General features: G+C 44.2%; 5 protein-coding genes and 1 non-coding gene across 9 annotated transcripts; 4 read left to right on the forward strand and 2 right to left on the reverse strand.

The window, feature by feature from the left end:
* The first annotated feature begins 11620 nt into the window (after window positions 1-11620).
* Window positions 11621-77357, forward strand: AFAP1L1 (actin filament associated protein 1 like 1). Its single transcript, XM_063086937.1, has 19 exons — window positions 11621-11688; window positions 38633-38761; window positions 39812-39895; window positions 40673-40770; window positions 41893-42001; window positions 48240-48338; window positions 49001-49212; window positions 51092-51271; window positions 53220-53312; window positions 56194-56287; window positions 56538-56690; window positions 57717-57928; window positions 59544-59689; window positions 60357-60429; window positions 61995-62106; window positions 68964-69128; window positions 71073-71251; window positions 73502-73630; window positions 77011-77357. Exons 1-19 carry the CDS (start codon window positions 11673-11675, stop codon window positions 77032-77034), a joined length of 2307 nt encoding a protein of 768 aa, XP_062943007.1. The 5' UTR covers window positions 11621-11672; the 3' UTR covers window positions 77035-77357.
* Window positions 15345-15537, forward strand: LOC134371242 (U2 spliceosomal RNA). The gene has a single exon (XR_010022709.1). It is a non-coding gene; the product is annotated as a U2 spliceosomal RNA (small nuclear RNA).
* A 3982-nt stretch (window positions 77358-81339) lies between the features above and the next one.
* GRPEL2 (GrpE like 2, mitochondrial) lies at window positions 81340-92791 on the forward strand. Its single transcript, XM_063086835.1, has 4 exons — window positions 81340-81466; window positions 84344-84497; window positions 85358-85439; window positions 89568-92791. The coding sequence occupies exons 1-4, from the start codon at window positions 81390-81392 to the stop codon at window positions 89930-89932; spliced, it is 678 nt and encodes a 225-aa protein (XP_062942905.1). The 5' UTR covers window positions 81340-81389; the 3' UTR covers window positions 89933-92791.
* A 2687-nt stretch (window positions 92792-95478) lies between these two features.
* On the forward strand, window positions 95479-105822 carry PCYOX1L (prenylcysteine oxidase 1 like). Its single transcript, XM_063086757.1, has 6 exons — window positions 95479-95566; window positions 99279-99485; window positions 100915-101089; window positions 102785-102996; window positions 104230-104370; window positions 104857-105822. The coding sequence occupies exons 1-6, from the start codon at window positions 95479-95481 to the stop codon at window positions 105516-105518; spliced, it is 1485 nt and encodes a 494-aa protein (XP_062942827.1). The 3' UTR covers window positions 105519-105822.
* Window positions 105823-111162: 5340 nt separating this feature from the next.
* IL17B (interleukin 17B) lies at window positions 111163-115677 on the reverse strand. Its single transcript, XM_063088220.1, has 3 exons — window positions 115657-115677; window positions 113151-113440; window positions 111163-111394 (listed from the first exon to the last, which is right to left on the reverse strand). Exons 1-3 carry the CDS (start codon window positions 115675-115677, stop codon window positions 111163-111165), a joined length of 543 nt encoding a protein of 180 aa, XP_062944290.1.
* An 81361-nt stretch (window positions 115678-197038) lies between these two features.
* Window positions 197039-244366, reverse strand: CSNK1A1 (casein kinase 1 alpha 1). Of its 4 annotated transcripts, none has more exons than XM_063085451.1 (11): window positions 243727-244365; window positions 242964-243070; window positions 223169-223295; window positions 219762-219860; window positions 217290-217373; window positions 212886-213025; window positions 211612-211690; window positions 210633-210707; window positions 208035-208141; window positions 206884-207032; window positions 197039-199763 (listed from the first exon to the last, which is right to left on the reverse strand). In XM_063085451.1, exons 1-11 carry the CDS (start codon window positions 243847-243849, stop codon window positions 199756-199758), a joined length of 1098 nt encoding a protein of 365 aa, XP_062941521.1. In that variant the 5' UTR covers window positions 243850-244365; the 3' UTR covers window positions 197039-199755. The 4 variants fall into 4 exon arrangements, with proteins under 4 accessions (XP_062941521.1, XP_062941523.1, XP_062941524.1 ...); XM_063085453.1 differs by having other exon boundaries at window positions 206920-207032; window positions 243727-244364; XM_063085454.1 differs by lacking the exon at window positions 217290-217373 and having other exon boundaries at window positions 243727-244362.
* Between the last annotated feature and the right edge of the window lie 23845 nt (window positions 244367-268211).

A 268211-nucleotide genomic window follows, 5' to 3' on the forward strand; every position in this document is an offset into this window, starting at 1 on the left:
CCTGCAATTTCTCTTTTTGGCCAATGTCTTTTGACTTTCCTGACCCTTTAGAAATGTCCCCAGCCAGATGTAATCATTGAAACTGCCTCATTATCACTGGTTGAGAACTTGGCGAGATTGAAGGGCTTTTGTTATTGCTGTTGGATATTTTTGTTTCCCATAAAAGCACATCATTTCAACCCAGACCTGTGTCCTCCTGTTATTTCTAGTGTGAGTGGAAATGACTGGCTTGGATAGAGGCTGAACCATGTCTATTTTTCAAAACAAAAGCACTAAGAGGCAGCCCCTCCTTTGGCCTCAGTTTCTCCTGTAAAATGAGAAAGTTTGACAAGGTAAACATTACTCAGATTATTTTCTGCAGAATGCAGGGTCCCCTGATGTAGTAGAGGATGTTTCAACAACAAATAAGGTTCTGTGATCAAAAATAGTAATAACAGTTCCTCATTATTAAGCGCCAAAAATGTGCCAAGTTCTATGAGGACTTTACACCTACCACCTTATTTAAGCCTCTATAACAACCCAAGACGTAGCCATTATTAATATCTTCATCTCATGGATGAGGAAGCAGCTTTAAAGAGGACACATAATTACCACCAGTAGAGCCAGGAGTCAATTTCAGCCTGTCTGACTGAGAGACAAGCCCCTCACTCTTACCAAGCAGGATCATTTCAGCTGCAAGGAAACAGGACCTTATTAAAAGTGGCTTAAACAATGAGAGCACGTGTCGTCTTGCACAACCAGAAGTCCAAGGTGCAGAGTTAGTACCTTCAGCAGCTCAAGAATGCAGTCAAGAGATAGGTTCTTTGCATCTCTTTGCTCCACCATCCTCGGCATACTGGCTTTTGTCCCCAGCCAATGTGTCCCCTCATGTTTACAAGAGGCTGCTGTGGCTTCAGGCCTCACATCCTCATACGACCACACCAACAGGAAAGAAATGTCCCTTTGCATGTCTATTTTAATCAGAATAACTTTCACAGAAGTCCTCAGTAGACTCTGCTTAGGTCCCACTGGCCAGAACTAGGGATTATGTCCATGTACTTGCTGCAGTGAAGGCTGAAGAAGAGAGTACCTCGCATTTTCAGCTTCAATAGTGTCATCAGGTCTCCGATGACAAGGAAGAAAGATGGGCAGAAAATGAATGGCCTCCAGGTGGGTGAATCACAGCGTCTCTGCTACAACTGCTGTTCCATTAAAGAGCACATGGTGTCCCCTCTCATGTAGACTCACATGCACATTGCTAAAAGCCCTGAGAAGCCCTGCAGAACTTCAATTAATCCAATATTTCACAAACTAATTTGACATAAACTCTGTTTAAGGAAGGCTGGTCTTACTATATTTCATCTATTCTAAGATGTACAGTTTTTTCACATTTTGCCATTTCTGATGATGAGATGTGACCTTAAAATTAAAAATAGCTTCTTTCCTGGCCTCTCATTCTATGACCCTTTAATAAGAACCAGTCTATTATCCCTGTCTTAGTCTGTTTTCTGCTGCTATAACAGAAAACCACAGACTGAGTTAATTTATAAAGAAAAGAGATTTATTTGGCTCACATTTCTGGGGGTCTAAGATAGAGGGGCCGCATCTGGCGAGGGCCTTCTCACTGCATCTTAACCTGGCAGAGGTATCATATAAAAAGGAATGACAGGAATGAGAGAGAGAGAAAGAAAGGGGCCTATTGCCCGTGATAACTCACCCACTCCCACGATAATGACGTTAATCCATTCATGAGGGAAAGACCCTCATGACCTAATCACCTTAAAGGTCCCGACTGTCAACATTGTTGCAATGGCAGTTAAATCTCAACATGAGTTTTGGAGGGGACATTCAAACCATAGCAATCCCTATCACAGCCCCTCCAGACAGGTGGCTCAAATATGCAAAAGGATATGGAAGAATGTGCCTTTGTTCCCTGCCTACACATGCACTTGACAAATATTTACTTACAAATATTTGCTTACTGAGCATCTGCTGCCAGTCTCGAGCACTGAGGGCACAACAGTGTGAAAGTGTGAACTCTCCTTGTGTACTCTAGTCTGGAAGAGAAAGAGATTGTAAAAAATAAACAGAAAAAGAGTTGGGAAGGAAGATAACTGCTACAGAGACAGCAAATAAGGTATCTGGGAAAGGAATTCACTTTATATGCTTACTGAAAGATGAAAACCAAGTATCTGGGGAAAAGTAGGGATGGGAGCAATCTAGACACAGGGAATGGTGTATGCAAAGGCACTGAGGCAGATGAGATCTTGGCTTATTTGAAGAACTAAAAATGCCAGTGAGGATGGAGTGGAGTGAGTGAAGGGGAGAGTGAGATAAGAAGAGGTGGGAAGGCAGGCAGGGGCCAGAACATGCAGAGGGTCTGGAAGGACACTCATTCATTCATTCATTAATGCTTTGCAGAGATTGTCTGGCTTGCACTGTGGTTGTTAACATGCCCGATATAGGGAGAATTACTCCAAGCCTTGCCACTCAAGTTCTCAACCAGGAACACTGGCATCACCCAGGAGCTTGTGAGAAATGCGGAATCTCAGGACCCACCCTGTGGAATATACTATAAAGCAAATGTACTTCACAGGGACTGGTTTTCCAAAGCCTTGAAGTTTCAAATATTGACCTCGCAAAGGACAAGAAATTTTCCTCAGGCTATAAAGTCTCCAGTGTAAGATAAAGATTTGTAACACTGCAAGGCTGCTGGTTCAAAGACAAACTAGTTACTGATTGATATGTAAAGATACTGAGAAATTGCTGTAAGAAGGAATGATTGCTAAGATCAAGCTTTTGTTAATGGATCACTTAAGTGCCTTAATGGAATGTCCTCTGACTTGTTTCACTGAAAGTTACCAGCCTATATTGTTAAACTATAACCCCACCTATGTCTCTTGCTGTAACTTCCTGGGCTAAAGAATAAATGCAGGAAGAAAACCCCAATTCGGGGTTAACTTCCCAAGGAAGGAATGCCTCTTGCTTGAGGATTCTAGGGACATTAAACACTTTGGGGCTTCTCACTGCTCAGAAGAGATGGGCTCCTTTGTGGCTCCGTCACCCAGGGGAAGTGGGGACAAATCCGTGCGAGGCAAAGCAACACCACCCCAATCAGCATCTGTATTTTAACAAGATCTTCAGGTGATTCACACATAGCGAAGTTTGAGAAACACTAAACTATCTTCGTTTTGTCAACAGACACAACCACCTTTTGTGTCAGACTTTCTGAGTTCTAGAAAGGGGACTTTTCCCCATGCATATTAGCCCTTTGAACACTGGAGGGCAACCTTACACTAATAAAGCAGACAACTTTGGGGGCCACAGAAATCACAGAAGGTTAGCACTTAAAGCCTATACAATGGCCACATTTTGCAGCCGCAAAACAGGCCAACTGAGTATTTGAGCAGATCAGAGCAAGAAGCCAGCTCTCCTGCACCTGGAGCCCCTCATCCTCACCAGTCACCAGCGTGGAAACATGGGGACTGGCTTTGGAAGGTGTCAGCAGCAGCAGCTGGCCACTGAACAAGCCAAACGTGGAGTAGGAAGGCTATTACTCAGCACTGCTAGCAAAATTCCAGGGGGAAAAAAGCACTGTTAAAATTAATAGCAATTAACATCGCAGAATTATGCCAACTGTTAATGCCCCATGTGGAATTAAGTTTTAAGTGAATCGTTCCACATCAGACTTTGAGTCACGAAAAATTTTGACCATGCAGTGACAAACACCTGCTTACATCACAGCTATGAGCCACCACCAAGCCACTCAGAAGCCGTGGAACAAGACTCCAAATAAATAAAATCCACAGGCTGCAAAGATAAGGGCCAGCCTCTCCTTACCACCGGTGAGCCACTTGCGCAGGGACAGAGAGGAGAAGCCAAAAGCCAGCAGTCACCACCCGTGGTTAGTCCTCAAGGCAGATTAGGGCTATGAGTGTGGATAAATCAGATTTAAAATAATGTGACATCTATGCCCATGACCAGTAGTGTTTCTTTCTCAGGAGGAACTACCCCAGTGTTCCCCAAATTTCAGTCATTCAAACATTACCTTCGCATTTCCATCAAATTATTTATTTACTTTGTGCTATTTACATAATATTTTTTTCAATTGACTCACATCTGATATTTCTATTTTAATATCAGTGAAATTATGGGTTTGTAGAACTGGTTGTATATTTTTAATACAAATTCAAATAAATTTATAACTGTTAAAGATGTTGGTCTGTGTAACATCTAAATCTATCTCACATTCTTACCAATAGTCTGAATTTTGGACTTTGCGAAACATTGTTCTATTTGATAGAAGTGGGAGGGGAGAAGGTGACATATTCCCACAATGTCCCTGTGAAGACTGGTTTTGGGGGAGCCAAAGAAAAACAATACGAAGATACTACAGACAGAAGACAACTCAAGATGCTTTGACAATCGAGCAGGGCTTGATTAACCACAGACCACCTCAGAGAGCCAAGACTCTCATAACCACTGGTTGGTTCCCAGGGCATTACGTAGACAGTGTGTCCCTAGACTTTACTGAGGTTTTCGTTGAATAGAGTCCTGTATTTCTCCTGCTGTGGGTGGGGACACACTGCTAGACTTAGCCTCCCTGGTGCAATCTCAGCCTCACCATTTACTAACTGAATTGTGCCCTCCCATTCATATTTGGAAGCCCTAACCCCCAATACCCCAGAATGTGACTTATTTGAAGACATAGCCTTTAAAGAGGTGATTAAGTTAAAAATGAGGCCGTCAGAGTGGATCCTAATCTGATCTGATTGGTGTCCTTATAAGAAGAGGAGATTTGGACACATAAGGACACCAGGGGCAGGTGTGCACAGAGGGATGACCACATGAAGAGGCAGCAAAGGGGAAGCTGTCTGCAAGCCAAGGAGAGGGGCTAAGAGAAAACCAACCCTGCAGGCACCTTGATCTTGGATTTCCAGCCTCCAGAACCATGAGAAAATAAATGTCTGTAGTTTAAGCCATCCAGTCTGTAGTATTCTATTATGACAGCCTGAGCAAACTAATTCACCAGGTTCTGCAATTAGAATTGCAAGATAGAAATAGCAGCACTTATCTCGCACAGTGGTGAGGACTGAATGACCTACTTCAGATGTAGTACCTGACTGCAGGTGAGATACGCGTTTGCCTGCTCAGCATCTCCCGCCTGCTCGGATCACAGGGTTTATCCAGACTGTGAGAGCCCCCTCTGGGCTGTTGCTGGAACTGCAGGGAGAGAGGCATGCCTTTCTCACCGGGATTCTCCAGCTGTGTCAGGGCATTCAGGACTGCAGTTGTGTGGCTTTCTTTGCCACAGGTTGGGAGAGACCACCTGAAGATGAAGACGAAACAGAGGAAGGCAGAGCTGGAAGATGAAGAGAAAGTAGCAACTGCTTTGTTTGCATTCCTGGACCCAAACTTACCTTAAAGCCAGTTTCACCCCCTCCAACTTTCCCTTTCTGGTTTAAGCTGATTTGTGATTCTTTCACTTGCCACCAAAGAAGTTGTGACAAATGCACTGACTCCCAGAATGCATTAATGTCAACAGTGGAGTCTCCCATGCACTCCTTTGCTGTCTGTATGAGAGAGAGTGAGCACAATTTAAACAGTGCAGGAATGTGAGATGGGACGTGGGAATCGCTAGGGACCACAAGCAAACACATGTGAAGGGGCACAAGCTTACCTCAGCCAGTCACTGAAAAGTGCCTGTAGAGCCTGGACCATGATGAGCCTTCTGATTTCCCAAAGCACCCCAGTGGATAAAGAATTTGTTGTCATGCAGAAGTGTGTGACGCCTCCCTAACACACAGGGTCTCACCCACCTGGATCAGGACAAATTGTCCTTCGGGCAAAATAATGGCACTACTTAACTTCTTTTAATATGCATATAAAATGCCACTCCTTAACAGGCTGTGTGGGTAGCTTTGTGGGTAGCTTTGTGTGGGTAGCTGGAAGCCCAGTAGTCCTCCCATCCCAGTGTGTTGGGTTCCCCTGCAGGACAAGAGGAACCTGGCAGAATGGGTCGCATTTCCGGTGGTTTGACTTATATCAACCTCCTGCAGGGGGCAGCCTGGGTATATGGCCACCATTTCAGTATCCCTTAACATTTCCATAAGCATCTGACCACTTCTTCAGAGGAAACCCACACTTATTACATAATAATTCACACTTCTGACCATGGCTCAGGTGAGCACTCTACATATCTCATTTAACCCTCTGGGTACTACATTTACCCTCATTTTACAGATGAGGAAATTGAGCCCTTTCTAAGTAATTCATCCAATATGTAATTCACAGCTATATGTGTCAGAGCTTGAACTTGAATTCAGGGATCTCTCACCTGAAGCCCACGCGCTTGCCACTGTACAAACACTATCTCCCTAGATAGAGTACAACTGGCATTTGGAGAACGCTTACTATGTGCCAGGCATGGCGCCAATCACTCTATACACAAAGTCGCATTTAAGCCTCACAACTGTGTGAGAGAAATGTTTACAGCCCAATTTTTAGGTGAGGAACCTGAGGTCCAGAGAAGCTGTAGATCATGCCCTTGGCTGTACAGAAGCAGCGCTGGATGTCAAACTCATGTCTACCTCCTCCCAAAGTGTTGTTCTCACCAGTGTGCTCCACAAACTGAACAGAGTGATAGTTGTGGGGGGGGGGCAAGGGAGTGTGGCTCAGGTGACATTGAGTCTGGACTCCGGGGCACCACTACTCCTGCTTCTGCCTCTGAAGCCTTGTGCGTATTACATGCAGGTATTGATATTCAATGCGGTACCTCACAGATAATGTACAATCAATTATGTTTCAATAAAAAATTTTTTAAATAAAGACTTGTATGATTTCAGGCAAGGCTTCACCCCCTCTCTTGGTCTCAGTTTCCCCATCTAACAAGTGAAGGGACCAGACTGGCTAATATCTCAATCTCCTAAAGTTTTTCTGTCTCCAAATTATGAAATTCACTCTGGACTTCTGCAACCTGGCCTCAGCTTGCAGCCTAGAGATGAAGTTGGGGATGTGCAGCCCAGCCTTTCACTGCAGTGTCGGGCGTTGGGCATCCACCATGGGCCCTCAGGGTGATGGCACCCAGCAGACAGGCTCTTCACGGGTCCACGATTTCTCTCAGGTTCCCACATGGGGGATCTGTAAGCCAGATTAAGCCCACAGATATGTTTTAGTTGGCTCTTGCAATACTTTAAAATAATTGGAATTAGTTACCAACATTTTTAAACCAAAAGAGATTTTACACTAAAATCTGGATTTCTGGCTTCTCCTGAAAAATCTGCAGATCTGGCCACTCCAGGCCCAAACTGACTGGCTCCTGTCCCTTCAGCTGGAGCAGGAGAGCTCTGCCCTGCCTCAGCCCCATCACTCCCGTGGCCTGTTTCACGCGCACCTTCCCTGCCTGACCCTGCAGATTCTTCAGTGTGTGAGCCAGCTTAAAGAGCCTAGTGCTCTCTTCCTGGGGAGGGACCTGAAAGGAGCGGGCAGGCTTCATGAAGGACTCGGGCATAAAAACAAAAGCTCCTTTGCCTCCAGATACAACCAGTGGGCTTGGCTCTGTTGACTGTGGAAGTTGAGCCCTGTGGCCTGAGTGCAGGTAGGAGCAGAAACCTGGAGGTGCTCAGGAAGGAAGGGTTTTCATCCATCCGTGAAACTCTTTCTTTCTTCCAGCAGCTGCCCCTCAGATCTCTATCTGCTTCCCCGGGCCCAGGGTGGACCAGCAAGCATGTGTCATTTCCCTGGATAGGGGCTATAAAGGCAACATTGTGCTGAGTGGAACAAGAGAGGTTTTCATCCTGCAGCCAGCATGAGCAGACACCCGAGCAAGGGGCTCTGGGACTCCCCCTGCACAAAGGAGCATGGGAGAGGGGCCTGAGCCAAGGAGAAGCTGCATGTCCACTCAGCATGCGTGGGCTGGGGAGCACAAAGGCATTTCTAGCAGAAGGCCTCACTGCAATTTCATTTCCCTCTGCAAAGAAATAAGCAAATAAAACAATCCAGGAGGGTAAATGGGGCCTCCAGGACACATGCATTAATAGAAGCCAATAATGGCAGGCTTTGCAAGTCCTTCAGCATTTATCCACTGACTCACTCCTCAAATATTTATTGCCACTTACTAGGTTCCAGGTGCTGTGCTGGGCTCTAGGGACCTAGCAATGAGTAGGACACAGCACCCACCCTCACAGCATTTACAGTCTGGCAGCCAGGGAAGGGTAAAGAGAGAAGTAAATAGGATATTGTACATTGATGACCCAATGGGAGATTCACACAGAAACAGAGTTGGTTCAAGAACCCAGATCTGAGCCCTGTCCTGTTTTTCTTACTCTTCCTGGAGTCTCCTGCGATCGCCGCAGGCTCAGTGAAGAGGGCACCCTGAATACCATAATAAAGAATTTGGGCTCTCCACTAAGGGCAAAGGGGAGCCATGAAATATTTTTAAGGGGGAAATGATATGGTCCGATTGGGATCATGGAATGGTCCCTACAGTATTCATGGTTGAAGCAGACCCTCGAGGCAAGGTGACAGGTTAGAAGGCTGGGGTTTGTTTCTCTCTCTCAGACAAAGAACCCAGAGCCCCCACACTTTTCTTTCCCAGGGTTCCCAGTTCCACCTGATAAGCTACAAATGGGACTGGGGAGTATAATTTGTTTTCACAAGACTGGGAGCAGGAGGGAGTTGAAAGCTTTCTTCCTGGTATTGTTCACAGAGGCCAAATTTGATATCTTTTTTACAGAGCTGGAGTTCTCTACATAGAATTCTTTAGACAAGCACCAAGCAAACCTGGAAAACTTGGTAGTGAGCGAGAAAGAAAGAAAAGATATTAGTACTTGTTGCAAAATTGCATTGGTAATTTGTTTAATGTGTATATGTGTGAGAACTCAGAGGAAACGTGTTGTAGTGAAAACACAATGGGATTTGAGTCCGAACACTTGTGTATGAGCTCTTGCTCTACTTGCAGGTCCTAGAAATCCTTGCCAGAGAGTTGCACTCAAACAGAAATGGAAAGGGAGAGAGAAAAGCTGACACCAACCACCACTGTTCCCATCTTCTTCCCGGTGTTTGCCAGCTGATACCCCATGATCCAGCCAACCCAAACTGCTTGCAGACATATCCTGCCATTTCCTATTGCCATGTCTTTGTTCTTACTGTTTTCTTTGCCTGTAATGTTATCTCCTCATGGCAGGTTCAAATCCTACAAGGCTCAATTGCCACATCGTCCAAATGTCTGTCATCCATTACTGTCTCCATGATCAGTAAGAAATCCTTGCTTTGTTTTAATGGACTCTGAGAGCACTTCATCTCTCCTCTGGTACTTTTCTCATAATAATCTGTATTAAAATTATTTACATATCTGTCTCCTCTACTAGAATGCAGATTCCTTGAGGACACATATCATTCCTACTTAGATTTGTTCTCCCAAAAGGAATTTCTGAAGAGCGAAATGTCCATTAGTGAGCTGGCAGACAGAGGGGATAGTTTTTATGGTGCATATAGAACTCATTAAAGAAATAGTACAGAAAAAAAAAAATGTCGATATTCCTTGTCAAAACCCACAAATAGCCTGTTCGTTCACCTACCCCGACAGCAACCAAGCTGTAGTCAACTTAGTCAGCATTGCCATCTAGTGGACATTATGGGTAATTACTTAAACCAGAACCACTATACCTTCCCAGCAACTTTTTGTTTATTCTCAGAACTGTGTGCAGACTTGAGTTCTCTCGATTTTATCTTTCCCAGACCACAGCTCAGTCAATTACACTCGAGAAATTATTCAGTGCATACATACAAATTCTCCTTGGCTCTTTTGACTTTTCTGTTCTAATTTTCTGAATAAACCTTCAAAGTCCTTGAAAGTTTCTGAAAGTTCTTTTAAAACTCTCTACAAAAGCTTCCATCTGTTTTTGCAATAGTAATTTTTCATTCTGTTGTTTAAAAATTATTTTAAACAGTATACCCATAGTCCACTATTACTAGTGGGCTAGCCTGGGAACTTAACTACAATTTACAGCCTGATTTGCAAGTATTTCAGAGTTCAAACAGTGAACTTTTGGGACTTAATCCACTTGTAAATTGTTGGTTGGCTGCTTTAGAATTTAAACTGACCTTTTCAAATTGGAAAAGTGGGCAGGAACAAAGAGGAACTTGGAAAATAATAATAGCTCACATTTTCAGAGCTATTTATGGTTTATAAAGTGGGTTTGTGTCATTCTATTGGCCCTCCCAACAGCCCTGTGAGGTCAATATGAGGTTTCCCATAGCACAGATGAGCAAGCAAGCCTCATAGACTGAAAGTTATACTCTTACTAAGTAGTAGAGCAAGAGCTCATACACAAGTTTTCAGACTCAAATGCCATTGTGTTTTCACTACAACACGTTTCCTCTGAATTCTCACACATACACACATTAAACAAATTACCAATGCAATTTTGCAACAGGTATTAATTTTAATTTTCCCATAAAAGCAATGCAGAAAATATTCTCAGTCCAGGAAAGTACAAGATGCTCTTCCCGCGCCCTTTCTTGCCCCTGTGCCCTTGCACAAGGTGTTCCCAATGCCAGAATGTTTTAAGTAAAGGAGTGGCCTAGTCAAAACTGAAAACCATGGCCTAGCCCATTTGGGGGAGGAGGGGTGTAGGGGTGGAGGACAATTGGGCTGAAGTTCACCTTATGAAGGGTCTTCAATTCAGACAGTTGATGTGGTCTATAAATGAGTCAGACCTATTTTCACAGAGAAACATTAATAGGATGAAGTTCACATTCATTATACAACTTTAAACTTAAGTCCCATTACTAGACCACACTGGCCATAGTCATATGTTTTCTACATCCTGTAATTAACCTGTAAAGACAGCACTTACTGCACTATATTTTGTATGCTAAAAGAGTTCATTTCCACAATTTTTAATCACTCCGTTTTAGTATTTTCTTCACGAAAAACCTCAAAAGTGAGAAGTGTCCCAAGCCAGTGCCCACCTTTTAACAATCTTCCCCGTTTCTTTTTTTCCTAGGTGGCTTTCTTTTTGAAGACCTTAGTTTTTCTACTATTATTTCACTCCTCATTCGCACCATTATTGACATTGCACCAGCATTGGCCCCCGGTCCGCTATCTGGCGCTAGAAGGTGATCAGGGAAGATTCGTCCAATCGAGAAGATAAACCCAAAGCCAGGAAAGGGGAAGCAGCTGCAAGAAAATGGAGCTTTTATTCCATCAAAGAAAAACACCGTCTAACAATCTCTGCAATCCGAGACAGTGGGCAGAGGGGTGAGATAGCGAGCTCCCCACCGCCAGCGGAGTGCAAGCAACGTTGAACCCCGCGGTGGTCCCGGCTGGGGTGGGGCGCGCGGGCAGGGAACACACGCGTGTGGATGGAAAGCGGGTCCTCCAGCCCCCAGCGGGAGGCCGCGGAGGGCGTGCGGCAGGCAGGGCGCGGCGCGGGCGTGTGCGGGACACCGGCCCGCGCGGCCCAGGGGGCGAGGCGTGCGCCGGGTCTATTCCGGGAGCGGCGCGGGGGGCGGGGGCGGGCGCGGGCGGGGCGGGGGCGCCCGGCGAGCATCCTGTCTGGGGGAGGGGACGCGCGAAGTGAGCTGGCTGCGGGGACCGCCCGAGAGCGCAGCGCGCCCGCTGCCGCCGCCAGCCTCGCCGGAGCCACTGCGCCCTGCGGCTCCGCGCTGCGGGGATCCCGGCCGGCGCCATGGACCGAGGTCGGGGTAAGAGGAGCCGGGGCGTCCGCACTTGTTGCTGCGCGCGGCCGGGAAGGGAAACCGGGCGATCTAAGGCCGGGGAGGAGCCGGACGAGGGAGATAGGTGGGCGGTGGGGCGGGGGCACTGCAAGACGCGGTGCTGTGTGTGCAGGTGCCGCCTGCTGCCGGTGCAACCCGGTGTGTGTGTCGGCCCCTCCTGTCCCGAGGCTGAGTTGCCTCCTGTGTGTGAAACTGGAGTTTCCATACACTTCGATTCTTCACTTCCTAAAAGATCCCCCCACAGGATTCCAGAGGACAGCGAGCTCCTCCCACCCTACTTCACTCAAGAAGGGTAAAGTGACGTTTGCAGGTTACACTCCCAAATACCCGGCGCCGTGTGAACACCTACTGTGTGCTTGGGTGTGTGCCTGGGTGTGTGTGTGTGTGTGTGTGTCCTGGCTCTGTTCGCGACAAGCTGTGCGATCTTTGCTGCTCCGATTCTTTTTCAGGATAAGTGTATTTGGCAGAATTTCACATAAATGGTGGGGATTTACAGAAATTGGGATTGACGGGAGCAGAGAGAGCAGCATTCACCTGGGGGACAGCGCACATCTTAAGTAAAGGTCTAGACATAGGCAAGGCATGTGGGTGTCTGCAAAGTGACCTGCTCGGGCACGGACACACTGGCAGTGTCAAAGGCTGGGAATCGAAACACCAGGGTCCTAACCTTGGTAAACTGGCCAGTGTTGTGCCAACATGAGAAGCGTAGTTGTTGTTAATAATGGAAAATTCCTCCCCTCCCCCAAATAATCTCATACCCCTCCTACATCTGCCTGTGTGCTGTGCTGAGGCCCCCAAATGAGAAAAAAAGAATGAACACGTGCGTGGAAGCAATCAGGAGATGCTGGGGGCAGGGATGAGCAGGTGTCAGTAACCTCTCCTGCATGCCCATTACAGGTAAAGCCAGACTGAAGAAGCTCAGAGGGCTGGAGGGAACCCCTGGCTTCCAGTTCAATCCCCCCACCTGCCCTTCCCCAACACAAAATACTGCATTTACCTTCCCCTTTAGGGCCTCGGAAGGGCAGGCAAGAAATGGAGGGGGCTTCTGTTTGGTTCTTTGGAGACTGAGGCTGTGTCTCACCTGTTAACTGACTTCTGGACAAGCATGCAAACAGTGTAAACACCCGTCAGGGAAGAAAAACAGAAAGAGAGGCATCTACCACCTGCCTCAGTCCTGCTGTCCCCACCTCCCACATTAGCTAAAGCAAAGAGCACTGCTCCCCACCCCCTCACTCCCCATCAGTTGTCAAATACCACCCTGCCTGGTCTCTAATACAAAAATCCATACCTAGGCCTACCCGGATTTGTGGAAAACAGACTGTGTCCACCCTGTGTCCTCAAAGAGTGACAATAATTCGCTTAGTTGTCAATGCTTGATACCCAACACCTCCACTTAAGGAGGCTGCCTCCAGAGCACTCTTTCCTAGGAAGCGACTTCCCAGGACTCTCTGGGTGCTCAGAAATTCATTGAGGACTCTGACCCTGCTTTCCTAGCCTACTTTCCTTCTCCTTCACAGCTCTTGTCACAAGCCTGTAAGAGGTCATTAGCCGTCCACCTGTTTAGTGCCTACCTCCCCCAGCCAGGAGTAAGTTTCAGGGAGGCAGGGAGTGGGTCTTTTTTGATCAATCTGCTGACACGGAGCCTGGCACGTAGTAGGAGCTCGCAACAGTAATTTAATTAGTCATATGAAACACACTTTAGAGTGCACCTCAAGTTGATTAATTATAATGCTGATTTTTAAAAGAGTATTACTAAATCCTCACATCAGAATTGTTCTTTATGGGCCGGTCCGTGGCTCACGTGGGGCAGCGTGGTGCTGACAACACCAAGTCAAGTGTTAAGATCCCCTTACCGGTCATCTTTATTAAAAAAAAAAAAGAACTGTTCTTTATGACTTGCAAGTAAAAAAGTCAAAATGCAATTTAGTGGTTGTGTGGCTGGGGCACCCAAGGCCAGGTTATCTGTCTAGTGCCTCAGTTTTCCAACCTGGTAAATAATTGCAAGCACCTTATGAGTTAAAGCAAAGCACAGAATGAAAATCTGTACATGTTTCTAAGATAAAACATGAGATTTCAAAAATTATTCCAGCAGACCTTTCTTGTTGTGCCCCATCCCCAGCTAGGTGTGCACTGTCTTCTGTTGTCAGGGAAGGTTTAAGAAGCTATAATCGCAATTTATGGTAGTGGGCATGCTGCCAGTATGGATCTGGCCATCACATCTTGGGCAGGAGTGGTGATAATCAGCTTTGTGTCTCATGAATATTCACAACCAATCTAAAAAAAATTTTTTTTAAGGATTTGTGTTTCAAAATTAAAAAAAGAAGCTCAGGACTCATTTCAACCTTATACAAGCATGTGGGGGGTGGAACTGCCATGCTCAGCGTACTGGGGAGGAAACCACGCTTTGGTATTGACAACAGTAACAACCGAAATCATCGAGTTCTCACCGTTTGCCAAGCATCAGGCTCAGCCTTTTACGTGGCTTCTCTCAGAACACCCATGAGATGGGGGCTAGAGCGAGTACTATCTTTAATTACACCTCCCAGGAAAGCAGGCTCTGCAGGTGTAAGTCAGCTCAGGCTGCCTTGACATAGTTCCACATACTAGGTGGCTTTCACAATAGAAATTTATTTACTCACAGTTCTGGATGCTGGAAGTCCAATATCAAGGTGCTGTCAAGGTAAATTTCTGGTGAGGCCTCTCTTCCTGGCCACCTTCTTCCTGTGTCCTCACATGGCCCCTTCTCCATTGTTTCTTCCTCTTTTTATAAGGATACCAGTCCTATCGGATTACAGTCCCACCCTTATGACCTTGTTTAACCTTAATTAATTCATAAAGGCCCTGTCTCCAAATACAGTCACACTCAGGGTTAGGGCTTCAATATATGAGTCTGGGGGGGGACACAAGTCAGTCCGTAACAGCAGGGTTAGGTCACTGACATTAATTTGCAGTCATTCCCCATGTGAGACACACAGCTGGGATTTGAACCTAGCTCTGTCTGCATCAAAGTCCTGATCTTAAGCTTGCTGCTGACTGCCTTTGTGGTAGCAGGTGACCTGCCAAGCCCTCGAGCAGGGCCTAGATGCCAAATGTTCCTGCTCCAGGCGCTGGGCACCCCCATCATTCCTAAGCTGCACTGTTCAGATGTCCTGTAGCAATTGAAGTATAAAAGCTCAGCATCAAAGCAAGTGACTCTAGAACAGAAACAAACCTGGAGGTAGATTTCTCTTCTAACAGGATATGTGTCTTTCCATGAGGAAAGCAGGGTTCATATGATGCAGTAACAGACATAGGGATCACTTATATTGTAACAAAATGCCTTCCAGCAGGATTTCCTGACTCATGAGTATCATTCAAAGAGAATCAACCATTAGTGAAGGGAGCACTTGAGTAAACCCGATGACTGTAGATACCACCTTCTACAGGACAAGTTAACTTCCTATCCTCACATGAGGATAAATTATGAGTACTGATAACACCTATTTCTTGGGATTGTTGAAAATATTAAAGTGCATGGAAAATACTTCAAATAATATCTGGCACATGGGATCATTCAGTATATGCTGGCTACTGTAATAATTACTATCTTTTTTATCAGACTCAACATAATAAATCCACTTTATATCGCTTCTCGGCCTTTTGGCTAAGATCAAGTGTAGTATCTGTTCTTATCAGTTTAAATCCACTTTATAGAACTTTGCTTGCTCCCTCCACAAGCTGGTCCCACTTTGATGACACTTTTTGAGTCCCTGCTCCATTTTTAAATACTGATCTAGACAGCTTTATGTACAACTCAAAGGTCATGTCATAATCTTCTTTGTTTCCCAGAGTTCCTTCAAGGTGCTTGTCTCTTGGAAATCCATCTCTAACCTTCAGTCGCTGGACGACTGACCAAATGATATTTCTGAGTGACTGATAGGATACTAGTACATAGGCCAGCATGTCCGTGTTCTCTTTTTTATTCTATCTGTCTATGCCTACTAATTATGGTTATGTCATCACAATTTTGCTTTTGTGAACTTTCCAGTATTCTTGAACCATCTTCTCTTTATAGTCTTTGGTCTGAATTTTCTCTGATTTATTTTTTTTAATTTGCCTTCTTAATGTCTAAGGTTATGTCTGATCTCTCCGACTCAAGTGAAGTGATTGATTTCCCCAGGTTTCCTTTCTTTTCCACATCACAACTAGTTCTTTTTTGACCAGTTGAATTCAACCCAAGATGGGGATTTCTTTGGCTGCATTCTATACTCTTTGGGAGATCATATTGTCTCCCAGGCAACTCAAGAAATGATCTGATGCTCTGCTTTTCATTGAATGAGATTTTTATTGTTGAAGAGATGATACCCATACTGACTGTGTCTTGCCTCTGTGGGACCAGCTGTAAGATCCAGATTAGGAAGCCCATGTCTTTCCGACAGCTCCCATTGGCCAAGCAGTCTATAGCTAACCCAACTTCTGCACCCAAGGCTGTGAACGCTCATACAGATGTACCTCTTCCCTGACATCCAGGTTCATTCTCTACTCCCTCTATACGTAACAGTCCTTTTGAAAGGAACACACACCTATATTGTAATCATCTTTTCCATCCATACGTGTTCCATGAGGTCATCTTTGTTAGCCTAGGGACTCAGTAGAGCTGAGTGGTTCAGAGAATGGACAAACTTGGGTTTGAGTTTTGACTGCAACTTTCTAGCTGTATGTTCTTGAGCAAATTACTTAATTTCTCTGAACTTCAGTGTATTCATTTGTAATGTCATGGGAAAAGGTAATACAGGTCTTCTAGAACTTGAGTTTCAGCCACACTCTGCAATGGGTGTCACTAGTCATATGGGGCCGTAGGACTTAGACTTACCGTGTTCCCTGTAGAAGCTTCTGCTGGTCACTGGGCACTGCTTCCATTTCTTTGCTCCCATCAGCTGCCGTGGTGTTTGGCTTCTCCATTTTCATCGGGGTTTTTTTCTGCCTCTCCCTCAACTATCAGTTTCAAGTCCCCCTTTTCACATGGGTGAGCATCCTGCCAAGTAAGTTCCTCTCTTCCCACCCTCTGCCAAGAATCTATCATTACTCCATTCTCATCTTTAGTCCAGAAAAACAATCCTGTTTTTGGATATCATTGGTTTCTCATACCCTTCTTAATCTTTAGGAAAAAAATTTGCAACTGAACATAAAAGTGTAGCCATCTGTGCATCCCTTTCCCCTAAGCATTTTCCTCTTTTCTTTCCTGGCCAAACTTCTCGAAGAAAAGGTCGGCACTCGCAGCCTCCTGTTCCTGCCAGTACACTCCTCTCACCTCCTGCAGCCTCACTTCCAGTCACACCCTCTGCTGAAAGCCCCATGCAGGGTCCCGAATGGCTTCCACTTCTACTGGACAAAGTCTAATCTTCCACCTCTATCGTCTCCTGGACTTTCTCTGTAGCTGTTGACCCTCTACTTTTTTCTGAATGTGTTCCCCTATTTTGAGAAGATAGGAAAAGCGTAGATTTTTTAAGTCAAATAAGTCTAGGTTAAATAACCACCACTCCATCCTCCAGGAAGCATTTTCTGCCTCTCTCCCTGCCCCCCATCCTACTGTTACAGGTGCTCACACCTTCTGGGACTCTCCTTCTCTAAGGCAAGTTACCCATTGAAGTCATTCCTATTCCCTTGGTCTGTAAAGTAGAAAGAATGACACCCAGAATTGGGAGACTGAATTGTGATTATATTTGCCTAGCCCCCAGCACCTGGCCCACAGCAGGAGCTTACTAATTGTTATTTCCCATCTTCCCTCACTTGCTCTGTCTCTGTCTCCTTTGATGGCTTTTTCCCTCTCTCTCCTTATCTCCCCACCACCTCTGCCCTCTCTCTCGGCTCACTCCTGTAGAGAACCAAGCCCCTTCCCTCCATGAGGCGACTCTCAGACGTCCATCAGCAGCTGTCAGTGGGGCTCCATTCCTGTAAAACCTCCTGCCTGTGGTACATTTTTACTCAAAGGTTATCTCAGTCTCCCAGTGACCCAGTGCTGAACTCGTCTTATGCACCACCAAATCAGATGACCCTTCCGGTTTCTCTTTTTCTGTTAACAATGCAACCATGTAAGGAGCTATTGAAGGAAATGGGGGTGTTTGTGAACAAGACTAAATTTGAAGGTGGGAACATGGGATCAGATCTCAAACTAGCTGTCCTGTAGAAGAGGTAACAGAAAGTCTTTCCAGAAGGCTGTACAAGAGGTTAAACAGAGGCTGACTTGGGCTCGATCTGGGAGAAGCATACAAGTGAATTGTTCAGCAATAGAATGGGAGTTGGCCAGGGGTGCAGTTAAGCAGAGATTGTGTGGCCACAGATCAGGGAAGCCACAGAATGGCTCCTATGGGGACCACATTAATATACAGATTAAAGACTACTGTCACCTGATATTCAAGACGTTTCCATAGGCATGACCCTTTTGCACACTATAGAGAATAGGACACTTCTGGGAGTGTATACTTCAACCTAAAGCATTCCTTTTTTATTTAGATGTATACTCTTTTATAGCTTTCAATGGAAATTATGAGTTTTCTATGCTTGGACATGGGATTTGGGGAGAAGAGGGCCTGATGCAATTAAGGACAGTTATTTGAAACTATTGATCGCATCATGCTCAAACCCTTCAGTGGTTTCTCATTGTTCATTAGATATAAACTACAGTTCTTGTGGTGGCCCTCAAGGCCTGCCCTGTCTGCTCTCTGCCCAGGTCAGCAGCTCACTTTGGGTCCCTGTCTACCACCTGCTCTGAGCTGTCCTCACGCTGGCCTTGCTCCTTCTAGCCTTGGATCCTTTGTGCCTTCACCTTCACTCCTGCTCATTCTCGGCTATCTGCCCAAACATTACTTCCTCAAGGCGATCTTTCCCAAGCTCCCAAGCTACACTCCATGCTGTAGGTGCTCAGAGCACCGTCTACGTCTCACTGGTTGCCATGTTCACAATTACAGCTAATTGTGGGATTGAATTAGCTGTTTGTGTGAGGGCAGGGCCCATCTTGTTTGCTGCCCTTTCTCCAGCACCTAGTGTCATCCTTGACACACAGTAGGTGGTCAATAAATGTCTGTTGAGATAAATAAATGAAAGAAAGAGTACACAACTCACAGAGTGGAAGTTGGCCACTTTCAGCCCCAAGATTCTCCACTTCAATGATTCTCATTTTAGGGACACAAACATAGACTTCATCATTATCCATCATTTCCTTTGCCTTCATCCTTGACTATTATTGGAAAACACGTCTTGGATGGCTGCTTCTTCTATGTCCTGTCTCCTCCTATAGGTGCTTCCTATTTCTACTGTCCAGCCTGCCTTAAGGACCACCCCCTATTTGTCTAAAGCAGTGGTTCTCAAATCCAGCTGGGCTCGTAATCGTCCCCTGAGGAGCCTACTGAAAATATACCCCAAAGATCTGATCACTGATTGTATTAGTCTGTTTCTGTTGCTTGTAACAGAATACCTGAAACTGTGTAATTTATAAAGAAATAGAATTTATTTCTTACAGTTTTGAAGGCTGGGAAATCCAAAGTTCAAGGAACACATTCATTGAGGTCCTTCTTGGTGGTGATTCTCTACAGCGACACAGGGTGTCACATGGTTAATGGACTGAGCCAGACAGCTAACCTTCTCACTGGCTCTCCTTTTAAAGCCATCAGAACCACGCCCATTACCACACATTAAACCTTCAACTTATTACTGCATGAGTGGATAAATCCATTCACTAGAGTATTGTATTAGTCCATTTCTGTTGCTCATAACAGAAATTCCTGAAACTGGGTAGTTTATAAAGAAACAATACTTTTTGCTTACAGTTTCAGAGGCTGGGAAGTCCAAAGTCTAGAGAACACATCTGGTGAAAGCCTTGTTGGTGGGTAGTGACTCTTCATAGCAAAGCAGGGTGTCACACAGCAGAGGGCAGAAGCAGAGAGAGAGAACCTCCTCATTCACTCTCCTTTTAAAAAGTCACCAGAACTACTCTCATTATTCCAAGAATGGATCAATCCATTTACAAAGGGACAGTCTTCACAATCCAATCACCTCTTCAAGGCCCCCCTCTCAATTACCATAATAGGATTTCCCACCCTTAATAGTTACAGTAGGGGTTATGCCTCAGTGATTTTGTGGGGACATTCAATCCACAGCAGGCGTGGTCTTCACAATCTAATCACCTTTTAAAGGCCCCCTTTCAATTAACACAATCGGATTGTCCACCCTCTTACCACTGTCACAGTGGGGATTAAGTTTCCGGTGGATTTGGGGGGGAACTCAACCCACAGCAGTGGGTCTGGAATGAGTTTGGGGAATATGCAGTTTTTGCAAAGCCCCCAGTGATTCTGATGTGCTCACAGCGGTGACAACCACTGTTCTCATGCACTACTTTTATCGTGACCCTGGACCCTGCTCAAACACCTTCTGGATTCCCTGTCGCTTACTCTAGTTCTGCATTTCACACCTTTCAACTAAGTGGGACTCTAGGGTCTGGGTCTGTTACCCAAAGTAGCCTTGTGAAATCCCAAAATGTCTCATTTCATCTTTAAAAAGCCATCCAAACCTTTTATTATATCCATATTATATCTAACTCCCTCTACGCCTCCCCAAAATATCTTTGTGCAAAATGCACCTTCAATGCATTTATGTATCTCAGACTTCTCCTTCCCTACACACGCCCTGCCCTCTGCCATGGGCTCTCAGTTATGTGAACACCAGCCTCAATTAAATATCCAGCACTCAGTGCCACAGTGGAAATGGATCTGGACATGGAAGCAGAACTCCTGTGTCCTACCTCCAGCTCAGCCACTCACTTCTGTGATGTGACAGCATACATTTTATAAAGCTTTTAACTTTTAGAAGCTTTTTGACATTCACCAACTTTGTTCATTTCAGCTTAGTGTCAGGGACTTTGAGCATCCGTGAGGACCTTCGAGCAGAGACTGGGCAACCTCTGCCCCTAGTAATCACACCTGTTCTCACTTAGCAGTCATTCACTGCAGGGTCCCTGTGGGCAAGAAGGAACCCATGAAATAGGGAGAATCAACAGACAGAGAATTGACCACCAACATCCTTTCTCTGAGGACCCTTCCAGCCCTGAATTTCTCTTCTATGTCTTCTCTCAACCCTGGTGACTGCCCTCTGATGAGGACAGCAGAGACATTCTCCCCATTAGACAGATGCAAAAGCTGAGGTTCAAAAAGATGACTCTGCTCTTTCCCCTTCCTGAGAAAGACCAGCTCAGCATCATCTCCCTGTGGAAACTTCTTTGCTATATCCCCGCTTCTTGCTTCCCTCTGACTTTGGGTTATCGGCACCCTCCTTGGTCAGGGCATTTAGAAGATTGTACTGCACTTATTGAAATGTCACCTCTCTGTGTATATGAATCCATCTTCTGCATCACATTCCCAGTGTCAAACACAGAGCAAATGCTTAACACTTACAGTCAAACGCTGCTTATACTGAGGGCTCATCATGACTCAAATCATGAAATAGGTACTGTCATTACTCTCAGTTTACAGGTGAAGAAACTGAGGCTTAGAAAGGTCAATTTACCCAGCCCTCCCTGCCTCCAATCTAAGTTCGTTACTGTTGCTCTCTGCAGCTTCTCTGTGATTGTTGAAGGATTATCCCCAGGTTAGTTATATGAAGGACTTGCTAGGTAAGCCACTAGTTAGATGAAGGACCTACTAGGTAAAGATTTTAAGGTGGAGACAGGGAGGGTGCTGAGAAGAAGAGGAGGGAAAGAGGAACTGAACAATTCCACAGGACTCCCTCCATCAGAGAAGGTCAGGCAGCCCTTGTGAGGTTTTACTTCTTACTCTTCACGCTGTTCCCACCGCAGTCCTCAGAGTCCTGGCATTTAGAATTCCGGGAGCTCTCTCCCTCCTGGAATTAACAAAGGGGCTGACCCAGGAGGGCCCCTGGCAGGGTTCGTCCTCCATCTGAAATTCCATTTGGGGAATCCCAGCCACACCCCACGTGGGGTGGAGGTGCAGAGCCGGCCTGGCATGATTCTTCTCCTGGGCACAGCTGTCAGGCTGCAGTGGGGGCAGAATGTGGCACCACATTGCAGGCATTCCAGCTCCGGGGAATTTACTGACAGCACGGCTCGCAGGAGACAAGTTTGGGGGCTTTTTATAGCCTTCTGAGAACCTAGAGGAAAACTGATCTCCTGAGAGACAGAAGTGGGGCACGTGTCCTTTCCAGGCACCATTCCCTCAACCTGTAGTCTTCAGATGCTCTGCAATTCAATTTAGGGCAAGAGTCATGGCTAAGTGGTGTGGTGGAAGCACACTCACTGTGGGAAAATGGGGATCCCAACCCAATTCCTTGAATCCCCTCCTTGGGCTTCAGTTTCTTCACCTGTCAGGTTGAAGTATTACAGTGTAGGAATTGGCAGACCTCAGCCAATGGGCCAAATCCAGCCCAATTCCTGTTTTTGTAAATAAAGTTTTATTGGAACACAGCCATGCCCATTTATTACGTATTTTTTATAGCTACTTTCTCACTATAAGGGCAGAGTTAAGTAGTGAAACAAATATGTGGCCAGGAAAGCCTAAAGTAAATACTATCTGGTCGTCTACAGAAAAAGTTTGCCAACCCCTGGATTAAGCTGTAGAGAGATTGGGAGTGTCTGCCAAGAGCACCGTGGTGAGAAGGTTCTGAGGGTGTGTCCAGGCTGAGGAATGAAGCACTGTCCTTAAATCATACAAGGGTGTATATTCAGAAGGAGGGCTGGAAGGATCCCAGAATGCCACTTACCCATGTTTTTCAAACTATTTTGGCCTCAGAGTCCTTTTGCAAACAAAATCTTAAGCAATAGAGCAGCTCTGGGTGAAGTAGGAAAGGGAGCAGTGAGTGCAGCCCCTTCATCTCTGCTACTCCCAAGGCAGCCTCTAAGGAAGCCACACAGATCCTATAGGCCCCATCAGAAAAGTACTTAACTGCTCATCTAATCCTACACCCCTCATTTTATAACTGAGGAAACTGAGGCTTGAGGGACAGCATATTGCCTAAAGTCACATGAGGAGCTCCCAGTTGGATTTCCATGGAACCACTAATGTGGTCACAAGCTATCAGCAGAGCATAGACATCTCCCTACTGGGGAGAAAACCTGTCCTTTGGCTTTGCAGGGCCTTGGGGCTGCCATTAGTGCACGGTGGCTATGAAGTGGCAATGCTGACCCAGCAGCCACAGAGTTTGGGGCTGGGACTTGGCCAGGACACATTGCTGATACCTGCCCACACTTCACCGTAGCTCAGTTAAGCCTTGGGAGCCTTTTTTCTGACAGTGCTAGAGCCAAAAGAAGAAAATAAAAATTGTATTGGACCATATTTCTTTTAAAAATTGCATTGATACAAAAGCACATTTTTTAAAAAACTCAGAACATATCTTACAGTTGACATATTAATTTATTCATTTCTTTTGCCCTTTTTTCCCCCAAAAAGCTGTTATTCAATAGATAAAAGCATCTTCAAGTCAGAGCCATCTAAGAATGGAGAAATTATGATAATTTATACTAAAGCTTTCTTTTGAAGATGGAGTCAGATTTATTCATTTGTAAAATAAATATTTACTCTTCCTGCCAGTTCTTGTTCAAGGGTTAGCTGAGAGCAGATCCTGCTGATATGAAACCAAGGGGGATTTTTTTAGCTCCACTTGAACCAAGAAGAAAACTGATCTCCTGGGGGTGCTCCAGGAAGCCAGAGAGAATGATGGTTTTTCCTCACCTCCAGCAACCAGGTGCAGCTCTGAGGGTTACAGAGGGGAGGCCCAGGGCCCCAGGGCCCCTGAATCTCCCCATGTGGCAGAGAAAGTGAGACTTGGTCACCATGCCTGTGGTGTGAGGTCATATCTGGTCGGTACCCATCAAAAAATATGTAAAGGACCAGAGGGTTCAAGGAACACTTTCTAGCCAGGAACCTCAGGGACACTGCAGGGATGGTGTTCCAGATGAAGAAAATGATGGAGAGGAAAGAAGAAAGGCCTAGAAGTGTGTTCAGGAAGCAACGCAGGGCAGCATGCCTAGAGCCCAGAGGAGCAGGTGGAGGTTAAACGGAGCCCTGGTGTCCTTCCAAAGAGAAAGGCCTTATTCTCCAGGTCCCTTACTGGGTGTATTCCAGTCCCTTCAAGGCTGTGTTGCTTGTGATCTGTAACTAATAATAGAAACAGGATAATGCAGGAGCTGAGTGCATGGACTGCAGAGGTGTCAGATTGCCCAGTTGTGAATCCCAGCCCAACTCCTTGCACTTAACCCCTGCATCTCAGTTTCTTCCGCTAAACATGGAGATAACAATCTCTTATCTACCTATGCAGGATAACTGGATTAATGATTCAACACGTAAGAAGCATTCAATTTTTTAAAAAGAGTGAATGCTTGGAATACAGGTTTGTAAATGATTGCCTTTCTCAATAAATTAAGAAGGAATCTAAGTTCTCTCTCTAACACTTTCACGCTCACTCTTCACATTCCCACCCTGGGAAAGGATGGAATTACAGAGGAATCACGGACAAGCCACAGGGAGCGCATGAAGCATGTGAGGATCATGGATCATCTGGGTCACAAAGGAAAACTGATGTTCTGGGCCCTGGGGGGCTATGGACGAGGTGTGAGCAGGAAGAGGTTATGATGTGTTGCAATTTGGGGAAATCAGGAAAGCCATCAGTGAGCTTACTCAGAGTGGAAGGGGAGAGACTGGAAGGAGGTGGCCAGGCAGGAGCTGTAGCAGGTATTTCAGGTGAGCAGCAGATTGTGTAAGATTAACTCACCTTGATGTTTAAGAGCAGAGAAACATAAAACGTTAAACTCTCCATTTTCAAATAGAGTTAATTGTACGGAATTGTTAGCCTAATGGGGAAGCAGAGGAGGCATTTGTCTGGGATCTCAAAACTCAAGACACTCATTCCTAGGACCTTCAGTCAACATTTTCCTGGATCCCAACTGTGGAGCAGGAATCACCCCAGAGGTCTCTCAAAGCCTGCCCAGGGACGGCTGGGCTCCCTGTGGGGAGGATTTCTGGGGGCCTGGCCCAGAACTAAATCTAGGCTTAGCACTGGGAGGCTTTTGTAGACAGCGAGGGAAGGAAGGAAGGGAGAGAAGACTTCCCATCTGGTGGACAGTGGCCATTCTGGCTTCAACCTTTAGCCTCCCACTTAGAACATCTAGTCTAACCCCTGGTGGTGCTTGGCTCCCTTGTGATCACTAGCAACAGCAACAACATCAGTAATAGTAACAAAGCTTTTACAACATGACTTATGTGTGTCTGGCACAGTGCGTAACACTCCTCGTGCATTAACTCCCTTTCTCCTTAGCACAGCCCTCTGGGCTAAGTGCTTCTATGATCTTTGTCATACAGATGAGAAAACTGAGGCTTGGTGAGGTGAGGTCACTGCCAGGGGGTGCTGGGCACTGGAGGGCAAATTCCAGCCTTGATTCTGGGTCTTCCTTGCCCCAATTCAGTGTCTCAACTATGCACTGTGCTGCCTCATTCCCAGCCTTCCTGCTGAGGAGCTGCCCACCTGGTCTCAGCCCCTCTTGGAAGAGACATCTGCCTGTCTTCTTGGTTCAGATTTCCAGCAAGTTCTTCTCTATAGTGAGGCTAATACAGTGGTCTTGAAGCTTCCACCCTCTGGCCTAGGTCTGCTCCCAGTTCTCCCGTTGCTGTAGGGAGCAAATCTGACCCACCCTTTCTCTCCCCACTGCCCCACAAGCCCTTCTGTTCCTGAAGACAGTTGTCACAGGCAGGATTCACAGGCCCCTCCCTAGTCTGTGGTCCTTTCTCTGAATTCCAGGTTGTTGGTTAGTCTCTCCCCAGTGCACCTGCTGTGTACCTATTACTGTGCTGGTGTATTAGTCCGTTTTCTGTTGCTTGTAACAGGATACCTGAAACTGGGTAGTTTATAAGGAGAATGAAATTTATTTCTTGCAGTTTTGGAGGCTGGAAATTCCAGGGTCCAGGGAACACATCTGGTGAGGGCTTTCTTCTTGGTGTTGACTCTCTCCAGCAATGCAGGGTGTCTGATGGCAAAAGAATAGCCTGAGCAAGAAAGAGATGACCTTCTCGCTCGATCTCCTTTTATAGCCATCAGAACCACACGCATGACCACCCATGAAACCAGCATCTCATTACTGCATGAAAGGATTAATCCATTCACGAGGGCATGGCCCGCCCCATCCAATCACCTCTTAAAGGCCCCATCTTTCAAATACCGTAATTGGATTTCCCACCCTCTTAACACTGTTACAATGAGGGTCAAGTTTCCGATACATGAACTTTTCGGGGATACATTTGACCCAAAGTGCTGGGCACTGGGCAGCTGTGGCAAATACCAAGTCAGGCATCATACATACCCTTACAGGTCTACAGTTTAATGGAGAAGGGCATGGAACAAGTCATCTACTCTGCAGCATAGAAAGGGGTGACCTCACCTGTCCAGGAAGGCAGGACTGGCCTCCTGGAGGAAGTGACACTCAAACCAACCCAAAAGATGAGTGGACGCTATCTGGGGAGTGGGGGAGATTTTAGATAAAAAATAATAGCTTGGTTTATGTCCGAAACTGTTCTAAGCACTTTATGTAATACCTCACTGGATCCTCACAACAGCCTGTAAGGCATGGTATTATTATTATCCCCATTTTGCAGATAAGGAAACAGACCCAGAGAAGTTAAGTAACTTGCCCAAGGTCACACAGCTTCTACGAGGTGACAGTTGGAGAAGACCAGATCATGCAGAGGAAACACCACAAACAAACAGCACTGGGGTGGGGTCTCATATAGTGAAAATAGGCCAGAAATAGTAAAACATAATAATTTTTTTAAAAGATTCTATTGAACAGAATAAAACTAAGTACATACCAGATTTCTGTTAGTGCAGACTAAGGCATCTGCTGATGCTTTTCTGGTTCCTTTATCACACCGAGGTTTTCTGTGAGCTGATTGTCCACCTAATCCTTCACCTTTCTGAATGGGGTGCTGTTCAATCCTAAAATCTACGTGGGTTCTGTTTTTTGATTGGGGGTGGGGGGTGGGAGGATGGCACATCTACTAGTAATCAAAATTCACCAGTTTGCAAAGCGTCAGTTTGCAGAGCGCTCTCACTTGTCACCAGCATCATCAGACTTCAGCTTCACAGCAGGCCTGTGAGGTAGGCAGGGCGGTTATGGTCACCTTACTTAGATGATGAGGAAATTGAGGCTCAGAGACATGGAGGGACTTCCCAAGGCCACATAGCCAGTAGGTGTGAGGCCAGGGCTTGAGCCCTGGGATTCTGGCTCCAGTGCCTGTGTTTTCTCCACACACTGAAACACAGTGTGCTATAGGAGACTAGAAAGTTTCCAACCCTGGCACCTGTGGCCTTGGCAAGTTCCTTACTCTCTCTAGCCTTCAGTTTCCTACCACTAAAAGTGAGATAAGAAGAATTCCTACCATATAGGGTTGCTGCTAAGATTAAATGAGGTAATAGGCACAGAGTGTTAGGCATGGAGAATATTCCACAGTGAAACAGCACACAACAGTCAAAATGAATGAACACAGTAACAGGCAATCGTGGATAAATTTAAGCAGCATAGTATTATGGAAAAAAGTCACAGAACATTACCTATAGCATTATACCCTTTTAATAAATTTAAAAATAACTAAAAATTTTTTAAAATATTTTTTCAGGAGTACATCTAGTTGCAATAAAACTATATACAAGGGAAAGAAAGAGCATGATGAACACACAGTCCAGGATGATGGGTTGGCAGGGGAGGCAGAGGGGCAGGATCATATAGTTAGAGGTAAGATGTTGTCACCATCCTAGCTTTTGCTTTGAATAGTAGGTTTGTGGGTGCTTACTACATTATCAAAAATAACTGATTACATGGTAAAATAACTAAATAAAAGTGGAGCATGCATGGGCCAATGATGAGAGTATCTCATGAAGCAAGGATTAGGATTAATCCAATTTTTGTCCACCTGAGGCCTATTTAAAGAAAGAAATAAAAGTGTTAGGCACAGTACCCAGCATATAGGAAGTGTTCAATAAATGTTGGCTGTCATTCTTGGGTATTTTTATTATTGTCTGCATAATCCAGATACCTCTACTCAGAGGCTTTGATGTGTGCTGAGGGAGGTTGGTGAGATGGGTCTTCAAACTCAGACTTCTCAGAAGCAGAAGGTCCCAGCCCCATCTAGGCCTCGGGTGGGACACACGTGCAGGTGAATAAACACCAGTGGGGAATGATCATGAGGTGCTCACTGTTGGTTCTAGCAAGCTTTGGTGGTCAGAGACCCCTGTTAGATGAAGGCCAGAAGGTATTATAATGTGTTGATTGAAAGCTTAGGCTCTAGAGTCAGATCCAGGTTTGAATCCTAGTCCGCTAGCTATGTGTCTTTAGACAAATGACTGTGCCTCTCTGAGCCTAACTTGGTTCATGTGTAAAACAGCAGATAAGAACAGAACCTACCTGGCAGGATCATTATAAGGATTAAATGAGGTAATACATGCAAAATGCTTAGCACAACATCTGGAATATCACTTAAGAGCTTGAAAATACTGCCTGCTTTCATCATTGGGCATCCCAGATCACTCCCTGGGCCTGCTGCTGTTTCCCCAAGACTTTGGAGAAGGAGATGGTGCAGACTCCCGGAAACGGAAACAGCTGCCATCGTGTGTGGGGGTTGAGCAAGTGTCACAGTTTTCCACTTCCTCCTGGAACCATTTCCTTAGTGAGTTAAATGGGGAGGAATCCACAGACAAAGGGACAATTCTGGGAGAGCCCAGTCTCACAGCCAAAAATTATTTCCTGGGAAGTCAGCGGCTTGCCCCCACCCGCTCCTGTGAAAGGAAGCTATGGCTTCCCTCGCGGCCTAGAGCTGAGAAGGTGCTTGAAGAGAGGACCCTCCTGCTGGATGGAGGAGCCTGGCAGAGCTGCTGCTAGGAAGGCCACCGAAGATGCAGGATTCCCTGGGACTGTCACCCTGGCCTGACTCCTGGGACAGAGTCACCCAGAAACGACCCATGACCTGCTTTCCCATTGACCTATGACCTCTGTGACCTCTTGACTCCCTGTCTTCCTGAAATAACAGTAGATCAGAGAACTGTGCTAGTCTACCATCCCTGCTAATAATCCCTACAGTTTACAAACCCTTTCCCAGCCATTCCCCATTTCCACTTCACACAAACCTATACATGGGTTTTCTAAACTCCTTACAGGACAGGAAAATGAAGTTCAGAGGAGTTAAATGACTTACCCAAAATTACACCCTAGTAAGTGGGAGGAGTTGGAATCCAAACCAAGTCCTCTGAGACCAAGTCCCAAATTCTCCCCACTGTTCTTTACCAACTCCCTTCTTCATGAATGTTTCTGTGTTTCTATCTTATGGAGTCAAACTTGTGCTATTCTCTTCAGCATAAAAGGATATTCAGTTTCCTGCAATAGCTGTAATTAACACCCACAAAAGCCTTCCAAGGTGCCCTCACTACCCCTGGCCCTCCCTTACACTGGGGCTAAATTTAACTCCTGGAAATCACTCAGCACGGAGGCATGGACTTTGCAGCTGGGTTTGTTTTGTTGCCCCTTTGTCATTCTTTTCCAGCCCACAAACACTATGACCCTCCTTATACACGCTGGGACAACAGGAAGTCTTTGTTTTGGTGATAGACAATGCGAATCCAACCAGTGCTGTCCTCTCCGAAGTTCTGCCCACTGTTTGGCCTGCACTTGGACTCAGAGAGAAGTGCTTGTAAATTCAGAGGAAGGAAACGAGACGTCCCCATGGCCCCAGCTGGGCAGATTTGCAGCAACTTGGAAGAGACCGTGGGCAGGGGAAAAAGAGATTTCTGAACCGATGACATGAAGGGACAATTCTACCAGCCTCACCTGTGGAACTAGGGGCCTCTCTGTGGAGTTAACTCCAAGTTAGATGCTGATGGAAGCAGTGTCCTGAAAGAGACTGGGGGAGGCGTTACAATTAGCTCCTCCGGTATTCTTCCCATTCTGCAATCCTCAGTTGCCACGCATGCAAAATGAGGCTAGCCCACCGTGTCGTAAGAATAAGCATAACTTATGCAAATAATACATGTAAATCTCTTAAAGCAGGGTATGGCTTACAGTAGTAATGGAGGAGTAAATCAATAGCTAGCATTTATTGAGTACTTACTATGTGCCAGACACTGTTCTAAGCACATCCACACAAATTAAGGCCCATGGATATGCTCACATGTCACCAGTGATGTGCAGGAGGCATGGGCGCATGTCAGTGTCCCAGGGTTACACAGCTAGGAAATGGGGAACAGAACTTGAATTCAGGCAGTTTGGGTTACTCACTGTTGGTTGTCATTATTTCCCAGTTAGAATTAACCTCTACCAACTACAAAATGTACATCACTAAATCAGTTGGCAGCTGTACTCACATGTGGGATATAAGTTCAACAAAATAGAGTATTTGGGAGCTTAGCCATGTGAGAAATTGGACTTCTACTTCCTTTTGTACCCAGGGCTATTTGTTTCCTTTTTTTTTTTGGTGTTTCTTTTTTTCAAGCATCTTTTTACTATGCTGAGCCTCCATAACGACAGACATGGTTTTAAAATCACATTAGCTGTTAGAGTTTATCAGCTCTTAAGAAAAAAAAAAGTTTGCTCCAAGAGTTCATTAATTTTACAAATACTTGAGCACTTCCTCTGTGTTGGACACTAGCAAAAGTTGGCACTGTTCCTGCCCCCATGGAGCTCAGGCTCAAGTCAGGAAAACTGACACTAATCAAAAAATTCATAAGTAAATGTAAAATCTTACTATGTGAAATGTCACAAGGAGAGATACTTGGTGATAACATAAAATAGGGGGAGTGGCTGTGGTCAAGAGGCATGTCCTCTGGTATCCTTTTTTCTTTTTTTCTTCCAAATTTTATTTCATTTTGTCAATATACAATGTGGTTGATTGTTGTGGCCCATTACCAAAACCTCCCTCCCTCGTCCCTCTCCCCCCTCCCTCCCAACTGTTCACTTGTGGTATCAACTTCAAGGAACTGTAATTGTTGTGTCTTCTCCCCCCCCCCCAGTTTTTTGTGTATTTATTTATTTATTTTTAACTCCCACAAATAAGTGAGAACATGTGATATTTCTCTTTCTGTGCCTGACTTGTTTCACTTAATATAATTCTCTCTAGGTCCATCCATGTCATTGCAAATGGCAGTATTTCATTCTTTTTTATAGCAGAGTAGTATTCCATTGTGTAGATGTACCACATTTTCCATATCCACTCATCTGATGATGGACATTTGGGCTGGTTCCAACTCTTAGCTATTGTAAAGAGTGCTGCGATGAACATTGGGGAACAGGTATCCTTGAAGAAGACACAATTGAGTTGAGAGCTGAAGAAGGCATTACTGGAGGGCAGGGAAGGAGAGTTGTGACAGGTAGAGGGAATAGTTTATGCAAAGTCCCTGGGCCCAGAGGCTGAGGAACAGAGCATGAGGGCCACCTGGAGGGAGGTCTCTCTGGAAGAGCCTACAGGGTTTGAAGGTCACAGGAAAGGCTCCTCTTTCTTTTCTTCCCCCCATCCAAATATTGAGCTCACATCTGATAAGCACATTGCTTTCTTTTGCAGGGCAACTTAACTCCCTAATGTTATAATGGGACATACCCCATTAATGTGTGGGCTTATTAAAACACAGTGTACAGAAAGCCTTCTCTAAAACCATGATGAAAAATTTTTAAAGTAATGCACTGACTCTTTCTCCAGAACAGGAGCCTGTTGTATGAGATGAAAATTGGGTTATTTCACTCTTTGGAAAGAAGAGAAGAAATTTGAGTAAACCAAAAGAAAAATTGTAGGCCCTTCATAAAACCACATTTTGACAATTCTTCTTATTTTCCATTTCTAAGCCATGCTCATTGCATTTTCTCTGACTTTGAAAACAAAGAAGGATGAGTTATCTTGTGATGTCTACATTTGAAAAAGCTTGTCAAATGATGAGGTGGGGAAAAAGAAATTGCATTTCCTCCTACTGCTTTGCGTTTAATGAAATGGTAACTTAAAAGCTGTTTTCAAGCATTTTTATAAACTCCATATTGCACAGGCATGAGATCAGGCATCAAAGTGCCCAGCACTGGACCCAACCTGGTAGGAGCCAATACGGGGTTTATTATTCCTGTGGTTTGCTGAAGTTTAATTATTCTCTTCTCCTTTGCCATGGAAATTAGATCCATTACCTTTGAGATCTCTAAATAAATCCAGGCTTCTGTGCACTCATATCCTCACTGGCTGTGATAAATGCCTTGAAGGTTTCAAGCAGGCTGCATCAAGTGTATGGACCAGGGATAACGTCCTGGGGGCAAGTGACAGTGCTTTTTGCCCATGGCTTAATTTCTGCTATATAATATCTTATTTTGATTTCAGTTAGGTAGGGAGGGTGGAGAAGCAGAAAGAAAATTGATCTTAGTCTTAGCTGGGTACTCATCAGCAACAATAAGCACTTAGTCTAATCTTAGACACATTTTTAAATAAGTTTCTAATTTTATTTGAGAAACTTTTTTGCAACCCAGAGAATAATTACTCCCCATCTTGGGTTTCTGTGCCTGTCTGCTCCACTTAAAAGATTGAAGACTTATAAACAATAATGAGTCCATTTCTTCCTCTTGTTTTGTTTTGTTTTACCGTAACTCCCTAAGACTCAGCTAAACCAAATAAGATCAATGAAATATATTCGTGGTTCTAAAAAACCTTTAGACATAAAGATAGTCCTGTGCTGATGCCCCACTCTGCCCTCAGAAAATAAGATGACCTGGACCAAGAGCAAAGATTGGGGGGGCAGGTTAGGAATTGGTGAACGAGATCTTTCCTGACTGGGGACAGTAGGGACAGGATTCTTTGGTTGCATTACTGCCCCCGAACCAGAAGATGTTGTCTCCTCTCTTGGCATAGAGGTGGTCCTTGGGATGTGAGCACCCTGAGGGAAGGGCTCTGCTGCCTCCTTCTGCCACAACCATGCTGAGCTCAGTGTCAGGGCCGGAGCCATGAATAGTCCACGTGGTGAGGCCTGCCTAGTCCCATGATTCCTTTTGTGCCCAAACCCCTGTCCTTGTGCCTACCACTGCACCTGAAACTCCGGAAGATCACATATGAATGGAGAGCAGCTATCAAGTGCACTGAATACAGTACACATCACCTCATCTCATCGTCACCATGACCTTGTGAAGCAGCCACTGTTATTACCCCCACTGTTTGCAGATGAGTTGGAAGCTTAGGAAAGTTAAGAAATTTCCCCAGGGGCCCACAGCTGGAAAATGACAGAGCTGGGAGGGGGCCTCAATTGTCCACCGCCTGTCTTAAACATCAAGCTTTGTGTAAACTTTGCATGAATTTAACATGAGATACTTTTTTTTCAAGTGGTTGTATGAACATAGCTAACTCAAATAACCTCTTTGACCCTCACTTTCCACATCTTTAAAATGATAGGTGTTTTAGTCCGTTTTGTGTTGCTATAACAGAATACCTGAAACTGGGTAATTTATAAAGGAAAGAGGTTTATTTGGCTTACGATTCTGGGGCAGCTGCATCTGGCACGGGCCTCAGGCTGCTTCAAATCATGGCAGAAAGTGACAGGCAGCCGGCGGGTACAAGCAGATCACATGGCGACAGAAAGCAAGAGAGAGGAAGCAAGAGAGAGAAGCAAGAGTGAGAGAGAAGGTGCCAGGGTCTTTTTAAGCAACAAGCTCTCGTGGGAACTAATAGAGAGAGAACTCACTCATTAATCCCCCTCCCCCAGGGAGAGCATTAATTCGTTCATGAGGGATCCGCCCCCATGACTCAATCAGTTTCCAACACTGCCACGTTGGGGATCAAATTTCCACATGAGTTTTGGAGGGGACAACACATCCAAACTCCATCAATAGGATTAGACTAAGTCATCAAAATATTGTGTTCATTGAATAAATGTTCATCGGGCATCTACCATGTACTGATTGAGATACAGCCCCTGTCCTCATGGAGCTTGTTACAATGACTATAGTAAATCTGTCTCTAAATCCTATCTGATCAATACTTAGGAGTCCCCATAGATCTGGGAAGTACTAGGAAATAGCAGCAATGACAACAGCACTATAACTATCACTTAGTGAGTGTTTGCTCCAGACACAGGACATGCTAAGTGCTTCCCAGGCATGACCTTACCAAGTCCACCCAGCCTGTGAGGTTGGGATCCTATTATTCTCATTTTACATATGACAAATCCAGGGCTCAGAGTTCTCTAATGTGCCCAGCATTGCCCAGTTCAGAAGTGGCAGTAGAAGAACCCCAGTACACATGGATCTGACCCCAGATCCCCAACCACTGTGCTATTGTAAGCAAGACTCCATGCTCTAGCTATTTATAATCTTCTCTGGAGGCTCTTATTCCTGCCTCACTTCTCAGTTTTTTCAGATGAGGATGTCTAGTGACCATATTTAAGGAATATGAGAGGTCTTCCCATATTCTTTATGTCCATAGATGTCCCCTGTAGTATGTTTTTTCCTGGTGGATTATTTTGCAGAGTTTGAAACTTGGACTGCCTGCATCAGAATCACCTGGAGTACTGGTTAAAATGCAGATTCCTGGATCACACCACAGGCCTTCCAAAACCAGACTCTCTGGTTAGGGAATCCCAGAATGCATTTCCAACAAACCCCCTGGGACAGTCTTTTCTTACTAAAATTTGAGGCTGCTTTTCTGGTGGTATATATGAGCCCTGGCAGAATCATTTGTCATATGCGTTATACCCATATGACTTCTCTCTAAATTAAATTCTCTGATGGTGTAAATCCCTGCAGTTTGAATTCTCTAGCATTAAAGACAAAGCTGTCATTGAAGGCACTTCCATGTTCACTATGCTTGCAAGCTAGCTTCTCATGGTGAGCTCTGTATTGTTCTGGAAGAGCCAAGCACAGGCTAAGAGGTTTCCTGTATCCATGATATATATAAGGTTCTCTCTGGGATGAGATCCCGCTGTTAAGTCAGGTATTTACTTTGAGTGGCTTGTTTTTCTTCTATGAGATAGTCAGTGCTCTGAAGTTCAAACGGCCCGGTGGGAGAGGGCCATCAAGCAGGAATTTCGGCTCCAGAGGTAAGAGCTTCCCTCCCACAGGTGAAGAGATCCCCAGGTCAGGAGCGGGAAGGCTTTGAGAGGAAGCCCAGCATCCACACCTGCCCACCTCCTCCCCACCAGCCTGGCCTCCCACCTCCACTGCACTGAGCTGAGCTGAAATCTTCTGATGGAGAATTCAGGCACAGGCGTTCAAGCTTTGAAGCCAGACAGACCGGTGTTCAAGGCCTGGCTTTATTGCTTACTGGCTGAGTAACTTCACTTCTCTGAGCCTCTGTTTCCTTTTCTATGGGGCATTGGAGGACTAAATGAGACCATGTGTGATAACTGCTCAGCTCTAGGGAAACTACAAGCTAAGCTTTGTCCCATGGCTCCCAGCCCCTCTGTCCCCGCTGCGTGCCGGTTCCTTCCAGGCTGCATGGCCACCACCAGGACTGTCAGCCCCTCACTCTCCACTGCTTCTCCCAGACTCCCTCAGTCCCTTCCTTTGGTCCATTTGAACTTTGGTGGTTACATCTCAGTTAAAAGAAACACACTTAGAAGTCAAGGTCCCATGTGAAGAATCCCATCAAAGACCAGGAAGGAAACAACCAAAAAAAGTATTACAAAGATTGGGTAGTAAAACTCATGTTCTTAAATGCAGAGAACTCACTCAGAACCTATTTGTTCTTACTTTAGAAAAAACTGTAACAAACATTACATTAGAGGCAGTCAGTGTAGCATTTAGAAGGTAGAATGCTGCCACACATAGGCACTTGCTGATAGTAACAAGAAGAAATCATTAGAGCCTCAAGCAAAAAGAGAGACAAAAGGAAAGAAAGAAAACAAAGGGGGAGAGGGATAACAAACCAAAAAAAGGCACTAAAAATAAATAGAAAAATTTTTCAAAAAGGAGGGGAAGGAGGGAGGGGGATGGAAGTAAAAAAGAGAAAGAAAAGAAACAAAACAGACTTAAGAATCCCAAACAGCTTAGCAATCTGGGGTCATTTACTACAGGGCAATAGTTTTCAAGGTGTGGTTGGGGATGGGGGATTCCTGTGGGTTCCCCAGGACGCTCTCAGGGGGTCTGTAAGCTCAAAACTACCTCTATGTAGTACTAAGTCATCAGATGCCTTTTTCGCTCTCATCCTCCAGGAGTGGACAGTGGAGTTTTTAGGGGCTATTTGATGATGTGATAGCTCTGAAGGCTAGAGAGATAAGTGTCTGTGTGTTCTTGTGTTTTAAGAATTTCTCAGTTTTAATTGTTAATACAGCAAATGTTGACAAATATGACCTACATAGGACATTTATCTTTGGGGTCCTCGATAATTTTTAAAAGTATAAGGGGATCCTGAGACCAAGAAGTGTCAGAACCACTGGTGGAGGGAGGCCTGTGCACCCTGGCATTCCTGTGGGAGAGCAGGGCAGTGTCCTGAGACGTCAGGGATGACTCCTGGCTGCAGGCTGCAGGTGGGCTCCGGCGCTGCCCCGCCATGCCTCCTTGCATTTCCCGCCGCCACCCTTGTAAGGAATTACCTGTGGGCACACACACGTGTGAGAGAGAGAGGATGTCCACAGGGACAGCGTCTTATCCATTTGTTCCTGATCCCCCAGAGTGGCCAGCCGGGCACATGACTGGTGCTTCAGTAAATGTTTTGGAATTGAGTTCATTGACGTTTGTTGACGTTTGGGGCCAGAGAAGTTTGTGATTTCATTTCCTTCAAAACCGCTGAAGTTCGGCTAAAATGGTTTTAAATGATTTCCTGCTGTGAAGAGAGAAACCTGGCCGCCCCTCAGTGCCCTCGCTTCTGTGACGTTGCAGGGTCTCCAGGCACCTTTCACATGGCTCTGAGGTGAGCAGCGCCCCCCGGAGTTGTGTGACTGGGAATCACACAGACTTGGCACCAACCTGGCTCCACCTCTTTCAGGGTGTGCGATCATCCCACGGCTTCCCTCAGCCTCAGAGTCATCTTCTGGAAAATAGGTCTCCCCGTGGGGCCCCACTCACAGATGGCTGTGGAGATTAGATGAGAAGGTGCAGGGAAAGGCTACCTCAGCACCCGAGGGTAGAGAGCGTGCCTGAGGTAGTGGCTGTCTGTGTCAGCTCCAGGTCATCTTCAGTGAGTTTAGGGTGACGATGGAATGCCCCATAGAGACTGCCTCGTCCCATCTATACATAAGGTCCTAGTGTGATCATCGTGTAGAGCACCCACTCTGAGCAGGCCCCAGACTAGACGCTAAGGAAACGCAGATTCAGGTCCAGTCCACACCTTCTCTTAGGTCAACGTGCTAAATTCTACAGTAAGAATAGATGACTGTGCCAAGCATTTCCTTTGTGCTGGGCAAGGCACTTTTCCTGCGTGGCATAATTAATCCTCATGGCAACCCAATGAGGCAGTTGCTGTTATTATCCCCTTTACAGAGGAGGAAACTGAGTCATCGACAGGTTAAGTAACTTGCCAAAGGTCCTACAGCTAATGAATGACAGAGCCTGAATTTGAACCCAGGCGACCTGGCTCCAGGGTCTGTTCTCTTATGCATGATGTTATAGCCCCTCTTACCATCCAGAACCAGTAGCTACAGGGCAGGGTCTCCCTGTTTCCGCAGGAGGGCCCAGCGTGAGGAGAAGCACGTGGAGTTAGGGGTCACAGCCAGAGGTGAAGTCTTGGCTCTTCTACTCACCTCTGCATAACTTAAAGCAAGTTGCTTATCTTCTCTGAGCCTTAATTTCTTCATCTAAAAAGTAGGGGTGATCGTGGGAACTACCTCAAAACTCGTTGGTGGGATCAAATAAAATACTGTGAAGCAACGTTGCTCCACTGTTAAGAGAATAGACTGAGGAAGGCAGATTTGGCCAAGGATCTGTTAGCAGTGTGACCCTGGCGAGGTTATTTAACCTCCGTGAGCATTAGTTTCATTCATCATATAATGGAGATAATAGAATACTTGATATGAGATTTAAATGAGACAATAAAATTTAAGAGGCTTTGCACAGCTCCTTCAACATGAGTTAGCATTTATTATCATGCACAAGTGCTTGGTGAGTTGCAGTGTAGGACAGTGATGAAGCTGGTCTTCAGCCCTAAGGCAAACCAAGTCCCAAGTTACTTTCAGGACAGGGAGACACCCATGACATCGTGGTCTTGGCATGCTGGAGTCTTTAGAGGACTCTGTGTTCTAGGATCTTGCAACTCATGAGCTGGAAGATTGTCTGGTCCCACCGCAGACCTCCTGAATCAGAATTTGCATTTTGACAAGATTCCCCGGGTTATTCCTATACACACTTAAGTCTGAGAAGCACTGGTGTGGCATGGAAAGAAAGTATGGAATGATAATTTGGGGCATGGTATGGGAAGGGTTAATGTTTAGTTTGGCTCTGGCCAAGGCACCGGAAACAGAAGCTTCCAGAGATTGAAGCATATGAACTGATGGGACAGGAAGGCTCCCTTCCTGCCTGTGTCCTGGATGGCTGGGGGCTCCAGCCAGAGACCTGCACCGAACCTCTAGCTGCATCAAGGAAAAACCCCTAGGCCTGCAAAGCAGAAGGCAGGCTGGGACAACGGGGGGGCCGAATTCCCTCCGCTTGGGGCTGCCTGGGCTCAGAGTTGCCAGGGTGAGCCCAGGGAGGTCCAGTCCTCAGGCCAAGGTCATCTGAGGTCTGAGGCAGACTGGGGAGGCCCATGGGAACACCACAGGGTTAACTGAACAGGGCCCTCCCAAGGGAGGCTGGTGGCCAGCACTGGGACAGCTGTGTGAGAACCCCCATGTCTGCCTGTTGCCCCCCGCCCTGACCTCTGGCCCCTGCTGCCCTGGCCATTCATGTGGCGGGCAGGCCAGGATCCTGGATGCAGAGCTGTGACTGTGCAACATCGGCCTGCCTCCCCAGTGCTGGAGCAGCTGCTCCCAGAGCTTGCCGGGCTGCTCAGCCTCCTGGACCACGAGTACCTCAGCGACACCACCCTGGAGAAGAAGATGGCCGTGGCCTCCATCCTGCAGAGCCTGCAGCCCCTCCCAGGTCAGCCACCAGCAGTCTGCCCCAAGCAACTCCATTTACATGAAACAGCAAAGCCTCCCTTCTCCCTACCCAAGGACCTTCAGTAACTCCTCAGGGCCTGCTGCAGGAGGACGTCGAAGCCTCACAGCATGGCGTTCAATGCATGTCATGCTCTGGCCCAGTGTCCTCATCCAGTTAGGCCCTACTTCTCCACCACAGATCGGCTGGCCTCCTTCTACCCCTCCATCCCCAACCCTCTACAAACACGAACACCCCCAGCGCACACTCACACACCCACCACACGTGGCACACACTACATTCTCACACACACACAACATATTCCCATGCACCTCACACACACGCGCACGCATATCCACATCACACGCTCCTACACAGACGCATGCTCACACGCAGTCCCTCTGATACACACACACATGCTCTCTGATACACACACACACTCATCTTTACATGTGGTGTGTCTCCCCCACATCTTTGTTCGTACCCCTCCCTCTAAACCTCACACCCCTGCCCTTCATGGTCTGCTCAGCAGCAAGCCCTCCTCGCCTGCTCCAGCCTTTTCTGTACGCCCCAGTCAGGGACGGGTTGATACATCTCAGTAAACTCTAATGAGCTGTACCCATGTCCTGCAGTGTTCAAGGAGTCTGAGGGATGCGGTGAGAAGTCCCCCCAGATGACTCTTTGAGTCTCACTTCCCAGTGACAAAACAGAGTTGATGTTACCTTCTGCCCTCACAGGATTGTTGGGAGCATGAAAGGGACAGCAGTTTTCCAGCTGTGCTTGCTGGAGCCCCCATCCCCTGGCCGTCCCCAGAGCAGCCCCTATGACCTGTTTTCTGTACTGGGCTTCTGGGCATCCCTTTACTTGGAAAAAGATCCTCAGTAACAGTGTAAAAACGAAAACAAAGTTTGAAAACCAGTGAAATAATTTAGGATGTGAGCATGCTTCACAAACTGGGTGCTGTGTCCCGTGTGGGACAGAAGTCCGAGTGGGGTGGAGGAGGCCTGGTCCCTCCCCTCCTCACTGCCGGTGTGTCCTCCTCCTTCCTCACAGCAAAAGAAGTCTCCTACCTGTATGTGAACACAGCGGACCTCCACACTGGGCCCAGTTTTGTGGAGTCCCTATTTGAAGAATTTGGTAAGCGACCCTCTCCGGACCTCAGCTCTGAAGCCATCCCTCTGCCCCATGAACGTGGAAGGGTCCCTGGATTGGGCTGGGCCTGACACTAACATTGAGTCGTTGAGTCACTTTGGGCAAGTCCCTTGGCCTCTCTGGGCCCTGCCAGCTCTGAAAGTCTAATCAAAATCTTCATAGCTGTAGGAAATCATCCCAGAGATTTGAGGTGGTAGGAATGAGTGTGCAGGACAGAGAGGGTGTGCGCAGAAGAGTGTAGCTTGCCCAGCACTCTGTCCCTTAATAATTGCTACCTGGGACACTGGATTAGCAATCCAGCGGCTCAGCAGGAAATGAGAGCTGCAACTGAGGCACATCAGTGCCACTGTGTGGGAGCCACCAGGCAGATGCACGCAGGGTATTTGCCACTCCTGCTGCATGCTGAGTGACAACAGCCTATTCGACACAGGGAGAAAGCCATGGTCTAGAGAGAGTTTCAGAGACTGCTAGACTTAGGGAAAATGCCGTGCCTTTATAACAGAACCCTCAAACATTTCCAGAGCACCATGACAAATCCTATCTTATCTGATCCTCTCAATAACTGGAAGACTGACAAGGCAGGGATTATTGTGACAAGTTTACAGGTGAGGAGACCCAGATTGATTAAGTCACTTGCTCAGGGTTATGGAGGAGGTGGTGGAGCCAACCTCATGTGCAGCCTCCTGACCCCAGATCCAGCCCTCCTCTGCCTCTGCCATGTTCATCCTTGGCTTTCTCTGCCCAATGCCTGACCCTCTGTAGACTGTGACCTGAGTGACCTTCGGGACATGCCGGAGGACGATGGGGAGCCCAGCAAAGGAGCCAATCCTGAGCCAGCCAAGAGCCCATCTCTGAGGAATGTGAGTCATGGCAGAGGTCCCCACATCCTCAGGCCCTCTGTCCCTCTGGGCTGGGGACAACTCTCCCCTCAATACTGGGGACTCTTCTTGCTGTGCAGGACCCTGTCCTCTCTCCAGGGTGGTGGGTAAGGGCAGACACAGAGCCATGTGAACATTTCAGTGGCACACAATGTGCTCACTTGTGTTAATGCTGAGCAGAGAGAATGTGGTGAACTGGTCTGTCCTCGTAGGCCCAAAGGACATCACCACCCCATTCTCTAATGGCCTAATACAGGCAGGTGATGGGAAATGCTCTGGACCAGGAGTTGCGTGGCCTCTGCCCTCCCCACTACTCTGCTGTGTGGCCTTGGGCAAATCTCTTCCCTTCTCTGAGCCTGAGTTTTTCACCTGCAAAGTAAAGAAGTGGGCCATGTGTAGGGTTCCCAACTCCGGAGCCATGGAATTAGAGCAGGGGATCCCGTAATCACAACAGTCAGTGTCTGTCAGCTGCACAATTCAGGATCGTCATCACCAATTGTTGACAATTTACTAGGTCATTTACATGCTGACAGCAACCAAATGGGGTTGGCACAATTGTTATCTCCATTTTACAGATAAGGAAACTGAGGCTCAGAGAGGGTGAATGATATGCTCGATGTCCCATAACTAGTTAGTGACAGAACTTAGCTGTAAAGCCAGGTTCTCTTGGCTCCAGAGCTAAGGTCTTAGCTGCTGGACAGTCCTGCCTCACTCCATAGTGTGTCTCATGCTTCCTAGTCCTGCTGCTCCTCACACGTGTACAGATGTGGTGGCTCAGTATTGCAGAACTCACAGGAGTTTTTGATAATCCTGCATGTGCTCAATCAAAAGTATAACTACTACTATTTGGCAGTCCATAAAATTGCAGAGGAGTCCAGACATTGCAGAGGAGCCCTGATGCTTTAAAAATGTGGGTAAGAAGCCCAGGACAAATATGCTCTCAATTTTGCCAGCACTGTGACTCTATTAAAAGTTATGGCTTCACATTGAGACTGCCTCTTGCCTTCCAGGAGCTCCCGACTCCCTCTCCTCCAGCCACCCCCCTCCAGCTCTGCCTGCTCCCCTAGCCTTCTTGGTCTCACATACCTCCTTCATCCCCTGCAGGCAGCCGACCTGCCTCCGCCACTCCCCAACAAGCCTCCACCTGAGGACTACTATGAGGAGGCCCTTCCCCTGGGACCGGGCAAGACCCCTGAATACATCAGCTCCCACAGTAAGTTCTGGTTCCCTTGGGGGTTTAGGGACTTCTCCTTCCTGAGAAGCCAATTCTAGGTTCCCCTGTGTCCTGCTGGAGCTGGAGCTCCAAACCTGGCATCTGTCCAGCCGTGTCACCATTTGCAGAAGAGGAGCCACCCTGGGGACCTGGGCTTTTCAGTGACAGCCTGGATCCCTGGCTGTGGCCTCAGGGATCAGGGGCTTGGGTTCTAGTCCCAGTTCTGTGTGGCCTTAGGTAATCCCCTTCCCTTCTCTGGTTTTCTATTCCTCTTCCCTTCAAACAAGAATGAGGAGCTAGATACACTCACGTAAATGTGCTAGAATGCAGATACACAGATGAGCACCGCTATACTCTTCCTAGTACTAAAACTGCTACTCCCTCAAGTGCTCCTTGCTAGTGGATTTGAGATAGTTTGTGTTTCAGCAGAATCACATCTTACAAGTGGATTAGGTTATGAAGTCACTGCATAAGATAAAAAAACACATGGTCTAAACCAGGGATCTTAGGAGTAGTCTGGGCACCCCAGGGGTTCATAAGATGATGTAGGCAGAAATATTAGAAGCTTTATTTGTATTTAGTTCAACACATCTTTTTAAAATTCTATGTGAATGTTTTATAGTGTTTATAATTTGATAATATTTACAAAAAAGTTTAAACATACATATATAATTTATGCACAAATAAATATAAATATATGTATATGGGGATACTTCAAAAAGTTCATGAAAAAATAGATGATATGAATCTTTCCATGAACTTTTTGAAGACCCTTCATATATTTTTACTGATAGGTGGGCATAATAAAATAACTTAGAGGGAACTGGTGCAAATTACCATTGAAAATTTCTTAAATTGCTATAAAGGAGAGTCCTTGATCTTTAGTCGGTTTCTTCCAGTGTTGCAACACATGGCTGTTCCTTTGAGGCAAGATCAGATGAAGTCACTTGCTTGCATATAACAATAACGTTACATACAAGAAACTGTATTATGGCTTCTGAATGACCAGCATGGTAGCTGAATTTGTATAAGATAATGTTTGTGTGATGCTACCCTGCCATTCAGCAGCATGCTGAAATGTTCTCCAACCACCAAAAAATAACATAGATCTGTCTGCGCTGATCAGAAATGAATTCCAAGATATAGTCAGTGAAAAAAAACCAAATACCTAATAGTGTATATGACATGATTCCATTTGTTTTTTTTTTTAAATAGGACACACACACACACACACACACACACACACACACACACTTTCGTTTTAATAATTTTTCTAGGATATGCAAGAAACTTAACAGGATTTTCCTGTGAGAGATTAACAGAAATATGGGTGAAGGGAACATATTTTTATTTTGTTTTGGTTTGGTTTTTTCCAGGGCTTTTTTTTTTTTTTTTTTTTTTTTTTGAGGGAAGAAAACCTTTTATTTTGAGGAAATTGCAGATTTGCATGCATTTGAGAGAAATAGAGAAGTCCTGCATACCCTTCACCCCGTCTTCCCCAGTGGTTAAATCTTGCACACCTATAGTACCATATCACAACCAAGATTACTTTTTATAACTCCACTATGATATTCTTATTAAAGAATTCCCATATTGTGTACTATGTGGCTAATTTATTCTCTAGTCATAGGCAATGGAGTGAACATAGGCTTTGGAGTCAGAACTAAGTTTGAATCTGGGGTCAACATGCAAGTTGGAAAAGTTACTTCACTTTACTTTCGTGTTTTGTACAATTAGTATCATAAAAGGCCCAAATAAAGTATTGCATGAAAATGCCCTTTGTAAATTATAACGACCTAATGCAAATTTTTGCTTTTATTGGTATAGTTTTTTTTTAACTAGAAATAAAAGAAAATTTATTTAAGTTGATAAAGAGTATGTGGCAGAGATTGTTCTAGTTGTCCTTATCACCCTCCCTTTTTTTGAAAAAAATTATTTATTTATTATTACTTTTTTTTTTACATTCTAAGATGTTGCAGAGCAGTTTGGAGGAGGGAGAAAGAGGAAGAGAAAGGAGGATAAAGGGGGGCATGGTCGAAACCTGTGGCACCCCCTCATTCCAGCATGGGAGCCCAGGAGGCTTCTGGCAGTGGCTCTGTTATTGCTGGGCTAGATGCAGATGTCAGGGGGGTGTGGCTCAGGCTCTTGGCCCCCCACGACCCCAGCTTGGTAGCCTGGGGCTCTCCAGCAATGACCAGGTGGTCTCTGGGCTGGATGCAGTCATCAGGGGGGCATGGCTGATGCCCTCAGCCCTACCCCTACCCCAGCTTGGGAGCCCCAGAGGCTTCTGGCACTTCTAGGTTTTATATGTGTTCTTTGGTGGTGTTAGACCTTTACTGCTTAATATCAGAACTTTGTCTCTCATCTGTGGGGTTTTCGTTTTTTCTTTCAGTTCTGTGTTGGATTATTTGGTGTTTCCACCACTTAAACTCTGCACTGGAACTAACTTGTTTTCTTTTGGTTACTTCTAAAATGGGGGAACTTCCTGTGGGGACCAGCACTTGAGCCCTGTGGTTGAGCTAAATTGCTGCTTTGCTGCTGATTCCCTGGGGAAGGCTTTTTGTGCAGCGAAGATTTTAATTGTTGACTTTGTAAGCACTTCTGAGTCTTGTGAGGTCTGAAATACCTGGGTTGTGTGGAAACTCTGGTCTGGCCCTGAGTCTTTTCAGCACACCGCACCCCCTGCTGTTCTATATTCTTGACCAATCTCCACTGAATGGTTCTGTGCTGATTGGTGGGCAGATCAGCTGTCCATGCGGTTTCCCAATGTTCCCCCCCAGTGGCTCTTCTCCTCCAACCCCCTCACTCCAAACACTTCCCATGGGACAGGCCACATGCTAGTCCTTGCAATGACTCACCGGCTTCTGAGTGGCTCCTTTTTTCAGTTGTCTGTGGCCCCTCACTCTTATGTGGGTCCTCAGGAACCCTGTTAGTGGTCTTGCTGGTCTGCGGGCCACCAAGGCCCTCTTCTCCCCTGCTGCCTCCAAGCAACTTCATACGAAGGGCACAGCTACAGCTTTTGCCAGCTCTGGCTCTGTGTGCTTACCAGGGCCAGCCTTGAAATGGCTGGGGCTCGAGACGGTCAGAGTAGTCCTATCTTTCTCTCATCATGCCTTCTCCCACCTTCATGAACTCTGTAGGTCTCTCTTCCTCTTCCCCTGAGCTCTAGTGTCCCCAGCTTGGCTGTCATTGCTTTCTAATAGTTGTAAGTAAATCAGTTGATTGTGGGAGAGGATGACTCTGGGTACTATCTATTGAGCCATCTTGATCAGAAGTCCTGGGAACATATTTTTTGATTCATACTCTTTTGTGCTGCCTGTGTTTTTTACCATGGGCGAATTTTTCGTGCATGTGTGGTACAAAGACTGGCCATTTCTGCCATTTTAAAGTGACCAGCCAGTGGCTTTTAGTACATCCACAGTGTTGTGCACCCATCACTATTGTCTGGTTCCCAAACATCTTCACCCCAGAAGGAGACCCTGTACCATTAAGTAATCACTGCTCACCACCCCCCAGCCCCTGCTTGCCCATTCTGGGTATTTCATATAAATGAAATCATACAATGTGTGACCTTTTGTGATTGGCTTTTTTCACTTAGAATAGTGTTTTTAAGGTTCGCTTATGTTGTAGCATGTATCAGAACTTCATTCCTTTTTATGGCCAAATAATATTTCATTGTATAAATATACCACATTTTGTTTATCCATTCATCAACATGTCAACCTAAATAACAAACAGAGAGAGGCTCTCTAAAAGAAAATGGTATTTATTCTAGAATAGGACATTGCAATGGGAATATGTGTGCCATAGTAACCGTGTGCATACTTAGGGAGATAAAGGAAGACAAAGGATTTTAAAGGAAAAATGGTGGTGGATTACATAATTGTTTGGGGATAATTATCCTTGGCTACAAGGATCAATAACAAAGGTGATGCCAGTCCAAGGTTGGACAGGCAGTTGATGGGCAGATGTCCTCACAGAAGTATTTTTTGTATAAGGTTGTGATGGCCTTTGTGTACAATTGTGGTTTTGCAGAGTCCTTTGTGATAGTTCTCGTTATCAAGCATTTGTGCATAAGACCCCCTGCCTTCATGGCCTTCCCTTGCTCTATTTGACAGGGTTTTTTTAAACACATGAGACTCCATTTTGATTCTGGAAACTTTCACTAGATGATGGACACCTTTTGGCTATGGTGGGGTTGGACCTCTTCAGCCTTGATAGTCTCTGGTTCTATGTCATTGCAAACAGCTGTTTAGATGTGAAGCAGGAAACTTTATTCTATATTATCTATTCAAGGACAGAGGATGAAGTGCTGCTGGGCTCTGAATCCCAGATCAAGTCCCTGGGCTGGATGAGGCTCCTCTGCCTCCCAGAGAGCTCCCCTCCCCCTCAGACAGGGCAGAGAAGCGCCTCCCAGAAGCAGCTGGAATCTTGGGGCAGGAGGGAAGGGAGGGCCTCAGGAAAGACTGGGGGACTTGTCCCTGGAGAGCACTACAGGCCCATCAGGGAGTGTCCTTCCTCTCACACACAGCGTCCAGTCCTGCCAGGTGTCCCAGTGCTTTGCCCCTGTGCCCTCCCCTCTTCCCCTTCACGCCTCCTCCTCCCCCACCTCCGAACCTCTGGCCCCGACAGCCTGATCCACCTCCCAGGGGCTGTTGCCAGCATCTGAGGCCTCAGAGCGCCTGCTGGGAAAGGCAGACTCTGAGCCTCACTTGGGTGTCCCAGTCTCTGGGAATTTCAGTGCTGCCGTCCTCAGGAAACAGATGGACAGGAGGAGGAGGGGCAGGAGCCCAGAGCAGCACTCTGGAGAACAGTGCGACGTGAGAACGAGTTGGACTGGGTGAAGGAAGGCTTCCTGGAAGAGGGGATATGCTCCTGTCCCCTGAGCTGGCCACCTCAGTTCTGATCCAGGCTCTGTCACCAGCAAACTGTATGCAGCTTGTGTCCCATCTGTGAAAGGGGGCGGATACCTACCGCCCTGCATTATGGGAATCTAAGGAGGTAATAAGAACAATAATAGCTGGCATTTTCTGGCACACTGGTGTGCCAGTATATATGCATTATATCACTTATCCAAGGTGGGAACTGTTCATGTCACTTTAAAGGTCAAGAATCTGAAATGCAGAGAAACCGTTTTCTTTCCAAGGTCACTCAGTAAATGGTAGAGACAATTTTACCTCAACTCTGATCAACCCCAAAGCACATGCTCTTAACCAACTGAACTTCAAAGTTTGCTCCAGGGATTGTCTGTATCAAAATAACCATTTATTTTTTAAGATAAATTTGTTGAATAAATTGGTTCCAATTCATGGGAGTTCAGTATATTTCCTATTTTTATGTATGTTTAGAATTTTCCTATTAGTTTTTTATTTTAATGCAGATTTCTCAGTCCAGCTCACACCAGTGAATCAGAATCTCTGGGGATACAGCCCAGGGATGTGCATTTTAAAACAACCCCCGGGTGATTCTGCTGCAGAACACAGTTTGAGATGCCCCCCAACCCCCGTACTGTGCTGTACTGCCTCCCAGCCCCAAATGGGAACGTGTTGTGAAAATTCAGCATAGATAGCTCTTGTAGTCACTATTATGTGCATTATTTTTATCTCCTCTACTCCAGTTCTTCCTTTGCAGTCCCAGAGGTTTAGAAGAAGAGTCGCTTTGACAAGGAGAGGGAGTGTATGTGTTAGGAAGTGAGCAGAGGACTGAAGTGGAAGAAGATGAGATGGAGGCAGATCAGAGGGCGGTCTGAGCCCAGGCAGCTGGTTCATCACTTCCTGCAGTGCAGGGATCAGAGCTATGACCAAGATACCCCACACACACGCATGCGCACATATGCACATGCATGCACGTACACATACACAATGCTTTGGGGTCACTGAGGAGGGACTGACCACTCGCTGCCCAGGAAAGTCAGAGGAAAGATCTCTGAACTGGGTCTTGACAGATGAGTAGGAGTTCTCTGGTAGAGGATAAGAGGGCACAAGGAATAGCATGACACAGGCCTGGAGGTATTACAGGACCCAGCAGGGCTGTTCCTGATGACAGGAGCACAGAGGGTATCTGGGGAGATAGAGCAGATGACATGCAGGGACGAAGCCCCCATTCTGGCCAAGAGCTTCTTGGAGTTCCTACTGTCTCTTCCCTGAGGAGGGGCGTGGTGTCCAGCGTCTTCCCCTGCTCTGGTGCCTGAAGTCCGCCTGCAATTTTCAAAGTGTAGCTCTTTCTGACAACTCCACAGATGGCTGCAGCCCGCCCCACTCAATTGTGGATGTCTACTATGAAGATGCAGACAGCAGCTACCCTGCGACCAGGATGAACGGCGAGCTCAAGAGCTCCTGTAAGCACTGAGCAGGCTCCAGACAAACACTGTCCTCACGAAGAGCAGGCCTTGGCCTGGCTCTTGCATGCATGTGCCCACCTGCCCCTCACTCAGGCCGTAGTCACCATGGAGGCCCCAAAGCCCTTGTTTTTGGTAATCCCAGGGTCCAGTGGAGAGACTTGTGGAGTAGTAGTCAGGAGCCCTGCATCTAGCCTTTGCCCTGACTCTTAGTGCCTGATCTTGAATGAGTCATTTCTTCTCTTTGGGCCTCAGGTTCCCTTATGTATCAAATGGGGATTTGCTGAGTTTCTGTGAGAATCACATGAGACATCAGATATGATGATGATGGGGTATTGACAATAGCAGAAGTTTATTAAGCATTTATTGGCTAAAAACTCTCCATGCATTGGTCTTCAAATAGTTGGATAAAGGAGATACGATTATTTATTATGTCCACTGAGGAGGACACTGAAGGTCTGAGACATGAAGTCACCAAGATCACAAAGCAAGTGGTAAATCTGTAGAGCATAGTGCACACATAGGGCTTTAATCCTTACCAATATCATGCCTTATGCCCCGCTTTGTGGTCCTGGGCCCCAGAACAGGGATGCCTGCAGAGGGGTAAGAAAGTGCCTCCCTGGGATGGCATAGTGACAGGTCCTCTCTTGTGGCACCTGCAGACAATGACTCTGATGCAATGAGCAGCTCGTACGAGTCCTATGACGAGGAGGAGGAGGAAGGGAAGAGCCCACGGCCCAGGCACCAATGGCCCTCAGAGGAGGCCTCCATGCACTTGGTGAGGGACTGCAGGATATGTGCCTTCCTGCTGCGGAAGAAGCGCTTCGGGCAGTGGGCCAAGCAGCTGACCGTCATCAGGGAGGACCAGCTCCTGGTAAGTGACAGGCAGATGTCATGTGCCTCTCGGCCTCACAGGGACTTGCATGTGGGTGTGTGTCCACTCATAGCACATCTGGCCTTGCTTTGTGCACAGGAGCTGAAAAGCCCAGGACTCCCAAGATCAGGGCTCTCTCCCTCTTGAGCAGAACATTCAAAAACACACACACAAAAAACTTAAAGACCTGATATAGCCTTTACCAAATTTGTGTTTTGCCAGAGAAGAATTTTTATCACTTTAAAACTATGATTCTTGTTTTTAATTATGCAAGTAAATGTGCTTATTTATAAAACTAGATAAAAACAAAATGAAAAGTGATAAAAAAATTCATAATTCCATTGACCAAGAGATAACTACTGTTAAGAGTTAATATACATATTTCTACCCTCATTTCCATACATCTGTCTTTTATAAAGCTGATCAGGGGATCAGCTTTATACACAAGCACTCATTATATAATTGGCTATTTTAAAGAAGGTTTTTTGGTTTTTCTTAATTCGCCATCTCTCATCACTATCATTTCAAGAATGAAAATGTACCTTTAATTTCAAAGTAGGAGGATGAATATAATTTCAGAAAAAAATAATAGCTCTTCCCCCTAAATATCTGCTGACAAGCTTTGCTCAACACAGATGCATTTGAAACATGACCTTTTCTCACCCTAGGGCAGTGAAAAGCCCATCCTAGCCAGCACCAGTCCAAGGGTCGTGACTGGCCTCTTTTCACTCCTGTGCCTTCTATTTTTTCTTGACTTACTGCAATGACTAGGATCTCCAGCACAATGTAACAGAAGTGGTGAGAGCAGGCATCATTGTCTCAGTACAGATCTAAAGAAGAAAGTTTTAATAATTCACCATCAAGACTGATATTTGCTATAGAGTGTATGTAGATGTTCCCTATTTTTACATTAAGGAAGTTCCCCTCTACTTTTAGTTTGCTAGAAGTTTATATCACTGAATTTATTTATTTTTTTTTTTTTTTTTTTTTTTTTTTTTTTTTTTTTTTTTTTTTTTTGTCTTTTTGTGATCGGCATACGGCGCTCAGCCAGTGAGCACACCGGCCATCCTTATATAGGATCCGAACCCGCGGCAGGAGCACTGCTGCGCTCCCAGCGCTGCACTCTCCCAAGTGCACCACTGGGTCGGCCCTATCACTGAATTTAAATCACTGGATTTTATTAAATACTTTTTCTGCATCTATTGAGATATAAGATTTTTCTCCTTTTTTTTGTTCATATGAAGAATTATATGGTTGATTTTTGAATGTTAAACTGCCCTATGTTCGTAGGATAGCTTGATCTTGATGTACGCTTTTTATATGTGTCTGGATTCCATTTGCTTGTTTTTGTCTAGGGCTTTTGCAACTACGTTATGAGAGAAATTAGCCTATAATTTTCCTTTTTTGTAATGTCATTGTCAGGTTTTGGTATCAAGGTTATGCTGGCCTCATAATAAGAATGGGGAAGTGGGAATCATTATGGATACACTATTGACTTCCCAAGCCCAACCCTCCACCTCTGCTAGAATTCTCTCTCCCACATTCATGCCAGGTCACCCTTTAACCTGGCTTCCTCTCAAGCCAGCTGCTGCTGCTTCTCTGGTTCTTTAAGGCTAGAATGGTCTTCTTACTATTGTGCTAAAACCTGCCTCTTCCTAAATAGGTAGTTGTGCCTAAAGATTGCCCAAAGATGCACCCCTCAGGCTTCTCTTGGGATGAACTGCCCGGCCCTTCAGCTGTCCTCACCCCTGCCAGTGGTTGGGCTGGGTTGGGGGGGCCTCTATGGGGCAGCTCGAGCATCTCCTGAGCCTTGTGTGAAGGTTTCTCCCTCCTTGACCCTCTCCTCCAGAAGGCCCTGACCCCATCTCTCCCTATCCAGTGCTACAAAAGCTCCAAGGACCGGCAGCCACATCTGAGGTTGGCGCTGGATGTTTGCAGCGTCATCTACGTGCCCAAGGACAGCCGGCACAAGAGGCACGAGCTGCGCTTCTCCCAGGGGGCTACCGAGGTCCTGGTACTGGCCCTGCAGAGCCGGGAGCAGGCCGAGGAGTGGCTGAAGGTACCGGGCCTGCACCCTCCTCCTGACTTATCACCCACTCCTCCTTCCTCTCTTCCCCAGACTTGCCCTCAGTGAGGCTGGCTCCTGTCCCTGGAAGAACCAGGCCCTGCTCAGTGCCTGAGCACAACTGCCCTGAGCATGGTTAGGGCTTGTCTGGAAATGGACCTCGGCTATCTCCAGGAAACACAGCTCAGTCTGGAGGCCTGTGTTCCTTCTAGTTATCTGAATCCCTTTTGTAATATCCCTAATGTAGGCTTGTCCAGCCTGCACTTGTGTACCTATTGTAATGGAGAGCGTATATCTATGAAGACAGCTGATTTAATCATTAGACAAGTTAATCCTTTAAAAAAAATAAAAAAGGAAAAATCTTTCCTTCTCTTAGGAGAAACACACATGCTTGTAATGGCCACCTGTGGTCCCGCTTCTGCATCTGTGTGGCTGCGCAGAACAAGGAGAGTTACTGTGTGTTGAGTACTTAGTGACATGCATTGTGCTAAGATCTTTGCATACCTGACCTCATTTATTCTTCAAAATGGGACTATTACTGTTCCCAGTTTACAGATGGGGAAACTGAGGCATGGCAAACTAATGTGACTTGGTGAGGGTCACACAACCAAGTGGTTGGGGCCAGGATTTGAACCTAAGAAGTAAATCTACTCCAAAGACCATAGCATAGGCAGGGTGACATAGCAATGACAAGGGAGGACTTTGTGGCACACACACTAGGCTGTGTGATCTGCAAATGACTTCACCTCTCTCTGCCTCACTTTTCTCATCTGTAGAATGGTTCTTGTAAGGATTCTAGAGAGCACTTGGCACAGAGCCTGCCAGGCAGTGGCTGTCCAGTAGCTGTCAGTGATTACCATTGTGATGACGGTGACACCCCCATCCCAATTCCTTACAGCAGACCCTCTGCCCCTGCACCCACCTCTCCTCACTGTGACACCCTTCTCTCTCTCCTCTGATCTTCCTGCTGGAACAATGAAACCAATGCCTCCCTCCCCGCCTCCTCCCTTCCTTCCTGTGATAATCAGCTCTCCCACTGGAATGTTTGGTGTTTCTCATTACTGCCTTTGTCTCAGGAGGGGAAGGAAGGGAGAGAACCTGCCTGCTGGGGTGGGGAAACTGTACCTCCCAGGGGCTGGATGGTCAGAAGAAGAAGCCCTAGACCTGGAATTGAAAGAGACCTGCCGTGACGTCCAGGTCCTGGGAGGCTGTTACCCAGAGGTTAAGAGCAGGAGCCTCACTGCCTGCATTTGGCTTATGGCTCTGCTGCCTAACAGGTGGCTTCACATCTCTGAGCCTCACCATCCTAATCTGTAACTTGGGGATCACAAGGCTGCTATGGGGTTAAAGTGGGATCATCCACATAAAGCCACCCAATAGGTGAGCGACAAAGGGTGGCTGTTGTCCTTTCATGACCTGCATACTCACTACTGTGGGGCCTTGGGTGAATGAGCAAGTGCTTTCCAGTCTCCGTTTCCACATTACTGAAGTGGAGGTAGTAACCCAGCTGCCTGCAGGCTGTTGTGAAGGTCCACACAGTCACAGAAGCAGGTGCCCCTCCCTTGTGAGGCTTTATGGTTCACATCCACGAGCTCACTGTCCTCAGACAACCCAAGCAGAGGACCAGTTTTATTCCCGTGTTGCAGATATAGAAACTGAGGCCCAGAGCAGGAAAGTGGCTTTCCCCAGGCCACACCACTAATTAGCAAATGGAGCCAGGTCTAGAAGCCAGGCTTCTTGGTTCCCAGCCCTGTATCTTTTCAATCCAAGGGATGGAACAGGAGAAAGCCCTTTCAGACCCTAGTGTGCCCCACACATGTGCAGGTGACTGTGTTGGCTCAGCTCTTCCCCCAGCAACCCTACCCCTCTGCTCGCTGTTCCTGACCACACAGACACCCTTCTCCTTTTGCCTCCTGTTCACAACTGTGAGCCTTCTCCACAGGTCATCCGAGAGGTGAGCAAGCCTGTCGCAGGAGCCGAGGGCATGGAGGTCCCCAGATCCCCAGTCTTCCTGTGCAAGCTGGACATGGACAAGGTACGTCTTTCTCCACTCATCTCCTCTGGGTCAGGCAGTGGGCACACAGCCCAGGTTCAGCCCCAGGGGATCGTGCAGGCTAGTGGTGAAGCGAGGCACCCACCGATGGTGCCATACAAGCTGTGGGTGCCCAGCACAGAACTGGCATAACAGTAGGTGCTCAGTAACTGTCTGCTGAATTCATCAATACATGAATTAATGAATGCCCATGTCCAGGGTGCAGTATGAGCCAGGGAAGGGAGTGACTCACCCTGCCAGAACAGGAGGATGACACATTTGAACTGTCAATTAGACAAGAAATGTGCCTGCTTGGAGCATGAGTGAAGCGGTCATTAGTCATTTGTCAGGCCGTCAGTAAATATGCACTAGTGCCTGTGCTTTCGTAGGTGCAGTGGGTAACAAAGAGACTCAGACCCAAACCCTGCCTTTCAGGACATTACAGTTGGGTGGTGGAGGGTTAAGACTCATATACATAGGACTTGCATGATAAAATAAAGGCTAGCATTTGTAGACTATGACTGTGTGCACTGCATTGTTCTAAATGCTTTTTATGTATTAACTCATTTAATTTCTTTAACAACTCTTTGAGTAGGTACATTTTCAGATGAGAGAGCTGAGGCACAGAGACATTTACCCAAAGTCACATAGTGGATAAGAAACAGAGCTGGGACTTAAACCCAGACAGGCATTCTCTTACTGGCTCTGCCATCCCCCTCTCAAGGCAAGCGTCCTGGGCACATGCTCCACAAGTGCTTAGTGAGTACCTGCTGCACACCAGGCACAATGCTGGGCTGGGCACAGAATGCAATTCTAGCAGAGACAGACACACCTGACCCTCACAGCACTTACAGCCCAGAGGGGAAGCAGGCATCAATCAAATCCTCACACAGAATGCCAAACTGAATCAGCACCAGGAGGGAAAAGTACCAGGCGCCCTGGAAGTGTGTGTCAGGGGGCCCACCCCTGGCTCCGAGGTCCAGGAAGGCTTTGCTGAGGAAGTGACATCTCAGATGAGGATGAGAAGTTAGCAAGGAAAGAGAGGGAAAAGGCATTCCAAGCAGAGAGAACAGGTGCTGGAGCAGAAGGAAGCATGGGATTGAAGTAGCCAGTGTGGCTCGGCTCAGAGAAAAAGGGGAGCTTGCCAGGCCTATTAGAGTGATTCACATCCACGAACTCACTGTCCTCAGACAACCCAAGCAGAGGACCAGTTTTATTCCCATATTGTAGACATAGAAACTGAGGCCCAGAGAGGATGAGGAGCTCACAGTGACCAGCTGGGTGAGAGGGGTTAGGGAAGATGGGCACCTGTGTTGGACCTTGAAGCACAGGTGAGATTTTACTGAGGCAGAGGTGGGTCAAGGGAAGGGGCTCTGAGGGAAGGGGACAGCAGAAGCAGAGGTGTGGCATCAGGCAGAGTCACTAGGAGAGGAAGGGAAAGGGGGCATGGGGCTCTCGTGCCCAGGTGGATGCTGGAGGAGAAGCTCAACCCTCTCCGTACTTAGCCTTTGCTGTTAGCGGGGCTGGAAGGGAAGCAGCATGGATGGAGTGTGTGTGTGTGAGTGTGTGAGTGTGTGTGTGCACACACTTGTAGGTACATGCTGTGGTGCAGTTGGAGGATGTGTAGAGAGGAAGAAGAGGCAAGCTTGTGGAGCTGAGCTTTGCTGTGGCTGAGTGCACGGGGAAGTGGGGTGGCAGTAACAAACGTTTAGAGTGGTGTTTGGGTGGGGGTGGGGGTGGAGGGTGGTGTCGGTGGGTCTCTCTCCGTGGAATCATAGGAGTGAAGTGTCTTCATCATGGAATTAATCCCGCAGTGTTCACGGTATTTCTTTGTATGTGCTTTCTATCCTAATGAAAAACTTGCCATCTGTACGCCATTGCAGAACAAACAGAATCATAGCTTAGGTTTCACAACTCACAGAGGAGATTCTTTCCATGTTTGACAGTTGATAGTTGCCGTTTTTCCAGCCCTTTGGAAATTGAGGGGAGCACATGACCTCTCCTAGCCTTCCTGCCCCCACTCCCAGTGCTATGCGTACAGCGAGACAACCCTGAGCCTGGTTGGGGTGACCTTGGCGGGGAAGGGTGAGGGGCTTCAGAGCTCTGGAATTCCACCTTCTTAAGTGGTGGGTGCCATTTTAATCCTGTCCCAAGTCTGGCCAGCACAGTTTGGCTCCTTGAAGTGAGATGGCGGCACACCACACAGGTGTTAGAAATGATATAGTCTGTTGACCTCATGATTTCACTTGGGTGAATGAATGAGTGAATGGTCCATGGTTGGTTTAGTAAGTAAGAATAATGCTGGCTGGCAATGGAGTTGTTAACATGGTGTACGTGTGTCCTTCCCATCCTCTCCTCTGCTAGGATCATAATGGGTTCCTTTGATCACCAGGTCCTGTCATGACTATTTTGAAAATATCTGCTACCTCATCCCTTTTTCCTCTATCCTCACTGTCATCTTGGTTCGCGCCCTTATTGAGTCTCATCTTAGCCTGGGTGGCACTCTGTTCAGTGGCTGTTTTGCTCCAGTCTTGCCCCCTCTTGCCCATCCCCACAGTGCCACTGGAGAGAACTTCCTAAACCAAGTTGGATTACATTAGTGTCCCTGTCACCTGCCAAATACAGTCCAAACTCCTAGGACATTGATCTCAGTGTGTTAAAATTAATTTCCTTGCTCCCCAAATAGACTGTAACTCAAAGACACAGCCATGTCTAAGTCATTGCCATCTACCCGATCCCTGGTATGGTATGGGTACATGCTAGTGGCTGACAAGTTTTTGTTAGCTGATTATTAGGTGCTGGGTAAGCTGGGGGAAGATTGAACCAATAAAGGAGTACTTCTGACTGTGCCCTCTGATGTGGGGCTGTCTGCGTCCCTCCCTAGACGCTGTCGCAAGAGAAGCAGACCTCAGACTCCGATAGCCTGGGCATGGGTGACAGTTCTTCTACCCTTGGCCGCCGAGAGGCTTGTGAACATGGTAGGAGCCTCTGGGGGCTCCGGCAGAGAATGCCGGAGCTGGGAGGGGCCTTGCCCATGGGACACAGAGGCAGACCCACAGTGGTCTCCCGTCCACTCTGGAGACCTGAGTGAGGTGGCCCAGCCTGCTATACCTGGAACATAGGCCAGTCCCTGCATGCAAAATGAAAGGGCTGCTGGGAAGGCTAAGGATGGGTGCAATTGGGTATTAGGGCTCCCTCCCCTTTCTTGACCCATCTCTGCTGCTACAGGCAAAGGGAAGAAGAGCAGCCTGGCAGAGCTGAAGGGCTCGATGAGCAGGGCTGCAGGCCGCAAGATCACCCGCATCATCAGCTTCTCCAAGAAGAAGCCACAGGCCGAGGACCTGCAGACGTCCTCCACCGAGGAGGAGGTTCCATGCTGTGGTGGGTACGGGGCACGGGGAGGAGGGGAGTTCAGGTCCTGTGGATGTGGGCTCTTGGGGCTGAAGTCAGGAGATCATGCCTCATCCACCTCACCCCCAGGGCAGGGAAGAGATCTCCGCCTACAGCATGGCTCAACCCCACTCCATCAACAATCCAAGCCCTCCCATCACTGCTCTCCCTGAGGCCCTGACACTCAGCAATAGGAAAAGCCATCCGACCCCCATATTTCTATGCTCCTACATATAACTTACCAGGTGTATGAGTTAAAACCCAGTCTTATAAGGGAATTTCTTGGATAAAAAATATTTAAGTACTTTTCATTATAAATGTACGCAATGGGAGTTAAAAGTGGCTTATATAGAGAAACATTATTTTGTTCATGGAAATGTCATGTTCCACATACTGGAATCTGATAGAAAATCATATATTTTGGATGTACAGTAATATTCTATTAACCCTGATAAAATATAAAAAGTAACATTACTCTAAGGAAATATTTTGTAGTTAGTGGAACAGGGCATGTTACGGTAAAAAAATAAATTTAAATATAAAAAGTAAAGAGAGAATTCTAAAGCCACCCATCATCAGCTATGAGGCTGCCTGTGCCTTGCTCTTTTAGAACTACCTTGGCTAGATGGTTTTGTTCCCACATGCTGCCACTAGGTGTCAGTATCAGCCATTATTTTCCCTCTTTGAGTAACAGTTTTGATTTGGGGAGGTAGGAGGGCAAGAGGGAGACTTGTGTCTTTTATACATTATATATGTAGTGGTTCCTGTTTTCATCAACCTTGGTGTGGTCCAAAGGCTGTGCAGCCACATTTGAATGTGATTATCAGTCCCTGATGCCTGAAGTTACAAGTGGGAGGAGTGAGCAGATCTAGGACCCAGGAGGCCTTCTTTCCAGCTAGAGTGCAAGGGTTGTCCAGGCGCTCTGTGTAGATCCATGCACCCACCTCGACTCACATACCCCACCTTGGGTGTCCCCAAGGCGGCTGTGGGGGGTCACGCACTGGTCTCCCCTCCCAGGCTATCTGAACGTGCTGGTGAACCAGGGCTGGAAGGAACGCTGGTGCCGCCTAAAGTGCAACACTCTGTATTTCCACAAGGACCACACGGACCTGCGGACCCATGTGAATGCTATCACCCTCCGTGGCTGCGAGGTGGCTCCGGGCTTTGGGCCCAGACACCCTTTTGCCTTCAGGATCCTGCACAATCGGCAAGAGGTGGCCATCCTGGAGGTGAGAGGAAAGAATCCAGGGGTCTTTGGTGGTAGGAACCAAGAGGAGCTCTGGCCTGGGTGCCTTGTTTTTGCTTGAGGGTTGGGGGGTGGGGGGTTGTTGTGACGCTACAGGGACTGAGGAAGAAGGAAGAAAACCAGCCCAGCTGCTGCCAAGGGACCCAAGTAGGGTAGCCAGATAACATACAGGGCACCCACTTAAATTTGAATTTCAGGTAAACAACAAATAATGTTTTTAATACAAGTATATCCCATGCAATATTTGGGACATACCTATACTAAAAGATTATTTGTTGTGTAACTTAAAATCAAATTTAACAGAACATTCTGTATTTTTATTTACTAAATCGGGCAGCCCTAGAACCAAGGTTTGTTTATTCCCTCTTACCTTAAAATCCCAATCCTGAAAGTCGTCTAGCCTAGTCTAACCCTGACCTGATTCTGGAATCCTCTCTAAAACCTTCTCCACAGTGGTCATCCAACTCAGATAAACCACTGTCCTCCAACCTATCACTGCCCCTCCCCTGGAGCAATTCAAATCTTTAGGAAGATTTTCCCTATATTGAGTCAAAATCTGTAAGCTCTGTGAAGACCAATACCCATGCCTGCTTTGCATACTTTGGTTTTTCCAGAACACTGCATGATGTCCAGCACATACTGTGGGCTCAATAAATATTTGTTGAACAAATGGGTGAATGAAACGTGACTTCATTTCACGCATTCATTCTCCTTTCTACCCACTGGCACCAGCTCTGTTCTCTGAGGTCATGCAGAATACCTTGCATCTCTCTTCCACTTGTCAATCCTTTGGCTACCTAGAATTTAAAATGTTAACACTGGAGGAAAACTTAAATACCTGAATTCTTACATTACAGATAAGGAAACTGAGGCCAGGGCAGCTAAGTGCTTTGTCCAGGGCTCCATGGAGGGTCTTGTCCTAGAACTAAAACCTAACTTCTTGGTCTTCTATTTGCCCAGTACACACTGCCTCTCTCAGTTCTTAAATTTCAAGAAATAATTGCCTCTGCAACTTATTTTTATTTTTGGTAGTTTGAGATGGGTCTCCTATTTCCTTTAAATTCTAGTAAAAGGTATGCTTCTGTATTCAGGTTTAGCATTTGCATGCTAAGTTGATTTTATAATAATGCTTTTTAAATGAGAATTAATATGAAGTATGTGTTTAGTTGACCAGCACCTTTTTGGAGATCTTCCTGTATATGGTACTGTAATTATTTGGCAATTATAATTATAATACAAGAAAATAATTTGATTCAGTTATATGTAAAATAGCCTCTTCTAATAAGAAGTAAATATTTTTTTTAAATTTAGGGAACACCTAAATGGTCAGGAAGACCGTGAGGACAGAGAGTGAGGATGTTATCTTAGAGAGGTAGTCAGGGAGGGCCTCTCTGACGAGGTGGCAGAAACCCAAATAGAGTGAGGGAGGGAGCCTCTTGGATTTCTGGATGTGTGTTCTAGTCTTATTCCTCTCTGATCCCTACGCATTGGGTACATAGTAGGTACTCATAAATATTTGTGGGTTTCGCTGAAGTGAGCAAGTAGCCAGAGTCCTGACAGTACCAAAATGAACTCCACTTGTGCCTCGTCTCCCTCAGGCAAGCTGTTCAGAGGACATGGGTCGCTGGCTTGGGCTGCTGTTGGTGGAGATGGGCTCCAGAGTCACCCCTGAGGCGCTGCACTATGACTATGTGGACGTGGAGACCCTAACCAGCATCGTCAGTGCTGGGCGCAACTCGTTCCTGTAAGGGTCAGCCCCCGCAGGCCACCCCTGCCCAGGACCTTTGCTGTCTGAGCTCCCTCTCAGAGCCTGAGTCCAGCGCTGGGCACTGGGAGGAAAGGGAGGAAAAGCTAAAGAAGACTCTGTGTCCTTGGGAAGCTATACTGGGCACCTTCCTCTTCAGCGAGGAGGAGGGAGCTGGCTGAAGGAGGGGCCCAGGGTCAGGGGCAAGCTGTGGATGGAATGAGCAAAAGCGCAAAAGCCCTGACGTGGTGGTCAGGGCTCTGCCCTCATGACACAGCACCTTAAGCTCTCACACCTTTGAGCATCCAGGTGGGCATATGGCTGGTACATGGAGTTTGGCACTAGGAGAGCTGGATTCAAGTCCCAGCTCTGTCACCACCAGCTGTGGGAGCTTGGGCTGGTTGCTTGCCATCTTGGATCTCTATTTTGTGACTTATAGAATGGTGGGATGAATTACCTGCCTTCCAGGTTGCTGTGAGAATCACGTGGGTCCCTGCCTGTGAAGCTCTAACCCATCACATGGCACAATGCTGTCTTCCATATTGCTGTCACTAACTTTCCGACCTGCATTGAGAGCTGCTGCCAGAATCAAACAAGAGAGAGGACAGGAAAGCACTGGGAGCTGCAAAGTGTCGTCATCGTTATCACTGTCCCTTTTATTTTCTAGATATGCAAGATCCTGCCAGAGTCAGTGGCCTGAGCCCCGTGTCTATGACGATGTTCCTTATGAAAAGATGCAGGTGCAGTTCCTTGGGGCTTCCCAGAAATGTGGCAAAGACCACTAACTAGCTTTTTTTCTCCCTCACTGCTCCTTTCATCCTTTACTTCAGAGAGACCATTTTTGTTTAATCAGCACCTAGAAGGGGAGTCCCTTCTTATCGCAGATAATGGCTCAGGACGAGGAACCCCTGGCATGGGAGGCTGGGTGGTGCTGTGGAAAGAGCCGCAGCTGAGGAGGAAGAAAGGGCTCTGAACTGCAGAGCACCACAGAAATGGGAGGCATCGTCTCCAGTGTGAGCAAGGTGCTTGGTTTCACCTCTGTTTACCGCTCTGTGCACTGATGCTGCTGATTCTGTGGCCACCCCACAGCCCTTCACCTGCTGGCAGCCACACTCTGGGCTTCAGCTCCCAGGACAGTCTCCCTGTTTTGCTTACTAAGCCAAGGAGATTAATTTACAGTGACTCCTCTGTAGCTGTCCCAGGACTTGGAGTGCTCCTGGCAGTGTGCCCTGTGCCCTCTCCTTCCTCAGGAGGCTGGAAGAGAACCACATTCTGATCAGAGGCTTGGGAGGGGGGCAGATTGCGAGGCCTCACAGCTAGCAGGGAGAGAGAGGGACACCAGATGTGTCTGCAGGCCAGGACCCCTGCCATGGACGGTGCTAGATGACATTCTGTGTTCTCACCTCCAGGACTCCCTTTTCTAGAAACTTCTCCAGCCATCCTTCTTCTGTTCACATGGTCTTCAGACTCACAAGAACCAGTAGGTGCAGCTGGAGGTTCTTCTCAGCTGCAGAGTTCAGTAGCAAGACAGCTTAGTGCTTAAGGACGTGAATGTTGGAGTCAGACTCGGGGCTGAGGCTGTTTTCTCGGGCTTCACTTCTCTGGTCCTCACTTCCTGACTCCAAATGGATATGCTAAAACCTACCTACTAGAACTACTGCAAGAACTAAATGAAATATACTAAATATAAAGAACTTAGCACAGTGCTTGGACATTGGAAGGTCTTATACAGAGCAGTAAGCAGTACTGTTGTCATCAACATCATTATCACATTACAGTATTTCATATTCCACTGTGGTTTCCTGAGCTTTGACTGGATTTTGAGTGTTCTTAATACTCTTCGTGTACAAATGTATAGTCAGTCTATTAAGTTAGGTCTGTTCAGTTAGTTCTACCATTGGCTGATCTCATCTATGGAAAAAACAAATTTCTTTGACGGAAGACTCTGTATTAGTAGCTTAGAAAATTAGAAGGATACTTCCAAATGATGTGAGCACAGAAATATCTATGATAAATCAAAAATGGTCATCCATAGTGTTTAGGTACTTCCTAGCTTCTTCTCGGTGGGTACTCCAGGTTAGGTTTGCCTTCCTCAGCCCCCCACAGGAAGGTATGAAGTTCAAAGTACATACTGCTAGTGAAAGTGCTTTATAAACTGTTGAGTGATGCCGAAGTCTAAAAATGTAAGGTCAGGATCACAGAGATCCCACCAGTGCTCACACCTGAGCAAGGAGCGAAATGCACCCCCACATTGATGAGCCTGAGCCCACCTGCATTTAACCTTCCTCCTCTATCTTGTGGCCAGGACGAGGAGCCCGAGCGCCCATCTGGGACCCAGGTGAAGCGCCACGCCTCCTCCTGCAGCGAGAAGTCCCACCGCGTGGACCCACAGGTCAAAGTCAAGCGCCACGCCTCCAGTAAGTTCCATGTGGGCCTTCCCAGCTGAGCAGGGAGGAAGGGAGGGAAGCAGTCTACAGGAGACATCTGAAAATCAGATCTTTCCATGGATCAGGCAGGTAAATAAATGAGCAAAATGAGGTGGTGAGGTGTAAGAAAATACTCTACCATGAGAAAAATAACAGCACCAGCACAGTTATAAAGAGCAGCTGGCATGTGGCCTCAAAGGAGAAATGACGGGGGGGTGGGGGGGGTGCCTATAGGAAACTGGAGTGCTCAAGCCCTGACTGTAGGGGCGGCTGCTGCTCAGCTCCGGCTGCTGGTCCCCACACAGCAGTGCCGGCCCCTGGTGCTAGATTTGCCAGTTATTCAAAAGAGACCAGAAATCTAGACTTTATGTGAATTTTACTCATTTTTTAATATTGGCAACTAATTTTTTAAAAATTTAACACCAAACCAGGCCAAATATATATATATAATATAATATTTATATATATAATATATATTTATATATAATATAATATTTATTATATATATATATAAAAAGAGACAGTGCGCGTCTACAAGCTGTATCCATTCCAAGGCTAACTAACAATTTGTGATTTCTGATCTGGGGTAATAAGCAGAGAACTGAACCCCTCCAAATATCCTCGAGCCAGCTGCCATGAAAGCCACAGCTCACCTCTGTGTACCAGCCTGAGCTCTGCCTAGCACCCCATAGGGGCTTGGTGAATTGCCTGATTGCCACACTGCACAATAATGATTAAGCATGCCAGACAACTCTGTTGTAAGTTCTGTTTGATTTCCAGCACTGATCTCTGCTCCTGTGTGATTCATCTTCATGAACAAGCCAGCTTCCTGTAGGACAGCATGTTCTAAGAGTTTTTTCTTCATTGCTTTACATTTCTTCGCCCTGCACCTGGACAAAGTCAAGTTCTGTTCTTTGCTTTTTAAAGGCTTATTTTTGAAAAATACTTTTCTATATTATAGCTCCATTCCATTCACATAGATAAGTCCTTCTTGGGGTCAGGAGATCTGTATTCCATTCCTCACTTGACCACTAAATTACTATGTTACTTTGGAAAAAGTCCTTTCACCTCTCTGGGTCTGAGTCCCCTCTATGAACAATGAGAGGGGCTGTTGTGTAACTTGCTTTACACTCTACTCTCATAGGCCCTGGAAATACAGGACCTTGTGAAATGCCCATTTTAAAATGGAAAACTAAACTGAAATAAGCATGTAAGATTAGAGAAATCACAAAATGTCAAAACACACATACACAAAGACAAAAAAAAGAAAAAGACCCTTTCTTCAAATCAAATTTTATATGAAAGCCCAGGGTTCCTTGCAGGGCAGTTGAAAATCACAGTGAGAAACCACTGATGTAGTCCCATAACATTTTTCAGGTGAAGAAACTGAAAAACACAAAAGGAAAGGTGTCTGTTTGGGCTGCTATAACAAAATACCATAAACTGGGTGACTGATAAGCAACAGAAACTTACTTCTCATAGTTCTGGAGGCTGGGAAGTCCAAAATCAAGGTGCCAGCAAATTTTGTGTACAGTGAGGGCCCATTTCCTGGTTCATAAATGGCTATTTTTTCACTTCCTTGGGTCTCTGTTTTTAAGGGCACTCATCCCATTCATGAGGGCTTCACCCTCATGACCTAATCATCTGCTAACGGCCCTGAGTGCAGAGCTAGGTAAAATAGCTTCCGGACTGTGAAGGTTGGTATCTTGAGACCAAAAATGAAGCAGGCAACTCCATAAATTATCATCAAAGTTCATTGATGGGTGACTTACATAAAAAGATCAGGCTGAATGGCAATCCAAGGCTGTGCAGCTGTACTCTGCAATGCCTGGAGGGGAACTGGGAGTTTATAAGGGTCTTGGAGACAAAGGTGGAACTATGCCAAAGGGAAAAGATCTGTTGGCACAAAAGTCTAAGAGTCTCTTGCTTCATATGGCCTTATCTTACATTATTAACACAGCATTCAATTCCTTGCTCTGCCTTGGTTGCTAAGTAATCTGTACAGGGAAAGTTTGTAAATATGTAAGCCTAAATTTTGAAGGTTGCAAAGATGGAGGAAGTTCTGACCAGCATCCCCAAAGACCCCACCTCCAAATACCATCACACTGGAGATTAGGTTTCAACATATGAATTGGGGGGGGGGGGGGCATAATGTAAACATTCAGTCTATAGCAAAGGGTCTTGCCCAAGATCACGTGTTAATTACCTATTGCTACATAACAAGTTACTCCCTGCACCAGCCAGCTGCCAAAATGAAAAAACAAACAACAAATCACCCAAAATTTAGCAGCTCAAAACAATGAGCTCTGTATGTCACACAGCTTCTGTGGGTCAGGAATCCCGAGTGGCTTAGGTAGTTCTGGCTTGGGGTCTTTTATGAGGTGTAGTCAAGATGTCAGCTGGTGATGTGAAGTCATCTGAAGGCTTGACAGGCTGGAGGATCTGCTTCTAAGATGGCTCACTCACGTGCCTGGCAAGTTTGTGCTGGAAGTTGGGAGGAGGCTCAGTTCCTTGCCATGGGGACTTCTGCATAGGGTTGCTTGTCCTCATGATGTGACAGCTGGCTTCCCCCAGAGCAGGTGACCCAAGAAGGGGCAGCAAGATAGCTGCTGCAATGTCTTTATGACCTACCTTTAGAAGTCACACTCTGTCATTTCTGCAGTATCCTAATAGTTACACAGGTCAGCACTACTTAGTGTAGGAGGGGATTACAAAAGGGCATGAGTATCAGGAAGCAAGAATCATGAAGGCCAAGTAGATTGCTGAGAAAAATGGTGGCATGAGAAGCTCCATGGACACACTCCCCAGCAAACAACCATAACTGGTGAAAATAATTAAAACAATAATTTAGAGTCTCTGGAGAAAGAATTATGCTGGAAAATGTACTAAACCTCAGTAAGAATGGTGTAAGTTTGTGGCATTTGAGCCACAACCCACTTCTTTACTCCGTCCCCCAATTCAACATGAAAGAATCTCCACTCCAGAAAGGGGTGGGAAGAAAATAGGGCTCCCTCTTCCTTCAGCTCCCAGCAAAAGGCTATAGTATCTCCCCAGGAAGGGCAGTCTGCCAACATTTCTCATCATGCCCAGTTCCATGTTGCAGAGGCTAAATTCCAGGTGAGTGTAGCCAAGAGGTAGGGAGCTTCCTTCCTCTACCCAGCTCATAGGGCAGAGGCTTTACCCCAGGTGAGGTAGGCCAAAATACTGGGGTCCCAATTGCTCTCACTCCAGCTCACTCATAGAGCAGAGGTTTCATGCCGAGGAAGGCAAGCAGAGAAGACCAGAGGTTATCACCCCCTCCAAGTACCCTGCTTATATAGCAGGAGTATCACTCCAAGAGAAGCAGGCTGTTTTAGTCCATTTTGTGCTGCTATAACATAATACCTGAGACTGAGTAATTTATTTATTGGCTCACAATTCTGGAGGATGGGAAGTCCAAGTCAAGGCACTAGAATCTTGCAAGGGCCCTCTTGCTGCATTATGCCATGGTGGAAGGCAGAAGGGCAAAGAAGCAAAAGGGGGTCAAACCTGCCCTTTTATAACAGCATTAATTCCACCCAAGAGGGTGCAGCCCTCATGGCCTAATCACCTCTTAAAGGTCCTACCTTTTAATACTGTTACACTGGCAGTTAAATTTCAAGATTTTTTTTTTTTTTTGGAAGGGACAAATATTCAAACCATAGCCCAGGCCATTGTTCCAACCCCCAAATCCAGAGCAGTGACTCAGAGATTTATGTCCAGGGAGAAAGATAGGCCATAAGAACACAGAACTCAAAAGCTCTCCCTCAAAAAAACTGACTGTGATTGGAACAGAGTGTAGGGAAGTGCAAGCCAAAGGGTGCTCTTAAAGAACAGTGGAGATCTGGTGGCAAACATGTAAGAAAAGGCTAGTACCTCCATGAGAGCAATAAACTAAACCATAGACCAGCTAGTTTATAAGAGAGAACCACAGAAACTGACAGAGGAAGAGTTCTGAGGTCAGAATAAATCTCCAAGACTGGCCTCCAAAACTACCCTGTAAAGGGGCTGAATTTAATTGGATCAAACTGTGGAGCAATTTATGTCCCAAGGCATTGTCAAAAATAATAGGGCAATTGGCTGACAATTAGTAGACCCTAACAGCTGGGTGTGATACCAACACAGACAAGCAACAGAGAGAACAGGGAGAAAGTTAGAGAGAGCTATGCTAAAACCATTGTCATCCCAGGATGACTATACACAGGCCCAGGGCTGTGTCCTCTAAGGAGCAACATCAGAGGCTTCACACTGCAGGAGGAAATAGACTTCATTAATATGGTCCAGCTTAGCAAAGAACAATAACCCTTGGTGGGTGGGGTGGGGTGGGAGCAGTATTCAAAGATGCTACAATATATTATCTGAAACATCCAATTCTCAACAAGAAGTGGTGAGACATACAAAGAAGCAGGACCTATACAGAGGGGGAAGAAAGCAAGCAACAGAAACTGCCTGTGAGGGCCCAGATGTAGAATTTAACAAAGACTTCAAAGAAGCCATTATAAATATTTCAAAGAGCTCAAGGAAACCATGCTTAAAGATGTGAAGGAATATGAAATAACAATGTATTATCAAATAGACTAGCAATAAAGTGAGAGAAATTATAAAAAGAGAGAGCTGAAAAGTAGAACAACTGAAATGAAAAACTCACTAGAGGGACTCAACAGTAAATATAACTGGCAGAAGAGTCAACAAACATGAAAACAGATCAATAGAGTTATGCAAGCTGAGGAACAGAGGGAAAAATGATGAAGGAAACTGAACAGAGCCTCAGAGAAATATGGGACACCATTGAGTGTACTAACATGTGTAAAGGAAGCACCAGAAGGAGAGAAGGAAAGAAAGAAGGATGAAAAACATTTGAATAAATAATGGCTGAAAACTTGCCAAATTTATGACATCATTAATTTATACATCCTTGAAACTCAGTGAAGTCCAAGTAAGATAAAGGCAAGGAGATCCACAAAAGACATATCATGGTAAAAATGCTGACACCACAGACAAGGAGAAAATCTTGAAGACAGAAGAGAAAATCAGCTCATCACTTACAAGAGAAGCCCGATAAGATGAACAAGTGGCTTCTCATCAGTAACAACAGAGGCCAGAAGGCAGTGGGATAACACACTCGAAACACTGAAAGAAAACAATTGTGTCAACCAAGACCCTAAATCCAGCAAAGCTGTCTTTCAAACAATGCAGATAAAATAATGACATTCCCATATAAACAAAAACTGAGAAAAATTGTTGATAGCAGATCTACCTTACAAGAAATGCAAAAGGAAGTTCTTCAGGCTGAAAGCAAGTGACCCCAGACTAATTTTAATTCACACATACACAAAACACAGCACTGGTAAAGGTGATTAAATAACTATAAAAGAAAATTGCATATTTCTTCTTTATTCTCTTACTGAATTGAAAAAACTATTTGGATTTTAATATACAATATATAGAAATGTAAAAATTTGACAATAATAGCACAAAGGAGGTATGTGGTAATAAGAAAATGACACCAGATGGAAAATAAGAAGGTTAATATAAAAAACTATAAATACATACCTACTCTCCTTTCTTCTCTCACTTCTTTAATAGCCATAAAATTATACAAACTAATCGTTATAACTGCATTGTTGGATTTGTAACATATATTGACAAAATATATATAATAATAATAGCACAAAAAGGTCCTCATCTGATGCAATAAAATGTTGATAACCTTTTGTTGGTCTATCCATTTTTCAAAAATTTTACCAGACTGTGGGTGACCACTGCAATCCCTATAAGAGCTGGAGAGAAGAGACCCACAGTAAACCATGGAAATCATTTCAAACCCTACTGACTTATAAAGGGCTGTGTGTGGCTGTGTATAGGAAAAAAAGTAGAACTTTCCCTGAGAGTTTGGACTATGGCCATGGCCCAGCTTGAGCAGCGTTGCCTGACAGGGACCCTAGAGTCAGATTTACATGGGTTCAACATCGGCTCTGCCACCATTTGCAGAGGGACCTAAACTCTCTGTGCCTCAGTTTCCTCAACAATAAAATAGAGCTAGAAATAAGTTTTGTGAGGAGTAAACGGCAATGCAAGTAAATGGTTTAGTATGTAATGCCTAGCATACAATAAGTGCTCAATAAATTTTTGCCATAATCATTTGTTGTCATTATCCACCATGGTGCTGAGCCTACAGTAGACTACTGGGTCTCTCCCTTGCCCCACCCTTCCCCACTAAAAATATGGACAATGCCTGACTTTAGCCCAAGGTCTGGAATCTCCATAGATCTGACGTAGCTGTCTCCTTGTCATATATATTAGAGATGACTATAAAACATACCCTTTCAAAACCAAAGTGTGTTATACATCATAAAATTTGTTTTATATTATCATAATTATTATCTAACATTTACTAAGCACCCACTATTTGCCATGTACTATGCTAAATATTTTTAGTTAATTATCTCACTTAAACATTAACACAACCCTTTGAGATAAATTTTATCAGTATCCTTACTTATAAATGAGGAAACTAAGGCCCGGGGGAAGAGGCACAAAAACACCACCATTCACTTTTGCCTGATGTCACACAACCAAAAAAGGCAAAAATAACACAAACTTTGGTTTGTCTGATTCCAAAGCCCTTGCTCCTAGTCCCTGTGCTCTATTGCCTCCCTTTTGCTTCTTATTTCCTTGGGGGCTTCATGCTAAATATATCTAAGGGAATAGATCTAAATATTTCCATTTGATTGATGGAGAAGTTGAGGAGGAGAGAGAAGCTAACACCACCCAAGTACCCTTACCAGAGGTCAGAACTGAGGGCCTTTTCCTTCCCCACATCTCTGCAGGTGCCAATCAATATAAGTATGGCAAGAACCGAGCTGAGGAGGATGCCCGGAGGTACCTGGTGGAAAAAGAGAAGTTGGAGAAAGAGAAAGAGACGATTCGGACAGAACTGATGGCACTGCGGCAGGAGAAGAGGGAACTAAAGGAAGCCATTCGGAGCAGCCCAGGTACCTCTGTGGGTGTGGTCCTGAGCACCCATGGGTCGCTTATCCTTGGCACTTCCCCTGGTACAGTAAGGGGAGGTCTCTTGCATAGGTCACCTGGTTTCCTACCCAGGAGAGGTGCGCTTCCCCTCCCCTTCCTACTCTTCTTCCTTCTCCTCTTCATCATTACCATAATTCCTCCTAATTAAAGGGAGGGCCATCAATTTAATAACTGCTTTTGGGTGAGGGGCTGAAAACGCGTCACGGTAATGTGTACACTTAATGTAATAAGATGCAACGTAATTTTAGAGATGTGAAAAACAGAAGCATGCCTTAGAATCGAGGAAATAAGAGATCATTTTGAACCTCACATTCATTCATTTACAGATATGATAAACAGTGACATTTTCCCAGGATCCTCTTCTGATATCCAGGGACCTCAGCAGGCCCGGCCTGCTCTGGGCTCCTCCACACCCCATTTTCTGCTGTGTTTCCTTTGAGTCCTCTCTCTAACTGTAGTTTGCCACTCTCGGCCTAAGGTTTCTCCAAGTGCTGAATGGAACAGAAGTCCAGTCCTTATGTAATATGTGCAAGATCACATAGCCCTCTGAGAATCTGATGGAACCTGTGGACACTTTGCTAAGAAGAAACACAATTCACAATGTTGCAATTTCAGGAGCTCATGTGCCTGTCCCTGGAGCCCATCTATAGGTTGCCTAAGGGTCCATGATCCACAGATTGAGAACTTCTGTTTTAAAGGATAAGACTTGTTCTGTGTGACCAAGAACCAGAATCAGTAGGAAGGAAGCACAGGAAGGCAGTTTGGGTTCAATATAAAGAAGAATTTTGTAAGAGTCAGAACCAGGATTTGGAGCAGGCTGACTATCCTTGCCCTGCTCAATTTTATTTTCTATAGCACCATCACTTTGTAACTTACCAAATTATTTATTATATTTATTATTTTTATTTATTATTTGTCACATACTCGTGCATATAAGCTCCATAAGGGCGAGGATCTTTGCCTACTTTGTTCACTGATATATACCAAAGGCCTAGTATAGTGTCTGGTACATAGTAAGCACTCAATAAATATTTACTGAATGAATGAATGTAAACATTACTGGAAAATCCTCCAATGCAGCCTCTTTCAGGGCAAAGAATGAAACTAATTTTTAAACCTGGTAAGATCTGTCACAGCCCTTGGCACAAAGAAGATACTAATATAGGTTTGTTGGATTAAACGAATAAGCAGCAAAATCCTGCTGGAAATCCTAGTTTGTGAAAAGCCCTGTGTTATACCTCTTCTTTATAAGTAACAGAAACCAAAGTCAAACTGGCATAGAAATGAAAAGAAGAAAGAGTAATGGGGAAATTGAGAAATCAGGTGTAGTGAGATCCTGGGATTTACATGATGTCACCAGGAAGCTCATCTCTCTAACTCACGCTTCTGCCTTCCTCTCCTCTGTTTTCACTCTCTCCCCCTTGTGGTGGCACAATGGCAGTGCAGCTCCAGCCCTCACCCAGTCCAGCTGTCTCAGCAGAGAGAGCTTCTCTTCCCAAAGACCTCCATATAAGCCTCGGGATTCACTCTGATTGAACCTGCATTGATCCCTAAACCAATCACTGTGACCAGAAGATGAGATGTGATTATGGGCCAAGCTTAAGTTATACGACAAATCGTTGAACGAGCAGTGGGGTCAGTCCCACCCAAACTATAGAGAATGAGAGGGGAAAGGTGGTTTCCCAATGGGTGCTGTTTCTAGAAGATGGGGAAATGGGTACTGAGCGGGTAAAGACCACACCACCCAGCAAAAAGCTGGAACCCCAGGCCCAAAGTCCATCTCTTATCCAGGACTGTGGGGGCTGGAAAGGCCCTCAGGAGGGGCAGGCAAGGGCCTGAGGCCCTGCCAGACTCCCTGCCGCTTCAGGCCAGCCTCAGCTGTTTCTCATCAGTGTCTCCTTACTCAGGAACAAAGTCAAAGGCTCTGGAGGAAGCCATGGCCACCCTGGAAGCTCAGTGTCTGGTGAAGGAGGAGCGCCGGATCGACCTAGAGCTGAAGCTGGTGTCTGTGAAGGAGCGTTTGCAGCAGTCCCTGGCAGGGGGCCCGGCCCTGGGACTGTCCGTGAGCAGCAAGAATAAGAGTGGGGTGAGTCCACTGCCTTCTACAGCGGGCACAGCTGCTGCTTAATCCCCTCACACACTACAGATCTCTCCATCATGGTCGTTCTCTGGGGGTAGGAGTTAAGCTCATTTACATATGAGAAAACTGAGGTCCAAAGAGGTGAGGGGACATGCCACAGGTGGCACAGCTAGGAAGGGAACTCTGGGGGCAAGTTCTCTTGGCCTCTGGCCTGTTGTCCTTTCCACAGCAGCACCGCCGTTTGACTTCTTTATCCTGAAGGTGATCTTACAATGGCCTGGGGGTTATTGATGATAATAATAGTTACCATATGTTGAATAACAAACCTGTTGATCAATTACCATAAGCAAGTACAGCATCTGAACCTGTACCATCTCACACAATCTTCACAGCAGTCCTGTGAGGTGGTATTACATGCATTAACCCCATTTGACGGACAAGGAAACTGAGGTTCAGAGATGTTGTTCAAGGCCACTCAGCACAGTGGGAGACAGGATTCTAAACTCAGGAAGTCTGACTCCAGAGCCCTGCTTTAGCCACGTGGCACACACCCTCTCCTGGGATATCCAGTGTACCAGGTCCTGTCCTCAGGGCTTTGCAGCCATTATCTCTAATGCTCCCAGGAACCCTGCAAGGAAGATATTCTCACCCCAATGGGACTTCCTTAGAGAATACTTCCTGTCCTCATTTGTATCAGTGTTCCCTAACTTCAGCACTGTTGACATCTTGGGCTTCATTCTTTCTTATAGGGGATTGTTCTGTGTATTGTAGGATGTTTAGCGCTAGCCTCTACCCATTGGTTGCAAGTAGCACCTCACTCCCAGTATAACTAAAAATGTCTCCAGAAACTGCCAGATGTTTCCTCAGAGGGCAAAATCATCCCTACTTAGGAACCACTGGTCTAAATTACCAATAGTCCCATCTATTATACTTCCTCATAGCATCTAATGATAATTTGTGCGTGTGTGTGTGTATATTTGTGTCCTTACTTGCCTAACTGTGTCTCCCCCACTAGATTGTATTTTTATTAAAATTGAACTATGTCTATTTTGTTTATCATCATAATCCTAACCGTTACAAAGTCTGAATAATTGTAGGTACAATAAATGTTTGTTGGAAGAATAAATGTTTTTGCCTGTTTTCAGACAAGGAAATTGAGGGTACTGGCCAGATAGCTCAGTAGGTTAGAGTGCAGCTTTATGAGACCAAGACCATGGGTTTGGATCCCTGTACTGGCCAGTCACCAAAAATAAAATAGACACAGAAATTGAAACTCAAAGAGATGAAATAGCTCAACTGATAAGTATGAGTTGTCATTGGGAGCTGTATTATTGTTGTCCCTAGTCAGACTGCCTGGTCAGAGCACACCCCATGACTCTGAAGCCAGTTCTGTGTCTTACACCCCTACACTTCCTCTCCATGGGACATTTCGAACCTCATTTACAGATGAAGAACAGAGGGCCAGGGGCAAAACAACTCCCAGAGTCACAGAGGGCTGGTGGAGGAGTTAGAACTGGTTCATTCGTCCCAGCTGCTTCCTCCCACCACATGCCCTGATGTTCCTATTCCAGAGTGCTTTTCCCTCCACTTTTGATGCTTATGATGCCCTTTGGAAATGAAGAAGTCTTCTCTAAATTCCTAGCAGGCTTAGCTGTTAAGATGTCATGCTCAAGGTAAGGTACTACTATCTGGAAAAATTAAAGGGTGAAGGTAATGTAGAAAATGAGAAGGAATACAGGAGAGAGGTTAAGAGTAGAGCTGTGAAGTTTGAATCCTGGCTGTCTCACTTACCAGACTTGTGACCTTGCACAACAACTTGACCTTCCCAGTTTCCTCATCTGTAAAATGGGATGGATTATAACAGTACCTACTTCATAGGTTCTTGAAAAGCTAAATGAGCTAATCCATGCAATGTCTGGTGCATAGTGAGGATCCAGTAATTTAAATCATCACTATCTTTATCCCAAGGCCCTCAGTACCTTCTTCCCCTCCCCCTGTTCAATGCTGGCATGTCTGCCTAGTGCCTGATATTTTAACCATCTTTTTTTTTCTTTTTTTTTTTTTTTTTGGTGGCTAGCCTGTATAGGGTTCTGAACCTGTGACCTTGGTATTATAAGGCTGCACTCTAACCAACTGAGCTAATCAGCCAGTGGGCATACCTGCTATTTTAAAGTGCATTAGTCCTTTTGAGGGCAAGCTGGGTGCAGGTAGCCAGCACTAGACCTCATTCATTTAACTACTTTTTGTCACCAACAGGAAACTACAAATAAACCCCAGAACAACGTCTCAGAGCAATCTCTCCCTGTCAACTGTGTTTCTGAGCTGAGGAAGAGGAGCCCATCCATTGTAACCTCCAACCAAGGAAGGGTGCTACAGAAAGCCAAGGTACAGCAAGAGTTCAGATCAAAAGTCAGCAATCTGGTAGCCCCCTTTTTATGAAATCTCACCAAAAATCAAAAAAATCAGCTAGTGAGAAAGGCAGAGAATTGCCAATACATCCATGCAGTAAAATTCATAAACTTTCCTCAGATGGGATAATCCTCAGATCTCATTCAGAACCTCTTTGTTAATACATAGCTCTAACAAGCTCAGTCATCTAGTTTCTGAGCTCACAATGTGTTTTGAGCAGGAAAGGTCCCATTTCTTAGGTAAGGAAACTGAAGATGGACTTGCCCAGGGTTATGCAAGACATAATTTCAGGAGGAGGGATGCAAACCCACTTCTTCCAATTCTAAGTCCAGGGCTTACTCCATGATGCTGGTCCACAGTCCCATCTGTGTAACTCTTGCAGTCAGCTGTGTTTCAGGACTTTTTGGATTTTAGAAAGGTAATATGGTGCATTTACTATATACAATTAAAAACCCCAGGTTCTCAGGTGGTTCCTCATAAGCAAACATGTTAATTCTACAGCAAGACATGAATATTCATACCATGTGGAGTAAATAAAGACTATAAACAACCTCACATTAGGTCAGTTCAGGTGTTGCCACCAAATGAGTTTGTGCCAAAATACTTGAGAAATATTTTGGTTTCAGAGCTTTCTAGACTTCAGAATTGCACATAAGAAAGTGTGGACCTGAAAAACAAATGCCTAGTACATCAGAGATGCTCAGTAAGCCTTTGCTGAAGTAGACACTGACACCTGTCTGGCAGCAGCACAGAATGTCTTAAAAGCCTGGCCAGTTAGATCACTTGGGAAAGCTTGGTGCTGATAACACCAAGGTCAAGGGTTCAGATCCCTAGTAATGGCCAGACATTTAAAGAAGGCACAAAAACTCAACTTTAAAAAAAAAATGTATGAAGAATTGGTGGGATATGAAACTGGAAGGATAACTTGATATAGAAGGACACGAATTCCAAGCCAAGAAATGTGGAGACCAATGAGTTTTCAAAGAGCAATCTCTTTTTTAAGAGGAAAACATAAAATTAATCTTTATTAATATAAAATAAAAGGGGAGAGTAGTGGTTATGAGGGGCTGAGGGGTGGGGAAAATAGGGAGATGATGGTCAAAGGGTACAAACATTTGGTTATGAATAAGTTGTGGGGCTCTAATGTACACTATAGTGACTACAATTAACAATACTGTATTGTATACTTGAAATATGCTAAGAGAGTAGATCTTAAATGTTCTCACCACAAAAACTAAAATGGTGACTAGGTAAGGTGACAGATGTATTAACTAACTTGACTGTGATAATCATTTCACAATATATACTTATACAAAATCAAAAATAAATAAAAGTTAAAAGTTAGAAAAATAAAAGGGACAACATCCTGTTTAGAGTAGTGGAAAAATTACAATCATTCAAGAAACACATATTGAGCACCTGCTCAATGTCGGGCACTTTGCTAGACACTTTCAACATGTTCTTTCATTTCATCTTTGCAATATCCAAGCAAAGCCAGCATTCTTAGCCCCATTGCACAGCTGAGGAGACTGAGGTTTAACTGGTAGATAAAGCAGTGAACAAGACAGACAAGGTCCCAACTCTCAAGGAGCTTACAAGCTAGTGAAAGGAGGTAATACATAAGTGGCCAGTTAATGTAAAAAGATAATTCCAAAAAGTGATACATCTACAAAAAATATATAACAAGAAGAACTAGAGACAGGGTTGGAGCTATAGATAAAAGTGATGAGAGAAAGCCTCTCCAAGCAGTGACTCAAATGACAGGAAGGAACAGCACAAGATCTACAGCAGAAGCATTCCAGGAAGAGGGTACAGCAAGTACAAAAGCTCTCAAGAGTATCTGGCAGCCATGAAGAGCCAGAGAGGCTGGAGCATAGAGAGAATGGAGCACAGAGAGTAAGAGGAACAGGTGAATGAGTTGAAGGGGAGAAGTAGGCAGCACCTCATCATCTCATAGCCTGAAGTTGTGTATCATATCAGTATACATTTAAGGACAGCTATTTATTACCTTCATGTCAACAGTGCTTTGGGATTGCTTGCCAATTTTGTATATGATCATACTAGCATGAACTTTTAAAATGCACGACTCTATATCTAGCCTGGATCTGCATCCTCAGGTTGGAATTGACTCTCAGAGCCTGAGAGGGAAGAGGCATTATTCTTTCCTACAGTTACTCAGTCATTTAATAAATATTTGTTGAGGACCTATTATATACCAGTCTTGTTCTAGGTTCTGGTTACATAGCAAGGAACCAAAAAAAGTTCCTGTCCTCATGGAGCTAGAAAGACAAGACTTTAAATACACACATAAATATAGAGTATGATGCTAGATGGTAATAAGTACTTCAAAGAAAAATAAAGCAGGAAAGGGCAGAGAGGGTAATGGGGCAGGATGTGGCTCTTTTAATCACAGTGACAGCAAAGACCCTTTTGAGGAGGTGACACATAAGAAGAGACCAGAAGGGAGTGTGAGGGAGTGAGCCATGTGGGGGTCTGAAGGAAGGATGATCCAGGCAGAGAAAAGCAGGTGCCAAGTCCCTGAAGTGGGAAAAAGGTTGACATATCTGAAGAATATCAAGAAGAACCAAGTGATTCCAGAGAAGGGAACAAAGGATGAGCATTGGGAGATGAGATCAGAGAAGCAACCAGCTAGAAGCCAGATCATCTAGAACAGCAGTCAGCAAATTATTTCTGTAAGGGTTAGATAGTAAATATTTTCAGCTTTGCGGACCTTATCATCTGTTTCACAACCACTCAACTCTGCCTTTTTAGCACAAAAGTAACAATAGACAATATGTAAATGAATGATGCACTTGGCTGTGTCCCAATAAAACTTTATTTATGGGAACGGTAATTTGAATTTCACAGAATTTTCATATCATAAAATAATCTTCTGATTTTTTATAAAACATTTTTTTCAAACATTTAAAAATGTGAAAACCATTCTTAGCTAACAGGTTATGCAAAAACAGGCAATAGGCCAGATTTGGCCCATGGGCTGTAGTTTGCCAGTCCTTTATCTAAAGCCTTGCAGGCCATTGGAGGAACTATGCATTTTGTTCTAACATAATGAAAAATGATTGGAAAGTTTGAGGAAGGAATTTTGGGGTATGAATTAGGTTTTTAAAAGACCATTCTGGCTGCTATGTTCAGAGTGGATGAGGGGACAAGAGAGAACAGCATGGAGAAGTGACTTAATCAGGGTTGCAGGAAGAAAGAGAGTGGGACCAAGACCTGAGGCCCTCTAGGCTGGCTAGCAGAGATTTTTATATAATGAGGTGTAGTGAATGTTTTTATCCTACGAGTCACACAAGAACATTCAACAGACTGATTTGTCTTGTCTCTCTGTACTTCAGGAATGGGAAATGAAGAAGACCTAGGAAGAGGATGAGGATTTCATTCCAAAGGAAATATCAGCTTCTCCATCTAAAGCGGAAATGCTTTTTCCACAAGGAGATGCCAGGAGAAGACTGGAAGTAGCCCCCACTCTCCGGGGCACCCAAAAGACCAGCCTTTATTGTCTGCATGATTTTAAGGGATAAGGGGAGGGAAAAAGTAGAAGGGAAGAGGAAAATGAAAGGCATCCATATGACTTTCCAAAGGGTGGAAATGGGAGTGGAGGGAGACAGAACTCTGCACAATTGTAAAGATTTTGTTAGATATCTTTGCCTTCTCTTCAAGAAGAAATGAAAGCACATGTGAATAAGCCATTCCATCACATCTCAGCATCTCAATCCCAGTCCTTGAGGCAAAGGCAGTGCTGAGGCATCAGTGGTGCAGTGTAAAGAGATGACACTTGATCATCTGATCACACTTGTGCCAACTGGATTCATTTTGAGCATTATTGATAACCTCTGGGCAAGGCACATAGGCTGAAAAATCAGTAACATTATCCCTGCCTGTTAAAGGTGAACAAAAACTATAGACAACATCCAAATTCTACAGTCATTCTCATCTGCTTTAGAGCTAGGCAGAGTGCACCTACTGGAATCTTTCAGATTTGAGTTTTAAAATCAAGATCTGCATATGCAGAAAGCAAACAGCAGTTGAGCAACTGACATATTTTAAGCTTGCAGTTATAATCAGTGACAGCAGCATGAAGTTTTAATGTACACAGAATGTTGCAGGCATTGTAGGGTGCGGTCATTTGCTTCAGTCAAGTCCTTTACCTATTTCATATGACACTAAGGCTCCTGAGGCTATGGTTAGAAATCCAGGAGACACTAAGTCTATACTAATGAAGTCCTCATCTTGCACTCAGAGGCCCCCTAGTCTGCCCTTCCATATCTGCTATAAATAGAACTATCAGGGAAAACCAAGAGGATGGTGGCTCTTTTCTGCCACACAGGTGCTAAGCCTTTTACAAACACTTGATACTTTTATATGGGAGCAAGGACCTCAAGTCCTGCGCAGTGTCCTTACTGTGCCACTCATTAATGTCTCAACACTGTAGGCGCTTTATGGGTCTTTCTAGGTTAGCTCAAGGGGAAAGTAGGGAAATCCCAGAATAACTTCTGGACACTTTGCTAGAAGCAATACATATTTTACCCCAACGTTTTGCATACTGTAGCCTCATACAAACATTACTACCCTGAGGTAGCTGAAAACCAGAGTAGGAAAAATAACCTGACCAAAATCACCCAGCTAATCAGCAACAGAGCACAGGACTTAAGAGTTATGAGCCTGGATTCAGATAAGGCTGGGTTTGAGCCCTTCCTTTGCCACTGACCAGTGGGATGACCTGGGAAAGTCGCCTGACCTCTCTGATTTTTGCTTTCCTCATCTTTGAAAACAGGATTAACTGTACTTTCCTTTCAAGACTATTAGGGAAATTTAATGAGATAATACATGGTAAACATCTTACATAGTGTCCAACAAATAGGAAATACTCAGTCGCTAGTGGTTATCTTATTGTTAGCTGGATAAGAAACGTCAGACTCAAAAGCCTATGTTCTTTCTACTAAGGAAGAAATGATTTCAACATGGTTAATCACAACCACCAAAAGCTAAAAGGAAGCCAATTAATAACTGACAATTTTCACCCAAATTCTACCTCAGTGTCTTCAGTAACAAAGGAACTCACATACTCTGGATTGTCAATGTTCTTTTTTTAAAATGTGGATCTTGGAATGACACCCAGCACACCATTATGTCCTCAGTGTCTGTCACATTCTTCCTTATGTAGTTATTTTGTGGTTAAGTGTCTTTTCTCACAGATAGATCTTAGACTCTTTGAGAGGAGCAACCCTAGGTAATTAATAATTCAGTTATTGAACACTCACTACATGTCAGGCACCGTGTTAGCTATGGCCAGTCTCACAGCACGCAACCTGTGCAGTCACACAGAACCCCACAGTTAGGAGGGCCCTGTGCTTGGCGTAATACTCTACTGTTGCCTTCTTAATAATTTTTGAACAATGGGTTCTGCATTTTCCTTTTGCTCTTTAAATTATATAGCCAGTCCTGATGCTAATTAATCACTTTTCCAGGCACTATCCTTTTAGTCTTCACTAAAAACCTGTGAGATAGATTATGTTATCCCAGTGAACTTTATAAGTGAACTTTTATTTCAAAGTTCAGGAAGTGGAACCCCAGAGAGGTTAGGTAATTTGCCCAAGCTCACACAGGGATTGGTGGAGCCATAACTTGGAATATAAGTCTTCCTCAATTCCAAAGCTGTATTTCATCTATGCGTACCCCTCCCCGTGCACCACAGCATTCAGAAGCGCATTAGCACTTAATAAATAGATGAATGGATGGATGGATATAGCACACTTGGTTTAAGTTGAGCAGCTAAGAGAAATGTAACCAAAAAAGGCCAAAGCACGGATGCCCATTCTTGTTCTTGCTGTTAAAATGCCTTGTTTGGTTGTTTTTTCAAAGTGCAGTGCAGGCCACAAGTCTGAAGGAACTTGAAACTCCATCTTTGCACTGCTAAGTGTTTGGTCTGTCAGAATTCTAGTGCCACTGGATCCTCAGTGGGAACCTTGCACAGGTTCACTAACCTCTCTGAGCTTCAATTTTCTCATGTAAAAAGGGGGTTTGTAATCCCTCCCTAAAAAATATGCTCTTTTCATAAGGCCAAAAGAAAACATTAAGTGTTGGTTATAATATATTTAAGCTGAACCTTGGATGGAGTATAAAGATGCAAGACTCCAGCTGTGTCTTCATGGAACTCACAGACAAGCAGCAGGAGAGAAAATCTGACTCACATAGCTACAGTATAAGTAAGCCATATTATGGTGAAGATTCATAGTGCTGAAGGAACACTTCCCATTCCTTTAAAAAGAAAAAAAATTTTCTTTTTACCTTAGGGGCTTACCATAACTAAGTCAGCACCTCCAAGTGCTCTGGACCCCAATCACCACCCCATCCTCATGACCTGTCAGCTTTCCATCCTAAATCTCTGAAATTCATCCACATCTTCCTATTTTCACTGACACCACCCAACATCATTAATTCATCACACAAAAATTTATTGATCACCTACTATACGAGATGTCAAATCAGCTGTGAACAAGACAGAAACTTCATGAAGTTCACACTCTAGTTGGGGGAACAAACAAAAAGGAAGTAAAACAAATACAAAAAGGATGCTGGACACAACTACTTTAGATAAGGTGATTACAAAGGTCCCTTCGTTTAGGTGATTCCAGGACAGAGCACAGCCCTCTCTTGCCTGGGATACTGAAACAATTTGTCTTGTCTTCCCTACCTCTTTTCTTAAACCCTGCAAGTTCCACCATACAGCAGTCAAAGTGATTCTTCAAACCTGCCAGCCGCAAAAAAAAAAAGAAAAGAAAGAAAGAAAGAATGGCTTTGTCCCATGTTCCCACTGCAATCAGAATAAGACTAAAGTTCACTCAGCAAGAAAAATCTGAACGCCTACATTAGGGCACTGCTCATTGAAGATGAACAGACAGAAATATCTCTGCCCTAATGCAGCTTATATTTTAGTGAGGTAAAAGGAACAATACACATCACTGAAAAACAGTTGTCGGAAAATATGGGCATTGGGGGAAAAAAGCAAGTAGAGTGATGGGGGAAGGTGGGTTCAGGCTGCAATTTTTTAAATCGCATACAAGATCTGGCACTGCCTAACCACAAGTATTATATTACCACCCCTCACCCCCACCTTTCCTTTATTTCAGTCTCTTACTCGCAATACTCTTCCCTCTTCGCTGGGCCTTTGCATATGATGTTTCACCCTACCTGAACCACTTTCCTCCTCTTTTTATACTCATTCTTCTGCTCTCAATTTACATATCACTTCCCATTGGGATAACTTCCCACACCCAGCCACATTTGTATTCTAGGCTTCCGCAGTACCATGCCCCTCACCTTTAAACACTGGTGATATTCTGATTTTATATCGCGCTTTTATCGCGCTTGTATTTGTTAATCGTTTATAACTTCACATAAACTCCATGAAGACAGAGCGGTGATCCGCTTCGTTTGCCGCGTACCCCGCGCCTAGCACCCATATTCTAGCTAAGACAAGGACCCCGCCCTATGCGCCCAACGTACTGAGAACCGGAAGTTCTGCCTTTGGCCCGGAAGACCGGATAGGGAACAGCGAAGTGCACAGGACAACCGGAAGTGCTTCTTTCACATCCGGAAGCCCTGAGAAGAAAACGCCCGCAAAGGCTGACGGGAGGCGTGGTTTTTAAGTGAGCGCGTCTCTTGACCTGCAGCAGGCGCGCGTGCGCTGCTTCCGTCAGCCCTGCTCAGGAATATGGCAGCGCGGTCGCTGTGGGCGGTCCCGCGGCGGTTGCAGCGCCTCCTAACCTCGAGTGCCGCGTCGGATAGCTGGTAAGCGTTTCGGGCAGGGGGTCGGGGACGTCAGGACAATGCGGAACGAGCAAGCTGGCGGGCGGTTGTGAGCTGGAGAGCGAGCGTTATCCAGACTCATGCGAGAGGACCCCACCAAGCCTCTCGGCCTCTACGACTGGGCGCTCGCGGCCCCGTTTTACAGAGGGGGAAACTGAGGCCCACAGCCGCGCCTTTTTCCCAGGCCGAGGAAGGTGGAAAGTCTTTTGAGCCCCAAGCATCGACTGAATTGGGGTTGTACCTCTCTCCTGGCCCGTTCTCCCAGCTGTGGTGTCTGCGGGTAAATTTGGGTTCTCTTCTCTGACTCTGTGTGATCATAGGCCTGTCGGTAAAAGGAGGGCGTTGGACTTGGTCTCCCCAAACTGCCCTTCCATCTGCCTTTATCCTTGGGCAACTTTTATTGATCGTTCCGACTGCAGAACCATGTATAGTTTTTTGTTTTGTTTTTCCTGCTTAACAAGTGAAGAAACAGGTTTAGAAAAGTTGAGTCGCTTCTCCAAACTTAAGTACTCGGAAAGTGTAGAACTCGGGCAGCAAACCAGTCAGGGCTCTAGAGTCGGCGCTTTTATTTAGTGAGAGATGTTAATTATTCTCTGGGACTGTTCCTATAGACTAGTTTCATCCTGGTAAAGAGAATAAAAATGGCTGTGTAGGAGGTAGGATTGGACCTCTGAACTGTAACTATTTGTCACCTTTATTATCTTAACACACCTGACCCAACATCCCGCTTTAGCACTTAGGTGAGAGATTGAATTTAGGGTTTTTGTTTTACTTTTTTGTATTCAAGTCTTTTGGGCAGTTTGGTGGTGGTTTAAGGAAATGACTAGAAGAAAAATGGTTACTTCTGATGAGTTACCGCCATTCCAGTTCTGAAACAGTAGGAACTGGAATCGCCACAACTCTCCTCTTTCATCTGAGCTCTGGCCATTTTCCATCTAAACTGACCCTGAGAATATTTTGATTTGCTTTCAATTGGATACATATGTTTTTGTAAAGGGCGGGGGGGAGGGGCGTATTTCACCTTGTGTAATTTGCCCCAGATCTGTGGTGACCATGTTTTCTGAACCAAAAATTTGGAACCATATATATGTAGTCACATGACAGATCATCATAATTGAATTCAAGACCAACCTGGAAAGTGATAAACCAGAAATTTGCTCTGATTGAGGTCAGCTGAATTCTTAATAGCCTTGGGGAATCTAGAATGGGGTGGCAGCCATGCCCACACATTCTGGAACTGTTACAAGACTATTTTTAACCTAACAGCAGATTCACTGTCAGCTGAAGAAGTTCTATTAACTTAGGAATGCTGAAAATGTATCTTGTGACCCTTACTCATACATCTGTAGCTAGGATGCAACCAAGAACCAATCGTTAACCCATATGATGCTGTATAACCAATTGAAAAACTGATGTGCTGATTAAAGGGCTGTTGTCTTTTCTCCCCTTTGTTCTTCACTTTTCTGTGATTATCAAAATACTAAAGTTCTGCTGGCCCTTCGGAAAGCGCTTCACAGGGCAACTTTTTTCCTGGTCTTTGGTCACACATACTGGCTCAAATAAACTCTTTGATATTTTATCAGTGCCTCAGATTCTTTTCACAGGTCTACTAGAAGTCTGGGAGATGAAAGTTCTCTTACCCGCATCTTTAAACTCCCCTCTGCCAGAATGCTCTTCCCTTCTTACAGCAAACTCATTTGCTCAGTTGTCACCTCAGTGACCACGCTCCAATATATGCCAGTTCATATAAATTAACTATATGTTTTAAAGAGCTCTTGTACTTGTAGATTGATTTTCTTGGTAATTTTACTTAAAATCAAATTACAAGGACCCAGGAGGTGTAATGGAAACTTCCTTGAACTAGGGGTCAGAACTGCCACCGTCCAAGATCTACTGTAAACTAGCCCCAGTCTAAATTTTTTTCTATGTAAACTGAGCTAAATGTTAAACATTTTAGCTATACAAAATTCTAGATTACATAACTAGTTGAATACAGATCTGTTTTATCCACCTGTTCATAGTCCCCAGGCCATAGCATATGAGGGTACTTCAAAAAGTTTCTGGAAAGATTCATATTATCTTTTAATTCTATTTTTCCACAAACTTTTTGAAGTACCCATGTATAGTGTTTTATAAATATTTAATTGACTTGATTTTACATATGGATGCATTCCCAACAGTATTTCTCTTTCTCAGCACAGATCTGTTTCCTAAAATCTTTAACAGCTTGTGGTCAGGAAGGCTTACAATTCTAAGCCTAACTCCAGTCTGATAGGGTCCCTTTACTGAACTTAATTTTCCCTATCTGTAAGATGAAGGGCTGAACCAGAACTGTATGACTTTGTGTTTTTGAATTCCCACTTCAGATATTGCCCCTCTGTCTGAGTATTAGCACTTGGTTTCCTCTTTGCTGCCTTTTGTGTATCTACTTCTGACTATTTCTGTCTGGTGGTGCTCAGTATCTTGGCTCAACAGAAAACTAGCTGTGTGATCTTGAGCAAGTCATTAAGCCTTAACCTTCAGCATCATAACAATAGCACTTAACTCACATATTGTGAGATGAGAAGATGATTCAGGTAAAACAGTGTCTTGTACTTAGTAAGGACTTCATAAATGTTCTTTTGTTACTGTGACTGAAAGCGCTTTGTCTAGAGATTCAATCTGGTGGTCTGGCCAATTAGCTGAGTTGGTTAGAGTGTGGTGCTGATAACACCAAGGTCCAGGGTTCGATCCCTGTACTGGCCAGATGCCCAAAAACAAAAAAAAGAAATTCAGTCTGGAAAACTTTCTGGTCTCTGTAAACTGTTGCAGTTTTGGCTTTTTATTTCTACATTATGCGCCGTCTCTCTCCTACTTTAGGGGATGGCTGCATCCATTTAGCACTGCCACCCAGAGAACTGCCGGTGAGGACTGCAGTTCTGAGGACCCTCCTGATGAGCTTGGGCCCTCTCTTGCCGAACGAGCCTTAAAGCTAAAAGCTGTTAAGCTGGAGAAGGAAGTCCAGGATTTAACAGTGAGTAGATTTTATATTATTATCTGTTCCTCACATTCTCTCTCTGGTTTACATATCCAAATAGTTTTTTTTGTTAATTTTTAAAATGAAGTTCCCTCTAATTGGCTCTTTACTCCTCACCTCTCCTCCACTTTCTTTTTAGGTATACTAGGTAAAAAAATCTGCAATAGTTCAAAAACACTGCTGGCTAAGGTTAGTCACTTCTTTTCATTTCCCTGTTGTGTCACAGCACTTAGATATCCGATGTTTTGGCAGTTTAAAGGAGGTACCGTGCCTGGCATGAAACAGACATTGACTATTGTACTCTTTTGATCAGACCACATCTGGCATACTGGACCCAGTCCTGTGTTGACAGACACACTTTGAGGGCGATAGATAAACCCGAGTAATTCCAAAGCAAAACCTCCCAGAATGGTAAGGAGGCTGGAAAGCATGTCTTATGAGAACAGTTGAAGGAACCAGGAATTGTAAGAAGAAAGAGAAAAGGACTAAAGGAGCTGAAATAACTGCCTTTTAAAACTTACTCTCAGTTGTCCTAGTGTTTAATTCAATGAAGGAAAGTTGGAGGTTGGCAGTGTTGGCTGAATGTGAAAAAGAAAGTTTTTTCACAAAATGATGAGCATGCAAACGGTTAAATGTTCAAACTAGCCGGCTAAATAAATGACTGCCTCTCAGGGCTGCTAAAGAATTGGTTCCTGCTTTGGCTGGAGAACTGGACTAGCTGATCTAAGAATTCTACAACACCTAGTTTGTTTTATAAAAACCTATCATAAGGGTGGAATTTATAAAGTAAGCAAAAACTTTTTTCTACCAGTAAGCATTTGTTTCCTCATCCTTTTGACTTTGCTTTTGATATTCAGGTGAGATACCAGAGAGCTGTAGCTGATTGTGAAAACATAAGGAGGCGAACCCAGAGATGTGTGGAAGACGCCAAGATATTTGGTGAGAGATTTGTTCACAATAAAAATGTCTTTTCAGTTTAAGAATATTTACTAGCAGTTCTGCAAACTAAGCATAATAAAAGCACATCTGGATTCTTAACAATCCTTCCCCTGCCCTTCTAGTATCTCTGTAGGCTTTCTGGGCAACTTTTCAGGAATGGTGTCAAGTTAACCATTTGCTAAAATAATGCTGGCCTTTATTTTGATCAAATCTTTGTTTATTGTATTTTCCAAGCATATACAATTACTATTGCTACAGTCAACATTCCAGTGCTTATACTAACAATTCTGTTTAGCTTATAATTGAAAAGTGAATCTTTAAGATATTCAGAGGAGAACCAAAAAAAGCAGACACATAAGCAATCAGGAATGCTGAAATTTGCTAAATGGAAGTAAAATTGGTTTATATCCATAGAGAAATAATCAAGTATCTCCACTCAACAATTTTCACTACTGTGGACAAGATTCTTCTGCATTACTATCAGTATTCTACAGCTTGCTGAGTTATAAAATGGCATAGCTTGAAGACAAACCTCAGACCACAGAATCAGATAATAATCAGATGTGATAGACCTCATCTGTTTTTCATAGAAGACATTGAATAATCTTTTTGGTTCATTTCAAAGTCTTTCAGAAATTTTTCTCTAAACACACCATATCTTGTTCCAAAGGTGTTTGTGAAAGTGTTAGTTGACTAACAGGGATGCAAGGCTAAAGGGCTATGATTACTTGCTGTACCTACAGTTCGTATGGGGCATTGTATTACCTATCACTACACATAGAATGAAAGAGCTTGAGGGGCCCTTGGATGTTACTGTATGGCCTTTTACAGAAAAAAAATTTCTGACCTTTGAGCTTACTGGGAATATCTGTAGCAAATAGACCAGTTATGATAACATGGGAAGACTTCCTGCTGTACCTCCTGCTTGAGTGGGGTGGGATGGGAAGGCTTTACCAGAAGCCAAGCTTTGAGTTAAGGACTAACTTATATCAGTTTACTCAAGAAGTAATAAAATACCTGGGAGCAAACATATATGAGGAGTCTTCAAAAATTTCATGGAAAATGCATATTATGAAAAAACTATGCATGGATTTCAATTTTTTTTTCCGCCAAAATAAACTCTAACTACGTTATAAATTGTCTGAACAGGATCTAGTTTGAGGCACTAAAAGGGATAACACATCTGTTTGAAAAGAGCCACTGTTAGAGCAACCCGAATTCTGCTAAAATTGAAGTAAGAACAAACATCAAATTTATGGTGAAGTTTGGTGGGAAAATGGTGAAATCATTGATGCTTCATAAAAAGCTTATGAGGATAATGCCCCAAAGAAATCAGCAGTTTACAAACAGATAACTCGTTTTAAGAAGGGATGAGACGATGTTGAAGATGAAGCCTGCAGTGGCAGACCATCCACATCAATTTGCAAGGAAAAAAATTAATCTTGTTTGTGCCATAATTCAAGACTGACAATTGACAGCAGAAACAGTATCTAACACCATAGACAGCTCAATTGGTTCAGCTTACACAAGATTAACTGAAAAAAATTACAGTCGAGCAAACTTTTTCTAGGTTCAGTGGGTGCCAAAATTGTTGCACCCGGATCAGTTGCAGTCAAGAGCAGAGCTTTCAATGGAAATTTAACAAGTGAGATCAAGATCTTTGAAGCATTTCTTTGAAGAATTGTAACAGAAGATGAAATGTGGCTTTACTATTATGATCCTGAAAACAAAGCACAATCAAAGCAATGGCTATCAAGAGGTGGAAGTGGTCAGGTCAAAGCAAAAGCAGACTGGTCAAGAGCAAAGGTCATGGCAACAGATTTTTGGGATGCTCCAAGCATTTTGCCTGTTGACTTTCTAGAGGGCCAAAGAATGAGAGCATCTGCTTATTATGAAAGTGTTTTGAGAAAGTTAGCCAAAGCTTTAGCAGAAAAACACCTGGGAAGACTTCACCAGAGAGTCCTCCAGCTCATTTCTCTCATAAAACAAGGGGAATTTTTCAAGAATTTCAAAGAGAAATCCCCCTTACAGTCCTGATTTGGCTTCTTCTGACCTTTTTGTTTCCTAATCTTAAAAAAAATCTTAAAAGGACACCCATTTTTCTTTAGTTAATAATGTAAAAAAGACTGTATTAACATGGTTAAATTCCCAGGACCCTCAGTTCTTTAAGGATGGACTAAATGGCTGGTATCATCACTTACAAAAGTGTCTTGAACTTGATGGAGCTTATGTTAATAATTAAAGTTTATATTTTTTATTTTTGTCTTTTAATTCCATTTTTCCACAAACTTTTTGAAGTCCCCTCATATTAACTAAACTCAAAGGAATTTGATAGTCTGATTTATTAATTTATGGAACAAAATTTGTGTAGCCAAAGATGCCACATAGTAATCTACTTAGGTCATTTCCTCCTAGCAGCCAGAAATACTTAGAAAATTGGAGATTGTTGGGTGAGCATGGAAGTAGAAGAAAAGTAGAATGCTTGTAAGGGGATACGGCCTGGTGACTATCTGACCTTCTAGGGATAGTTTTGTCCCAGTAATCCACCTTCTCTTAAACAGGTCACAAAGACCCGTTTTTCTTTTCTAAGAGATTATGTAGTCACCAACCATATATTAAAGTTACCAGATAATTAGCTTAGAGACTGAACCTCTCACTATACAGACAGGAGAACCTTGGCTTCTGTTTACCCAAATTTACACAACTTTACTGACTAGAAGTTAGTTCTTTTTGTACCCTGCTAGTGTACAAATTGGCCCAGAAGCTTACTGCTTTCAAAACTTTATTAGAGTACTGTATTGTCTTCCTTTGAATAGCCTTTGATGCCTTTGATGTTCCTGACTGATGATTATCAGACATTCTTTACTCTTGTGTGGAATTCTTATCAGAGTACTTTTCAAGTGTTTGACTAATCTCTTCTACTTTCACAACTAATCTGTTAACAGCCATTAACATTTTATGGCTCTCATCCCTAATGGGTGGGAGGAGATATCTTGTGGAACTTTGATCACACCAAGGCTGGTCCCTGGAAATGTCTCTTGGTTTCACTCTTTCCATTGCCTTCTCTTCTAAACCAGACCATGTCATAACTAGATTACTTCAGTTGGATCTCCCATTTTTTCTTTCCTTCCCACTCCATCTGTCATGCCATAGTACCCCAAATCCATTATGTATGCTGTCATTCAGCTAATTTGAATCATGTTTCTACTTGTTTTACTTAAGAAGCTCTAGTAGATCTCTATCACCCAGAAGTTAAAGGTAGAATTTCTCTTTTTTTTTAAAGATGACCGGTAAGGGGATCTCAACCCTTGGCTTGGTGTTATCAGCACCACACTCTCCCGAGTGAGCCACGGGCCAGCCCTAAAGGTAGAATTTCTACCTCTCAGTCTTTTCATGCCATCCAGACAAGTCTAGGAAATCTCTCCTTTGTCATCTCTCTTATTAAGTTGCAGAATTGGGAGTAATGTAGGATTTCTCAACAGTTGAGTTTACTTTTATAACACTTCATATAACTCTAAAAAGATTAGACAAAGTTTTGTGGCCCATTTGCAGCAACTACATAGCAGGCAATTGGAAACTCACCTCATCTATGGATATGTCTTACTTTTCTGTTCCTATTTAGCCACGCTTTAGGAATAAACCATTCTTGACACCCTTTAGCATTGTGTTGTCGACTTTTTTTAAATCTCTCCCCCCCATGAAATATTAATACTTCTCCCTGTTGAGAATGTGTGTCTCAGCACAACTGAGACAAGTAGGAACTTTCAAAATGTACATAACTCAATACTAAAGGTATGAATAGCAACAAAAATATAAGAAACATAAAAACCGTTGTTTTAAAAGCATAAGTTTTTGAACCTATTGTATATGGTCTTACCTAGTTCTTGGGTTCTAACCATCTCCATTTCCAAGTAGGGTTCCTAGTCATATATGCCTTCTGAGAGAGACACTGACTTGTCAGTTGGGTTGGGATGGTAATTAATGATGAACCCTGAGTCCTTTGTTGCAACGTTTCCACTTTCTGGGATACCCAGTATACTAACCACCTATCTGGGCCTTCCTCAGACTCAACCCCAAAGGGCAAAGTGATTTCTTCACAAACAATAAAAGTGTCTGGTTTCTCTGTAGGTATCCAGAGTTTCTGTAAGGACTTGGTGGAGGTGGCAGACATTTTGGAGAAGACTACAGAGTACATTTCTGAAGAAACAGAGCCTGGGGACCAGAAGCTTACTCTGGAGAAGGTCTTCCAAGGGCTATCACTTTTAGAAGCAAAGCTGAAAAGTGTGTTTGCCAAGCATGGCCTTGAGAAGACAACACCAATCGGTGACAAATATGACCCTCATGAGCATGAACTCATGTGTCATGTGCCAGCTGGTGTTGAGGTACAGCCTGGTACCGTGGCATTAGTAAGGCAAGATGGCTACAAACTTCATGGCCGCACCATTAGACTTGCCCAGGTGGAAGTGGCAGTGGAGTCTCAGAAAAGACTATGAACAGGCCATCAGGAACTGGATGTTCTCTCAGAGTGCAGTCACCGTGTTGTTTCCTTTATTTATTAAACTAGGTTTGTATTGTACATGAGGTACTTCATGTGATCTGTTTTGGATTTAGTCATATTGGCTTTATTTCTAAGGTATTTTATTAATTTAATGTGACCTGTTTGGTCTTATCAGAAGTCTTGCCATTGGACATTTGAACAATGTGACAAGTGTTCCTATGGCCTTTATCAGAATATGTTTACAACAATTATTTTTAAATTTGTAGTCTGATGACTTGGAATCCAAAATTCCTTTAACTATGTATTTTCAACTAAATGTTCCTTTCTCATGGTCCCTATAATAGGAATAACCTTCACAGAATTGTATATTATCTTGTATTTTGTGGAAAAAAGGAAGCAGTAAGAATTGGTTCAGCATTTGGGTACTTAGATGATAAAGCTTTATAGTTGTATAAATTTAGATCATTGGGATTGATTTTGATAGACATGGATCCTTAGGACTTCCCCTTTTTGTTTTATTTTCTGTTTTAGCCATCTTTTGTCCTTGCAGGCCCTGCTGGGTAGGCCTATGCTCACATCATTCTACCTAACCTATCCCTTTCTGATTCCCATTTGCAAGGGCTAAAAGGCCCAGGCAGGACTTGAAAGGCAAGAGCATCAAGATACCCAGGTCCTTTTAAAGTAAGGATGGCCAAGATACCTTGCACTTTCTTTGCTCTGAGATATCTTCAAATTATTTTCGGCCTCCTTAGGTATATAATCATTTCACACAAACTGAGGCAGCAGCTAAATGATCCAAACAGGTCTCTATAGGTAATTTACTTACAACTTCTCATTCTACCAGCACTGACTTCTCTGCCCCTTTGTCAAATTTGTCCTGCGACACTTTATTAGGTTTTGGGGGGAGGTGATGAGGACAAAACTTTCATAATTTCTCATTTCATTTAGTTATTTTGAATTTTTTTTTTTTTTCTTTTATCGGGTCTCACAAATCACTACCTCTTATATTGACAAGCTTTATTTTCTAGTTTTTGTGTCTGCCTTAGGTCACTTTTGTATAAACATCTAGCTCTTCTTTTATGTATTAACGTCCTAGAGTTAATGGACCTATGTGTTGTTTTTTTGTTTTTTTTCCCAGTCTTGCTTATAGCTGGTGTTCTGTAAAAGATTTGTCCAGTAAATGACTTAATAAATGAATGACACACCAGTCAGACTTTAGAAAGGATGTGAATTCTGGATATCTTAATGTTAGAAGAAGCCTTAATGATCTAGTTTTACCCTTTCTGCTTCTCCTGAAGTGTGAAAATCTAGTCTTTTTAGAACTGGACCCAAAAGAAAAAAATTTCTATAAAGTAGTGATTAAATTTCAGTGAGAACTTGAATAAGGAACACTACATATTAACTTCAGTCATTTAAGATTAATGAATATGCAGATATGTCCCTAGCTGGCAGTTAGGTGTTGGATGTACAGATTATATAGGTTTAGTTTTAAGTTATTTACCCACAAGATAAATTCACTTCCACTGGCACTCTATGACCCTGTTCAGTGGGGTAGTGAAAGTTAGACTGAGACATTATAGATTATCTAAGATGCTAAACAGAGATGTATCAATAAAGCCAACCCCTGTGGGCCCTACCATCTCCATCAGATTTAGAAACTTAAAAAAGCAAATAAATATACATTTTTAAAATGCAATCAAGAGACTGGTGGTAAGACTGAAACCAGACCTCTTTTGGCATTCCATTAAGTACACACTGTAAATTTAATAAGCACTCAAATTTCACAATAGGAATTTGTCCTTTCTTGCCTTCATTACTATGAGATTGGCAGATGGTGAAAATAAGAAAATGAGCAAATTAGAATTACGCATGTATTTTTGGATTACTAGATATCATTACCAGTGAATTAGAATTAACCATGATTGTAGGTATGGAATGTTCTGATTATCTGAAGTTTTCTAATACTTCATTCCACCTCCTGTTTTTGCAAGTAGATTGAAAATAATTTTAGGTTCTCTTATTACTGAGTAGTTTTGCAAACTTTAAAAGTGAATTTAGAATTAGAAGATGAAGCTATAATGTAAAAATCTCAAGTTGAAGGGCTTTAGGGAGCCAGATCAGCATAATGGAGCATAGGCTTGGTAGGCATAGACTAGAGCATAAATCCCAGGTCAGTCACCTATATGACTTTGGGCATCAGTCATTTCACCCTTCTGAGCCTGTTTTCTTAGTTGTAAAATGGTTATAATAATTATCTCACAATATAGTGAGTATGAAATGTGTAAATTGCCTGCTACAGTAGGCCCCCAGATATTTTTTATCGTTTTCTTTTTTTTTTATTATGCACATTGTTTTTCTTGTTTTTATAGCTGCCTATAAAGGGGAAGTCTGGTTAAGTAATGATTATAAAAAGTTTGTAAGCTAATCTTTCATGGTGACTTATTTTCCATCCAGTTGCTTGTATTTTATTAACCATACCACAAGAAACCCACATTTTTAGACTGAAAGAGCAAGAAAATTGTGCCGGTGCTCTTACTTCCCATCTTGATGGTAAAGTGAAAAGACATTGGCTTGCAGATGATAGATGTAAGGAAGCTTTGGTTTACTTGAAGGGTGATCTTGGTGTTGTAGTACTTGTATCATATAAATCTTTTACTGACTTTTCTTACTGCCATAAAGGGATTAGTGAGTTTGATATTGATAAAAGTTATTTGGTGCTCACCTTCAAGGCAAAGGATTTGATAACTGAAGAAAGGCTCTTAAAACACTAAAGCAAAATCAAATAAGGAAAACTTAAGGATGAAATGTAATATTCAGAAACAATTTTAATAAAGCCTGAATCAAAATAACTGCAGTTCAATTGTTTAGAGTCTTTATCTGCCTAATGCATGTTCTATATTGATGTGTTTGGTCTCTTCATTTACTGCTGACTCACCTTGTTGATGCTTAGGGGAGGTACCTTGAGATCTCACAGCAGCACAGACATACAGTATAAGCTTTCCAAACCCCTCCTCAGTGTTAAAGTCTTGTCTGTTTTTCTACTTCTTTGACTTGCCTATATCTGATTCCTGTTTCTGCCTTCCTCTCTGGCATTGCCTTATTTTCTTGTGTTTATTTTTTGATTCTAGTTATGTGCTTTGACTGCTGCCCTGGTAATGCTGGACTCCTGACCATCCTCCTAACCAGATCACTGACATGTGGCCTTGTGACTTTCAGCTTCTACTTGTCCTTCCCACCTTCTGATTATCTGGCCTTATCTTTACCTCTGCTTCTCAGAAGGCTTCCATATATCCAGTCTCCTGGCTGAATGGCCCTCTTTGGAACCAGCCTTTTCTGGGATTTGGCCTTGCGTGTTCATCATTCTAGTCCCATCTGTACGCCCAACTCTGTAATCCATTGTTTGCCAGATTCCCAGTGTTAGTTGATAAGTATATTTTTATTCCTATTCACTCAGACTTTGTACATGCTCTCAAGTTCACTGGTGGTTTTAAAACATGGCTTCAGAATTCCTTGTCACTTATATTGAGGGATAGGGCCTATGTCCATTCTCCTTGAATCTCCCTGGAGCTTTGTGATTATTTGACCAATAGAATTCAGTGGAAATGACACTGCCAGTTTCTGGACCCACGCGCTAAAAAGCCTGTCAGCCCCACTTCCTGTCTTCGGATGCTTACCTTTAGAACTTAACCATCATGCTAAGAGCAAGCTGAAGTAGCCTGTGGAGTGGAACTGAAGGCCCAGGCTGAATTTTCAGCTGAGCCAGCACCATTTTGCCAGCCAGCGAGCCATCTTGAAGGTGGATCCTCCCACCAACAGTGGGGCAGCCTCGAATGACACCATGTGGAACAGATGAGCTGATCTCACTGGCCCTGCCCAAAGTGCAGACTTGTGGACAAAATAGATGATTATTACTTTAAGCCACTAAGTTTTGGAGAGGTTTGTTACACAGCAATAGATAACTGATACATATAGTCACCCAGCCTCAGTCTTGCTAGTTGTTTTGCACCTCTGTGCCACCAGAATTGTTCCTCCTTGCCTTTCCTCTTATCGGCTCTTTTGAGCTTCTCTTACAACTTTGATGAGTTCATACATTGTCAATGGGCTACTAAGGTTGGAAGAACTTCCTAAAAGAAGACACAGGTCTAGATTCAAGATTTAAAGACCCTAAAATTATTAGCAAAGTGAGTCAAGAAGATCGATTTTAAACTTAATATGATTTACCCTACAAAAACTGCAAGAATCAGAATAAGTCAGCTCATAGGAAAACATGGCATAGTGATCAATGAATGCTTGTTTTAAAAAAAAAACTTAAGGGAACGTCTTGAGTTTTTGGAAATGAACTTAAAAGGTTTTGCATTCTGACACAAACATTGCCAAAAAGATTTTTTTTTAAGATTATAAGAAACGCAGGGCCGGCCTGTGGCTCACTCGGGAGAGTGTGGTGCTGATAACACCAAGGCCACAGGTTCGGATCCCATATAGGGAGCTCACTGGGTGACAACACCAAGTCAAGGGTTAAGATCCCCTTACCGGTCATCTTTAAGAAAAATAAAAAAATAAAAAAATAAGAAAAGATTATAAGAAATGTGTGTTTGTTTATCACATTACTTATAATCCAGTTTGGTTCTATTAAGACTAACAAGGCTGATTTAGATCCATATCTATGAGCTCTTTTACCAATCTCTGAATCCTTTCCGTTTCGTTTCTTTGCCATAGTTTCACTCAATAAATATGGATTTTCCTTATTTACACCGAATCTCATCCTTAACTTTATTTTCTTCTAGAGGAAATTTGTCCTTCACAGCGTGGTCAGCTAGCCACACTGAGCTGCTCTTGTTTTCTTAGAGGATGAAAATGGGAGCTCATCCCCTTCCTTCTTACCTTTTCTCCTTTCTGAAAAGTGAGTGGATAAAACCCTTCCCTTTTGTTTTTTAGAAGTAGAAGGCAAATATATTAACTGAATATAAAACTGCAAGCTCACGTAAGTAACAGCAGTATTGGAAGTATATGGACTTGTTTCAACATAAGCATAGCCACCCTGGCCGCACGCTTGGTCAGCAAGTTCCAGCACTTGCAGGCACTGCCCAACGGTTTCACCTCCCTTATCTGACGTGATGGTCACAACGACCTAAAAAGGTGGAGCAGGACTGTTCGGTCTGTTTCATAGAAGAGGAAACTGACTGAGACACAGAGAAGGTACATTACAGAGCCGGTAACTCTCACAGGTTGGACTTGACCCGGGGTTTTTCAAAGATTCCCTTCTGTCTCTTCCACCGATCGCCGAGACGCGCTCACTTTCAGGGTAGGGACGAGCCAGTCAGTGAGGAACCTGCAGCCAGGAGGCGGGACGGAGAGGCTGCCAATGATAGGGCCTGCCCCGAGAGAGATGGCGCTAATGAGCGCCCCGTGCTGGAAAGGGACGGCTGCTGGGCCAATGAGAGCCTGCGACCAGCGAGGCTGAAGGCGGAACGGCCAGTGGCGCGCCGGGGCGGGGCGGGAAGAGGCAGGAGTCTCTGCGTGCTGCCCCGGTCGCCGCCCGCCATGGCCCGCGCGGCCCCGCTCCTCGCCGCGCTGACCGCGCTCCTCGCCGCCGCCGCTGCAGGCGGAGACGCCCCGCCCGGCAAAATCGGTGCGGGAAGGACGCGGTGGGGTGCTGAGCTGGGGGGCTGGGCGGGAAGAGGGTTCTCCGCATTTAGCGGCTGGGTGGGGGTAGGGGAGGGCAGCTGGGCGAGGGAGGGGACCTCGGGAGAGGAGCTGGGGGAAGAAAGGCGAGGGAATGGGACTGGACTAGAAAGGGGACCGCAGTAGGGAAAGTGCTGATGGAAGGGGTGGCATGGGCACGTGAAGAGGGCCACCGAGACGGGAAAGAGGCCTGGGCAGGACTGGCCGTTCATCTCACCAGACGGCCCAGGGTTACTGAGCATCTGCCGTGGAACTGGCTGCTTGCTTAGCGCTCGGATGACGGACGACAGGGGCTCGGTGATGGCATTCACAAAGGTTTATTGAGGGCCGTCTGTGTAGCAGGCATAGCGAGCTAGTTCCTGCTTGGGGGAGAGACCTCACAATACAAGGAAGCCCGTGCATACAGAAGACGGGCACTTCACCCCAGTCTTTGCCGGCTCTGGGAGAGCTCCTGGAAGTAATACCTAAGCCAAAACCTCAGGACGATAGAACAGTCTTCGGGAGACAGATTTATTGAATGACAGAGTGGGGAACTTTTACAAGCAGTCATTTTATTTTTTTATTTGTGTGATTTTCCCAATATTTTATTTTGAAAACTTTCAGACGACAAAGTTGAGGTTTACAGTGACCATCTGTATACCCACAACCTAGATTCTGCCATGAACTGCTGCTATACTTGCTTTACCATATACCTATCAAACATTCTTCTAGCCATCAATGGATTCATCTTACTTTGGAGGCATTTCAAAATAAATTGCATACATCAGGACACTTCACTAAATACTTCATGCATATCATTGACTAGAGTTCTGTATTTGTTTAGTTACTTTTTTTATTTTTCCTCTTGTCATTTTAACTCTACCTGACTCAAGATCTTCAAGTCCCTCACATGTAAAATTCCCACAGACAAAGATGGGCTTCGGGTGTGAAAGGGAAGAGTCCCTGCTCCACCCCAGTTGGCAGGAGCACCTTGGGGCATGCCATAGGAGCACCACAGATTCGTTGGGGTCAGTACATTGCTAAGGCTTCTTGGGTTACAAAACCATAGGCCAGGCCACAAATGGTTAAGACAGACTGAGGCATGCCAGATATCAGTTTGGGACTGAGAGTGTAGGGTTTTCAGAGGAAAACCCTGAGGGCTAGAGTGGCCAGAGAAGGCCTCATGGAGAAGGTGGGTTTTGAACCAGGCTTTGAAGGATAGGGAAGTTAGCAGGCAGTGTCCAGGGGTGTAGGGCACTCCCTTTTTCTTGGGCAGGACATTTTCCACTGGCCATTGGGGAAAGGTGGGGCCTCCTCCCAGCAGAACTGCTCTGCAATGCAGAGCTTGCTGCCTCGTTCCAGCTGGCCCTGCCCATCTCACCCCAGAGTCATCCAGGGCAGGACACTTGGCAGCTCCAAGTTGCCCTTTAGCTTTCCTGATTTTCCTCAGCACTCTAACAGGAGCCTCTGTCTGCCCTTGGGGGTTTGGACTCTACTCACCACAAAAATGAGGAGCTTCCTGTTAGGACAGCTTAATCCTTGGACTCCTGCAGGATCAAATCTGAACACCTCGGCGTGGCCTCAGGATCCTTTAAATCCACCTATGTAGTTCTGCATGCTGCCCTGCTCAAACCATTCTCTCTGCGGAGCATGAGTTTCCTCTCACCAGCAAAACTTATTGTCCTCCAGGGTCCCGATCAAATGGTATCTTCTGTGTGAAGCCTGTGTCCCCACACCCTCAGACAGAATTCATTGCTTCCTCCTCAGGACTCCCTGGAACCTTGTTGCTGCACTTCATCATATGTTGTCATAGTTAATTCTGCCCCCTCCCTGCCTGGGCTCCTGGGTGACAGAGCGCTGTATGATTCATCTTGCATCCCAACACATCTTACCATAGAGCAGAGTGTGGGTGTCAGGTGTATTAAATGAGCAGATTCCCAGCGAGGTGATGTCTTCTGCTTCCCCATAGCCCGTGGGGCAGCTTCTAGGCCTTGCAATCAGTTTCTCTGGAAGAATGAGTAACTTGGGACTGTTTTCCAATGAAAGGGAAGGGAGCACAGTGGTTTTAAAAAAAAAGTTAAGGGTATCCTTGGAAGTGGCTTTGTAAATGCTGAGCAAGAGGAAGCGGTTTATTCTTTCGACACGCAACAAACACTTCATGAACTCTCCTACCTGCCAGGATCTGGGGACATAGTGACCTTGCTCACTGTAAGTCCTTAAACACATCATTTGAATACAGGCTGGCAAGGAATTAGCCAGGGTAAGCAGACTGTGCTGCAGAAATATGCAGGAGGGACACATGACTCATGCCAGGTGAGTCAGGCAAGCCAAGATACAAGTGACGAGGACTGTAGAAGTCAGTGAGGCACAGGGTGACAGAGCACTCCTGACAAAGGGAGCAGCTCAGGCTCAGGCCCAGGCCTGAAAGAGAACAAAGGCATGTGCTCACAATAAAAGAAGTCTAGACAGGAAACGGGACTGTTGCAAGGGTAGGGCCAGGAGTGGGATAAGTAAATGCAGGTCCGATCATAAGGAACTTTGTATTGTCTGAGGATTGCCTGTCACTTCTTGAGAGGAGCTGATGGTCTTTGGGTTCAACATGAGTCTAGTAAGAACACATTACACCTGATTTCTCTCATTTTCTTTTTGGCTAGGGTTACTGGACTGTCAGTTGAGAGGAAAGCAGTGTTTCAGATACACTGGGCAAAAATTGTGGGTAGGGTGGTAGTCCAGTTCATTGGCTTATAGCTGGTTTACTGCTCTCTCACAGCACAATTTAGTGACTAGTATCTGTCTAGACAGTGGTTCCTAGTGGCACCTCCCAGCCCTGTCCAGTGAAAGATTCTTATCAGTGACTTGGATGAGTATACTGATGGCCAAGACAGCAGGGTGTGTAGTAAAGATAGATGATAAAACCCAGAAAAGACCTCAACAAGCTGAAACTTTGTAACAAGAGTCCAAACTGGAATAGAGTACCCTATAAAATAATGAGCAACCTGTTATGGGGTGCATTCCAGTCTTTGGAAACACAGAAATGATTTCAGTGTCAGGTGGTAGGTTGGACTGGACAAGGGGTTGGCAAATTTTTTTTTGTAAGGGGTAGTATTTTAGGCTTTGTGGGCCATATAGTCTCTTGCAGCTACTCAACTCTGCCCAGCATAAAAGCAGTCACAAACAATAAGTAAAAGAAAGGATGTGGCTCTGTTCCAGTAAAACTTGGTTTGCAAAAACAGGCATCTGCCTGGATTTGGCCTGCAGGCCGTAGTTTGCCAACCCCTGGATTAAGGAGTGGTTTCCATACAGTGATCCACCAAGCAGAACTGCCCAGTAACCACTTTTTAACAATTCATAGTAAAATTAGAAAAATAAGGACAATGTAGTAAGTTTTGTATAAAACTAAATTTATTCTCTTTAAATGATCATCCTGAATTTTGAGATTCTTTCCGGCTCTTTTGCTTCTAAAGTGTTTTTTTCTTTATAGGAGGTGGCAGTTTTCAGGTTGACCTTTGCTCGTTATTAATAGCTCTACTGAAAACTAAGTCTGCAGATTTCCTCTTTGAAATGTTAAAAGCCTATGAAATGCCAGTGCTTGTAGCACAGGAGAATGCAAAGGTGTGATCTGCGATCTCTCACTCCCGTTCTCTGTCTCTCTCCTCCCTGCTTCCTGGGCCTGCTGACAGCGGTGGTTGGGGCTGGGATCGGGGGCTCTGCGGTAGCCCATTTCCTCCAGCAGCACTTTGGACCACGGGTGCAGATCGACGTGTATGAGAAAGGGACTGTGGGCGGCCGCCTGGCCACCATCTCAGTGAACAAGCAGCACTACGAGAGCGGGGCCGCCTCCTTCCACTCCCTGAGCCTGCACATGCAGGACTTCGTCAAGTTGCTGGGTGAGTGTGCAGTCGGGGGGCACCAGTGCCCAGTGCTCTGGGCTGGCGGCAACCATCAAGCGCTTCCCAGACCACCGAAGTCAGAAGGTCATATAGCCCAATCTCCTCATTTTACAGATGGAGCAACTGAGACCAGAGAGGGGAAGAAACTTGCCTGAGGTCACACAGTGAATTAGTTGCAGAGCCAGGATTAGAACTCAGGTTTGACTCCCAGGCCAGTTTCTTTCCCTTTCAATATGCTGCCTCTTCGTAATCATGATCATATCAGCTTCCACATGCTAGTGCTTGCCAGGTACCTGGCATCATTTTAGGTGGCATGTAGGCATTACCTCAGATCCTCCCTACCAGCCTGCAAGATGGAAGTTAGATCTCCTCCTAAGGAAACTGAGGCTCAGAAAATGTGTATACCTCAGCTAAAGCCATGAAGCTAATAAGTGAGAGAGCTGGGATTCAAACCCAGCAGCATCTGTCAAAGCCACAAATACACATACTGTTTTGTTTTTGGGTTTTTTTTCCTTTTTCTGACCAGTAAGGGGATCGCAACCTTCAGCACGGTGTGGTCTGCACCACTCCCAGCCAGTGAGCGACCCGGCCATCCCTATATAGGATCTGAACCCGTGGCCTTGGCGCTACCAGTGCCGCACTCTCCCAAGTGAGCCACGGGGCCAGCCCTACACATACTGTTTTAATGCAGAAATTCTGCTTCTCAGAGGTGATCATGCAGGTGGTCTGGCAGGTATGCAAAGTGGCGTACATATGAGGCTATTCATTACAGCGTTGTTTGTAATAGCACAAGCTTGAAAGTATCCTATCTGCCCACCAGTTGGGAGCTGGGGGTAAATAAATTATTGTATAAAGACACAGTAGGCAGTTCAGCAGCCAGAATGAGGACATCCTTTATGCCCAGATATAGAACAATCTCCCAGATACTATATGTTGTTAAGGTGAAGAACAGTGTATATAGTACGTGGGGGTGGGGGAAGGAGTGAATCATAGCTCTCCATGTGTTTATGAGTCCACTGCTCTGTAAGTTTTAGAGTGCTGGGTGGCTGTATGGAGCTATGATTATTTCCATGGGATCTTGTGCCTGTCCGCCCTGTGGCTGTCCGCCCCTGGACATTCTGGGATGACATCTGAATTTCCCTCATACGTGGCTGAGTGGATCCACTTGGGGGAAAAAAAATGTAAAATGATAGCTTATTTTTATTTTCATTTTTTTATTGACTAGGAAGGCCAAACATTTTCCTAGTACATTCGTTTACTGTTTATAAACAAGCAGCACAAATGAACAAACCATAGTGTTCACATTTCCTTTAATGGAGCCAGCCCATTTGCATCAGGAAGGCCGTGAGTTTAAGCTTAAGGCACTGCCAGGTCTCCTGGGGGGCCCTTGGAAAGGGACCTGAGGGGCTTCTCCTCCTCTCCGCAGGGCTGAGGCACCGGCGTGAGGTGGTAGGCAGGAGTGCCATCTTCGGCGGGGAGCATTTCATGCTGGAGGAGACCGACTGGTACCTGCTGAACCTCTTCCGCCTCTGGTGGCACTACGGCATCAGCTTCCTGAGACTGCAGATGTGGGTGGAGGAGGTCATGGAAAAGTTCATGAGGTAGGCTGAGTGAGCAGTGGGCAGGGCATTCCAGCGGGGAGGGAGGAGAACGTGGAAGGAGTGAACCTGACTAAATTGTGGAAAAGAAGAAGTGACTTGCTAGATGCATCAGCCCAACACAATTCAGTGCAGTTCAGAACAAGCCCTGGCTGAGGAATGGCCTTGTTTTGTGCAGGGATGGTCTCTCCAGTGTTGTCACGCTAGCATTCATTATCTTTCCCTCTGCTAAACTTACAAAAGCCTGGGTTGCAAACTCAGTCACCTACAAGGGCCAAACTGGGATGGGAATCAGTGAAGCAGCTTGGTGGAAGAGAACAGGGGCAGTGGGGAGTGGGTGAGCTGCAGAGCAAGGCCCTCGCTGAAGGAGGCAGCCAGCACCCCACGACCACCAACTGCAGCCGGCCGTGTGGGAATGCCAACCTCATGTGGCCAGATCTGCCAGTTGTTCAGAAGAAACTGAAAATCCAGTTACCTGTGAACTTTCCCAGCTTTTTAGTGTTTGCAGTCTATTCATCTCGTAAGCCAAATGAAAAAGTCTGCAGGCCGGACACAGCCTGTGGGCTGCCCGTTTGCAAACTTCACTGTCCTCCAGTTTTTCCAGCTAGAACGAATACCTTTCTTCACCACTTGTCCCCTCCTTGAGCCCCAGCACCCTCCCATCACCTGCAGATGTGGAGGACAAGTAGTCTATCCTCACTCTGCCCCTCACTCACCAAGCAGCCACTCCACCTTTCCCTAAAGTCCCCCCTGAAGGCTCTCCCTGCTTCCAGCCCCGGGTGCAGGGGCTGCTCCTTCAGCCCCATCATTGTCTCCTCTTCAGTGTCACACACTTGAGCATGGCCCTGGGTCCTCCTTCCCTGGTTCCTGGCACTTCTTGCCTTTCCCACTTCTGTAACTATGCTTTTTATGGCACTTTTATATATTCTCCAGATGTCCCCCAAAGTTAGGTCCTTACCCCTCTTTCTTCTTTCTTAAATTTTCCTCCCTTATCAGTTTTATTCAAACTGACAATGTTGACTTCTCCATTTTGTGGGAGATGACTTCTCCCTGTCAGTTCTAGTTGCCCCAGAATGGGCAACATTGCAAAGGCCAACCAATTCAGAAATCCACTCAGTTCCAGTCTATGCCAGTCCCCGAGATTGGGTTAGTGGTCAAGGGACAAGATGTGGGCTCGTGAGTGAGTGGGAGCCCTGTAAGATTGGTCCAAAGGAGAGGACAGGCTGCACTAGCAGAGAAGGTGACAGTATTGGCTGAAGCTGCTGCCATCAGGGCCAACATGGTCCTAGAAGCCAGAACAGAGCTGAAACTGTTGGAGAAGGGGATGTGGCAGTGGGGGTGAGCTGAGGCCCACTACCTGACAGTCCCAGCGGGATGAAAAAGGGCTGTGAACTATGGCTTCAGGCAGGGAGTGGCCCAGAGAGGTGACCTAATTGTTGTTGAGCAGAGCCATGATGTGAAACCAGGTCTAGTGGCATTCTGGAGTGTTTTCCCTTACCTCCACGCTGTCCTCTAGGTGGGATAGGCCCACTGCAGCCAGAGAACAGGCCAAGGGGAACATAACCAGCCTCCTCTCCCACCCCTCCATATGTAGAGGAGGGAGTAGGTCCATGGTGGGCCTCAGGTACAGGACCCTGTAGCAGGTGGTCAGCCAAAAAGCCTTTCTGCACAAGGACTCCAGCCTTGTGTGTCTCCTAGGATCTATAAGTACCAGGCCCACGGCTATGCCTTCTCAGGCGTGGAGGAGCTGCTCTACTCGCTAGGAGAGTCTACCTTCATCAACATGACCCAACGGTCTGTGGCTGAGTCCTTGCTCCAGGTGGGCGTCACACAGCGTTTTATCGACGATGTCGTCTCTGCTGTCCTGCGGGCTAGCTACGGCCAGTCAGCTGCAATGCCCGCATTTGCTGGTGAGCATCCAGCCCTCGGCACCCTCCTGCCCCGCCCCTGCCCACAGTGCCCAGAATGGGCTGGGGTGCCCGTAGTAACCTCACGTTTATCTGGCCCATTACACTTGCATAAGCGCTTTGTTGCTGCCATCCTTGTTTGATTCTGGGTGTGGTCCTCTGAGTTGACAGGAGATCATACTCACCTCCCTTCATAGACAGTGAAAGCAAGGTTAGCTCACAGGTCCAGTACGATTCTACTACGCCTGATTGCCTAATAATCCCTTTTATGTGCGTAAATGTTAGAGTTGAGATGGTACTTTGCTGTCCACTCTTTGGTTTCAAGAACTGCCCCATTGAGGCCTCTGAGCCCCTGGGTGTTAGTCTCTTAGAGCATCTGATCTTCCCCACTCATTACTAGGTGGGTGGCCATGTGGATAGCCCACCAGCCTCCAGCACAGGCCACAAGAGCGGAGAATGTAAGCTTCACAAAGGTAGGAATCTTCGTCTCTTTTGTTAGTGATGAAGCCAAGATATTTAGAACGGTACCTGGGCCATACCAGGCACTCAATATGTTTTTGTTGAATAAATGAATGAAAAGGTTTGTATTAACAGGCATCTCCCATGTGCTCAGGATACTGTTCCTCTGGCTCTTGATACTGATGGCTCCTTCCCAGCCTTCAAATCCTGCCTCAATTTCCCTTCAGTGTGGCTTTTCTGCTCACTCTTCCAGTGTTTTGTGTGTTTCCTTCATAGCACTTTTGTATTGAGGTATAATTCACATATCATACAGTTCACCCATTTAAAGTGTACAATTTGGTGTTTTTTAGTGTATTCACAGAGTTGTGTACCCATCACCACAATCAATTTTAGAACATTTTGATCACCACAAAAAGAAGCCCCATACCCTTTAGCCATCACCTCCCCAACACCCCCCATCTTCCAGCCCTAGACAACCACAAATCTACTTTCTATTCTGTGGATTTACCCATTCTGGGCATTCTATAGAAACAGAGTCATGCAATTTGTGGTCTTTTGGAGCCTGGCTCTTTCTCACAACACTGCTGCACAATGTTGTCACTTTGTTGCACTATGACCTTTGTTGTATTTCTTTGTATGGTTGTTGTGTCCATGTGCCCATGGCGGGGAGGAGTCTTGCCCTGGTTGGGGGGGCTCAGGTAGAATAGTGCTGGAGTGTCCAGCACCACTTCCCAGTGGATCTGAGAACCCACCAGCCACCCTTCCTGCTTTGCTCAGGAGCCATGTCGCTAGCTGGGGCCCAAGGCAGCCTGTGGTCTGTGGAAGGGGGCAACAAGCTGGTTTGTTCCGGTCTGCTGAAGCTCACCAAGGCCAACATGATCCATGCCACAGTGACCTCTGTGACCTTGCACAGTACAGGTGAGTGAGCAGAGAAGGAGGCAGCACTGTCCCAGCCAGCCCACACTTCTGCCTCCTCTGTGCCTCAGCTCTGGTCTCATCTGCTGGGGAGTAATGGGAAGAGCAATGGGAAGCCCCAGCCCTGCCGCGTGACACTAGAGGGTGCTGTTGTCCCAATTCAAAAGTCTGAGCCTGAAAGCTGAGTCTTCCATCAGTCTAGCTTCATTCAGCTGACCTATGAGGACTTTGAGAGACAGCCTTGCCCAAGCTCCTGCAGCTAGTCAGTGGCAGAACCAGAGCAGGACTTGGGTCTCCTGACTCCCAGTCCAGTGCTCAACCTATGGCTGCACCACCATGGAGAGCCCAGGACCTGCCATCTAGACAGCCCAGCTGCACCCTTGGTGCCAGGGTCCCGTTGTACCCTCAGTGCTGGGCCCCAGATGGGAGATCAGTGGGTAGAAGCCTATGAGTAAGTTCACTTTTGTGCTGTCTTCTCTCTCCTTCCAGAAGGCAAAGCTCTGTACCAGGTGGGGTATGAGAATGAGGTGGGTAACGGCGCTGACTCCTATGACATTGTGGTCATCGCCACCCCCTTGCACCTGGACAACAGCAGCAGCAACTTCACTTTTGAAGGCTTCAGCCCACCCATTAATGACATCCAGGGGTCTTTCCAGCCCACTGTCGTCTCCTTGGTCCACGGCTACCTCAACTCTTCCTACTTCGGTTTCCCTGACCCTAAACTTTTCCCCTTCGCCAACATCCTTACCACAGACTTCCCCGGCTTCTTCTACACGCTGGACAACATCTGTCCTGTCAACATCTCAGCTAACTTCCGGCGGAAGCAGCCCCAGGAGGCAGCTGTTTGGCGAGTCCAGTCCCCCAAGCCCCTCTTTCGGACCCAGCTGAAGACCCTCTTCCGTTCCTATTACTCAGTCCAGACGGCTGAGTGGCAGGCCCACCCCCTCTACGGCTCACGCACCACTCTCCCAAGGTTCGCGCTCCATGACCAACTCTTCTACCTCAATGCCCTGGAGTGGGCAGCCAGCTCTGTGGAGGTGATGGCCGTGGCTGCCAAGAACGTGGCCTTGCTGGCCTACAACCGCTGGTACCAGGACCTGGACAAGATTGACCAAAAGGACTTGATGCACAAGGTCAAGACTGAACTGTGAGGGCTCCAGGGAGAGCCCGGGAACTTCTATCCCCATTGAAGATGAGTCACACCCCACAGCAGCCCAGGACTGAAGAAGCCCTGCTCGCCCCTGAGCCTTTGTGACCCCTCATATGTCAAGCATCTTTTCCCTCTTGTGTGGGTCCATGTGGCCCACTGTCTGTCTGCCTGAATACCTTGAGGATCCTCTCAGTTGTTGCTTCTTCTTTTAAGGGGAAAATAAGAAAAAGAAAGGAAATTCAAGCCAGTGTATTTGTTTTATTTATTTATTTTTTTAAGAAATTAAAATCCATCTTCTCAACCTGCTTCTGACTTTGTTTTCTAACTAGGAACTGAGAAGACTGTGGGAGGGAATATAAGGCAGAGAACTCTGAGTCTAATTTCTTTACTGTTTTTCACCACCTGCTCCCAAAATGGACAACCTTTTGATGCAAACTACAATAAAACATTTACAACTAGATAGTGACAAGTAAAATAGAAGGGAATATCAGAAAACCCAAGCAATGATAATAGCTCCTATTTACCGTGGGCTTGCTTTATTTGAGGTACCTAGTTCAGAACTTACTAGACACCAATTTCAAGCTTCTCAACGACTCTGCCTATTGGGGAGATGGCTGTGGTAGGACCCAAGGAAGAGATGTTTACCCCAACAGAGCTGGCAGTATAGCTCTGAGCTTCCTGGCAACCAATGGGAAAAGGGAAACATGCCAGGCTATCAGAAGCAGGAAGCTTTTCCTTGGCACCTGGAGGAACTGACTATTCTGTTTCTTACGCAAGGGCTGAGGAGTAATACAATGGATCTGTCTTACAAAGAAGACAAGTTCCCAGAGGGTGGAGAACAGTTATATCTCGCACCCAAACATTCACCCCGACAGGAAAGGAAGTAAAGGTGTTGAGATGAGTTCTTCAGAGGTTAAGCCAGTACTTTCTCCTCTCACTAGCTTCAAAGGAGAGAATTATGCTTTGCTTTGCTTTTTCTCCAAACCTTTAAAGATCAGTCATTTTAGAAAAGTAAATAAAAGTCCTTTTCACTCCTTTTGGATCTGTTCTTTCTGTAAAAGAAGAGAACAAAGGAACTGAACCCTAGACACCCAGTATGGTCGATGGACCAACCACCACATCCAAATCTCCTGGAAAAGTGGAGGGGAGCTTGATAAAGATGCAGGTACCCAAGTCCCACCCAGACTTGCTAAATCAGGTTTCAGGGAAGGGGCCTGGGTGCCCAGAGAAAATAACACTGCCAAGTGATGCTAATATCGTGGCTTTTCTAAGAGGAACAGTCCGCAGAGTTTATCCAGCTAACTTCCTTCTCTTTTTCGAGATGGAGATAAAAGCCTAAAGTGAGGAAATAACTTGTCCAGGTCTCCTGGTGAGTTCATACAATAGCTCAAATCCAGAACTTCTCAAAATTAATTGAGTTCAGCTTAGGGCAAAATACCCTTCCCGTTAGTGGAAGTCCCAACTGGCTCTGAGGCTGTTTTTACTACGCCGGGGTGATGGTAATGGCAGTGAAAGAGACGGAGTCTTTACAAGTAGCATGCACTCATTGGTTTTTATAGAAATTATGAAACTGACACATCAGTAAGAAGGCTTTTAGATGAAGCAGTAGAAAACTGAACTCAAATTGGCTTAAGCAATAAAAAGTTTTTATTTGTTCTCATGACTTAAAAGTCCATGCATAGAGCACTGTGCAATTTCCAGTTTCATCATTCCTCTCATGGTCAAAGATGGCTGCCAACAGCCCCCAGGGTGAGAAGGTCTTCTCCCACAACCACTAAACCAAATTCTGGGCTCTGGGCCAGTTGGACCACCCCTGAACCAATTCCTGTGGCCAAGGGAATGCCACATGCTGATTGGCTTGAGAATCAGACACCAAACCAATAACCGTGACACAGGGAATGAGATTAAGCTGATTGGCTTAGAACAGTCAGGTCTCATCCCTAGAGCAGATGTGGTCTCATCCAAACTTCAAGATTGGAGGGGTGAGGGCCGGCCCGTGGCTCACTTGGGAGAGTGTGGTGCTGATAACACCAAGGCCATGGGTTTGGATCCCATATAGGGATGGCCGGTTAGCTCACTTGGGAGAACATGGTGCTGACAACACTGAGTCAAGGGTTAAGATCCCCTTACCGGTCATCTTTAAAAAAAAAAAAAAAAAGATTGGAGGGGTTGAAAGAATATCGGAGAGAGAGCCACAATGTCAGCCACATGCAGGTGGAGCTATGCTCTCCCTGCTCCTCTCAAGTCCAGTGAAATCAAAGTGTGTAATGGCATTTTTGATGATCTGTGTTTGAAATGAAGATGGCATGGGCTGTCATGGTGTAATTGATGATAACTGGTATTGGGCCAAAGGACCAAGGACAGTAAAAAACTTATCCCTGATAACTACCCCTCCCTTTCACCCTAAGAAAGATATTTGCACAGAAGATGCAAACCAGGGCAGTTATACTTGATCTTCAGTCCTCGCTGGGGCGCCAACTTCATGTCCAAGCATGACTACAGCGGAGCTAGCTTTGTTCTTTACCTGGATAGGCAGACCCAAACAGCTCAGAACCAACACCAGCCAAAATGCCCACGCTGCCTGTTTCCCCAAGCCCAGACCTGAGAGCTGGGTCTCACCATCTCCATTCCTTGCAGGCAGAGAGGAAATGACAGAGATTCCAGGAAAGAGTAAGAGAACCAGCAGGAAGCCTTTACCCAGGACTCACCCTAGCCTTCTCAGGCCAGGCCAGAAGCCCTCAAGGGTCCACAGCCCCCTGGAGAAGAGAGAGCATTTGCAAAGACAAAGAGAGCCCTGTAATCCACCATACAAAACAGGAAAGGAGCCACAGTCATCCTCAGCAGACCTTGGGTGTAGGGTTATAGACTTTTAAAACCCTTTACAGGAACTCCACTTCCTAGGGCAGGTGACCCAAGCAAAATTCCAGCACTCTGAACTTGGAGTGGGGGTGAGGGGGAGCAGCTGTGGAAGGAAGAGTGGGGATGGGGTAAGGAATGCCTTGCTCACTTATGAGGGGGCAATTGAGGGAGCTGGGGGCAATTGAGGGAGCTGGGGGCAGATCTGGAGCTCCCCCTAGAGGCTCCATGCATTCATTCACCAAGCGCTGCCGCCCTGTTCTGCCCAGGGCACTGGGTTCACTGCTGGAGATGCAGCCCTGACTGAGGTAGACGAGGCCCCTATCTCACGGAGTGGGAGTTTCTCACTGGAGAGCAGAAAACATGAAACACATTTAGACTCAGACCTAAGTAGGTTCTGCGGTGCCCTGGAGACCCAGCTCTCCAAAGGTCCTGAGCTCCCTGCTGCTGCCTTTAAACAGGGGACTGGGAAGGGCCAGCTGCCAGCCCAGGCTCACAAGGCCAAGCTTTTAAGTTGCAGAAAGGTAAAACTGGAAAAGACTCTGGAGATCTCTAAATCCCATCTGTTCATTTCACAGATGAGGAACCTGAAGCCCAGAAAGAGGAAAAGGCAGCATCCATATAAAACTAACTGACATTTATTGAGCATCTCTGTGTTTCTGACACTCTGATAGAAGGAGTACAGCCCCTCGTCACCATGATGAGGGGTTTCCCCACCCAATCCCTGTGCCCCAGTTCTAGGAAAAATTCTCTTGACACTTACTTCTTCCCAAACCTTCACCCCCACAAAAAGATTTGAGAGGTTGTAGGCCCTTCCTGTGGGGCTGAAGTCTTAAGACCTGTGGAGAATTCTGTGGGAGCCTCAGACACAACAACTCTGGAGAGAGGAGAAGCTGCTGCTGAAGGGATCAGTATGGGCTGGCACATGAACTCTATTTTCCATGTGTCTGGAACCAGGCCGAAGCTTCCTGGGGTAATTTTAACCAGTACCCACTCTAGAACAATACCAAAAAAGGTAAGTTACCACCCCAGAGAGGCACATATTTAACTATTGGCCTTTCATGAATTAGACTCTTAAAACATTTAGTGCTAAAGCTGCTTTAAGCACTGAAATTAGAGCAGACAAGTAAAGTACTCCTATACTGGACTGTGGGTCCTTTTACTGAAACTAACTCTAAAGTGCTAACTATTCTTACTCTCAACATATAGCCTGAGCCCCTCAGCTGTCTTGGGGGAGGGAAGGTATTTTTGGACCCTAGAACAGCTGATTTGGGATTTGCTGCAGGGGTTAGAGAGCTCAAGGGGAGGATTGAATTGCTAGGAGCTAATGGAGGAGGCAGGCATTAGCATCCAGGGGCAAGAGCCAACATGGGCTTTAGCACAAGTCAATCCACACAGCCTTTGTTGATCAGCAGTGTCTTTTTTGGGGGGTGGACAGCTGGCCAGTACAGGGATCCGAACCCATGATTGGTATTATGAGGTGCTCTAACCAGCTGAGCTAACCAGCCAGCCAAAGTGTCTTGATAAAAGCCAGTGGTTCTCAAAAGTGTGATCCCCAGACCATCAGCATCAACATGACCTGGAAACCACTATATTAAAAATGCAAAGCAACCATTATAGAAAAATGCAAAGTATCACCCCAAACTTAAAACTTACTGAATCTTTAGCTCACTTAGGAGAGCATTGTGCTGGTAACACCAAGGTCACGGGTCCAGATCCCTGAACTGGCCAGCCACCCCCCCCCCCAAAAAAAACAATAACCTTAAAACTTACTGAATCAGAACTTCTCGGTGTGGGGCCCAGCAATCTGGGTTTTAATAAGCACTCCAGGTGATTCCGATGCTGGCTAAAGTCTCAGAATCAGTGATATCAGCAAACCATCTAACCAGATCCCCTGTGGACAGGGCTGGAAGAAAGAATGATCTACATTGACGCTTCTCAACTCTTGAGTTCGAAACCAAGGATCCTCATGAGGCTCAGAAAAAATGCATACTCGGACCGAGCCCGTGGCGCACTTGGTAGCGTGCGGCGCTGGGAGCACGGCGACGCTCCCGCTGCGGGTTCGGATCCTATATGGGAATGACCGGTGCACTCAGTGAGTGCCGGTCACAAAAACGACAAAAAAAAAAAAAAAAAATGCATACTCACATGAATATTTCAGGGGCTCATTGGCCCAGGTTAAAAACACCCACTCTCTGGCAACCTGGAGGTCCTTCTTTGGGTCTAAGTCTGATCTGCGAAGACTCTCAGAGCTGAAAGAGACCTTACAGATCATCTACTCAAGCCAGAGCAGAGATCTGCTTCACAACATTCTTGAGAAGCTCAGTTTTAGTTTGACACTTTGAGACCAGGAGCTCACTGCTTCAAAAGAGCTTGTTTCCAATGATCCTTGACTTAATTGGGTAGAGTTAACAAGTTAGCTTTCGTTAAGTCCTGTATTGGCTTATACCGATCAAGCTACAATAGTTTGGCTGAAATAATAGGTTTATAAATCCAAATTAAAGAAAGCATGTAACTGTCCTAAATGGTAAAATGAATGCAATATTTTTTTAATAGCCTATCTCAGTGTTGGAGAACTCAAAGTGATGGAAAAGCCTCCTTTATATTGATCTGAAGTCGACCTCCCAGGAACCTCTTACCACCACCCTGGTTTTGGCTTCGGAGCCGCAAGGAGCAAACCCAAAGACTTGCTTTAGGAAAGACAGCATTTACTTTTCATAGGCCTTGCTTGGCACGGGTTGCAGGGAAGGCGATCTGCATTTGCCAGCCTGGCGCCTGGGCCCGGATGTTCAGAAGATGCAGGTGCAGCCCACAGCGATGGTCTCCATGACCGCGCGCTGGCGGCAGGGCCCCGTGCGTGGCGGCGGCGGGCAGAGGCGGCGGCGCACGGGCACCTGGCTGAACACGGGCACGCTCACCATGCTGCGGTCCTCCTGCATGGTAAAGGGGTTCACGCAGCCCAGACACAGACACCGTGCTTCCGGGAGGTCCGCAGGGATGCGGCTGGGATCGTGGTTGATGCTGTGGGGAGCAGGAGAGCGCGCAGGGCGGAAGGTGGTCAGGTGAGTGAGAGCACATCTGCAACCACTCCCCGCGCCCCTACCTTCCATAACCGGAGTTTTGGTTCCCACAAGAAGACTTCTGGAGAAAGGGCAATAATCAACTCAGCGTTCTGGGTGAAGAAACTGAAGACCATGAATGGCTAGTCACTTGTCCCAAGGTTACCCAGGTTCAAGGTCACCAGTTAGCCACCCAGCTTCTTTCTTTTATCCAGCAAGATGCTCACCCCATTACTAGATTGTGCTGTGGCAATCACAGAGAAGCCTAAGACCTCCCTCTGCCTCCCCTGTGCTCTCCCCCTTGTTTGTATTTTTGGGAAACTTAATCCATGGAAATCAAATGTGAGCACCGTGATTGATGCCTAATTTCCACTGGAAGAAGAGTCAGGAGGCCTGGGCTCCATTCTGATTTAGTCTCCATTCCTTCAACAAATATTTCTTGCACATCACGTGAGTGGCTCTGTCCTGGACTAGGTGTTCCTTAAAGAACAGAACAGACAAGTTCCTGCCTGGTGCTCTCACGGAGTCTAGAATCCAGGGAATTGCTCTGTGGCCTTTCCTTCTCTGTGCCTCAATTTCCTCATCTGTTAAATGGGAGGGAAAGTTATGGGTGAAGTAGACCTGTGCACATGCAGCATCAGCATCGCCTTATTATTCTTGGGAGCTTGTTAGAAATGCAGAACCTCCTGAATTAGAACCTGCATTATTACAAGATCCCCAAGGATTCACGGGCACAGTAAAGTATGAGAAGCGCAGTTCCTGGAAGGTCTTTACTGACCCTTCCAGTTGTCAAATTCCAGAGCTGTGCTGACCAATACAGAAACCACTAGCCACATGGGTCAACTTAAATTTAATCAGAAGGGTTCCTCAGTCACATTAGCTACATTTCAAGTGTTAAATAGCCACATGAGGCTAATGGCCACTATACTGGGCTTTACATCATTACAGAAAGTTCTAGTGAGCAGTGCTATTCTAGAGTCTCAGGATGTAAGTTGCATGGCTGAAAAAATTTTGGCCTGGGTTTGTGAGTGAGGACCCTTCAGGGCCAGCCCATCTTTTCACTATTCATTTAGCACATACACATTTGTCCCATCTATGTGCCAGACTATACCCAAGGTAAGACTCTGCTTCTGCCTATCAGGGCCAGCAGGTGTTGATTCCCAAATCAAAACCTGACTGCATCTAATCACATGGAGATAGATAAAATACCACTTTCTAGGCCTCACCCCTGGAGAATTTGATTGGGCGGGGCATGGGAATCATTAGATGATTCTGATGCAGGCATTGGGAAGGTCCCCTTCTAGTGCCACAGACAGATGTGAACACAGCCAGCTTAATACCACACAGAAGTGATGCAGGCAAGAAGTGTGTGCGAGGCTCTACAGAGCTGGAGGAAGTGACGTTCGGGGGAGCTTTGCAGGCACTTCAGCTGGGACTTGGAGAATGAAAAGGGCAGTGCTCTGCATGGATGTCTCATTTAATAGCAAGCCTATGATGTAGGTATCACTATCACCTCCTTTCACAGTTGAGGAAACTGAGGCTCAGAAAGGCTAATCAACTTATTCAAAGCCACACAGCTAGTAAGAGGCAGAGCTGGGATTCAAGTCCAGGCACTTAGACCTCTGAATTCGAGGTCATAACTGTTACAGTGAATGAGATGGGGGGCCAGGTCCCAGCCCCCAACAAACCGCAGCCTCCAGCTGCCCAGCCCTGCCTACCTGTAGCCCCAGGGGGACAGGCTCCTCCTGTTGGACAGCCACAGCTGCAGGTTGACCTCACACTTCCTCCTGGCTGGCTCAGAGCTGTTTCTCAGCTGGGCCACCATCTCCCCAAGGTTCCTCTCATACTCCTCCATGCGAGCGTACGGTTTCGCCTGTGACACCAGGTCCAGTGGCACCTGGTGAGGCCCAGGGGCCAGGGTCCCAGGCCGCCCTTGCCCCTTCCTCTTGCCTTTGGGGTTCCTGGTCTGGCTCAACCCCAGGAAGATGGAGATGGTAAGAAGGAACAGCTGGGGAGGAAGGCCACAAGTCAAGGATGGGAGAGCCAAGTCTCTCTCTGGGCCAAGACTCATGGTCCAGGGAGGAGAGAGGGAAGAGGAAAGGCTTTTGTGTGGGCCACCCTCACCCACCCTGGCCTGGTCCCCCAGGGCCACAACACATGGGTACCAACACTTGCTATACACTACGCTCTGTGATGGGCACCAACAATGACACCACCCTCTCTCTCCCTCACATCCAACTCACCGCTAGGTCCTAAAAATCTGGCACCTCCTAAAAATCTTCCTGCCCATCCACTTGTTTCTATCTGCACCACCACTCTCACTTCCCTGGACAGCTCAGCAGCCTCGCAGCTGGTCTTTCTAAATCCCCCGTGGCTCCTTCCAATCAATTCTCCACACCAGAACCAAGGACAGCTGTTTGAAATGCAGATTTGATAAGGTCACCTTCCTGCTTAACACCTTTCCCGTTGACCTTAGGGGTCTCCCAGGCCACTGGTCTGACCCTGCTGAGCTCTATGGCCTGCTCCAGCCTCTGGCCTTCTCTCAGTCTCTTACTCCCACCATACTCCCTCCTGCCACAGGGACTTTGCACAGGCCTCTGCCTACACACTCTGCCTCTTCTCTTCCATCTTCTAAACGCCTACCCACCCTCCTGTGTCAGCTCTAGTGTCACATCCTTAGGGATGACTGTGGACTTGGGCTCTCTAACTCACCCGCCTCTTGCATGACTGCAGTCTTACAGTCTGCACATGTGATTCTATGTCCCCCACTATGCACAGACTCCATGAGGGCATCATGTCAGTTTTCACACGCTGTCTTACCCCCCGTGTCTGCATGGTGACAAGCACTTAGGTATTCATGAACACTGCAGAGTGGATGGGTGGCAGTTGCCATGCCTGCCCTTTTGTAGCTTACAGTCTGGGAGGGAAAACAGACGGTGAACAAAGAAACAAGCACCTAAGTCTTGCTAGCGACAGGTGCAGGGTGTGGTTGGGGAGAGCAGGGGTTCCTGCTCAGCCTGTGCCAGAGCAGTGGCCTGGTAAAGCTTTTCTGGGCAGGGAACATGTCAAGCAAGGCTTGAAGGATAAGATAGAGGCAGATGTAGGCAGAGGGAGTCTAGATGTCTTACAGGCAGGGGACACAGTGAGAGGAGGTTTGAGCTAAAGAGCCTTGCTGAAAGGAAACATGAGACTGAAATAGAGTGGGCAGGAGGAAGGAGGCCTGAGTTGATGCTGAGGAGATGGGCAGGTCAGGGGCCGAGGATGCCCTGTTGGACTCCACCTCCATGACACCTGCACTGCCCTGCCCTCCTCCACATCCCGACCCCCTGCCTGCCCCCCTCCCTCCTCACCCACTGCCATCCACTTCTCCCTCCCCAGAACCAGAGCATCAGGAAAGCCTCTGGCTCATACAGAAGATAACGTGGGGGCCCGGCAGAACCCAGGCTCCTCAGGAAGCTGGGGAGAGAAGGGCCAGTATCTGGGTCGGGGCCAGAGCTGGCCAGCATGGAGAAACTTCTAAGTGAGTTTTATCTCTTCGCTGGATCTAGCCAGGCACCTACCTCCCTGTACCCCTCACCCCTCGGCCCACATGGCCCATGGCTGATTTATCAGGCTAAACAGCAAGTCTTGACCCTTGAAAACAAGTTTCAGCATAGCCCCTCTTGGCAGAGCCATTTCCTGGCACAGAATCTGCAACCAAGATTCAAGTCACTGAATTCTTCTTTTTTGGTCCTAGATTCTGGTGCAGGAAAATGTCTCCCTAACAATAGGCTCTCTCATATGAACTTCTCACACGGCATTCTTAAACTCTGGCTCTCCACTCAGAGAAAAGCAGAATAGAATTATTCCCCCTCCCTCGCTTTCCAGATGGGAGACAGAGAAACAGAAGGACTTGTCCAAGGTCGCATAGCCCGGATCTCAGGAATCAGGATTCTGGAAAAACCCAATGACTGAATTTGCAAGGATCTCCCCAGATGCCTCTGTCCTGAAAAGGTTTCAGTGTGGACTGGCTGAGCCCAGTTCAGGAGGCTGAGCTACTGGCCGTGGCTGCAGGCTCTGAGACCACTCTCTGTTTCTTTCTAGTCCTGGGGGAGAGGACAGAGGGAGAACTCGCCTCCACAGATTCCAAGCCAAACAGAGGCAGACATTAATCAATAGGAAAGGAATACTGAAGCACTCAAGCCTAAAAAGGGGTGAGGGTGGGGGTGGGGAAGCGCCACGTACCAGGTTGTGCGGCCAATCCATCCTGCCAAGATGGGCCCGCAGCTGCCACCCGCCTGGAACCCCAGATGCCGCCTCCGGCAGAATGGCAGCAACAGGATGGAGCGATGCAATTATAGCTCAACAGGGGACTGCCGGGGGAGTGGGTGGGTGGGCTCGTCATCAGCTGGGAGCCTTGGGCCCCCAGCTGGCTGGGCCTAGCACAGTGGCAGGCGGTGAGGGGTGTGGGGACAGGCCAGGAGCCGGGCCGAGGTGCCCAGGGGCTGTTGACCAAGGGACAATGCCCTGTGTGTCTGGCGGGGCTCTGGCTGGTGGCACCTCCGCCTGTGGCCTGCGGCTGGCCGCCCAGCCAGCACCCACAGGGCCAGCTAAGACAATCAGCTTCGTTTGCTTTGGGTATGGCAAGGGGTTGAGGGTGGAGGAGGTTGAGGGATGGGCTGTCGGCTGGTCAGGAGAGCAAATGTTCTCGGAGTGTGCTGGCCAGGAGCGGGACACAGACCCCATCTCCCAGGGAAACAGCCTCAGGTGAGCCCAACAGCCCTAGAACACCAGAGTCCCACCCTCTAGTTCACAGGCAGGGAAACTGAGGCCCAAGTAAAGAAGGGACTTGTCCAGTATTACATAGTGAGTTAGAGGCGACGGAGCTGAGGTTTGTACCCAGTCCCTGTCCAGGGCTCTATCCACCACCCCTTACTGTTTTTCTTGGGATGTTTTCTGCACAATTCCAGCCTGCTGTGAACATGTTTCTGAATTTGTGTGCTCTCGTGCAAGCCAAGTTGTGGATCTATGAGGACTTTGTGGCCGATTGTTCTGGCCTTCCTGACACTGTACTCCCTCTCACGTGTGAAAGGTCTCCACTCCAGGACCTGGTCCTGTGTGGCTGCTGTGACCTTCATTCTCTCTCAGCCTCAGCTCCCTTCCCTGTAAAATGGGAGTCATGCCCAGGAATAGACAGTGGCCTGGCCCATTCCTGAAATCTTTCTGAGCCTCAGTGCCCATGTCTCTAGAATGGGAATAGTCATGGCACCCACCTCTTGAGGCTGCTCTGAGGAGTAAAAGAAATAACCCATGTTACATAGCTGGCCCCGTGCCTGGCACAGAGCAAGTGCCCAGCAAACACTTAGTTCTTTATTATAAAAATTATCATAATAATTTCATATAACAGCTAGTTAGCTGTTCTAATAGTGTTAGAGCTAATACGGTTCTCATTACTCAGCCGACTCTCCTTTCTACCCGCTCGGGCCCACCCTCCTGGCAGAGAGAGTACTAGGCTTCCCATACTCAGGCCACAACTTCGTAGGCTGCGGTGACCCTCGGGTCCATGGGTCCTGGAATCACATGCTGAACTGACCGGGCCCTCCGGCCAATGTCTCTCACCTCAAGTGAACGGGCCAGCCAAATGTGGGTGAACAAACCCACCCAGCGAAGGGGGACTGGGGGGAGGTAGTGTGGAGGGGACAGGGGAGGGGCACTGGGAGCAGACGTCCAGGACTGCTGTGTTCTGCTGAGGGCCGGGGTTGGCCATTTACAGGAATCGGCTGAGGGGAAGAACGCAGGGTGAGAGGCGCTCCTGAATGTCACAAGATTAATCTGTCCAGGGAAGGTTTCCACAGCATAACTGCGAGGCTGGCTGGGGCGCGAGCTCATCGGGAGATACCACCATATTTGGTCAAATACTAGACAGGGCTGTATTCTATGTTGGAAACTCCAGAGGGAGGGGGACTCCGAAAATACCTCCTCAAGCAACAAGGGCCACCACCCCCACCCCAGGCTGTCCCAGCCCCACCGCCACTGTCCTTTGAACAAATAAACTGGCCAGTCTGAGGGGCGCGGGATGAGGGAGGCCCCTTGTACACTGTGTGGCAATTTGCTACCCTCTGCTGCTGCTGGCAGCAGGTCCGACACACATGCGGCTGCGGTGACCCCTCCTCATGCCACAGAAAGGTGGGGGAAGGGAGAGATGGCTGCTGGGGTATGGAGGGGTTCCTCTGCTTCTCAGGAACCCCAAGACATCACAGTCTCCTTACCTGCTGGAAATATTCACCCCTTGCATCTACCTCCCAAAGCCAGGACTTGTCCATCTCCCCAGCTCCCAGCTGCAGTGCTTGTTAATATAATACAGATTCCAGCATCCCAGCCTGAGATCCTGACACAGCAGGCTCAGGATAATCTGCATTTTAGCATGAACCCAGTCTGGGAAATAAAGGGGTCCTTAACCATTGTCTAGCCCACTCCCTTCCTCTCCATTTTACAATGAGGAGACTAAGGCCCAGGGAAGGAAGGGCTTCACCCAAGCTCACATTGCATGTTTGTGCCAGAGCTGGGGGCAGAGCTCAGTTTCCTAATTCTTGCTCACTGCTCTTCCCTGTTTATACTAACAGCTCTGGGCCAGGCTGGGCCTCCTTGTTGGTCTGGAGGGGGCCAAGGAGCCAGGCCAGTCTTTTGGGGGTCCCCAGATCCCTCACTATGGGGAGGGGAGTTGTGGGGTTCCCATGCAGGTGCTGTGGGGAGTCAGGCATGGACCTAGCAAACATCACTGGGTGTCCCATTCCTGGGCCATCTCAGGCCAGAAAGGAGGCTCCTTCCTCCAGCCTTGGCTTCTAGAAACCACTGAATCTGCCCTGAGGAATGTTCTGAGCATGCACCCAGGCAGGCCATGGTACCCATCCCAGGCATCAGTGCCAAGCCCAAAAGGGAGGTGTTGGAACCTGGGCTTCAGGGGCTCCCGCCCCACAAGCTAGGCGGGGTCCCTGGGTCTTTAGGCACTGGAGATGGTTGGTATGAATGAATGAATGGGCTAGAGAGCAAGGGGGCTGTAGTGGTCACTCACAGCAGCCAGAGCCCTAGGCTGCAGGCCCCGCCGAGAGTGTTGTCACACCCACCTCCAGGTGGCGCCACGAGAAAGCCGGATAGTCCTGGAGAGAGTGGCAAACGCTGATGGAACTTCCATGCCACCCACCGCTTTCTCTTGGAGTGGACCACAGGGCTGAAAATGAGGGGGCAGGGTGAGTGGGGAGGAGCCCTGTGCCTGCCCCTATTGTTAATGAGGACCCACGCCCAGGACACCTTCCACATCAGAGCAGGAATGGCATAGAAGCTAGGGGTGGGAGAGGGGGCTTCTGTCTGCTGAGCAAGTGATTCCCTTTACTTTGAGCACCTACTATGTGCTAGGCCCAAGGCATTTGGCACCTGGACACACTAATTCTCAGAAAATAACGATTAGTAATAATAATAGCTGCTGCTTAATATCTACTTATTGACTGCCAGGCACTGTGTAAGTCCTTCATGTGCATTGTTTCATTAAATCCTCCCAGCAACCCTATGGTGAGGTCCTAGTTTTATCCCAAGTTTACTAGTGGGGAAACTGAGGCTCAGAGAGCTTAGTCACTTACCCAAAGTCACAGAGGATTCAAAACAAGTTTGTCTGACCCCCTGCAGTGGTCTAAAGAGAGGAGCACTACATCAAGAAGAGGAGGGGAATGTCCAGCTAGTCAGCTGGTTACGAGGAGGGTATGTGATGGCCTCAGCTTTGCCTGACACCCTCAAACAACCTGGACCCTGCAGGTTCAGTGGCTCATCGAGCCCAAGTCTAAACTAGAGTTCTAGGAGTATCTGAGAGCTCTCAGGCTGTGGGCACAGAACACAGCAGTGTTCCTAGCACATAGTAGTCACCCACTAAATATTTGACACATTGAATCAAACCTACTGTAATACAGGGTGGTAATGCTGGGATGGAGAGTAGGAGGCCAGAGCAGCAAAGACCCAAGGGAGGTGCAGCCCAGGGGCTAAGAGTTCAGACTTCACAGATTGACAGACCCGAGTTTCAATCCTATCTCTGCCCCTTCATAGCTGTGTGACCTTGGGAAAGCTACTTGACTTCTCTGAACCTTAGTTTCTTCTGCTCAATGGAGATGATAATAACTTGACTTTCAATGGATCCCTGTGAGAATCAAATGTAAAAGTGCTTAGCACACAGTTCTTGGCAAAATAAGTGCTCAATTAATGGTAGCTGCAATTGTCATTGCTATTGTTAAAATAAATTTTGAGTTGGGACTTCAAGGATGTTTCCAGAGTGTTCCTAGGTAGGAAGGGCATGGTGAGGTGGGGACAAGGCTGAACCATCCGAATACAGAGGACCCTGTTCCCAGTGGGGCCACCCCAGAGCCATAACTAGACCAGGAGGACCTGAGGGATTTGGTCTAAAAGCTTGCACAAGGAGACCCAGCAAGGTCAGGGGAGGCAAGACGAGGCTAGCCAGCGCCTTTGCTGGCTGTGGCCGGGAGGGCGCATCCCCCGCAGGAGGTCTTGGCTCCCCTACAATGCTGCCCACCCCTCCCTCCTGGGTAGGAGTTCTTCTCCCAGGCCCATATTTGCACAAATGCCTGCCTCACTGCGCACTCCAGAGCCCCAGCCAAGAGGGTCTATTTTAAGCTCCCTGGACGGGAACATTGTTGGTGGGAACAGCCGCAGCCAGCAAGCTCCCAGTTCTCAAAAAAGGGAAAGGCCTGGGTGAATGGGCGGCTCCTGCAATGTGCAGATGGGCCGCCACATTGACATGACCCTCTGTCCAGGCCAGGTGCCAATGGGTCCTCCCCGACAGGGAAAGTCAAGGAAATGCTAGTCGAGGTAGAGCTCCAAGAGGTGGTCTTGTTCTCTGGTGTCTGGTTAGCTGAGGCCTCCCTTCTACCCAACATCCAGCCTTGAAAACACCAAGTTTGTGCTTCTGGGTTGCAGATTGACTCCACACTGTACCTGTAGTCCCTTGTTAGTGCTCAACACACACAGACCATCAGAGGTAGGGAATACTTTGTTCAGCCCCACCAATGCTGGACCTCCTTCTAAAGTGTCTCTGCTGCATACCTCCAGCCTATGGAGATCATTTCTCTCGGAGGATATACATTCCATGTCTTAAAGCTCTAGTTGTTGAAAATAATAAGTATAAAAGTTTTTGTTTTTTTTTTAAATTATGCTGAAGTCCCCTTCCTGTGGGGGAGGAGACTGCAGACTTCGGGCAATGGTGATTGGACACTTGCTCCACCCCTTATTATGTGGCCATGTCCACCTTCCCTAATTTTGATGAGCCTCAGTTTCCTCATAGTGTTGTTAAAATGGATTAATCATAAAAATTATCCTTTGCCTGGCACTTAATATTTGGCACGTTTGAGCTGTTCTTTTTATAATTTGGCTTAGTTTTGTGTGTGCTGTGTTTGTTGTATGGTGTTTTTGTGGGTGTATGTGCTATTTTTGGTTTTTGATTGTGGAGAGCCAGTATAAACTAATATTTAAAGCACAGACTTCGAACTAGAGTGACCTGAATCCCAGCCCTGCCATGCAGCCACTGGGTAACCTTGGGCAAGTGACAACCTCCCTGAGCCTACGTCCTCAAAAAGGGGTGGGGGGCCTTAACAAGATACCGCATATAAAGTGACTGGCATAGAGCAGCACTCAATGGATAGCCCTGCCGTTATTTTGTTGCACACATTGTTCTTAGCTCTGCCCAGGCACAGGCAATTCTAGTCAGCTCAATTCTAGAACTTTCTAACTGCCAGAGTCCCAGGAATAGAATGGACTACCCTGGGAAAGAGTAAGCTCCGCATCAAACCGAGTTGTGTTAGCAGAGGCCAGAGACTAGTTGGGAGTGCCATGAGGTGGATTCAAGAAGAGGAAAGTGTTGGGCTTGTTGAGCTTTTAAAGTTCCCTTCCACCTTGAGAGGTCTGAATCTCACGTCAAAGGCCTCAGGCCCCCGTGTGGGGCTGTCCTGCCTACCTTGACATGCCCAGACCTGGGTCAGGAAGGAGCCCAAGGGAGCCTGTGGGGACATGGAATAAACAGCCTGTCCCCAGGGCAGACGGAGGCACTGGCCCCCACCCACCGGCATATCCTTCCCTCAGTCCCACGGGATGTTTATACTCTGGTCAGAGTTTACAGGACATCTGGATTTACAAGATCCAGAATTCTGACTTTCTCCCCCACAAAGTTGTCAGCCCCTTCTCTTGCTGGGTGGGTCTGTGTCTGTTTGGGGTGGGAGGCCCCACCCTCCAGCAGACACAAGAAAAGGGTACGACATGAGATGTTCTCTTCGGACCCCCTGAACCCGGCCCCTGGTGGAGGAAGAAGCCTGGGCTGGGGGCATGTGAGAGGAAAAGGGTTGGCCTCTCCTGCTGTTTATAGGAGAAGGGAGCTGGGAGGGTGGGGGTAGAGCAAAGGGACTTCTTTCGCAACTCGGGTTCAAAGGCTGCTCCCCTGAACGTTAAGCTGAAAACTGATGGTACTTATCAAAGTCTGCCTTTCAATTGGCTTCTGTCATTGGCTCAGATAGTGTTGTTTCTGTTGCAGTTGTTTTGGTGTATATCTGTGTGAGTGCGCATTTGTGGATGGTGTCTTGGATGTGTGTGTTTTGTTTTGTTATTGTTTTGAAGAGCCATCAGGTGAGAGCTGCTTCCAGGCAGGGCACTTGTCTTACTTACAGCTGTGCCTGTCTGCACCTGGCTGGGGAATCTGGGGCCAGCTGTGACAGGATAGGACTTGCCCGAGAGCTATTCACAACCCCCCACTTGGGGGACAGGCAGCAACTCTGAGACACATCACATCACCTCAGCGAGGAGCCTGGATGGCCATAGTCAAGGCCTCTATGCTTGTCCTCCTGACCCCCAGAAAGCTCATAGGTTCTTAGGGTCACAGTGAATCCCAGTCCAGACCTCCCTGCAGAAGCTTGTTTTTGTGGCCTGGACCTGTTTGGAGATGACGTTGAGAAGCTGCCCCAGGTGGCAGTCTAAATGTCTTGCCTAGGATGCTCTGTACATTTCTTTGAGCTGTGACCTTCGAGGGATTAGCCTATGGGTGATGAAGAGCCTTTGAGAGTTCTTGAGGAAGGTTCACTGACTACATTTAACAAATATATATGGAGCACCCATTATGTGGCAGGTGCTATTCTGGGCACTGGGCATACACAGTGGACAACTACACCAGTTCCTGAGCTTCTGTTCTAATGGAGGATGGAGGATAAAAAAACATCAATGTCTTAGGACCAGCCTACAGCTCAGGGACTGTTGCTGAGCCCCTCTCCTCTCAGTCTCCTGCACCTCCTGCATTGTGGGAACTGCTGGATCTTCTGGGAAGCCCATGACCTCAGCCCTAGGGGCATGTGGAGGAAGGTATAATGTCTCCAGAATGTGAAATCCTGCCAAATTTCCACTGGAAGGTCAGTTCTCATAAATATTGCGAGGAAAGAGGAAGAAATGGCTAATGTGGAATCTAACCATTTCCAAAGTCTAGTTCCCAGGAAAGAAGCTTCGATAATTGCTCTGAAGTTAGAAGACTTCAAGGGTTCTGGCTCTGAGAGACAAACATGGTCCAGCCTGAGGACCCAGGCAGATGCTGATGGTAATTGCCTGGTGGTCATAAGAGTGATTACCCTTGCATGTGTAGAGCGCTCTACAGTTTGTAAAACACTTAGACATCTGCAACTTTATTTACTACCTGTATCAACCAATGTGAACATAAAGATGTTACAGAAGAGGAGATTAAGGCCCAGGGAAAGGAAATAACTTGTCTATGGCCATACAGTGAGGAAAAAAGGGACAGAGCTTGCGAGGAAAGGCTGGGCCTCTGAGGTCCTTTTGACCAACAGCTATCCTAACCCTTGCCCCAGCTTAGGGAAAGTTAGTGAGCACTGTACCAGCGGTGGTCAGAGGTGAGTATCCACCAGAGCATCAAAGGCCATGCAAATTATTTCTGCTGTGGCCGGCTGTGCTCTGCGGACATGTCTACATTGGTGGGAAGTGTGTCTGGTGAGAAGGCTCCGTGCCAGAGGGATGAGTTTTCTGAGTCAGCTCTGGAGAGAATTCAGGGGTCAGGATGACCCTGATCTCCCTCTCCCCAGTAGCAAGCTCTTGAAAAAAACTAGGATTGCTTGGCTCTGCAGTCTGTCTATCACATAGCTATGTTCATAAATTTTTGCCTTCCATATTGGGATTCCCTTATATTCTGTCCCATTATCTCAGCCTCAGAGCTAGCTCTGACCCCTGCATTCCAGAATCACTTACAAATCTTATTTTTTTAGACAATTTCTTAGACTCTCAAGCTCAACAGGACCATCAGGGTCATTTTGCTGGCTTCTTAATGACACTCCTATTAAATGCTCCTCAGTCTCTTCTCAGTTGGGTTTTTTTTTTTCAGATTTTTATTATTATGAAAATTTCAAGCATTTAGAAAGATATAAAGAATAATATAATAAATATTTATGTACCTACTATCAAGATTTCATAGTTGTTTTAAATGTCTGCTCTCTTGCTCCTTCCATCTGCTGAGTGCAAATTTGCTCTTTGAGAATATACAGAGCAAAGCTACTCCCCCACCCCATAGCAAGCAGTATCAGTCAGGATAAGCCAAGTTGTGCTGCAGTAACAAGCAACACCAAATCCAGGAGGCCTGGCCCTGCAAAAGTGTCCTTATCTCCTATGCTACATGCCCTGTGTAGGCTGGCAGGGCATGCTGTGCTCTTCAGAATCACTCAGGGGCACAGCGATGGAACTTCATCATAACACTTGCTTCCACCAGCACCACCACAGGGTCCCAGGCTGGTAGACAGCAGATCTTTACAGAAGTCAAGAATGGGATCTGGAGTCTCTGCTCCAACCACACATTTCCTTCGGGCAAATTCTTTCATCTCTTTAAGTGTCAGTTTCTCATCTGTAAAATGAGGATAATGAGAAAGTACCTACTTCATAGGTTTGCTGTGAGGTTAACTGAGAGAATGGATGTAAACCCTTAACACAGAGTCTGATTCATAGGAAGAACTCAGTAAATGTCAGCTATTATGATGTTAGCATAACATTGTTAACTTAATAGTGGCTACCATCTCCAGACAAAGCAACCTGCTGCTTTCCGTTGTTTCTCATGTTTACCCATTTAAATTCCTTCAAGGAGTTAAAGAGCTGTCTCTTTTATAATAATTTTACTAATAATTTTCATGTTTTTTAATGCATTTTATCTCATCAGAGAAGCCCTTAAGGGTTCAAAGCTGAGGCAGATAAAAGTATACCTGTGTGTGTTGCCAATCCCATATGAGATTTATCCAGTTCAAGTTTCATCACCAAGTCCTTCTGAGAAGTTCAAGGAAGGCAGATCAAATCTGGAAAAGAGTCCTTGCTTGAGATAAAACTCAATGGTAGAGAGACACAAAAATCAAACTGAAGAGTGCCAGAGTTGGGACTTTTAGAACAAGACCGATCACTCACTCTCTTCTACAGATGGGCAAACAGAAGTCCAGAGAGGGAAAGAGATGGGCATAATGTCACACAGCAATTCAGTGTCACAGTTGAGACACCAGCCCACTTCCTTTAATCCCAGGCTTGGGGCTTTCCATGCACCACATAGAGGGACAACATTCTTTACCGTCGGGACAGGGGGAGAGGGGATGTCCTTGGCATTATGGCTTGTCCTCATTTCACAGAGTTGTACTCCAGCAGAGTTGTAAAGTTAAGAGCCTTATAAACATTACCTTATTAAGGCTTCTTGGAAACCCAAGGCCGCAGCTCCTCTGTGTCACAGGACATGAGTTGTGCATCCAATGAACAAACAGAGGGTAACGTTACATTTTTCGTTTAGGAACCTGGCTTCTAATTATAGGATTTGTTTAACAATCCTGGGTGGTTCACAAAGGCTTGGAGTCAGCTGCCGTCCTGAGGCCAGTGGAGAGTGTCAGCCAGGGAGATGTGGGCAGGGGTGGGGGCCTCCGCCACAAAGGGGCAGATAGATAAGCAGAGTCAACTGAAGCCAAGGCCTGGAGGGGGATAGATATTGAAGTAATTTTCCCTAATCGCACTAACCAGGTTGCTCTCAGTTGGTAATCGTCTCTAATAACTCCCCTCTGTTACCATAACCCCTTTATACATGGGTAGTGAATATGAATCTGTTCTATGGCAAGCAGATGAAATAATTATATTACTCTGTTGTCCACGTCAAATTGAATCCCTCTTCAACAACGTTCATTATTAGTGATCCCCTCCCCCTCGCTGGGGAAAATGGGCCTGGCTCCATGGTTATGTCCATCACTGTAGTTAAGCTCATTATCTAAGGAGGAGTGGGTGGAGACTGGTGGGAGGAGAATGGGATCATTATGAAGGTGAAGGGCTCCCTACCCTCATGCAGCCAAACTGGGGTACAGAGATCTTGCCAAGCCTCTCCCACACCAAGATGCTTAAGGTACAGCACATCTACTGTATAGACACCTCCCACCCCCTCATTCAGGTCTTTTTTGCAAGCTCAGCCCAGGCTCCCACCACTCAAGGAAAGCCCCCAAACCCTGGCCATGTCCCAAGTATCCCACATCTCATGGCATTTCCATTCCTGAGTAAGTTCGTGCACTTGTGAACACATGCACACATGTACACACACATGTGCACACACCCCCCTCCCTTGAACAACCTGGCTCTGTACATTCTTTCTTTCTTTTTTTTTTTTTTTTTTTTTTGGTGGCTGGCCGGTACAGTGATCGAACCCTGGATCTTGGTGTTATTAGCACCACACTCTAACCAACTGAGCTAACTAGCCAGTCCCATTTTTAAAGCTAGGTCAGTTGTTTCTAAAGTGGGGTGTTATTTGAACCTTAGGAAAAATATTAGGGACTTCGATTTTTACTTCCATCTTTTCTAACTTTTATTTTTTGTGTTAATGGAGTATATTAGTACTTTATGGAATTTATAGATAAATATTTACTTTTTTAAATAACAAAATAAAAATCTATTTAAATAAACTGTTGTTTACTGTTAGGAGTTTACGGTCAAAAAGGTGTGAGACCCCTGGACCAGATTTTGAACTCAAAGCCCCATCACTCAGGTTGGGATAGTCCTGGCCTATCAAGACTGGGAAGGGCAGGGAGAGAACTGCCTGGCCTCAGAGGAGCTGAGAACCTCAGCCCCAGTATGTCACCCAAGAGACTGCCTGCTCCATGGCCAAAGTCTCTTTCTTTTAATATCCAGATAGGATGGCTTCAACTCCCAACCCACTCATTCAGAGAGTGCAGGGAATTCTTCTCTATTTCTTGAGTTTTAGGGGGACTTAAGTTTCTCCTGAATTAGTCCCCAGCACAGCCTGCTTTTCCATGGTGCTGGCTCCTAACTGGGGCTCCTGTGTCTGCAGCTCCCACCCACTCACCCACCTACTGGCCTCACTCCTTATCTCCCAAGTGCGACTCCTGCGAATGCAAGGCTGGAGGGGTGGCAGGCCTTTCCCTGAACTGTCAGTGCAGGAAGGCAACTGACCAGCGTGTGCACGACTTCCCCATTGGCCATCGTCTCTGCAAGCCAGAAGGTCACTGTCATTACCCTAGGGTTTCTCACTGGCCTTATCTCTCCTCAGGTCACCCGGCCTCCCCTTCCAAAGGATGTCCTCCGTTCTTTCCATGTCCTGTTCTCTTCACCAGGTTCTCCTCCCCTTTCCCTCTCCCCAGGGTCCCTAAAGAAACTCAAAGTTTCTGTTGCACAGGCCTCATACATTGCAGGTGGGAGTACATATTGGTTACAACCTCTTTGGAGGGGAACGGGAGACTGGAGCAGAATCACAAATGCATAAGGACTTTGAACCAACAACTGCTCTTTGAGAACTTCATCCGACAGAGGCACCCCCTTGTGGAAATGACATGTACCAGGCTAGGCTTTGTGGCATTGTTTGTAATAGCAAAGGATTGGAAAACACCAAAGTACTCATCCATACAGGACTGGTTGCATGAATTACAGCACATGCACACAGTGGCACCCTACCCAGCCATGCAGAGAAGGAGGCAGCCCTCTATGTAATGATACGCTCCGCGATTTGAGATCTGTTATTAAGTAAATGAAGTAAAGGGCAGAAGAGCGTGAATAGCATGCTCCCACATGCACAAAAAATGCAGGGGCCCTGTATGTGCATACGCGCAGGTGACGTATGAAGGTACATCAAAAAGTGTGTGGAAAAATAGAATTAAACAATAATATGAATCTTTCCATGAACTTTTTGAAGTACCTTCAAAAATACAAAAAAAACTGGTAACAGTGATTTTCTTGGGGGAGGGGAGTTGGGTGGGGAAGGGGTGGAGTTGGGAGGGAACTTATTCTTCACAGTACACCATTTGTCCCTTTTGATGGTGACAATATACAGATCTTATCTATTCAAACAATATTATTTTAAAATAAAAACATAATACCTGTTACTGTATGATGCGGATCATTTTGCTTTCTCGCTTTCTCTCTCCTCTGGAGGCTGATCCAAGAGGCCTCACCTTCATGAGTCAGCAGGGTAACCCAGAAGTGAATCATGTCTTACCCCTCCAAGGCTGAAACCACCACAGTCTCTGTGTGTGCACGTGCATGCGTGCGTGTGTGTGTGAGAGAAAGAGAGAAAGATTGTTTCTTCCTTCCCTTCCTCAGCAGCAAGTTATCCAACCTCTTTATTGTACAGATGGAAAAACTGAACCCAATCATTCACCCAATGCCCCCCAGTAAGTCAGCCTCCGAGCCATTCTGAATCCAGTCTCCAAGCTTTTATTCCAATGTCCTTCCCTGCCATTTATACTCTTTCAGTCTTAGTGCAGTGCTTCCGAGACGCTTCCTAGATCTCCCAGTAGGAAATGAGCTCTCAGCATGCCGTCTGCACGCCTGCAGCGCTGCACAAATTAGTAATCAGCTCTCTACCTACCTGCCTTCTCCAATAGACAAAGGGGCTCCCTGAGAGCAAGAACTTGGTCATCTTCATCTCTGGAGCCCCAGGCCTAATTCAATGTGAAGCCCAGAATAGAAATTTAATGTTTAAGCCCTGAATAAATGCGTGAATGCATTAATTCCTCCCTCTTCTGAAATCCTCCTGTGCTTCACAGAGACCTCTCATATCACTTAACACTGTGTTCTCCTTACAATGTAATTATTCCTGCGCATCTTCCTTCCCTCCCTCTTTCTTTTCTTTCCCCTGAATACATTCTCAGAGACAGACACATTCCAAGAACATTGTTTGAATCCCTGGATCCAGCCATGCCTAAAGCTGAACTGCCCGTGGACTTTTCAGTCACACAAGCCAATGAATTCCCTTTTGTTTTGGAGCCACTAAGAGTTGAGTTTCCACTCCTCTCCAAAAAAGAATGTTGGTGAATACAGTGAACTAACTCTCCCCCTTTACTGTATCAGAAATTGTCTTATTTCCCCTTCTAGCCACCATCACGCTGAGCACAGCACTTTGTACACAATAGACACTCATGCATATTCATTTGAGAAAAGACAGCAGCAGATGCAGCCACAGCCCTAAGGAGCTAGCAATGAAGGAAAGCAGACACATGCAATACAATCCCTCCCCTAAAGTCTTCCAGGGCTCTGCACAGGTTCTGCCAGGTGAGCAGAGAGTAGCAAGCCTGTCCACAGGTGGGGCATCAGGGGGCCCAGCCTGCAAGTCAGTGGCACAGCTGGGTGGAGAGCTTGGCCTCCTGGTTCAGTTCCCTTCTAAATCATTTACCTACCATTGAAGGAGAATGCCAGATTTGGATTGCACATGTGCACAATACTCAGGACACAAACAAGGAAAATGGTGGTGGCAAGAAATCGGACATGGTCAGGAGAAGACAATTATCTCTTTTAAAAATCTCAGCAAGAAATAATAAAGAAAGGAATTGGGATGGGACAGCCTTGTGGAACAAATTTGCAAAGTTAGTTACCAGCATGTGGCACAAAGTTCTAGAGTGTGTTAAAGACCATGAGGATCACAGTGTTTGTTGAGTGAACTGTGCGGATGGTAGGACTTTGTGTCTGGTGGGTTTGATTAGCTGTGGCTGTCACCCTGTGAGTTAATGGTAGGGCCTGGGCTCCCCATCCCCTGTTTCTGAGGACAGCGCCGTTTCTAGCACCCTAGGCTCGTGTGTGCAGCAGCATGAATTTTTGCCAGCTGCAAAATGACCAGGGCTGGTGTGAAGGTGTTGGATTTAGGTTGGAGATTTGGTGGATTGACACCACATCTATTCCTACCCACTTCTAGATTGCTTTCATTACTGCAGAGTCTCGTAAGCTAAAAACTACCTTTCCCAGACTTCCTAGGTTCTGGAAAAAGGTCATTTTCCTGCTTTGCTGTAGCTTCTGGCAAGCACCACCATATGGGTCTGTCCACAGCAGTGTCCATTAGCCAAGTTAAGGACTGAATTGTGCCCTCACCCCCAATTCACATGTTAAAATCCTAATCCCCAACACCTCAGGATTTGACCTTATTTGGAAATAGGGATGTTGCAGATGTAATTAGTTAAGACAAAGTTACACTGGAGTAAAGTGGGCTCCTAATCCAATATGACTGGTGTCCTTCCAAAAAGTGGAAACTTGTAGGCAGAAACTCACAGGGAGAACACCATGTGAACACAAAGGCAGAGATCAGGGTGATGCATCTACAAGCCAAGGAATGCCAGACTGTCAACAACCACCACAAGCTAGAAGAGAGTCATAGAACAGATCCTCTCTCACAGCCTTAGAAGGAACCAACCCTGCAGACACCTTGAGCTCAGATTTCCAGCCTCCAGAAATGGAAGGCAATAAATTTCTGTTGTTTAAGCCGCCCCATCTGCAGTACTTTGTTATGGCATCCCTAGCTGACTAATTCAACCCACTGTTGGCTCTGTGGGTGTCGAGAGGCAGCAGCGGCTTCCTGACCCTTGACTCAGCTACAGCAGTGTGTTCTTAAAGCCAACGGTGGAGCTCCCCTTTCTGATCCCACCACGTATTAGTCAGTGTTCTCCAGAGAAACAGAGCCATTGGGATACATATAGATATATAAGAGGTGATTTATTATGGGAATCAGCTCATGTGATTATGGAGGCTGAGAAGTCCCAAAATATGCCATCTGCAAGCTGGAGAACCGGGAAAGCTGGTGATGTAGTTCAGTCCAAGTTCAAAGGCCTGAGAGCCAGGGGAGCAGCTGTTGTAAGTCCCAGAGTCCAAGGGACCAAGAACCAGGAGCTTCGGTGTCTGAGGGCAGAAGGGAGACGTCCCAACTCAAGTAAAGAGAGAGTGAACTTGCCCTTCCTCTGTGTTTTTGTTCTGTTCAGGCCTCAACAGATTAGATGATGTCCACCCACATTGGTGAAGATGATTCTTCTTTACTAAAACTATGGATTCAAATGCTAATCTCTTCCTTTCAGAAGAGATACCCTTATAGACACACCCATGAATAATGTTTACCAGCTATCTGGGCATCCCTTAACCCAGTGAAGTTGACAGGTGAAATTAACCATCACACACCATTTCTGATGGCAACAGAGGCAGCAACTGTCCCGGCAGGACAGTTCCATGGTGTTGTCCGAGTCATTCCCTGGGATCCTGCCTGGAGCGCACTTCTCCAGCCTTCCCAATTGTGTAAGTACCCAATTCCCTGGAGTAATTCCCTTTTCTGCTAAAAACAGCCGGAATAGTTTCTTTCCTGAACTGGACCCGACTGGGACCACTTCATTAGACATTGAACCCTACATTAAATTTTCACTGTTGCACACTTGGCATGCATTAGTTCTAACACAAAGTAAGCTGTTAAGGACTTGTTGCAATCCTTTTCTCTGTAGTGACAGAGAACTCACCACTTTACCAAGCAGCCCATTAGCCTACTTCATCCTTGGGTAGCTCCACTGACTTAAAAAGTCTTTCCCATGTGGATCTAGACTCCATCTTCCTGAAGATTCCATTGCACCAATTCAAAGTCTTCCCTGGTCCCCCTGTGGAGCCGTGGAGGCAGCTCTCCAGGCACCATGAATCCTCTATTCTCCTGTTCCCCCGACCCTTCAGGTTGGGGTTCCTTCCCCCTGAACAAACATACCCTCTGAGGACACAGCACTCACCAACTCCAACACACTTTCATGCCCAGCTTCTAATAAGAACTTCCCTTCATCTCCCAAAGTCTCACTCACACATACTAAGCCGGAGTCTGTTGATGTGTTTCCTCGGGGGAGGAAGAGATTTCAGTGCTGCTTCTCCACCATCTGGAAAGAAAAGTCACTTCACACAGTGGTTCATAAAAGTGAAGTAGTCCTAACTCCCAAGAGATAGTGTGGGCGGAAACAGCTTCCAAAATGTTTGAGACAGATTTATGGAGACTGAGTCAGAAATGGCTGCCATTTAATTAGCCTTTTGAGACATTTTGGTGTTGAACACCTCTCTTCTGACGTCCTAAGACCTGTCTCCAGTTCTCTTCAATTACTGTTTTGACCTCTCGTAATGGACTCTCCCATAACCAAGCTCGTCGGCCCACAGGTGCAGCCAACTCAGGTGCTTGACAAGGGCAGAGTTTGGGGGTACTGAAATAGTGAATCTCTCCACAATATTTACTGGTAGTTTTTCTCTGTTTTTCTTTTCTGTCTTGATGGAGAAGTCTCTGATGCTTATACAGTAGCAGAACTAACAGAGCGTAACCTAAGTTTCACAATCTCCAGAGTGTATGTTACATAAATTGAGTGGTTCTATTGAGGTGGCTTTATCTTTACTCTGGAACCCGTTGGTGGTGCTTTGGAGTGTTAAACTGGGCCACTGTGCAAGGCTGGTGAGGGGGTCACAAGCCTTCCCCGCCCCACCACCTATTACTTGCACCCCAGGACTGTGCGTATGAATGGAATCCACCTGCTTGGTCTAGGAAGGAAAAGGATGACATTAGTGGGGAGTGTGCTGCATGTCAGACTCTTGCATCATAATACTTAGTAATATCTAGCATTGATTGAGTACTTGCTCTGAAGTGGGTAGGCATGGGCTAAACCCTCCATAAGCATCATCTCACTTCATGGGTACCATTATTCATTCCCTTCTACAGAGGAGGACAGTGAGCTTCACAGACATTAATTCATAGAACACCTTCCCAGGGCACCCCTATGGGAAGCAGCAGGGTAGAGAGGATCCTAGGAGACCCAAAGCCCAGCTGCAACCATCCCCTGGGACTGCACCTGCCACCTGCCTAACCCTCACGGCAACACTGCAGGCAATCACTGTTATCCCCATTTTACAGAAGAGGAAAATGAGGCAAAGAGCAGCAATTAAACAAATTGCCCAGACTGCACAGCTGGGAAGTGGCAGGACGTGCATTCAGGCCTCCTGAAAACAAAAGCATTCTTTCCTCAGAAAGAACGAAGTGGGGAGGGGTGGGAATTTTTTATCCTCCTATTAGACTGGAAGCTTCTTAAGGTCAGGGACAGTGTGAACCAGCACCCATGCCCCTTGGGGCCTCCAAATGGCCCCACGCAGGATGTCACAAGACCACATGTGCTGCATCCTGGTGCTGCAGCAGGTAGACCATGGCTCTGGCCCCAAGGGAGAAGCAAGAGGGGTACAGTCCCATCCAGGCTGGGGGTCTGCGGGACTGTGAATGAGACTGTGAACAGAGACAGCCAGGGCCCACTGGCCTGGCTGCAGAAGGGAAGCTCTGAGCAATGAAGGGCAGGAGCAGGGCGGCTGCCCTCAGTGCAGGGCATGGTTGGCCACTGGGAGGAGCCCTCTGTGGGCCTCAAAGTGACTGACCTCCCTGGTGGCTGCTGCCTTGTTCCTGCAGCCCCTCGACCCGCCTTTTCTGACCATTTCTCATGGGCATTGTGGGAAGCCTGGGGACACAGACCCTGCTCAAGGAATCACGCTCTCGTGGAAGAGCTAGATGGCTAGAAACATGATCAGTAAACCCGTAAGATAAGCACAGGGAAAGGAGAGTCCTGAGAGGGAACCAAGCAGAGGGTGGGCAGGGAATACAGAGGTGGCCAGGGCAAGAGCAGGAGCAGGGGAAGGAGCCTGCCAGGAGAAGCTCTGGGGAGAGGGAGCTTTTAGCAGCGAGAACTATGAGTGCAAAGGCCCTGAGGCCTGAAAACGCCAAGGAATCTGTGGGAGGCCAAGGCAGCCAAAGCATAATAAGAAAGAGAGACTATGACAAAAGATGGGCATTTCTCAAAAAAGGCAGCCCCAGCAGGGGGCAGTCCCTAGATTCAAGCCCCGTCCTGTGGTACCTCGCTATGTGACTGTGCCCAGGTCTTCTTTGCACAATGATAGGGGTGGCTTCCCAGGGTCCCTGCTTTCTAGAGAGGGGATTTACTTCCCCATGATCTCCCATCCCCACCATTCCTATCACCCCTTGGACTGCAAGAGCCAGGACTGGTGTCTTCCCCAATAGGGGTTCCCAGAAAACCTCAGAACTCCCACTGCAGTCCTGGGACAGAGGGGCTGGGAGAGAGGCAGGAAATTCTCACACAGCTTTCTCCCAGGGAGCTTGCTCATGTTCCCAGGCTGACAACTGGCAACCCTCAGAACTCCTGCCCCCACCCCCTTCCTCCTCCTCCTCCTCCTCTCTCTGCCTCCCTCTCTCCCCCTGCCCCCCTCCTCAGGCTTAATGACTTCCACATGGGCCTCTGGCGGCTGGAGCCAAGCCTCCCAGCATTGTCTGAAATCTCCAAATTTAGAAGAAATATGAAAATTGTCAACCACTCCTTCCTTAGGGGGTAAAAGCAACATTCGGCACCGGGGGCAGGTCAAGGCGAGGTGGTCACGTGGTGGGCGCCCGGGCCAATGGAGGGCTCAGGAAGGACTCAGCACCCGCCTCGCCTCAACACCGGGCTCGCCTCTTCAGCTCATATAAGGTAAAAGGCAGAGAGGCCTCTGTGGCCAGGGAGCCGTGGGCAAGGGGCTAAGGGGAGGGGGGCCCAGTGCCAGCCACTTAAAAATACCCCTGTGGCAGTGAGGGGTGCCAGAGGCTGGGTCAGGTTAATTGAGAAACAATGACACCCCCCAACCATTCCCCAAACAGTCTGGCCCCATCTCCAGACCCCAGGGAGCCACACCTGGACCAGACTCCAAGAAAGGTAAGAACCAGCGGCTGACATGGGGTCCATGAATGGGGGCCTCTGTGGCATCTCCCCCAGGGGGATGCTGTGTCTGGGGTCTTGTCCTTGCTCTCTTGATAACTGACTCTGTGCTTTCGCCTCTCCGGGCCTCAGTTTCCCCATCTCTATAAGGGGTTGGACTAGATGAATTCTAAGCATCCATCCAGCCCTGACCAGCTCTAATTCCGGGGTCCAGCTGACTTCCAGAAGTCCTTGTTGCTGTGCTTAAATGGGGAGAAGAAGCGGCAGAGGAAGTGGACAGAGTTAATGTCCTGCCAGCCCAAGCATCACTGCTGTGTCTGAGCCCAGGCCAGTCTCCCTGGCTACTGTGTAGACAGTGCCTCTTCCTTGCTGTAGGAGGTTTTGATTCTATATTCCCAAGAGTCGAGCTCCTGGCAAGAAAAACTGTTTTCAAATAATGGTTTCAAGAAATGAAGCTTGGGGAAAAGCGATATATGCTCAGGCTCCGGCAGATAGGCAGGCAGAGAGCCCGAGAAGGCTGGGTGCCGGCTGCACGTGTAGCAGTGAGAAGGGACACGGGCTGAGGGAGACAGGGGTGCATGGGCTGCAGCCCCAGCTCAGCTCTCAGTGCCGGGCTGTGTGGCCTTGGGCAGGCACCCTCCCCTCTCTGGGCCACAGTTTCCCATCTGTATAATGAGGCCATTGGACTAAAAGGTCTCTATGCAGGATGTGGCTTCTGAACTGTTTAAGCCTAAGGGGCAGCCAGTGTTGGGAAGTTCCCCCAGAAGGTCCTTGGGCTGAGTTCTGCCCTTTGACCACAGGTTTAGAGCCCAAATAGATGCCCAAAGCCCATGGGAGCTTTAGGAGGCTGAGCTGAAAGTGATGGAGAGTAGCTGAGGGTCTCTGACTGCAGGCCTGGCCGGTGGGGGGCGGGGCAGCCGGCAGCCCCGAGGCCTCAGAGTGAGCTTGGCCCCAACAACACAGCCTCTGGGGGGAAAGGGGCTGATTTCTGTTTGGGTTTTGGCAGCTGGCCGGTAAGGGGATCCAAACCCTTGACCTTAGTGTTACAAGGCAGCTCTCTAACCAACTGAGCTAACCAGCCAGCCCAGGAGCTGATTTCTGGATTTGACAGTACAGGAGTGCAGGAGCTTGGAGTGGTTTAGGGACAGAAAAACAGCAGAGGATTACATGGGCGTGAAATGGTGGGGCCAGGGGACTCAAAGGAAGGCAGGAGATTTGTGATGCGCACTGTGGGAGGTAGGGCTGGGTAGAGGCAGAGCTTTAGGACTGGGACTCGAAGGCGTACAGGCAGTCTCCTTTGAACACACTCTGGCCATATCTGGGGACCCAAATCGAACACGATCCTCCAGCACTGCCTGCCTCACCCCCTCACCTTCCACTTCCGGTCACTCAAGGCCATAAGAGTCCAGAAGGAGGCTCTGGAATCCCACTGCCTGGGTCCAATTCTGGCTTTTTTTTTACTTGCCAGACAAGTGACCATGGACAAGTCACTTGCCATCTATGAGCCTCAGCTTCCTCCTCTGCAAAATGGGTACAATCTTGGTTCTGACCTATGATTGTCATGAGGAATGAGAAAATATGCACGGAAGAGCGGGATAAATGGGGCTAGTGTCAGACCCCACACCTCTTGTGGGGCAAGATTACCTTAGCTATGTTTAGAGAGAAGTGGGAATGAGACCCAGCCAGGGAACACCCAGCGCTGCTGAAGAGAGAACAGGCTCTGAGAAGAGGCAGGATGCATCCAAAAGTCAGAGATTAAGGGCACAGAAGAGCAAACAGCTTGAGACATCTAAAGGCTAGGTGGGGTCTCCTTTCCACAATTATAGGTATTATGAGGGCAAGACATCCCATAGGATGGTGTCTGAACCACTACACACTCATCTACTGACAGGGAATCCTGTATGGGGCCTAGGAATCTGCCTGACAAACTCCCGGGGAATCCCCTTGCACATGGAAGTGTCGGGGATGCTGAGCTGCAGAGCAGCCTGGGACCCCCACAAAAACAGCCGAGGCAAGAGAGCCACAGAGAGAAAGCACTGCTCAGTCTACACAGAGAGCTGATGGCAGCGCTGGGATGGACCTGCCTCTCTGCCCAACAGGGGCTCCATAAAGTGGCACAGATAAGGAGAACTATATTGTTACCATACACGTTTTGTGGAGTGCTTACAATGTCCAGCCACTACTTAAGGCCCTTGAATTAATTCATTTAATCCTCACAACACCCAGTGAGGAAGATGTAATTATTATCCCCATTGTGTAAATAAGATACTCAAGGCACAGAGAGGCTAAGTAGCTTGCTAAGGTCACACAGCTTGTGAATTATTAAGCCTGAACTGTGTGTGTGCCAGCTTCCCAGGCTGCTATCTCCCCCAGGAGTTTCCCACCTCCTGCCCTGCCCCTGGGCCATTCCAGAACTTCCTGGGGAGCTTCCAATGTACCCCATAGGAGGGGACAGGATATGTCTGGGGGACTTCCCAGGAGCCAGGCACTGGGCTGAATAGTTTGCATTATCATTTAATCCTGCCAGGATTACTGTGAGGCAGGAATCAGCTTCATTCCATCACTCTCAGTTTGCAGAGAAGGAAACCACTGCAGTTTACCCGAGATCACACAACTAGAAAGTGTATGGGGGAATTGAACTCAGTCTATGAAACTCCAAAATGCACGCTCTTAGCCTTAGTGGGAGGAATCCCCACTTTACAGAGGAGTCTGCAGTCAAGTGGAAACCACATCAGAGCCTGAGCCCAAGTCTTCTCCTACTTCTGAGGCCACTACTCTCCCTTTGGCCCTGCCGCTGCCCCAGGAAAGAAAGGAGTTTTTTTGTCATTGGTGCCTTGGAGCCACACCACAGCTCTTTGGGCAAAATCAGCCCTTTCCCAGCCTGGCCAGTTCTGAGGACACGCTGACACATCGAATCCTGAGGAATAGATAGTTGCAGGCCCCTGCCAGCCGCCACTGACCTTGGTGACTGTCTGATTCCCCATGTGAGCCTGAGGGTTTCAGGGAACTGATCTCTGAGGTCCTCACTGCTGGGCTGTGCCTGAGCCCTGCCTCCTCCTGCAATTTTTCAACTAAGCAGTCCCCAGAGCTCAGGGTTACGGGTGGTTCAAAGAACCACAATAGAGGCTGTTTCCGATTGTTGTTCTTACCGTCTTTGTCCACATCCCTTGGTGCACATAAGCCAGAGGTTTTCCGGCATTTATACCTAGAGGGGATTGCTGGGTCCTAGGGTGCATGCCTGTCAACTTTCCAGGAAAGCACCAGATTGTTTTCCAAAGTGACTGAACCAAGTTAATGCTCCCACCAGTAGGGTATGAGCACTGCCCCCTCCTTGACCACTCTTGAAATGATCAGATTTCTTGAAGCATAGGTGTTATACACTTTATTTTGTATGTATCACATCTCTATGATACGCTATGTAAGGAAGAAAGGAAAATTAAAAAGCTTGCAACGTGTGTGTGTTCTGCAGAATGCTACACTCCCATGTATATGGATATGTAGAAATTTGCCCCACAAGCACCAAGTTACAGAGCACACTTAATCACAGACACTCACGTAGGCCCTGGGGTGGGAGCGAGCACTGCCCATGTGGCCCTCCCTCAGCCTAGCAGTATCCAGTGGCCCTGGTCCAATCCGAGGCTACCTGGGGGGTGAGCTGCAGGAATTTGGGGGAAAGAGCCCACGGTGGCTGCTGCCTGCCAATAGCCTGTCTAGACAGGTCCCATGGGGCTCAGGGCTTCGCCACACATTGCAAGAGCTAAAGCCAGCCCCCTTCCCGCTTGCAAAAGAGGCTTGTTGGTGTCAATGCTTCACCACCAGAAACCTTTTCTCCAGTTCAAAATATGCCTTCATGCTCAGTGTGAATCACCCGCTCTCATGGCCCACAGAGGCCAACTCATTCAGGCCCCTTTATGTTTGGATGAAGAAACCCAGGCCAAGTGTAGAAGCCAGGGGGGCTTTCAGATGTGGGGTGGATCCTTATGCCCAGGTGATGAGGAAACCAGGTGGGCAGAGATCTGTTGGAGTGAGGCTGAGATGCTGGTGGTTAAAAGTGCCAGGTGAGAGCAAGGCTGCCTGGGTTCCTATCCCAGATCTGCCTGGTAGCAACTGTGGGACCTTGGGCAACTTACTTAGGTGCTCTGTGCCTCACTTATCTCATCTGTAACAAAGAGGCAGTAAGAGCACCTGTCTCATCAGGTTATTGAGTTGTCTGGATTAACTCATTAAATGAGTTAAAACTCATGAAGCCCTTAGAACAGTGACTAGCACAGAGTAAGTACATAATAAAAAAATAACTGCTAAAATATGACTACTAAAGACACTTCTTCAAGGGGGAGGGAAATGCCCTAGTGGGCTCCAACTCTTCCTTGGACCTTCAAGAGTAAACTGCCTTTATTTCTTCAAAAATAATGATTACCATGAATCAAGTCTTCCCAAGTGCTTGGTCCTTTGCCCAGCACTTTGAGGTAAGTACCATTATCCCTCTGGGCATGCAAAGGCTCAAAGAGGTTTACTCATTTGCCCAAAGTCACACAGCTTGTAAGAGGCCAAGCTGGGACTCAAACCCAAGTCTGGCTGACTACAGAATCATGTGCTAAGCTTCTGCCCTCTAGAATCACCCCAATGGACCTTTGAACCAGAACTCGTTCTGGTTCCGACCTGCCTTGTAGGACCCTTGGCATTTGGAAGAGGGAGCCATTTGAAGTTGAAGACCCCTTCTAGATGAGTCATTGTTATGGTAAGGGAAGAGACCCTGTGCGCCCAACCTCTGCTCGGGGACAAAAATGCAGACCCTGGCAAAACAATCCTTCTCTCCAATGAACAAGCCCTAAAATGGGCTGAGTCCCCTTGAGAGCCTCATCAGTCTTGGGATGCCTTTGCCCAGCACAGCTCATCCAAGATTTGAGGAAGGGACAACCAGCTAGGCCGAGACTGGAGGAAGCAACCCCACCCAGACTCTTGCCCAAGAACCCACGCCAGCCACGAGCCTAGGCCCCCTCCTTAAAGACCCCTCCTCTGTCCCAAGCCATGCTTCGCGGCAGATAGAAAAGCTCCAAACTGGAAAACACACAGAACCCTGTGACCTTAATAGGGACAGTGCTCAGTTGCCCCTAGCTGCCACCCCAAACTCTCATCCTCCTCCTCCTTTTCCTCCTTCAGGGAAACAGGGATGAGGGTGCAGTGTCCAGAGGAAGCTGCTGGTCTCGGGTGGTATCCACAGTGGCCATGACAACACCCTAGCTGAGCTGCCATTCTCAGAGACCTCTGGTCAGCCTGCCCAGAGCCTGCCAGCCCTCTGGCATGTGACCCAACAATCCCATTGAGTCTGAGGGTGTCTACTGAGATAAGCTGAGCACAATGAAGAGGAAAGAGAAAGAGACAGGCTAAGACCTGGCACTGGCTCTGCAGCCAGACACTTGCATAAGTGCTCCCACCCATCTGGGCCCTTCTGGCCATGATGTTGCATGTTTGGGATGGAAGTAGGGCAGTTCAGGTCATCCCATGTGTGACAGTGGATGCCCGGACCATCAGCGAGGGAGAACCTGTGTGGGGGTGGCGGGGGTGGCGAGGGTAGCCAGGGCTCTGGAGAGACAGACAAGCAGGAGGCATCGTGGGTGGAGAGCTCAGTGTGCAGAGGTATGGAGGCAGGACTGCGAAGACATTTTTCAGGAGAACAACAGAGCAGCCCTTTTGGCTGGAACCAAGGGTTGGTCTAGAAGCTTAGCAAGGTTGGAGGCTGGCAAAGTGAAGACCTGGATTGCGGAATGGCTTTGGCAATCAGAAACCAAAGACTGAGATGTTGGGAAAGTCTTTTTTAGTATCTGCCTACCCTGGGAGGGAGTCCCTTTATTTAGCCTTAGTCACCTTTACCAAAACACAATCAGTCCAAGAGCCCCAGTGCAGAGGAGATACCTAGGAATCTGGACACTAGCCAACTCTCAGATGTCAGGCGATGGGGAAAGGAGACCTCGAGATGGGATTAGGAAGGGGAGGAAGGCCAAGGGCTGCAGTCACTATCTTCAAACCTCTCAAGAGAATTCTGGGGAACAGGGACTTGTTTTTTGCAGCCCCAGAGGACAGAGCATGAAGCGCAGAGAGGCAGATGGCAGAACATTAAGAAGGAGTCTCTAATTGTCTGTCCAAAAAGGGATTAGGCGATTGTAAAGTGGTGAGCTCTCCATCACTAGAGGCATGCAAGATTTGCAGAGACACTGTGGAGAGGAGTCAAATGTCAGAAGAGGCTGGGTCTCATGGCCTTTCCCACCACCAGCCTGGGACTTCACATACCAACTACAGCTGCCTTGGGACGATCTTATGGGATGGAGCCCTCTGCTGCCTGGATGTTGGATTCCCAGACAGGCGTGACATCAGTTCTGCCCTGACTTCACACAAGGGCCTCCTGGGACACCCTCCCTCCCACTTCCTTTCACTCCACTGTTGCGTTCTGCCCTTCTCAGGGGACCTGGAGCCTGGTTGTGAGACAGATCCCTGGGGTACATTCAGCAGATGGCCTTCCACCCGGAGGGAATGAGACAGAGGGAACCAAGATCCCTGGGAGCCCTGTTCACACGCTCTAGAGAGACTGCTTGGAAATTCCAGGAGGGTCACAGGGAAGTTTCTAATTTAGAACCAAGATGCTTTATTTTTTTCTCTTTTTCTCTTCTGTTTCATCCTTTCCTCCAGTTGTGGGCGGGGGTATCACAGGAGGCTGGAAGAGGAAAGCAAGCATCCTGTTGGCTGCGTCACAGAAAGACAGAGTGTGGAGAAACTGGGGGTGCAGGGCAGATTGGGAGGGGGCACCAGACTGGGCCTGGGGGTGGGGCAGGATGGTAGATAGTCGTGTGGCAGAGAAGGGAGAAGTCAAGGAGGTAGGCAGGCCTAGTGAGGGTCGTGGAGAAGTGTACATGAACATCGACCAGGCCAGCAGGCATCCCTGCACACTCAAGACCACAGCCGCCCAAGCCCACATTCAAGAGAGTCAGTCCGGGGGTTCCTAGAGTAAAGACAGAAGGGTCTTGGGATTGGGGCTCCCAGGAACCTTGGGCAATGTGTCCTCACCTCACACTGACTGCCAAGCTTCAGAGTGTTACAATATCCATCTCATTCACCCTGGTGACCCTGGTAAATGCTTAATATATATTCCTGGTGTTGAATCCCAAGGTCATAGCATATAGTCCTTTTAGAGCTGAAAAGGACCTTAAAGGGCCTCAGAGACTACCTCTTCATGTTATAGATGTGGAAACTGAGACCCAATGACAAGAGTGAAACATGCCAAAGACCACACTGCCAGAGTGACTGCCATGTCTTTGGCTTCTTCCAAAGATGGAGACTATGGCAGGGGGACAGAGGAGAGGTGGGTGCCCAGCCAAGACATAACTATGTCTCCAAGAGGTAGCCAGAAGATGACAACCTATTTTGAGCTCTGGCTGCTCTGCCCAGGACGTCCCTTTACATGGCCAGAGATGGTTCCTAAAGCTGTTGGCAGCTGCAGATGGGAGGCCTCCTGCAGAGGAAAAAGCCAAAGCCTGGGAGGGGTTCTATTCCTGGCTCTGCTCCAACTCTCCATATGACCTTGAGTGGACCTTGAGCATGAGGTCCCCTCTAGTCTCAGTGTGTCCAGTGAAGGGCTAGACCCAACCAGCTGGCCAGTTGGGGATTTCATCCATGATCTGCCTCTAATCTCCTGTGGGGCCTCCTCTCAATCAGCCTCAGTCCATCTTAGATTTTACCCACCCAGCTCAGCACAGGAAGTGGACCAGGCTCAGGAAGAAAACAGCAGCCTGTGGATTCCCCTCCACCTGGGAGCAGCATCTTCTATGCCCAAGCTTTGCTTTCCAGCTTTGAAATTCCCAGAGAAACAAAAAGCTGGGAAGGCTCTTAAGATTGCTCCAGTGAGAAAAGCTGAGACCAGAGAGGGTCCGCAGATTGTTCAAGGTCACACAACAAGTCATGTGCAAACTGGGAGTGAGCTTTGGATCTGCTGACTCCCAGACCAGTGTACTTTCCACTGACCACACTACCCTCCCGAATAGCAGGCACATAAACCAGCCTCTTGTGAACTTGGCCATTGATTTTCCTTGATGGCTCAAAAATCCGCACAGGGAGCTTACACTCTCTTCCCTTGTATGGGACTCAGTTTTCTCTTCTCTAAAACAGGGAGTTGGGGTGCACCAGATGTCTCTAGGAGCCCTTCCACCCCAACACTAGGTATCTCCAAGGACCCCAGGGCTTTCCTGCATGGCCCCTGCTGACACCCACCTCAGCCCTTTCCTTACAGAGGGTAGGGCTACCCAGGCCAGGAATCCCAAGTCTCACCCCCTATCCATCCCTGTCCCACCGTAGACCCTGGGGCTGGGCTTTATCCAGAATTACAGGCTCCAGCCCAGCCCCACCTCTGAGGATCTAGATTTGTTCTTACCATAAAAGGGCAAGTGTGTCTCTCTTGGTCCCTGCTGCCAGCCCCACTAGGGGAAAGGCTGGGCTATTTTTGGAAAACTCAAGGGTTTGCTCCTGAACTCAAGATGGAGCTTGTCTGCGCCTGCACCCTGGGAGCCCCTCCTCATCGTCCTCGCGCACCTTCTCTCTCTCCCTTCACTTTTCTTCCTCTCTCCGTCTGGCTCTCAGCCTCCCTCCATCAATCTCTCTTCCCTTCCTCCCTTCCTCTCCTCCCACCTCTCCTTTCCTTTCTCTCTTCCTTCCCCCTCACTTCTCCCTTCTCCCAAATCTTTTTACAGTCAGCTTCTCTCCCCAACTTCCCTCCCTCAGATCTTGTTTCTGGTGGGTGGAGAAAGTAACACATCTGCACCCCCACCCCCTTCTTAAACACTATTTACAACATAAATTCCAAACATCCGCCATCTGGTTCAAGGGGGGCCAAGAGACATTTGGAGAAGGAAGTCATGATTATTCCGTCTTCAAAGCAAACAGGACGTAAAGGCCCCCTCTTCTCTCTCACCTTCCTCCGGGGGCACCTTTGTGGATATCTTAGCAGTTATGATCCCTTAGTGAGCAGAGGAGGTCAGGACATCTGCTGGAGTCCCAGCTGGGCCTCTGACTGGCTGTGCCACTTTGAGTTGGTTGCTTCTCCTCTCCATGCCTCAGTTTCCTCATCTGAATAATGGGTGCGAGACTGTGGTGCTTCCAACACTAATGCTCTAAGTCTTCAAGTCCTGGTGCAGAAAATCCACCTGGTCTGGCTCACTGGGGCCTGCTTTTGGCTAAGCAATGAGGGGTGAGGTGGGGCAGGGGGCACTGGCGGCAGCTGGAGAGCTCCATCCCCACCCCTGGACATTGCTTTCTCACTCCATGGATATATGTGCAGACCATTCACCCTCCTTCACATGCACATGCACACCTGGGGGGCTAGGTGGGGTCACACAATCCCCCTCGTCTGACCTGGGAGGACCCTGGACACCACAGAGTCCAGTCCTCTCCCCACAACATCACCCAAATGCGGGCTGTGAAGCTCAGAGAAGGGACCCCTGTCCACAATCACACAACGTATCTACAGCAGACCTGGTGTCTAGTCCGCTGCTCCTCTCCCCCAGCACATTCCAGAAGAAAACAGTATGTGTATGATCCAGAAAGTATCACCCAGTCCCAGCAACTCCCCCAGAACTCTGGAGGGCCCTGTTCTTTGAAAAGTAGACAGGACAGAAAGGAGACCCAACTCCTTTATCATCATGGGGGGGGGGGTGGTTAAAGATGACCGGTAAGGGAATCTTAGCCCTTGACTTGGTGTTGTCAGCACCATGCTCTCCTGAGTGAGCCACAGGCCAGCCCTATGTGTGTGTGTTTTTAACAGATAGCATGCGAAGGAGAAATACTGTGGCAAAGAGGCAACCGCAAAGTGAGAAGCCCCCTTGCTTCCCATGGCATGCAGCCTTGCCAGGGCAGGGCCCAGATAGCCTCCACTTCTACAGCAAATGCTTTCTGTTCACTACTCACTCTCCACAAAGACTAACACACACCTGAAAAATGCCATGGGGTACTGGCTTGAGTTGTTGCTCTGTAAGAGGATGCCATGGAGAGTCCGGTCTTACAGGGGAGCCATGAAAATGCATGTTGGGCTGCCTGGACCCAATCCTGACCCTGACATTTACTTGCTGTGTGACCTTGAGGGTGCCTCAGTTTCCTCATCTGCAAAATGGGGATCAGAATGGTATCTAACTCACAAGCGGTTGTGAGGATCAGATGAGGAAACCTAGGCAAAATAAAGCACTTAGCAAGTATGGGTGCGTCACAAGCACCCCCCCAGTGCACCTCGGGTACAGCAAGCAGGTCAGGTGATAGCTCTCATCATTGTCCTCTTTTCTCAGCTTTTGCTCTCACTGGAAGGCCAGGGTAGTGGGACAAGGAATCCTGGCCTCCATGGCCCCTACCCCCAGGGCCCAAGCCACTCGAGGCCAGGCTTGGGACTCAAGGCCAGGCAGGTCTGAGCCCCTTTTCTTTTCCTCTCTTCGCTTTTCCCTGCATCACTCTTATTTCCACTCAAACTGCGTTCCCAGGGCTTGCTCAAAAGTCCCCCGAGCGACCTTCCCAGGGGAGGAAGTAGGGAGCGTGTGAGGCTGGTGAACTCAGCTGGGCTGCAAAGGGGTGGGAGGGCACCCTGGGAGCAGAGGCCCAGGGAAGCTGTGCCACAGAGGGGGCACGGAAAGGGGCCCACATGGTGGGTCCCACAGCCAGCTTCCACCTCCCGTTGGGAGGCCCCTCGGACCTTTGCCCTCATCCTCCTTGCGCCTTCTCGTCCTCCGTGCTAACAATGGAAACTGCAGCTGTTGGTTGTGGGCTTACTGTGTGCCTGGAGCTGAGCTTACAGTCAATATCTACCTCCTCTGGCCTTCACAAACAAGCCTGTGAGGTAGGAAGCTGGGGCTCAGAGAGCTGAAGATGCCAGCTCTAGATCACACAGCCACTAAGTGCTGGAGGTGAGATTCAAATGCAGGTCTGCCTGATTCCAGGGCCTGTATCTTCTCTACTCTTTCCAAACATATGGTGGAAACCTTGGGGCCCTAGAGCCTGAGGAGAGCAAAGGCTATCATATGTGCTCACGCGTGACGGGACTGAGGAAGGGGAGCTGTGGGCAAGGACGCCCCTCCAGGACGACTGTGAGAGTGGGTTCATGAGTTGCCTGGAGCCCCGGCCTCAGCCCTCTCCCCACTGTGGTACCATCTGGCTCACAGATGTGGCCCATTCCCAGCCCCTTGTGTTTCCTGGAAATGAGCAAGGCCAGGAAAGGGCACGGGGACTCTTGCAATGACCAAGACAATATGAGCTTTGCCCAACCTCAGGAGACAGCCAGGCTGAGTGTGAAGAGCCTGGATTCAAGCCTGTCTCTGACACTGGTCAGCAGATATCTCTGGGCAAATCGCACAGCCTCTTTGAACCTCAAGGGGAAGAGTTGCTCTTACCTCTGACAGCGTTTGTGAGTGTTTCTGGAGTTATGGAGGGAGCGTTTGCAGGCTGAGAGCCTTCTGCAGCTAGATGGGGTCACAGGCAGCCATGAGGCTGTCCCTTTGGTCTTGGTCACTGTGTTAGCCCCAGGTTTCAATCCACTCCTAAATGTCTCCTTTCCTCTGTGTGGGGGCCACTGGTGAGAGGTGCCTCTGGGAAATTTCCTTCCCCACCAGGTTTTCTACTGAAGGTGGCCCCTCTCACTCTTGGAGCTTGGAGTTTCTCAGGAGACCCCCTTTAAAAGCCAGGCAGGCACAGCACAGATAATGGCGGCCTGGGGCCCAAGTGCAGGCTCTTTGAGGCCTGGAAAATCTCAGCAGGTTCAGCCTGAGGTTTCTAAGTATCCAGCAGTGGCCCAGGCCCATCCTCAGCCCCGGCAGCTGGGTCAGGACCCTCAGAGGCCAGGGCTCTCGCCGTAGGGCACCCAGTATCCTTCTAACAGGTGGGATCTTTGTTTTATCCAGGCAAGGGCACTGGCCGGTAGAAGCCATCCCTACACCCCGATGTCAGAGAAGCAAGAACCCCAGAGAGGGAGCTCCTTGGGCACCAGAGGAGAACTGTGAGTGACTCCCACCTCCATGCATACGGCACCACATTCGTCCCCCACCCCCACTCCACCCTGCAGGCAGCTCCTGTAGGAACTCGGGTCCCTCGGAATAAACTCCCCATCCCAGCCCTCAGAATAAGCAAGAAAACAGTCCTCAGAGAGGTGAAAAGCAAAATAGGACTTGGTAGAAAGGCCAGCCCTTGGGATTGGTGGAAGTGTGGGAAAGGCAGGACTGTTGGGGTCTGAGCTATGGATGAAAAGAAAGGGAGCCAAAGAAGGAAAAACCACCCTCCTGGAATTCACCCCATCCTCCCTACGAAATAGCAACACAAATCTTGCGTGATTTTGTGAGCAATGGACCGGAGGAGCATGGGGGTAATAATAGCGATCTTCCCTAGAAAGGGGTAAATAGGGTCGGACTCTAGGAGCAGGAAGACCCAGGGTGGTGTCACCTTGGACAGGTCACTTAACCTCTCTGACCCTAGTGATAACGAGCCAGCTGTTGGGTTTTCAGAGGGTTTGCGAGGTCAGGCTTGCATACTGGGTGCACAGAGCCTGGCACACAGTGAAGCTCAAGATAGTGGTTCTTTTTATCATTCATCACATTCTGCCTGCACTTGCCACTTTTTAAAGGCACTTTCACACTCATGGTGGAACAGGCAGGGTAAGTACTGGCTCCATGAGACAGGTGGAGAAACTGAGGCCTGGGGAAGTGAAGGAGCTCCCTCAGAGTTGCATGGACAGTCAGCTGCAGAGGGGAATTCTGGCACCAGATCTCATGTGGATGGAAAAAGTGGAGGAAGATTGGGAGGTGAGCGGAGGGGAAGGGAGAAGGAGGCAGGGCTCCAGCAAGAAGCTGACACCCCGGGGACAGGGGACAAGGCCCAGGCCTGTCTTATATAACACAGTCCACCTGTTCACCCCTGCATGCCCCACACACTTGTGCAAACGTGCACCCCGGCACAGCACACACCCGGTCCTCACTCACTAGCAAATGAGCCATGGAGACTGGGTCTAAACAAATTGGATTAGGAGGTCTGCAGGCGCCTCCTCCCCCCGACTGTCCGGCTCCGACACTAAGCAGGCCTGCAGAGCTGCCAGCTGCAGTCTCTCGGCCCCACTGACAGTCAGTCCTTGGCCCCTTCACCCCGCCTCCAGGCCCCAGGAAGGAGGCCGGGGTCTGAGAGGATGCCATGATGATGGATGGGGTGAGGGAGGATCCAGGGCTAGCTTAAGAGCACACAGGATGTTAGTGCTTGTGCGAGGCACATTTCTGAGCCGTTCCCAGCAACCCGCCCCCACCGCCCCTTGCACCCTCCCCTCCTGCAGCCTCTCCATGGCCACTGCTGCTGGGCCAGAGCCCAGGCCCTGAGCAGACCCCTCATCTCTCAGTCCCACAGCTGGGCTGAGCAGGGAGTAGTCAGCTCAGAAGGCAGTGGCCTGGGGATGAGACACAGAGGGGCTCTTCAAAGGGAAGAAGGAACTTGTGAACAGAATGACGGTGCCATCTTAAAGGTGGCTTCTTAGTGCTTTCTCACCCAGTGTTTTGTTTCATCCTAAGAATGTGCCTGGGACTTAGGGGATTGTGCCCATGGTACAGAAGTGACCACTGAGGATTATTCATTCAGTGATTCCACAACACCCACTTCCTGAGCCCTGAGTCTGTGCCAGGCCCTGTGTGATTTGCTGGGGACACCAAGATGAATAACTTTCAGCCCCTGCTTCTATTGCTTAAGGAACTGTCTCCTTTGGGCTGGGCCACTGGGCACTAGGGCCTCCCTGGTCCTCCAGGGAGGCAGCTCCAGCAAAATCCCTTTTCTGTAAGACATTGGATATTGCCTTACCAATCACCCCATTCAGAACACATACCCTGACACCAGACAGCCCCAAGTTCAAACCCTGTCTTGCTCCTTTTCAGCCGGATAGCTGTGGTCAAATTGCCGACAGTCCCTGACTTATGACAGTTTGACTTATGATTTTTCAGCTTTATGATGATGCAAAAGCAATATGCATTCAGCAGAAACCATACTTCAAATTTTGAATTTTGACCTTTTCCTGGGCTAGCAATATGCTATATATATACTCTTACATGAGATATTAAACACTATCATAAAATAGGCTTTTCTTGGGACGATTTTGCCCAACTGTAGGCTAATGTAAGTGTTGTGAGCACAGTTTTTAAGGTAGGCTAGGCTAAGCTATGATGTTCAGTAGCTTAGGTGCATTAAATGCCTTTTCGACTTAAGATATTTTTAACTAACACAGGATTTATTGGAACTTAACCCTATCGTAAGTCAAGGAGCATCTGTACTTAGGCTCTCTGAGCCTATTTCCCTTCTGCAAAATGAGGATACAAAAACTCCCGCCTCGAAGGGCTGACTGTGAGAATTAAATATTATTTTCTATACCCTCATTTTACAGAGGGAGAAACAGAGGCCCAGGAAGGGAAAGGGCTTGGCCAGTGTCACATCATGACTTGGAGATTAAATGAGTACCAGGTGGGTCCCCTCTTCTCTGGGTGTTCCTCTTCCCCCACCCCTTATTCAGTATAAGTCCTCCCCACTTGCTCTACCCCAAGCAGCCCCAAGGTCAAGACAGTCTGATTACCAGAACGTGTCCTAGGTCCTTCCCTGGCCTCTGTAGCAGCAGAGTCCCAGGTGAGCAGCAGTGGCCCCCAGCCCTCCGAGTGGCGGTGGAGGGTGGGGAGTGCAGTGGCGGCGGGCTCCCAGCCCAGAGCAGCCAGGCCATATAAGGGAAGGAGCCTAGGGAGGCCTCCTTGCTCAGGCCTGGCGAGAAAACCCAGACAGCCACTGTTTATTTTCTCCTCCCCAGGCTCCCTTTCACCCACGCCTGCCCCGGAGCTTCCCGACAGAAGACAGGTTCCCCCAGACCAGCAACATTTCCTGAAGACATGGGAAGCAGAAAGGGGAAACAGTCCATCTGCCTGGGAGCAGTCCCCCAAGCTGCCAACAGCTAGCTCCGAGAGCTGAGCCACCAGGTAGGATTCTGGGGCCACCTGGTTCAACTGCCTCCTTTACAGAAGAGGAAACAGAGCCACAGAGAAAAGGGCCTGGTGAGAAGTAACCATGCCAACTGGCGATAGAAAATGGGACTCCCGAGTGTCCTCTCTCATCTCCTGACTAGAGATCCAGAGTGTCAAGAAGACTTTCATGGGGTAAGTGAAATAGGGGGGCCATAGACCCCTCCCTTCTCAGTGAGACCCTCATTTGAAGGAGACAAGGGACAAGCACTGTCTGCCAGCCCAGCAAGTGTGCAAGACTCAAAGGAAGAGTTCCTGGGCAGAGAGCCAGGGAAGGCACCTCCCCCTATGCAGCTCTGCCCCTGCTCCAGCCCAGCCTCACCACCTCCTCCTCCAGGAAGCCTTCCCAGCTCCCCCCAGGGCCAGGAACCTCTTTGTCCTCTAAGCCCTAGGCAGAACTCCCTTGGGCTCTCTCTTGTCCCACTTGCTCTGCCCCTACTCACTTAGCAGGGACATTTTCATTCTACCTCAGCCTGACTGTGCTCCTCTAGAGCAAGGTCTCCATCAGGTTCAGCCCCAAATCCCTTTGGCACATGGAAGAGACACTAGGTTTGCTGAATGAACAGGTAAAATGATTAGACTCAGGCCCAGAACCAGAGGACTGGTAAATTGTTCAGGGGTTGAGACATCCAGCATAGAGATTAAAAAATGAGGGTTCTGGAGTTGGCTGTACTGAAGAAGGAACCCCAGGCTCAGTTCCTAGCTCTGTCCCCTTGGAAAATTCCCTTCCCTTGGAGCCTTGGGGATGAACATTCAATACATGACCATTCTTATTGCAGTCATCATCATTATGATTATTCTAGATACAAAGGAACAGAGCTAGGCAGCCTGCAGCTGGGGATGGGACAAACCCAAGGACCACAGAGGAGATGGAGGCAAATGCCTTTCTTGGTCAAAGGCTGTGTCTCTGCATCAGTTTCTCCTAGAGGCACATGGGACAGCCTGCCTTCTATTTCCTGTTTCTAAACCCAGGAGAGATGCTATCTTTGCTGCAGCATTCTTAACCCATGGAGTGTAGTGGAAATAGCCCTCAACTACCCTGGTTGAAGCCCAGGCTCCATGGCCCTGGCACAGTCTCCTCCACTTCTGGTGCTCCATGTGGAGGTGACAGCGTCCCTTGCCAGCCTCACCAGCTGTCTTGAAGATCAAATGGGATCAGACACTGCTTCCCAAATTCAGTCATCCAGATGCCCCCTTTTTTATTTTTGCCATGTCCGCTTACAATCATGTTTTTAAAGGTGAGTCCTTTTTAATATTCACATAGCAACAGCTACTGTAAATGGAAAACCATAACACTGCCCATAAGGAGGAGAAAAAAGCAACAATAAATGCAGTAAAAATGAAACAACATTGTTACACAGTAACCTGTACCTGTGGCTTGCAAGGCCCTGGGCCATAAGCAGGAATTAGAAAGGGTCAGACACAGGGTGTCACCAAACTGAGGCTTTTTCCCACCTGGTGAATAGAAGGACTGAAGGCAAATTGGTGGGGAACTACCTGAGTCACTCTGTGTTCCCAAGTGAGTTAGGGCTGAGCCACGATCTCCCCAAAATCACTCACCCCACCTGCTTCACTTGGGAAGACAAGGGTGGCTTAGGTGAAAGAGCTTTGGGAACAGTCATGCACAACATGAAGGCAGGGGGCACTCCTCATCAGCTTGGTTCCTGGCAGAAAGTCACTGTTTTTCAGGACAACCTTTTTTGGCTTCTTACTGAACCCTCCTTTTTGGTCCAGCTAAGTATTTCTCTTCCAGGGCCAGCGGGAACCCTAGAGAGTGGAGGAGGCAGGCTGTCCACGACCCCCAAGTGATTCCTGATGTTCAAATCACTCCCCAGCCAAGTGCAGTTTGAAAAGAGGTTCTGCAAGAGAATTCAGTATAAGAGGAAGGCAGTTCTTTGGCTGGGAATGCCTCAGGAAGGGGTGGTCCCCTCAGCAGGCTGTCAGAACTGACCTGCTCCAAGTGACAAGCCAGAGCAGTATTCCCACACTTCCCAGAGTTTGGCCTGAATTCAGATTTCTGCTAGTAGCATAGGAGATACTCCTTTTTTTTTTTTTTTTGGAATGAAGGTTTTTTTTTCTTTTTTCTCTCTCTCTCCCATCCCTGAGGAAAGGCTGCCCTTCCCCTAGTATGTGTCACCCGGCATCAAGGCCACCACACTGACCATTAAGCAAAATAGGAGGGTCCTCTGGGGTGCCCGGAGGCCTTTTGGGGGGCAGGAGAAGGAGAGAAGGGGCTATGCCTGCTTATCTGGAAATTTCTACCCAAGCCAGGCCAGAGAAAAAAATGAATCACCTGCATGATCATTCAGTCAGCCATCACATGGCATTTTGGGGGATCCATCACCATGCACAAAGCCATCAGCAAGGCCTGGGGACCTCCAATTGAACAAGATGTGAGCACTGTCCACAGGGAACTGGAGATGTAAGTCAGTCAGACCCACATGCAAATAACTCTGGAACTAGAGATCCTGAGATTGAAGAATATGGTTCAACCATTCAACCAGTGCTTATTTGGCATCTGCACTGCCTGGCCCTGATGTCGGTGGTGAGTACAACCAACAGGGTCCCTTCCTTCATAGCTCGTCCATGCAGTCTACACGTGGAGGTAGCCATTAACGAAAACTACAGCTCAAGTGTGGCAAAGGATTAGAAAGAGGGCACAGGATGCACAAGAACATGGACCAGGGTGTCCTGGTGTCTAAGGAAGTCAAGAAGGGCTTCCCAGAAGTGGTCAGTGGGGTACAGACCAGGTGCACAGAGAGGAGACAGGCAGGGGAACAGCACAGCACCTGGGTAGGGCAAGGTGGGTGGGTGCAGGGCTCCCTGGAGGGACAGAGGGACAGAAGGATGTCTATGGGGCTGGAGCACAGCAAGAGCGGGGGCAGTGGCCCAAAGAAAGAGGCCACCGGAGCCAGATGGGCAGATCCTCACAGGCTTTGGTGAGGCCTTCAGAATTGAGTCTGAGGGCAATGGGGAGCCCTTTAAAGATTTTTATCTGGGGAAAGATATGACCATATTTGCATTTTGAAAAATCTCTTTGGGAGGATGGGTGAGAAGAGGGAGAAGAAGGGAGACAGGTTGGAGGCAATTGTTCGATGACATAGAATATCAAGTTCCATGAACAGTACTGTTCGGCTGGGAGGCATCGAGCATAAAGGTGGGGCCCAGGGTCAGAAAGGAAGAGCAGCATATCGGATGATTCCATTTATTGAAGAGTTCAGAGTAGGCAGATCTGTAGAGACAGAAAGCGGTCTGCCCAGGGGGGGGGTGGGCTAAGGATAAAGGGTTCTTATTTGGGTGATAAAATATTCTAAAATTGATCGTGGCAGTGGTTGCACACCTTTGTGAAAGTATTAAAAACCATTTAATTATACACTTTAAATGGGTGGTACTTATCTCAATAAAACTGTTTTAAAAAGAAAAGAAAGAGAAGGTTGGGATCTGGTCTCAGAGGGCTCACATGGCAGGCCAAGGACAGGACATGCAGGGGGTGGCTACAGCAGTCTCAGGCCAGAGCTGGAGGTCCCCTCTAATGCCCTTTCTCCTGCCCAGGGTGGAGTCCCCGCCGCCGGCCAGCAGAGCGGAGCAGTGCAGCGCCCTGTCTCCCAGCCTGAGGTGCAGTGCTGCATCTCTGGTCAGTTGGGAGTCTGAGATGAAGCACTGTAGCTCGGGAAGGGAGAAGTTATTCTGCAGCCCCCCGCCAGGAAGTGGTAAGTCAGGGTGGGAGAGGGGGGATTACCAGGAAGGACAGAGTGTTTCCAGATTCAACACTGTCAACTGTTTGCAGGGCTGGGGAAGTTCCTGGACTCGATCTCTACCTCATGCCACTATCTGCTTTGCGATTCTGGGCAAGTCCTGGCTCCACTGTGCACCCCAGTTTGTCTGTCTGGAACATAAGGTGTTGGACCATTCGGTAGTGTTCATTACCCAACACCCGCCTCCACTTTCTCTGTCTGAGCCCATGGAGGTCCCTGCTAATCAGTCAAGTCATCCATTCTTGAAGTGTTCAGATGCAGTTTCAGAATTCTTCTCAACACTAAGTCCCGGAAAGCCACTGTTAATGATTCAGAGATGAAACCCATTTATCATTTGTGGACCAAACAATTCTTAAAACTGCTTTCAGCTCTGAAGACAAAAGTCCTGGGTTTTGAGTCAGAGTCTTTATTCTCTGATCTGCTAAACTTTGGCTCTGGGCTATTGCCTAAACCAGTCCAGGCATCTCACAAATTCCAGAAGCTTCAGACAAGCAGTGAACAGCAGAAGAGAAACACTCGGCTAAACACAGTATTTAACCTCCCAACAAGCTTGGGAGATGGGCGGTGTTATTGGCCCATTTTACAGATGAAAAAGCTGAGGCTCAGTTAAGATACTCACCCGAGATCACACATTGATTGTGCTGAGCTGGGGTTGTACCCAAACCTGTCTGCCTCCAGTTCTTACCCATTGCATGTGATTATGGAACTTGGGACAGAAGAGCAGGAGGAGAACATAGTATATCCTGCTGTAGTCTTGTCTTTCCATCTTGGGTCACTCTTAGCAAAAACAGACCCAGGCACTTTCTATTAATCCTACAGACTCCCTTCTTCCTAACCCCCCAAAATCTTATTTATCTTGCCTACCCAGTAGTCCTATGCAATCCCACTGTGCAATTAAGGAAAGTCAAGGCCCAGAGGTTAAGTGACTTGCTGGATGTCATTAGTGAAGAAGTTGCCAAATAGAGACTGGGAACTGGATCTGCCCAGTTGGTTTAAATCCACTCCTCTGCTCCGGAATACACATGACCCATGGCAGTTGTAGGGGGCAGGGGCAGGAGTGGGGGTGCCCCACGGTTTGTGGCTGACCACATCATCAAAGTCTGGCCTTTGACTGGAGGGAAGGTACTTCCCAGGGCACTTGAAGTTCCAGTCACTGCTCCCCTGGGAGCAATGGGCCACATCCTGCAATATGTGGCACCCCGCTCTGGCTGCTTCAGATGGGGCAGGATGCAGAAGAAAACTCCAGTGGCCGTTAGGGACATGGCGGGCCTTGGTGCTGAAGGCCACTCTCTCTCACCTTGTCCTCACGGTCCAGTTTTCCCAGGAATCCCTTAGATGCTAAGATGGGGATTCCTGGAAATACTGTTCTTGAGGTCATGGCTTAACAGCTGGATTCTCCTCGTTCCCATCCCAGAGTTGCCCCCGTGGGGCCTCGGCTCAGGCACGGGACGCACATCCCATAGAAGGCTGTGCACTGGAGGTAAGAGGGCTTGTGAACCACATTCTTGACCTTTAAGTTGCTTTTCTTTCCGCTGTATGCATTTTGTAACATCCCTGTGAGGCTGGATGTGGGAACTTGAGCACTGTCGTACTCTTGGGAAATGTGTCCAGAGTCACTCCGCTGAGCAGCGGTTAAGCCAGGACACAGTGAGGCCTGTGTCTCTCCTGTCTCCTCCGTCCCTCGCCCACTTCCCAGCATGCCTGGGGCAGGGGCGTAGGATCATATCCACATTACTGATAAATTAATAATCGCACACGAGTTCATTTCAAAAGTTGATTAATCAGTTAGATAAACTAAAAACCATACGTTGTAGTTTGATTTGGAAAGCAGCCTCAGAAAAAATGGAACACTTTTCAACAAGATAGGGAAGACAGAGACTCAGAACGCCCTCTGGCGGCACCTCTGTCCACTCCAGGAACACCGTGGCTCTCCACACCACACAGGATAATCTCTAATCTTGCTGCAAGAAGCAGGACTCAGGTGCTGGCCTAAACACACACACACACACACACACGCACACGCACACACACACACAGTTCTTTTGCCCCCATCACTTCTGAGCCAGTGACCGCTTAAGCTCTATTTATCATCTCATTACCAGTGATGCCTCCATCACTTTAAGTGATGGATATTTCATCTTCAAAACTCCCCCCAGGTCAGTAGGATTGGTGAGGCTCAGAGAGGGAAAGTGACCAACCCAAGTTCACCCAGATAGCAAAAGACAGAGCCAGGTTTGATTTCAAGTTCAGTGGCCTATGCAGATTTCTCAGCCTAAAACAAAAACTACAAAAATAAAAAATAAGAGAAGACTACCTCTCTGACTATATACAGGGAAAGCTAACTGACCGATGCCAAAAGACCTGAAGTGGTCCTGGTGAAAAACTAGAACTTTCCCCAAACTCTTCCTAGTGCTCTTCATGGGGTTGAGAGAGACGGCCACGTCCCCAGATTCCTCATTTGGGGCTCTGACCCCATATTCCCAGGGAGCAGGTAGCTGCCACACGTGTCCCAGGCTGTCCTCCTAACAGGCCACATTGAAGACATTTATGAAATGTGAGACCCTCTTCCCCTGATACACAGAGACTGGACCTGGCCTGACGGTGGAGAAATCTGACTTGATGATGACGGTAACGGCTTCTACTTGTTGACTGTTCATAGTTTGCCAGGCACCGTGCTAACCACTCTCACAAACATTGTCTCTCAATCCTCACAACCACCTCATGAAGCAGGTGCTACTGTTTACTCCATTTCATAGGGAAGCCAAGGCTGAGAGAGGTTAAGAGACCCGCCTAAGATCACACAGCCAAGAAACCATGAAGTGGTCTCCTCTGTGTCTGTGACTGTAATAAAGTGCTGGACCCTTGGCTTCTGTCCATTTCTTCCTGGGAACGTGGAGGAGGGGGAAGAGGAGGAGACAGGTAAAGAACCTGGCAGCCCCAGCTGAGGGAACCCCAAGGACTTCCACGTTGCCAGACACCTCCAGAGGCCAGTATAGAGAGCAATCGGGACCCACACCCGGGCAGTCGGAAGCCCCAGGAACCTGCCGTATCTGGGAATGCTCCCTTGATGTGGAGGAAGGAGGGAGATTGGCCCTTGGGGCTCAGTAAGGGCCAAGGAGCACTCCAGATCTAGCCAGGCTGTCACCCCTCTCCTTCAGTCTCAAAGGTGTGATTTGCCAGGTCAAATAGGAAAGAGTATGAAATCTGAGGCCATCTCACTCCTCACCCAGGCAATTGGACTCATGGTAAACTCTGGACATTAGCCGGACTCTGCTGTAACACTGGATTCTAGCTGTGCTGTAGGCATCATGACCGACACACGAGGACATTGCTAGCATAGTTATCTCACCGTGGCGTGATCCTCCAAACTCCACTACATTTTGAGGGGGAGAACAAAACACCACCTGAAAAATCTCCTGCAACACGCAGTTTCCCAGATGGAAAGGGCTTCCCCACATCTCTCCTTTTCACCCCAGAAGGAGCTGAGAGGAGGGCGTGAGTGGCTGCACGTCCCAGCTGCAGAACCTGAGGTTCTGGGTGAACACAGGCCGCTTGGGAGCCCCAGAGAGGGAGCAAAAGCAACAGTGCCGAGGGCCCCTCCTGCTGTCCACTGCAGACCACCTCCCATGTGCCTGTCCTTTTTCAGTTTTGAGATGGGACCCAGCCAGACACCTGAGCCTTCTTGAAGCTCACCCTTGTCCTTGTCACCATCCTTCTAGAACTCCCACTCTACACCCCTGGGGAACTTATTGCCAACTAAGATGGGACTCCTTGACTCCCACAGATGGGTTATGCACTGTGGTGTTTTCAGGCATCTCATGGTTGGGAGCTGACAGGAATAACAGCAAATACCCAACTAATGGAGCAACGTCTTTATTTGCCTCATTGAAATTCCACATGAACTACTGGGTGCCTGTGTGTGCCTGGTGCCGGGGATACAGCAGTGAGCAGAACAACCAGAGAACTCTCGCACTGTGAGGACAAACTCTGTCACATGCATATAAACATGAGACCCTGCACTCCACCTGCAGAAATTCTGTATTGACACCTTTCTGAACACAGTCCTGTAAGTAGTAACAGTTTCAGACACACCCCTAAGTGGTACGACATGGTCCTCCGTCCGGTGGAGAGAAGGAATTGGCACTTCAGGTGACAAGCGTGATCACAGATCCTCAGGACAGAGCCCCAGGCCCAGGCTGTTACCAGCTGGAGGGTCCCTCCTGGAGGAGTGGGCAGGGGGCATGACACAGGCAAGAGGAGGGGTGCCCTCTTGTGGCCTACACTGGAAGGACAGGCTTCCTTGCCTATAAGGACTTTCCATGACTTTTTTTTTTTTTTTTTTTGCTCTCAGTGACCATTATCTAACACATTCGCATAGGATTTTATATTTCAAAATGCACTTTTCCTCCCTTGACCTCATTTGATTCTTGCTATGAGATGCATATTGTCATCACGCTTTTATGGAGGCCCAGAGAGGTTAAATAATACATATAATAATAATAATAATAATAATAGAACCTACACTCTGTTGGGCCCTTACTTTGTGCCCAGCGCTGTGTATTTATTTTATAACTATTCTCTCATTCACGATACCTACCTGTAAGGTGTATACTGTGGTCTTCATGGCACAGATGGAGGGCAAGATGGAGAAACGTGCCCAGGGTCCCATAACTGATAAGTAGCTGCCTCAGGAAACAAACCCAGGATAGGGTTAACACCGGGCCTGTACCCAGGCCAACCACTTCCCACACCAGCTTGGTGGGAAGAGTGTCTGATCTGGTCCTCCAGCTCACAGAATACCCCCCAGCTGCTTCAGGCTGGGAAGAAGGCCTCGGGGACTTCACCCACCAGGACTGACCCAAGGATCCCAGGAGGGCCTCAAGATGCTGTTGGCCTCAGACTCAGCAGCCCTTTGGAGGCACTGTCTTCTTCCTCCTCCTGTGCCCTGAAGGAAAGGCACCCCTGTCTCAGTAGAGAGGGTTTTTTCCTTGCTTGAAGGAGAAAGGTTCCCTGGGCTCCCTGAGGGCTGCCTCTCTCAGAGCAGACAGCAGGAAGGGCACCCCAAAAGTGCTGCAGGGTATGGTCCAATGGTCTGGACAAAGGAGGGGAAGTGGGATGCTCTGGAAGTGGGAAGTCTGAAAGAAAGGGCTTAAAAGAAAAGCTGCCAACCCCATGGATGCCATAGGAGGCCAGGAGGACAGTCTGGCCCCTGAGGTGTTACACATCTCTAGCAGTCCTGGGCATCTGGGGGCAGTCTGCCAAGCCAAGGTCAGCACAGCAAATGGGCAGTGCCAGAAGAGGGGACCCAGGCCCGCCCCTGCATTTCTGACCTAGATAGCCTCTCTCTGGGTCATGGGAGCAGGCCAGGTGGCCTGCACATTTAGAAACCAACCCAGTAGGGAGGGGGAAAGTCAGGACTTGCTCCTCTAATGGGGAGTATGGTGGTGGCACTCAAGTAGCCTCACTCTGGGGCACGTCAATTGCACTCCAAACTGTGGGAGGCTGGGGGAGCCACAGCTACATTCCTTTAGACTATCCTCTCTGACCCAAGCCATCCAGCAATCCTCCACTCTAGAACTGTGTGTTTCCTTGACCTGCTCATCCCAGACACGTTCTGACAGAGGGTTGTGTATAGGAGCTTGTACACCTCCATGACGAGGACCTCATTGCCCCACCAGTCAGTCCTTATGTCCTGGTCAGCTTTGACTGCAAGGAGGTCCTTCCCCTGTAGGGGTGAAATCCCTGTCATTTCCCCTGGTTCCTTTGCTGCCTACAGAGTGGCTGCTCCCTCGGTCTGGGGGCAGCCTGCAGAGACTCACAGGCAGCAGCCTCCTTCCCTGAGCTGTGCTCCTCCAGGCTAAACATGCCCTGGCCCCCAGAGGGCCTCCGAGACTGAGTTTAAGTTTATTTCTCCCCCTGCACAATCAAACCCCAATTTTAAGACCCCTTCACATAGAGGGGGGTCAGGACCTCTTTGAGAATCTAATAAAAGCTGTCAACCATCTCCATGGAAAATAACGCATGGACACACAAAATGCTGCTTCTACTGTAGAGTGTCTGTGGACTCAACCCTTTAACGTGTGTCATAGCTTCTAGAAAGTGCTTGGCTTTTAGTATTCATTTATGGATTTGACAAATGTTTTCGGAGGGCCTACTATGTGCCAGGCATCGTTTTGGATGCCTGTGACGCAGGGGTGAACAAAACAGGTCCCAGCTCCAACAATTTACAGTCTAGAGCAGGAAGTGGGAGGGAGGCAGGCACAGAGAAACCGATACATCATCAAAACAATTTCATGCTGTGATACGTCAGTGAATTGTGGGACCTTCACACACTATGAACAGTGTAGTATGACCAGAAGGATTAGGGGAGCTATTTTTAACTGGGAAGTCAGGGAGGGCTTCTCGGGGGAGGTGAAATTTGAGTAGAAATCTGAGGACAGGAAGACAGTGGGCACTGGAGGGTCTAGAGGTTCAGACAGGAGCAAGGAAGGTGCCCCAACCAGCGGCGGAAGGAACATGGGATCTTCTTGCCCGGAGGCCAGTGGGGCTGGAGCCTAGGGTGGTGGAGGGGCTGTGGGGTGGGGCTTGAGGAGCCAGGGGACAGGTGGAGTGGGGCCCTGTGGACCACTTGAGGAGTCTGGCTCTCATCTAAGTACAGCGAGTGACACAGTCAGATATGCATTCAAAAAGATCACTCCTAACAGTAGCAGGAAAAGCAAAATGTATTCTTCTTTCTTATTTTCTTGTGTCTATATAAAGAAACCCCGGAAAAATATAAAAAGACCTAATAAAAGTGGTTACATATAAAAACAAGACTTCTCAATATATTCATTTTACATCATTTTGATATTTTAACCACATGCATGTATTACCTGTGTTCATTTCCTGTGGTTGTCATAACAGATTACCACAAACTGGGTAGCTTAAAACAACAGAAATTTGCAACAGGTATGGAAAAACACCATTATAACAGCTTAAAAACAAAAAAAAAATTTATTCTCTCACAGTTGTGGAGGCCAGAAGTTCGCAACCGGGGCGTCAACAGAGCCACACTCCCCCTGAAGGCTCTAGGACAACTGCTGTCCCCAGCCTATTCTGTCTCCTGGAGGCTCGGGGCTTTCCTTGGCTCGTGGCTGCATCACTTCAGTCTCTGCCTGCATGGTCATGTTGCCGCCTCTTCTTCCTATCAAATCTCCCCTGTGTGTCTCATAAGGACACTTATCGGATTTAGGGCCCACCTGAGTCATCCTGGATGACCTCTTCATCTCAAGGTCCTTAACTTAATTACATCTGCAAAGACCCTTTTTTGAAATAAGATCACAGTCACAGATTCCAAGAATTAGGATGTGGGCATATCTTTGGGGATGCCACCATTCAACTCATCCTATTACCCATTCAAAAAGATCAAAGCAAACTTTAAACATGTGTTCCAGCCGTGGGTGGCGAGGAGACTGCAGGGTGGCGGGATGGAGAGAGCAGGAGACAAGGGAGGTGGGTGTGGGGGCAGGGAAAGCCCACAGGACTCAAAGATGGAGCTGACACAGGCAGGACAAAACAGTCAGAAAGCAGCCTTCCCCTACCCGTCCCTGGGGCTGGCTTAAGCAAATGGCAGGTCTGGGTGCCCTCACAGTGGCTGGGGAGATTGAAGGAGAACAGAGATTTGAGGGAGGTGGGAGTAAAACATCAGAGGGAGAAGTTTGAGACATTTCAAGGTAGAAGGTAACCTGTAGGTGGTTGGATGTCCCCTCAGTGAGGGAAGGGGAAAGGAGGCTCAGGTGGACTGGCTGGCCCAGGCTACAGAAACCCCCTCACCTCCCTTGTTTTGAAAGCTCACCCTTCGTTGAAGCAAGCCAGGGCTGTAGCTGCATTTCAGAGCTATGATTCAGCTTGTGAAATCTAGGTTTCTCCCAGCCTGCACTTATGCAACCAGTCCTTTGAATCTAAATGCAAGACTTCTCATCTCCAGTGTAAATTTCAGGATCCCTGTGACTAATCTTTCCACATAATTCTGCCTCCAAACCAAACAGGAGAGTATGCATAGTACAATCCCCTTTCTTCGGGGGAAAAAATACTCTGTGTGTCTATAATAATAGCTGATGCTCGCTAAGCCAGACATTATGCTAAGCTCAGCATACTTCATCTCATGTAATTCTCTCAACCACACTTTGAACAGGTGCTATCATGATTCCTGTCTTCCAGAGGAAGAAAATGAGGCTCAGAGAGGTTAAGTAACTTGCCCACAGTCACCCAGCTAGTAATCGTTGGGACTGAGTTTGGTGTCCTGGCGGTCTTGACTTTTGTGTCTATAATGATTACCACCCTCCCCCCATTTATGCCCACTTGTGAATATAAATGCACATAAAAAGTTCAAGCATATACCTACAAAGCCATCCATAGTGGTTAGTTCTGAGAGGAGTGGTGGGAGGAAGAACATACACATGACACAGTTCTGCCTTGCTTTAAATCGTCTCCAAGGAACTTGCTTCTCTAGTTAATAAATAGACATCTGTTCATCAAAAGAAAGATCTGGAGGAACATACACCCAAATGTCAGCAGCACTTAACATCTGGGGAGAATGAACTGTCTACCTTCTACACTGTATATTGGGATGTTGTTTGAACTTCGTACAATGAGCATGTACTGCTTTTGTAAGCAGAAAAAAGTAATTAAGACTTCTTTTAAAAGCAAAAACAAGGAAGAACAAAGAGCAGGGTGACTCAGCATCTCCTCTTGGATCATGGAGCAGCTCCCAACAGAAGCCCCACCTCCCGTCACCAGCTCCTTTCCTACTTCCCCGTCCACCTCCCCTGCACACACCCTAACCAGAAAAACCTGCGCCTGGGCCTAGGCTGCGTCTGTCCTGCCCTCCCTCCTCCCAGCCTCTGGAGTAGGCCACTGACGATCCCACAGGGCAATAACAGCCCCTCTGCCTCCATTAGCAGCTTTGTAGTTTACGGGATGCCTTCCCATGACAGCTAACGTTTAATCCTCCCAATGACACTGTGAGGTGGATATTCTCATGCCCACTGTACAGATGTGGAAGCTGAGGCTCAGCAAAGCTAAGCTCCTTGCCCAAGGTCACATGGTGAGTCTGTGATTACGCCCAAATTCCCAGGCCAGGCCTCTCGAAGGCTGCATCAGGTCAAGCTTATTTCAAAACTTGCAGGTGGAGCCTAAAATGGGCCTGTAGAATCTTGTTTAGCTGCATGAAAGTGCAGGTGTGTTCCTGGTCCCTAAGGAACCCACCCTGCAGCCTCTCAGCATGCCCAGTCACAGCCAGGCACCTGAGACTTGCTGGGCCTCCTACCCTGCCTTGGCCCTGGGGCTGAGCCTGGAGAGAGGGAAGAAGGAAAGGTCTTTGGGCCCAGACAGAGGAGCATGGGTGAACCAGAGAGACAGGACAGTGCGCACACACCAGCATGCACATAGGCAAGGGCAGGTAGGCAAGTCTGCAGTCTAGGGCAGTGGACAGGGCACAGGCCAGGTCAGAGTCCTGCATATGACTCTGATAAATCACTTAGTGTCTCTGGGCCTCAGTTCCCTCATCTGGAAACTGGGCGTTATAGTAGCACCACTTATAGAGTAGTTCTAAGGATTCAGTGAGGAACTCTTATCATTCACATAGCACACGCCTGGACATTATGCATGCCGAGTAAATGCTCCTTGTAGTTATTAACAGGAGTGAATTGGGTTGCTCAAACCAGTTCAGTTCCCTTCAGTGAACATGTGCTGAGAGCCGACTGCATGCCAGGCCCGGGCTAAACACAGGGGATGTGGAGATAAAGTGGATTCAGCTCCATCTCCCACATAGCTCATGAGCTCTCAGGGGAGGCCAGCCCAGAAGGTTGCCAACCATTCCTGTAGGCCTCCAGTGGGGAGAATATTGGCTGGGGTGGTGTTGGGGCTAGCCTAAGCCATCTGGACCTTCTCCTATTGACCTGGGAACCATGGAAGGCCTGAGAACAAGGAGCGGCTGACCAAGTCATCTCACTTAGAAATGGGATCTAGGTGCCTGCGGCCCACAGGGCTCCTGAGCTTGCACTGAGGCAGGCACAATGTGGAATGGGGCAGCATAGGAGGGTGGGTCATGGGCTTGTGGGGCTGGCGGGGGCCGGATCTTAGCGCAAGCGAGGGCTAAAGGTGGACTGCGTGAAGCCACACAGAGAGGTCAGGGAGGAGATTCAGTCCTGTGGGAAGCAGCAGGGGTTAACAGGTCTATTTGGGGAGTGGGGCTGATGGTTGGGGAAAGCAGATATCTCAGGCAATTCTGTTTGTCTGTGTTTTCCCTTTTTCTACAATGAGTAACTGGGAAGGGGGGGGGTGCAGCTCTCACTGTTTGAGAGCCATGGGATGGGAAGAGGTGGCCCTGTCTCCCAAAGGCATGGGAGCAGCTCCCACAAAGCTAGAGAGAGCAAGCAGGACTCACACAGGAGCTCCAGGGTTGAGTGAAAGAAGCTTGGACACGTCCGAGCTGTGGCCTTGGGCAACTACAGCCTCTCTGAACCTCAGTGTCCTCATCGGTCTGGAGGGGATAATGATGCCATGCAAAGGTGGAAGGCGGATAAGAGGCACCTGGAGCACCCCACACACCTCCGGCTCCAGGGCGTGTCTGTGTCTGTCATCTTCTGCCCAGGCGTGGGCCAGCTCAGCACAATCTGGCAGACGAGCCCAGGCACCCAGCAGAGGGAGGCTAGGTTCAGGCCCTTCACTGCCCATCTCCCCAGCCTGACCCAGTTGCCTCGATATGGGGACAGCCAATTCCTCCTGGGGCAGCCCAGTCAACTGGGAGGTATGCTCATGGTGAGCAGGGAAGGCCAGGACTCCCACCTTGATGAAGCCGTGGCAGAACAAGTCCTGGGGACTTGGTGGGTCCAGTCCTGTCTATGCAACAAATTCACTGCGATGGGCTCAGTTTCCCCTCTATGACCTGAACCAATCCATGCATTAATTTTCCCTTCCTGGGGTATCTCCCAAGTGTCAGACCTGAAATAAGCATCAAGGAGGCAGTGAGCCTTGGGGAGCTCCCTGCCTGGCCCACCCGTGCAGGCACAAAGCTGGTGGGAGCTGTTCTACAGGGGCAGGTGGCCTTGGCTTCGCTGTGTTGCAAGGTGGCAGATGTCCAGAAGAGGGCAGCAGAGAGCACACTCCAGCCTTCTGGGCTGCATCCCGGCAAGAGGGGAGTCCGTGACCTTGGCAGTCCCGGAAGGCTGAAGACTGGGGATTTTCAGCCTCACTGTTGTCAGGAAAAAGTTTCGCAAGAGCCTGTGGCACATCAGCATTCTCTGATGGCCCCCTGGGCTCGACACCCCCACACTCTCCAGTTCTGAGAGGATCCAGCGCCGGTGCCCTGGCTGCTGCGGCTGGCGGTGCAAAAGTGAAGCTGGAACAACCAGCTGTGACCAGGCGTGGAAAGGAAGGAGGGAAGTGAGGACAGAGGACGGCCAAGGCAGGCTGCCTAAGAAGGGACCCCATCAGTCAGGGTGGGGTCACCGCCACTTGGGGCATGGGCTTATCCTAGGAGCAGAGAGAAGCCCTGGAGGGTCTTTAACTAGGTCATGACACATCCCTGTGTTTTCTTTCTTCCTTTCTTTCTTTTTTTTTTAAGATGACTGGTAAGGGGATCTTAACCCTTGTTTGGTGTTGTCAGCACACACTCTCCCAAGTGAGCCAACCGGCCATCCCTATATAGGGATCCGAACCTGTGGCCTTGGTGTTACCAGCACCGCACTCTCCCGAGTGAGCCACGGGCCAGCCTCCTATGTGTTTTCTTTTCTTTTTTTTTTTTTTTTTTAAAGATGACCGGTAAGGGGATCTTAACCCTTGACTTGGTGTTGTGAGCACCACGCTCACCCAGTGAGCGAACCGGCCATCCGTATATGGGATCCGAACCCGGGGCCTTGGTGTTATTAGCACCGCACTCTCCCGAGTGAGCCACGGGCCGGCCCATCCTATGTGTTTTCTAAAGATCATTCTGATACTGTGGGGAGGACAGACACACTCACACACTCTCAGACACAGTCATATTCTCATTCTCACACAAATCACACCCAACACACACTGGGATACACACTCTCACATACACATGCCCACACACTAACACAGTCATATACACATGAGCACATACATGCTCACACTCAGCCATGTTAATGCACACCCATTTCCGCACAACTTCCGCACACCAGCAAACACACACACTTGTGTACATACACGACTCACACACATTGATCCTCACAAGTGCTCGCATACACACTCTTACATATATTCACACAGTCACACACACTCACACTTCTATATACTCATGCACTCATGTGTACACACACACACACACACACACACACACACACACACACACACGAGGGCCTCCCAGAGATGAGCAGGTGGAGCCAGACGGGGCTCCATCAGCTCTGCTCCTTCCCGCTGGGGTTCCAAAGATAATCCCAGCTCTCAGGCATCTGTGATGAGCCTCCCACCCACTTCCAAAAAGGATTTGAGATGGTTTAGCAGGTTGGATCCCAAATGAATCAGGATAATAAAAAAGAGAAACAGAAGAGGGTAGAAACATTAAAAGCGTAACCCCAGTTTCTCCAGGCCCCAAGGCTCTGATCATAAGGACTCAGTGGTCTGTGGGCCTCTCTCCTCCCTCCCTTCATCCCAGGGGGGGCTGTGAGAGGGCTCTCTCCCTACCAGCACGTCCACCACTGCCTGGGGGGTTAGGGCCATTGGGCATCTGCTCTCCCCTCAGCTCCCCGAAGGTGGCTGGGCTTCAGGACGTTTGAATGACTCCTTACAGATGGTGTTTCCCATCCCTCACCAGTCAGCCTGCTGAGCTGAAACCTTGGCTTGAGCCTCTCTTCCCCCAAGGTGGGTTCCCAGCCACCCAGAACCCCCCTCCCCCCCATGCCAGTGCTGAAGCGGAGTTCCTTCCCTCTTTGTTCAAGAGTCTCAGTCCCAGAGCTCTGCTCGTCTGACCCTCAGTCCCAGCACTTCCCACCACCATTTCTCAACAAGGACCTCATTCAAATAAGTACCCAGTGACACATCCTGATATTACAAAATTGCTCGAGTAGATGTGTCAGTCAGTTATTGCTGCCTAACAAACCAACCCAAAACTTAGTGGCTTAAAACAGCACTCTGTCATGTCTCATGATTTCATGCACTGGCTGGGCTCATCTGGGCAGTTCTTCTGCTCCACGTGGTGTTGGCTGGGAACACTCAGGCAGATACATGCAGCTGGGAGCTTAGCTGGGGCTAGAATGCCCAAGTTGGCTCACCTCACATGTCTAGTGTCTCCACTGCAGTGGCTGGAACATCTGGGGGCCACCCAGCTCTCTTCTCTCACCTGGTCTCTCCAGCAGAGTAGCCAGATTTCTTTACATGGCAGCTCAAGGCTCTAGGAGAGCAAAAACAGAAGCTGCCAGGTCTCTGGAGGCCTCAGCCTAGAACTGGCAAAGCCTCACCTAAGCCACATTCTATCGGTCAAAACAAGTCATAAAACAAGCCATGATTCATGAATTCATGATTTAACGGGAGGGAAAATGGACTCTACCTTCCACTGGGAAGCAACACAGGCGCACAGGGATGGGAAGAGTTACTGGCAACCATTTTGCAGACACTCTCCCAGTGTTCATGCTCACTGGGCTCCCAACGTGTTTCCTATGGAAGAAGCTGAGCAGCAGATGTATCAGGCACCTGGAAACTTAGTACACTTAATGACAACAGTCCTATCTCTACTTCCAGGCAGAACTGTATTTTGATTAGTGTATTACTGGGGACTCTTATTTGCAAATGATGAAAACCCAGGTCAAACCAGCTTAAGCAAAAATGAATTGTTGACTCATATACTGTGAAATTCAGGGGTATAGCAGCTTCAGGCGCAGATGAATCCCCAAGTAACATAATTGGGAATGTGTCACGTTCTTCATTCTCTGCTCTATTCTCTTCTGTGTCGGCTAGTTCCCTCATTTTCAAGCAAGCTCTTTTTACAAGGTGCAAAGACGGCCACAGCAGCTCCAGATTTGCCTCTTATCAGCTTAGCATCCCCAATGGGAAAGATGTGTTTCCCCCTGTCCCCCAATAGTTTCAGCAAAAGTCCCAGGGTTGTCTCTCAGTGGCCCAGAGTGGATCATGATCCAATCCCAGATTCAATCACCATGACTCTGATTAGCCTGGCCTGGGTATCGTGTCCACGCCCTGGAGGAGAAGGAAGGGGTGGAGTCAGCCCTACCAGAAACAGGGACTGAATGCTGAGGTGGGAAGGGAGAGGGTTCCTCCGAAAAAAACAGGCGATGCGACGTTACCAAAAGGAGGAGGAGAACATAATGCTGAGAGAGCGAACACAAAAGAGGCCACTGTGCTAGCTGATGTGTTGGCAGACAGAAAAATCATACTCAGATGAGCTCAGCTGGAGATAAGCATTTTCCTGATTCTGAATTTCAGAATGAATCCCTTCACACAGCAATTACATCCAGGCCATTTCCTGACATAGTGAACAATCATGTCACCTCCATTTTCGCATAGAAATGGAAACACCCTTCCAGTATATTTCACAACCTGCCCACCTGCAAAAGCCAAGGGCAGAACATTTCATTGTCCCAAGGGAAGGCAATTTTGCAGGCTGCTTAGTTCGCATGTTCTCATTGAGAGGCTTCCAAATATCAGGATGGCACTAGTCAGCGTGGAGAATGGAGACACGGGGCCATCTCTAACATCAGCATCTGTCTGATCCTCCCCGGCCTTCCTCAGTGGTCTCGCTGTCCCGTTACACTCAAATACTGGCTTTGGGCCAAGGACAAACATTCAGATCTTGGCTACGGTGATAGAATACTGAAAATTATAAACTCGAGGACTTGTAGAGCTGAAAGAGATCAGAAATATCTATGGAAAAGAGGGCTGATTGCCCCCCAGCATCCATTCTCCCCTTCCACAAAGATGGACTCACTAGCTGAAACCACGGTCACCCAGAGTAAAGGCTACATTGCCCATCCTTCTTTGCCACTAGACATGGCCATGTGCCTGGTTTGGGCCAACGAAATGAAAGCATAAACATCCTGTGGCATCTTCTGGAAATCTTCCTTTACCCTTTCCATCTCTGTCCCTCTATCCTTCCACCTCTGTTCCTTCCTTCTTCCTGCTTTCTGGAACGCAGATATGATGGCTACCGTTTTGGACCATGAGGCTGAGGGCCACACCATAGTGAAGGTGGGTCAAAAGATAAGGAGCTTGGGCCCCGAGGATGAGGCACAGCAGAGCTACCATGCCAGCCCGGGCTGCCCACCTTTAGACTTTTATGGGAGAAAGAAGTAAGTGTCCACGTTGTGTAAGCCATGATTGTTTCAGGCATCTGTTTGCTGCAGTCATCTAATCCTAACTGATGACACATAATCTCTTCCAACTTTCCTATATCCTTCTCTACCCCCACCCCCTCCCCTGCAAATCTTCTGTCCAAGGCTTAAATCCTTTCCAAATCATTCTCTAAAGGGTAACTGTACAGTTCACACAACTAGAGTGACACAGGGTGCTCAGTACCTCTTAAGGTCACTTCATCTTCGGAATAGATTTTGTTAGAAAATTCTTCCTCATATTTATTCATTCAAACTGCACACAAACCCAATTCTCTCTCTCAGGAGGGTCAGCGTCCTGTAGGCAGTGCTCTGGGCTCCTGGGGCTCCTCTTCCCTGGGTCCCTGGGCCTCCTTTGTGGGACCTACCTGCCTTTGGCACATCCCTCATGCCATTTTCTAAAGCCCCACCAGAAAAAAACGCCCAATGTCCACAGCTCCCTGGCACGTGGGTAAGGCTAGGAGTTTGCAAGGAATTTTGGGGTTTTTATGTTTTTTTTCTTTTTCGCTATTATCGTTTTAAAAATTTTTTTAATTTATCAATATACAATGTAGCTGATTTTCATGTCCCTCTACTTGTTCCTCCTTGCGAGGAGTTTTTGATTCTGTGATACAATATATTATATATCTATGCAGCTCAAAGACATTTTACATATGTGATAAGAATTCCTCACATTTACATAGCAGCTTACACACTGGAAATCATTCTCCCACTCTTTCATTTTCCACTTGTGAAGTAGATTCACAAAAAGTAAGAATAGTAATGATAATAATAATGTCCCCTTTATAGAAATGTAGAGGAACACAAGATGTAACACAAAAGAACAAATTACAAATAGCAAAAGAATAAAGAAAAACAAAGAGTAGCAGGTTGTAAAAAACAGTCAGACTAATAGATACAAATCACACATGGCAGAGGATAACCAGACACTTTGCTGCCATTTATTGAAAGCTTATTCTCCATAAGACCCAGAAATAAGTGGTCAGTGCTACATACGGTAATTGAATCCTCATAAGCATCTTGCACATGAGACATTGTCGTGAATTTACAGATGATGAAAGTGAGATTCGGGGATGTTAAGGGCCCTTTTTAAGGTCCCACAGGCTCTAACTGGAGAGAAAGCTCCTGTGATCCCCACACCCCCACGCCCCCGCCCCTCACTGCACACACAGACCAGCCCTCGGCCTGCAGCGCTCTCCCCTGCCCGTTTCCCGACACTGGCACAGTCTCCTTCTCCACATCTCAACTGATGCCACCTCCTGGGCAGGCCATCCCCCATCTAGAGCAGCTTCTCCCTCTCTCACGTAGAGTCTTCTCTTTAGCACCTACCATGGTTTAGGACCAGGTATTTGTTCAACGTCCGTCTCCCACACTGAGTACAGGGACAGAGCCCTGTCTCGTTGCTGCTGTGTTGGCAGGGCCTGGAACAGAGCCCGGCCGGTTCAGGTGCAGAAGCCTCTGACAGTGACTGGCAGCCCCTGTTCAGGACCACCCAACAACCTGCCTTCCCAGGAGGTCTCTCCGAGGCTCTGGCTCCCGGGACTGAAGGGGCCCTCAGAGCTCACCTCATCCTATCCCTCCATAATAGAAAGGGGAAAGTGAGGCCAGAGCAGGCAAGAGACTTGTCAGGGCCTCATGGTGATTAGACACCACTGGGGGGAGGGCCCAGGGTCCTGGCTCCAGACTAAGAGCCTGACACCACTGGGTTGCCCAATTGTGTCAGGGTTCATGAAGTGGAGGGATAAAACAAGGCAGGGGGCCTAGAATGCAGCTGGTGGGAGGGCTGCCTAGAACAATGTGGGCAGCTTGGGGAGGAGGCGGAGAGGCCTGCTGGCCTGGCTGGGAAGGGATCCAGCGGCGCCTTGCTTGGTTTCCTCCCAGCACAGGGGGAAGTAAACACATTCCTCGGCTATGGAGGCATCCCCGCCTCCAGCTGCCCCACCAGCTGTCAGGCCTCGGGTCCCCAGCTGGTGGCCAGCTGCACTACAGAGCAGAGGGCCCAAGGGGGCTGCGTGACTCACTCAGGTCACAGAGCAGTGTGTGGCTTATGCCCTTTGGCAGTGCACAGAGAGGAGAAGGACATTAGTGTCACTCTCACCCCCGGTCCCAGATTGGGGCCCAGGGAGAGCTGGGCTAGCTCTCAGCCAGGCTGAGCCTCTCTGAGAATCAACATCTGGGTCCCTTCCACAGGGCAGGAGAGTGAGGGGGAGGCTACTGGGACCCCTGACAAAGCGGGATGGCCTGTATTGAGCTCCCAGCCCTGATTCCCTACTGTACCAATGAGGAAACCAAGGCCCAGAAGGTCAAGGACTTGTTCCAGGTGCCTAAACCAAAACTAGAACCCAAATCTCATGGCAATGGCTTCATGTTGCCTTCCAGTCCCTCCGTCCCCCACGGCCCTCTCTGTTCAGTTCTGTCTGACCCTCTGCTCATGCTGATTCTTCTGCCTGGAATTCCCTCCTTGAACTTTCTCACCCAGGCAAACTCCTACTTGCACCTCAAAACCACTTTGAGCTTCCCCATCAGGCAGACCAGCACAGCCAGGGGTGGGGTGGGTCCCGCAGTAGCAGCCGCTGTTCTCAGATGCCAGCCAGGGCTGTGCCACAGCAGCTGTGAACCCTGCTCATTGGCAGCACCAGGGGTGATTCATGGGGAGTGGGACGACAGGAATGTCTGGGTGTCATCTGGTTTAAAAAGTTTCAGTGTCAGGAAAAAGTGCCTGGGGGCTAGAGTGGGAGACCTGGTCCCAATCTACTGCTCCCCTCGGCTTGGGGACCCTCTGGGCCTCTGCACACTGAGAGATGTCATTAAGGCTCAGACATCTGGGTCTGGAGTTAGAACCACAGGGCGATTTTTAACTCTTGTGCCAGCTCCGATGGATTGATAGTAGCTGTCTGTTGAGGAGGAGTCTGAGGAAGGGAGTCTGATATTACAACAGCCTTTTATTTGAAACCCTCAGCTGTGATGGCTCTAAGGCCTTCCCTGCCCTGATGAATGTACCCCTGTGATCGGAATCAGCGGCTCTCTGAGCTTGGGCAGGGCTCCTGGCCAGGCAGCAGGGCTGGCCCCCTCCACTCCGAGCCTCTGTGTCACCACACAAGACAGAGCCAGCCTCTCAGAGGAGATAAAGGCCCTTCCCAAGCAAGTGGGCCTCTGGCTGCAGGCTCCAGCCCTCTGCCCTCTGCCCTCTGCTTGGCCCCAGATAAGCATTCTTTCCAGCTTGTTCCAGCCACTGGTTTTCCGCTCGAGCTGCTGCTGGCTCATTCTGGCCAGGTCAGCACAGCGTGGACCTGTGCAGAGCATCAGGCTAAAGCACTTCCTGCCTGCTGCTGGGAGGGGCGGAGGGAGGTCAGGGCTGGAGAGAGAGGAGAGGAGGGCCGGGAGGCTGAGGTCCAGTCCCTGAGCCGATCAGCATCCTGGGACATTGCCCTGAGAAGGAATTTCCTATTGCTACTTCCTTCTTCCTCCTGACTGCAGCTCATGTCCTCCTCCAGCACCACGCATCTGTCCTGGTTAGGGACTCACAGCCCTTTGTAGGTCAGAGAACTGGGTCTGAAGCCCAGCTTGCTGTGTGGCTTTGGGCTGGTTTATGCCTCAGCTTTCTCACCTGTAAAGTGGGAGAAATTGACAGCACTGAATTCATTCTGATGAAGAGGTGACTAAGGGATTTGGGGGAATAGTGTCCCCCCAAAATTCATGTCCACCAGAACCTGTGAATATAACCCTGTTTTGGAAATAGGGTCTTTGCAGGTGCAGTCAAGTTAAGATGAAGTCATACTGAATTAAGGTGGGCTTTAAATCCAATATGATGTTGTCCTTATAAGAAGAGGGAAATTTGGACACAGAGACAAAACACAGATAGGTACAGAAAGAATTCCATGTGAAGATGGAGGCAGGAATTGGAAATATGCTGCCACAAGCCAAGAAACACCAGAAGCTGGAAGAGGCAAGGAAGGATTCTCACCTAGAGCCTCAGGAGGGAGCGTGGCCAGCTGACAACTTGGTTTTGAACTGCAGGCCTCTGGAGCTGGGAAAGATAGAAATTTCTGTTTTCATCCACCCATCTTGTGGTGGTTTGTTACCACAGAGCCCTGGGAAACTAATGCAGGGATATGCATAAAGCACAGACTCCAGGCCCTGCCCCACAGTGGCACTCAGCAGAGGACTCCTGCCACTTTCTGTCTTGCCAGGCCTCCCTCCTCCATCCTGCCCTCCTCCCCGACAGCTGTGACAGGGGCCTTACTGATTCATAGCCTGTGATGGCTCCCTCATCTTGGGCATGAGCCAGCCATGGAATCAGACAGCAGGACCAGACGTGGGGGTGGGACGGCCTCAAAAGGTTGGCTGAAACCAGACCCAGAAAAGACCAGTCTCCCCACAGCGTGAAAGAAAAAGGTGCAGCAGGGGCCCTTAGTGACCACTGGATTCTAGACTGTAAGTTCTGCGAGGGCAGGGGCCGAGTCCACTCGGTACCCTCAGCACCGGGCGCAGGGCCTGGCTTCAGTAGGATGGACTATGTGTACGTGCCAGGCACCATCTATGTGCTTTCATTTATCCCTCCCTATAATCCTGTGAGGTGCCATCATTACATCCACTTGACAGTGAGGAAACTGAGGCACAGAGAGCTCACACGACTGACCCAAATTCATACCTCTGGTAGTGGCAGAGCCAGCATTCAAATCCAGGTGGTCTGGCTGGCTCCTGAGCCCAGGCTCTTATCTAGTCACTATTCATATTTACCGAAGTAACGAAAGGGTGAAACCAGACTGCAGCTGCGAAGAAATTGCATGAGTTTCCTAAAAGTCAAGTCGCCACCCCGAGACCAAGACCTGTTGCTACACCCGCAGACACAGACAGGTGTCACAGGGAGAATGTCATGCTCTACCCAAGTGGCTGGCCATAGGTAGAGCATGACATGGCCTGGGAAATGTGCACAGACGCATGCTAACTGGAGTCAACCCCCTCGCGGGATCTGAGGGGAGCCCGTGTGGACCTGACATCCGCAGCTGGAGCCTGAGACTCAAGCAGGTCTAGAGGGCGGCCCAGCCCTCAGAATAGATTCGGGGGTAATGGGGACCCAATCAGTGATAAACCAGCATGCATTTCTTCTTGCCCTCCCATGCACATGCCCAAGGCAACTCGGGGAGCTGGTTACATCAGGAACTGGGGGACGGCCCCCACACAGCTTCTCTCCTCTCTCACATTCTTGTCACTTCTATCTCTTTGTCACTCTTACACCTTCTGTTCTTGCTACCAACTGTTTTTCTCTGCCTTGAATTCACTTTCCCCAAAAGATGATCTAGGTAATTTTCCCACCAGGCTGCCTCAAAGGCTCCTGCATCAGCCTATAGGTTGGGTCCCTGCCCACCCATGTCCAGTGAGTTGTAGCCAGGGGTAAGGTCACATGGCACAGCTTGGCTGCTTCTGAGCAGGAGGCCGTGGGAGTGGCAGGCAGGTCGAGGCTGGCATGACAGGGTACCACCTGAAGGCTGTGCCTTCAACTGTCTCTTTCATGCCTCAACCTCCTTTATAAACTGTAGAGCCCAGTTCTCTCTTGTGGGCTCCCCTCAACCCCACCCATGAGTGGTCCCTGGCCCACAGACGAGACCCAGGATGTCAGTTCGGGGACACAGGCCTCCACTCCTTATTTCCCAGCAAGCATTACCAGTCGACCACAGCACTCTCTCCTGTTCTTTAAGCACAGATGAAGAATCCTTCTCAATAGTACACTCCAGAAAGCCATTCCCAAGCGATTCCAGTTGACACGAGAGAACTAGACAGGATGGGATGATCTCTAAGTTGCTTTGGGCACTGGTGTGGTCTGGGTGTGACCACCTGATCTGAACTCACAGCCAGGGAGAGGCTTGTAACCAGTGAACAGTGTCCCAGGGGAGAGGTTCTAATTACTGTACTTATAACCCTCGGGATATTGACCTCAGCCAGGCTTGTAAGGGGACGCCAAGGCCAAGGGCAAGGCTGGTGAGAGATGCTGACTCACTGGCTCTGGGTTTGAAGTTCATCACCTGATCTCCCTTTGTCTCTGTCTCTTCTGTGAGTCAAACAGGCAGCTTCCCCCCATCAGAGAGGTGCTCTTTAGCCACCTGAGACCTGCCCAGTCCTTCAAGAAGTTACCAAAGCATCGACCCTGGGGGGCCTCCCCAAAGGCACATGGGCCAAGATGTCTAGGGAAGCACCTATTGTACCAAAAGGGGACCACTATGCTTTGAGAAACAGCAGGGCTTCTTAGAGCCTGGATATGCTCATGTGGTCTGTGAATCCACAAGAGGACATAGTGCGCAGGGTTTCTGCAAATAATCTGACTCATGGACTAAACAGGAGTAAAAAAATGTGCACACCCATGGAAGGAGGCAGATAACAGAAATGAGGGAAGGAGGCTGGGTGTAAGGAAATGGGACTGTGATTTAGAGGATCCTGAACAAGGAGCATGGGGCTAAGTCAGGGCTAGGACCCTCAGCTCCTGCTGAATTTTTCCATGAGCGAATACAGGCCTGATGTTGCTAGATTTTCCAATTTTTCCACAGAAGACTAAAGTCCAGATTTTTACGTGAGATATTTTCACTTTTCTAATTCAGAACATTCATTCTTACTTGCGACATTTGATTTGTATGTACATCTTACATACTCGGAGGAAGAATCCCAGGCTCTGGTGCTTCCCAAGAGCTTCCTCCATGATGAGGGCTGAGGGTACTGGCACTACTAGATGGTGGCAGATTCCATCACCCTTTGGCCAGACCTCTGAGCTGTACAGGGTGTCTGGGCTGCCAGAGAGGCATTCCCTAAGTCACACTCCATGGACGCTCACACTCACCAGTGCCACCTGCTTGTCATTGCAGGAGCCAGGCGGTTCCTGGCCAGCACAAGGTGTTGTTTCTCTTCTTGGCCTTGTCAGAGTCCTGAGTGACCAGCCAGGATGCCCTCTCATCCCCTTGTGGCAGTGGTTCCAACAGGTGGCATGGAAAGAGGGCACACAGGGCCAGCACAGGGAGTTCTGGTCAATTCAAATATTTCCTAGCATTTTCAATAAATCAGCATGTGTGCCAAGCAGCCAGGAACAGGCTGACTGGTGTGACTGTGGACTGGGGAACTAGCTCCAGACTGTGGGAAACCTGCTTTAGAGAGACTGACCAGTGCAGGGCTAGGTGGTCCAGGGCCCAGAGACTAGACATAAACCATCCCCTTTCCCCCTCATGCCAGGCAGACCATTCGGGAAAGCCCAAGCCTGAGGGCATCAAAGGGTCTCAGGAGGGCCTGGAGGCAGCTGTGGACACTGGTCAGGGAAACACGGGGCGTCAGGCAGCAGAGGTGGGGCCAACAGTCAGGAGCCTGCAACCCTGCTAGGCCGCCTTCCTTGGGAGGCCTGAGGGCAGGCCCCCACCTTGGCTTGAGCCCTAATTGTGGGGGACCAAGTTCCAGCCAGGCTGACTTCTCCATGTGCAGCCCACCCAGAGACACTTCCCTTCCCAGAGGGTCAGGGGTGTGGCTGGGGCTGGTGGGGGAAGATGCCCCTTAGGTGAGGCAGATACATGTTAAATGGCACCACCCCTCGACTGCCTCCTTTCCAGGACTCTCTGGCTTTGGCCTACCATCTTGCTCTTAACACCATCTTCAAAGATTAGTTGAATAGGAGGCACTCTGGAGAATGTGCTCAGGAGGTGAAACCCCAGCCCAGACCAGCGACCGTGGTGTCTGAGCATGAGAGAGCAGGGAGGGCTGGGGTGAGGAATGCAGTCTTAAACAACATGAGACGAGCCTAGGTTCCAGCTCTGCTGGTTCCCAGCTGTGTCACATGCCAGCAGTTCCTGACTCCGGCAGGTGAGAGGATCAAACTGATAAAGGGTATGGAGGCCTTTGCCTCGACACCCAGTAACCACTCGGTAAACACCTCGTCCTTTGAGGTAGCAAAAAGAATCCAGAATTTTATCACTGACCAGGAAAAATCTCTTAGTTTACATGTGGGGAGACTGAGGCCTAGGGAGGCAAAGGGTCCCAGTGCGAGTCTGGGATGAGCCAGGAGCAGGGACCAGGTCTCCTGCCAAGTCCAGCACTTCCCACCACACCCCATCTGGGGAACAAGCCCAAACACAGAAGTGACAACTCTTGTAAACCCCCAATCTCTCTGACACCCTGTATTAGTCTGTTTCGTGTTGCTGTAACAGAATACCTGAAACTGGGTGATTTATAAAGAAAAACATTTATCGCTTACAGTTTCTGAGGCTGGGAAGTCCAAAGTCCATCTGGTGGTGGCAACAGTGACCCAGGGGTCTCATATTGCAAGATGGTGGAAGCAGAGAGAACAGAGAGAGCAAGAGAGACAGACTCTCCTCTTCTTTTAAAGCCCTCAGAACCACACCCCTGACCATCATTTTTAATCCATTCACTACTACACTGTCCTACAATCCAATCACCTCTTCAAGGCCCCACCTTTCAATTACCATAATAGGATTTCCCACCCTCTTAACAGTCGCAGTGGGGGCTAAGTTTCTAATACATAAAACTTGGTGGAGGGCTGGCCTGTGGCTCACTTGGGAGAGTGTGGTGCTGGTAGCACCAAGGCCGCGGGTTCGGATCCTATATAGGGATGGCCGGTTAGCTCACTTGGGAGAGCGTGGTGCTGACAACACCAAGTCAAGGGTTAAGATCCCCTTACCGGTCATCTTTACAAAAAAAAAAAAAAAAAACTTGGGGGACACAATTCAAGCTTCAGGGAGTTTTGGGGGGAAACAATTCAATCCACTACACACCCAGAAGAAGACCTTTGCTCCACATCCAGCGGGCAGCCAGGCAATTGTGCAGAGCCCCAGGTGTCTGCTCAGCCACGGCACTTTTGAGAAACAGGGCCCTGCCCTTCGGCAAATGAGGTGCCCTCTCCCGATGTGGTCATTAGGAGCTGGACCAGAGTCAGAAGAGGGCGAGGCTCCCAAGCCATCACTGCCCTCTGAGCCCTGCTCTCCCACCTCCCAGGAGCCTGCTTGGGTCTGAAGGAAGCCCTGGTCAGAGGGCCTCACCAGCATCTGCCTCCAGCCTCAGAGCTGCAAATTGAGGCTGGGCCTTGGAAAGTCCTGACACAAGCCCGAAGCCACCAGGCTGGGCAAGGACGCTCTGCCTATTTGAAACTTGAGTACTTAGGAGCTGGCGCCAGGACAACTCATTTGCTACCTGAGGGTCCTGAGGGTCCCAACATAAGCCACACAAAGGTGAACTCCAGAGGGGTTAAAGCTCTCAGTGGGAAAGGCAAAGCTACAAAGTTAGAAGAGTAAAATGTAGGAGAGTATCTTGTGACCCTGAGGCAGGAAGCAGCTATTTAAGCAAAACTCAACAATATATACCATAAAGAAAAACATTTCCATACATTTGATTATATTAAAATTAGGGATCTGAGGTCAATGAAGAACACCTTGAAGAAAGTTAATAGACAAATGAGAGACTCAAAGAGAAATACACTGTCAAAATCTGGGAAGATACTAACATGAAGAATACATATGAAAATCACAGAGAAAAGGGGGGAAAACCCTATATGTAGTCTCAAAGAGCCTCAGCTCTGAACCCTGGCAGCCCCTCTCCCCCCACCCCCATCTCAGGGACCCTCTGCAGGACAGTCCTCTGAAGAATCCCATTTCAGGCAGCAAAGGTGAAGCCCGGTTGGCTCTTGGCCCTGAAAATCATGGGAATAAAGGAAAAATGAAGCCCTTTGAGGGGCCACTTTCTCCTGGTGCCCTGCAATTCCTATGAGCTTGTGAGAAGAAGAACCAAAGCATAACCTTGCCCACCGAGCCAAGACAGGACAGTGCCCCTGGCGTTCAGCAGCCCCAGAATGGAAGATGCTGCTCCCCATGGTGCCAGATGGGTGCAGACCAGGCACCACGATCCCTCCCTGCTCTGGACACATCCTTGCTGGAAGCAGCCTCAGAGAGCATTAAAGCCAACATCCTCCATGAACTATTAGAAGTCAGCAGGCAAAGCATAGTCCAGTTAAAAAACCAGCCAAAGGAATGCCCCTATCTTTAACACGTTAATGTCTCCACAGCATTTCAGCCCAGTTCATTAGCAGAGGGAGACACCCCTCTTCCTTCACGCCCGCTCCAGGGGGGACCCAACTCTCCTGGGCTTACCAAGTGGGTGGAACTCTGGACGCTTGTGCCATCTGTCACTGGCATGCTAGCTGTGTCTGTTGGTTTTCTTCCCAAATTCCTTTTATACAAAGAGTTCTGCTGCTCTTAAAACAAAAAGAAAAAGAAAAGAAAGGTAAAATAAAGAAAGAAATAAAGTCACTGATCTGGTCCCTCCCATTGGTTAAAACCAAATCTCTAGTCCAATCCCCTCCTTCTTCCAGCCTCCTCCTAGAGAGGCTGCAAAAGTCAAACACTTGCTTCTGTAGGCTCATTTGAACTTGCCCGAGTTCACTCACCCAAGGTAGTCATGGCAGAGCCAGGCCAGAACCCAGACCTGGCAAGAGGCTGTTTTGTGCTATGCCCTTTGGTATAGAACACACAAGACCTTGCTCACTCCACACCATTTTTATTCTCAGAATTGGTTCAGGGTCATTCATAAAATAGTAATTATTATAACAGCCACTAACATTTACTGAGCCCTTCCTATGTACTGGGGGCTGTGCTGAGTTTTTTTGTGTGTTTTTTTTAATTGCTACTACTTTATAAGGTAAGGCCATATACTATTATTTCCATTTTACAGATGAGAAGACTGAGGCCAAGGGAGATCAAACCAAATCCACCCAGCCAGTGAGAGAAGAAAACAGGGCTTGAACTTGATTCCAGTGCCCCCAGTGTCTCTTCATCACATCTCCACACCCTCCACTGATGGTCACACTCTCCTTTCCTGGCTGGGCCCGTGCTGTTCCACTCTGTGGCCCTGGCAGGGTCCCCATCTCCATCTGAGGTCTGTTCAGGGCTTTAAAGATGAAAGAGCCCAAGAGGAAAGCTGGGCACTACTTCCAGGTGCTTCCAACACAGGCTGATCTGGTGTCTACTCCATCCTCAAGCCAAACCCTCACCCTTCTACCCCAGCAACCTTCCCTGCAACCTCTGGCCTATGTATGTTTAGAGCTCCTTTCCTCAAGTGCTGACTCAGTCCTGCCTTCTTTGGGCCTTCAAGGACTGGAGAGAGCAGGGAGAAGCCGCCAGGCTGAGCTTGGGGCTGCGAAACTCCCTGCTGCCATAAGAGTGGGTAGAAGCCAATGGCTGAGCAGGAGCTGGTGGAACAAACAGCCCCACGTGAACTTCCTGGTCCCACTTCAGATCCTCTATCATCCAACACCCTCTAAAGCCAGGGCAGAGTCAAGCTTCAGTTTTCTCGTCTGTAAGATGAGGATAATAATGGCACTCACTTGTATTAGTCTGCTAGGACTATTGTAACAAACTACCACAAGCCAGGTGGCTTAAACAACAGAAATGTATAGCCTCCCATTTCTGGAGGCTAGAAGTCCAAGATCAAGATGTTGGCAGGTTCGGTTCCTTATGAGGGCTGTGAGGGGAGAATCTATTCCATGCCTCTCCCTGAGCTTCTGGTGGTTTGCTGGCAATCTTTCGCATTCCTTGGCTTAGAGATGTATCATCCCCATCTCTACCTTCATCTTCACCTGGTGTTCTCCCTGTGTGTGTGCCTCTGTATCCGAATTTCTCTTTTTATAAGGACAAAAGTCATATTGGATTAGGGTCCACCCTAATGACCTCAACTTAACTTGATCATCTGCAAAGACCCTATTTCCAAATGAAGTCCCATTCACAGGTACCAGGGGTTAGGACTTCAACATCTTTTTGGGGGAGGGACACAATTCAACCCATGACACCACCTCACAGAATTTTTGAATGGATTAAATGAGCTAATGCCTGAGGTGCCCAGCACAGCATAATCACTGAACGGATGTTCTCTATTATCGTATTGTTATTATTTCACTGCACAGAGGCTGCCAGCATGCTGCGGTATGTCCTGTGCGGTGGCTGCCCCAGGGCAGTGCAAGTGCATCCCTGGAATGTGACCAGTGGTGGCTCCAGGATTGCACAGGAGGAGGTACTTGGGGGATGGGAGATGAGGTTGGAGGGGGCTCAACATGCCCGCTGATGGTTCTGAGAGATCATGTCACACATCAACAAAGACAGCAATGGTTCCCACAAATGCTGAGTCCCTCTTAATGTGTGACTGAGAAAACTGTCCATTGGTCACCTATAGCAAATACTATGGCTGCTGTTGTTAATCCTTAGTGATGGTTTTAGGGGAGGTGATGGCTGTCACTGCTGGTGGGTGGCGTGACTAAAGTGCTCTCACGGACCCTTTACACAGGTCACATGTGTCATGTCGCCGCAGTGAGGCTGATAGTCCCGAGAGGCTGAGTCATGGGGTGACATTGGGACCTGTATAATGTGCCCCAGCCCCCTCAGTGGGGCTGTGTCTCATCTCATGTGTGGCTGCGTTGGTGGGGATGGCAGCTTTCTAGCTGAGAGGCAACAGAGCGTCATGTGTGGGTGTGAGGTGGCTCAGGCGTCTCATCTGGGAGACCAGATCGAGTCTCAAATTGCTGCCTGCCTTCTGCACAGAAGCTGCTTCCTCACTCAGCATTCTGTGAAGCTCAAGTTCAAAGTCCTGAATGAAAGACCTGATAAGGAATCTGACCCAACAAGGATACAAAGCTTTAATTATGGTGCTTGTAAAATAATCTGATATATGTTTGCTTCCTTGTATTTCTTCTGGATTCCAGTTGCTCCCCTGTGCTCATTTATAAAAGTTTTGAAAGTCGCAAAATGGAGGCCTGAGCAGGCAGCCTGCTAGAGGTGGGGGAGATGGATCAGCCTATTGGGCAAAGATCCCAGTAAAAACAGTTATGGAGGAGTGTCTGGTGGTCTAAGCCATTATGAAAATAAATAGCATTTGTCAAGCATGCCTAAGCACCAGACTTGTGGATCATTTTATTGAATATTGACAGCAATGCCTTGTGGTCAGTAGTGTAAGTAGGTCTACATTTTACAGATGAAGAAAAGAAACGAAAACTAGTGACTTGCCCAAGGTCACCTTGCTGAGAAGTGGCAGATGAGAAATTTGAACACAGGCCTGATTCTGGTGCCCGTGATGCTGGTCAGCCTTCTGTGAGCTGTCATGAGGACTCCAAAGCTTGTGCAGAGCAACCAAGTGTCTTTCTAGACTGTGTGCCCATGTAAAGCCAGAGACCTGAGGGCTGAGTGAGTGTGGGGGCCAACGTGTCCTCTGCTAGGCCTGATGGAGGAACTGGTGCAGATCATGTAGCTCCACACTGAAGATGTGAAGAGGAATACTATACAGCCATGAAAAAGAGCAAACTACTATGATATAGGACAACACAGGTAAACCTCACAGACACAATATTGAGAATGAGAAGCCAGACACCAAAGAGCACACCCAGCACAATTCCATTTAGGTTAAAGTTCTAAAACAGGCAAAGCCAATCCTACAGTGATAAAGTCAGGATGGTGGCTACCTTTGGGGGAGCCTCCTGGGGTAATAGAAATGATTCACACCTTGGTGGACAGATACGTAAAAATTCATCAAGCTGTGTGCTTCAGATTCATGCCCTTTCTCATATTTAATTTGAACCTCAATTACATAAAAAAGACGTGAAGAAACCAGAGAAGATTCAGTAAAGAGTGGTGATTAGGACAAAAGAGGTGGAGTAAGCTCTGTTTAAAAAATAAAAGCATGTTTAGGGGAGAGTAGAGAAAAGGGTGATCGTCCCTAGGGATTTTAACATCCAAAATTCTGACCCATGGTTTGGCCCATTCTGTCTTACAAGTGTCAATATGTTGCACTTTTTAGGATTTCCACAGCGGCGAGGAAACTTCCCTTGCTCAGGAGGGCAAAATAGCTTCTTGTCACTCTCCTAATGCACTTGTGTATTTGTTCATTTATCCTTTCAATATTCAAAGACGTTTATGCAGAGCCTGCTGTGTGCCAGGCACTGTGTTGAACAGACTGACAAAAGCATGGCTGTGGTGATGCTGCCATCCTAGCAGGGGCTGAGATTATCGTTACTTTAAAATAATAAGCAGGGCTGGCCAGATTGCTCAGCTGGTTAGGGCGCAGTGCTGTAACGCCAAGGTCAAGAGTTCAGATCCCCATACTGGCCAGATGCCAAAAAGATTTTAAAAATAAAAATAATAATAAGTATACACTATGTGAGCTGGAGAAAAATAAAACAGGGAAAGGGGTGAGGCATGAAGGACAGGTTGCATCTGCACATGGGGTGGTCTGGAAAGGCCTCACGAGAAGGTGGCATTTCAGCAAAGACAGGAAGGAGGATCCAGCCTGACTGCAAGTACAAATGCCCTGGGGCCTGGGTCTGCATGAGTGGGATGAGGGGGGCTGGAGAGAGGGATGAGGGAGGGTGAGCCAAGGGATGAGGTCTGGGGAGGGGAAGGGCTAGAGTGCAGGGACTTAGACTGAAATGAGGTTTTGAGGGGAGGGCTACTATTAGGCTAGGGAGAGACTGCAGAGGCCCTTGGAGGGCCACAATGGAAGCCAGAGGAGAGCTCCCAGGCTGGCTGTGCCCTACCTCTCCCACCTTTGCTTCTCTCATCCAGTGAGCAGTGCGGGCCTTGACCCACCAGAGCGGTGAAGAGAAAGAGGCTGGAAGGGGGTGAGGAGCACCTAAGCCTCTCTAGACATGTAGTAAGGCTTGCTGAGCACAGCATGTGGATGGACTCTGTTTCCTTGTATTGCTTCTGGAGGCTTTCCAGGGAGGCAAAGATTGCTCAGCAAGGTTTGCAAGAAGCTCCTGACTGTAGCCAGAGTGGGAAAATGAGGTGGAGTCCAGGAAATCATCTCAAGCAGGGTACACCCTCCTCTCCACAGCTCCTGGAACTGCTGACCTCACTTCCTTCCCTGAGGCGGGAGCTGATGATTGTGGGGGGGAGGGATCTTGGGCCTGGGACAGGTTCAGAGAGCCCTGTTCTGACAGGATGAAGCTGCCCCTACCTGCAGCATGGCCCTTTCTCAAGGGGGTAGGTGGGGTAACACCCATTTACAGGGGGAAGGCTGGAGTGAAGGGAGCCCTGCACTAGGCCTGGCACTCCCACCACCCACTGTGTGGCTTTTGCACATCAAGCTCCCACTCTGGGCTGTTCTCCCTCCTGTGAAACAAGGGGCTAGGCTAGAAGCTCCTGCCTTTTCTTTCATTCTACAACCACATCCAGAGAGCCCACTAAACACCTGGTCTCTACTCTGGGTGGCTTCAGGGAGCTCAGTCCAGGGGTCTCCTAAAGCCAAGCTTATTGGTCACTTGTTGGCTTCTTACCTCCCAAAAGGGTACATCCCAGCTTGGCCAATGTTTGGCCTTGTACTCATTGTCCATGTCACCTCCCTAAGGAAACATGCCAAGCCTTACGTTTGAAAACACAGAGCCCCGAAGTCATCCCCTACCCTCCGCCAGGCACATTCACAGCCTCCCAATCTCTGTATCTGGTATTTATGATTCCCGCAGTCTAGGTCCTCCCTGTCTGCTTCCCTCTCACACCCTGCACTCCAGCCCTTCATACTACTCTGTAACCTCTTCAGTCCTCATAAGGACATCACTTTCCAGCCTTGGGCCTTTGATGTGGTTGTGCCAGAATTCCCTCTTCCCTCAACTCCACCAGGTAGGCATCTGTATAGTCCTTAACATTTACCTGTGTTTTGGGCCGGCCCGTGGCTCACTCGGGAGAGTGTGGTGCTGAGAACACCAAGGCCCCGGGTTCGGATCCCATATACGGATGGCCGGTTCGCTCACTGGCTGAGCGTGGTGCTCACAACACCAAGTCAAGGGTTAAGATCCCCTTACCGGTCATCTTTAAAAAAAAAAAAAAAAAAAAAACATTTACCTGTGTTTTACAAAACATCATTGAATTCTCATAAATACCCTGTGAGACAGGTATCCTCCCCTCCTTCCAAGCTGAGGAGTTGAGTGATTTGTCTAAGGCCATGCAGCTCATAAGCGTAGCCACCAGAATTCACTCCTTAGACTTCAGCACTGAGCTCTTGACCACTCACGCTGCCTCTCCCAGCTCCTGTAATTAGATGTGAGGTCTCTTCCTCTGGATGCACCACAGTCATCTGAGGGCAGGGCCTGAGCCTCCTCAGCCTCCCCATTGTGTGCCATCATTGCCAGCGCATGCTCTTTTCCCTGTTTCACCAGACTTCAGCCCATCCATCATCTACCTCAGGGCTGGGGAGAACAGTCTCTTCCTGGCAGCCACCCTGGGGTAGTCCTGGCTCTCCAGGTGGCCCTCGCATTTCCTCCACCAGACAGGCAAGGCTAGCTGCTGAGCAGACATGCAGCTACCATGACTCATCCACAGCCTGGCTACCGCCCCACCCACCCTGAGAAGAGCTATGGAAACCAGCTGGGTGGGTCTCAGCTGGCAAAGCAGCCTGTCCACCCACTTCTTCTGCCAGTCCAGGCCTCAGTGATGTGGCCCTTGTTCTTCTCACTTGGACAATGGACTTAAGGAGACAACACATTAACTCTCTAGGTCCGCCCACCAGTCAGAGCTATGACTTCCTCTGCCAAAACCCACCTAATCCACCACGTTCTCTGACATAAGAAAGACTTCCTTGTAAACCAGGCCTCAAATTCTAGAGAATACCTTCCATTTGAATAATAACAATGGCCATCTGCATTTATCAACAGCTAACTATGTGCTTGGTACTGTCCTAAACACAACAAAGGTTTTGCCTTGATCTTTGATCCTCTTTAGCAGGATAGAACAGCGTGAAAACGTGTATCCAATTATTTTATCTATTTATTTTTGGTGTCTGATCGGTATAGGGATCTGAATCCTTGACCCTGGTGTTACAAGGCTATGCTCTAGCCGAGCTCACCAGTGTATCCAATTTTTTAGAATACAAGGGTGGAGAAGAGAGTTAAGCTAGGTCATTACTAGTGTCAGAGTAAAGTCAAGTAACTGAGTCTTCTGTCTCCACAAGCTTCAGTGCTATTTCCAAGGCATGGAGTGCCTTCAAGGAGCAAAGAGGATGGATGCTGCATCTGTTTTAGAGCAAGGGTTAATGCAAGAGAGTTTTCAATGTACATAGCTTTGATGTTGTGACTTCACCTACTCTAGAAATGGGAACAAGCAAGGAGAGGGTTCTGGTGAAACCTGAAATAATTAATGTGGTCAGAAAGAGGCAAGAATCCAAGTAGACCCAGATACAAAAGCAAAGTTAATGGCCTGAACTAAAATGCTAACGGAGGCAAGTTAAGGGCCAGTGTCACACAATTTTCCCGAGTGGTTTAGTGAATTGGGTAGAACCTGTTAGTTCCTGCTCTGTGTAAGAACTGATTGCAAATGGCTCGAACGACTGCCACTGAAAGCTTTCAACAAACTTGTCCTTTAAAAGCACATCATTTTGAATCCAGGAGGTGAATGTGGTAGGCTAGCTTTCCCAGGCTCTGTTGTTGTTTTTGTTTTTAAAAGCAGCATTTTAGATCACTGGCTTTATTTGCAAATTATAAAAGGTGGAATCTTTGTCCAGCTGAGATAGTCAACTCAGGAGGGGAGGTTGTTAGGATGGGAGGCAGTAAACAGCCCTCATTTTCAGCTCTAAGGAGTTTCAGGCACCAGATCCAGAGATTACAAACCTGGAGAGGGAAAAAGGAATAAGGCAAGAACTGAAAGAAAACTACTGCGGCCCACTGCTTAAGACCCTGAGGCCTGAGGGCAGCCTGGCCCAACAAGCCCCTACTACTATGGGCCCCAACCACCAACCGGGCATACTGTATAACTGCTCTATTTTGTTCTAGAAGCTTGTTTCAGTCCATTTTGTGCTGCTGTATCAGAATGCCTGAGACTGGGTCATTTATAATGAACAGAAATTTATTGGCTCGCAGTTCTGGAGGCCAAGAAGTCCAAGACTGAGGGGCTGCATCCAGTGAGGGTCTTCTTGCTGCATCATAACATACTGAAAGGCATCACATGGTAAGAGAGTGCATACGACAGAGAGCAAGAGGGGGCTGACCTCACTTTTAGAACAAACCCACTCTCACAACAAAAGCATTGATCCATTCATGAGGGCAGAGCCCTCAAGAACTAATCGCCTCTTAAAGGTCCCACATCTTAACGTAACGCTGTTGCATTAGGGATTAAGTTTCCAATAAATGAGCTTTGGAGGACACATTCAAACCATAGAAGAGCTCCTTCAGGGAATAGCCTTAGAGATGAGACTGTCATGGTACAACACTAAAGGAGAATCTGATAGAGTTGTTCACTGATTTTCAATAAAAGATCTCCAGGTGACTTTTGGCACTTATCTCGAAAAGAATCCAAAGAATTGAGTGACATTGAAATAACAAAACTCCTGGGCCGAGCCCGTGGCGCACTTGGTAGAGTGTGGCGCTGGGAGCGCTGCAACGCTCCCGCCGCGGGTTCGGATCCTATATAGGACTGGCCGGTGCACTCACTGGCTGAGTGCCGGTCATGAAAAAAAAAAAAAAAAAAAAAAAAAAAAAAAGAAATAACAAAACTCCTTCCAGTTCCATATAATTATGTGAACAAGGCTTCTAAACTCATACTCGGATTACAATAGTATAGGGATAGTAGTGATGGTGACTCCTGTCCCAATCTAGGAATAAATAACATTTATCAATGTGTACGTGAACATATATTTTAAAAATTCATCTCAATAAATAAAATATAACTCTCCATATTCAAATTTTTATCAAGTTTGTAATGTTCTTTTGTGGCTTTGTTCAATTAGGTCTAATCATTATAATGGCAACTCAAGCCAGAAAAAATAGCACCTCAAGGTTTATGGTCACAAGAAATTCAAAATTAACATTGGAATTTAAGTGCATATTTTTGTTACAATGAAATACAATATGGCAATCATTAAATAACAGTAAGGCACAAGAATGAATTGCATGTATGATTTAATAGTGTGGGGAAAGTGGAATGGAAATGGGAGTTCAAGGAGAAAAAAGAAAGATGTAAAATTTCTGACTGAAATACTGTCCATGTTTTCAAAGGATGATGGTAAGCAGAGCTGTCTCCAGTTCCTTAATAAGTGCCACCGGCCCAAGATAATCACACTTGAAAGGAAGGCACACTGTGGATGTCTTTTACTGTCCCCCCCATGGGATGAAAATCAAAGATAGAAATTTCAAAACTGAATTGTAATGGTGCTCAGAAAGGTGCAACACCCTGTAGAAACCCTCCAACCACATCCTTTGCAACCTCTTAAAGTAATGATAAAAAAACAAAATCGGATGTCAACTTAAAAGTGTGCAAAGGAATATGTCATTTTCTTTTATTCTTTTCTTTTTGCTTTTTTGGCTGATGGCTGGTACGGGTAATAGATCATTTTCACATTTTCAGAGACGTGTGAACGAAAAAGTTTGAAGACAAGTCTAAACTAGCAATGGCAGCCAATAAGATGACCACCCACACTTCACTTTTTTCAAGAGACTCTTACCTAATTTCCAGCCCCTTATCTTGGGAGACTGAGAAGCATTTTCTCTCTCTCTTTTCTGATCTAAACCCCAATTAACATGACAACTGTGGTATGGTGTGAAAAGAAAGCAGGTTTACTAGTGAAGAAACCAGTGCCACAAAATTGCTTTTGGCTTTAATGCCATCAGCTCCCCCTTTATGGACTGGTATCCTCAACTGCAATGTGTTGGATTATACAATATTTTAAAATATACATTTAAAAGGCACAATCTTGTCCTAAAAGTTTATAATCTTGAATGTCTCTTCCAGAAGTAACATTTTAAGACTCTGCAATTTTTCAATACCAAAATCTTGTGATCTCTACTCCTCCCTTCCCCATGCCTCTCCTAGAGAGGAATGAACACATCTTTGAGTAAAACATATGCTGTTTGAGACCCTATGTCATATAGATTTGTGAGTTCCTTTCTGGTTGGAAGTCACCTCAACACCCCGCCACTACCACCCCAAGGCTGTCTTATCTATAGTTGAGTTGGTGCTGTCTATGAGTCCAACACTAAAGAAATACTCACTAAGCATCTACTACTCGTGTACTATTCTTCAAGCATTAGGGTACAGACAGAAATGAGTTCCAGCCCTTGAGGAGCTCTCGGTCTGGTGAGGGAGAAATGCGTGTCTGAGCAATCACAGAAATACAATTGCAAATCCAGTTAGGAAAGTGCTACAGTGAGGGCACAGAGGAGTGATCAGCTTTTCTGGTGTTGTGAGGATGCTTCCTAGATCTGTTTAAATTGGGTTTTGAACAAGTAGGCAGATAGGGGGAGAAAGCAGAAGGCATTTCTGGCAAAGAAATATATGAATATATGAAAGCATGATGGCACAATGGGTCCTGAGAATTGCAAATGTGTTTGGGATAGAAATTTAGGTTGGGAAGAGAAGCCAAGAAATGAAGTTGAATAGGTTGGTAAGCAGGGGACAGATCATTGAGTTTGGTCATTATGCTGAAAGCAATGGCGGTGGGGGGGGCATACATTCAAGAAGAATGATATGGAGAATGGAGCCTAGATAAGAGCTTACTTCAAGTGTTCAGGCAAGAGATGGGAAAGGCCAAACTACGGTAAACAGTGAGAAGATGGAACTTGATAGAGGAGTCAAGTGTGGCTCCCAGGTGTTCGACTTATCCATGCATGCAGTTATTGGAAAAATAACAGGTTTAGGGAGGCGAGACATTAGATTCATCTGTAGACATGGTGAGTCAACCCTGATGTTTGGCCAGCCATTGCAATGCACAGATATTGGTGTTCAGGTTGCACAAAAAAGCTTTAGGTTAAAGTCTATGTGGCAAATCACTAGGCACACAAGGTACCCAAACAAGCCACCTTAACTATGGGCTCTAGAGTCCACTACTAAAGAAACCCAAGTAAGTTTTCAAGTCATCTTCCATGGTCTTTTGGGAAGCAGAAAGGATGGCAAGTTCTGGAGCAAAAGGCAAGCATAAGAAAGCACTTCAGTTTAAAAGTCTGCCTGAAGGGTCAGCATGGATTACAAAAAGAAAAAAATTAAAGTTGTCAGATTTAGACCTGCAACATTGACCTTTTGAAAACACGCTTTAAAAACAAAACAAAACAAGCCCTGAATCAAGAATTGATAAAATTCCTTTTACAGTTAGGGAGAGAACTGCAGTTCTATTTTCAAGGAGCTGAGTCTGGGACCTTTTGCTGATCCCTTTTAGGTTAGTACTGATTAATGGCAGTCACTTTAAAGCTTTGAATCTAAAATTGGCATGTAGATAAAATTTTTTTTTTTTTTTTTTTTTTTTTTTTTTTTTTTTTTTTTGCTAAGTCCAAGATAAATGTGGCCTGGCAACAGATCTTGAATAAGTGATGAAGTAGAATTTTCACTGACCCTAAATACAATGAGTCAACAGCATCATACCACTGAAAGAAAGCTAATACTATCCTGGTCTACATTAATATTCAACAGCATTGTTACTGGTCACCTTCTTATGCTAGACTCCATGAATACAAGGAAAAAAGGAGATAAGTCTTCCTCTGCCTTAAAAAAAAAAAAAAAAAAAAAAAAAATACCCTCCTGTTTAGCAGATGAAATACTCTCTTCTCTTCCCTATTCCTATGCCTCCAACACAAAGATATAACCCCTCCCATCCACACCCCCCCACCACCTCCTGAATGTCAAACAGCTGTTGGTCATTTATGGGAAAGTTGCAATGCTAAACCCTCAGCAGACGGGCAGATACTTCTTGCTGTATTTATACATTTCCTAGCAACGGGGGACTGCATGTTTTCCTATGTGACAAGCCCTGAAAGAGAGGCGAGGAGCCAAGGGAGAGCCATTTGAGTTTACTAGCCCTAGGCTCTGCCTTCCTGGAGGATCCAGCCTGGATACCTGAGAGTACAAACAGCCAGAGACTGCTTTTCTGACACATCCAACTTTCCTTACAATAGTACACACAATCAATAACAGAAAACATTAGAACTACCTACCTATCCTCTTCCCTATATCTTTAAGTCTCCGTTGCAAATAGATTGGGTTTAACAGTTCTGGCCGATGGTGTAGGAAAAAGTGGTGTGTGTCACTCCCAGCTGGGCAGTTCATTGCTGGTGTGCCTCCATCATTTCTTTTGCTTGCTCCATCAGCCTGGAAGGCCTTAAGTTCCAGATGGTGCAGTTAGATGAAACTGCAGGCTACTTGGCTCACATTAGGGAGAAATACATTTTATGTAAAGCCACTATTCAAATTTGTCTCGCAGCAATTAGCATTAGGTACCTTGACTAATAAACAATACAGCTTCCTCCTTGACTTCCCCATAAGGCACTGCTGACTTTTCCTCATGTCTTTTGTGACTGCTCCCCATCCTTTTTGAATAATTCATCATTCTTTATCCTGGTACCTCCCCCGCTCCAAGTTCTCTGTTCAACCCTCCTCACTTCCAAATGAAACTCTCAGCCTGGAAGAATTCACCTAGCTCTGGAGCTTCAACTATCTCCCTTCAAATGACAACCCCCAAATCTACATCTCTGGCTTTGAGCACTTCTCTTTTTGATCCAACGCCTAGGGAATGTAGGGCTTCATAGGATTCATGCATACCTGATTTTGATAGAAAATGAAGTTCTGTTAAGATGTATAAATCAGGCTGACTGGCTGCCCACTTGGGAGAGAATGGTGCTGATAATATCAAGGTCAGGGGTTCGGATCCCTGTACTGGCCAGTCACCAAAAAATGAAAAAAAAAAAAAGGAAATGCCCGTACATTCTGCCACTCATTTGGTCTCATTCTCTTTCGTTGGTGGTTCTCAAACATTATTGTGCATCAAAATCACCTGGAAATGGGGGCATCTTCTTAGAACATATTGCCGGACTCCATCCCCAGAATTCTATTCTGTAGGTCTGGGGTGGGGTATGAGAATTTGCATTTCGAACAGACTTCCAGATGATGCTGATGCTGCTTAAAATCACTGCTCTGTGCCTAGAGTAGCAGTTGAGTGGCAAAAAGAAACCAGCTGAATTTTTTCCTAGCCACTATCAGTTCTGTGACCCTGAACTGGATATTATTCCAAAGGAAAATCATAGCTTCAAGATTCAATGATCTGTTTACTTTCCATGCATGGCTACTTCCTTTTCGTTTATCCCTCTTACGCCTGTCATCACTCCATACATAATTATCTGGAGAAAAAAGAACAGATATGGTTATCTCCAGATACTGCAAACAGCAAAAGTCCCCCATGAGGCTTAATATTCTCCTGGATTACAAGGCACTTTTGAATATGGCTTTAAAAGGATTCAGAAAATCACTTGGAGTAAAAATTGGTATACGGTATTCCTGATGTCATTACAAACATAGCATTTTCCTCTTACAAATTGTAAACAGGTGTCATTTAAAGACATTAAAATGTATCTACCCCATAGGGGCAGATTATCATTTTAAAATCCATATCTTTCTTCCATATGTAATGGAACGCAATAAGTCACCACCACCAATTTATGACAAGTAACTGTAGGTACTGCACAGAGAACTTTTGAGAGGGTTAGACTTGGTGGGAGAGGATAAGGAAGATGTTTTCTGATTCCCTACCGGCAATCAAAAAGTTACCCAATCAATATTCTACCCTTGGGACTGCTACCTGCTCTGAAAATCATCCTATTTTTTTCTCCAACACATTTTCCTAAAGTTGGGCTTGTGATTGCTTCTTGGACTTTCTCACATTTTATCATCCTCCTCTGCCCCTACCACTTAAGGTCACTTATGATCTCATTATTTTTGTTCCCTGAGCTCCTCGACGACAATGCAAGGATTTGTGGCCCAATAAACTGTCACTGGACAGGGCCATGGCTGGATGGAACTGCCCCCTTTTACTCTATATACTTCCACATCACTTGAGCTTTTGGTAAAAATTTATATATTACCTCTGTGACTGAAGGCACTCATTATCTTACACATATGAACCTCCAGCACTTACCTCCTGTGCCACTCATTCGTCTCTATGCTAACAGAATGAGTATTCTGCTGGCTGAAATTTTTCATGTGGGTGTGTTTTGCTATCATTCCTTCAAGATTAGTTTCCTCAAGGTGAGGACAAAGTCTTCATTGCCTGGTGAAACCTTACTCATCCTTCCAGATGCAATTCAAATTATCTTCTCTGGTCTCCATCTGCCCAACTAGTACTGCATCCATTTTGGTAACACCCCATATTGCATATAGTCCCATATGAATTAAAACCGCTGAATTCCCAGGCAGTAGTGCAGTGACTCAGTAAATGCTCCTTAATTGCTAATCTGTGAGTAAAATAAATCCCTATCACTTTTGTGTAGAATTTGTAATTTTGTACACAGACTTAAAAAAAAAAAAAAATGCATTCCATCATGTAAAACTCAAGATAGTGTACACATTCTTCACCATTTTGCAGGTGGGAGGATGGTCAATGATATTAAAAATTGTATAAAGTATTTGCTTTCATTTCTTTCTGGTGGCACGCACAAAAAACTAGAGGCTAATTTATCAGTTTTACTGTCTAAATCTAGACTAAAACATTACACCCTTAACGGAGTCACATTAGCACAATGCAAAAGTTTTGCAATTAATAAAAATATTTACTTAGCAACTGTTAAGAGCAATTTCTAACTATACCCACCTCCCCATTTTCTTCCAATCCTAACTATCTAACACAATACTTTATCACCAAGATTTGTGCCACTGTGCACTGGCATAAAGAACCAATGGCTGGCTGCCTGAAATCACAGAAATTGTTTCCAACAGTTATTCAAACTATTTTACTTCTCTGAATCAGTAACATTGTAGACTTAATATAGTAACGTTGAGAAAAGGCTACATTTTTGTGCCCAAGACATTCTTCCCCAATGAATGACATGATTTAAAAATACTATAGAACTAAGGGAAAGAAAACCCTTTCAGAGAATATAGTGGTATATTAGAACAATCTATATAAATCTGGGTGTATGGAAATGCTCCAAAAATGAAAATAAAATATTCGCAACCACAAGCAAAAGAGCTTAATCAAATTTGGCTTTACATAGCAGAAAGCAAATCTTTTGAATGTGTTCTATTCCTGATCATTCAGTATAGATATTGTATCTTAACTCCACCCAATTAATAACACTTAATTTTAGTTAATGGTTTTAAGCTGCTTTTAAAAAACTTTCAACTTGGGCCGGCCCGTGGCTCACTCGGTAGAGTGCGGTGCTGATAACACCAAGGCCCCGGGTTCGGTTCCCATATATGGATGGCCGGTTCGCTCACTGGCTGAGTGTGGTGCTGACAACACCAAGTCAAGGGTTAAGATCCCCTTACCGGTCATCTTTAAAAAAAAAAAAAAAACTTTCAACTTGTAGTAAGACTTTTAAGCAGCCAAACTGGCTAACACTTTTCTTTTTGCTATTATCAACATACAGATGAGGTACTGGTGATAATTAGATAAAGAATGACTGATAAATACCAACTTCTAAAGAAATTGCTCTGGCTTAAAGGTGCCAGTAAGAAATTTTTATTTTTCTTGGTGGTTGGCCAGTACAGGGATAGAACCCTGGACAAAACTGAGCTAACTGGCCAGCCAGAAATGTTTTTTGAAATGTGAAAAGTACTCTTTGTCCAAGGTTCTAATCTTGGTTGGGGTACTTGAGCACATCTGCACATCTTTTTCGGTTTCATTTTCATCAACTCATCTCCAAGAGACTGAAGAAAAAGAGGTGTAGCATTTGGTTCTAAACGTGGTTTCTACTAATGAGCCATGAAATGACCAAACAGGTCAGTGGGTAAATCAGTAAAAACCTGATGACTTGTCCCTTTCTTTCCTGGATTCTAGGTTTTTGGGGGATGCAAGTATTCTTTTTAGTGGGTGGATGAGGGGCAAAGTGAGTTAAAGACTCTTCAGGAATGGCAAACCTTTGCTGTTGAAAGGCCAAAGGACTAAGAGATCAACACAACCTTGTAGAATTAACATACACAATTACATTCACTATACACAAGACACTGCCACGCCTCCTTGACCCCCTAAAGCCATTCCCTCATACTTTCACTAAAAGCCCTCATTCCATTCTGCCTCAGATTATTTTAACTGTTCACATCCCTCTCCCTTCACCTCCATCCCCAATCCTGCCACACAGCAGCTTTTTGCATATGGCAGACTCAGTTCTTAACTGGTGAATATGGTAAATACTTCATCGCTACTAAAAATTCCATATTTTCATGTTAATGAAAAATACTAAAAAAATACTCTGCAATCTACTGAGATTAAAATACCTCTAAATAATTCAAAGATATGCTTATTATTTTTAAACCAGCTGACACATTGTTTTACTAAATTGAACTGTTATCCTCATGCCACTTACTTTCTCAAGGACCCTAAACAAATAAACCTATATATTCTAATCAGATATACATCAAATAGTAAGTTAGAAATGCTATAGCGAAACAACCAAGTTACCTCAAACCCAGCCTCTTTTTAAGACTACTTTACTTTCTGGGTGTGGGTACAGGGAGGCCACTCATTGTCCTTGCCTTTTAAAGTGCCTGGATCTTAAGAGGTTCAAAAGCTCCAATAATGGGGCCGGCCCGTGGCTCACTCGGGAGAGTGCAGTGCTGATAACACCAAGGCCCCGGGTTCGGATCCCATATAGGGATGGCCGGTTCGCTCACTGGCTGAGCTTGGTGCTGACAACACCAAGTCAAGGGTTAAGATCCCCTTACCGGTCATCTTTCGGGGGGGGGGGGGGGGGGGGAAGCTCCAATAATGAAGGGCCGGCCCGTGGCTCACTCGGGAGAGTGTGGTGCTGGTAACACCAAAGCCACGGGTTCGGATCCTATATAGGGATGGCCAGTTTGCTCACTGGCTGAGCATGGTGCTGACAACACCCAGTCAAGGGTTAAGATCCCCTTACTGGTCATCTTTATTTAAAAAAAAAAAAAAGCTCCAATAATGAGAATATCTACTTGTGTAAAGTTTAGGCCAGATGTAGCAATTATTCATTTGCTTATTAAAGATGGCTTCTGCCCTGCCAAGTTTAATCAGGGGGTGGGGGAAGGAGACAACAAAGCCACACAACTTTGCATCCCTAAAATTTTTAGACCTGAATTAAGCAGGCACCAATTACAGCCAATTTAATTTTGATATTGCAAAGACCAGATAACACATCTAAAATGAATTTTCAGATTTCCATCAATTTGAAAAATCTTACTTGTACACTTTCCCAGTCTTAAAAAAAAAAAAAGTTTGTAAAACTTAATATGTAAAGTATTTAAGGGTGCCTGGAACATAACACTCAATAAATGACAGCTAATATCAATTCCAGGGTTTAAAGAGTCATAAAATAAAAGAGAAGCACCATGGTTTAACAGTATGAAAGCTAACGGGAATCAGGTTTAGGTCCTGGCTCTACAAAGATCACCAAGATCCTTCACCTTGGGTAGATCCCCACGCTTTTCTGAAACAGTTCAAGAATACGAGCAATGATGCACATAATTTTGAAAACTGAAATTTGCAAAACGGTGTATTTCTAACGCATCATTCCTTTTACCTTTACTAGTTGACATTCTACCTCAAAGAAGAGTTCTCCCTTCTCTCCATTTTTATATCAATATGGAATCATATTCTTATTTGATGAGTTACAATATCATTATCATTTATTCTGATAATGTTATTAACACAGATTTTGGCTATTATGAACCCTTCAATTGGCCCCTGTACTTTTGACATGTATCCACAATTTTTTGAGGTTTCCTTTCTGGCACAATATGCAGTTCATCTTGTATTTTCTCTGCCCCAGCCCTGAAATCATACATTCCTCCAGGAGCCATGGTTCCTTTCAGTACTCAGCTGTCTTGAACAGCTACTCTAATAGCTCTGCTATTGCTCAACAATTTCATGACTCCACTTTTGATTATGTTCTCAAAACTAGTCTAACACATCATTTCAGAAAAAAAAAATCTTTGTCCTTCAATATACTGTTTGTTGACTAAACAGAAAGCATGGCCTGATTAGATCAATTTACACTTGGTTAACTGCTGTCTTTGGCTGTTTCAAAAGTATACTAAAAAATAATTGCCACTGAAAATATTCTAATAGAAATTTTTGGGGGGAAAATCCCCAAATTGCAAGCAACAGTATTATGTTGAAAGTATATCCTTACAAAGTCTTATTTTAAGGGGTCAGCACCTGGGATATATAATCTGTAACATTTCTTTGCTATACTTACATCTCTTCACATCTTCATCACGTGGTTATCATTGTCTAAAAACTAGCAAACAGAAAAACTAAAATATTGCTACATACCACTTTGGCTCAGAAATACTAGGTGGGAAAAAAACCCACTAGGAGTCTACCTGCATTGAGTGCTGCTTAATTTTCAGCTAAGCTAAAAATATCTTGGCCAACCACTCTTAGAATTCCCACAGCTCATTCTAAACAAGCGTTACAAGAACTTATCCTTGATATTTCAGCAAACTTTAGGGAAAACTAGCTCGTTGGCTTGGATTCTAAAATCCTTTTGTTTGATATTTTTATTATAATGCAATTAAACTTATAATTACAGTATGCTCTGCTTGAAACATTTAACAGTGTGGCAAGAATGAGTAGAAATAGGAAAGTCTCTTAATAAAAATTATCTGTTGATGGAAAATCATAATAAAAACAAACCTCAAATATCCTTGTAGGCCATAAGAGCATTAAGCACAACCATATGGGAGGAGATAAAGAGTCTCTCCCTTCATATATATTCTTTTTTATTTTCTTGTTACACCTTCCCAAAACAGAGACATTCAACAGTAGTTAGAATGGCCATCTCCCAACATTTAAAAAAACTGTACCCCCCAATGGGTGAACAAAGTAAAGAGTAGTAACCTAGAGTTCAGCTGAGTAAGCCACTGTGAAGCCTTAAGTGGTGAGGTCTTCCAATTTCAGAGTGATGTGTCTTCAACTTGTATCATCATTTTAGTGGAAAAACATAATTTAATTTTGGTGAAATGAGATTCATCTCCCGACAGGATTAGTAACAGCATTCACTGAATTTCACATTCTTCTTTTGTGAACTGTGAAGAAAATCAATGGTAGCTAGAAGATCAATGGGATTCCAACTCCAGCTGCAGATGGAATGACGATACACCAGGACAAAAACACCTATATTTTGATTTACAAAGCTAACAGCAGTTTTAAATCTGCAACTTACAGACCAACTACACCACAGCCTTTTCAAATGGCAAAAATACAAAAAAGTGTTACAAAAATATTTCAGAAAAAGTGCATAGTCTAAGTGCATAGTAAATAAAAGCACTGAAAAATATCTTGCTAGAGGGAGTTCAGCTTGGGAAACTTATTACCAAAGCTAAACATTTTTATTTTACACAAACTATACTCAAAAATAGCTTTATGAGACTGATTTCTGGCTAAAAGTATCAAAGGGTTTATTAGTCAAGAAACAAATATCTTAACTGACAAGGGTGGTTAGAAACGAAACGAAGAAGCTGCCTACCCCAGAAGTTCAGACTTATTAAGATTTCTTCAGTACTGTTACTAATATATCCCTTAATGGCAGAATGTGGTAATCATGGAATTAATTATTGCTAAAGTAGTTTTCAAAATAAAAAAAAACAGTAAAAAGAAAAAACAAAACAAAACAAAAACAAATTAAACCTGACACAATCTGACCAAACATGTCAATTTACAATTTCAAGGTCATTTTACAAAATACCTACATTTACACAACAGGCTTCCGGCAGCATTTTCAGAAAAATGTTCTTTTAATTCATCCTGACATGTTATAAATGAGCAATGTGCACTATCTGAAGAATATCAATAAATTTTCCTTTCGAGTCAGAGAAAAAGAAAAGAGCGCACAAAAAAGATTGGAGAGGAAGCGCACGCACACAGATAACTTACAGAAGCAAGTGAGGGCTAGAGATGATCAACAATCATGTGAACCTTACACATGTGATACTCGCCAGGGATAAGAGCCAATTGCTCATAGCCACAAGTATTTTAAAGAAAAATATTTTGTATTCAAACCCTTTAACACTTTCATTCTTACTCAAAATCAGTCCAGCAGCAGGAGTTACAATACCAAGTTCTGACAGCTGTAGTACTAGGTATTGCACCTGCAAGTCATTAAAAAAAAAAAAAAAAAGAAAAAACGCCTTTCCCCTTCAGACAAAAAAACAAAACAAAAAAAACCAACCACTTTTAAAAAAGTTGAGGAAAAGTTGTAACACTAAATCTTGCAAAGGACTATCATGTAACAAATGGCTTGAAGTAGTCTATCAAAAAAATTGGGGAGATTTTTATTTTGTAGTGAGTCAGCAAGGCATTTTTTTTGTTATTTAAAAACAAAATCTCATTTCCTTACAGAAAGTTTTTAGTTTTTAATGAACTTGTAAACAAAAAAGCTCCCATTTTAAAATAAAAACAAAATCCCAGATCATATAGATGTTTACAGTGATTACATTTATCTAAGCAACATACATACATGTTCAGTTTTAAGATGTTAACTAAATTTCTGTGACAAATATTTTTTTTTTTTAATACCAAGAACATTATAGAGTTAATGCAGAGTCCTAAGGATAATCTAGTAGTCACTAAGTTTTTCTTAAGTCTTCACTTTAGATGCTGTTATTTCTAGCACAGGTAAGCAGGCAGAGTCTTTCATATGCTCAAACACTGGAATCTTTGGTTGCTACCATATCAGCTGGCTTGCAAACAAGAAGCCAACCATTTTAAGAATGTTTTAAGTGAACAACTTGCAAACCCCAGGGATGGAAAAACCCTAAGAATGCACAATTGTGAGCATTTTACAACCATCACAACTGTGGCTGAAGACTGTTCATGCCGTTCTTCTGAAATGAGATCTCAAAGCAGTATAGTTCAAAATAAAAGGTTTTAAACAAAAAATTGGCATATGCACAATTTCTCCACAATTTGTGTGTCAACCATTTAGTCAACTTTTCCACTTGAAAAAATGCAATAGAAAACCGGACACCATGTTTCACTATCTCAGTTAATATTCACAATTACAGCGGCTACAACTCAGGAAACAGCATCACCAATGCTGCTCAGAGCCAGTTTATACTGAAATTAAGTTCTTTACACCAAGTAAATGGTTGTCCACAACCACTGGCTAGTGTACATGTGAACTAAAATTTCTAGATTTGGGGAGAAACAAATGCTGCTCCGATCATCTGCTCTGCTTCTTCTGTTCCTCAATTCATGCTTAGAAACCTGTTAAAAAAATCAAAACAAAAAAAGAAAAGTTAAATTCGAAGTTAAAAAATATTTTTTAAAACAACACCCAAACCAGGAGAATTGGGTGGAACTGGGCCCATAGTTACTTTTTCATCTATTTGAAAACCAGTAATTCAACTTCCTAAAACAGAAAACATTAATCTAAAATTAAAACTTTTCTGTTTTGGATGACTCTAGGAAGGAGTGGTGTACAGTGAATTAAAGCCTCTCAGTTAGCAGACAACTAGTAGTTCAAATGAGAGCATGTTCCCTGTTCACTTCTGTGTTTTTAGTACTTACAACATATTATGTGTTCAAAATATTTGTCAAATGAATGAAAAATAGATTGTTTTAACTAGAGTAGTTTTAATAATAATATGAGCATGAACTTTTCTGTACATTATTTCCAATACAAACTAGGAAGAGTAAGCTTCAACAATAAATGTATTTGAGGCATAATTATCTGAGTTGTTCTACCAAACACAGACCTGAAAAATATGATTTCTATACAGAAACCTTAGACAGACCTTCAAAACTTTGTTACTTCACTAGTTGCATTAAAAAAAGATTGTTTCATCACTGATTTGAAAATGTAAACAACTGATGTTTTTTTTTTTTTTTTTTTTTTTTTTTGGATTTACCTCTCACGTCTTCCCACCCTACGCACACTTCCCTCCTCTCCCACAGGTAGACTCTAGGGCTTCTACATAAAGGCAGGATTAAATAAAAGAAGCTTTCAGGTCCTAACAGCTATATTTTTTATCTATGGCAAAGAGAGGAAATGTGCCTATCTCTTAGCAATAACTGAAAAACCCCATAAGCACTTTCTCTTCTCACCTACACTTTTTTTTTTCAGGCATCAATGCTCCTTTGTCCACCCTCTTCCACACCCTTAATAGACGCCCTAATTACGGCTCATTCTAGTCCACCCTGACCTCTTCTCACTTCTTTAGCATAAGCTATGTTTTTGTCAATCATAAACTGCTCCTTTTCTTTTTTTCAGCCATAGGAGCATAACATATATTTATTTATCAATAATCTAAATATTAGAAAGCAAAAGTGAACTCCAGTAATGCTCCTTTTCTTTTACTTCTCAAACATTTATTCAACATTTATCCTATGGTCTTCGTGAGATAAATAAAATACTTCTATTATTTATTTTTTATGCACATATATATATATATATTTTTTAATTAATACCAAATCATTTATACATCATTTCTTCATAAATGTTCTCTCACTTGTTAACTAGGAGCCTTTTCATTTGAGGGCAGTCATCTTCATTCGTTTAATAAATATATTGTTCTAAGCCCTGAAGACAAAGATATCAGTGCTCTACTTCTTTGTCTCTCCATAGTGCCTAACAACAGAGTAGATATATAATAGATTTTTGCTGCCTCATAAGAAACAAATGCCAAAAACGGAAGATAACGAAACTCTGAGAATGTACTTCACCACAGGGAACATTATCTATTTGACACATATTATTAAATAGAATTAGCAAGATAAACATTAAAAAAAGTCTGTCAAATCAAACTTCAATTAAACTGAAAAATGTGCTTTACTCTGTGACCTAATTCCACTTTTAAAATAAAAGATAAGAGGGCTGGCCGGTTAGCTCAGTTGGTTAGAGTGTGGTGCTAATAACACCAAGGTTCAGGGTTTGATCCCTGTACTGGCTGGCTGCCAAAAACCAATCAATCAGTACAGAATAAGAAGCTATGCATGGTAATACACTATAGCTTAGCTAAATAGAAATTACCCTTACCCTCTACCAGGATTTGGTTTCAAGTCCTACAATTACTCTTAAACATGATTAAAAGAAACGTTTTCACAACTAAATTGTTGGGTTTTCTTTTATCATAACTTGCTTACATAATCACATATAAGTGAATAATCTGATTGTTATGTTGAATATACCAAATGGCTTTCAAATAGAAAACCACAGGCAGTAACAATCTAAAAAGGAAACATAAGTCACATTGCAGTTAAAATATTAGAAAATTCTAGTGTCTTTAATAATAGGGAAGCCCTAGATGAGAATTATATCTATTCATCTTTTAATCTGATATTTGAGGAATTGCTTGGTCAACTAATGATTACAATTGTTTAGGAACTGGCTAAAGGCTAGCCTAACAATATTCCTGGTAGAATATAACAGTCAAACCCAGATGTAACTCTTCAGATGGGCCACTGGTAGGATACTCCACCCAGTAATCAATGTTTCTCCAGTGAATTGTCCTAAGATGTTATACTGAAGTTTGTTTAGAAAAAACCTCAATAGGAACACGCAGCAGGTATTCAATGTTCAATCTTCAAGTACTAAAGCATTCTTTTCCCCAGTGTACATTAGTCCTTGGTTTTTATCTTGCAGATTGGGTGGTGTCTCCTGGCTTCCAAAAGTTCAAGAACCCATCATCACTGTAACATCGGTTAAGATAAGGGATGAATCTCTTTGTTCCTTAAAAAAAAAAAAAAAAGAGGGGAAAAAACAAAGTTAAGACTGGGTTGGATGATTAATGTAATCATTCAGGAGTTAATAACTACATTTAAGTTTCTTTTCAAATCTGCAAAAGGAAAAAAATGTTTATTTTTATATAACTAACAAGTAGATTCTTTCCCTCAATCTGAAATCTAAAAAGCATATATCTGTTTTTACTTGTGAATTAACTTCAGATGTCCCCAAAACCAGAAACCCGTTCAAATGGACATTTATGTAGAAGTAATGCTTATAAGTTTGTGATGGGCTTTTGAAATTTAGGGTCCTTTCACAATGTAAGACATAACTTTTTAAAAGTTATTTTGAATGTATTATTCACTATGCAACGTCATTTATATTTACTAACTCTTCCTATAACATGCTTGTGTGGGTTCTCTTGGTGGCACAGAATTACGCTTGGAGAATTTTGAATCAAATTGGCAGTATGTAAAGTTAAAGAAAAAAAACCAAAAAAACCTATAATAACTCTTCCTTACCCATAGAAACTAAAAAAGAATTAAATTGAGATGGATAAAGAAAATATTTTATTTTTATTACTACAAATGAGATAAAAGATGATTTAAGTATACAGTAGGTATGCATCATCCCTAAACTACATTAAAAAAAATAAACTGATGATCTGAATTCTTTTGTCTTCCCTATTCATTCTGCTACAGATTTCTGAGGTTGTTTAGTTTTAAAATACCTGTTAAAATTGAGTCCTTCCCCAACTGGTAGATGGTCTGCAGTTATACACCACTGAATCACAGCAACATTGTACTCTTCTAGGTCTTCTGACAGTTGTGGTATCATCCAGACAATCTGACAAGTTGAAAAGTTTGATAGGTCCAGCAAGACGTGGGCTCCAGATCAAAAAACCAATTCTTGCATTCTCATCTTTGCTTCCTGTTGGGTTATTTAGTTTTCTTGCTAGCTTTACTGTCCACAATAAGAAAGCTGACAAAAATTCAGGATTTCAGCGAGCAGATGCAGTTCCCTGGTACTTCTTTGGATTTAGTATATTCAGAGCAGATCAGTCTAGTCTCTCCAGATATTTCAAGGTCTTCCCCTGTGACTTGGGTTACATTGCTGAGTGACCAGCCACGTTCCTAGCAGCAATTAGTGAAGTCAGAAAAAGTTAAGCTAGACATAAATGACAGTGAAGCCCAGTAATACTGGAAGGTAACTCACGGAAGACCATGGACTCAGTAGGTTAATGTGATGGAACGATATTTCTAATCTCCTTTGAATGCTGACAATTTGACATTTATCTATACTATTATGATAAAACTATGCTTATTATCTATGGCTGCGGTAGTGAACAAATGGGTTAAGATGACGAGAGCAGAGAACAGAAGAAGAATTATGTGAGGATCCACCTTTGGCTTCACAATCTTCTGAAATTCTCCCCACCTCTGCCGTCAACTAAAGAAATGGTGAACTTAACCGGATTTTGATGGTCCTAAAAATATTTCCTTTACTACTTTTCAAATGTCTTGAGAAGTACTTTCCTGATAATCACATGTTGAAGAAAACGGAATAAAATGAATTTGGAAGTGTGCTGGCTGTGAATCTTACATCTTTCTCTTGAACACGAATAAAAATATAATTAGCTTGTGGTACTTAAGCACTGAAAAACTAGTACAGATCATAATGGATATTAGGAAAAAAGCTTTATTTCTTGGTCTTTTACAGGCTTTGGAATGCAGTGTTTGAAAATATCTAAAGAAAAGTAATAAGAACATAACTATGTAATAAATCTATTACATAATACATCCATATTAACTAAATAAGTCTGACTTTAAAGAATCTTTCACTGGTTAGCACAGTCAGTTAGAGTGCAGCCTTGTAACACCCAGGTCAAGGGTTTGGATCCACCTAACAGCCAAAGGAGAGTCTTTGGACATTCTTAGTGAAATGCTACAACTTAATAGTAATTTTCCATGGAAGAAACATTAAATACAGATTTTTCAAAAATAACCCCATAAAATACATTAGTGAATGCCACCATTTGGGGGATTTTTCCAGGACTGAATATTCCTGCAATAGAGATTTACTTGCTGAAGATTCATTTACGAAACTGAATTCACTGATATGCAAGCCTCTGAAAGTATAACTCCATGAAGAACAAATGATATAAGGTTTTTAAAAGCCCCTTCTAAATTTTTTAAGTAAAAAATGTAATAGTAACATATGGTGTTTTCATCATCACTGAATGGATTTCTTGGGATCAATGAATCCTTTCTTAAATAAAAATGTGCCATAGTGGACCAAAAAAGATTACGTTTTTAAACACCCTTAGGAATAACCTAGAGCAGTTTTTTCAAATTCCAGACTTCCTAGGTTTCTTAAGGGAAGACCCAGATAATGGGCTAGGGGTAGAGGTTAGGAGAACAGGCTCCCCATGCTTATTCCATGCCACCCTCAGATCAGCTATATTTTCATGGCTTTACATAGAGGAGGTTTTGAGTAAGATTTGTTTTGGGTACTAAGTTTTGCATCCAAAATCATACATATGTTTTCAAAAAGTCAAAGAACAAAAAAAATCCGTTGTCTGTATTCTGTGGAGTGTCACATATTAGTAGCAAGCTGTATTTTGCTTGGAGTCAAAATGTATTGCTTAGAAGTGCATCTCTGAAGGTACTCAGTTAATGATATATGATATGTTTTATGAAAAGTCTGATTTTTTCAGAATTTTATGTCCATGTTTATGTGATATGTATGACCACTGTGTCTAATGATGCTATAAAATTTTTATAAGATTTTAAATTACTTTTATGAAAAATAGCTACAATACACAGTAAGGATTAAACAAGTTTAATTACAATTTTTTTTTTCAAGGAAACATACTAACTCAGTGGATCCAACTTCTCATCTTTAAGACCTGGTAAAAGGCAGGACAAAGATTCTGCTTATTTATCGAGTAATAGACACACAGTAAACTAACAATGGAACTAGCTCAAAATAAGATAATTATTTCTGAAGGCTGCTGAATGCCTCAAGTGAAATGATCTAGGTCAGATGAGATTTCAATCTAATTTTAGTTCTAGAAAATGCAACTCATGATGATCCTATTATCCCAGCTGGCTTTAAGAAAAAATTGGTTTCATTTTGTGAGAAAAAGCAAACACAATATAAGTGTCAAGTGTAACAAGTCTTCAGTTTAGAGACTCTATTTGGTCTTATCTAAATGGTAGGACCATTTCTCAGTGACAATAGCTACCAACCTCATTATAAACTTCTTGGCACTATGATTAGGTACACAATAATTGCCCATTTTGAGTGTTTTAATCAAGTACCAACTGAGATGCAGAGGCAGAGCACTGGGCAAGCATTAGTGTTTGCTATCCTGAGTTTGAATTTCATCATGTAAGAACCCCTACTACTTTAAACATTCAACTTTGAATCCTTCCCAAATATAGAAGCATTGAAGGGAAGCATCTCAATTTCATTCCTAATAAATGAGCTGCTGGGATGAGGATGACATCAGTTATACCTCTTGAAAAGTATCCTCAGATTAGAATCTATTTTTATAATTGTTTAAATATAAGACTGAAAATATGGACAGAAGATCTATGAAGGCCAAGTTCAGACTAGAGCAGTCATTCAGAAATTAAGTAATTAGAAACCAAAAACCAAATTTTACCTGCCTACCACTTCCAGAAAGTAGGCAGGTATCAGCAGTTAAGTCCCAGAAAGGGGAAAACAAATACAAACACAACAATGGGAGTTGAACTGTATGGCAACAGTGATTAGAAATGGAGCAGTGCCCTAACAGTTCTACTCCTTTGAAGCACTAAGAGTGCTAGAGAAAGATAGAAAGAAAATACACTAGCAGTTCAATGGCATTTACCCCAGTTATCTTCAATCTGCAAGGCCTAATTGCAGACTTCAATTCCACACTGAACCCCTAGAGCCTGATGTTTGCAACATTTAAAAAATGAAGTCAAAAACAAAGGAATCACTTTGAAACTAAGAACACAGGTAGTTAAATAGCAAGTAAGAAAGAAACTTATTTTTGTGACTAGGAAATACGTGTTGAGCTTTGCAGTTATTTGAGCATTAAAGAGAGAAAATGAGATCCTCTGCAACTGAGAAGACAGACACTTTGGGGGCAATGCCAGACTCACCTCTTGAAATTAGATCATGTTCACAATTTTCCATTTTAAATGCTGAAGCATTAACATGCAAAAATAATTCTTAACACTGTTAGTCGGAAAGTCAAGATACCGCTGCTAACCAGATTCATTATTAAAAATCAACAAGTGTTAGGTCTAGGATTTTGGATTGATTGATTATATCATATTCCCAACACCAAATGTTTATTTTGGAAAAGGGTTAATGAATGAGTAAAAAAGATGCAGTTGTTAAAAATGACCCAAAATCCCAAGAGAAATGATATAATATACACACATATATGTATATACAAATACATATACATATATATGAACAAGGACATTTGGGTTTAAAGTTAGTAGTCAAATTTTCCAAGGACGTCTTTTTTTTTTAAACATAGAGCCAAATTTTTATGTATTTTAAAAACCACCTCCTTGATCTAACACTGTTAGAAATGAATAAATTACCCAATTTTGTATTCAATTTTTTCCCTGTAACGTCACTTGGTTCTTGGCTACTAACCTTTCATGTTACTCTTGGTTTTGTCAGTTTGCTTGCCTGTGGGGGTTTGGGCCTGCTGACCCTGCCCACTGGAAGAGGCTGCTTGCTGTGCTGCTTTCTGCTTTAACATTGTCCAATCAAATGTGTAGTCATATTGATGGTTCAGAGTTCTGAAAAATATAAAATTATCTATATTAATCCTTTAATAATAGAGTCTAGTTAAATACCCTACTGACTTTTCAAGACAGTGAGGACATTTCTTTAGAACACAAATGTTTCCTCTTAAGTGTGGTAACTTCCAAAAGATTTCTCTCCCTTAAATGGTTTTTTTTAAACTGTTCAGAGAAATAATTCCATTTTTTACATGTCACGATTCAGGGGAAAAAAAGATATAACTACTCTGGTCTGCTGCAGTAGATAAAAATACATCCTCTCCCTTTTCACACTGAAGCTGCCTGTAAACCTCCTTGAAAGGGGTAAGTTGAGTGGGAATGAAAAGGCAGCATGAAAAACTAAAACACTGAGTCAAACTGTCAATTATCTAGGGGGCGTTTAGGAGGTACTTTCTTGAATAGCGGGTACTTCCTACAAACAAACACGAGTAGGGATGGAACTAGAAGTTTGTGAGAAAGATGTCTGTGCTGGTGCCTTGGGAAGACCTCAATTCTTATTTTCTTCCAACTAAGAGTTTGAGCCACATGTACTCTATTCCTCCCTGCCTCACCCCCTGTTCAAGATCAGTTCTGGGTGGTGCCTAAGGAACCCTAGTTTGGGACTGCCTCCACACCATCAAACTCCATGACTATGTGATATTTTAATTACTTTTTTGATATTGAATAGGATTCTGTAACAAAGCTGGAGAGTTCCAGGGGACACTGACAGCCACTTATCTCCAATATAAATTGCAATTAGTTTGGAAAAATTAGATTCTACTTTGAGTTTGATTCAACTGTCTCTCGACCCTAAACTAAAATCACCTCAAGTTTATTTGTATTGCAAATGAAAAAATGCCAAATTATTCCCAAAGAACTCACATTTTCTCAAAACTTTTATTCATACTGGTTAGGCCTGCTTTACTTTAGTTTACTACTTATCAGAATAGATATGCTAGATAAATTTAACTAATACTCCTCACTGGAATTTATTGTCTTAAAAATACCTTAAAAACTGACCTGAAAAGAATGCGGAATAGCTGCCTCAGATACATGTAATCAGGGGCTTCTTCAAAGCGCAGCCCACGGCAATAGTTTAAGTACATGGCAAATTCTGCAGGAAACCCCTATAAATTAAAACATAGTAAAAAAACAAAAATCTTATTTTAAGATAGGAAAATAATGCAACCAAGAAAATGTATTTGAGTAGGGTGTTTTGCTACTTTGTAGGAGGATACAAAAATTAAAATAATTATGACTTGAGGTTTCCTCATAAATTTGAACAAAATTTCACCATCCTACTCACCCCATTATATATAACATCTTTTTACACTGCTAGAGGAAGCATGTATCCTTTTCCTACAATCAATACTGTGTTTTTAAATAAATAATTCAGATATCCCACTTGTTAATTTATTATATCATTTTATCAATGTCTAATAAATTTGATAGCAATGACCAACAAATGCCAAAATGGAAGCCAGTAATGGTTCTTTGTCAGAACAAGACAATGAATGGGCACTTTCTCCCCACCCTCTGAAGTTGATAATTTCTTTTTGGGAGGGCAGCTGGCCAGTCTAGTCCCTGAACTTGGTGTTATAACGCTATGCTCTAACCAAATGAACTAACCACCCAACCCCTGTTTGTTTGTTTGTTTTACAATAGTAGTATATAACTATTTAAACAAAGTGTAACCTACAAAGCAACCACTATTAACATTTGTGACACATGACAATCCAATGCTCTTGCTATGAATATACTGGGTTTTTCTTTTCTTTTTTTGTGTAACTGTTATCATATTGTATACATAATATATTCTGGTTTTTTCCATTAACATTACATTCCAAGCACCCTTCCATGTTATTTCCCAGCTCTTCATACACTTCTAAATGGCTACATAATATTCTACCTAGTAAATACATCATAGTTAACTCGTTCCCTATAATAGAACATTTAGGTGGATTCTGATTTTTCTTTATTATTAATAATAATCCTGCTAATCACATCTGTGGGCATAAACTTTTTGTAGTTTCTTAGGAAAGATTCTCAAAGACATATGTAAACATATTAAAGGCTCTAGACATTAGCCACTGAAAAGATTTTGACATCAGCAATGTAGAAAATGAAAAATATTAAAACATAGCACAAACTCCTCCCCCAGAGTAAATGCAAATGTGAAGGGAAGTAAGTTAAAGGAGGCAGTCTCTTCCCACAACCTTACTATTTTGAAAAATTGCTCACATCCCGGAGTCAAGACAGTATATAACAGATATCCTTGTAACATTTGTTACTGATTATACTGATGTAAACAGATCTAACATTTACAAAGTGGTCTTATGCTATTTCATCTGTATATGATCACCTGAAACTAAAGTAATGAATGTTATACATTTTTGTTTTTTCAGCTCTTAACAGGATTTTTATATTTACTACATACATTCATGGTCTGTGTTAATGGTAAACAGCATGACCACGAGACTGAAAACAATCTCACTACTTTATAGTAATACCTCATACTTCTTTCTTCCTGTGTTGACTCCACACTGAATCGACTACTTGTGGCTAATCCAGAAAGACAAATATAGCTCAATTTCTAGATCAAAGTTTTAAGAAGTCCACAAACAGAGAATGTACTAAATCCCCCTTTCTCTTCCTGTAAAAATGGCTGGCTATTCCAGGAGGTCAAATGAATCTTTCTCTTGCATGGAAATAATACTATACAGAAATTATGATGTTTTGTTTCCTGAAGTGTACAGATTTTAAAAAGTTATTTGTGCAGGGCATACATGCAAACATTTTACTCACTAACCTAAAATGTATTCATAATTTAAAACAAATCAGAATGAGTTCTAGAAAAGATCTCTCACACATCCCCTCGTTATTATAGATATGTAGAAAACAGAAAAGCAAATTTGTGGATGGGGAAATACATAAGGACATCTTCATTTTCCCCCTTCCACAAAGTACAATCTTAACTCTTGATGATTTCTACCTCTTATCACTCAATTATTTAATTGCATACTGTTTTCTAATTAATTTCAGGTATGCAATTCTTGTCTCAAAGATGACCATATGGTCTTCTTTCTATGAAAGAGACCATGGTTATTCATCATGACACACATATCTCTGTATAAACTCACTTGCCTTTCTAACAAGTTTGAGATTTCAGAGAAATGAGCCTGATTCAAACTGTCCTCTATATATCCCTATTGCTGGACAGTTGTTATGTTGGACTGCTCCTATGCATATGCCAGTTTCCCTATTCCTAGATGTACCAATTGCAAATATCCTTTCTTTTTTGGCCTCAATTTAGGAATAAGAAGAATATTTCTTAATTTTTCTCCACAGATTGATGAAATTCTACTGGGAATGTCTATCTGCCCTGTTAATTTTCCTCCACTTTTTAACAGATTAAAGAGTCTAAACAAACTAGAAACATAAAACAAAGCATTTAAAGTGACTCATGTTCGAGCCATTTTTAAAATAAAGACATTTAGAATATTAAAATGGTAACAAATTACCTAATATGATGTTTAAGTTCTAGGGCCAGCAAGTACAGTTTTTGTTCTTGGATCATTTACATTTTTAAACCATACTAAACTTATCATGCATACTTACCTTACATAAAACTTCAACAGGAGTGGACATCTTCTTTTCACTAATCTTTTCATATTTTTGTTTCTTTGTTGCGGCCTGTGGAAAAGAATCAAATTACAAAAATATACTAAATACTACTGAGAAGAAACTTGGTAGTTTAAAACATATACAAAAAAAGTGTCCATCATTTAGTGACATTTATAAACTTGAGTTAGTTAATTGTATAAGTCACAATCTTTTTCCAATGTAAAAATATTCATATTAGGTAAAGCTACCAATATAAAAAGTGAGTACTTTGGCTCACAGCCTCTCAATAAATACAGGTAACTTTTTCCTATAAAGGACCAATAAAGTATCAAAAAAGCCATTAAATTCTAGGACAGTGATTTACCACTAACACACACTCACAAAAGTAATTGTGAAACACCTAGTTAATAGAAACAAAATAAAATGTTAGGATAATTACATAAATAACTAGTATTGTTGGACAGATTTACTGTACATAAAAAATATACACTTTCAACATAATAGCCACACACATGAAAATGAGTAAGTCTCCACCTGTCTTAACCCATGTCAACTTTCATCTATATAAAGCGAGTGGTTACCAGTGGGTATCAGCTCATTGTCTCAAAAGAAAAGAGTTCTTCAGCTGTGACAGTGGCTTTCTATTAACTAAGTTCTTACTAAAACGATCAGGTTTAATTTTTCCAAGTAAAAGATAAAAAGTAAATTAAAGTTAGTTAAATCTCAGAAAACTCTCAAATTTTTGTTCCTCAAATTAAAGGTCCCTTCCCCTCTAATACATATTTTTATTCTTGGGAGGGAGGAAGAGAGAGAGAAAGAGAGATAGAGAAAGAAAGGAAAAAGAAAAGGGAGGGAGGGAGGGAAGGGAGGGAAGGAAGGAAGGAAGGAGGGGGAAGGAAGAGGAAAGAAGGAAAGAAGGAAAGAAGGAAAGAAATAAGAAAAGAAAGAAACTGGTAGTGTGAGTCTGGTTTACCTTTAGTCCTTGCCATGGCAGGCTGGTTCTATTAAAATACATCAAAACATATCCTAATGATTCCATGTCATCTCGGCGACTAGAAAAGAGAATGTAACTTCATAAACTGGAACTACTGAAGAAAACACACGAAAAAAAGCCAAGTACACAAAAGAAATTTTCCCAAATGAGAAAAAAAGAGCTATTTGGTGTCCTATGCAAAAAAGTACTTAGTGAAGGTAATAAAAAAGTCCATAATAGGTTACCTCTAAACAAATTTTTCTCATAAAATCCAAAATTATAAAAACCAACACAGTCTTACACTTTAATTATTAAAGAACAAAAAGGATTTAGCTAAACAACTTTCTAAATGAGGTTAAAAACGGAACCAAGTACCAGGCCACTTTGTGCAGCTCTTAAAAAAAAAAAAATTTTTTTTTTAGGGATGATGAAATGAATCAACATTTTAAAGCTAATTAAACTCCTATATGAACGTGTGTGTGTGTGTGTGTGTGTGTGTGTGTGTGTATGCATACACATGTATTTATATACACACACAAACATATATTTGGGTAGATACACGTATTTAAGGATAGGTAATACGCCGGCATACAGAAAAAGTAAAATTATAGTTTAACCCAGAGTATTAAGATAATTCACGGATAGTTCCTATGCTTGAAATTCTTATAAAGTCCTCTAATCTAGAAGCACATCATTTGTTATTTCTATGCTTTTTTTTAACAGCCAAAAAATGATTGGTAAAAGATGAAGAGAACTTGAAAAACTAGAACTCAAGTGAAGAAACAGGAAGAGCAGAGATTATGACATTTTTTATTTTAAACTAGATCATATTAATTTATGTATTTCACTGGAAGAGTAGAACCCCTTTTTGGTTTATTACGACTCTCATGACATTTTCCTTGTAAAAATAAACAATACATTCTTCCCAAAACTTAACTTGCATCACTAAAATACAAAACCTCAAGATCAGCATTAAAAAAATAGGTACTATCTTCAGCAGCAAAAAGAAACATTAAAATTGCGTATACGTTTCTAATTTTCCATCATGCAGTACTTTCTCCCCAAGAGACAGACTTCAACAAAGAAAACAAAAGATCTCATTTAACTGGCTTCTCTGCACTGTAAAGCAGCAGGTAAAATGATTAATAAGCATCCTTCAAATCCTCAGCCAAGAGACATCCTTAAACACTGTAAAAAACTAATTAAAATATTTTTAAAACCCATCAATGGCTTCTTCTACGGACTTCTTAAGCACATTCAATTTTCAAACTTACCTCTGCTCAATACCAAGATGTGCATTGATGCTAGCATATCGGGCAGTGCCAGTGAGGTTTTTATCTTCTCTATATGGTATGTGTTGCCTTGTCCTGTTGTCTCTGTACTTTTTGGCCAAACCAAAATCAATAAGGAATAACTTTAAAAGAGAAATAAAGAGACATTAGGTTTCCAACCTTGTTCAATTATACTTCTTCTTACTCATTAAATGGCACCTATTCTATATATTCAAATATATCAAAATAAAGTATCTTAAATAGAACAGATAATGAACAGACTTAACACCCCAATAAGCTTTCACTAGTCTTCGCCAATAAATCAAGTTAAAAAAAATAGTTAAATTTAGTAGTTTATCCTTGTCATTTGCACAGGCCCAGTTCATTATTATACACCAAGGAGCCTGTTTTTATAAAAATAAGTGGGGAAATGTATATATGCCTAACATCAGAGTTGACAAGTGTGCTGTTTGCCATAATGAAACCTGATATCCTGTTACTATTGGTAAACAAGCATGAGGTTTCAAAATCTAGACATAAGCTATCTGGAACTTCTCCTTCCTACAAAGGCCACTCTTCGGTATGCCAACAGAATGTTTATTATCTAAAATAAGACAACCCTGAAAGCCTGATATTGCCAACAAAACCAAGATTTTTTATTAACAAAACAAAAAAAGGTCTTACCTAAAAAAGCATGCACTACATTCTACTATCCTGCATGGACATTATGCCTGTGATCAGATTGAACTTCTTGAAAATATAACAAGTTGATTTAAAAAATCTAAAAAAGGCACTTAGCATTTAAATCATGGTGGTTTACAATAAGCAGTTTAAATGAGCTAACTTAAAACAAAACTAGTATTTTAGAACAAAAAATGTTTAGTGCTATCTCATCTAGATGGTACCCAGGGAATATGGTACTCATTTATAATGTAGCTGATTTCCCTAAGTAATTCAAGTTTATTCTCCACGACTAAAACTTTTAAAAGAAAAAACCCACTATTTTTGAAAAGAAATCCAAAATATGCTTACCTACCTTCTAAAGCAAAAATAAATAACCTTAACTTAAGATTTTGACCTTTATCATAAAATCATTTATTATACTACGCTATAATAAAGTTATGTCTACAAAGATTATCTAGCCAGGCAGGTTTATGTGCCCTTACACTACACAGCTCTAGACTACTGTTCTTTTCTAGTTATGCCTAAATTTTGTAGTTCTTCTTTCCATTAGGCTATTGAGAGTCCCTTCTGCAACAGTTTATAATCTATGATGTTCTGGGAAATCTGATAACCTAGCCTGTTAGGGTCTATGTCAAAAAAAGAATAAAATAAGTTGTTGATTTAGGTTAAAAAGATCTGACCAAGTGCCTCTTTTAGGAGGATGAGTAACACCTGTTCGAGCCAGGTGCTGTAACCTATTCTCAGTTATACTTTGGACGGTAAAGAAATTGACATTTGAGCTTCTATTACCATGTAAACAATAAGATACTTATTTTCACTTGGTCTACTATAAAAGAATGAAGATTAAATTATTAGTAAAATGTTATTAGATAATGAAAGCTCTTTAAGTAGTAAGACTAAGCTCCCTTCCTAAGCAATCAAGTTATTACAGGAATATGGGAAAGTCAGTGTTATAAAACACTAAGAGAAATAAAGCTCACATTGTATATTTCTCTTGACATGAAAACCGGTTCAGTATAAAAATGTTAAAATGAGTGAAATATATGTTGTGTCTGTTAAGCAAAACAAAAATTATGATTAAGTTCTGCAGATTCTTATTTAACAGAAAACATGGAAAAAAAATAAACACAAAACGGCATTTGGCTTCAAGTTATTTTTAAAATATCCTTAAGAAACATAGATTTTGAACGAACAGTAATTAGTACATAGAATTTCCTTTAGGGGATATTTTCTGGGATTGCTTCCTTAGTACTTCAAAATGGAGGGAAAGGGGGAATAGCTCTGACGTGATTATGTCTGATAGTTTCATTCATGTCTAAATCTACATTCATAGCTCCTTGTGTGACTCAGTAACCAGACACTTTCTTGCAACCAAAAGAATGCTTTACAGAAATTCAGTGTTCACTAGAGTTCTTTCCTTCCACAATGCTAAAGGAGGAAACATTATTTATTAAGAAGACTAAAAATATATGAACACTATCTTCTTAAACACCTCACTCTTTAATATCAAAACTAAAAAGCAAATCAATTTTAAATTTCCTCTTATAAAAACTGAAAATAAGTCAGGAAAAGAAATGTCACAACTGAACAAACCTATCTTATTTTCAGCACACAACTGAAAAGAAACTACTTGAAATAAAAGTAAAAAATCTCTTTGTAGTTTTTTACCTTTGGGTACCTATCAAGCTTCGTTAGTAGCTCTCTGTATGCTCTGAACTTAAAAATTAATATAGACATATAATGGAACGGTTTACATGAAACCACATGATACTAAGGATACAACCAAACAGCTATAAATATGTAAAGGCAGAACAAAATGAGAAAAAGTCAATATCAAATAAGCATAAGATAATGTATATTTTATAGGCTTGTATATGCAAAGACACAGGCAAATTTCTTTGGTGAGTCAAGCTGCTTTATCTGTGGATTTTTACTAATTACATGTAAGTAAAATTTGTGCCTATTTTAAAGAATGCAGCCTATTCTTCAAAGGAATTCTTTGACATGGAAATACGTTAATGTTTGATGAATTGGGGTTAATTACATTGAATAAAGGTACATTTTCTTCAGAAACACTTGTTAATTTTAGTTTTTAGTATTTGCAGCAATTTTTCTCCTAAACAGGGCTCACATTCCCCTGCCCTTTCAAAAAATTCACAAGGTCACTTTACCTCACAACTTAGCTAACCTGTACATACAGAATATAAACAATTTCATACAACTTCATATGTAAATCATTAAATGATTATGCTACAAAACACAAGTAAAATGTGTAAATGAATGGGTAAGTAAAACTGAGGCACCAGAGTTTTAAAAAACTATATTCTTATAATGTGCCTAATTACCCACCATCCACTCACTCTCCCCAACCAAGATCTAGTCACAATAGTCGGTACTCTGCCTGAATAAAAATAACTTTGAATTTCTGAAACATTTGTAACAGCAAGAGATAGTCCCTAGAATAAGAGTGGGCAGTATGGAAAAGGATTAAACAATTACCCAAATGATACATGTGGATAATTAAGGTATTGGCTGAACATCCCTAACCTAAAAATTTGAAATCCAAAATGCTCCAAAATTATGAAACTTTTTGAGTACTGACATGATTCTTAGGGGAAATGCTCATTGTAGAATTTTGGATTTCTGGATAAGGGATACTCAACCATTAAGTATCTCCAAGTATTCCAAAATCTGAAATCCAAAACACTTCTGGTCCCAAACATTTCGGATAAGGGATACTCAACTTGTACTACAAAGTATTTTGGGTTTTCTCTTTTTCTTTTTTTGATTACTCATGCTAATACCTCCTTTTCAGTGTATATACTAAATTGAATGATTAAGATTCATTTGTTCAGGAGCATGAAAATTTACATACCTAAAAAATTTTAAATTTTGTGGTTAAAAATGTCTATTTTCCTTTGTGTTAAAATTCATACAGTAAAAAAAACCTAACTTCTACAAAGTAAAAGAAAATGAGAAAGGCTCTGCATACATTTTCTTTAAATATTTAGAAAATTACTGGGGTGTTTATCTAGCCTGCCAAAAACTAAATCATGAGGTTATGCATTCATTTAATTTATCTTATGTACTATTTATAGTGCACTACCATACAGTTTGATAAGTGCTTAAATTATATTATTGTTATATTAAGAATGCAATGTTTTCTAGTTCCAGAGCATATAATGCTCTTTAAGAATCTATTTGGTGGAAGTTGAGAATTCACAGACTGAGGTAAATCCATTCTAGAAAACTAGATCTAAAATCTGATCTACATGTACCTCAAGTTCATTAAGTAAGGGGAAGAGAGGTGAGGCAGCACATATTCACTATACAGCAGCGATGCAACTGAATTTAAATATATTTCTGCAACTCCAAATACATTTCTAAAAACTAAACAGTCTATCTCAAGTTTACCACTAGGTAAAGAATTTAAATACTAGACCAACATATCATTGCCTCATATGGATGTCAGAGATGTAAACGTAATATCCTATTTTCATTTTGGTTTTATCTAAACTTTACAAGTTTTAAGCAAAGCCACAAAGAAACATCTTAGTAATGTATGTTTGCCAAGTATGTCTGAATAATGCCAACGTAAGAGGTGCTTGAGCAAGATCTACATTCTCCAGAATTAAAACAAAACAAAAATAATCAAAATAAAACAATAAAAAAGAAAAGCACATGAATTTGGGATTGAGGTTGGAATAGGAGACAGTTTCAGACCTGGTTTAATCCTGAGAAAGATGGGTCCTGAGAAGTACTAACAGTCATGCTTCTTTTCCTCTTCCCCACTGGAGATTCTAAACACTAAACAGACAATAGAGGGTGGCAGTGCATCAAACAGTATTGCTTACATTGCAACAATGGCCGGCGCAGACAGGCAACACCGAGGCATTAGAGAAAGAACAGGGTAGCCAAATGCCATCCTTCTTCCACCAAGCACTGTAGCTTCTCAGTTTTCCAAATAAGAATCACATGCTTAAGAACATTTGAATTCTGGAATACTCAGGTTTTTAATGCCACTATATTGTGTCACTGCCTGAAACAGGGATAGCAATGGTGACATTTGGCTCTTTAATTTTTTTAATAAAAAATGGGGAATTTAGATCTGCAATCTTTGGTACCACAATCTGCCCTTCCCCCAAAAAAAGATTGTATATGGGAAAAAAATCTTCAGTAAGGAAGAGGTAGAAGGCATTTAGTCACCTTAAATTTTATTTTCATAAGCATGCAGGGCTGATTACAGGAAGAGATGAGCAAATTCACTAAGATTGGAGTAGCCACTCCTAAAATATCAAATTCAGACAATTTTCCAAATAAGAAATTTAACTTTAAAATTCGACCTCAAAAGCCCCCCAAAACCTTTCTCCCCCATGAATAGAAAACTACTGAAACAAGCTGACCAAAGAACCCAGTCTTACATAACTGGCATTTTTCAAACTACAATACAGAAAACACTAAAAACCAATTACATAAACAAAACACTAATCTAAAATTTTCAACAGCAACACTTAGAATCTGAATCTTAGTTGAGTAAAACACTTCCCTCTACCCCAGGATTTCTCTCAAACTGTGTAACAGCAAGCAGTTCCACAAAATTCTTTTTAATATCTGTTAGGGAGGACACAGATCCTAAAAAGATTTTCACCACCAGGCAACTTGGACATCCTAACACAACTGTGTGATTAACAAGCTATTCTTAAGGACGGGGAAAAAAGTGCAAAATTATATTATCTAGGCCATTATTTAAATTTAAGGCAAAACCATGTACTGCAATGTCACCATGCAGAACAGGGATCACATGGGGATAATGGATCTTTAGGGGGTAAGAAAATGGGAAGGAGAGGGCTAGGAAATGGCCACAAAAAGATCAGAGCGAGTCAAACTGACAAAATTGTCCAAAAAAATTAAGATCAGTAATTGTTTTCCAAACAAATTACCAGGCTTTGTAATAACAAAAACCTGGATGCTTCAAAGGGAGAAGCTACATAATATATTTTTTAAAAATACAATTTGGGAATGACAAGATAAGTTATATGTAGATTTAAACGCCTTTCATTATTTAAAGCTCAATGAAAAAAATTTTCATTTCCTAAAATTGGGTCAGACCAACATTAATATCTCACACATTAACAGATAACACCAGTTCTAATGGTAATGGCTCCCAGTTGGCATTCATACAGGCAAACAAAGGTAAACATTTATAGCTAGACCTAAAAATACCAAACATTCCCTAATAGCTTAATAAAACAAATGGGAATCTTCCTTCCAAAAACAAAACAAAACAAAAAAACAAAAAAGCCCCCAAGTTGCCCTGAAGTTGAGAATTTCTATCAGATCATCAGATCATAACATGCTTAGTGCATTGCCAATGCTGCCTGTCTGCCCGAGCTCAACATTGAATTGATAAAGAAAGCAATTCACTCAATAAAACTAATCATTGCAGAAAAAATTTCAACACAATTAGTTTCTAACTGCAATCATGCGTCACTAACTAAAAACCCAATCACCCCATAAGTTGAACCATCTCAGAGACCCCAATAAACACTAGTTTTGTTGTACAAATGTTCGTTTCACTTGTCTATATTTTCCTTTTAAAGGGGAGAGAGGAGGGGGGAGAACTCACCCAACTTGGCACCTAAGTAAGAAACTGTCAACCACTTTTGAAGTAGGCCCCAAAGTTATCCTTTTAAATACACAAATCCAAGGACTGAAGAAGAATTCTCATTATCAACCATGCTCAGTCAGCAAATGTTAACACCATGGTGACAGATGGGTCAGTGGTTCCCACGCTGGCACAAGCACAAAAACCCACACTTCGGAGCCAAAGGTTAAAATCTGATTTTTAGCATTCAGGAGGAAAAGTATACGGGGTTTTTTTCACTACTTGAGTGAACTGAAAAATAAATTCAACTGTTCAACAGTTAAATAACAGACAATTACAGATTATTATAAAGCCCTTGGAATTTTATATTTCCATATAGATAACTAACCTTGGTTGGGTAAGTTGGAGGGAATTTATTTCAAGTCACCACGTTAATAGAGTTAGCTGATTATCCTTCTAGCACAATCTTTTAAAGCAATTATCAACAGCAAATTCAATTTACTATGGCTTTTTAAGATTGGAAGTTTACCAAAGCAATTCTTGTGGATATTTTACTCTTTGTTCTTTCATGCAAAGAGCATTTGACTAACCTTATTACAGTGACGCCCAATACCCATTAGGAAGTTATCTGGTTTAATGTCTCTGTGTATAAAATTCTTTGTATGCACATATTCAATTCTACTGATCATCTGGAAAAAAGAAAAGGAAGGAGAAAGAATTAAGTGACAAAAGAAAGCAACACATTATTTCTCAAGTATGTCAAAATCTCAATTATTTATTTAGAGTTTACAAAGACAGCATAAGAAAAAATTAAGTGGAAAGTACAACTAAGCTCTCCGTTTATTTCTAGATTGATTGATATATAAGCATAAATGTGCAGTGTCCTCTGACTTGTCCTTCCAATATTAATGGTTGAAAATATGACAGGGTCTAACCTGATAGGAAAACTTGGTGTTTGTGATTTACAAAAGTAATACATTTAGAATTCTTTCAGTTATTACAATAAATGAAATAAAGTAAAAGCTTTCTACCCTCAGTCCAGTGCCCCCTGGGGTAACCTGTGTTAAAACAGCTTGGTACTACCCAGATCTACTTACACACTTTTACACACTTTTACACACACACACACACACACACACACACACACACACACACACACGGGAGTGGGGGATGACAACCATTGGGTAGATACAGTTATAAGTAGTTGTTATTGTTTCAAACTGAGATAGAAGCATTCTATTCACTTTATTCTTATTTGTTTGTTCTAACTAAACATTCCTGGGAATTAGTATCTATAACACAAGCATGTATCTTTTATGTAAATGGGGACATAGATATGCTGAGGGTTACGTTCTTGCATGTTTTTTGGACTCTCCCATGTTTTTCTCCATACATAAGATTTTATATAACCCTATTCAAAAGCTGAATATTAAACATTTCATTCTAACAAGCTTTTCTTAATTTCTTGGAACTTATGCCAAGTGAAACGGTATAGCTCTAAATTTCTTTCTAATGACTACAAATATTCCGTGGTATAGATAGGTTTCCCCTAATGATTCTCCAATTCACAGTACTCTCATTGTTTCCAATTTCTTCCCACTATAAACAATAACACTATTAATTTACATATATCCTTATCTACTGGTGCTTTTAGTTCTACAGGCTATATAATCCCATACAATTATGAGGAGTTGGGGGGTTAAAGAGTATGTATATTTTTCATTTTGACAAACAACATCAGACTGCCTTTCAAACTAGGCTATAACAATTAATATTCCACCAGTAGTATGAGAGTATTCTTTCTCTGACTAGCAAAGTTATTTCAGTTCTTTCTAAAGTTTGCCAATCTGACAGGTAAAAGAGTATCCCCTTACTTTTACTTCCCTACCACTTAGTTTGGGCATCTGATCATTTTAACTGGTGATTTGGACTTACATTCTAAGAAACATCAAATTCCTTGCCTATTATTCTTTTGGCTTGCCCTTTTCTTATTAATTTTTGGGAATTGTCTGCATATAGACAACTCATATCTGTTGTTATGCACATAGATTTAATTTTTTTTTAATTTGTCTTCTGTTGGCAGCATATCCTGTATACAAAGAAAAGTTTTTAATTTTTACATTATTAATTATGTCTGTCTTTTCTGCAAGATATTTACTAAGAAGTTGTATTTTTTAATGTATTCCATATCCAAAAACTGCCAACATTATCTTTCTACCCATATGTTCTTGCTCTTCTCAGTAGTATGTATCATGATTCTATTTTCATTCGTCCCCATTTTCCCTAGAGCTTTTATTACCATGGATTTACAGATTCTAAATCTCTACCTTAACAAATGTCTTTTGAAAACAAACTGGTAATCTCTGACTTAAACTACTTATCCCCTTATACAATGTACAAATATCACCTCCTTTACCTGCAGCAGCAATTTACCCTTTAAAGGAAGTAAAAATATTTAGGTCACTTAATGTACATACTTGTGCTAGCTAAGTAATACCCACTATTAAACTGTGACTATTAAATTACTGGGGAAAAGTCAAATGAAGGACAATTAACAGCACATATTACTTGAAGTGTTATCTATCATCTACAGAGCAAGATTTAGCTTTAAATGAAACCTTTCTTGCAACACCCTTCCCCGGAATTACATTCTTTCTCATATGTTACCAGTGTACCCAACACAGACTTCTATCAAAGAACTTTGAACATATTATTTTTCCATCTTTCTCTCCTAGTCTCTAAGTTCCTAGAGGGAATGGACAAGTTCTTAATCTTCTTTGCACCCCGCAGTAGTTAAGTACAGTGGTAGACCTTCAACATATATTCACTGTATGAATGCTTATCAGCCTGCAAAATATAAGCTATAACTCTTTCATTAGGATTCATTTACATGTTAGTTAAAATGTATTAAAAGGTTTTCAATGCGTAAGTGTGTAATGTGCCCCAAATCGAACATCATAATTTGCTAATATTTGCTTGAGCCACCCAGTAGTTTCTATGTTAAGAAGCTTGGGGAATATCAGGTGCTGATTACAGAAAATGAGCACTATTTTCCTTTGAATTTATAGACTTTCTAAAATTCTACCTCAAATGCCAGTTCTATTTACCACTTCATTTTCCTTTATGACATCCAATCTATATTTAAGAAATGTCATTCTTTTTCACAGCATTTTTATGAGCACACTGATTTTAAATTAAGGTATTTCCAATATTTTCCTGCCCTTGAAGGTAACCAATCTTGAACAAAACTAAAAATTGTAAATCCCTTGATATACCTTACTGTATTATTTTTTCCTTCAAGGTTGTTCCTGACCCTATCTCCCCCCACCTTAAATTTTTTAAAAAATTCTTACTCATTTTCTTAAGATCAAAATATCTAAAATTTGGCTTCAAAGCCATTTAATCTAACCTCCAGCCAATGCATAAATCTAATTCATGATATCTCCAAAATCTCCCAGGTCTTACTTAAAATACTACCAATGGCTGAGAATCCACTACTTCAAGAAGCATCTAGTTGGTCAAAAATGCTTCCTTAAATTACTTCAGTGTCTTATTTTCCTCAAAAATGCAGTTTTTATAAGTCCTACACATAATATACAATATTCAATTTGCTTAATTTATCCAAAATTTCTACATTTATCTACACACATGTAGATTTACACACTCTGCAATCTTTCTTCAAAAAAAAATCTTACAAGAAAATCTATATTCAACACTAAAACTCAGTCTGAAGGAGTAGCTTGAAAACTACTAGTCTACAGGTGAGTAATAAACCAATATAATTCCAGTTTTTGTCCTACATCCATAGGAAAACATCTACAAGTCACATTAGAGTAGTACACTTAAATTAGTACATCCTACTATTAAATCTTTTTTTGCTTATCCTAAGGTTAAATAGTGACACACAGGACTATAATACGCTGGTTTATGAACAATTAAATTACAGTCAATAGTAGTATACCCAGTTTTTATTTACTCTCATCAAAATTTTACATACCTGGTCAGCTAACATAAGTACAGTTTTCATTGTGAACCTTCTTGAACAGAAATTGAAAAGGTCTTCAAGGCTGGGTCCCAGAAGATCCATGACTAGCACATTATAGTCTTTTTCTTGACCATACCACCTAATAAAACAAAAGGAGAAAAGGAAGGGCATTATGAAAAGCTGGTTATCACTTAAAATCACCGAATTTTTCAAATTCTTACACCCTAGGAATAAAATAGTTTTCCTTCATTCAGTATAAATCAGAGTAATAAGATCTTTTTTCTGTCAAGTGACCCTATTCTCCTATAAAGACAGGACATGCATGGCAGCCTTAACACTCCTCTTACCAGGGCAGGTGAATTCTGTATCATCTACCACTAATTCCTGTGACATTGGGCAAGTTCCTTATTCTCACTGGACTTCCTAACTGGAAATAAAGGATACTATATCAGTCATTCCAAAACATTTCAGAAACAAAGATTCCTTTTACCATAACTCCTGTTCTACTTTCCACCAAACTGCATTTAATCAGTTACTTGTCCTTCTTTAAAAAGGAGTCACATTTTTGCTTAGTTTCAGATTATAGATCGTAACTGGTATTAACAGGAGGAGATGATGACATTTATTTGCTTTTGGCCAGAATCATGTTTTAATCATCCCATTCTGTGCTATAGTGTTATTATACAATTTGTCCCCAATAACTCAAGGAGTACCAACTGCTCATTTCATTTTTCCCAAGGACTGGGAATCACTGCAATAAATGATTTCAAATTTTAATGCTTATGATTCCAGTAAGGGTATTTTCTTAAAGATAAGGGCTACCATTTTTATTTCAAACTTAGATAGATTACAAATTCTGCTTGGAAAGTAAATTGGACTGGGACTGGCTGGTTAGCTCAGTCAGTTAGAGCATGGTGCTGATAACACCAAGGTCCAGGGTTCGATCCCTGTACCAGCCAGCCGCCAAAAAAAAAGAAAGAAAAGAAGACCAATATTTAAAATGTGTAAAAAAAGGGCCGGCCAGTGGCTCACTCGGGAGAGTGCGGTGCTGATAACACCAAGGCCACGGGTTCGGATCCTATATAGGGATGGCTGGTTTGCTCACTGGCTGAGTGTGGTGCTGACAACACCAAGTCAAGGGTTAAGATCCCCTTACCAGTCATCTTTAATTAATTGATTAATTAATTAATTAATTAATTAATAAAATGCGTTAAAAAGTGCAAGTAATTTTAAAGCTGAAATTGGAGTAATTTCTTTGTTAAGCTCAATAAAAACTGATATCAAGATTTACCATATTTGGAAAGATTTTAATATGTTTTTAAAATATTCAAAAGGGGAGAAGAGACTTTTCAAAAAAACCAAAATCTACGTCAAAAGCATAACAATTATATCAGTCTAATGGGAAAATGTTTAGTGCTATTTCTTTCTTTAAATTTTGCTAATATGCTGTTTTGCTGATACATGCCAAAGATTCAAAGAAAAATAAGATTAAAAATAGAGGGTGAAGATTTAATATTTTGACAATTATATTTTTCTAGAAATTCAAAGTTAACTACATAGGTGTGCTATTCTGGTGTTTCTTTGTTAAGAAAGTAGTCTATTCTAACGAGTGGTCCTGGACATTCGCTAACATTATCCCTCAGTGGCATCTACCAAAACTGCAGGAATTTCAGGCATGGTAACTGAGAAGGGAAACAAAATAAATAAGCCTCAAATCAGCTTTAATTTCAGACCTGTTCAGCTAGGTCCCATATTCAGATCAATAAATACGCTCCCTAGAATCTTATGTTGAAAGTAAAAGATCCAAAGGGGGCTAAGCTTAGTTCAACTTCCTTCCTATGACTTGTTTCAACCATTCTTGAGAACTACTTCCCAAACATGAGACATGGATAACTGCCAGGAAGCACACAAAACAGATTCCACTTTCACATCCTCTTTGCAGAAAAACGTAACCTGAAGTGGGAAGAGTGTCTGCTTAACCTTCTAAAGGTCTTGCCCACTAGCCTAAGAAAATATAATGTGCCAATATGATAGTAACAGAGTCAATCTGTCCTTATTATACCTTAAGCCATGTAACAAAGCTGCTGCTATCTTCCCGTCTGTCTACTCTTTATTCTCCACATGGGAATTCAACACCTTTTACATTCATTCAAATATTTACTTGAAAGAAGCTCACAATGTTGTTTTTTTTTTTTTGGAGGGGGAGGCTGACAGTGGGGAGGGAGTAGGGGAATAGGGATGCATAATACATAACAAAAAACAATATTAAAAGGTAAATACATAAATAAAAAAATAAAGTGAATAAGTTGTATTCTCCTTTCCCTTTTCTGCTTCATTTTATTTTGTTGTTTCCTTTTTTTCCTCTTAACTGCAGAAGCAAATGTGTGTTAGATAGTTGTCAGGAAGTTGCCATTATAAATGTTCAATACTATTAAGAATTATAGCAGATTTTTAATACAAATCTAATTTATCTAGGTTTTTAAGAAAATGAGAACATTAAATTCAGAAAGAGCTAAGGAAGTGAGGGAAAGGCACAAAAAGCCAAATAGGCAAAAGGGACAGCAAAAACCAACTCTCATAAGACCATGTCTCATCTCTACATAGGCAGATTTCCACAGATGGCTAACAGACATAAAACTACAATAAACAACAAACAAATTTTGCAACTACCTATCTAAGCCCAAGTATAAACCTGAAATGTAAAAGGCAATTATTCATACTTCATATATTCATGCAATTAACATGATTTCATAAAACACTTAAAAAAAAATCATCTGCAAAGTAAGCCTAACAGAATACTCCCATAATAATTAGAAACTGGGGAGAATTAGATAAATTCACGTAAAAATTCACACTTAAAAAAAATCAAATTATTGGGCATTTTTCTCCTTGCTTAAGGGTGTGAACATAAGACATACTATTCTCGATGTCAAGAGGATAAATATTCCATAAAAAACAGCTGAAATGTAAATGTTTCAAAGATATTTTTCTCTGCGGAGCAACCACACAGCTCTAAAATAACTAGGTTTTTCTGCTCTATAGAGATTAGTACTATAACTCCTTAAATCTCTGAGACAGGTGTTTCTATCTTTCATACTTCTCTGCTTTCCACCTCAACTAACTTATCCAGACATTATTACATAAGGATTAGGAACTAGGAATGGTCTTTTGCTTATTCAAATCCTACTTATTCTTAGTTTCTACCTTCACCTTTCTTTTTCAGAATAGAAATGGGAAACATTTCTATTCTGAGAACTTCTCTACTTTCAATCCCAACCTACTAAAACCCAGATGCCAAAGAAATCTTCCTTATGTAGCCTATCCCACACTGGTGTCCCATTTCACAGAATTCCCACAGCCATTGACTATTGCTTGTATCCATAATCTGACCCCTTGATAATACAATATTCACATACTGTTACTTTGTTGTTGTTTCTGTCTCAATGGTAGGATAAGAGCTTACTGTTTTGTTTTGAATAGTCTTTCCAGAACCTGGGTAATGAATTAACTTGATTCTCTAAGGTCGCTTAAATTTGTAGACAATCTGAAACAAACCAACACAAAAACATCATTCCTATTCTCCACTTTCTAGGTACCTTCAAGCTAGAAACTCAGAGCTTGCCCTTTAAATATTTTTTAGTATGTTAAATACAAGATATGTTGCTACTAAGTGCATTGTGGTGATGTGATCTGGAGATTGTAGGTACTCATTTATCTATGAGATTAAAAAAAAGAACTCCAGATTGATTTGGACCTTATTCTTCCTAATAGTTTCAAAACATCCAAAGAATCAAGTAATTTTTTTTTTTTTTCTGTGACCCGTAAGGGGATCGTAACCCTTGGCCTGGTGTCACCCACACCGCGCTCAGCCAGTGAGCGCACCGGCCATCCCTATACAGGATCCGAACCCGCGGCCTTGGCGCTCCCAGTGCCACACCCTCCCAAGTGAGCCACTGGGTTGGCCCAAGAATCAAGTAATTTAATAAATAAAAGTTTTTTTAAATGTTCAGGGGTCTCATTTTCCACTTGTTTGTTTCAAATCAATACCTTTAGAATTCAGTGTTACCTGAACAATCTTTAGACACTGGACTTCAGTATTACCTGAAAGTAGGCTGAAGAATGAGTTCACAATTTATACAACCATCATTACTTACTTAGAACATAAAAAAGGTACCTTAAGGTCTGAAGATACTATGAGAAGGCAATGCCCATCTCTCTGCTCTCATCTCCACTAAATCCACATCCAAACTAAAACTAGTTGAAAATTTAAGATATACAAAAAAAGCACAAATGTAAGATGATACATGCATAAGTCAATGATGTAGACAAAAAATGCTAATGGAATTCAGACAAAGATCAATAATAACTAAAACTATATAAAGAGGTATTGTGAAAATGGTCTGTTGCCAGTCAGACTCTAAAGGAAGAAAGAAAGAAAAAAAAAAAAAATATATATATATATATATATAAACACACACACACATACACTCACACACACAGCTGGGGGGCTGACTGGTACAGGAATCTGAATCCTTGACTTTGTGTTACCAGCATCATGCTCAAACTAAGTGAACTAAATGGGCAGCCTGGATGAATAATATTTTGATAGGGAAGGTAGAAAAGGGCATTTCTTGCAGGGGCAACAACAAACCATTATGGATCATGAGATCCCACAGAGGGAACAGTCAAGGTGGCAGATAGTTTCAGGCTATATTATATTATAGACTCTTGAATTCAAGGCTAAAGAGCTTTATACTCCTCCTGTTCTGTAAATAACTCAGGGAACTATTAGCAGAGTTTCTGGATGGGACATAATATAATTAAAATCAGTAATTTAGCATTAGCCTTGACATTGGTATGCAACATGGAAATGGGGGAACAGGGAGGGAGTGACAATGACATGGGGACCAATCAGAAAGAGTTATATGATAGCTGGAAATTTCAAACTAAGGGTTTTCTTTTCTCTGAGAAACCTCTATAAAAATGGAAATATCGGCGAGCGCCCAGGCTTTGGAGCCTGCGCAGTCGTGGGATGCCGGGCCGCAGCCGCGTGACTCCTGTGGACTGCTTTCCCCAGGAACATCTCTCTGCTTAAGAATCTTGATCATCAGCATAATAAAAGTAACTACTGAGAAACCAATACATTTTTTAAAATGATAGAAGCATGGTTTGAAACAATGAAGACTCTATTCTGGACATGAAAAATTGGCTGAAGCAGAAGACTGAGAAGGCAGGTCATGGAAAAGTGGACACTGAAGAAGAGTAGTGAGAATGAGCTAGCCATGAGAAGAGTCTGAACCCTGTCTAAATGTGTGTTTTTGATTGAAAGAGCAAAAAATTGGTCACTGTAGTGGTTTTCTTAAGTATGAGGTGATTAGAGCTGATCAAAGCAGCAAACACATGGACATTTGCAGGATTAAGGTGGTCTCAATATTATCATTTGATTAGAATCTCAGAAGGATAAATCTAGAAAGAAGCCCAAAATAAGAAGAAATAATAATCTCTTGGGAATAAAGGGAAGGTTGGAAAAAAAGAGGATAAAAAATTTTTTTTTTGTATAAGACCAGATATAGCCATCTGTGTTGTGGAATTGTAGTCTGTGTGTGAAAATATCATGACCAGGCTGATTATTTGGCTGCATTAATGATTAATAGTTCATCACATGATCATTTCAACTATATGACCGGTACTTATAATATTACTAGAATGCCTGGGTTAAGCATCCCACAGTCTAGTTAAGTGATCTTAGGTAGATATTGCCCATCCATGACGACTGTCACTATTTTTGTTTGCGAAAGACGAAGAGGATATAGGAAGGATATAGGAGAAAGTACACGTTGTATGTGAAATTTCAACAGTTTGTTTTTTGTTTGTTTTTGTTTTTTTGGTGGCTGGCCAGTGCAGGGATGTCCATTTGTTCTGAGAATGAGTTCCCATATTTATCGTGGCATGTATAACTTTCACAAGTATTACATTCTCATGTATATTGGGGTCGGGAAATAAATAGTGAAACATGGAAATAAACTTTTTATCACTACAGCTAAAAAAAAAAAAAAAAAAAAAGGAAATATCTTAGAAGAGAAATGAAATGACTGAAATGAAACATGAAGTATTACTATGATACCTAGGGACTTCCAAAAATGATAAATCAGTATAATTATTAAAATATGCAGTTCAGATTAAAGTACTCAAATATATGTTCGTTCCATCACTATGATAAGGACAAAAATAAGAGCAAAAACTATATAATTATTTGTTTAATGTGGGTTCTCCCCTTCATACTATGAGCTTAGTAGGCACAGTCATTGTGTTTGTCTTGTTCACACCCTATATTCTCAGCATCCAATGCTTTGTACAAAAGAAATGCTCATTAACATTGGCTGAATGAAAGAATGAAAGCCATATTAGAAGACTGTAACAGGCTAAGGAGTGCATGATTTGGTAGATGAGGAAAACAAAACAAGGAACGCAAAAACACTTCCTGCACTCAAAGTATAACGTCATCATGAAGCATCTACTCATCTTTGATTCAAATAAGCCAGATAATTATAAAAGTTTAAAAGTGACAGTTTTAACAAAGGTAAATGTTTTTTCCTATACTATTTATCTTCCTATTTTTAGGTTATTAATGTCAGAGTCTTCAAAAAACAACTAAAAAGTATAAATACCCAATCAATGCTATATAATACATCCAATGTTCATAGCATCTACAAGATTCTCAAGACACTGTCTATCAAACTTATTACAGACTCTTACCTACTTACACTATCATCCAACCTTTATGTTCGTTTTTCTGGGGGTAAAAAATGAAGACTTTGGTCTAGCTGAACGCTAAGAACTAGCTCAAACTCCTCCTTTAGGGTGCTATTGCTAACTGTTCCAGCTACCCTGTTCTCTTTTCTCTGAACTCCTTTAAATGTTTTCTGCATGTGCCATTCTTAACGGTATTAATTCTGCAATTCATTACACAGAGATAAAGTCTCAAAATTATAGATACCTCTTCTTCCCATAGTTAAACAGTGCCCAAACTATCTGGGTCTGAGAAATTACTTACAGGCAATTCTTGTTTATATTTTCCTATATTCCCTTCCTTCCTACTTCTTATTGTGATCATGCCATGTTGGCTCCTTTTCCTTTTTTTTTTTATTTGTTTTTGTTTTTGATGTGTGCTTGTTTTGGTGCTAACAATTCATTTACAGAATTAAGAAAGGCACTTCCTCCCGCCCCCCCAACCTCCTAAATCACCAGGTTTCAAAAACAAGGCACTTTACCACAGCATAATCTATTCTCAATTGAAACCCTAGAGTCTCAAAAGTCACCAATCTTCCTGCTACTTCATTCATTTGTTGATCACTTCTGGAAGCTGCAGGCATCTATGAACTTGGGTACTAGACACTGTGACCTTTAGCCTAACAACTATCAGTACTTATTAAACTCCATCTTATTAATTAATGGCATTCATCATAAAAAAAGAACCAATAATGCAAGACAGGTTCAAGTACATTTTGATTCATTACAACTCTTCAGCCCCTTTGAAGAACTACACACCAGACTAAGTGTGCATTACTTCCTTCTGGTTTTCTACTAATTCTTCATAATCAAGGTTACTGTGTAACCCTCATTCCCCTTAAACTTACTTGCTCCATTGATTTATGGCCTTATTTTACTTTGAATGATACCTAGAATTTAATGATCTAAACTTGAATCCTCCTATCATCAAAAAAATTTAAGACCATCAATCTATTTTCTTCTCTCTTGCAATTTCACATTTAAAATATAATTCAGATTTTAAAACGTCAGTAACATAATTTTTACCCCATATTACTATGGATTAGGTTTTAAGACAATTTCTGAAAAAAACAAAACAAAGCATCATTTTACAACTTAGAGAAGAAGTAACTTTGAAATGATCTGGGATACAGAGCATTTTCACTACAGAAAGATATTCAATACTGCTGTTTGGCTACTGCAGAGAACTGGAGAGTCAGGTTTAATAGAGAAAGAAAACAGATACTGTAAAGATACGCAACTAGAACTAAAAACACAAAGATTATTAGGTTGATTTCTCCATACTGAGAACTGATTTAGAGACGAGCTAACTGAAAAAAGAACTGTAATTTTAGATGTGGGTATGGCTATCAGAGTAATAAGAACAATTCTAGTAACATGATTATTTTAAAAAATTTTAGATATTAATTCAATCTTTTATGTTACTGAACCTCTCCCAAAACTATTCAACCTTTTTTAACTAGCTGATTTTTTCCCTTCATATTTATAATCTCATACCTCTGGGAAGGGCACTAGCAAGCATGGAAGTAATTTAAAATTGAACAACACTAGGAAGAGAAAAGCAAATAAATATTAGATCAACCAATCCTGCAACAAATACATTTAGCCACAATGAACAAGTACCTGTCAAAACAAGTTGGGGGGAGGGGGTTGCAGTAACTTGTTCTACACCAAGAATTGATAATTTTGGTGCCATAGTGAAATTTAGCTACCATAAAATTATTTTTAAAAAGTCAATTTTGGAATACAGTAATTAACATACATGCTTTCATTAAATAATTAAATATGCACTAAACAATATGATATACAGGAAGGTCTAATAAGTGTTATAATTTTCTAGTAGCATAAACCATATTTTGAGATACTTGCAACAATAATAATGTGATATGAAAATACTGTGATTTCTATTGGTGACAAAGCCACAGGTACTGCTAACACTAATGGGGTTTCTTGCCTACACTTATAATTGAAAGAAATACTAGATTTTAATTAGAGGTTCATAAAAGTAAAGATGTAATTTTTTTAGCTGTCCAAGTTCACAGACCTTGTGGGGGTGCAGGTGGGGGATATCCCTGAACAAGGTTAAGAACCCCTGTTGTAAACCAATTTTTGAGGTAAACAAACTGTAGAATAAGATCTAAAATTTGTGAATGATGTATATTTTTTACTCAGCAATAATACAGTGAACTAAGATAATTTGTTATCCCTCTTCTATATCTTAACCCTCCTTCCTAATTTTTACTACTAATCCTTTGCTCACAGTATCATCCCCAAGATCCTCCAATCACAGTAAACATTTTAATATTTCTCTATCTCCCCGTTCTTTGTCCTCTGCCTTCAAAGATGCGTAAATGTTCCTTAACTCTGAAAAATCATAAAAAAACAAAAAACTTTCTTTGATACATATCACTATCCACCACTGAAGCTACTGTTCACTTATCCATTCAATATTTATAGTAGCTAACAAGACAAAACCAAATAATCCCTGCTTTCATGACTTACAGTGCAGTGTGTAAGGATAAATAAATAACACATGCTGAAGGAAAGAAGGGTGCTGAGGGGGTGCAAATTACAGGGATCCAATCTATTTTTTAGAGGGAGGCATCAGGGTGTTTCTCCGAGAAAGTAAAATTTATTCTTAAAGGACAGATGGAAAAGACCAGGTGGACGGGGTGGGTGGGGGTTAGGGATATGCCTGAACCTTGGTGCTCACAAGAAACTCCGAGTAGCCAGTACAGGTTGGTACACAGTATGTACAAGATCACCTTATTTTCTTCTTCACTGGTTAATTTGTTGAAAGCCTGGTTATATCTGTTATCTTGCTCTCATTTTTTCTTGGTTCCCAGTAATATAATTATTCCCTCTATATTACCCAAAGTTTTATTTCAAAAATCACAAATGATCTCCTGATTTCCCTCAGTCCTTGTTGCCAATGCTCTCTTTAACATTGGTAGTGGTGGTGTTGGGAACAGCAGGTGGAGAACTGAAAGCTCCAAGGAGATGTCAGTATTAAAATACACTTTTCCATTGGGAAGTGGGAAATATACCTTAGTTTTCATAATATCAATTACAGAAGCATGATCAAATGTTTTCTAAAAGGCAAACATATAAAGATTATAAACATATAAACATATAAAGTAGATTACTGGGTGCCTAGAGCTGGGGGGAGGGCGGGATGGGCAGTGATTGCTAATGGGCTTAAACTTTCTTTTTGGGATAGGAAAATATTCTAAAATTGGATTATGGTAATGGTTATGGTAATGGTACACCAAAAATTAAATTGTATACTTTAAATAGACCAAACTTTCTGTGGTTAAGTTATCTCACTAAAGAAGTTAAAAAATCTTTTCTCAAAATCTGCTCTAATCTGATTTGACATTTATTAAGCACCTAATATGTGTCTGACGCTACAGATATGTGCTACAGGCATCTTAAGGGCTAGAAGAATAGATAAATGACAAGTGCAATATAAAGGCAACAACAGGCTGGCCTGTTAGCTCAGTTGGTTAGAGCACTATGTTATAACACCGAAGTCAAAGGTTCAGATCCCAGTACCGGCCAGCTGCCCCCCCCCACCCAAAAAACAAAAAAAACCCCACGCAACAATAAAGTTAATACAAAATACAGAGGAGGGAGTAATTTATTTAGAAGATAAAAGGAAAGTCTTCCTAGAAAAGTTAGCATATGGGCTAAATTTTGAAAGATGTCTGGATTACTGTATTAGCTTCCTAAATATACTCCTAGTTCCAATCACACCTGTATGGTTTCACTGTGCCATATTGCTGTAAAAACTAAGGCCCCTCCCCCATCACCTACAAAAAAGAACAAAAGTTTCATTCATATAAGGAACTCCAAAATCTGGCCTCTGCTTATCTTTTCAATTTTATATACTTACTCCCTCATCAGATTGCCCTCAGACCATATCACTGAGTCAAGTTATTTTACCGAGCACCTATTATATATTGGGCTTATTATATATACCTTAGCATACACAACTGGGCTTCTTATATACACCTAAACAAGAGTTAAATTTGGAGTAGCTTGAAATCTTCAAAGCCCCATCTATCTATCAAGAGGTATTGTGGTAATTATGAGATAGTCTATGTAAAGCACTTAGTAAATTATGATGCATTACACAAGTAAGAGATTACATTTTACTACAAAAAGCAGTTACCCAATAATTATGAAATGCCAACAACCAAGACAACAGCATTTCCTATAATGGCCACAGCACTCTCAGCAAAATCTGCTAATTCAGTCAAGTACAAACAGCCAACAGCTCAATACAACCGAGTGCCAAAACCTCAGCAAAGAATTTCCCAAAGTGTGGTCTTCTGGTCTTTAGCAGAAATTACTCAGGGTACTTGTTAAAAACACAGACACTTCAACCCACTCTACAACTCGTCAAACAGAAATCTGGAGGTAAGGCAGTGAAACCTGCATTTTTAACAAGCTCTGTAGGTAATTATTACACATGGTGAGGTCTGAGAAATGCTGACTTGGAATCACATGAGTAGAGCCTTTATGGGGTCCCTCTGACCTTACCAACCAAGGCAATCTCTACCTGCTTCAGGGGTACCATTTGAGGCTCATACTCAGTACACTATCCCCATTTTTTTAAGGAAACATTCATGTCCTCACACAATTTGAGATTTAGACGTCTTTCCTCCTAATTTACAGCAGGAGACAAATACACAACTATATGCCTGGCTCACAGCAGATGGCTCAAAAATCACCTAAGCCTCACAAAATTTGTCTATTTACTGAAATGTGCCCAGTATCTTAACCTATGCCTGGCACATAGGGGTGTGTGTGTGTATTTTTTGACTGAATGGAAGAAATGCTTGTTATTCTCTACAAAGTACTGTACAAGGTATTGTAAAGTGTGTTAAGTTCACCAAGACAGTTTCAACCATGAGCACTTTCATTTGAACAGTAGAAGCTGACAACACTCACTTCTGTAAGAGGGATATAAACTATTAATATTATAGAGGTTCACAGAGCGCAGCCTTATAGCATCAAGGTCACAGGTTCAGATCCCCATACTGGCCAGCTGCCAAAAAAAAAAAAAAAAAAAAAAAAAATTATGATGATTCAAAAAAGGGAATAGTAGTACTTCAAGAAATGGAGCTTGATGGTAAGAATCATTTCAATCAAGTGCAAACACACGAACACAAAACAAAACAATCCAACCTGAATAAATAGTGAAGAGCATAGTAAAGAAATGGAAAAGGGAAAAAATATTTATGTAAAAGTGTGAACTCCAGGCAAATTAGAAGAATTTCATTATTCCAATTGTCACCAAGGACAATGTGTTAGACACTTCTGACATAACTAAAACATAGAAAATTTGGAACTTAAAGCAAAACTACAAAAATTCCATGCTATGACTTTCCAACAAAGTAGCTTTAAATGAGATCTCACACTCCTCTTTCCATAAAAGCCACCATGAGAACAGAATGGTTTGGCAGTGTAGAGAAACGTAACAGGTAAGTACTTAGAGCAGAGCTTCTAGATGAGCTGAAATACAGGACAACCTCAACTTCAGAAGTTTCCTTTGCAAATCTCTGTGGTGTACACTTGATGATGGCACAAATGAAACATACGGATGATTTATACTATGTATGTTTCAGCCACTGTCACCACCTTCTCTCCCTTTAAAGAAGAAAATCCTTCTCCAGTACAAAAGTTGCCATAAGAAGCAACTTCCTGATGTTGAACTAAAACCAAGAGAAATTACAAAAGGTCAACACCACTAATAGATGCTAATAGGTACTTAAGGTGATGAACATCCACAAAAGTAAGACTTTATGGTGAAGTTAATGGACATGAACTTTTTTCTTTTCTTTTTTTTTTTTTAAACAGTAGACATGAGCTTCTAAAAGATATAATAGTATCTCTATACCAGCATTCAAAAACTAAATGAACTAGTATGGCCACATTTCCATTTGTAAATTGGCAGTCAGCTAGTGGGTTCAACTGACTACTTAAAAAATAGTATCACAAAATTGGTGAATATTCCCATTAGGAACTGAGGGACTTAACTGAAAATGCACCAGGTACTTCTAAAATTTCATAAATATGTGCAGCAGCAATAACTTTCTATAGGGTTCCATTAAAAAAAGTAAACGCATACAGATACAATAAAGCAGAATTTCGTTATTTACTGCTTTCTTCATACCCAGCACTATGCTACTAAGGAACACAAAAGACATCTCTATCAGCAAGCATAGTTTTTTCCCTTTTTTTCTAAGTAATAGACTTTATTTCTATAACAGTATTAGGTTAACAGAAATTGAGCAGAAAGTACAGATAGTTTCCATACCCCCACAGCACCCCCTCCCAACATTGTTCTTTCCCTCAAGGAATTTCTAGAATGCATTCTTGTAGGAATGCATCTAAAACATATGAAGAGGAAAAGAAAATAGTTTCACATATCAGTTTTAGATATTTTTTATAAATCAAAGCATTTGACTATATGGGATTACAATGCACTTTTCAGTACCATGCTGCCTGATACAGGATTTCCTGAATTAACTTCCTAATTCAAAGAAAGAGGTACATAATTTAAGAATCCAGCCTTATCAAGTTGTTGTTCTAGGAAAAGACGGAGGTTGATGGGGTTGGGCAGGGAGGCAACAATCATTAATCCTGGAAATATGGTATAGTACAGTGGTTCCTGAACTTTGCTGCACATCAGAATCACCTGGGGAGCTTTAAAAAATCGTGATACCTAGGCCATATTCCAAACCAACTAAATCAAAATGTGTGAGATTAGGAGCCAGATGTCGTGTTTTATTAAAGGTCTGCATGTGATCCCAATGTATAGCAAAATTTGGGAACCACTGGTATAGTTGAAAGAGGCAGTAACATCTGTTCAAATCACGTATTAGCTGTGTGACTTCGGGCAAATTAACCACTCTGACTCACTTTATAAGAACCCCCAACTTACACGACTGTTGTAATGATTAAATGAGATCATGTGCAATGCCTAGATAATGTTTGACTTTTTTTCTTGTTTGTAAAAATGTTTAGCCATACCAAATTCAACCAACTACTCCCTTATTGCAATAGTACTTATAAATGTTATAAATAAAAGGCATGGGCCAGCCTGTGGCTCACTTGGGAGAGTGTGGTGCTAATGACACCAAGGCCACAGGTTCATATCCTATATAGGGATGGCCGGTTAGCTCAATTGCAGGAGCGTGGTGCTGACAACACCAAGTCAAGGGTTAAGATCCCCTTACCAGTCACCTTTTAAAATAACTAACAGAAAACAAACAAACAAACAAACAAATGAATGACAATTATACCTCAAAGTCAGAACAAATTACTGTATCAGAGAACGAAAGAGGCATTTTTTGTTGTTGTTGTTTGTTTGTTTTTTGTCTTTTTCGTGACCGATACTCAGCCAGTGAGTGCACCGGCCATTCCTATATAGGATCCGAACCCGCGGCGGGAGAGTCGCGGTGCACCGCACTCTCCCGAGTACGCCACAGGCTCGGCCCGAAAGAGGCATTTTTAATCCTATTGATTCTATCAATTTACATAAAACATTAAAAAACTCTTAAGACTTAGTTGGTCTTACAAAAGCCCTCTTATAAATAAAAGTCTACATTACAAATTAAAGAATTCAGTCTTAGGTTCAAATCTAGATGGCATCACAGAACCATAACTCAGGATATCAAAACAATGCTCTTTCCATTTCCCTGCATATTACTGAGGATCCAAATGTACTCTCTTCAACTACACCTTTTTGCACAGCACTTCCAAAGTCCCCATTAAAACAGCCGCAAAACATACCACTGATCACAGACAAGGGAAAGGCAGTAATCCAGTTCTTCAAAGGAGGAGAATAAGGTAAAGAATATCAATTACCACTGAATATTCACTGCCACCACTACCACCACCACCATCCGATTATTTTGTCAAGTAAATCCTATAGCGTACCTCAGAGTGATAAACAGACTACCAACCTGTAGTCCTGCATATGAGCAAATGGACATCAAATCCAGAAGAAATAATGTGTAACTGTGATCCAAAAGACTAACTTTAAAGCAAAATAAAACTAATGTCAGAATGTAGCTTATCAAGAATTAGTACTATTTATGTTTGTGTAAAGAAAAATCAAATATTCTTTACTTCAATAGAGAGGTGGGTTACACCAGTGTACGCATTTGTCAAAACTAATCCAACCACCCATTAAGATCTGTGCATTTCACTGTACATAAAAGACACCTGCTTAAAAACAAAATCCCATTAAGACATGCATTAGTCCATGCTATGCTAATACTGGCTATCCAAAATTTTAAAAGCCATCTGAGATTGTCCTGGAAACAAAAACAGTAGCAAAAAAGCATCATTTTAACTAGATATTTATTCAATGAAAGCTATGAAGGCATTTACATAACCTCAGAAAAACTTCTGTTAAATTCAAGGACTGATTTTAAAAATTCGATTAGTAACATTTGCTTCATATTCTTGTTTCCTCTGTTTACAGAATTCTTGACAGTCAAGTTCCTTACTAAATATTGACAGACCATGAAAAAACCTTACTGCAATACTTTAGGTACAGCTTAAATATACTTTGAAACAAAATGATCCATCTCTAAAAATGACTAAAACCGAGGAAGTAAAACCCGTACACTTTAAATAGTTCACAAGTATTTACTCCGAATTAAGATATAAACTAAGAACTTCCAACAAAAGTTTTTATCCTGCATTCCACAGAATAAGAACACCCTGAATTATAAGCATCTAGTTAAATACAAATAATAGGTTACTTACATTTATAGAACAGCTTTTCAGCTTCTCTGTATGAGACTAAATGCCATAGAGTGAAGGAGCAAAGTATGGCTCTCCAGCATCAAATAGAAAGGCGTGGAATAAGTAAGCAGGTATGATTTGACCTTGACATAAAGGTGATAAAGGTTCTTAGGAGAACTGGGAGTTAGGAGACTCTAGTAACTCCTCTGAGACTAAATAGTCCAATTAGTCTGATGAGGATTTGGGTTACATGCATCCCTCAGGTTTTGTCCAACTCAAAAATGCTACCTAGCATTATTACATTATTCCATAAGGTAATATAAATCACCTCTACTACACCATGGATTCAGTTACCCTTTAAGTCAAAAATCACATTTCTTGTACACCTAGCGATCTGTAACATTTTAATGAAGACATACCCAATATAGCTGTCATCTTTGTTCTTCAATAACAGTATTACAATCTTATTCACAGGATATATGCTCAGTGCCAAAAGGTAAGATTAAAATTGACATTGCTTTTTAACAGTGAAGAGTAAGGATTAACTAGAACTTTATAAATAATCTCCTAGAATATTTGACATTCAGACAAAAAGGGCAAAAAAGGTGGCAACAATTTTCCCAAGTCCTTGTCCATCTTTATAAATGACTTTCCTGTAAAAGTACGAAGGTAGTTCAAAAAGTTCTTGGAAAGATTAGTATTATCTTTTCATTCTATTTTTCCATGAACTTTTTGAAGTGCCCTCACATATTCCATTATTTTACTTCCTCCTAAATCCTCAATGTATGGTTTACCTGAAGCAGATGACATTTTTAAGAATCCTGTGTGGTATGTCTTGGTCCTAAAATAATATTCAAAGGTAAGATCTAGACTTTTGATGAAATGCTTTCTAGCTACTATCCTCTGAAAACAGGTCTTAAAGTTCTAAACTGAAAGGTCTGAGATCAACTTAGCCCAGTGACTTTTTATTAAAATAGGGAAGACTTGTTCAAACAAACCCCACTACCCCAAAGCTAAGTAGGCAAAAGCAAATGGAAATGAATATTTTTCTTGGAGGACAGAGAACCCTAAATCTTTCAGTTCAGCACTCTCCTTTCCCACCCCAACAAAATTAGAAAATTACTTAGTAAAATCTTCTTTTCATGTTATAGATGAGGAAACCGACAGGCCCACAGGGGTTGAGGAACTGACCCTAGATCATGCAGTCAATACTACATGGCAGACCTAGACCTCGAACCTCCAATATCTGTCTAGTTAAGTCCTCTTTTCAGAATATCTAACTGTTTCTTTGGAGAACATGTTAATTCAATTCAGAGGGCACAAAGAAAAGTAGGGTTGTAACAGAAACAGTATTTTAAGTGAGCTCCCAGATGTCAATTCAGAAGGTTGAAAGATTTAGCATGTTAAAATATCAACAGACTGATGCTATTCTCTCGTTCTTGCTCTTTACACTGGATGCTACGCTTTTCTACTTAACAATAGGTCCTTCAAATTACACAAAAAGGACCTGATGAGGCAGGTTAGGTATGTAAACCAGGTACCTTTGTTTTGGGATATCCCAAAGTATCTTAAAGCAAAACCTGTATAGAATTTCCTAACAGAAAGGAGAGGGGGGGAAGTGGGGGGGGGGGATGGGTGTATGAAGAATAAATGCTGCAAAATTTAAATTTTAAAATTCAGTGTCAACACTTGTAAAATAGGATAACTCATAGACTGCTTTGTTTAATCTAGCTAAAACCAGTCAATTTAATTCAATATTTACCAATATTTATCAAGTAAATATTAAGTATACTATGTATAAGCGATACAGAAAGAGTAGGGAACATACTGAGGGGATGGGAAGATGGTGCCATCCAAATAAAGAATGTCTATGCAAATCATTCTTATCTTTTACCCTTCCTTGCAAAAACCATTCTTTCACACTTTACTTTAAAACCAATGAAGCCGATTGGCTCAGTTGGTTAGAATGTTGCCTTACTGCACCAAGGTCAAGGGTTTGGATCCCAATACCAGCTAGCCACCAAAAAAACAAAAACAAACAAACAATAAATAAATAAAACTAAGGAACCACTTCTGTTTCTACATACCCAAACCTACCACTCCTACAACAAATTTACCCTTTGCCCACTCTCATCCAATTATTACATTCTGCCTTAGAAACTACTCCCAGAAGCCACACTCTATTCTTGGATGCCCTCCCAAACCAGTTCACCAAGCTTTCTTCCTTAAAGCCAGATCCTGAAATCCCATCTTCTCTCCCAGGGAGCCTTAATTCGAAAGCCAGGTTAATCTCTTTAGCCCCACCCACATACAGTTTTTAAAACTACCATAACTCTCTCTGCACTCACCATCTTATAATAGATACCTATTATTCTGCTCACAAGCTAATTTCATTTATTCATGTGCTTATTCAGTATATTACTCATTGCCCTTATTGGTCTGCATCAGGTCTTAGAGCTACCAGATAAAATGGCATGCACTTAACTTGGGTTTAGCACTGAAAATGCCCAGATGCTTAATGCTTTTTGAAAATGATTTCAAATACATTAAACTCAACCTAATTTGTGAAATTTATAAAATCTCCCAACATGGATGAATCTCAAAAATGAATTATGCTGAGTGAAGGGTGCCAGACGCAAATGACCTCATACTGTATGATTCCATTTATATGAAATTCTAGGCAAAACTTTGGTGATGGAAAGCAAACGGGGGGGGGGGGGGGGTCAGAAGCCTTATTTTCCCATACAGTAGGTTTGGGGGGAGGGATGGGAATCATTTAAAATCTGAAATCTGGATTGCCTTGAATTTCACATTAATCTTTACCTCATAATATAATTTGGAATTTTTTTCCAAGTAATACTTGATCACTTATAATCAACAGTACATTTTATCATTCCATTTCTCTATTAAAAATGTTTATCAGCATTGGAGTTTTTTTAAAAGGATAGTATTATTTTGATTGTTTCCACATCAGAATTTATGTATGTATGCAATACAGTCCTTCATTCAAGATTTGAAAAATAGAAGCTAGAACAGAAAAATGATACAGTAAATACCATTCAATTCTCAACTGTTCTGGATCCTTTTAAAAATGTTATTTTTGAGTATTGCTGGAAAATGGCTGGGTTTTAAACTATATTTTAGTCTCTATCCCAGGAAGAGACTCTCTACTCACAAAAGTCAAAAAATTACTTGAAAGCTCTAAGAAAACACAATGTCTTTTTATCTGGTCATCTTTTGTCCTAGTTACTATTACTATTTCCATTCACCAATACCCTATCCCAAAAAGGCCACAACTTCCCTAATGTAAAGTTTTACTGAGAAAATAACTCAACAGGTTGAAATTACTTATCGAACCGTGGTAAAGTGATTAAGCTTTCTTTTACTACAACTGACTTAAGTAAATTTCAACAGTTGGTGCTTTTCAAACTGCCTTTGCCATTACCCATAAAAATTTAGTAGACTGAAATAGACCAAACTTTACCATTCATGAAAGGAAAGAATAATTAACACCTTATTGGGAATACGAAGGATTTTACATAGTATAACTTAACAATTTCATGTCGCATCTGCTGCAGAGATCACAAACATACTGTCATTATGCCATCTCTTTCCTTAAACCCCACTGCCTCCTGCAGCTTTATTCTTGGCTTTTCAAAGGTTTAATCCCCCAAGACTGCTAAAGGGGAAATCAAGGAAGCATAATATGAACCCAAGCTGAGAAAAGGGCAGGAATACGGGGTTGAGTCACGTCGCTCCGCCATTTTCTAAGCGGAGGAGGAAGACATGTTGGAACAAAAACACAACAAAAGAGCAGCCATTTCCCAAGCCAACTCCAATAGCAACCCGAACTGGCTGAGCCCGGTCACTGTGGCACCTTCAAATCTAATTTTCTGGACAAACCTAATAATACGAGAGGTGCCGCCGTAAAGAAAGCAGCAGCCAACCCTTCCGCATAGGGATCAAAGAGGACCTGCATACTTAACTGTAAATGAAAGCTTCGGGAAGAGGAAGAATGACGGAAGCTAAATAGAGCAGAGTGTAACAAACTGAAATTTTTAAATTTGGCAAACTAAAATTTACTCAGTGACTGCGGTGACTTACGATTCACAGGAAACCACTGGCTATAGGGAACCCAAGTAACTCAAATACCAAAACCCGCATTCAGCTGGTCCATTACCTGCCTCCATCCATCTCCCCATTCTATATGTCCTTCCCTCAGCGAATTGCCTATATGCTCATGGTTTCTTACCGTATGTGGGGGATGCCAACCCCACCTTGAAGAATCTTATAGAGTTTGCTCTCGTACAGCAACTGGGGATGCCTGGCCTTCTGAGATTCTAGCTTCACTGCCACTTCCTGCAGGGGAAAGAAGGGATGATGGCATCAACATCCCTATGGAGTCAATGTCACTAGGGAAAGGAGGGGAGACATTAGCGAAGTTCCAAATCGCGATTACGAGGAAGCGAAAGCTGAGAAGAGAAACTCTCCTCGTAATTATAAAACGAGGCAACCAGCCTTATAGGCCTCTTCAGGGGGTAGTGACGAAATCGGCACGTCCTCTAAGTGCAGGAAAAGGATTCATCCAGAAAAAAGAGGCAACCTCTGAACGTAATGCGAGCTTTTGAAGGAACTAGGCGATCGGAAACTGTCCTAACTGGAACAAGAACCCCAGTAGGATTAAATATAAAAAGTATGAAGAAAACCAAGGAGGTCACAGAAAATGGATTTTGCCGTTCTCACCTTAAATAATGGTTTAAAAAAAACAAAAACTCGACTAAGGGACATATGTAACAAGCTGGGAAACTTCACAGTTCAACCAGCGTTTCTATGGGGTTCCTTCCCTTTTAGGGAAAGAGAGATGGGGAGGTTACCGAGCCAGGAAACTGGCTCCCTCTGGCCTCCCTAGTGCGTGCATGCGGTGGGAAGAGGCCTGAGCAGTTTGGGGCACTGGGGGTGGGAAGGGGGGTGAGGAAAGTCGCAGCATTATCGTGAACCCCACCCCAGATGATTACCTCGCCGTTGGTGATGTTGATCGCCAGATAAATGTCCCCGAAGGAGCCAGACCCGATCTTCCGTACCAGTTTGTATTTCCCTCCGACAATGAATTCGGCCTTGGAGCCGCTGCTGCTCGCCATCCTGAGAGACGAAAATGGAGGCTGGGGCCAAGCCCCGACGCCTCTTAAGGGAGGACGGGGGCCTCTAGGGCTCGTGCACTGGGCAAGGCTGCGGAGGACGGCAGCAAGAAACGGAAAACGGAGGCCTTTCCCGGCGTTACAGGGCCCAGAACTGGCCAAGGGAACCCGATCACTGCAGCTCAGTCAGGTTTCTTTTTGCCAGGCCGCAGTTTGTAAGAAGGTTCTCGCGGTTACCAGGCTCGGCCACCTGTTTCTGGGCGACCGCCGCTGCCTAGCTTTCGCTGGAAAAGGGGCGCGGTGAGTTAGGGGGGCGATATCGTTGCCACCACTGCCGCCAGCTCCGGCCCGGAGGGACCCCTGTCACTCCGCTGACGCCGCCATCTTGTTACTCCGGCTCCAGCCAACACAAAATGCCCCCAGTCCCCGGGAGCCGCTTCTTCACTGCGCAGAGCACTCTGGGAAAGGGATCTCGGGCGCTAGCCCCGAAGGGTCGGCAGCGAGAGGGAAGGCGGAACCGGATCCGTGAGAGTCGCGGCCCACGCTCCGAGCGTCACCCCGTCACACCCAACTGCGCATGAGCGCTGCAACTCCTGCTGACTGCGCAGGCGTGCCGTGGCCTGTCCTCGCCTCCGCCCCGGGCTCACTTCCACTTCCGGTCTCTGCTGTACACTATTTCTACCTGTTAGTAACCTGGGACACACCCTGTTTCTGTAAGGCTGTGCGGCCCCAGCCCTTGAGTGCATGTTAGGAAGGAGTTACCTTCATTTCTGGTGGCCGATGGAAGCTTCAGTCCTCTTTGGGAGTTGGGAATTGACCTTTGCTCTTTGTTTGAGGCGGTTTTTAACCTTTGATCTTTCTTCGGGCTACTCCCTGGGACCTGCCCTGTTTCTGTTTGGAAAGAGGCTGTCGCCTCCGGTGGAGAGGAAGAGAAAAGCAGCCACGGGCGGGTTGGGTTTGAGGGACTCATTCAGGGCTCCCGGTTTTAGCAGAGCCTGCTCTAAATAATTAGAATTCCGCCCTCTACGGAGTGTTGGAGACCCTCTTTTTACAGGAGGAAAAAAAGAGAGAAGCAGGAATTATCTGTCGCCGCTTGTCTTTACGTTGTTGCTCCTCTGATAAATTTGATCGTCAAGAAAAAAAATCTAATATTTGGTTCATTATAAATATCAGTGATAGGTGAAATCAACAGAAAAAGTTGGCAGCAATGAAAAAGCTGCACATAGTAAAAGTTGTTAAAGTCCTCCCTCAAAAAAAAAAAACAAAAACGACGAACCATGTCTTGGTCTTGTTGAAAACCGTAGTATTGACCCAAATAGTGTAGAAAGAACTATTACAAAATAAAATTGACAATGTTTAAAACTTTACACGGTAATTTTTTACTGAAAATTGATCAAAGAATCAAATCTTGATCACATTTTGGTTTACAAAATTTAACCTGGGGCAATTGGGCTTGGTAATAATGTTCACAAGAAGGCTCCATGGTTTATACTTTAATCTGTAATATGAGTCAAACCTCAGTTGTAAAAATTTAAGCAGAAAAATCTATCACAAGAATAAAAAGAAAAAAGAGGGAAAAAAATCTATCCCAAATAAAATAATTTCATTAAAATGGAAATGGAAAAAGTGTAGTATTTTAATAGCAACTTTGAAAGCCGATCAAATAATTAGTAATAGGGTTCATCCTGGAAGGTATTTTGATTAAACAGAGGGGAAGATATTTCGTCCAAGATTTAGCATGAAGTTTTGAGGCACAACCGAAGCCCAAGGTGCCTGACTTCCAAATCAGCACTATTAGACATCACTGTCTTTTGGCCATTCTAAAGCATGTTTTAGCCAGCTTAAAAATCCTCTGCTGTTAAATTCTGGTCTAAAATTGAGAAAAAAGAAAAAAGCCAAGTAAGCATCGTGAAGTTTCCAGGGACAACTACTATACTGCTGATTTTCTATCACAGTCATCCAAAATTTAATGGATTCCTGAGCTTGAGGAGTTCCCCACAAGAGGGTAGGGTATACATTTAAAGGGATTTTTTGGTGTAGTGTTACAAATGCTCGATGGGGAGTGGAAGTAGGGTGGGCATGGAGTGGGCTAGGTTAGTAATTCCCAGAGGTCAGTGTGTATGGGCAGGCACAAGTCTCTAACAAAGTTTTCATAAGGATGCTAGAAAAATAAGTAAGTATAATGCATTTTTCATTTATCTAATTTCACATTATACTTATATTCTGAGATTTTATCTTCCTGTATATGTCATTAAAATACCCTTTTATAAAATGGTGCTTATGGTAGATGGTTGGGTTTTTTTGTTTTTTTAATATCCTTATTTGGCAAAATAAAAAGTTGACACTTCTATGTTTAACTTCATTTTTTATTTTTTTTAGAACTTACATAAGCCGATGAAATCCCATACTCTGAGACCCACTTCTAACTAATGGGCTGGCCCGTGGCTCACTCGGGAGAGTGTGGTGCTGATAACACCAACTCAAAGGTTAAGGTCCCCTTACCGGTCATCTTAAAAAAAAAAAAAAAAAGCCTTCTAACTCTTGATGACTTTATAATTATATAATCTTTATATATATATAATTATATATATAATTTTCTAATTCTCTGATGATTTTATACATAATTTGGTTTGTCTTCCTTTGTTTCCTGCCTGCTGTAGTCACTATTCCAGTGCTGACAATGTCCAGCAAAATGTATTAAAATGCTATATGAGTGGCCACAGCCTTTTCAAATGTGATTCCAGTTAGATACATCTTGATATTTAAATTTATTAGGTTTAAGAGAGGCAAACTTTTTTTTTTTTTTTAACGTAGAAACTGAAGTTTTTAGATGTTGGCTATGACTCAGCATTCTCCTTAAAGTCACGTATCATTTGCAGTAACTTTCAGCCTGAGGGGTTGAAGAATTACCTGTTTTTGGTGCTGCTATTTTAAAGTCACAAATCATTCTGTACTTACTCAATCAGCAGCAGCTTTGGTGTAACAGAAGTAGTCTCAAATGTACCAAAATGCAATTCCTGGCTTCTAGATCAGTGAGGTCACTAAAAATAAAAACAAAAGTACAGAATAAAAATTTTTAGACCTTGAGGGAAATTTAGAGATCATCTAGTTCAATAACCACTATATTTTTTAATGCTTTGCAATTCACAGAGTGCTTTCACACATGTCATTTGTGCCCCACTAAGACAAAGTGGCTCACCCAAGATTATACTGATCTTAGTGGCAAAGGCAGGACTAGAACCCCAACTATCTAACCAAAAGAAAGAAAAAAGGAAAGGGTAGAACACAAGTCATGTTCCAGAGATTACTTCTGTGTTCGTACAGAGTTCAAAATGAATTGAAAAACTTTGTTTTTTAAAGCCACTGTTTACTCAAGGAAAGGTCACTGGTAACCAGAGTGTGTTTTGAGTAAAATAAGGACAAGCACAAGAAGTATAGATGGATGCTGAAATCACTAAGGTAGCCTGCCCATCTCTAGAGTTGTGTGGTACAAATAAGTAGCAAAATGGAATGTCTTAGAATAGGTCAAACACTGTCTCAGCTGTTAACTTTACACAGCCTTGTGCATAATCAGTATCAGATAAGTGAGTTAGCAGAGTGACCGAAAACGTAAGGACATCAGAAAAGTGCTGTTGTGTCAGAGTGATCGTCCATTCAGCCTGACAGCAATTTCTAGTCACTCTCTTTTCTCAGTCCCTGTTCTCCCCCTCTGCATTGTTGATGGGGTTTTGTGAAAGTAGATTGCTGCATCTATGACAGTAACTTCAAACACATTTGAGACATTCCGTAAACATTTTATACTCACTTTTTATGGAGTCATTAACCATAAATTTCATTCAATTAATTTCAGTCTTTGAACTTATTTATTCTTTTGACTTATATGGCTTCAAGATTCTAGAGATTGACAAATTCCATATGCTTATTGCCCAATGATTTTTTTTTGTATTTCTTTCCCAATGATCTTTTTAAAATCATGTATGTATGTATAAAATGATTACTGTTCTTTTCCTTATAAAAGTGACAAATATTCATTTGAAAATTTTTTAAAACTTGGATAAATCAGAAAAAAAATAAAAATCTCTTAGAATCCCCAAATGTTAAGATTTTGCTATATACATGTTTAGTGTTTTTTTCTATGCATATGTATATATGTGTGTATATATACCTATCAGTATATATGTGTGTATACATATATTTAATTTTATTTCTTAAAATTTGCAAAAAGGGATCATAGTGGACATTCTGTTTTGAGACCTGTTTTTTTCACTCAAATGATTTGTTGGAGACCTGTTTCGTATAACTAAATAATCTTTTAAAATATCATTTTTAATGCCTGTATGTTAAATATGCATATGATGGAACAACATTTAGCCAATCCCAATTGAGTATTCTAATTATTTCCGAACTTTAGCTAGTGTAAGCAAACAATGCTGTAATGAATATTCCTGTAATGAATACTCTTTTCTCACATCCAAAATTAATTGGTTAGAATATATTTCTAGAAATGCTACAGGTCTTAAAACACCTTGTATCATAAATAAGAACTTCCAATTCTGTTTTGGTATAGTTCATGATGATTAAACCATCCTGCATGGGCTATCTGATCTTCTCACTTAAATTTATCTTTAGAGACTTAAATCCTAATCCTTTTATTCTATCCCCAAAAGAGGTTGTTAGATTTTCTTTTCTGACCAGCATATTGCTGTAAAACTTCATAAGCTTAATTTTGCAATTCCCCTATTCCCTCCTCCTCCCTCCCAGTTTCAAAATCTCAAGAATTTTGCAAGTTTGTGGTTTGCAAGGATGTGCCATGCTATTGAAAATGTCCTTTTTATGACACAGCTAACAAGACATATTTGTTGCCCATTAGTGAAGCAATTGCGTTCTACAGATACTTAGGTTCAGTTGAAGGAGGGAGGAAAATGAGTTTCCTGGAAAAGAGAATGGAAGTCAAGGGGCCTCACAATCAAGAATATAGTTAACCAAGTATGAAAAAAAGGGTAATCTCATATATGTTTAAATCTCCAGTATTTTGTATGAGCTCAAGTATTCCCACAGAAATAAATATGCAAGGCGTTGAGATGGAGAAGAATTCAATTTGTTACTGTTCCAAAATGAGATGAACCCAAATCATACCACAGAAATCTTTTAAATGTTTGAGTTGGCATTTCAGTGTACTCTGTTAAATGAGAAAGAATCCTTTTCGGCCTGTGTGAGTGAAACATTGTCAACTACTTTTAGGGTATGTAGAGGACAGGGAAGTTTTCCTAACTTTAAGCAAGAGCCCATGTACTATCTTTTAATTTTATTTTTTTACCAACTTTTGAATTACCCTCATACTAGAGTAGTGGAAATGTATTTTATTCTTAAAAACTAGTTTGGAGTGGGAGCAGAGAAATCAAATTATCCTCTAGTTGGGTATTTAAGGGATAGGTTAAATGGTAGAAGGAAATGTACCCTGACCTAAGTAGTAAGGAAATTTAATTTTAGTTGTGTCTGTACCGTAATTATTTTACTGGGCTTTACTGTTGTAATCTTTTAAAAGAGAAGTCAGATTTTAAGTTTCTTTCTAGCTTTAAAAATATTGTGCTATTTACTGAAGGTGACTCCTATGTTTTGAAGAAGCAAACTAACAAGCTTTTTTCGTTTTACAAAAGCTTCTTGAAATTCAGATAAAATGTAAAATTCTGATGGGCAGATCCTCACCTGTGATTCTTAATACGTAACTATCAGGAAAATCAGATTTTCTAACAGTGAAACAAAGCAGTAGATAGATAGTTAAAAATTTTAGAAGAGACTCCCAACAATTGGTTAGAGCACAGCCTTGTAACACCAAGGTCAAGGGTTCAAATTCCCCATACCAGCAGCCACCAAAAAAAAAAAAAAAAAAAAGAAGAAGAAGAAGAGACTCCCAATTTAGAAGAAGAGATATGGACATAGCTTCCTTTTAAAAAAATTTAAGAAAGGCAATTATTATATCTTAGTTTTTCTGGAGGTGGGGGAGGGGCATGTCACTTAAATGACCTCTGTAGGTCCCTTTTGGTCTAAAAAAATTCTTGCTTAGGTTTTCATAGAGGGAAAGCACAAAATGACTTTTACTCTTCAACACAGTCTTATTCTTGACAAGGAATGAGATTCAACAGTGAAAATCCAGCAATGCTCCTTTCATATCCTCTTCGAATACTGTTTTCACTAGCCTCACCTCTTCCTCAGTTAGTGTGAAATAATGCCTGAGGCGTTAACTCATTTGTCTGCAGTGAACATTCTGCAGTGTAATGTGTAAAATGCCAGAGATATGCCCTGACAGGGAGGAAATTCAAATCACTGATGTTCCATCTATTCATTGAAAACCTTACTAATAAGGCCAGGACTTGAGAGGCACCATAGAAGATGAAATGCTGCATTTCGACAGCATCTCCTACCCCACTTCAATTATCTTATTCTGGTCAATCTGACCAGGCAATAGTTACATAATCAAATTGTATTTTCAAATTTCTATTTTAATCACACAAATCATTAATTCCTGGAAATTTGCTGTCATGCATGGTATTTTGGAACGTTTGTGTTAGCTATTTTTATTTGGAAGAATTTCATTAGTGTTTTGAAATTTCTGCAATTTCTATATCCCTTTCTTTTCTCAGCCCCTATTTTCTTCCTCTGCATTGTTCATTAGCAAGAGCATGAAACTGCTCCTTGTGACTCATTATTACTCACTATAGTAATCTACTCTTCTTTGTGAGACTACATTTGGAAGATGCTTGAGTTGCTATTCCTGAGGAGAGCTGGTCCTAAGCACACATCCTGTTAACTCTCAACTCTCCACTCTCCATGCTAATGCCAGGAAACACTGATACTTATCACAGACAATGGAATAACTGCTCCATTTGATCCTAGCTAATCCCAACACCACTGCAAAAAGAAGTTCTACAGTGAACAGAGCTAGGGTCCTGATTGGGCAAAAAAAGAACCTTGGATTGTAGGGCCCTAATCCATAAAGCATAAAAGGCAAATTATATTTATATAGCCCTTTACAGTTCATAGAGCATTTGTGATACATTAACACATACTTTTCATGACGAGTGTAAGAGCTAGGTCAAACAGCTATTGCTATATCCATCTTACGTGTGAGGAAGCTGAAGCTCTGGAGAGGTGGCGATTTACTCAAGAACACCAACTTTTGGGAATAATTCCCACCTTCCACACCACTGTTCTGTGATGTATGCCTGTTCACCTTCACAGCATGTCCTGTCCCGACCCTGCTGCCTGTTCTAGATATATATGCATTGGGAGCAAATTAGTAGTTACTACCTCCATAGGCCTACGTTTGACTTAAATCATCCCCTCGGGCTTATTTACCCAGCCCATCTGCAGCTCAGTTCATCTCTCAGTGTCTAAGTTCTACAGCCTGGTGCCTGAATGCCCACATTTTTGAGGGGTAACACCCACCACCTCCATGTCTGAATCTCAAACCCAGCAGTCTCTAGTTCTCTGTTTCCTTGATCCTGGCTCCCTGATCTCAGTCATTTTCCTCCATCCTCCTGTCCCCACCATCCTTCCTAGACAGTGCTGCTCACTCCTGCCTCTTCAGTGTTAATTTCTTCAGCCTCTCCCCCTGTCAGATTCTTTTTTTTTTTTTTTTTTTTATAAAAAGATGACCAGTAAGGAGATCTCAACCCTTGGCTTGGTGTTGTCAGCACCACGCTCAGCCAGTGAGCCAAATGGACATCCCTATATAGGATCCAAACCTATGGCCTTGGTGTTATCAGCACCATGCTCTCCCGAGTGAGCCACGGGCCGGCCCTCCCCCTGTCAGATTCTAAAGCCAACTGACCTATTTAAATCTTAGCTACCTACCAGTCTTTCTAGACTCTCCTTACTTCCTGCCAAACTCTGAACCTGATCTGAACTCCTAAACTTTTTATGTGTGTTCTCTTGGCCAGACTAGTGGTAGACTTATGACCCTTTCTACTTCACTTCTAGCCACCTCTAACCTATATGGAACCCAGGTTTTGATATTTTCCTTTGCTGCCTAGAATTTCAAATCCTGTCATTCTTCTTAGTCTATATTTTCTTGACCCACACTATATCACTGATCCCCATAGCTTCTGCCCTAGTTGAAATAAGATATGTGAAAGCACTTTGTTTAAGCAATAAACCTCATAGAGATATCCCCGGCTGCTGTTATTATTAGGCAGTTCAAGCCACAGGTGATTTTCTCTAACCTTCCTGGTGTAGGGAGACAGGCTGTCAGCTGAAAAAGGACCTTCAAAATTATTGTCCAAAGCCAAACATAAGAAAAGTGTAACAACTATGACACTGCCACAACTGATTTCTTTATGTGAGGGATTCCTTTTGATGAGGTCGTCACCATAGGCTTCAAGATGTGTCACAGGTGACAGAAATCAAAATATCTGGACTATTCTAAAGGCCTCAGAACCTTTCTTCTAATCAACATGAGGATACTGAGTTTTCATGTGACATCTACCCTCATTGATTTTTCCCATGTAAGGTAATAATTTCTTTCAATATTTATACAGCACTTTGTTCAATATTACTCTTACCTATGTTATGTCATAAAAAAAAGATTTCATGGGGAAAGTAATTCCATTACTTTAAATTTTAGATAGGACAACTGAGGCCCAGAGATCTTACTTAACTTGCCCAAATGCACTAAATGAGTCAGGGGTGCATCTTGTACTTGAACTCAGATTTTTCTGACTCTAGAGAATCTGCTTTTTCATTCTCCAATCCATGCAACTGAGGGCTGCAAAACACCCTGGAAAGGAAACCGCTCATTTATTTCAAGATTAAGGGAAGGACATAAAAAGAGACATCCACTTAATCGATCCCAGAATATGCCACAGAAGGGTATATTTAAGAACCCATGCGGCATCATGATGTTCGATTATTATACAATGATGCCATCTTGTGGATATGATCACTCATCATTACTCTAGCCAGCTTTCTGTGGCCTAGCATCATGCGTGGCTAGGAGAATTACCTAGTTGGATCTGAACAGTCAAATATTAAATGCCCAGGAAGAGGCTACAGTCAAATAACATTTAGGGATATAGGCAAGTGTCAGGAAATTGAGCAAACCTATGGTGCTCTCAGAACCAGGTAAATGAAAAGAGCCAAATCAAGGCTCAATCAAATAATGTATGCCAAACAAGGAGGAGGGGCATTCTCTGTACCAAAGCACCCTGTTCTTCTTTCTAGTATAATGCCATCACACTGTATTATATCACTGTGAACTGGTTTCTCCCTCCCAGTAGACCATGAGCTATGAGAGCTGAGAAGTCCTGTTTATAGTTGTATCTGCATTGTATCCCCAGCATTAGTACACTGGGTGATAAGTATCCAGTAAATATTTCGTGACTTAATGAATGACAAGCGTAGACAGAAAAGGACATAGTCAAAGTTATGACAGAGCCAGTTTTCCAGATTCTCAGATCCGTTCTCTATCCACTATACTACATATATTTATGAATGGCAAAAGCATACTGACTACCGCAAGAAATTGAAATACACCTAAACTTTTAGGTGGCCATTAGGAGGGGTAGCCATTATGCATGTCTGTGAGGCTATGAGCACTGTGCTTATTATTGAGTACCACTTTGGACCAGTCACTGTACTAAGTGCTGGGGCTACAATGAAGAACAAAAGAGAGAGAGAGAGCGCCTGCCCTTATGAGGTTTACAGTCTAGATCTGGACTATACTACTGATCAAATAGGGCCTTTCATGGTGGCCATGACTTGGAGAGGACATCTTATTCCAAGATCTGGTCTTAGCTTTACAATGTAAGACACTCTGTTTTGTCTATGTTTTCAGAATTAAACTCATTGAAACTTAACGAAACCCTGTGCAGTGAGTATTATTATCCCATTTTGCAGCATTCTAAAGTTTACAAATTTTTTCCTCATAGATTATCTCATTTGTTGTACATCAGCTCTGTGAAATATGTAAAGATTTTTATACCCACTTCACATAGATAAAGAAACTGAATCTCACATAGGCTAGTTAATTTGTCCAAAGTCACAAAGATAGTAAGTGAAGGGTCCAGGACATGAATTTTCAAGTTCATTGTTCTTCCAGTATGTGAAAAGGACTAGTTTATTCACTAGATGATTTTTGTAGAGAAAATAATTGATTTTCTCTGTCAGTCCAACTAGACCATTATCTCACTGGGAAATGCATCTCCTTCCACTTCTAATTGTATATGTACATATATATCTTCAAATTATATATATATTTTTATGTATGATATAATCATGTCCCTTTACGCTTAAATACTTCAGTGTATATTTCGTAATAACAAGGACATTCTCTTTATAACCATAATAGTTTATCAAAATCAGGAAATTGAGGTTTTCAAGATGGCGGCAGCTGCGGCGGCTGGCGCGGAGTAGCTGAGGTGGAAAAGGTGGCCACTGGGCCTCAGGCAGCCGGGAAACTTGTGGACCTTCCTCTGGCCATCTCTTAAGGGAGGACCGCTGCTGCTGGCCGGTCGTGGGGGCTCAACGCCACTTTGCCCCCGGCAGGAGAGGCTGCCTCATTTACAGGCAACAGCTTTGAAGTGTGGAGCAGGAAAAGAACTGATTCTTAGCTGCAAAAGCGAGTCTTGAAACAGGGAAGGCGGCGCCAGGGCTGCTGTGGATGCAGCCAGGATCCCGGAGGCGGGGGCCGCGCTGAAGGCGACCAGCTGCCCTATTCAGGATTCGAGGTTTCAGGCCAGCATTAAAGAAGATTCCTGGGAGCGCCCAAGCGGCGCCGCGACTGAACAGCCCGAGGCGGCCGCGCCGAGAACACGGAAGGCAACAAACCAGAGACAGAGCGAGCACCCGACCTGGCACAGCACTGAGTGATCCCTGGCACAGCTCTGTTCGGGGGGTGGATGCCCATGCGGCTCCCGCCTGCACCACCAGGCCACTCACTGCCCCGGTGCTGCCTCCATTTTCCCAGGTGCGGGCAGCTCCGCCTGGCTCGGCCATCACTGAGCCCATTTGCTTGGCCTGGTGCGGGGCTTTCCGGACCCTGCGGGCTGGCCTCCTCTCCCACTCCCTCCGCAGTTCTCTGGCGGGGCTGGGGGTGTGGGGCGTCCCGACCAGTGTTGGGAGGGCTAGGAAGTACGGGCGGGCCGACTGTCACTCCACCACACCCTGGACTCCGCCCGGTAAACTTCCTGTTACTGGGAGGCAGATACCATCTCTGCGAACACCAGTTTGGAAAAAAGCCTAACGAATTTCTGGTTGGGAATAGTGTGGTAGGAGAGTTCCCAGGTCTGCTTGAACCTGCCGGAGAGCAGGCTACAGGCGGGCACTAGACTCGGTTTATACCGGGGGGATACAAAGGTGAACAAGACCCGAGAAAGATCTACACAGTGCTACAAAGGCACCCAGAGAGACCGGTCGTCTGTGCCTAGCAGAAACCTGGTAGACTTCCTGGGCGAGGCGGTGCTGAGCAGGGTCTTGAAGGCCCAGCTGATAGACGAGGGTTGCAGAAGACACACCCCAGCCCAGCACAGTGTGCACAGAGGGGGGAGACGTGCGGCCAGGGAGGCGGAGACTCGACAGAAACCACACACCCGGTGGGGTCGCCACTGCACGATCTAACAGCCTGGGCCAGAACACACGGAACGGGGAGAAGTCCTGTACAGAAAGTGAAAGCTCAACAGAGATCACACACCCTGTGGTACGTGATCCACCAGCCCAGCAGAGTCCAAGCTGACCAGAAAGGTGGATCCCTGGAGAAGCCCAAGACCCGAGGCAACCACACACACAAGACACTAGAGGCCAACTGAGCAGTCACGGCGGGAGCCATACCAAATTGGCAACCACAGCAACATCCTAGTTAGTCATTAGTCTCAAACCGGTGGACTGTGAAACCCCCTGCCACAATGAATAAACACCAAAAAAAAGACACCAGAAATACAAAAAATCAAGAAAGTACACCACCAAAAGTTAATAAATCTCATACTCTAGATCCTATAGAACAAGAAGCCCTTGAAATAACTGACAAGGAATTTCGAGTGATAATTCTAAGGAAACTGAATGAGATACAAGAAAACTCAGCTAGACATCATGATGAAATGAGGAAAAGTATACAGGATCTGAAAGAGGAAATATACAAGGAAATCAATGTCCTGAAAAAAAATGTAGCAGAACTTGCTGAACTGAAGAAGTTATTCAGCGAAATAAAAAACACAACGGAGAGTTTAACCAGCAGGCTTGTCGAAGTTGAAGAGAGAACCTCTGAACTTGAAGATGGGCTGTTTGAAATAACACAAGCAGACAAAAAGAAAGAAAAAAGAATCAAGGACATGGAAGAAAATCTGAGAGAGATATCAGACAACCTCAAGCGCTCAAATATCCGAGTCATGGGTATTCCAGAAGGGGAGGAAAATGGAGATTCCATTGAAAACATATTCAACAAAATAGTGGCAGAAAACTTCCCAGGTATAGGAAAAACCACAGATCTTCAGATCCAGGAAGCTCAACGATCTCCAAACGTATTCAACCCAAAAAGGCCTTCTCCAAGACATGTCATAGTCAAATTGGCAAAACTCAGAGACAAAGAGAGAATCTTAAAAGCTGCAAGAGAGAAGCGTCAAATCACCTATAAGGGAGCCCCAATCAGGTTAACATCAGACTTTTCATCACAAACCCTAAAAGCTAGAAAGGAATGGGATGATATTTTCAAAATACTAAAAGACAAAGATTGCCAGCCAAGAATACTCTACCCTGCAAGGCTATCCTTCCGAAATGAGGGGCAAATAGTATATTTCTCAGACAAACAAAAACTGCGGGAGTTCACTACTACAAGACCACCCTTACAAGAAATCCTCAAGGGAGTACTGGGTTTGGTTCCTGAAAAATAACTACCACTGCCATAAAAACCTAAGAAAAATCTAAACCCGCTAGTACAATAAAAATGGCATTCATGAAGAGAAAACAAGCTAACAAAAACACTATCTACAACCTAAGGAACCAACAAACAAAGAAACCAAACAGTAAATCAGAAAGCAAGGAACAAAAGACACCTAAGACAACCAAACAACCAATAAAATGCTAGGAATAAATCAACACCTTTCAATAACAACTCTTAATGTTAAAGGCTTAAATTCCCCAATTAAAAGACACAGACTGGCTGACTGGATCAAAAAGCAGGACCCAACTATATGCTGCCTACAAGAGACCCACCTCACCCACAAAGATTCACACAGACTAAGAGTGAAAGGATGGAAAAAGATTTACCATGCAAACAGAAAAGAAAAACGAGCTGGAGTGGCTATTCTTATATCTGACAAAATAGACTTTAAACTAAAAACCATAAAAAGAGACAATGAGGGACACTACTTCATGATAAAAGGACTGATCCATCAAGAAGACATAACAATCATAAATATGTACGCACCCAATGTTGGAGCAGCCAGATTTATAAAACAAACTCTATTAGACCTAAAGAAGGAAATAGACACTAATACCATAATAGCAGGGGACCTGAACACTCCACTGTCAATATTAGACAGATCATCTAGGCAAAGAATCAGTAGAGAAACACAAGATCTAAACAAGACTCTAGACCAATTGGAATTGGCAGATATCTACAGAACATTCCACCCAACAACCTCAGAATATTCATTCTTCTCATCAGCACATGGATCATTCTCCAGGATAGGTCACATATTAGGTCACAAATCAAGTCTCAATAAATTCAAAAAAATTGGAATTATCCCATGTATCTTCTCAGACCACAATGGATTAAAACTAGAAATTAATAACAAACAAAACTCTGGAAACTATACAAACACATGGAAATTAAACAGCATTCTACTTAATGACATATGGGTCCAAGAAGAAATCAAGCAGGAAATCAAAAAGTTTATTGAAACTAATGAAAACAATGATACATCATACCAAAACCTGTGGGATACTGCAAAAGCAGTATTGAGGGGAAAATTTATTGCATTAAATGCTCACTTCAGAAGAATGGAAAGATGGCAAGTGAACAACCTAACACTTCACCTTAAAGAACTAGAAAAACAAGAACAATCCAATCCTAAAGTTAGCAGACGGAAAGAAATCATTAAGATCAGAGCAGAACTGAATGAAATTGAAAACCAAAAAACAATTCAAAAGATCAACGAATCAAAAAGTTGGTTTTTTGAAAAGATAAATAAAATTGACAAACCATTAGCATGGCTAACAAAAAAAAGAAGAGAGAAGACTCAAATAACAAAAATTAGAAATGAAAAAGGCGATATTACAACTGATTCATCTGAAATACAAGGAATCATTCGAGACTACTATAAACAACTATACACCAACAAATTTGAAAATCTGGAGGAAATGGATAAATTTCTGGACACACACAAGCTCCCAAAACTGAACCGTGAAGACGTAGAAAATTTGAACAGACCAATAACAATAAAGGAGATTGAAGCTGTTATCAGAAGGCTCCCAACAAAGAAAAGCCCAGGACCAGATGGATTCACAGCAGAATTTTACCAAACATTCAAAGAGGAATTGACACCGATTCTTTACAAACTATTCCAAAAGATTGAAACGGACGCAAATCTCCCAAACTCATTCTATGAAGCAAACATCATCCTGATACCAAAACCAGGTAAAGATATAACCAAAAAAGAAAACTACAGGCCGATATCCTTGATGAATATAGATGCAAAAATCCTCACTAAAATACTAGCAAACAGAATACAGCAACACATACGAAAAATTATTCATCACGATCAAGTGGGATTCATCCCAGGGATGCAAGGTTGGTTCAACATACGCAAATCAATAAATGTGATACACCATATTAATAAACTCAAACACAAGGACCAGATGATCATCTCTATAGATGCTGAAAAAGCATTTGATAAAGTTCAGCACTCATTCATGACAAAGACCCTCTATAAGTTAGGTATAGAGGGAAAGTATCTCAACATAATTAAAGCCATATATGACAAACCCACTGCCAATATCATCCTGAATGGGGAAAAGCTGAAAGCTTTTCCTTTAAGAACAGGCACTAGACAAGGATGCCCACTCTCACCACTCCTATTCAACATAGTGTTGGAAGTACTAGCCAGAGCAATCAGAGAAGAGAAGGAAATAAAGGGCATCCAGATTGGAAAAGATGAAGTCAAACTGTCCCTGTTTGCAGATGACATGATCCTATATATCGAACAGCCTAAAACCTCTACAAAAAAACTGTTGGAATTGATAAATGATTTCAGCACAGTAGCAGGATACAAAATCAACACACAAAAATCAGTAGCATTTCTTTTCTCCAATAGTGAACATGCAGAAGGAGAAATCAAGAAAGCCTGCCCATTTACAATAGCCACCAAAAAAATAAAATACTTAGGAATTGAGTTAACCAAGGAGGTGAAAAATCTCTATAATGAGAACTACAAACCACTGCTGAGAGAAATTAGAGAGGATACAAGAAGATGGAAAGATATTCCATGCTCTTGGATTGGAAGAATCAACATAGTGAAAATGTCCATACTACCCAAAGTGATATACAAATTCAAAGCAATCCCCATCAAAATTCCAAAGACATTTTTCTCAGAAATGGAAAAAACTATTCAGACATTTATATGGAACAATAAAAGACCACGAATAGCCAAAGCAATGCTCAGCAAAAAAAATAAAGCTGGAGGCATAACACTACCTGACTTTCAGCTATACTACAAAGCTATAATAACCAAAACAGTATGGTACTGGCATAAAAACAGACACACTGACCAATGGAATAGAATAGAGAATCCAGAAATCAACCCACACACTTACTGCCATCTGATCTTTGACAAAGGCACCAAGCCTATTCACTGGGGAAGGGACTGCCTCTTCAGCAAGTGGTGCTGGGATAACTGGATATCGATATGCAGGAGAATGAAACTAGATCCATACCTCTCACCGTATACTAAAATCAACTCAAAATGGATTAAGGATTTAAATATACACCCTGAGACAATAAAACTTCTTAAAGAAAACATAGGAGAAACACTTCAGGAAATAGGACTGGGCACAGACTTCATGAATACGACCCCAAAAGCATGGGCAACCAAAGGAAAAATAAACAAATGGGATTATATCAAACTAAAAAGCTTCTGCACAGCAAAAGAAACAATTAACAGAGTTAAAAGACAACCAACAGAGTGGGAGAAAATATTTGCAAAATATACATCTGACAAAGGATTAATATCCAGAATATATAAGGAACTCAAACAACTTTACAAGAAGAAAACAAGCAACCCAATTAAAAAATGGGCAAAAGAGCTAAGTAGGCATTTCTCTAAGGAAGATATCCAAATGGCCAACAGACATATGAAAAAATGCTCAACATCACTCAGCATCCGGGAAATGCAAATCAAAACCACATTGAGATACCATCTAACCCCAGTTAGGATGGCTAAAATCCAAAAGACTATGAACGATAAATGCTGGCGAGGCTGCGGAGAAAAAGGAACTCTCATACATTGTTGGTGGGACTGCAAAATGGTGCAGCCTCTGTGGAAAATGGTATGGAGGTTCCTTAAACAATTGCAAATAGATCTACCATACGACCCAGCCATCCCACTGTTGGGAATATACCCAGAGGAATGGAAATCATCAAGTCGAAGGTATACCTGTTCCCCAATGTTCATCGCAGCACTCTTTACAATAGCCAAGAGTTGGAACCAGCCCAAATGCCCATCATCAGATGAGTGGATACGGAAAATGTGGTACATCTACACAATGGAATACTACTCAGCTATAAAAACGAATGAAATACTGCCATTTGCAACAACATGGATGGACCTTGAGAGAATCATATTAAGTGAAACAAGTCAGGCACAGAAAGAGAAATACCACATGTTCTCACTTATTGGAGGGAGCTAAAAATTAATATATAAATTCACACACACACATACACACACACACACACAAACCGGGGGGGGGGGGAAGAAGATATAACAACCACAATTATTTGAAGTTGATACAACAAGCAAACAGAAAGGACATTGTTGGGGGGAGGGGGGGAGGGAGGAGGGAGGGAGGTTTTGGTGATGGGGAGCAATAATCAGCTACAATGTATATCGACAAAATAAAATTAAAAAAAAAAAATCAGGAAATTTATCATTGATACAATACTATTATTTAATCCACAGTCCATATTCAAATTGCATCAGTTGTCCCAATAATGACTTACATTTTTTCCCAGTCCAGGATCCAATTCAGGATCAAGCATTGCATTATTTCTTGTCTTCTCAGTTTTCTTCCATCTGGAATTTTCAGCTTTTCTTTATGTTTCTTCACCTTGACATTTTAGAAGACTGCAGGCTAGTTGTTCTGAAAAATGTCCCTTAATTTGCATTTGTTTTGTTTTCACCTGATTAGATTCAGGTTATGTATTTTTGTCAGGAATACTTCTGAAGTAACATTGTGTCCTTTACTTTGCATCATATTGGGAATCGCATTATGCCAGCGTGTCTCAATATTGGCGATCTTTTGGTTAAGGTGATGTCCATTGCAAAGTTACCATTTCCCCTTCGTAATTAATAAGTAACATGTGGCAAGATATTTTGAAATTATATAAATATCCTGTTCCATACTAAACATTCACTGTAGCATTCACTGAAGTTTTCTAAATACACAATTTCTTCTATATTTATTAGTTATCATTTAACTGTAAGGAAGAGCTTTCAGTTCACTTATTTCTTTATTCATGTAGTTATTTACATCAGTATGAAATTGTGGATTATTATTTTACTCAATGGGCTATTACCTGTTAATATTTATTTTGACAATTAAATTATCTCAGATTTGACCAATCAAAGCCCCTTGAAGATGACACCTATGTCCTTCTGGCTCCTATATTTTTTTAACTTGTCCTCTTGATTCTTTAATATAATAAGTTGTTTCAGGCTTATCTTGTACTTTGTCTTCCTTAGCTGTGGAATCAGCCATTTTTTCAAGGAGCATCATTCCTTTTAGTGGAGAATGGCCTTTGGAAACCAACATCTCAGCACTAGATGTATTCATTGCTATTAGTATGTCATTACTTCTAGGACCTCTTATTGGACAGATATCTCTTCCTCTTCCTTTCTACCTCTCTCTCCCTCATCAGTTTATATACTTCTAATTCCAGTCCACCATCACAAGGCACATTCTAGTGTTCTGCCTTTCCACACTTATAATTTCCTTTTGCAACAGTCAGAAACCTGGTTCCTATTGTCCTCGGTATATTTGCTTAAGCCTAAATGTACAGAAGATAGTTTCAGAATTCTTAAACTATACCACAGAGAAAGGTAAACCTACTAATTAGAATTCAATATTTATTTACAATGTTTTGAGGCAAATTCTACATATAGAAAAATATACAATCTCTAGTGTACAATTCTATGAGCTCTAACAAATGCACACACTTTTGTATCTCACATCCCTATCAAGATACAGAACATTACCATCACTCTAGAAAAGTTCCTACATGCTTTTCCCAGTCAGTCCCTTCCCCATCCAGAGACAACACTGTTCTGATTTTTTTCACCATAGATTTGTTTTGCTTAATCTAGAAATATACATATATATTTATATATATGTATGTAATCATATAGTATGTACTCTCATGTCCAGCTTCTTTTGCTCAGCTTAATATGTATGAGATTCATTTATGTCGTTGCATGCATCAGTAGTTTGTTCCTTTTGTTGTAGAATAGTATTCTGTTGTATGGATATAACACAATTTGTCCATTATTCTATATATGGATATTTGGGTTTTAAGATTTTGGATATTACGAATAAAGAAGCTACAAACATTCTTGTATGTGACTTCTTATGGACACAAGTTTTTATTTCTTTTGGGTAAATACCTATGAGTGAAATTGCTGGGTCATAAGAAGAGAAGGATATGTTTAACTTTGTTAGATACTGCCAATTTTTTTTTCAAAGTGATGGTACTGTTTTATATTACATGTTTTCAGTATTTTTAATGTTTAGGCATTCTAATGAGTATATAATGGTAATCAGCCAGTGCAATAATGCAAGAAAAGATATAAAAGGCATAAAAATTAGAAAGAATGAAGTAAGGGCCGGCCCGTGGCTCACTCAGGAGAGTGCGGTGCTGATAACACCAAGGCCCCGGGTTCGGATCCCATATATGGATGGCCGGTTCGCTCACTGGCTGAGCGTGGTGCTGACAACACCAAGTCAAGGGTTAAGATCCCCTTACCGGTCATCTTTTAAAAAAAAAAAAAAAAAGAATGAAGTAAAATAGTCTCTAATCATAGATGATGTGATTATGTACATAGAAAATCATGGAGAATCTATTTGTAAAACCTACTGGAACTACTTTGCAAAGTTTCCTGATACAAGTTCACTATATCAAAATTAGTTATACTTCTATAAACTAGCAACAAACAATTGGAAAAGTATAATTTTTAAAAAATTGGATGAAAAATAAAATTTTAAGGAATCAACTTAAAAGGTGAGTAAGACCTCTACACTAAAAACTACAAAACTTTGCTGAGAAAAATTAAAGAAAACCTACATAAGTGGAGACATATATCATGTTTATAGATCAGAAGTCTCAATAGCATTAAGAGGTAATTTATCACCAAATTGGTCTATAGATTAAATTCAATCCTAATCAAAATCACAGCAGGCTTTTTAAAAAATAGAAATTGACAAGTTGTACCAGCCAGCCACCAAAAAAAGAAAAGAAAGAAAGAAATTGATAAACTGATTCTTAAAAATTATGTGTAAGTGCAAAGGACCAAAACAACTTTGAAAAAGAACAAGCTTAGAGGTCTTAACAATACCCAACTTTAAGTGTTACTGTAAAGTTACTGTAATAAAGTTAATGTAGTACTGGCATAAGAATAGACAAATTGATAAATAGAGCTGAATAGAGGATCCAGAAATAGAACCACCCTTATATGGTCAATTGATTTTCAATCAAAGCTTCAAAGCAATGCAATGGAGGAAAAGAAAGTTTTTCAACCAGTGATGCTGGAACAATTGGTTATCCATATGGATATATACATATATATATTTTATTTGTTTTCTTCCCTCTCTTATCCCCTTATGATATAACGTAAGATATATTGACTTTACCTCATAATATTTAAATCATCGGTTATTAAGAGAAGAGTAAACATCACCCAACGACTTTCATACTCTTCTGGAGGAAGAGTTAATGCATTTTTTGGTTGTATGAAGGAAAATTGTATAACATTAGGTGGAAGTATGACCTTGTTATTTTCTTTATACAGAAATTAAGTATGATTTAAGGAGATGTATGTGGTTGCCAAGTTGACAAGAGATGGACTTGTGATGGTTAATGTGCCAATTTGGCTGGGTTACAGTTTCCAGATTTTTGCTGAAACATTCTGGGTGCTTCTGTGAAAGTGTTTTTTGGATGAGATTAACATTTAAATCGGTGGACTTTGAGTAAAACAGATTACCTTCCATAATGTGTAATTCAATCAGTTGAAGGCCTTAATAGAACAAAGACTGACCTCTCCCAAATAAGAAGGATTTCTGTCCACTGACTGCCCTTGGACTCAAACTACCACTTTTCCCTGAGTCTCCAGCAGGCCTACGCTGCAGATTTTGAATTTACCAAGTCTGCACAATCGCGTGAGCCAGTTCCTTAAAATAAATATCTCTCTGTGTGTATATATACACATCCTGTCGGTTCTCTTTCTCTGCAGAACTCTGACTAATACATTCTCTTACTTCTTTCAGGTCACTGCTAAAATGTTCTCTTCTTAGAAACAATTTTCTTGACCTAATTATTTAAAATAGACACTTACCCTCACCCCTCACCCTACCTGGTTACTCTTCAAATCTTTATACTGTTTTATTTTCCTTCATAGCACTTATTAGTATCTAAAATTATATACGAGGATACTACAAAAACTTCATAAATGTTCATATTACCTTTTCATTTTATTTTTCCATCAACTTTTTGAAGTACCCTCACACACACACACACAAACACACACACACAGGGTACTCTCTCGCACACACACACACAGACACACGTGAGCATACCTTAAAAAGTTTGTAAAAAAATAGAAAAGATAATATGAATATTTCTATCAACTATTTGAAGACCTCTCATACACACATACACACACACACACACACACATATACTTTTTACTCTTTTATTGACTTTACCTCCTTCACTAGAATGTTAGCTCAATGAGACAGAAACTTTTTTTGTCTTGTTCACTAATGTATCCCCAGAACAGTGCCTACTTCAATATCTATTGAATGACTGGATTATATATATATGCATTATGTATATTCACCTATGTACATATTAAGCATGTAGTTCTACCACCTGCTTTTGTCAATTAACAATATATCATATTTATAACATGGACATCTTTACGTGTTAATAATACACATAGATTAGGCTTATTCTTCTTATTGACTGCAAGGTATTTCACTGTGTAGACATACTGGAATTTATTTAACCAGTCTCCTGCTGCAAGTTATTTGGGCTATTGTTAACTTTTCACTTAGGTTTTTAAAAGGTCATGATAGACACCCTTACGCATATATCTTTGTGTACATGCGTGTGAATGTCTATAGAATAAATTAATAAAAGTGAAATTTCTGAATTAAAAAGGTTTTATCAATTTACACTCTTACAAATGATTTATATCCTTGCCCACACAATTGCAGATCATTAAATCTGTGGCAACAAGCCCTTGAGACTATATTCCAGGCATTGAATGCATGTTGTGGGAGAGGGAGCTTCCTTTTTTCACTAGACTTTTTTCTTATGCAGTTTCTAGGAAAGTGTTGCATTGGCAGAGGGGACAAACATTGAGAAACCAATGAATAAAAATCAATATCACAATGATTCAAACAATACTTTAAAGGATACTGGTCAAATATTTTAACTGTAGTTTTACTCAGTGGTGTGAGACCAGACTAAAACATAGCAGTTGAAGGGGACTGTTTATCAGGAAGTTTGATAAAAGGCCAGGCCTCCTCAAGTTTAATCTGACGGTTCCACTCAGTCCTCTTTTTTCTGGTTTGCCTGTCTTTGCCTGCCCTTGGGTTGGGTTCACTCTCCTTGTGTCCTCAGCCCTCTTTCCATGCCCTTCCTGCCTTCCCAGGGGGATCTCATTTATCCTTATGGCTTCATGTAAAGGGGATATGCCAGTGACTTTCTAATTTATATTGCCAATCCAAACTTCCCTCTCCCAGAACTTTACATCCATCTTTCCACTGGACACCTTCACTTGGATAAGCCACGGGTACAGCTGGCCCAGAACTGATCTCATTACTTTCCCCCAAACCTTTGCCCCAAACCTGTTTCTTCTCTAGGATGCCTTTTCTTTAGTGAAGGCTACCACCATACAACTAATTGCCCAAGACAGAAATCTCAGAATCAACCTAAGCCCTCCCTCCCCTCACATCCTGAGGTCACCATGTTCTATATATATTACTTGAACATTTTACTCTTACCTTCCCTCTTCTACTTCACTATTACTGTAGCCTTAACCTGAGGCCTTTTATCTCTCCTCTAGCTGAATACTACAACTTCCTATCTGGTCTCCCAGCTTCAGCCATATATCTTCCCAGGATGCATTGTTCTAGAATTCAAATTATATTATGCTGTCCTATCCTTCAATGGCTCCCTCTTTGCTACAGATAAAGTTTAAATTCCTTCATGTGGTACACATGCCTTCCATGAACTGGCACCTGATTACCTCCCCAGTCTTATCTGTCAGTGCACAGTCCAAAGTATGTCATGCCAGTTATAATGGAGTGACTGCAGTTTCTGAAAAGGTAGTTTCATATTCTTATGCCTTTTCACAAATTGCTTCCTGTCTGGCGTAACTTTCCATCTGCCTGGTAAGAATTCTCTCTTTAAAGACTCAGTAGGAAAGGTCACCTTATCTTTGGCTTCCCAACCTCCCTGTAGAATTGCTCACTTCCTCCTATAGCAGACACTGTTGGCTATTTAACTAGGACCCCCTTGCCCCCACCTGGTCCTCTTTCCAACAAGACCCCAATTTTGTTAAGGCTACATGATCATATGCTTCAGGGAGGTTGGCCCTGTGTTGGGTCCTTATTCATCTAAGCCAGTCAACAATTGATTTAGGTTTGGACATGAGATACTATTCTAGTCAATGAGTCAGGAGGAAAGGTCTTATGGAGAGCTTTTTTGAAGGGCTTCTCTTTTGAAGAGACACAAAGGTAGAGATGGTTTGTCCTACTGGACTAATTGTAGTTTTGGATAAGTTGGATTTGTGTCACTGCAACCAGAGGATTACTAACTAATACAAGGAGTATGGTAAAAGCAAAGCAAGTTTCCCCAAAATGGGATAAAGAATCATAATGGTAACAGGTTAAAGCCAATCGCTGGAACTGAGGCACTTATTCAGTGATGATGTCTCAGCAAAGTAGACTTGATAGTGAATCTCCTATGCTTCAAAGCTAAGGCTCCACATGTTTCTGCAGATTAAGAACAGGACTGTTTCAGAGCTCAGGGCTGAGTCTGTGTGGGGAGATTGTGGCCTTGCCTGTGAGAAGAGGGAGCCAGAAAACCTAATAGGGAGGAGAGAATAGCTCTATCTGTAAAGAAGGGTTATTATACCTGTGAAGAGCCAAGAACCTAGATGGAAGCTGTTGGAAGAAAGGAAGAGGAAGAAACAGAAGAGATACTAAGTGGTGTTTTCCAATATAAATTATAAAACCGGCCCAGAGGGGGTATGACATGCTGGAAGAAATGCAGGCTTTGAAGTTACACTGCTGAGGTTTCAGTCTCAATTCTGGTCCTGCCACTTAGTACTTGTGTGACGATGGGCAAGTTATTTTCATCACTCCAGCCTCAGTTTCTCTCTCTAAAATGAGAGCAACAACAATCACACCCATCTCTTAGAAAAGTTGTGAATGAGATAAATGAGACAATACAAGTAAAATGTTTAGTATAGTACCTGGCACTTAGTAAGCAACACCACTACTACTGGCAGTAATAATAAATAATAAACTTTAATCATGAGAATAAGAATAAAGATTAGAACTGGCAGTATTAGGAAAATTAATCTAGTCCAATCCTGACCCCACAAACAAGGTTTGACTGCCCTGATATTGATGCCAGAGAGGCAGGTCGTTGGATTTCCTGACGGAAGAATCCCATTAGGAACTCACAATAATTTTAAGCTCACATGGCAGAGTCCCACTCACACTCAAAGATTATTGCAAAGCAAAAATACACACAGAAGGGTGTGCAGGCATCCTCAGGAGAGAGCAGCACCCTGTGAACTCTTAGGGAAAGGTTTACATGTTGTTCTGGGATGTGGGTGTTTCACTATTTTAACTAAGGTGAGGAATGTTCAGGAAAAG

This window comes from Cynocephalus volans, chromosome 2 (genome assembly GCF_027409185.1).
Source record: "Cynocephalus volans isolate mCynVol1 chromosome 2, mCynVol1.pri, whole genome shotgun sequence".
NCBI classification, from domain to species: domain Eukaryota; kingdom Metazoa; phylum Chordata; class Mammalia; order Dermoptera; family Cynocephalidae; genus Cynocephalus; species Cynocephalus volans.

Excerpts from the sequence above, each read along its gene's own strand:
- AFAP1L1 (XM_063086937.1), top strand. Across the intron at positions 39,896-40,672 it reads GTCCCTATTTGAAGAATTTG|ACTGTGACCTGAGTGACCTT; the intron begins GTAAGCGACCCT and ends GACCCTCTGTAG. Across the intron at positions 56,691-57,716 it reads GGAGGAGGTTCCATGCTGTG|GCTATCTGAACGTGCTGGTG; the intron begins GTGGGTACGGGG and ends CTCCCCTCCCAG.
- GRPEL2 (XM_063086835.1), top strand. The coding sequence starts at position 81,390 with ATGGCAGCGCGGTCGCTGTGGGCGGTCCCGCGGCGGTTGCAGCGCCTC. Across the intron at positions 81,467-84,343 it reads AGTGCCGCGTCGGATAGCTG|GGGATGGCTGCATCCATTTA; the intron begins GTAAGCGTTTCG and ends CTCCTACTTTAG. Across the intron at positions 85,440-89,567 it reads GGAAGACGCCAAGATATTTG|GTATCCAGAGTTTCTGTAAG; the intron begins GTGAGAGATTTG and ends GTTTCTCTGTAG.
- PCYOX1L (XM_063086757.1), top strand. The coding sequence starts at position 95,479 with ATGGCCCGCGCGGCCCCGCTCCTCGCCGCGCTGACCGCGCTCCTCGCC. Across the intron at positions 101,090-102,784 it reads GTCATGGAAAAGTTCATGAG|GATCTATAAGTACCAGGCCC; the intron begins GTAGGCTGAGTG and ends TGTGTCTCCTAG. Across the intron at positions 102,997-104,229 it reads TGCAATGCCCGCATTTGCTG|GAGCCATGTCGCTAGCTGGG; the intron begins GTGAGCATCCAG and ends TGCTTTGCTCAG.
- IL17B (XM_063088220.1), bottom strand. The coding sequence starts at position 115,677 with ATGGATTGGCCGCACAACCTG. Across the intron at positions 113,441-115,656 it reads TGGATTGGCCGCACAACCTG|CTGTTCCTTCTTACCATCTC; the intron begins GTACGTGGCGCT and ends CTTCCTCCCCAG. Across the intron at positions 111,395-113,150 it reads CTGTCCCCCTGGGGCTACAG|CATCAACCACGATCCCAGCC; the intron begins GTAGGCAGGGCT and ends TGCTCCCCACAG.
- CSNK1A1 (XM_063085451.1), bottom strand. The coding sequence starts at position 243,849 with ATGGCGAGCAGCAGCGGCTCCAAGGCCGAATTCATTGTCGGAGGGAAA. Across the intron at positions 219,861-223,168 it reads TACTTATGTTAGCTGACCAG|ATGATCAGTAGAATTGAATA; the intron begins GTATGTAAAATT and ends TCTTTTTTCCAG. Across the intron at positions 217,374-219,761 it reads TTGGGCGTCACTGTAATAAG|TGTTTAGAATCTCCAGTGGG; the intron begins GTTAGTCAAATG and ends TTGTCTGTTTAG.